Here is a 224,012-nt window from a genome sequence, read left to right on the forward strand (position 1 = left end):
TCTCTCACCACTGCTATTCAACATAGTGTTGGAAGTTCTGGCCAGGGCAATCAGGCAGGAGAAGGAAATAAAGGGTATTCAGTTAGGAAAAGAGGAAGTCAAATTGTCCCTGTTTGCAGATGACATGATTGTATACCTAGAAAACCCCATCGTCTCAGCCCAAAATCTCCTTAAGCTGATAGGCAACTTCAGCAAAGTCTCAGGATACAAAATCAGTGTGCAAAGATCACAAGCATTCTTATACACAAATAACAGACAAACAGAGAGCCAAATCATGAGTGAACTCCCATTCACAATTGCTTCAAAAAGAATAAAATACCTAGGAATCCAACTTACAAGGGACGTGAAGGACCTCTTCAAGGAGAACTACAAACCACTGCTCAATGAAATAAAAGAGGATACAAACAAATGGAAGAACATTCCACGCTCATGGGCAGGAAGAATCAATATCATGAAAACGGCCATACTGCCCGAGGTAATTTATAGATTCAATGCCATCCCCATCAAGTTACCAATGACTTTCTTCACAGAATTGGAAAAAACTACTTTAAAGTTCATATGGAACCAAAAAAGAGCCCGCATTGCCAAGTCAATCCTAAGCCAAAAGAACAAAGCTGGAGGCATCATGCCAGCTGACTTCAAACTATACTACAAGGCTACAGTAACCAAAACAGCATGATACTGTTTTGGTACCAAAGCAGAGATATAGACCAATGGAACAGAACAGAGCCCTCAGAAATAACACCACACATCTACAACTATCTGATCTTTGACAAACCTGACAAAAACAAGAAATGGGGAAAGGATTCCCTATTTAACAAATGGTGCTGGGAAAACTGGCTAGCCATATGTAGAAAGCTGAAACTGGATCCCTTCCTTACACCTTATACAAAAATTAACTCAGGATGGATTAAAGACTTAAATGTAGTACCTAAAACCATAAAAACCCTAGAAGGAAACCTAGGCAATATCATTCAGGCCATAGGCATGGGCAAGGACTTCATGTCTAAAACACCAAAAGCAATGACAACAAAAGCCAAAATAGACAAAGAGGATCTAATTAAACTAAAGAGTTTCTGCACAGCCAAAGAAACTACCATCAGAGCGAACATGCAACCTACAGAATGGGAGAAAATTTTTGCAATCTACTCTTCTGACAAAGGGCTAATATACAGAATCTACAATGAATTCAAACAAATTTACAAGAAAAAAACAAACAACCCCATCAAAAAGTAGGCGAAGGGTGTGAACAGACACTTCTCAAAAGAAGACATTTATGCAGCCAAAAGACACATGAAAAGATGCTCATCATCACTGGTCATCAGAGAAATGCAAGTCAAAACCACAGTGAGATACCATCTCACACCAGTTAGAATGGCGATCATTGAAGTCAGGAAACAACAGGTCCTGGAGAGGATGTGGAGAAACAGGAATGCTTTTACACTGTTGGTGGGACTGTGAACTAGTTCAACCATTGTGGAAGTCAGTATGGTGATTCCTCAGGGATCTAGAACTAGAAATACCATTTGACGCAGCCATCCCATTACTGGGTATATACCCAAAGGATTATAAAACATGCTGCTTTAAAGACGCATGCACATGTATGTTTATTGTGGCACTATTCACAACAGCAAAGACTTGGAACCAACCCAAATGTCCAACAATGATAGACTGGATTAAGAAAATGTGGCACATATACACCATGGAATACTATGCAGCCATAAAAAATGAGTTCATGTACTTTGTAGGGACATGGATGAAGCTGGAAACCATCATTCTCAGCAAACTATCGCAAGGACAAAAACCAAACACCGCATGTTCTCACTCACAGGTGGGAATTGAACAGTGGGAACACATGGACACAGGAAGGGGAACATCACACACCAGGGCCTGTCGTCGGGTGGGGGAAGGGGGGAGGGATAGCATTAGGAGATATACCTAATGTTGGATGATGAGTTAATGGGTGCAGCAAGCAACATGGCACAGGTATACATATGTAACAAATCTGCACGTTGTGCACATGTACCCTAAAACTTAAAGTATAATTAAAATAAATAAATTAATTAACTAAAAAAAAAAAGATTTTGGTGGTCAATATGGTTTGGCTGTGTCTCCACCCAAATCTCATCTTGAACTGTAGTTCCCATAATCCCCATGTGTTGTGGGAGGGACCCAGTGGGAGGTAATTTAATCATAGGGGTGGTTACCCTCGTGCTGTTCTCATGATAGTGAGTTTTCACGAGATCTGATGGTTTTATAAGGGGCTTTTTCCCCTTTTGCTTTGGTACTTCTCTTGCCTGCCACCGTGTAAGACGTGTTTTTGCTTCTCCTGTGCCTTCCACCATGATTGTGAGGCCTCCCCAGCCATGTGGAACTGTGAGTCCATTAAAACTTTTCCTTTATAAATTACCCAGTCTCGGGTATGTCTTTATCAGCAGCGTAAGAACAGACTAATACAGTGGTTAAGAACATAAGCTTTAGAGTCAGACACACTTGGTATTTATTTATTTATTTTAGAGACAAGATCTTACTCTGTCACCCAGGCTGGAGTGCAGTGGTACAATCATGGCTCACAGTACCCCTGACCTCCTGGGCTCATGTGATCCTCCCATCTCAGCCAAGACTACAGGCACATGCCACTGCGCCTAAGTCTCACTATGTTGCCCAGGCTGGCCTCTGAACTTAAGCGATCCTCCTGCTTTGGCCCCCCAAAGTGCTTGGATTACAGATGTGAACCACTCCACCAGGCGCTACACCTATGTTTTGAACCCTATTCTACTGCTTATGAGGTATACAAAATGGGGAAAGCTTTTAAAAATTCCATTTTTATCAGTTTTATTATACGTAAAGTGAGAATAATAATATCTGTTGCATAGAATTGTTAATAGTGGTTGTTGAGAACCCCTACATCAGAGGGCTGTGATTAAATGAGATTATATGAAAGGAAGCACTTATCACGGTGCTCAGTCTAAAGGAAGTGTTAAATGGTGGTATTATTACTTTGATAAGAAATGTTGACTGTTGATGAATTTACTACTTCATGTCTTGAAATCATTGATGACATGATTGAACTTTTAAGATGGAGGTCCATCTTCTTACATATAAAAATATATCTGTGATGCTGGGCACGGTGGCTCACGCCTATAATCCCAGCACTTTGGGAGGCCAAGGTGGGCGGATCACGAGGTCAGGAGTTCGAGACTAGCCTGACCAATATGGTGAAACCCTGTCTCTACTAAAAAATACAAAAATTAGCCAGGCATGGTGGCAGGCACCTGTAATCCCAGCTACTCGGGAGACAGACGCAGGAGAATCACTTGAACCCGGGAGGCGGAGGTTGCAGTGAGCCGAGATTGCACCACTGTACTCCAGCCTGAGCAACAGAGCAAGACTCCATCTCAAAAAAGAAAAAAAAAAATCTGTGATAACCGGTATGTCCACTCAAATACTTATTATCTCCTCTATAAATGCAAGAAAAGTTTCCTCTCCTCTCACTTGCCTCATTTCTGTAATTAACTGTTGCCACCCCTCCAAATACCTTCACAGCAGCAAAGATAACTTTACATTTTTATGGACTTAAAATGTGAAGGCATTAACTCAGGTATACTAGTTCGCTTGTCCTTCACAATTGCCCTGTCATGCAGGTATTATTCTCATTTCAAAGATTAGGAAACACCCTCAAAAAGGCTGGATGACCTGCCAAAATCATGTAGCATGCCAATAGAAAAGTTGGGGTGGAAACACAGGCTTTTTCATTCTTTCCCATCACATGAGTCTTTGACAAAGCAGGAAATAAATGGTTGAATCTTCCTTTGACTTATATCTCCCCTTCCTGGTACACAATGTCATCAGCTTCTGCAAAAAGTTGACCAGTGCATGTATGAGTAGGGAGGCATCCCATTTTCCATGGATACCAATGCAGGAAGCAGTTGTTAGTTCTTCATTCTAGACTGCCACTGGGCAGTTGTGGTTTTATCCCTTTTATTTAAAACAGGGAAACAGGCAGCTGTAATTCAGCATTTGTTAAAAAGGAAAACTGAGTCATTTGTTTTTCGCTGATTTCCATTCTAACCTCCCTCTGTGCTGATAGAAGGCAAATAGCTCCCAGACCTTTTGGTGATTCATCCACATATTGGCAGCTAGTCTGGGATTCCAATTCAGTTCCAAGAGCACTAATTTCCTATTTTCTCCTTGTTTCAGAAATTATCACAAAAGACTTTAATTACCACTGTGAGCATCCAAAGAAAGGATAAGATCGGGTTGGTTTTGCAAACTGCTAGGCTCTTTCAACCCTGAAGATGGGCCTTTTGGACTGGAGCCTGCAGGTGAAATGCATCACCAGCCATCTTTGTAAAAGGTGAAAGAACCAGCTTCACGGGGACCTGGGGCTCAGACTTCACTCACACTTCTGAGAAGAAGTAAGGAAAAGAAAAAATGGAGAGGAAGGAGTGAAGAGGGGAAAGACTAGAAAAGTTAAAGGCAGACAGAAGGGGAAGCCACTAGCTTCGGGTCCTCCTCACTGGTTCCTTTCCTTGGAGCAGGGAAACTCACAGGTGCAGGGGCACTGGAAGTGGCTATCTGCCTTCCGCCTCCCTCCTCTTGTCCCACAGAGGCTCACAGCCTGGATTGCCTGTAGTTGAGCACTTTCACAACATTGCTTACCAGCTGCTCCCCACTGTAGAGGATGTTGTCAGATTACTTAATATTAATCTCTCTTGATTAGATTGCAAATTATACTTGAAGTTGTTTTAGTGAAGTCTGTATTCTATTTTCATTCAGATTAAAGGGTAAGATTTGTGAAAACATTCCCAACAGCTTTGGTAAAACAGTTTAATTAATTGGATTTGAAAACATTGGCTCCAAGACTGAATTTCAGCCAGCAATAAATGTCTCCAAGGGGCATATAAGATTCTTTAGGGTTCAAGTACATTTGTTAAAAAAACTCTTTTAAATAAAATAGTCTAAGACACGCCTAGTGCAAGTAAACTCCCATTATGGCCTAGGTTGTTAAGCCCTTGCATCAGTTTCCTTCAGCTACTGGAAGTAAGAAAAAACAAAGTGCACCCCAGAGCAATCTTTCTGCTGGTGTCACATCTCCTGCATCAACCTGGAGTGGCCATTAAACATACAGACTCCCAGGCTCCATGGCTGAACTACTCAATGGGAACATCTGGGAGTGAGGCCCAGGAATCTGAATGTTTAGCAAGGTTTCCAGGTGGCTCTGATGCACGCACCTAGCATTTGAGAAGCACTCCAGAGGAGATCAGAAAGACAGGCCAGTTTTCCACTGGAGTAAGTGCCAGGGTTTGCCTTCAGGCTCTCTTGTCCAAGTCCAGTTAATTCTCACAGCTTCAGGATCACTACAAACCAATCACTGCTGGAGGGAAAGTGGGACTGGTTTACACGAAGAAAATATAACACTGGCTTCTATTACATCACCAAGCATAACACACCAAAACCAAACATGCAAATGTTGGGGAATTTTCACTTATTGAATTATGTAACAGCTCTGAAATCTTTTATGTGATGTTGTCATTTGACTGCACAGTTATTTATCCATTTTTAACTCAAGGAAAAAGACTTCATAAATATAAAGAATGTTTTATGACAACAAAGGCATATTCTTTCTGCAATCTTAGATTGTTAGTAACCAGAATCTCCTTACAAAATATATACACATATATTTTTAAATTACAAAATAGACTGGGCCTGTCTGGGTTAAGTCAATAATTTGGTGGGCTCAAATGACACAACTCAAGCAAGTGCAGCTGTGGCTTTGCCAGCATTTTATTTACTCAGTCTCTTTGGACTTACCTGATGCAATGACTCTGTCAAGGCTGCTCCAGTGAAGGAAGACATCTCATAAAGCTTCATCTCAAACCAGTTTACCAATTATGTAAACAGTTTTTGAGGGTTGTCTATGTGCCAGGCAATTATGCTGGGTACTTATGGATAGAATTAAGCATGGTATTAAAAGAGCGCCTCTCAGCTTTTAGCTGTGTGTCACAACTACCTGTGAAGCTTTTTGAGAATACTAAAGTATAGGCCTTACCACACACCCACTGAACTAGAACCTTCAGGAGCAGCATCCAGGCAACTGAATTTATAAAAATCTCTCCAGGTGACCTTAATGCAGAACCAAAATTAAAAACCACTGTGTTAAATCCTACAAAGAGCCTTCCCCTTCTGAGAAGTTTCAGTCTATGGGAGATATACTGATGTAAATCCATCCACAATAGGACATGTAGTAAGAACACATTTTAAAGAAAACACATCAGTGATAGATAACATCAAATATGACATAGAAACAAATGTATAGACAGAAGAATAAATAAAATTGACAGAGGTTAGGGAAAGCAAGGAGACATTTCTGGGCAGATTCTATTGTATCTGGTTGGCAGGAGAAATAACAGATTCTGCTATTCATTTTTCGTAATACTAAATTAAAGGCTCAGCAAAAGTTTCCAGTATAAAAAGCAATGCTTTACTTTTTCAAAATTCTGATATATTTGAAACTACATACAAATTTACAAAGAAATTATCTAGAATATATATACTTTTTATTAAAAATATACAACTTTTAAAATTTAGGTTAGAGCTACAGATGACTAAGTCCTACATAAGACTTGTGTATGTTGTCCAGGAAAAATAAAAGACTAGACTAATATGCTGTGAACATACATATGAACATGTATCACATCCATGTTTAAATGAATTCCAGGCAGTCATATATTAAATGAAAAGAAATCAAAGGTTTGCAGTCTGGCTAATGAGAGGTTCTCTGAAGGGCATTCTGTGGAATGCATTTCTCTTGGCAAGTTGCTATGGTGGACTCAATTCAATTCTAAGCAGATTTCTTTAATCCTTGTTTCTAAGTGGGTCAGCACCATCTGATTTTAAGTATTATTGCAAGAGACATAGGCACGATGATTACTACAACCACCCTTCCCTGGAAAGTTGCTTTTCCTTTGATAATGCTTGGAAGACCCAATTCACACAAGTTGAAAAGTCTCAGGTAGGACCAGCACTGTCACAGGAGAGGGGACAAACCGAGTACAGCTGGTGGCTTTCAGATGATAAACATGCCAAAAATTCCATCGAGTTTTTTTTTTTTAATATGCTGCTTAGGAAAAATGCTTAAGTAGCTTACTATATTCTTTATATTGGTTCAGGAAGATTCCGTTGGATAATCTGAGGACATGGTCTTGAAGAGAATATTCAGAGTTGGGAGGATAAACATATCATTTGAAAATCAGAAAATCTAAACCAGTTAATTGTGTGGTTAGTCCTCACCAGAGACAATTATCAAGAGGAGGGCCGGGGAGACTGTTTCAAGATGGCTGCTTGGTGCTACTCGTCAACTTGGGACCCTATGTGTACACCAGCATTTTCCTGAGTTCTCTAATTGTTTGTAGTTTGTCAGTGATTCTCTTTGGGTTTTTATGTTTATTCATTTCCAAGTTTTTTTGCCTCTACATTCTTTCACTTGTTTAATGGTATTGGCTGATATTTCCAATACAGTGTTAAATAGTAAATTGTAGGAGCAGCGGGCATTCTTGTTACGTTTCTCTCTATCAGGATGCTGCCAGTGTTGTTTGCCCATTAAGGATGCTGCAAACTTTTTAGGCTGTGATGCATTCCATCCTCAGATAAAATTACATTTATAGATTTTATGTTTTGGGACCATCCATGCATTCCTGAAAAAAATTGCAGAGTTTACAAATGTAAGTGGCATGAGACCAACTGGGCCTAAGAAAGCCGAAGTACCAATTTCTCAAGTAAATAAACTAAAAAACGGAGGCTCTTATTTCATTTGCTTTTGGGATTTCTCGACTGAAAATTCACCACAGCAAACATACCTTATGCATCCCTGTATCCATAAATATTCATTGCCCAAATGTGCCCCGTTTGAAATATTTTCCAATGCCCTTAGGTCTTTTTAATTGGGTCTTCAAGTCATAAAGCCAGATTACCTGGAAGAGATCTCCAAGCCCTCAGACACTGTCTCTCACAGACGCCCTAAGCACCCCCATCAGGAAGACTTCTGGCAGTCGGCGGGCCCCTAGAGCTCTATGCGATTGCCCTTTTCCATCAGCTCCATCTCTCTCTGCCCGTTTGCAGTGAATCACCTTCCCAATTAGTGATTTCCACAGTAGGACAGCAGCATCTATTCTTGTTTATTGGGCTTCAGACACTGAGAAGTGTCTATAGGCTGAGGTTTATACAGAGGACAAGATGCCAGAGAAACCTCAAAGGCAGGATTTGTGACTCACCTGGGTATGCAGGTTGGGGGTATTGGGGAATAGGAAAGGGCGACTCGGCAAGAAGGAAGGAATGGCAGCAAGGAGTGAGGCTCCCACTGAGCTCTGCCAGTAAGGGGAGGCAGAGACATCAGTTTACCAGGTAATTCCATAATATTCTCTGGCTCGATGGTCTTATGTTAAAAGACATGTGAAGGTTTTTTTTTTTAAATTGTAAATCAACAATATCTATAAATTATAATGTATAATTGAATATGTTTATGAGTGCAACGTGATGCTATAATTTATGAATACCATGTGGAATAATTAAAGAAAACTAATTAACATATCCATCACCTCATGTGAAGGTATTTTAAAGTACATAAATACTAGCACCTATTATTTAATAGTAAGATAGTGATTAAGAGCCCTGACTTTGTAATTGGACAATTCTGTGTGTGAGTTCTGGCTCTGTCAATTACCAGTTGTGTGATCTTGGACAAGGGTCTTAATTAAGCCTTAGTTTTCTCTTTTGTAAAGCAGGGATAATACACCAACCTGTTTCTTAAGCTTGTTGTGCAGACAAAATGAGACAATGTAGGTAGAATGCACAGCACCACAGAAGCTTAGTAAATGTTAGTCACCATGATTTTCTCTTTAGCGTTCTACAAGCTAATAGGATTCTTTTTATATTTCACATTGTGAGGACTAAAAACAAGACCTCAGGGCAAAGAGGGCAGCTATTCATATCCCTCTAGTTCTTAATGCCATTTAGAACTCTAATACAACTTCCCATAACATGTATTTCATCTCACAGCCAAGGGAAATATGGCTCAGAATGTTGAGAACCAAGCATATGGCTCACAGACTCGAATAAAGTCTAAGAGGCCACGATTTCATAGGAGCCATGAGTCCCTGAAGTAGGTTGCAAACCTTATATATATGAATAGAATAATAGCTATGACATGGTCATACAAAGCAACATTTAGTACAAATGAATATAAAATGCATATGCATGTACTAATGTGGACAGTTAGGCTATTTTGGTCCATCTTACATTATGTTTTAGACGTATTAGTGAAAACCAAGAAGTGGGAATTCCTGTACATAAAATAGCAAGTGAAATATTTATCTCACAGTACGACTCATTCATCAAATCCAAGGATCAGCAAACTTTTTCTTTAAAGAGACAGAGGGTAAAGATGTCCCAACTCCTCAACTGTAATGTTGTAGCAGGAAAGCAATCAATCATAGACAATGTGTAGATGAATGAGCATGGTTGTGTTCTTAGTCAAAAATCATCCTAGGTAAAAATCATCCTATCAGTGATTCTTTTCAAGTTTTTAGTTTTATTTACAACTTTACAAAAACAGGTGGCAGGCCTGATTTGGCCCATGGGCCATAGTTTGCTGACCCCTGCTCTAAACCATATATCATACTCCAAATAACATGACTTACTGAATTATTCAGAAACAAGCTAAAGTAAATCTGGCTTCTGTACTAGTTAACAATTTGTGCACTATCCACAAATGAAGATACTTAGTTATATATTTATATACTTATGTGTGTTATATGTAATTGATATGTTATAAATATTTGATAATTTTTAAATGTTTTATATAACTGAAAAAGCTTAAAACTATTGTATTTATTTTTATGTCCATATTTTCAGTTGTTAGTTTTATATGGTGTTCTTTTTATAAAAAAATAAATACAGTTAAGCTGGTCTTTACATTGTGAGGTCCTAGGAAGTCATACTATTTGTAATATGGTTTAATAGTTTTAAAACAACAATAGTTCATCTCTCTTCCAATGTTTCTGTTTTGTTGAATGTACACTATAATTTTTTAATCTTCAATTCAGTTCTGAATTTATTTCACCGTTACATAAAATACTCAAGTTGTTAGCACTGAATTTGACTGGAAATTTATAATTTACATATGTCAAAGCCCAAGTCCTGAAAGACAAACTACCAACATATTCTGAGATTTTAACTAAACCACACGATTCAGAAAGAGCCTTAAATACATATTCTTTGTGCAATCCAGTTGATGATCACTAGTAAAAACTGGTAAAAATGAAAATTCTGGTATAAAAATATATAAATATAGATGGTAGGTTTTGGGTACTACAGAAAATATTGGAAAATGAAGCTGTTAATTGTCATTTGGAAAATAAAAGCTTATGTTTAACAGAAGACAACTGTTAAAAAAAAACACACAAAACCTGTCAGCTCTTTTACCACTCTATAATTTATATTGGAGAGATTTTTTTTTTTAACCATGATAGTCAGAAACACTGTTTTTCTACTTAAGCACTTGGTTCCACTATAGGAAGTGAAGCTGTTTCTTGCTGATTCCATCAAGCAGCTTGACAACTGTACTTTACTGAAGATAGATTCAAATAGATCATTTTATGGGAGCAGAAAATCAATAGAACTTAAAAAATTTTTAATTAGCATTTAGTATTTATAAATTCCAAAACACAAAATGTAATGATGTGCATATGGCTCAGAAGGAGCTGTCGACAAAAAGAGTCAAACTCTGCAAAATATTCAAAGAGATTTATTTTGAGCCAAATATGAGTGACCATGGCCCATGACACAGCCCTCAGGAGGTCCTTAGAACATGTGCCCAAGGTAGTTGGGGATGCAGCTTGGTTTTATACATTTTAGGGAGGTATGAGACATCAATCAAATACATTTAAGAAATACATTCGTTTGGTCTAGAAGGATGGGACAACTCAAAGCAGGGGCTTCCAGGCTACAGGTGAATTTAAATATTTTCTGATTGACAATTGGTTGAGTTTGTCTAAAGACCTGGGATTGATAGAAGGGAAAGGTTCAGGTTAAGATAAAAGATTGTGGAGACCAAGGTTCTTTTGAAGTCTTATAGTGGCTGCCCTTAGAGATAATAGTTGAAATGTTTCCTATTCAGATCTTTAAGAAGTGCTAGACTTTTAGTTAATCTCCTTAGGTTTGGGAGGGCCTGGAAGAAAAAGATCTAGTTATGTTAATAGAGATTCTTTACAGAGGCAAATTTTCCCCCACAAAAGACAGCTTTGCAGGGCCATTTCAAGATATGGCAAATAAACATGTTTTGGGGTAAAATATTTTGATTTTCTTCCTTGTCTGATAATGTTATGCCAGAGTCAGGTTGGCAAGTAAGTCATGATATATAGGGTTAAATAAAACCCATCTGATGAGAATTTATGGTTTGTAGTGCATGACTCCCCAGACCCCTTAGATAGGAATTTGGACAAGATTAAAAAAAATCAGAGCTTAGTCCTCAGAGTTCAAGAGGCTTATAAAATGCCATTGCATGTTTGGGCTACAATGATCTCAGTACTCTGAAAGCAGTACAAGAATTTGGAGCTGAGCAAGATCTAGATTTTTACTGAATTTTTTTTGAGACATCTTGATCCAAGGCTAAAAACCTGGTGTCTTCTGAAAAAAGAATGAAATGTCAATTAATTTTTTACAAACTTGAAGGGAATTTAATTAATAGCCAGTGTGACTGAGTTCATAGATGCATAATCTTGTAAATCAATAAAGAGCTCACTAAAATATGCTGAGTGAGAGATAGAAGCAAAGTGCTTAGAACAGTACCGGACCTAATGAGCTCTCAATACAGGTAGCTATGTTATTAAGATTAGCATTTCTTGTAGTGTACACCATGTCATGGGATAACAGAAAAATCACAGGCTTAAAAGTCAGACTGGCCTAGGTTCACATCCTGACCAATCCAAATTACTTAACCTTCCTTGGATAGTTTCACCATGGGCAAAATGGAAATATTCTGGATTCTTTGGAATAACACTTGCAAAACTTGTCTTAATTTTCATTTCCCCTATTTCTGCCATTACTCTCATTAGGAGGTCTTGTAAGAAGTCATCTACATACAGGCACACTTACAGGTTTAGTCTTTACGTTTGCCTTTTGAGTATAGAACTCGAATTGGGCCAGCTTCCCAAATGGGTTTCAGAGAAGTAGATTAGTAATTTTTCCCAGACATTTTTTCATTTGGGGGAGGAATGATGTTTTGAGCTCTTGGTCTTCGAATAGGAATATAACGTCACCTGAAAAAAAAAAAACAAAAAACAAAAAAACAAAAGAAATAAAGAAAGGGTTGTCACTTTATGTACCAAAACCAAATTTGTGTGACACTTAAAAAGAAAGCCTTCACGCCTGTAATCCCAGCACTTTGGGAGGCCGAGGCGGGCGGATCACAAGGTCAGGAGATCGAGACCATCTTGGCTAACACGGTGAAACCCCGTCTCTAATAAAAATACGAAAAATTAGCCGGGCGCAGTGGCGGGCGCCTGTAGTCCCAGCTACTCGGGAGGCTGAGGCAGGAGAATGGCGTGAACCTGGGAGGCGGAGCTTGCAGTGAGCCGAGATTGTGCCACTGCAATCCGGCCTGGGCTAAAGAGCGGGACTCCGTCTCAAAAAAAAAATAAAAAAATATAAAGAAAGCCTGACTGATTGGACAGATGAAATCATTTTCAAATGATAGGTTATATAATTTTTTTTCTTTTTTTTTTGAGATGGAGTCTCGCTCTGTCGCCCAGGCTGGAGTGCAGTGTCGTGATCTTGGCTCACTGCAAGCTCCGCCTCCCAGGTTCACGCCATTCTCCTGCCTCAGCCTCCTGAGTAGTTGGGACTACAGACGCCCACCATCACGCCCGGCTAATTTTTTTTTTTTTTTGTATTTTTAGTAAAGACGGGGTTTCACTGTGTTAGCCAGGATGGTCTCGATCTCCTGACCTCATGATCCGCCTGCCTTGGCCCCCCAAAGTGCTGGGATTACAGGTGTGAGCCACCACGCCTGGCCAGGTTATATAATTTTTTAAACAAATTATTCTCAGTCTAAAAGATACATGGGCATTAGTGAACACTTCTTTCTGCTTAGCAGAAAAAACCTGTTGACTTTTTGACAGAGGTACAGATCTCTGAAGTTACATTAAAACTACACTTTGAGGACCTTTTGTAGTTCATAAGTGTGATGATTCGGGTTTCACGCTCATATGTAAAATGTGCCTCCCTCAAACCTTGTTACAACATCAGCACATTGCCCATGTGACATGAGGAAAAAAGAGTACACTTTGTGTATATACATATGTGTGTGTGTGTGTGTGTATAAAAGAGTACACTTTGCGTGTATATGTGTATATATATATATATATGGTTGTGTGTATTTAAATTAGCATAATAACTTCAAACACAGTTAGTGTTTTAAAACTTGCAAAATCTGTTTATGAAAACTTTAGCATTTCCATAAGATAAATTCAAAGAAGTGAAGTAGCTGAGTCAAAGGACTGTCAAGATTTCAGTAGGCAAACACTGGAAAATTAACCTGAGAAAAGTGACACTAATTTACACACCAACCAAATGTAAGTGTGCCTTGAATCCCAAGGATTTTGCCAACTCAATTTGCTTTTGAGTTACACTCAACCCAGTGAGAGCATATCATATTAGATGCCTTAGATGCTCTCCGTATCTGATCAACTAATAAAGCATAATGTCCATTCTGTCAAACGAAGGCTGAATGCTTTTAAGTTTAAAATGCCATTTTTTCCCCATCTGCTCCCAGATTTTCTTTTTTTTTGAGACAGAGTTTTACTCTTGTTGCCTAGGCTGAAGTGCAATGGTGCGATCTCAGCTCACCACAAACTCCACCTCTCGGGTTCAAGCGATTCTCCTGCCTCAGCCTCCCGAGTAGTTGGGATTACAGGCGTGTGCCACCACGCCTGGCTAATTTTGTATTTTTAGTAGAGACAGGGTTTCTCCATGTTGGTCAGGCTGGTCTCGAACTTCCGACCTCAGATGATCCTCCCACCTCGGCCTCCAAAAGTGTTGGGATTACAGGTGTGAGCCAACCGCACTGGGCCTGCTCCCAGATTTTCTTTCTTCTCTAGTCTGAACCCATGGTCCATGTTTTCTCACTCAGAACCCTTGGTTCCTCAAACTCTATGATTTTTTGCTGTGTCTATCCTAAAAAATTCCATTCCAGGAATGTTCCAGTCCTCCACTCTCCTGCCTTCCTGTTCCCTGCTGAAAAACACCCAACAATTCCGTGCCTTGCCACTGTCCTGACTTTGAGCTGCAGCCGGCCCTGAGCACCAGGGCCCACCAGAGTCACTTTTCGGTCGTTGTCTCGCCTGACCTTCTTCCACACCTGGGACTGCTGGCCTCTCTTCCCTGGGTTCCAAGGCTATTTTGATTTGCTTTCCCAGGTCCTCCATACATTTGTAGACCATTCTAAGTGGCCCAGTTCCTTGCAGTTGGACTCTAAACACCAACGTATATTCTTAAATTTCTGAGGGAAAAACTTAGAGCATAATGGAGAAGAGCACAGACTCTGAAGCCTAGTTGCCCAGGTCCTGGCTCAGCCCTGCCTGCCACTTCTGCACTGGGCTAGGCAATCCCACTGCCCCATGTGTCTTCATCTGTGAAAAGAGACTCCTATGTGTATCTGTGTGATCTAAATGACCTACTGAGAAAAATGCTTAGATAATAAACACTAGAAAATGGCATTTATTATTATGATTCCTAATCAGGAGCCCTAGATCATGGGACAGCGAAATAAGATATAGAAATCAGACTGGGTTCAATCCTGATTGAACAATTGGGCATGATTTGGGCATATTATTTGGGCAACTAAGCTCAGCTTGTTGGACTATGTGTTGAATGGGGCTAATACTATTTTAGATACCAGAGTTATTATACAAAGTAAATAAGAAAAACAGAATGAAGCAGCTTGCACAATGTCCAGCATAGAGCAAGTAGGAAGTGATTGATTTTTAGTTGCCATTATTTTTAGACCTTGTGATTATTGGTACTAGATTGTAGATCAAAGATAACATACAGGGCTCTGTTTTGAAATGTACATTGGAATTTAGCTCTGCTGGTATGTAGAACTGCAGTGGCAGTGCAGCCTTTTTCACCAGCACCTAAGAATTCCTACAACTAGAAAAATTACCATACAGAAAAAAACAGTGAATAAAATGGCTACAGTTAATAAAGTAAAAAACACACATACACATATGTGCACATCATGAGCTGAAGGCAGGCCACTGTCAAGCCTCCCGAATTTCAGAAGTCTAGTTCAGCCCCTTTTGAGCACTTAGACCAATATACTTAACTGTTGAGCCAGAAGTTCAAAAGAATTTTAACTTTATGCAACACATCCTTTGCTTGGCTTTGCTTCATGGCAGAATTTATAGTCTCTTCTTTTAGGACTATGCTAATATACATCAGATAAATTAGTTTTGCTGGTTCTTCTTCTTCTTTTTTTTTTTTTTTTTTTTTTTGAGACAGAGTCTTGCTCTGTCGCCAGGCTGGAGTGCAGTGGCGTGATGTCAGCTCACTGCAACCTCTGCCTCCCAGGTTCAAGCGATTCTCCTGCCTCAGTCTCCCGAGTAGCTGGGACAATAGGCATGCATCACCATGCCCAGCTAATTTTTTGTGTTTTAGTAGAAATGGGGTTTCACCATGTTGGTCAGGCTGGTCTCGAACTCCTGACCTCATGTGATCCACCCGCCTCAGCCTCCCAAAGTACTGGGATTACAGGTGTGAGCCACCGTGCCTGGCTGCTTATTCTTTTACTTATATTTGTAACATTTGATTCATACATTGTCAACCCATATTTGTACACAACTGTTGGGATATTTTTAAGTCATTATGATGCCTTTGGTATATACACAGCAAAGTGGCCATTTTCTAAATTACACTATCTTCCTAAGATATCATGAGATGCTCTGACTCAAGTGGTTCAGTGAGAAAGTCATCTTCTGGTTTAAGGACATCCCCTTCTGTTCACAAACTGCTAAGATTTTTTTCTTTTTAAATGACGAATGGGCATTAAACTTTATCAAATACTTTTTGTTGTTGCTCCCCAGCTATAGGACCAGCTTCTGGATGTGACCCCTTCTTTCAATCAGCGCTGCCCAACAGAACTTCCTGCCATGATGGAAATGTTCTATGGCTGCACTGTCAAATATGGAAGCCACCAGCCACATGTGGCTATGGAGCACTTGGAATATCACTAGTGCAACTGAGGAACTAAACTTTAAATTGTATATAATGTTAACTCATTTAACATAAATAGTCACCTGTGGCTTCTGGCAGCTGTATCGGACAGCTCAGATCTAGATCAGCAGCAGAAGACATATTGTAGATGAAGTACACGGTAATTTTGTATTAAAGTCTCCTAAAAGAAAAACATGGATACAGCTCTTCTGATTATTCATTGTATTATTTTGGAAATGGGGAATGACAACATTTTCAGAATAATAAAAGTCATACTATTTTAGCTTTAATTTAAAATTGGCTTCTATTCTTGGACTTTTTATACAGGGAAATTCTGCTATTCATTCTCGGAAAAAAATGGTATGTAACCAAATCTGACTTTTCCAAATAAATCTGATAATTAACTCTCTGAGAGGACTCACTAACTGCCAGCTTCTGATAGTATTATGTTCTATGCTCTACAAGGACAGGGAGTGTTTTTTAATTGCTATTTTGTGTCTATTAGCTGGTATAGTGATGGCACATAGTAAGTTGTCATTAAATGTTTGTTGAATTAAGTTATAAATAAATGTATACAGTGCAACCCCTAACTTTATGTAAGACACAAAAATCTTTGAATATAACAACCCAATAGTAATATCACATTTATGTTTCTAGTAAGACAGGAGACTGGAAGCCAAGAACAACAGCCCAATGATCCTGGCAGGGAGTTGAGGTCACAGGATGTAAGCTATTTCAGCAAAGGACCCTTGTGTGTCAAAGCATTTTTGGATGCAGCCCAGCTGGGAATTAGGTTTATTTACTTCCTTTCCCCAAAAAGATTTTTCTTCACAATATGCTTAAAGGTGGTTTCTATGGTCTGAATGTGTCTCTCCAAAATGCATACATTGAAAGTTAATCCCCAATACGATAGTATTAAGAGGTGGGGCCTTTAGAAGTTGATTAGGCCATGAGGGCATCATCATCCCCACCAATGAGATTAATGCCCTTATAGAAGAGGCTTCACACAGCAATCAGCACCTTTTGTCCTTCTGCCTTTGACCATGTGAGGACATAGCATTCACCCTTCTGCCATGTGAGGACACAACAGCAAGGTGCCGTCTTGGAAGCAGACAACAAGCCCTTGCCAAACACCCAATCTGCTGGTGCCTTGATCTTGGACTTCTCAGCCTCCAGAACTGTGATATGCAAATTTCTGTTGTCTGTAAGTTATCCAGGCTGTGGTATTTTGTTATAGCAGCAAGAGCAGACTAAGACAGTGGTCACGTAGTTTTTGCTTTGAGTGTGTCCCTAATGACTGATAGATCACAAGGTCATGTGTTCCATTTTGAACTGTTCTAATTGTAAAATGAGTTCTTTTTATAAAGCAGAAATGTGCATCTCAATCTTAGCTTTTGATCGTATTTTTTCCTAAAGGAGCAAATAAATAGTCTAAGTTTAGTCCCTATTTGCTTGCAGTATTTGAGGACAGCTGTCATGTCCCCAATTTTCCTCTTTTCCAGGAGAGGCACCTCCAGTCTTCACCTATTCATCATGTGATTTGGTTTACAGATTCTGGCCCTTCCCTACCTTGTCCAACTCCAGCCTCACCTTTCCCAATTCTATATTCACAATAAGTCACTAAAATTTTGTTAATTATAGTTCCTCAACATTTCTTGAACAAGTTCTCAGTGCTCCATCATCACTGCCAACTGGTATATGTCTACATTCTTCTTAAATTACACATTTAATTATTACACGTTCTACTTCAAATGTAATCTGACCAATGACAACTTCAATGTAATTCCAAGGGAGCCTGGTAACATTAGGGAAGCTCTGAACAGTGCTGGACACATTATTTTATGAGGAGCCTTATCTGATAAAAGCTTAGCCCAAATAAGTTTATGAGCTTTAAAAAAAAAAAAAAATCCCTCTTCAGCATCAAATGTAACTTAAAAAAGAGGCAAGTGGTGAGGAAAGAAAAGCCCTATTCAAAGGATAACCAAAAGAATGTGTAACTTACACAACCCACTCAACTCCCTCATGCTAGAAAATTGTCTTTATCACATGAAGTCTTACAGGATCCCAAAATAATGTAGGGCTTTCTCTAGATTAGGCATTAATTTCTGGAGCTAGCTAGAACCATTTTGTTGTTACAAAGCTAATTACAAATATTCAGTTAAATATTTAGTCTCACATCTCCAGGGTGTCCCTTGAATGGTGCTAGTTTTGAAGGAGGCAACAAAGTCCGACAATCACAGTGCTGGGTGGAAAATTTTTCTAACTTTAAATTCAAGGCATTTATTTAAATGAATAAATTTCCATAATATGTAGCATGCATAGTATTTTTTTTTAAACACCTGAATTTTGAGGTGAGTTAAATCTGACAGTGTATTCTCCAAGAGATCTTTGGGACCCTTTGAGGAAGGATCCTATGAGGAAGGGATGTAGCCAGGTAGAATAGGACTGGAATAGTCTGTGGTATAAAGTGAAAAAGAGGCTGGGCGCGGTGGCTCACGCCTGTAATCCCAGCACTTTGGGAGGCCGAGGCGGGTGGATCACCTGAGGTCAGGAATTTCAGACCAGCCTGGCCAACATGGTGAAACCCTGTCTCTACTAAAAATACAAAAATCAGCTGAACATGGTGGCGCATGCCTGTAACCCTACTCGGGAGGCTGAGGCATGAGAATCGCTTGAACCCAGGAGGCGGAGGTTGCAGTGAGCTGAGATCACACCACTGTACTCCAGCCTGGGTGACAGAGTGAGGCTTTGTCTCAAAATAATAATAATAATAATAATAATAATAATAATAATAATAGTAATAATAATAAGTGAAGAAGAAAGAATGTCAAAGTAAAAAGTAACTTACAACAAAGAGATATAGTTCAGGTGCTACCTTCTCCTACTTGCTGTATGGCAAGTCTTTGAAGCCATTAAAAGAGAGTTCAAAACACCTACCCTGCCTTTCTGAGGATCATGAGACAGACTATATCAAAGTGCCCCAAAGCACATTTGTAAAATACTTAACAAGAATAAATAAGACTGGGTTAAATGTATACATCAACTTGGGAGAGAACTGCCATCTTTATAATACTGAACCTTTCAATCTACACAAATGATATATTATTCTATTTGGTTATTTAATTTTTGCCAAAAATATTTTGTGTATTTCAGATGTACATCTCTACGTTATCTCTCCTTAGATTTCCTAAGTATTTGATGTTTTGATGTTATTTTAAATAATATCATTTCATAAATTCCATTTCCTGTTTGGTGTTAATATATAAGTGACTTGTGAATACTGAATTTTAAGCATTTTTTTTTCTAAATTCACCTCCAATTCAAATTCTAATAGGTTATAAATGCTTTTAAATTTTCCATGTAATAATTATATTATTTGCAAACAATGACTATTTCACTTCTTCTTTTCCAATCTTTATGCCTTTCATTTCTTTTTCTTGCCTTATTTTATGGCTAGAATCTCTAGTACAATGTTGACTAGAAGTTGTAATTGTAGGTATTCTTGTGTGATTCCCAATCTCAGGGCCAAACCTTTAAATATTTTACCACTAAATAGTCTCCTGAAGAGTGTTTCTCTATCAGTTTAGGGAAGTCATATCTACAGTTTGCTAAGTGTATTTTTAAAAATCATACATAGCTGTTGAATTTTATAAAATCTTTTTTTAAATTTGCATTTATTTATTGAGATAGCTATACTTTTCTCCTTTTAAGAAAATTAATGTGGTAAATTATGTTGACTGATTTTTCAAATGTTAAACCACTTTTGCACACACAAAAAAGTCACCCACTTGGTAGTAATATACGGTTCTTTTAATATACTGAGAGTTGCTTTTCTGTATATTGTGATGTCTTTGTCAGGTTTTGGCATCAAGGTGAGGATGAACTTTTAGAGTCTGGAAGTATTCTCTTTTTTTATTTACTGGAAGAATTTGCTTAAGATTGGGGTAATGTGTTCCTTAAATGTTTGAAAGGATTCACTGGTGAGGCTTTACATTTTCCTTGTGGAAATGTCTTAAATAACTGATTCAATTTCCACTAGTAGATGGGGACTCTCCAGATTTTTTGTCAGTTTATTTTGTCCTTAATTTTGTTCTTATTCAAATTTTCAAATTGGTGTTAAGTTGTTCATTATATCATCATATCTTTCAATGTTTGTAGAGTCTCTAGTAATATTTTTTTCATTCCTGATGTTATTTTTCCTCTTCTTTGATTGATTAGTTTTACTGGGGGTTTATCAATTTTCTTAACCTTTTCAAAGAGTCAGTCCTTAGCTTTATTATTTTTCTTTAATTTTGTTTTGTTTTACTGGTTTCCGGGTTTCACCATGTTGGCCAGGTTGGTCTCGAACTCCTGACCTCAGGTGATCCACCCACCTCGGCCTCCCAAAGAGCTGGTATTACAGGCGTGAGCCACCACGCCCAGCCTCTTCTTGCTTCTTAAGATAAAGTTTAATTGATTTTAACCTTTCAACCTTCCAAGACATGTAGTGAAGGCTAAGAATCTCTCTCCAGGCATTGCTTTAGCTGCAGCCAATTTTTGATATGGCACGTCTTCACTACTGTTCAGTTTGAAATATTTTCTAGTGTCTGTTATTTCTTCTTTGATCCACAGATCATTTAGAAGTGTGTTCTGTTTAATCTCCAGGCAGTTGAGGATTTTTCTAGTTATCTTTTGTTACTGATTTCCAGCATAATTTCCCTAAGGTCAGAGAGCATATTTTGAATAATTTCAACCCTCTGAAATGTTTTGAGGCTTTCTGTATGGCCTGCTTATTGTCAATTTTGGTAAAATTTAAATATGAGCTTAAATGAGATATGAATTTTGTCACGGTTGACAGTGTTCTCTGTATGTCAGTTAGGTTAAGTTTGTTAACTGTGGTCTTGATTTTATTTTTGTCTCTTCAGAGGTGTGTTAAAGCAACCCTTATGATTATGGACTTGTCCATTTTTCCTTTTAGCTGTCTATTTTTGCCTTATATATTTTGAAATGATCTTATTTTGAATTTTGAAATCTTCTTCGTGGATTGACTTCTTTATCATTATGGAATATCTCTCTTTATCTCCAGTAATCCTCCTTGACTTAAAATCTGTGTTATCTGACATTAGTATGGCTATACCAGTTTTTTCATTGGTTCCAAGGTGTATCCTTTTCAATCCTTGCACTTCCTGTGCACCTTTATTTAAGGCGTGTCTGTTCTAGACAGGATGTAGGTAGATTTTGTTTTTTTCCTAGTCCAACAACAGTAGGTTAGTACTCAGAATGTTTGGTCAATTTTCATTTAATGTGATTACTAATTTAAGCAGGTTTATATCTACCATCCTACTATTTACTTTCTATTTAACCCACTGTTTCATTTATCCTTTTTTCTTCAATCTTGCCTTTCTTTGAATTACCCTAGTATTCTATTTTCCCGTCTTTTAACTTCTTTTTGATGTTACAAAACACATCTTGATAAATTTAATACAAATTATTGCTTTTACCACTTTCTTGATAGTGCTAGAACTTTATAATACTTTAACTCCAGCTTTTTGCCTTTTCCATTATGGCTGTCATGCATTTTAATTCTGCATAAATTTTATACTTCTCAATATTAGTATTGTTTTGTAACAGTTGATGTTCATTATATTTACCTTTTCTAGAGGTCGTCATCCTTTTCTTTCTTTCTGTTTTTTTTTTTTTTTTTTTGAGTTTTGCTCTTGTTGCCCAGGCTGAAATGCAATGGCATGATCTTGGCTCACTGCAACCTCCACCTCCTGGGTTCAAGCGATTCTCCTGCCTCAGCCTCCCAAGTAGCTGGGATTACAGGCATGCACCATCACGCCCAGCTAATTTTGCATTCATCCTTTTCTTCATTTCTGTATTTCCATCTGGGATTACTTTCCTTCTATCTAATGACCTCCCATCAGAATTTCAATTAATGTAAGGCTGTTGGTAACTAATTCTCCTTTCTGTCTGAAAACATCTGTATTTCACCTAAATTTCTGAAGGATATTTTTACTCTAGATAGAATTCTTTTCCCCCCCAGCACTCTAGAGAGGTCTCCTAGGTAATGGGGTTTAAATGCCTCCTTGCTGACATTCATAACAGTGACATAATAAAAATACTGCAATTGCTTAATGCAGTGATTTTAGATTTTCAGCACCTAGAAACATCTCTTTCATTTTAAATTCAAAGGCATAGACTCAGGCTCAGAACTTGAAAGATTGTACAGACCATCTATCTCAATTTCCTACCTAATAATAATCCTGGTAGATGGTTACTTAGTTTTTGACTTAACGCTTCCCAGTTTTGAGGGAATTCACCAAATCAGAAGATAATGTATCTAAAAACAGTCCTAATCATAAATGGCTTCCTTCTAGAATACTAAGGTTAAACCTGCCAACCTTTACCTCCTTCTGTCCAAAGGAGCAAGGAAGCCGGGAATCCTTGTTTTCACTTACACTATTTGTCCTCAGGTTTCCATGGTAAGCATCCCTTTCTCTACGCTTCCCAACTCCACATTCACAGTGAGTCACTAATCCCTGTCAATTGCGCTTCTAAAAATAAACTGGAATTTAGGTCATCATCCCCACAGAGGGTGGCTTAATGAAGGACCTATTTCTCACGTGGATTGCTGACCCTTTTCCTGATTATGAGCAGAAGCTAAGTGATCTCCTTCAAGCTCTATTCCATATGCTTATGTCTTCAACAGCTCTCCATCACAGCACTGTTTTCTAAACTGTTCTTCTGGGACAGAGGGTGGAGGGGTGGACTTGTTAATTCTGTCATCTGCTGTGTTGTTCTCTCATTAACAAAATTTAACCTACAAAACTCACTGCAACCCAGAACTTCAGCAATTTTAGACACAAAGGTTTTAATTAAATGAATAAACTTTTATACATACACACTAAAAGTTACATTGGAGTTGGGATGTGATAACCCTTAACTTCAATTTCCTTGCAACTAGAATGAAAAAATACAGTCTGAAAGTATATGATTTATAGCAGCTCTGACCTAAAAATGAAGATGAAGGAATTTAGAAGTGATACAGAATTTATAATAAAGACACCTGAGTTGAAGTCTTACCACCCTTTCTTATTAAGTATATGACCTATAGTAAGTTATTTAACTTCTTTGAAGTCTATTTGCTTGTCTGAAAAAGGCAGTTAAGAATACCTGCTGCATTAGTCGGGGTTCTCTAGAGGGACAGAACTAATAGGATATTAGGGAGTTCATTAAGTATTAACTTACACAATCACAGGGTCCCACAATAGGATGTCTGCAAGCTGAGGAGCAAGGAGAGCCAATCTGAGTCTCAAAACTGAAGAACTTGGAGTCTGATGTTCGAGAGCAGGAAGCATCCCGCACGGGACAAAGATGTAGGCTGGGAGGCTAGGCCAATCTCTCCTTTTCACATTTTTCTGCCTGCTTTTATTTGCTGGCAGCTGATTAGATGGTGTCCACTCAGATTAAGGGTGGGTCTGCCTTTTCCAGCCCACTGACTCAAATATTAATCTCCTTTGGCAACACCCTCACAGACACAGCCAGGATCAATATTTTGTATCCTTCAATCCAATCAAGTTGACACTCAGTATTAACCATCACAAGTCTACTGCTTGTCAACTTGAACCCATACACATCTCCTGAGATCATACATAATATTCAAATAAAGACAATAACAAGGTCATAATTACAATTCACATAATACAACTATCCTTCGTACAACCGGAAATGCACCAATCCCCAACCCAAACACTATTACATAAAGTTAACACTGCTTAAATGCTGATATGAAGTCAATAAATCTTCTGTCACATGATAAAGGGAAAGGTTTTTGTTTGTTTGTTTTTGAGACGGAGTCTCGCTCTGTCGCCCAGGCTGGAGTGCAGTGGCGCGATCTCGGCTCACTGCAAGCTCCGCCTCCCGGGTTCATGCCATTCTCCTGCCTCAGAATCCTGAGTAGCTGGGACTACAGGAGCCCGCCACCATGCCTGGCTAATTTTTTTGTATTTTCAGTAGAGATGGCGTTTCGCCGTGTTAGCCAGGATGGTCTTGATCTCCTGACCTGGTGATCCGCCCGCCTCAGCCTCCCAAACTGCTGGGATTATAGGTGGGAGCCACCACACCCAGCCAAAATAAAGATATTTTCTTAGTACAAGTGCATACATTCACAAACATGTTTTTAGCAAAAGAAGGAGGAAATACTCATGACAATTACAGCCTCCCTTCTACAGCTGGTCACATGGTCATAGCTGATGACTCTTTTTCTACTACCCATTCTGTATTCTCTTTGCTTTCAGCAAGCACCTCAGCAGGTTGTGTTTTTTTCCTGGTGGAGTGACCCAAACCGTCATTCCTGAGGGGTCTGAGCCATTTGTAGTCCTGCCTGGATTGGGCTGCTGTAGTTTCCTATTGACCTTAATCACAGAGCATGGTAATACTAATGGACGCCCTAATGGATCTCCTGTGTTCCATGCATACTCTTTCTTACTTCTGTTGTGGAGTAGTAGACTGATTTCATCTTGATAGTCCAGGTCAATCACCCCAGCCAACACTGCAACTCCTTTCTTAGCCTGTTGACTTAAAGGTAGGAGGAGCCCAAAGTGTCCAGTTGGCAATCTTAACTTCCAGTTTAATGAAATTGTTGTGTCTCCTGGTGGCAGCATTCCTCCCTCTGGAACTAAGACCTCTAGGCCAGCAGAACGTAATGTCGCGGGAAGAGGAAGCAAGAATTTTGCTAGTGGGTCACTAGGGGTGATGGTGAGTGGTGCCACTTGCACTTCCACCCCTTGATTCCTGGACCCGTGAATCGTGGCTATAGGAGAAAGAGTACCATATATTGGATGCTGATTCAGAGCACACACGGCCTTCTGGAGAACTTTGCCCCAGCCCTGCAAAGTATTGTCACCTAGTTGGCATTTTAATTGTGACTTCAAAAGGCCATTCCGTCATTCTATCAATCCAGCTACTTCAGGATGATGGGGAACATGATAAGACCAGTGAATTCCAGGAGCATGAGCCCACTGCCACTCTTCTTTAGCTGTAAAGTGAGTGCCTTGGTCAGAGGCAATGCTGTGTGGAATACCATGATGGTGGGTAAGGCATTCCACGAGTTCACAGATAGTTGTCTTGGCAGAGTACTGCATGCAGGATAGGCAAACCCATATCTGGAGTAGATGTCTATTCCAGTGAGGACAAACCTCTTTCCTTTCCATGATGGAAGAGGTCCAATATAATCAACCTGCCACCAGGTAGCTTGCTGATCACCCCAAGGAATGGGGCTGATCATCGAGGGCTCAGTGTTGGTCTCTGCTGCTGGCAAATTGGGCACTCAGTAGTGGCGTAGCCAGGTCAGCCTTGGTGAGTGGAAGTCCATGTTGCTGAGCCCATGCGTAACCTCCATCCCTGCCACCATGGCCACTTTGTTCATGGGTCTGTTGGGCGATGAGAGGGGTGGCTGGGGAAAGAGACTGAGTGGTATCCACAGAATGGGTCATTCTATCCACTTGATTATTAAAATCTGCCGTTGCTGAGGTCACCCGTTGGTGAGCACTCACATGGGATACAAATATCTTCACGGTTTTTGGCCACTCAGAGAGGTCCATCCACATTCCTCTTCCTCAAATATGTCACCAATTTTCCAATCATGCTTCTTCCACTGATTCAAATGTTAATGTAGTGACTTGATGACCCATAGTCAAATATTCAGTTTCCACCAAAGCCCAGTAACAGGCCAAGAGTTGTCTCTCAAATGGAGAGCAGTTATCTTCAGAAGATGGCAGGGCCTTGCTCCAAAATCCTAGAGGCCTCTGCTGTGATTCACCTATGGCAGCCTGCCAAAGGCTCCAAGAAGCATCCCTATCTGCCACTGACACCTCAAGTACCAGTGGATCTGCTGGATCATATGGCCCAAGTGGGACAGCAGCTTCCACAGCAGCCTGGACCTGTTGCAGATCCTTCTTCTGTTCTGGAACCCACTAAAAACTGGCAGCCTTTCAGGTCACTCGATAAATGGGCCAGAGTAATACACCCAAATGAGGAATGTGTTGCCTCTAAAATCCAAATAGGCCCACTAGGCATTGTGCCTTTTTCTTGGTTGTAGGAGGGGCCAAATGCAGCAACTTATCCTTCACCTTAGAAGGAATATCTCAACAGGCCCCACACCACTGGACCCCTAGAAATTTTACTGAGGTAGAAGTTCCCCGAATTTTAGTCAGATTTATTTCCCATTCTCTGGCACATAAATGTCCTACCAATAAATCCAGTGTGTTTGCTACTTCTTGCCCACTGGATCCAATCAGCATAATGTCATCAATGTAATGGGCCAGTGTGATATCTTGCGGAAGTGAAAAGAAATCTAGGTCTCTGTGAATAAGATTATGACACATAGCCGGAGAGTTGATATACCTCTGAGGAAAGACAGTAAAGGTATATTGCCAGCCTTGCCAGCTGAAGGCAAATTGCTTCTGGTGGGCCTTATGGACAGGAATGGAGAAAAAGGCATTTGCCAAGTCAATGGCTGCATACCAGGTACCAGGAGATGTGTTAATTTCCTCAAGCAATCAAACCACATCTGCTATAGCAACTGCAATTGAAGTCACCACTTCGTTAAGCTTACAATAATCCACTGTCATTCTCCAAGATCCATCTGTCTTCTGCACAGGCCAAATGAGAAAGTTGAACAGGGGTTTGGTGGGAATCACCACCCCTACATCTTTCAAGTTCTTGATGGCAGCACTAATCTCTGCAATCCTTCCAGGGATGCAATATTGTTTTTGATTTACTACTTTTCTAGGTAGAGGCGGCTGTAATGGCTTACATTTGGCCTTTCCCACCATAATATCCCTCATCCTACCAGTCAGGGAGCCAACACGGGGGTTCTGCCAGCTGCTAAATGTCTATGCCAATTGTGCATTCTGGCACTGGGGAAATGACCACAGGATGAGTCTGGGGACCCACTGGACCCACTGTAAGTCGGACCTGAGCTAAAATTCCACCTGATCTCCATAAGCCCCTACTTTAACTGGAGGACCACATGACGTTTTTGGGTCCCCTGGAATCAATGTCAGCTCAGAGCCAGTGTCCAGTAGTCCCCGAAATGTCTGATCCTTTCCTTTTCCCCAATGCACTGTTACCCTGGTAAAAGGCCAGAGATCTCTTTGGGGAAGGATGGGAGAAAGATTCACTGCATAAATTGTCAGTAATGTGGTGTCCTTCCTCAAGGGGTTCTGGCTTCCCCTTCATTCAAGGGGTTCTGGGTCTGTGAGCTGGCTCAAGTCTGGAAATTGATTGAGTGGCCATGATTCTCTGTTTTTATAATTCAAATTAGTCTTTTGTCCATTCAACCTAGAAATTTCCTGCTTGTATAAATTAAGTAGGAATGCAGTAGGCCTCCTATCCATTTCATTTCTAGGAACACCATGATTAATTAGCCAAGGCCAGAGCTCTAGACACATCAGACTATTCTGATTGTCGCTTTGCCTCTGCTATCCGTTATGGTAACTACGCCCACCTTGCCTTTGATGGTTGAGTGTCACCACTTGGCCCCCGCTACCTCGGGATCCAATTATTCCCATTGTATTTAAATTTTGTAGTTGAGTGACTGCAGTTCCCATCATTAGATCTGACACACAGAGAAGAGCAATTACAGCAATTACAGGGCTCTTCAAAGATGCAGGTGCTGCCCTTACAAATCTATTCCACAACTCAGTGTCCCTAGTTTCATCAGGGGGATCTGGCAGTCCCACATGTCCCCATTCCAAGTTTCAGGGTCCCATTCTTTTCCAGTAGATGCCCTCACTTTAACAGTAAACACCTGGTGCATGCATCTTTTGTTACAAGTCAGCCACTCACATGATAAGAGCTTGTGTTTGTTTTTCCACAATTTCAGCTCTTTCTGTTCAGGAGATAAGATTCTCACTCAGGGCAGTCTTAGCAGATTTGAGGCTATCTGTTTCTGAAGCTGGGAGACAGAATCCCTGAGTTCATAATTTTCTTTCATCACTTTGTCCACTGAACATAGGAACAACCAACCAGCTTCATTATGTTCCTTGGTTCTCCACATATGGTGAAAGGTATTATGCATAGAGTCACTAAACTTGACTCTCACGAGTAATGAATCAGGAGGGTCAAATGCATTTATTTTGCATAACTCTCTAAACAGTTCACACCAAGGACTATCAGTGTTCTCCATACTATTAGAAGTAGAGTCCTTAGCATTTTGGGTTCTAATCATATTAAGCAGCCAACTCCAGAAACCCCAAACCAATGAAAGAACTCCATCCTTAATATTCTGTTCCTCTAGAACCACTCCCAATACCAAAATCTGTATTAGTCAGGGTTCTCTAGAGGGACAGAATAGGACACGCACACACACACACACACACACACAAATATATGGAGAGTTTATTAAGTATGAACTTACACAAACACAAGGTCCCACAATAGGATGTCTGCAGGCTGAGGAGGAAGGAGAGCCAGTCCAAGTCCCAAAACTGAAGAACCTGGAGTCCAATTTTCAAGGGCAGGAAGCATCCAGCATGGGACAAAGATGTAGGCTGGGAGGCTAGGCCAGTCTATCTTTTTCATTTTTCTGCCTGCTTTATTTTCGCTGGCAGCTGATTAGATGGTGTCCACTCAGATTAAGGGTGGGTCTGCCTTTCCCCAGCCCACTGAGTCCAATGTTAACCTCCTTTGGCAACACCCTCACAGACACACCCAGGATCAATACTTTGTAACCTTCAATCTAATAAAGTTGACAGTATTAACCATCACACCTGCCTAAGTAAAGATTAAATGAGATGATCATCACAACGCATATTTGTTGCTGTTGTTGTTTAAAAAAGTGAATGGAGGGCCAGGTGTCGTGACTCACACCTGTAATCCCAGCACTTTGGGAGGCCGAGGCAGGCAGCCCACTCAAAGTGAGTAGTTCGAGACCAACCTGGCCAACATGGTGAAACCTTGTCTCTACTAAAAATACAAAAATTAGTGGGTGTGGTTGCGTTCACCTGTAATCCCAGGTACTCGGGAGGCTGAGGCAAGAGAATCGCTTGAACCGGGAAGGCAGAGGTTGCAGTGAGCCGAGATAGCGCAACTGCACTCCAGCCTGGGTGACACAGCAAGACTTCGTGTCAAGAACAAAAAACAAAAAACAAACAAAAAAAGTGAATGAAGGGAAAAATAGATTAAGTTTTCAATGTAACATTGTTCATAGTAGGAAGAAAACCTGAAAGCAACCTAAATGCCCATCAACAGTGGGATTAATACATTGTAGTATAAACCCAGTAAAATACTTTAGTTTTTTAAAAAATGAAAATAAACTATAGTTACAATTGTATAGGTAGCTTTTTTTGTTTTAAAGCCAAGGAAGGATTAACATAAAATTCAAGATAGTGGTTACACCTGCTGTGAGAAGTGACAGGCATGTGATCAGGAAGGGGCATCCTGGTGGTTCCTTAACATCCTGATGAGGGTGTTGGGGCAAATGGGAATTCGTTTTATAATCATTCTTTAAATGATACATATATATGTACACACTGCTGCATTTATGACTCAGTTTTAAAACAAAAAAATCATTTAAAACTCTCATTGAATCTTAATCATGAGACTTATGTATCTATACTTGGAGATGGAGAATATGTAGACCTTGGTTCACCGTCCTAGTCTCCTGTGTTGAATCACAACACATTCTACTCATTTTTTGGCAACTACTAGATGAACTCTTACAACTTTGATTAAAATAATTGATACAGAAGATTTATTTTGCTGGCAGTAGATCTCAAAAAGCAAATTTCTGGTATAAAATGATCTACAGAGAATTTGGCAGATGGCAACTACTGTGTGTCAGGTCTGTGTCTACAACTGTAAATAAGATCTTGCCATTCTTATAGTCAGGCTGTGTTATAGTCATCCCGATCTTTTTTTTTTTTTTTTTTTTTTGAGACAGAGTCTCACTCTGTCACCCAGGCTGGAGTGCAGTGGTGTGATCTCGGCTCACTGCAACCTCTGCCTCCCAAGTTCAAGCAATTCTCCTGCCTCAGCCTCCTGAATAGCTGGGATTACAGGCACACACTACTACGCCTGGCTAATTTTTGTATATTTAGTAGAGACGGGGTTTCACCATGTTGGTCAGGCTGGTCTTGAACTCCTGACCTCGTGATCCACCCGCCTTGACCTCCCAAAGTGCTGGGATTACAGGCATGAACCACTATGCCCGGCCTGATTTTTAAATTTCAGTGCTGTATTCACTTATCAATGAGCAATGCCTCATTGGTAACGGTCACTATTCATCTCATTTCCAGTACTGTCAACACTATAAAAGGAAGACTTACAATATCCTGTAACGAATGGGCATGACTGCATCCAGAAATCTGAGACAGGTTTTCATGTCATGTACAGCTTTTTGTTAATTGTTTAAAGCTGAAGATGAACTCAAATAAAACTTGTAACTCAGAAGCATAGCCAATTAGTCGTTTAATCTATTTTCTGAACTGCATGCTTATTTTATGGATGCAGAGTAGATTGGTTGAGTGTGAGGACACTTAAAAATAGCATGATACAGTTATTGTAGGAAGTATTAATATTTAAAAATTGTTACAGCCAAGACCAAAAAGTGAGAACCACAATTCAATATTTTCTATAAATTTCATAAATGTCTATGTTTAAACATTCCTGGTAAATATGTATAATCGTACACTTTTAAACTTTCTCTGATAAATTCAGTGAGTATTCAATAATTGCTCATTATCAAAAGGTTGTGAATTTGTCTCTCTTCCAGCCAGATGACAGGAGCCTAGGATTCCAATGGTGTGCTCAGGACTGACATCACTGGGGTCAAAGATTCAGCTGCCATGGTCCAGGCTCCAGGCTGGGGAGGATGTTAGGGATTGGTGTGGTCAGGACCAGCGCTGCTATGACTGCGGATTTATTTGGCATATTTGGGACTGGGTGTGATGAGACAGCAGCTGGCATGTCAAGAGGTTGAGGGAGGGAGGAAGAATGAACAAATTATTTAGGATTATGGGAGTCAGGTTTCTATGAGAGAAGGAAGTTACAAAGATGGAAAGGGAGACTAGATTAACCTCAAAGGATTGAATTGAAGGTGTCAATGTGAACTCAAAGTTTTCAATACGTATGTATATAAATAGATATAGAAGTAGGTGACTATTCTTGAATGTGTGTAGACACACGTTTTCCTTTGAGCTGTTCACCAATAAGACAGTGAGCCTTTCTCAGGTCTTCATTTCCATATACCATTTCCCATTTAAAGAAACCAGGGCTCCTTGGAAAAAAGGGCTAATTCTAGACTTGGGGTAGGGAGTAGGAAAAAGTGTAAGATGAGCTCGTAAAAAAAATAAGAGGGGAAAAAGCAATGAGGCATCTCTAAGGAACACAGAAGCCAGCTTGAAGAGACTCCCAAAAACCAAATCGGGGAAAATTTCAGCATGAAAATAAGTGACAATAATACACTGTCACTGAATAAAGCAGGCATTCATGAATCTATACTGATTTAAGTGAATGAAGGAATAGAGAAGGAAGAGCTCTTCCTTACAGTAGTAGGATGCCAACCAAGGCAGAAGCCACGGACTCACCATTTGACAACCAAAATAGTAATTGGTTCAGTCAAGAATTGTCAATAGACTAGCCCGTGACAATTCGATGAGAAACAATACATTTACAATCTTTAAGAATCTCCTCACAAATTACTTCCTAATTCTAATTTTACAATGGAGAAACCTGGTATATACTATCTGAACCAAGTGACCAAAATTAATACTATCAGGTATAAGACAAATTGACATTGTGTGCATCCTGGCATGACACATTTGAGTATAGAGCATCATTTCTGTAGTATTGGACAAAAATGTCTATCCTAAACCTTATGGGTCTTATCTAATGATAAACCAAAACTGAGGAACTTTCTACAAACTGGCCAATCCTCCTCAAGTGTCAAGGTCAAAGACAAGTCTGAAAAGATGTTCTGGACTGAATGAAACAAGAGATAGGGCAACTAAATGCACTATGTGGTCCTGGATTGGGATGCTGAAACACAGGAACATTACTGAGGCAATCAAAATCAGCAGATTGAATGTGGTCTATGGATTAGATATCATGATGTCAATGTCAATCTCCTAAGTTTGATGGTTGTACTATGGTTACGTAGGAATGCCCTTGTCTTAAGGAAACACACAGTAGATAGAGGTAATAATGCAAAAAATATTTTGGTTGGGATTACATTGAATCTACAAATGTAAATGAACATCTTTACACGACTGAGTCTTCTAATTCGTGTACATTATGGAGTACTACATTTATTTAAGATCTCCTTAAATGCTTCCTGACATGGTCTAACATTTTCTCCATCAAGATCTTGTACATCTTTTGTTAGACTTATTCTTAGGTAGAGTATTTTGTATTTTTTAATGATATTGAAGAGATCTTTCTAAAAACTTCCATTTCTGTTAGTTGCTGATATCTAGGAATACAACTGACTTACATACTGATTGTGAATGTAGCAAATTTGCTAACTCCTAGATGTTAACTGAATAGTCTACATATATAATCATATCAACACATCACCATAATTTCCTGCCTGTAGGAAAGAAAAACCCACAGAATTCCACTGACTATAAGTTATTTAACAATATACAATGGTTGTCATTTAGAGAGATGTTTCCAGTTGTATAAATACTGTAACACAACGATAGCTGGGAATAGTGTAGCCATAGTACCATCTTTAAATCACCCAAATAACTGAGGTACAATTCTATCTGCTTGTGAGTTCACTAGGCAACAAGTCTCAGGGATCATATAGTCTTTGTCTCTGTATCAAAACAAATACACTGCCTAAGGTACACTAAAAGTAATTTAACATACTGTACTCATAAATTCTAACTAAGTTCTCTGTAGGTAAAACATGGCTAGGGAAGTTATGATCAACCCTTCAGAAATGACTTCTTCTGAGTCGTTTGGACAATACGCATCATCTTGGACAATACGCCTCCCACAAGGCTTCCTGGTGTTCTGGCAGCACTAACAGGGCTCCTGCTGTTGCCCTTTCCTTTTGGTCACGTATCTTTCCATGTTGCAAAAAACAACTTCTGGATAAATGATTTCCACCACACTATTAGATAGCACAACACAGTGCACACTGTGGATCCTCTAGAAATAGCAACCTCTTCTCAAGAGATACTTGCCTCAGGGCCCCAGGAAACTAGAAAGCATCTAGAGGCTTAAGGCTCTACGCTGGACAAAGTGCCAGGGAGCCCTAAAGGCAGAAAGGACCCAAAAGTGAAATTCTCATTTTTAAGCTGTGAGGGAAAACAGAGAAATGAGTTTATTACATGATATAACCTTTGGGTGGGCTCCATATATTAAAAGAGAACTGAAGAAGTTTAAAAGTACATTTTCTAAGTTTTAGTATAGGATGATGATAATGTTCTGGAGATGAATAGGTGCTCATGGTTGCAAAACAATGTGAATATACTTAATGCCACTGAACTATATGCTTAAAAATGGTTCAAACAATATACTTAAAAATGGTAAATGTTATGTGTATTTTACCACAATAAAAATTTTTTAAAGTTGCATTTTCTATTGTTAAAAACTACCAGATATTATTTAGTAATCACAGTCATTAAGAGCACTAACCATCAAAATCTGACAGCCCTATGTTTGAGATTTGACTCCACCTGTTACACCTGTGGAACACTGAAGCAAGTCATTTAACTAAGCCTTAGTTTCCTTATCTGTAACACAGAAATAATAACATGCTTACCCACCCATTATAGGTTGCTGTGAACTTGAAATAAAATAATCTATGTAGCACCTTGGCAAAGTTCCTGGCACACAGAGAAGGCTCAATACACATGGGCTCTAATTTTCTTTTTAGGTATTCATAGCAATATGATTATTTTATATTTTGTACAATGAGGACTAAAAACAAGCCTTCAGAAAAAAAAGGGCTGGTTATTGCTCCCTAGACCTTTACATCACATAGAACTATAAAACAGGTTTCCATAAAATTCATTCCACATTGTAGTCAACGGATGTATGATCCTAGGTGTTGACTTCTAAGCCAATGGTTAATAACCTTAAACTCTCATACTGTAATAGGCAACAACTGAAAAGAAGCCACGGGAACATGAAATAATTTAACAAGTTGATATATATATATATATATATTATCAAGTATAACACAGTCATACAAAAACATTTAGTAGAAATATAATTCACACATAAAAACAGTCTACTTATTTTTTGTCCCTTTTATATCCTATTTTAGGCAAAATGATAAAACCCAGAAAATAACAGGAATGTACTAGTCCTAAAAACTGGACCTTTTATAAATGAAACAGATCCGATCACCTATACCTTCTCTCAAATTCCAAATAATGAGGCTTACTGACCTGTACTCTCAGAATCAACTTAAATAAATTTTAGCTTGATTTGGATGAAATATGTACTTTCAGTTGTTGACAATCCAGGTAGAACAAGTACATAAAATGATTCCTAAGTCAAAACATTTCATACAAAAGGAATGGTTTTAACCCAGACAAATCAAGAGGAAATGCACTGAATTCAAAAACTTCTGAAACAGGCATTTTTTGGACCATTTATAAAATACTAAAAAGTTCAGAACTGCTGAAAAACAAAAGTTTATATAAAATAAAGCCAAGGGGTGAAAAACTATCAAATGTATTAAAACCATCTAAAGCCAAATATAATATAACTGAATATATAATTTAGAAACAGGTTTAAGTGCATTTTCTTTGTACAACTGACTATCACATGTAAAAACTGGCAATTAATTAAAATGCAATTAAATACAGATTTGCAAGCCTTCTGGCCATTATGTAAACATTTAAAAATTAACTGAATTGCCAATTGAAAAATAAGAGCTTACATACGTATCTTAAAAAAGCACAAATGGTGAAAGATGCACTATAAAATTGTGTGACAAAACATATGCATACCAACAAAGATCTTTTTAGGCACTTGCATTCAGAAACATTCCTTTTATAAATAAGCACTTATAACAGTTCCACTCCAAAAAATAAACCTGATTTTCCCAAATTGCACCTATTAGTTGAGACTATATCATATATTAGGGATGCATTCAAATGGACCATTTGGTGGGGAAAGTCAACTGAACTTTAAAAAATACGAATCCACCTATCTTATTCACAACTTTAAAAATACAGAATTTAAAGATAATTCCAGTGAGGCACAAATGTGACCCTATCAAAACATTCTACCATTCAGTATTACCAACAGAGGATAAATACAACAACAAAAGGCAAAACCCATGATTTGGCAGTCCTATACAAAAGAGGCCCTGTCAAAACATTCTTTCACAAAACAAGCACAATACCACAAAATAACACAACAACAACAAAAAAACCCTGAAATTTGACATCCCTACACAAATTGTGGAATTTCACCTTCGAGGTCTTCAAACTGTTGCATTCGTTTTAGCCTTGGTCTCTGACACATTGGATTCACATCAGGCAAGCCAAGCTCCTCAGAGTCTTCTTTAGGTTGACCAGTTGCTTGCCCAGGACAAGCTGATGCTTTGTCTGGGTCTGGCATTGACTTCACCACGAGACCGTGGGGATCGTGATCTGTGCCAGGAGGCACTGCTGCTGAGGGTGAAGCTGGCTTCTCCTCATTCCCCCTGATACTGATGATGGGAGCATGTGGTTTATAAAATGTTGTCCAATGTTGAGGCTGCAGTGTTCTGGGTGCTCTGACAGGAGCGAGAGGGTAGGAATCTGAAGACCGTCTCTCAGATGCCTCTCTCACTGACCTGACTGGCTCTGCATATGGCTTACTGGGTTGAGTGGCATTGATAGAATGGTCCCCACTAATCTGGAGGCTTGTTGTCACTCCTTTTTCCTGGAGTGCACTGGGCATGATCATTGTAGTCTTGGCAGTTAGGCTGTTTTGTTCATACTGTTTGTCCTGAATTTTCTGTAGAGTTTGCTGGTCAAAGCCATTAAATTTGGAACAAACAGTAGTAGCAGCGTCTTTTCTATTAACTCCTTCAAAGGCAGGATTCTTGCAAAACTTGTCTAAATTTACATTTCCCATATTTCTGCCATTTCTCTCATTAGGAGGACTTGCAAGAAGTAGTCTATCTACAGGCAAACTTACAGGTCTAATCTTGGTCCTTGGAGTATGCCTCTCCACATTGTTTGTTGACCTATCAGATTTCAGAGAAAGTGGCTTAGGGGTTTTACCATCTTCTATCTTTTGGGATGCTGATTCAGCCTCTTGGTCTAGAAGCAACTGTGCTTTGTCTGAAAATGAAAGAAATCTATTTAAGTTTGTGGCACATGGTTAATAAGAGAGTTTGAATGAGTTAGAGATGAACACTCTATCAAGACAATATGAGTCTTACATATTTTTTCCAAAATAATATTCTCAGTTACCTATGTGGAGGAGTTAAACATTTGCACAGTATTAAAGGTGTATATTGAATTTAAAAGTTCAAATTTTTTACTCATTTAAATCAACATGAACAGCTACAAAACACAAAAAAAACACTTGCTGAGTAACTTCTTTTTAAGTGCTGTGCATGAACAAGTACTTTCTGGGTCAAAAGACTATCACAATTTCAATAGGCAGACATTGGAAAATTAACCTCAGAAAAGTGACACTAATTTACACACCAACCAGATGTAAGTGTGCCCTGAATCCCAAGGATTTTGCCAACTCACTCAATCTGCTTTTCAGTTACACTCAACCCAGTGAGAGCATATGATATTAGATGCCTTAGATGCTCTCCATATCTGATCAACTAATAAAGCATAAAATCCATTCTGTCAAATGAAGGCTGAATGCTTTTAAGTTAAAAAGTGCCATTTTCCCCACCTGCTCCCGGATTTTCTTTCTATAGTCCGAACCCACAGTCCATGTTTTCTCACTTAGAAGCCTCAGTTCCTGCATCTATCCTAAAAAATTCCAATTCCAGGAATGTTCCAGCCCTCCATTCTCCTGCTTTTCTGTTCACTGCTGAAACACATCCACCAACTCTGTGCCTTGACGCCATCCTGACTTTAAGCTACAGTCGGCCCCAAGCACAGCATGCAATCCTTTCTCTGCCACCCAGTCCTTCACCCACATCTCTTAGGCAGTGGTTTGCAGACAGGTGCCCACCAGAGTCACTTTTTGGTCATCGTCTCATCTGAACTTCTTCCACACCTGGGACTGCTGGCCTCTCTTCCCTGGGTTCCAAGGCTCTTTTATTGTTTTGTTTTGTTTTTGTTTTTTGAGACAGAGTCTCACTCTGTCACCCAGGCTGGAGTGCAGTGGCATTATCTTGGCTCACTGCAACCTCTGCCTCCTGGGTTCAGGTGATTCTCTTGCCTCACCCTCCTGAGTAGCTGAGATTACAGGTGCCTGCTACCATGCCCAGATAATTTTTGTATTTTTAATAGAGACAGGGTTTCACCATGTTGGCCAGGCTGGTCCTGAACTCCTGGCTTCAAGATCCGCACACCTCAGACTCCCAAAGTGCCAGGATTACAGGTGTGAGCCACCACACCTGGCCCAAGGCTCTTTTGATTTGCTTTCCCAGGTCCTCCACACATTTATAGAGCATTCTAAGGGACCTGGTTCCTTGCAATTGGACTCTAGGCACCAACATATATTCTTAAATTTCTGAGGGAAAAACTTAGAGCATAATGGAGAAGAGCACAGACTCTGAAGCACAGTTGCCTGGGTCCTGGCTCAGCCCTGCCTGCCACTTCTGCACTGGGCTAGGCAATATCACTGTCCTATGTGTCTTCATCTGCGAAATAAGACTCCTATGTGTATCTATGTTGCTGTGTGATCTAAATGATCTACTAGGAAAAGTGCTTAAAATTATCTTGTATGTAATAAACACTGGAAAGTGACATTTATTATTATTACTGTTCCTAAGAGCTTCATGGGATAGCCACAAAGGTTAGGTTTAGTAATCAGAACTGGGTTCAAATGTATTAAGAGAACAACCTTTGGCATTACTTAGTCTCTTTCAGACGGTTAGTTATGGGTTGAATGAGGATAATGCTATTTACTTTATAGCACAGAACTATTATGAAGATCAAATAGAATCAAACAAATAAGCACAGTGCTTAGCACAGAACAGGCAGGTACCTGGTGAATGTTAGTTCCATTCCTTTTTTTTTTCTTTGAGATGGAGTTTCTCTTGTCACCCTGGCTGGAGTGCAATGGCACGTTCTCGCCTCACTGCAACCTCTGCTTCTCGGGTTCAAGTGATTCTCCTGCCTTAGCCTCCCGAGTAGCTGGGATTACAGGCGCCCACCACCACACCTGGCTAATTTTTTGTACTTTTAGTAGGCGGGGTTTCACCATGTTGGCCAAGCTGGTCTCAAACTCCTGACCTCAGGTGATCTGCCCGCCTTGGCCTCTCAAAGTGCTGGGATTACAGGCGTGAGCCACCATGCCCGGCCCTCCTTTCCTTTTTAGACCCTATGATCACTGATACTTGATTACACATTAAATTTAACATATATGGCTGCAATGTAAAAAACTGGAATTTAGCTATAACAATGTAGAAATGACAATACAAATGGAAGCTTTTCCACCAGCTTAACAACTAGCAATGACAGCAACTAATATTATAAAGAGAAAATAAGTGAATAAAATGATCGCAGTCAAGGAAAGAAAAAAGACATACACATCTCTGTGTTTAATAGGTTAAATGTAGGCCACAGGTAAAAAGCATGTCAAAAAAAAAGTAGGACTCTAAAGTTTTTGAATTTCAGGAGTCTAGTTGACTCTGTATGAGCAGTTAGCTCAATGCACTGAACTACGGAACTGGAAGATACTAACGAATATCACATTGCTCAACACATTTCTACCTTGATTTTAGCTGATGGCAAAACTCAAAAACAAAAACAAAATTCAGAAGGAACACAAAAAACATTATAAACTCCAAGATGTCTTATTATAAGAAAGACTTTTATGAAGAATGACATTCATTTAAATGCAAGATACACTAAAAGGCAACTTTCTCAATGGCTAGCCAAGATTTGTTAACTAATAAAGCTTCATTCTCTGGCTTCCCTCATTGCCCCTCACCTTGGTTTTAATCACGGTTCTACTGGTAAAATTTTAAGCCAGCAAACATATTTTTTTTTTACATGGCTACTCACCACTGAGACATGCATCACATTTTCCTAACGCATTTTGCTTGCGTTCTGATTCCTCAAATGATGTAGCTCGTTCAAAAATTTTGCTTTCACTCTCTGAAGTATGGATATCCTGTTGATGCAAGATAATTTTTAAAATGGAAGAAGTAAAACATAACCTCAAAATAAACAGTTCAAAGATCTTTAACTTATTAACATAAATATTACAAAGTTCTAATATAATTCTATAAAGGTCAAACTCACTTCCTTTGAAGAAAAAAATAGTGACTTCATGGAACGTTCAATGTCTCTTTCTTCTGGTGATAACAGAGGCTTTGGAAAACAGCCTTGATCAACAACACCTATGCTACACATAACATCTTGTGGTTGTAGGGACCCATCGAAGATCTTCTGTGAGTAAGTAATGAGAAACTCTACCAAGCGTGCTTGATTTGAATACTCTGCAAGGGAGGAGATGGTGATAGGAGCAGTTGTGGGCCTTGGCCTAATGAGACTTGGTCCAAATATCACCCCCAAGTTTTTGGAGTTCATCTTGTTTTCTTCTGCATGATCTACTACCCTGCAAAGTAGAACACATAAAGTTGTATGAGATTTTCCTATTAGAGTTCCTTGACTGTAGTTTACTATGGAATAGAGAGGGTGGAGGGAAAATGAGCTGCACAAAAATACTAGGGGGAAAAAGTCTAGGAAAAGGTTATATTTATTTGATTAAAATATTGACCACATGCCAAATAGAGTTTCACAGTTTCACAGTATTGGAATAAATTTCAAGTTAAGTAGAAGGAACTACTATAGTTTTACCAGCAGAAAGAAAAAATACCCCTAAAAACTGCTCCCATCTCAGTATATGGTATATCCTCCCAAGTCCTTATACTGGGAACTTAAACATCATTGTCAGGTGTCTCACTACCCATCTCCAAGTCTAGATGATTCTCCCTTCTGAAGATCTCAGTTCCAACACCATTCCCACTCCTCTGGCCTCACTTCAAGCTCTTACCACCTTTTATTTCTATGATTATTCAAGGAGATCTGAATTGTAATAAAGGCCTCCTCTCCAACTTAGTTTCCATATTGCTGCCAGAAATATCTAAAAGGCAAATCTGAGCCTGTCAAATTCCTAGCTCAAAATTCTTTAGTGGGTACTGAAGGAAGATGGTCAGCGCATGCAAGACTGCCAGGCATGCAAGACTTTATCAGGCCTCTACCTGGCTCAGTTTCTGCTACTGCTTGCTGTATTGCAGCCTAACCAATTCACTTATATTTCTCAGATGCACAATGAGCTCATGTCTCCATGTCTGTGACTTTGTGCCTGGAATGCTCTTCTGTGTAATTTTGCCCACCAAGATACAACTTGGTTCTGTAAGTCTGATTCAAGGGCTATCTCCTCTGATTTATGCCTGCACCACACAATCTTCCTCTGCATGCTGTGCATAGCTGTTAGAACAATGATGCTGTACTCTATTTGTCTGCAGATCTGTCCCCACAGCTGATGAGACCAACAGATGGCTGAAACCCTATGTTTTCATCCTTGTTTAGCCAGCCAGAGCCTGGCACACAGGAGGCATCTGAGGGAACTATGTTGGCTGCATGTACATATATCTTCAATGTCTCCCTTTCCCTTACACAGATTGGAAATGAAATGTTCATTTTAAAAGTAACACTGCAACAATATGAACACACTTAACACTTAAGAATGGCTAAGAAGTGCCAGGCGCGGTGGCTCACGCCTGTAATCCCAGCACTTTGGGAGGCTGAGGTGGGCGGATCATGAGGTCAGGAGTTCGAGACCAGTCTGGCCAATATGTTGAAACCCCATCTCTACTAAAAATACAAAAATTAGCTGGGCATGGTGGCATGCACCTGTACTCCCAGCTACTTGGGAGGCTGAGGCAGAAGAATTGCTTGAACCCAGGAGGCGAGGCTGCAGAGAGCCGAGATTGTGCTGCTGCACCCCAGCCTGGGTGACAGAGCGAGACTCTGTCTCAAAAAAAAAAAAAAAAAAAAAAAAAAGAATGGCTAAGAAAGTAAATTTTGTTATGTGGATTTTACCACAATTAAAAACAAAAAACAAATCAATTGCCCATTAATAAATGTTCTAGTTATATAAAATTCTTACCGCTTTAGATGTACTATAAGGAAATGAAGACTGTTAAAATTTGATGCTGGCAATTGTCTTAGAAGGTCTTTGCTTTTTAGAAGAATTCGGTTTATTTCTATACACATATTTGGCCATTTTTTGTCTTCAAGACTATTCTTTTTTGTCTCTTGTTCTTCATTTACATGTTGGATCTCTTTTGCAAGGTCTATAAATTCCTTGTACAATCGAAATAAAATAAATGGTTCTGGGAGCTAAAGAAATAAAATTACATTGGGGTAAGCATTCTATTTTTTTCTGTTAATAATCAACTATTACTAACAGTTACAGAGTGATTTAGCATGTCCCTTTACATTAAGAATATTTAAAGTCAATCCACATTTAGTAATGTAAATGTTTGCTACAGATGTGGTCTATAAAGTAAACCTAGAATCATCATCATAAATTGTTATCTGTATTAAAAACAACTTAACTGATAATCAGTAAAACTAAACCTAAAGCTGCATGATGGAATTTTACAAGTCTGGTATATATCCTATAGCAATCACATTCACGACTCCCCCAAAGTTAGTATGATCTTCAACTCTTTTATTGAAATAAAACCCAGGATAATGCACAAAATAAGTCAAATTAGTTAAAAAGGTGAATAAACTGAATTTTCTTGATATGAGAGAAACAGCAAGAAGACACTGTTAACATTTTATTTATCTAATTTTTTAATACACCTTGAATTGCCATAAATAGGTCAAAAGAAAAAGTACCTTCTCAAACTAACAAAGGGCATGCCATTTTGATCTGCCCAGTGTCATAATGAATTTCAATGTTTCCGCTTGCTCTGTGATGAAACACAGGGTACCTCTGACTACTACCTGATGTCCTATTTTATCTGTGGTGAGTCAGAAGGTAGGTGCCCCTTTCTCTGGTTTCCTCTGCTGGTCCTAGAGAGGGGTAGCCTTGAGATCAATTTCTACCTACACCACTCTGGGATCTGAAGGAAGTCACTTAACCTCTTGGAGCTGCAGATTTCCTGCACAATAAATGAGTAGCATGAAGTCTACTCTCTAACATTGTTTTAAGAATGGAACATGGTTTCCCACATGAAAGTCTCGGTCACATAATATTCCTGAGACAGAATGAGAGCTGATAGTATTGGACCCTATTCATTTCCTCTCCTTGCCTGGCTAGAAGAAATAAAGGATGATTCATTATGAGATTTATAGTCATTCAAAGGTATTTGGCCTCCATTTTTCAGCTGAGAGTCCTGTAAAATGTGATTAAAGATATACCAGTAGTTTCCTGGGCTAACATGGTAAATCCAACAATTATACCCAATTTCTTTTCCTGCAATCCCACTAAAATACAGTAAGCCCACAGGACTGAGAGAATAGGAGAGGAGACAAAAGCATTACTTCATAAGCTGAAGAGTTGAAGAGCAAATGAACAAGTACTGACTTAGCAGCTCTGATAAAGCTGAAATCTCAAACTGTGAACCAACATGACTGACAGAATCCTAAGGAGACTCAGGGACTGTCAGCACTAGGTCTTCTGATTCTGCTGGAGCTATCTGAGAAGGCTTAGATCTGTAGATCCCTGTTGCCACTTCACGCTTCTGAGCAGCCTCTTCCCGAGAAGTCTCAAGGTTTCTTCTCCGGGCAGTATAAAACAGAGAGTCTCTGGATGGGCAATGTCAAACACAAAGGACAGACGGGCAACTATCTGAAAATGGGGATTTAGTGGACTACACATGCCATTCTAAATGTAGAGATCCTGTGGCCTTCTTAGCCTACTTGGCTCTTACAGGACTGGTACCACACTCTAGGCAAGGAAAGACCCTTCTCTGGAGTATCAAACTACCCCAAGAACAGAAACCTATAGAGATAGAGGCATCAAGTGTTTCCCGAACAGCCCACCTAGATCACCCTACTATAAAGCTCAAGGTCTTCGAAGACTTCTTGTGTTCAAGAGCTTCAAAAGAGATTCAGTTTTCAACTCTTTCATTTTAAGCAGACAGTCATGGAGACGGAAATCAAAATGAGTAGAAAACAACAACAACAACAACAACATAAAGGTTTAGGACTGTGCTATTAATATGGTGGCCACAAGCCACATGTGGCTACTGAGCACTGGAAATGTGGCTGGTCTAAACTGAGATGTACTTTAAATGAACAAAACATAGCAGATTTCAAAGACTCAGTAACAAAAAAAGGTAAAATTATTTCATTAATAATTTAAAAATACTGATTAAATGTTCAAATGATATTTTCAGTTTAAGTAAAATATTAAACTAATTTCACCTGTTTATATTTCTTTATGTGGCTACTAGAAAATTTAATACTGTATATGTGGCTCACATTATATTTCTATTGGACAAGGCTAGAGAATAAGCCAAGAATCCTTAAAAAAAAATTATAAATATCCTCAGATATGGCAGTCATTAAAAAAGGAAGAAAGCTGCAAAAAGAACAAAAACTACAATTCTGGGGAATTGAAACATGATACCAGGAATGAAATAGTTAATAGCAAGGAAGAAAGATAGAGCTGAGGAAATCTCTTAGAAAGTGTTGTAAGAAAACAAAAAAAAAGAAATGAATGATAGAGAAAAGATAAGGGAACTAGAGAACCTGTCCAGGTTGTCAAGTATCCAAATAAGAGTTCCAGATGGAAAGCACAGAGAAAATAAAGGGGAGGAAATGAGCAGCAAAATGGGAAGTTCCAAAAACTAAAGGACTAACCAGGATTGGCAGCGCTTATGGAGTGCCCTGAATAGTGGATAAAATACACCCACATCAAAACACATACTTATAAAATTTTAGGATAATGGGAAAAAAAGAAGATTCCACAAGCTTTCAGAGACAAAATCATAGGCCACATACAAGAAGTTAGAAATGAGAAGGATTTCAGGCTTCAAAGAGAACAAAAAAAACACCTTTGAATTTCTGAAGAAAAATAATTTTCAGTCCAAAATATTAGAACCGTCCACACTATCAACACTTATGACATTTCCATTCAAGAGAGTAGAATATAAAGACATTCGTGGATAAATAAGGTTTTAAATATTTACTCCTATTCTACCTTGCTCAAGTATGGGCATGACCAAAACAGGAGAATAAAACAAAACAAAACAAAACAAAACAAAACAAAACAAAACAGGGAAGACATGACAGGCATTTCCTCATAAAAGAGGAGAAGGTGGAAAAGAGATACCCCAGGATGGCAGCTAGTTACCATATTTTTAAAAATCCAGTACAAAATTATAGCTAGATAAGGAGGAGTAAGTTCTGGTGTTTTATACCACTGTAAGATGACTGTAGTTAACAATAATATATTACATACTTTCAAATAACTAAAAGGAGGGTAATGAATGTTCCCAACACAAAGAAATGATGCTTGAGATGATGGATGGGCTAATTACCCTGATCTGATCATTATGCATTATATGTATCAAAACATCACTGTGTACTCTATAAATATGTACAGTTATTATATGTCAATTAAAAAAAATTTTTTTTTTTAAAAAGGATCCTGCTGGAAGCAACAGAACTGCAGAGATTGATATGTTGAGGACTATCATCACTATTCTCTCTGACATTATCTCTTCATTTTCACCCGAGGACAGAATAGCAGCTAAGCTTGGCTCAGGTCTTTTTTTGTACGTGTCTCATGACAATGTGCTGATTAAGTTCTTGCAATCCCTCCATAAGCTGCTGCTTGATGCTACTAGAGCCATTTATTTCATCCCACTGAGTAGGTCTTTGGACCTACTCCTGCAAACTACAGGTTTAACAGTGAGAAAAAAAAAAGAGCAGTCTACTCCCTGACCATATTCCTGCTAGAATGTGCAGTACCCAGCTTATAGGACAGTCCTTCCAGGTGCTCCAAATGTAGTACATTACATGTTCCCAGGACTCATTCATCATCTTGGCCACTAACCTATCACAATGGCTATTTTAAAATATCAACGAAGGCAAAGCCAGCCTATGATCCAGACACTGTTTTACTTACTTCATATAACTGTGTGGATACTGGGATTTCCTTACACAGCTAGATTTATGCTTTCAAGTCAATTTTCCAAAGCTTAACAATACATTGTTTAGGAATAAATAGCAAGTATTAAAACTATTAAGAGAAGAGAGAGAGTTATGATTATTAAAGACCTCCTTGGTGGAGTTAGGGGGATGTAACTTGGAAGAGGAACATGGGGGTTTTTTATAAGGTACGGTAATATTCTATTTTCTTAAGGTGGGTGATGGGAGATGAGTTTGTTTTTATTTTTCTTTAAATTGTACATGTATTTCATATACTCTGACCTATGCACTAATCATTAGCAAGATACCTATACCGTCTATGCCAATGAAAAAACATGTGTAGCAAATGTTATCAGCAAAATACAAATCATATTTTTGCTGTTTTTAATTTAATGGTGGGTTTCAAGGGTAAAAATTTTTACCTGCCGAAGGTATAATTTCAAGACGTCACAGATATCATGTGAACTAAATTCTGAAATATCTACCAAGTGCATTCCATTTTCCAAAGCTTGACACAATTTTTCAGTTTTTATTTTGTTTCCACACACACGATAAATTCCCTTCAATAGAAAAGAAAAAAATTTTGCAAAATTCTTCTTTAGTACAAATGGCTAAATGCAGATATCTACATATACTTGATTTTCAATCTTTTCACTCTATTTCAAATTTTATTATTATTTTAGAAAAAAACTATTCAAGGCCAAATGAAGTAACATTTCCTATAGAAATCTGAAAAAATTTAGTTATTAAAGACTGTTCATTGGCCAGGTGCCTGGGAGGTGGAGGCGGGAAGATCACCTGAGCCTAGAGTTCAAGACCAGCCTGGGCAACATAAGGAGACCACATCTCTACAGAAAAAAATTTTTTTTTTTTTAATTAGCCAGGCGTGGTAGCGCGTGCCTGTGGTCCCAGCTACTCAGGAGGCTGAAGTGGGAGGGTTGCTTGAGCCTGGGAGGTCAAGGCTGCAGTGAGCAGTGATCATGCCACTGTACTCCAGCCTGGGCAACAGAGTGAGACCGTGTCTCAGAAACAGAACAAAACAAAAAAAACCCCTGAGCATTATTTTCCTTTAAAGTCTCCTTTTCATTAGAATAGGTTACACAGGCATTTATGCTTTTTAAAATTTTAAGAGTTATAATGTACCTGTAGACACAAAGCTCTATTTTCAATCTCTGAGGCACATATTTTGAGTATAAAAGGGATACCATCTGGTTCCTTTTTTGCAACTTGTGTGAATTCTGCTCCAAATAAGTGTATTTTTCCTGGAAGTTTCTGATGACCACAAATAATGACTAAATTTTCCAAACACTTTCGATGACAAACAAGGAGACACTACAAGAAAATGATAGTTTGAAACTGGTTAACCTTAAAACTATTCACAACTGGGCAAACTGCAGGTGGAAGGTAACACAACAAAAATGAGTTTAAGAGGTATTACTTGCGCTATTTGAAACAGATTTAACAACAAAATAAAATATAAAATTATAGAAGGTGTACTGTAGTACAATTTATTAAACATATATTTGCAAAAGATCCTAAAAAGTAAAATTAAAAACAAAAAAGTATAAAACAAAAAGCATAAAAGGGTCAACACAATTCCACAAAGATCTTACCTCTTCACATTCAACACCTTGGAACACTACAATGCCTTCACAATCCCTACATTTCGTGGGGGATCTCAATTTGCGAAACTTGTGTGTGAGAGCTGCCTTTGACATCAATGTTTTCTTAAATGTTCCAAGGGAATTGGGTCCTTGCAAGAGAAATAATTTACAAAAATTGTAAAATGATAGAAAAATTATACCATGTGATATCATATTTTGAATAATCTTTAAACCCTGTAATCATTCATATATTATAAAAAGCTTTGAATCTCTAATATCAAAATAGCTAGTTAGCATCCAATTTATAGGTCTAATTTATAGATCTCTTAAAAGGCACATTTATGAAACATTTTAGCTATGAGTAAAAATCGTCACCAAGTCACTGCTATGAATAATAACATGACATAACGTTTTCAGAATCAGCATATTTACACTGTTATTAATATGCTCTTTCATAGAGCTGGGAAGTGTGTTCATAGGTGGCATTAGAAAAAGCCCCTCTAAACAAAGAAAAATAGCTGTATGAGGTTAGAGTGTGAGCATTATCTGCATTACAGATAAAGCTATCCTTAATTCACTATAAAATTATAGTTAATATTAGCTAATTACATATTAATATTATACTGGAGGTCACATATTCCATTAATTTAGGAAATGATGCCAAACCAGGTATCTGTAGGCATTAAACACAAAATGAATTTATATGAATCTAATTCAAGTCGTTAAGGTAACTGATTTAACTTTATCCTTCAACATCCACAACTTCCTTGTCCTCAAGAAGTACACTTACTTAGTTTTCTTGCATTGTTTCTTTTGAAGGAGCTTTTTAGAATTTCTTATGCACCACAACCCTTTTAACACTAAGTCACAGTATTAGGTTTATGAAAATGCACAATATCTAGCCTGTTATTTTAGCACCATGCCAATACATTTTACATCCAGTAGTTTTGCTGCCTATTCTTATATTTGTATTTGTAACATTTGATTAATACATTATCAACCCATACTTATATATAATTGTTGGGATATATTTAAGTCATGGTGAATTTTTTTTGTTTAATACACAAAAAAGTATTGATTCTTTAAAATTATACTATTTATCTAATATCATGCAGTGCTACTGATTGAGCTGGTTTAGTGGGACTTAATTCAGGTAAATACAATACCAGTTTCTGAAGGGGAAGGTGGCTCTCTTTCATCTAGATCATCTGCAGAGGACATAGTTCCACTGGATGGTGTTCGTGGAAGTTTTCGATGAAAGTCTCCTAGAAGAAAATTGTGGATACAATTACCTGACCATTCATTGTAGAATCTTTGAAATAGGAAATGACAACACTTTTGAAATAACACGTCATACTATTTTATTAGCTTCAATGTAAAAATTTGCTTCTATTCTCATACTCTGGGTAACAGGGAATTTTGATACTCATTCCTGGGAACAAAAAGAAATTTAACCAAATCTGACTTTCCCAAACAAATTTAAAACTGAGGCTCATGTAGTCCAATAACACTTTACTGCCAACTTCTGATGGTAAGTATTAGAGATTGTAAACTCCACAAGTATAGCTGATATTTTCCATTCATATCTAATACCTAATATGTGACAGAGTAGCTGGCACAACAGTAAAGTTGTCATTAATGTTTGCTGAATTAAGTTATAAATGTATACAATTAAACCAAAAGCTTTCTACAACATACAAAAATCTTTGAATATAACAACCCAACAGTAACATCACATTTATGTTACTGGCAAGACTGCCGACTGGGAACCAGGAACAACAGCCCAGAGATACTGGCAGGGAGCTGAGACCACAGGATACAAGCTATGTCAGCAAAGGACACTGCCATATGTATCAAAGCATGTTTGGAAGCAGCTCAACTGGGAATGAGGTTTATTTACTCCCTCTGCACAGGCCTATATCTAAGTGGAAGAATTCACCTTAACGTAAGGCCTTAAACGTTTCAAATTCAGAGTTAGAAAAGCCTTTATAAATGATTTTAAAGAACATCCTCTTCACCAAAGGATTTTTCTTCACAATATGCTTAAAGGTAGCTATCTAGTTTTCACTTTGAATGTGCCCCCAATGACTGATAAATCACAAGGTTGTATTACTCCATTTTATAACTATTCTAATTGTAAAATGCATTTCTTATATTACTGAACAGAAATCTGCCTCCCTATAAATCCCAGCCTTGGTCATATTTTTCCCAAATGGAGGAAACAAGCACTCTAACTTTAATCCCTTGTCACTTCCAGTATTTGAAGACAGCTGACAGGTCTCCAATTTTCCTTTTTCCCAGGCAAGGCATTCCCAGGTTTTCACCCATTTATCAGGTGATGTGGTTTCTAAAATTTTGCCTTTACCACATGAAGTCTTATGGGATCCTAAATAATTTGGGGCTTGCTCTAGATTGGGTCATAATTTCTGGAGCTACCTAGAACCAGTTTGTTGTTACAAAGCTAATTACAAATATTGAGCTCAATATTAGGCTCACATTTCCAGAATGTTCCTTGAACTGTGCTAGTTCTAAAGAAGGCAGCAAAGTGGCAGGTGATAATCAGCCTAAGAACCCAGTGCTGCGTGAAAATAGTTTCCTAAATTTAAATATAAGAGATTTATCTAAATGAGTACAACTTCAGCAATATGTAAAAGAAGAAAAAGGCCTTGGAATCTGAGATGGCTTAAATCCTGTAATCTATTAAGATCCTAGAAGAAAGAAACGTTGCCAGAAAGAATGGGCCTGAAGCAGTCTTTGGTAGAGGTGTAAAGACAGAATGTTGGATGTAAGAATCTCATGGGTTCAACTGCTACCTTCTTCTCCCGCTAGCTGTATAACCCAGGCAAGTTACTCTCTTAGAAGCCACTAAGGGAGAATTCAAATCGCTTACTCTATTTCTCTCTGGGGATCATGAGATAATCTATATTAAAGTATCTTAAAGCACATTTGTAAAAAATTAACAAGAATAAGTAATTGCAGGCACAGAAATACCAAAATAACATTGTTTACTATAGCAATTAAGTACCAAACAATCCAAAATATGACAATTATATTCACAGAATATACAGCAGTGAAAATAAAGGTGGCTACCTACATTCACATAGATCTTAAAAAAAAACACACATAAATGAAATCACAATAGCGTAATTCAATTTGTATAACATTCAGAAGAGAGCAAAACTTCACCAGATATAGGTACTAGAAACATTTAAAATAGCTAGAGAATGTTTTTAAAACATTTCAGGATAATGGTTTATTCTGGTGGGAGATAGGGCAATGTTACCAAGGAGGTGTACACAGGGCGCTTCTAATATACTGATAATCGTCTATTCTTAGCCTGGGTGGCGAATATATGAGGGGTTTTTAAAAACTATTTTTTAAATTGTACACTTTCCTCTCTATTATGTGTGAAAGTTCACTATAAAAACAAGGTAGTTAAAAAATACCTAAAAAAGGACTGATCTTTCAATGAGTTTTCATTGCCAGACTTAAATATAGATGTACCTGGACTTATAGATTCTGAATCCAGAGATCTAGATTCGCTGCTCCCTCCAGTGCTCTCAGAATCACTAAACATCCCAAATGTCCATGATCTTATAAAGGAAGGACCTTTAATAAAAAGAATAAAGTCAAAACTTGGCTACAGGTAGATTTCATAAGGTAAAATACTGACATTCTATCAAGTGAGACAATTCAAATTTCTTTAACAATAACCAGTTATCAACGTTAAGACAGGCACCATGGTAACAACTGTGAATAAGATCTCATAAACTTACAAACTAAGGCCTGATTTTTAAATTCCAGAGCACCAATTAATTTAACAATCACATTCGAACAACCTGACCTTTTATAAATTAGCACTCTCTTTAGGGTGGAAAACTACCTGTTATATCTGCACTGTTAGAGCATCTGTCCTCTTCAATTTTATTAGAACTGTCAGGAAGGCGTACAACATCCTCTAAAGAGTTGGCAGGTCCAAATCCTGAAGGTTGGGAACTATTTAAATGTTTATTTACATTTCTGAAACAACAACAATGACAAAAAACAAAACTCAACACTCCAAAGAATAATAATCAGTTGATTTCATTCTATGTTTAGAAAAATCTATTAATTTAACAATCATAGAAGAATTAAACTAAATATTAAAAACAAACCACACTCATGGTTCAGCTTCTTATAGGAGATGTAAATACTTTTTAATTATTTGTCCTTATTACAGTGAAAACATGGGAAGTGAATAGCAAAAGTATAGTTAATTCATGTCATGGTTAAACTTTTCTAGCATGACCTCTGTGAAAAACATAGGTTAAATTTTTGTCGACCTTCAAAACATGTATGGCCATCATATGCCATTCCCAAAGGATTTTTAATTCTTAAATAAAAGAAGTCTGTGTCAAAATGGAAAGGCTCACTGTTAATGAATTACATCTATTCTTTAAATATATCTACTTCGATACCATAAAATAATATTTAAAGAACTCAGAAAATTTTTAATTTTGTCAGTTAGAAAAGTCTCCTCCTTGTACTAGATAGAAACTTAACAATTAAGTGTTTTATATTTTGAAATAATTTTGTCTGTACATTAATTCTCACCCATCAACTTTTTCTTCTTCAGTTGAATTTGTGGCCTTGACAAATTCACTGTACTCTTGGCCTGGGTCATAGAGTTTGGCACTATCACAGAGAGACTGTAAACTGTCTGCAAGGGAAGCAGCCTGCAGATGCTGCATGTGGAAGAGGTTAACTGTTACCTATGGACCCAGAGACAAAAGGCAGAGTAACTCATGATATACAGAATGCTATATAAACATACATTTATTTCAATGACTGCACCAATAAAAATGCCATACAGTGAAGCATACAACACTGAATATCACTCTGAACATACTATGATGCCTGATTTTGCATAAGTCTAGATTAGGGAGAAAAGCAGTTTGAATCTAATATCTAGGAGCAATCATTTCCAGCAAAACTGGCTTTTAGCTGAAAAGTTCAAAAGTGACTTCAAAAACTCCATGCCCCAGCTGGTTCATAATTTTAGGAGATGGATGTGTTTCTGAGGATCCTCATCTCTATATCCTGATGGTCTGATCACAACTGCCTAAGAGAAAAACATGGGGAAAACACTTCCAATCAAAGAACTATTATTTAGACTGTTTTCACTTTTTCAATCCTATAAAAATAGAAATGCTTAACTACAGTACTCAGTTCTAATAATTAGATATTACCTTGAATTTATTCAAAATAAATTATTCCATTGAGTTTCACAAATGCCTAAATATATTATCACTATCATCACTTGTACTAACAACAATAGCAGCAGCTGACAAGTGTGTACAATATGCCAGACCCATTCTCAGAGTCTTACATGAATACACTAATTTGATGTTCACAAAAACCTAGGCTTTGGGTATATTACAGCAAACCGATGAGATACTGACCCTCCTGGACCTTTACGTTCTCCTGAGGGTGGTACGCGAGAGAAGTAACAAATTACGTAAATAAAATACTTTCTGGTACTGAAAAATGCTATAAATACTACATAAGAATGTCAAATTATGCAGTATGACCAGGTACGTGTTTGTGAAAGGGTATTTCCAACATGGTAAATTAGGGAAGGCTTCTCTGAGGAGGTAACATTTGAACTGCGAGCCGATGTAAGAAAAGCTTCATGGAGATCAATCCAAATGAAAGGAGGAGGTAGTGCAAATGTGAATGCGAAAGAGCTTGTCATGCTCAAGAAAGAGATGAAAGGTCAATATGGTTGAAGTATATGGAAAGAGCTGGAGCTCTGGTTTAAGATAAAGCTAAAAAAAGAAGTAGTCATCTGAACTATGGCAAGGTGTCTGAATTTAAGAGCAACAGGAAGCTGGTGGAGCATTTTACACAAAGCTGTAACATGATCTGATTTATTCTTTAAAATGACACTCTGGCTTCTTTGTGGGGAAGGTATTTAAGGGTAGCAATCTGAATAAGTGCTAAATTTCGATTAGCTTAATGTTATTTCAAAGACTGCCATGTTTCCTCTTCATCTCTCTTGATATACCAGATGATAGGATAATTAGCCTCTAAGTCCTTTTCAATGTAGACAGGCATTCCCTAAGGATACTTGACTCTGCATAAATAGTATTTGAAAAGTACAGATAACAGAATAAATAGCTTATTTGTGCCCTAACTTCTTCAAGAAACAAAGAAAATTCAAACTGCATAAGGTACAGTTTAATTCTAGCAACTGGCTATGTTAGAGCATTCTCCAGCTAAAGGTAAACTGCTTACTCTCTTGATCCTAAAGGTAACTTGCACGCTAGGTGACCTTCATCAAGTTATTTATAATTTATTTAAACCAGTGCATTGAAAAAGTTAATGTGCAAATGAATCACCTTGGGGATCTTGTCCAAATGTAGATTATGGTTCTAAGGATCTGTGTTGAAACCCAAGATTCTGCATTCCTCATAGGCTCTCAAAGTAATGGCAATATGACTGGTCCAAGGACCGCATCTTGAGAAGGCTTTCTAAACTTTAGTTTTCTCATCAGTAAAATGGAGCTAAAAACTTGATAGGATTTTTGTGAGAATTAAATGAATTAATGTAGACCATGAGCTTAATACACTGGCAGGTACGTAGTCAATCTTAGCTATTATTAGCTATTGTTTGAGGTGAAGAGAATTTGTCAAAAGTAAATGGCCTAAATGACTTCTAAGGTAATTTCAAATCCTGGATTTTATAATTCTTTTAAATCCTTTCATGATTCTTTAAGTAAATAATATATTAATTAATCAAAATTTGGAAAATAAATGAGATACAATATTAAACACTCAAAAATATTTTAAGGAAGTTTTCTGGTTCAGATGCAGTAAGCTAACTTCTCCCGTCTCCCACTGAATTCACCTAAAAATCTGAACAGAATGCACAAATCAAGACTCTGAAAAGTAAATGGAAATAAACTACAATTCAAGGTATGACCTATCCAGTGATAGGTCTACTCCTGCCCTCTTTTCCAGCCCATGCTCAGCTCCTACCCAATTCTCCAATTCCCAAAGTACAAACTGAGTGCAGACAGAAGGAGCTCCAAGAGAGGTCCTTTCTGGCCCAAGGAACAAAAGCGGGGAGGGGTGATGGGAGATGAAACTAAAACAGTAGAAGAAAACTCCCTGGTTTCTTTTGTATATTTATTTTCTCTCCTGCCCCAGACCCCAAGCAAGTCCAAATCCCTAAGACACAATCTTATGGGAGCAGCAATGATGGCAGTAGCAGCTGAGGAGATGCCAAAACTCTGATGGAAATCCTTGTTTATGACCAGATGAACTGTAGTCTAGAGTGAGAGGGTCTGAAATTTCTGTTACTTTTTTCTCTTTATCCTCCCCACACTTGGCCCTGGAGAAGAGCAGAATAGGCAGACCTAAGCCCCCAGCCAGAAGATTAGGAAGGGAGTCACGCAGAAGCTGGAAAATGAACCTAACTGTATCAAATGGCTGCTAAAATTGAAAAAAAAAATTAATGCTCAATATAGGTTATAAACAGGACCCAGAGTCAATAAAGTAATGATGAAAATATCTAGGATATCATTCAAAATTACTTGTCATACAAAGAACCAGGAAAATCTCAACAACTCGCAAGACAAAAGACAATAAAAAGACACCAACCCTGATACAGCTCAGATTTGGGACGATTAGATGAAAAATCTACAACAACTATTACAAAGGTTTCAAAAAAGTAGAGCAAACAATCTTGAAACATGGAAAAACAGAAGAAGTCTCAGCAAAGAAATGTAAGATATAAAGAAACAAAAGGAAAATTTATTGCTGAAAAATAAAATATCCAGAACAAAAAATTTACTGGATGAACTGTATGGGAGAATGGGGATAACCAAAGGAAAAGAGACTGTGAACTTGAAGACAGATCAACAGAACACTATAAACAACCAAGAGGAAAAAGCTTTGGGGAAAAAACAGAGGACCTCCAGAACTGCAGAAGATTAACAAAAGCTCTAGTGTTTGAGTCACTGCCTGTCAGAGAAAGAGGAAAAAGAATACTACAAAAAAAAAAAAAAATTGAAGAAACAATAGTTGAAAACTTCTCAAATTTTTCAAGAGTCAAACTTGTAGATTCAAGAAGTTCAACCAATCCAAAACAGGAAAAACAGCAAAAACCAGGTCTAGATACGTCTTAAACAGATAAAATCCAAAGACAAAAAAAATCCCACAAAAACAGCCAAAGAAAAACACATGCCACAATTGGGGAATGATAATTCATATGATTACTGGTATCTCATGAGAAACTACGGATGCCATAAGGCAGTGGAACAATATTTTTAAAGCAGTGAAAGAACTGATTTCTGTATTTAGAATTCTATATCCAGTGAAGGTGTCCTTCAGAAATAAAGACGAAATAAAGACATTCTCATATGAAACACAACCAAGTGAATCCATTACCAGCAGACCTGCTATAAAATAGTGGTAAAGGAAGTTCTGTAGACAAAGTGTTACCAGAGGAAAGATGGAACCACTAGAATGCAAGAAGAATGAATAGAAATAGTAAATAATAGACTACTTTTTTCCTCTTAACCTCTTTATAATATGTATGACTTTTAAAAGCAAAAATTATGAGAGTCTGGTGAGGTTTTCAACGTATATGGATGTAATTTACATATATCAAATACAACCCAGATTAGGTAAAGGAACTTCTACGGTGGTGATGCTTCTGTGTTCCACTTGAAGTGGTAAAAAACTAGTTCTAAGTAGACTGTAAAAAAATTAAGTGTATGTATAAATATAGATAAGTGTGCAACCATTTTTTTTAAACTTGGCTATTTATAGAATAATCTATTTTAGGCTGAATTGTCCTAGTACATGTTTTAATGCATCTAGCATTTTCATAAAACTCTGGAAGCCACATTAAATGCTCGGCTTCTTCAACAGTTTTTCACAGTTCATTACTACACTTTCAGGTAACTAGTAATCTCAGAACTTCTATTTCTGTTCCATGAAAGAGATAATTTTTTTTTTACCAGAATGCTTATTTTGTATCTTAATGACACAATATCCATTTTCATATATGACAGAATCCATATATGTACTACTACATCTGTATGTTCTTAGTCACATCAGGCTGCTACAACAAAAATACCACAGAGTGACTTAACAAAGATTTATTTCTCACAGTTGTAGAGATTGAGAGATCAAGACCAAGGCACTATCAGATTCAGGGTCTGGTGTGGGCCCCAATTCCTGATGCGTAGACTGTTCTTTTCTCTCTGTGTCCTCACATGATAGAAGGGGAAGGGTCATGAGGGCTCCACCTAGTCACCTCCCAAAAGCCCCACCCTCCAAATATCATCACATCATCACACTGGGGATTAGGAACTCAACATGCTAATTTTGCAGGGGGTCATAAGCAGTCCATAGCAACTCAGTTCAACCAAGTCTTAAACAGATAAATACCAAAGATTCAACCAAGATTGTGAGGTTCTAATGAGAATTTACAATGCTAAATGATCTCAAAAACCATTATGTTTTGATATATGCTGCTTAACTGGTTGACTCTATATGACATAAACAATCAAACACATTTTTTCATTGGTCAAGCGATGTAGTTTTACATTTAGCTTCACTGAGAGTAAATGTAGACAAAAGTAAAAAGTAATAATAGAAGTCTACATGCAACCATTGTGGTTATCAAGGCAATGCAAGTTTCTAAATGATAATTAGAGGGAGATTTTCTCGGGTTATATAAAAAGATAAAAATTGAATTTCCTAACTGGAAGCTGGCCAGGAGTGGTTTGTAACTGCTATATTCTCTTGAAAAAGACACTGTAGTCATTAGAACGAGAAGGGAAGGGAAAGAGTTCTACCAAACAAAATCTCAGTTTTGGTTCATTTATTAAACTTTTCTCTCATTTTATAAGAACAAAGGGGAAAAAAACCATTCTGGTGATTGGACCCATGGGCCAGGCAACCCAATATTCAATTGACAGTGAATCCAAGACATTGCAAGCAATATTCAGTTTATGACAGTGGTGCCAGGGGAGGTGTTATGAGCATCCACACTGTTTTTTCCTTCACAATGTTTTCTTCAGAAAACATTTAAAAGTTAGGAATATAACCTGAGCTACTATAGCTTCTTAATAACACAGATGTGTGCAACCAATTTTTTAAAAAAGGTATATGAAGATACATAATAAAAAACCCAGTAGACAAATTAAAATATATGTCTAGAAAAGTATCAATTCATCCAAAAGACGGCAGCAAAAGGGAAATAGATTAAGGAAAATATCATAAGGCATAAACAAAAAAGAAATAAAATGATAAAACTAAATCTGAACATATATTTACCTTAAATATAAATGGTCTAAACACTCCACTTATAAGATAGTGCCAAAATAGATTTTTAAAAAAAATCACAATAGAAGTATATGCTCTCTATAATGCTATATAAGAAACTCACTTTAAATATGATAAAATTAAAAGAATGATAAAAGATATGCTACACTCAAAATAACCAAAAGAAAACTGGAATAACATATCAGTATTAAATAAAGTAAAATAAAAAGCAAGGGAATTTATCAGTATAAAAAGAGACACATTTCTAGGGATAAAAGGATCAATATACCAAGATCATTAATAATTGTTACTGTGTAAGCAACGGAGCTTCAAAATACATAAAACAAAAACTGATAGAACTAAAAACACACAATATGTTGGAGACTTCAAAACTCCTTTCTCAGTAATCGATAAAAGTAGCAAAGGTAAATCATCAAGAATACAGAAGAAATAAATTACATCTTAAAACAACAGGAACCAATTGATATTTATAAAACACTCCAGTCAACAACAGAACACACATGCTTTTCAAGTGTACATGTGGAAAATTCATCACTGATCTTTTCAAAGAAACAGCTTTTAGTTTCGATTTTTCCGTGTTTTTCTTTTTTTTTTTTTTTTTTTTTTTGAGACGGAGTCTCGCTCTGTCGCCCAGGCTGGAGTGCAGTGGCGCGATCTCGGCTCACTGCAAGCTCCACCTCCCGGGTTCACGCCATTCTCCTGCCTCAGCCTCCCGAGTAGCTGGGACTACAGGCGCCCGCTACCACGCCCGGCTAATTTTTTGTATTTTTAGTAGAGACGGGGTTTCACCTTGTTAGCCAGGATGGTCTCGATCTCCTGACCTCGTGATCCGCCCGCCTCGGCCTCCCAAAGTGCTGGGATTACAGGCGTGAGCCACCGCGCCCGGCCCCTGTTTTTCTTTTTAAATTTTATTGATTTCTTTTTACTGATTTCTGCTTGTTTATGACTCACATCCTGGGTCATAAAATAAACTACATAACAAATTTAAGAGAAATGTAATCATAACCAGTATTTCTCCCACCATAATAGAATTAAACTAAAAATCAGTATCAGGAAGATATCCAGAAAATCCTCAAATACTTGGAAATTAAACAACAGACTTCTACATTATCCACAGATCAAAGATGAAGTCTCAAGGGAAATTAGAAAATATTTGGAACTGAATATAAATGAAAATACAAATTTTAAAATTTGTGGGATATACATAAGCAATGCTTAGAGCGGAAAATTTAAAGAATTAAATGTATCAGAAAAGCACAGGAAGGTCTCAATAAACAACATAAGCTTGTGCTTTAAGAAACTTTTTTAAAAAGGCAAAATAAACCCAAAGAAAGTAGAAATAAGAATAAAATGCAGAAATCAGTAAAATTAAGAAAAAGAAAAACTGATGAAACTAAATGCTATTTCTTTTTTAAAAAGATAATAAGACTTATAAACCTCTTGCCAGACTGACCAATGAGAGAGAAAGAGAAAAAAGATGCAAATTACCAGTATCGGGAATGAAAGAGAGGTTATTACTACAGCCCACTGAGACATTAAAAGGTAAGAGAATACTACAAGACACACTGTGCACATAATTCAACAACCTAGATAAAAAGGACCAATTCCATGAAAGCCACAAGCTACCAAAAATCACCTAAGAAGAAATAATTAACTTGAATAGGCCTATATCAAAATACACTGAATACGTAGTAAAAAAAAAATTTTCCAAAGGAGAAAATCCCAAGCCTAGACACTTTCACTGGAGGAATGTTATCAAACTTTTAAAGAAGAAATAACACAAATTTGAAACAATCTTTTCCAGAAAACAAAATAGGAGGAAGCACTTTCCAATTCATTTTATGCAGCCAGAATCACCCTGACACTTTCAAAACTAGACAAAAACATTTTTTTTAGACATATCAATCTTTCACTGAGAGAAAAAGAAAAAATACTCAACAAAGTAGCAAATTGAATCCAGCAATATAAAAAAGAAAACAATTCCTCATGACCAAGAGGGGCTTATTCCAGGGATGCAAAGCTAGGTCCACACTCATGTATTAACGTAATGCACCATATTTACAGGCTAAAAACAAAACCACATGTATCAAATAATGCAGAAAAATATTTGATAAAATCTAACCTTTATTTATGATAAAACTCTCAGCAAACTAGAAAAAAGAAATTTCTTAACCAGATAAAAGGCACCTTCAAAGAACCTACAGCTATCACCATATTTTATGATGAAAGACTGAGTGCTTTTCCCCTAAGATGGACAATTAGGCCAGGATGTCTTCTCTCACCACATCTATTTAACAGTGTACTAGAAGCCTTAGTTAGGACAATAAGAAAAAGAAATAAAAGGAATACAGATTGGAAAGGAAGATATAAAACTGTCCCTATTTGCAGGTAACATAGTTTTCTATGTAGAGAATCCCAAAGGATCTACAAAAAGCTCCCAAGAGTGAGTTTAGCAAGGCTGCAAAATATAAAACCAACACACAAAATATCAAGTATATTTCTAAATATTAACAATTAAAACAGCCAGCCACGGTGGCTCACACCTGTAATCTCAGCACTCTGGGGGGCCAAGGTGGGTGGATTCCTTGAGCCCAGGAATTCAACACCAGGTTGGGCAAACATGGCAAAACCCAGTCTCCACAAAAAAATACAAAAATTAGCTGGGCATGGTGGCATGCACGTGTAGTCTTAGCTACCTGGGAGGCTGAGGATTGCTTGAGCCCAGGAGGGTGAGGCTGCAGTGAGCTATGATCACACCACTGCACTCCAGCCTGAGTGACAGAGTAAAACCCTGTCTCAAAAAACAAAAACAAACAAAAAACCCCCCAAACCAATTAACAATGGGAATTTTAAATAAAGGAAATCTATACATATGCACTTATGTGTACATATAGACCATTCACAATAGCCCCCCCAAATAAACACATACGTATATAGGATTAAATCTAACACAACTTATTAAAGGTATGTTGAAAACTACAAAATGCTGATTTTTTTTTCTTAATCAAAGACCTAAGTAGTTGGAGAGACATAATATGTTCATGTGTTGGCAACTTTATATTGCTAAGATGCTACATATACAGTCAATGCTCCCCAGTCTGATCTAAAATTTAATATCAATTCCAACCAAAATGTTGGCAAGAGTTTTTTGGAGATATGGACAAGCTGATTCTAACATTTTTATGGAAGGTCAAAGAACCTTAAATACTCAAACAATTCTATAAAAGAATAAAGCTGGAAGACCCACACTGTGTACCTGATTTTAAGACTTGCTGCAAAGCAAAAATAATCGAGACACTGGGGCTTTATAAAAAGGACAGCGAGAACCAAACACCACATGTTCTCAATCATATGTGGGAACTGAACAATGGAATCACTTGGACACAGGGTGGGGAACATCACACACCGGGGCCTGTCGGGGGGCTGGGCACTGGGGGAGGGATAGCATTAGGAGAAACACCTAATGTAAATGATGAGTTGATGGGTGCAGCAAACCAACATGGCACATGTATACCTATGTAACAAACCTGCACGTTGTGCACATGTATCCTAGAACTTAAAGCATTAAAAAAAAAGACAGCAAGTACTTCAGTGCAACAAAATAGAAAATAAACAAGTAGACACCTACAAATATGGTCAACTGATTTTTACCAAGATGCAGAGGCAATTTAATGAAAATGGCATAGTGTTTTCAACAAATGGTATCAAAACAAGTGGATATCTGCATTTACCATGTTTTTTATTTTCTCTATTTTATGCAGTTTTGACATCTTAAAAAGCATGCTGGCCAATGAGAGACTGACTCTCTCTGGGCTAGCTAATTCCTAGAGATAGCCAAGGGCACAGCTAGGATCACAGCTTTCATGTGCAAAGCAACAAGTCTCAAGTCTATAGATCCAGCCACCTCCTTCTCTAACTCTTACACACAAAGCCAATTATTTTCTCTGTCCTAAATCACCCCAGGGCCAGGTACCAAACAACGGGAGACCATCCCTATGCTCCAAAGTCCATGGAAATTCACACTAGCCAATCCTAAACAGTTTACCTTGCCTTTCCTGAGGAAACCCCAATAAAAGCTCTACTTAGCTTTCTTTCATCCCTACTTACGCTTGCCAAACCTGGTAATTCCCTTGTGGCCCTGTGTGGATTGACATGTCCCCTTCTCTTGGGAAATTTAAATCCTAAGTTTTTCTTTCAATGGCACTGACCTTTCTGTGTCACTCCGATAAAGTAACATCCTGTGGGTATAATTTTATTATAACATCCATATGCTAAAAATGAACCTCAACCTGTACCTTAAACCTTACACAAAAATTAAGCCCAAACGGATCATATATCTATATGTAAAACTATTGAAATTTTAGTAGAAATCACAGGATGAATCTTTATGATCTTGGGTTAGGTAAAGCACTCTTAGGTATAACCAAAAGCATGACTCATAAAAGAAAAAACTGATAAGTTGGATTCCAACAAAATTAAAACCTCTTTCTCCCCAAAAGACACTGCTAAAAGAATAAAAAGAGAAGCTCCAGAATGAGAGAAAATATATGCAAGCTCAACAATAAGAAAATAAACAACTCAATTTTTAAGATAGCTAAAACACAGATTGTCAATAAGCCTTTGAAAAGATGCTCAATATCGTTAATCATTTTTAGAAACACAAATTAAAACCACAATTAGATAACACACCTATTGGAACAGCTAACATTTAAAAACAACGACTGATACATGTCAAGGACACAGAACAACCAAAACTCTCATACACTGCTGGTTAGAATGAAAAATATTATAGCCACTCTGGAAAACAGTTTGGCAGTTTCTTATAAAGGTAACTACACATTTAGCACACCAGCCAGTAATCCCACTCCTGGTATTGACTTGAGAAACAAGAAAACTTATGTTCAACAAGAATGTATAAGAAAATATTCTGCGGCTCTATTCATAATCACCCCAAACTGGAAACACCGCAAATGTCCAACTAGTGAATGGATAAACACTGTAGTACAGTCATACAATGGAATTCTGCAATAAAAAGAAACAAACTATTGATACATGCATAACATTGATGAATCTCAAAGGCATTATGCTGAGTAAAATAAACCAGTCAAAAGGTTATATACTATATGATTTCACTTGTATGACAATCTGGAAAAGACCAAACTCATAAGGCAGAGAACAGATCAGTACTTGCCAGGGGTTAGGAGTGGGCAGAGAGTTGGACTACAAAATAAGTAGCATGAAGGAATCATTTTTAAGTGATAGCATTGTTCTGAATCCTGATTGTGGCAGTACTTACACAAATTTGTAACTGTTAAAACTTGTGGACTATACATGAAAAAAAGGTTTTCCATGTAATTAATTTTACGAAAAACATTTTAAAGAGTAAATAAAAATACTTCAGGACAGAATGCTTTGTCTCCAAATAATTTGGTTCAATTTTAATATTTAATTTACTCCAATTCTGAAGAATATATCTCAGAGCACTGGCAGAAGTTTCAAGGGTCAAATCAATGATGTCGGCAAAGCCAAGAAAACTGGTGGCTTAGAGGCAATTTTAAACTCTCAGACTTCAATTTTAACCAAACAAATCATCAATCCAGAGAACATGGGGAAAGGCAGATCAAAAGAAATTCAAACTGTATATCACTATGAAAAACTGAAAATCAATCTGCAAACTCAACACATTTCATTAATCTCAGAATCTAAATCCCGTAAGAATTGTAACTTATCAGGCATACCTTCCCCTTCTGCAGATAGAGACTTCTCTTTCTTTTCCCTCCCTCCCTTCCTTCCTCCCTCCCTTCTTTCCTCCCTCCCTTCTTTCCTTCCTTCCTTCTCTCTCTCTCTCTCTCTCTCTCTCTCTCTTTCTTGATCACCCACTCTAGAGTGGGTAATCATAATCGAAGCTCACTATAACCTCAAACTTTTGGGCTCAAGTGATCCTCCCACCTCAGCCTCCCAAAGTGCTGGGATTACAGGTGTGAGCCACCATGCCTTGCCTGATGGTCTTTTCTTCTTGCCTTCAAAATACTGAAGAAATTACTTACAGCTTTAAGGGTAAGATCACACTGGAAAACAAGTGTCCGGAGTTGTGCTAAAATTTCTCTTTTGGTATTTTCTAGATCATTTCTTCTTTCTTCAACATTTGTCACACAAACTTTGTAAAGTTCATTTGCTTCTTCTACCTTCACAAATATCACAGAAAAAAAAATAACACTAGAATTTATATTTTAAACAAATATTTACTATAGTAAAGCTAAGTTGAAATAACTGAAAATTCTGAAATCTTCTGTTTTCAAAATAATACTTCTGAAGTTAATCTGTTCTGGTCAGTGATTCAAAGGCAGTTGATTTTAATGGACAGCCATGTACAATTTATAATTAGTACACTGTCTATAAAATATTTGCTTCTATTTGAAATAGCATTTTATATTTATATTTACTATATTCCATATAATCTTACAGAATTTGTTCGTAAAATTACATTTCATCAATAATACAAAGCTTTTGCCTATCCTTGCTATCAGGTGCCTGAATTAGTACACATACACACACACACTTGCCTAAAAGGTGAACTTTCTTGTCAAGTAAAATAAACTACTGCCTTCTCTAAGACATTCTTTCACAAACTCCAAAATTCAGGTCTCAGCATAGTGGTTCTCAAAATGTGGATCTTCACCAACAGCATCAGCACGACCTGAGAGCCTATTAAAAAATGTTGACCTACTGAATGAGAAACTCTGGGGGATGGGCTTAGCCATGTTTTAACATGCCTTTCCAGGCAGTCTTGGCAGACGCAGAACTTTGACACCAAACTCCTGGCAGATTACCGCTAATTCAACTTGCAAATAAAAAAGAAAAAGATCGTTACTTTTTGGAGAGCCTCCTCTTCCAACCTTCGCTTTTTTTCTAGTTGCTTGTTGAGATTTTTTGCTAATCCGCCACTTGAAGACAGATGCTCCTCTTCTGCACGAAACATGGAAGACTTTGCTTTCTCATATTCATCTTGACGTTGCATGCATAATAATTTTGCCTTTTTGAGAGCATTCTCTGCTTCAAGCTACACCGAAAAGAGTATTAAACACAGAATATGAAAGAAATCCTACTGAACAAGTGTCTTTAGCATATTCAGCAAGATAGTTAAGACAATATTTTAGAAAAATGAGAGCAAGGAAGGTCAGTATATACTGCAGATTATTTTAAATGTTCACAAATAGGTACATGAAACTCCATTTTAATACTAACCATTTTATTTTGCTCCTGTTTCCAAAGCTCTTTTATTTCTTTCCTTTGTTTTTCCATTTCATTTTTCCTTCCAAGTAGAGGCTGTGAAAGGTATTTAAAATGGAAAAAGAGAAAAGCAATTTTCTAATGGCATGCCATTGCTTAAAAATAAAAGTGCATTATACATATAAATTAATCTTTACCTGCACAAATTTGTTAGCCTGGAGAGCTGCAATTGTTTGTTGTAAAAGGTGACTGCTTTCTATATCATTAAGAAGAGCATTAGTAAACAGAGACTGCAGTGGCATGAACTCCTAAAATTTAAAATTGAAAAGTAAATTTTACAATAGAAATGGCACTAGAATTCCAAACACATCACTACCCTTCTTCAAAAAGGGAAACTAAGTTTAGACTTTTGCCCCCAGAAAAATAACTAGTCAAAAACATGACTATGAGAAAAATATAGAAGAAAATTAATTATAATTAATCATAAAACTGGTTAGCAAAAGTAGTAGCTATCAAGACAATCAGTATTTGTATAAAATTGTAAATTTCTGGCTGGGAATAGTGACTCATGCCTATAATCCCAATACTCTGGGAGGCCAAGGTGGGTGGATTACTTGAGCTCAGGAGTTTGAGACCAGCCTAGGCAACATGGTGAAACCCCATCTCTACAAAAACATGCAAAAATTAGCCAGGGCATGGTGGGCACCTATAGTCCCAGGTCATCAGGAGGCTGCGGTGGGAGGATCGCTTGAGCCTCGGGGGACAGAGGTTGCAGTGAGCTGAGATCACGCCACTGCACTCCAGCCTGGGTTACAGAGTGAGACCCTGTCTTAAGACGAAAAAAAAAGCGTATTTCCTAGATTTTTTCATAATGGACATCCATCTAAACTTAAAATAATTTTGTCAATAAAAAGATCAGCATTTAAGTGCTTTCCTATATTAACTGAAATATTCTGATTTTGCAAATTATTGGGAGTTCATGAGTAGTTTCTTATTATAGAACCCCCGAAGTTCACAGAACACTTACCTGAATTCCAATGTTAGTTCTAGTTGCCTCTGCCAACTTGACCATATTTCTAGTGGACTCCAATTCTGAAAAGTTCAAAGAGGGTATCAGAAGGTAAAATCAATTTATTTTTCCCCCTGTATACTCTAAAATTACTTGTAGTAATTCCACAATTAAGAAGTGATCACAAATACTAGTGTGTATCAAGATATAATACAGCAATACTTCTTTCTTCCTTTTTTTTTTTTTTTTAAAAAGAGACATGGTCTCACTACGTTGCCGAGGCTGGTCTCGAACTCCCAGGCTCAAGTGATCTTCCAGGCTCAAGTGATCTTCCAGCCTCAGCCTCAGGAATAGCTGGGATTACAGGCATAAGCCACCATGTACAGCTCTTAATGCAGCACTTCTTAATTGTGAGTGCTCATCAGAATCAACTGGGAAACTCTTTCAGAATATATTTGCCTCCATTTCACCTCTCTGAAGGATAGGACCTAGGCTTGTGTACTGACCCTCTACAAGACTATTCAGGTGATTCTGATTAGCATTCTCTATTATAAGCAAATAATACAGTAGAAAGAGCATAGGCTTTGGGTAGATTCTATATTCTTCCAGTTATGCTATATGACTTTAAGCAAATCTGCTATATGACCTTAAGAAATCTCCTGTCTTGTCTCTCTCAGCTGTAATATAGGAAAAACAATTCTTGTCTTGCCTACTTCTCAGAGTTTTTGTAAGAAGTAAATAAGATAATGACTACGAAAACATTTTGATAACTGTAAAACACTGAGGAAATATTAGCTATTAAAATGTTTCTTCTCTGTTTCCATTGCCTTCTACTCATACATCTATTGTTGCTGTTATCTCCTGACCATATTATCTGACTGCATTTCCTCTTACCCACTAGAGTATGACTTCTTTGAAGGCAGAGACAGTATTCTATTTGTCTTTGTGTCCCTAGGTCTAGTAGTTGGTCCACAGTAAATACTCACTAATTCCATCTAGTGTAAGAAGAGTCTTTTCTGGATAATGGTTTTATTCATTATAATGAAACAGGTACTAATTTGGAATTCTATTACTCATAATCTGTAAAAAATGAGTTAGAAACAACTTAATTATTATACTCTAAATCAGATGCTTTAAAAGGCAACTCACCCAAGTTAAGCTTTTTTTCAACCCATGAAACTATGTTCTTAGTATATTTTGACCAAGTTTTAGCATATGACAAAGCCAGCTCGATAGAGTCAGTGTTCTTTAACAGCACGTTGTCTAGTTCTAAAGGGGAAAAATTTCCTGAAAACAAAAATATCAAGGTAAGTATATGTTAAATGTGATCACATCATAACTCCAAACAAAGAAGCACTGAGATCCTAAGATACTAGTCAATAAAAACTGGTTTTTAAAAAAAATACAAGTGACAAATTTACAATTAAAAGGCCAGAGTTTAAACTTAAAATGGTTTCAAACTATAATGTATTTTTATCTTAAAATATATTTCTATTATCCATCAAGTTAAAAGCTTTACACAATTCTTGATCAGTCTATATCTCATATTATCTATCTACTCTAGCAGGTTATTTCCCTTAAGCTCTATATGTAAAACTTTATATATCATTTTGCATTAAAAATGAATACACTAGGTTACTAAGCAAGAAGAGATTAATCCAGGACATTCATAGAAAGTAACTACAAGAAGTTTGTGAAAAGTTATAAACACCTTGAGCATTACCTTTTTCACTGGATGAGTCCACTGATTCCACAGAAACATTTTCAAACGACTTACAACATGGAAAAAGATAAATTTAAAATTAGAGAAGAACACAAATCTTTGCTTCAGAATTTTTTTGCCCCAATTTGTTACTCTGACATAATTCCTGCTAAAGAATTTCAAGTATTTAAAACTTAAAGGCCTTAGAAGTCTGTTTAAGTGCCAGAACACTTCATAAGAATTTCATAGCTTTTTACAACAGGAGTTCCCAAGATCCAAGAATGAACAACCTCACTGTTGTTACTAACAGCATTAGTTAACATTAATGAATCCATTCAAAACTTTAAATTTTGCAGATAACAAAAATATTAGTCAAGAAGTTAGAGAAGCAATGCAAACATATTGCTATCTAAACAGAAGACACAGATCTGCCTCTTCCAGTCATCTTTTATCATTTTACTATATGATAAGCATGTCTCTGAAAGTCTATTACATAGCTTAGCACAAAACTTTCTATGATGATGGAAGTGTTTTATATCTGTACTGTCCAATAAAGTAGCTAATAGCTCCATGTAGCTATTTGAACATTTAATAAGTGGCTAGTGTGACTAGGAGGTGGAAGTGAATTTTTAATTTTATTTAACTATTATAATTAAATTTAAAGAACTACATGTGACTCGTGCTACTTTATTGCATTGTGCTGGAAAACATCATTTACCAAAATTTTGAGATCTTAAACAAATTTAATCGATTTAAATTGGGCAATACAGGGTATACAGGGATTCAATGCAAAACTGATCGAGGAGACCTGGGTCTGAAGTCCAGCTCCATTATTACCTGTATGACACTGGGCTACATATTTTAAGTTCACTAACTTTGTAAGTCCTTCTGTAAAAGAGGGATAAGAACACTACTTTCAAAAGACTGTTTTAAGAATTAAGATGATGTAGGCCTAGCGCAAGGCATGGTACATAGTAACCACTATTAAACATATTGCAACAGGCCAGGTGTGGTGGCTGATACCTGTAATCACAGAACTTTGGGAGACTGAGGCGGACGGATCACCTGAGGTCAGGAGCTCGAGGCCAGCCTGACCAACATGGAGAAACCCCATCTCTACTAAAATACAAAAATTAGCCAGGTGTGGTAGCACATGTCTGTGGTCCCAGCTACTTGGGAGGCTGCGGCACAAGAAGTGTTTGAAATTAGAAGATGGAGGTTGCAGTGAGCCGAGATCACACCACTGCACCAGCCCAGGTGAAGGAGTTCTCACTCTGTCTCAAAAAATATATATATATTTAATATTATATATGTATAATATATAGTTGCAATATATATATTCAAATGAGGCAAATATATATATATAGAGAGAGAGAGAAGGAGCAACTTTTATTTATTTATTTATTTATTTTTGAGACAGAGTCTCACTCTGTCACCCAGGCTGGAGTGCAGCGCCACGATCTTGGCTCACTGCAACCTCTGCCTTCTGGGTTCAAGTGATTCTCGTGCCTCAGCCTCCCAAATAGCTGGGACTACAGATGCACATCACCCTTCCTGGCTAATATTTGTATTTTTAGTAGAGACTGGGTTTCGCCACGTTGGCCAGGCTGGTCTCGAACTCCTGGCCTCAGGTGATCCGCCCACTTCGCCCTCCCAAAGTACGAGATTACAGGTATGAGCCACCATGCCCTATTATTTTTAAAGGGTATTTTTCAAAACCGTTGATCAAAGTAATTTTATTATTAGGATTATATATCATCACAGCTTTTTTATTCCAATCTCTAAAACAAATTAAAACCTTCAAAAAAAAGTACAAAAGAAAAAAAAGAAAAAAGTATTTTTTCCTGTTAAGAATTAGTATAATATGTATGCACAATAGAGGTACAGAAACAGGAAATATGATTCACACCTAAAATTTAAATTGTTCAGTGTCTTGCCACACAGATAAAATGTGTAATCTTCTGAAGTAGTAGCAACAGTTTGAAAAGATAAAATTTAGGAATAATCATGAATAATAGCAAAATATTTAAACATCTTACAACTTTTCATCATTCTCCTCCATTTGTCAATAGATGGCTTCAGTAACGGTCATAATTTTTGGTAATATTGTAATACATATAACAAATGCCTTAAATAGTCATTTTTATTTTATATAATTTTAAGAAGGACCTGAGGTTTTTATAATAATATAAGTCCCTGGCACGTTTCCAAATATTTGATTTTTTTTTTTGTTTTTGTTTCTTTGTGTTTTTTTAGAGACAGAGTCGCACTGGCTAGAGAGGAATGACACAATCACAGCTCACTGCAGCCTTGAACTCCTGGGCTCAAGTGAATCCCCCCTCTCAGCTTCCCTTTCAAGTAGCTGGGACTACAGACTTGTGCCACCACATCTGGCTAATTTTTTGTAGGGACAGGGCCTCAATCATGTTAACCAGGCTGGTCCTGAACTCCTGTCCTCAAGTGATCCTCCCACCATGACCTCTTAAAGTGCCGGGACTATAGGTGTGTGCCACCACACCTGGCTAATTTTTTGTAGGAACAGGGTCTCAATCATGTTAACCAGGATGGTCTTGAACTCCTAGCTTCAAGTGATCCTCCCACCTTGGCCTCTTAATGTGCTGGGACTATAGGCATGAGTCACTATACCTGGTCCCAAATATCTGTTGAAATCCTTCTTGGATTTGATCATCCTTAACAGAAAATGATCAACATAAGTCCCTGATGCAGTTTTTTAATGTATTTTGTTTGCATTCAGCAAAAAAGTTTAGTCAATTAAAAACATTACTACCATAAACTTTAAAGAAATATTATCCATACATTCCTTATATTCTGTTATTTCATAGCAATTTTTCTTTTTTTTTTTGGAGACAGAGTCTCACTCTGTCACCTAGGCTGGAGTGCAGTGGTGTGATCTCGGCTCACTGCAACCTCCGCCTCCCGGGTTCGAGCAATTCTCCTGCCTCAGCCTCCTGAGTAGCTGGGATTACAGGTGCCCACCACCATGCCCAGCTAATTTTTGTATTATTAGTAGAGATGGGGTTTCACCATGTTGGCCAGGCTGGTCTCAAACTCCTGACTTCAGACAATCCGCCCACCTCGGCCTCCCAAAGTGCTGGGATTACAGGTATGAGCCACCACCCCCGGCCTAAGATTAGGCAATAGTTGAAACATGAAGTTAAAAACATTAAAGACTTTGCTTTCACACAAACTTAGCTTACCTTAGTTTCTCGAGAAACAGGCAGTCGCAATAATGAATCATTGCCTACATCTCCCATAAGGAAGTTTGTAAGGCTATCCAAGGAGGTTAAAAAAAGAAAGACAAGTCATTATACTTCTTTGTGACAGGGTTTACATTCAACATGTTATCTAAAATAATTTTTTAAAAATAAGAACCTTAGAAATAAACCCCTAGGAATCTGTTCACATAAACCACAGTCACTTGCAAATGGATGTTGCTTCTAAATAGCTATAAAAATATCTTCGAATATAGTAATAAGGCCATACAGAAGGTAGTTTTTCCGAAGTTGTGATATTTAATACCATTTAATACTTCGTTTCCCATGTATGTTACTGGATAATGCAACATACTCTCACTAAGACACCTAGGACTAGTTGCTTTAAATGACAGTTCTCTACTTACATATTTCCAAAGGTAAATGCCAAAGTTTCAATAGAAGAAAACACTTCCTGGAAGAGATCGTTTTTGTTTTCTTCATTAACTTCTGTGAAGTTCACAGCTGTAAGGAAAAGTTGGTTACAATAAGGAAAAACATACTTTAAACTAGATTTATACAGAATCATTTAATCCTTTAAAACTTCATCATTAGTTCAAGAAGCATTAGAAGATTCAGAAATTGAAAAGCCTAACATACAAAATTGACATGATGTTCAAATTCTTCATTATGAAATTCATATAAAAGAATCAGCTTGCATAAAAGCAGTTAGCATTCCAAACTGACTACTCCATGGATTACATAATTTGACACATCTAAAAACTGACTCAATGTGAAATCCATCAGTGCTGGAGTCACAGAGTCCATGTTACACCACACCTCTCAATTATTAACACTGTTCTGTACTATTTTCTCTTCCTTACTGCTTTCTGGCATTTTAAAAAACAGCTAAACACACTGTAGCTCACTGAAGGCAATATGAGGTACATTTTTTAGTATGAATTACCAATAATTAAAGTCATATATATATACATATACATATATTTGACAAAGCATAAAACCTGTAACAAAGCACATCACATTAAAAAAAAACACCCAGTGATTTGGAAAATTAAAATTCCTATTTACTTACAGCCTTATTTCTTATAACAGGCTCTTGGGCTCTGAGGTCCATGTTAATTGACATACAGCTAGCTGCATTTTGTTTACAATAGAGATATTCTAATATTTTGCATTTTGTTAAAGCAAATTATGAAACAAAACTGAAAAAGATTTCTTATTTTAACTTCTGTATACACTCTTGTTAAAAGCCCAAACACGGTTTACCAAGACAAAGTCTGAAAGTGGAATTGGTAATTTTTTTAAAGTAACTGTTGCTACTTGGGCTGGGTATAAAGAGTAACTGGTTCCCTATATGACCCCTCCCTAATATTCTCACCAATAAAGGGAAGGAAGATAAACCTTTTGAAGAAGTCACTCTCTATTTTAAAACAGAGTTGTCTTTAATCTTGGCTGCACATTAGAATTACCTGGGGAGTTTTATTAATAAAAACAAAGTCTGGGTCCCACTAATCAAAGATTCAGATTTCATAGGTACGTGGTGAAGAATATATTTTGTTGCAAGCTCTCTCATGTGATTCTAATACACAACGAGAGTTGGAAAGCAAGAATTCCTAGGCAGGAGTGAATTAAACTTCAAGCCTATAAATCCCATGAAATTGCAACCAAAATTTTATATGCATAAGCCTCTGTAGATTGGCAGGTGGGAGGCTAAGATCCATAACCTTCATCAGATTCTTCTAAATATCACTGATACAAACAAAAAGAAAAAGTTACCATTGCGAATATGGTTCTTAAATAATGGGCATTTAAAAAATATTCTCAGACTTCTGCTCTGACCAAGATGGAGAAACAGATTATACTTCTACCTGAAACAACTAAAAGACACTCAAATAAAATATAAGAAATAGGCTGGGTGTGGTGGCTCATGCCTGTAATCCCGGGGCTTTGGGAGGGCAAGGCAGGAGGATCACTTGTGGCCAAGAGTTCAAGACTGCAGTTAGTTATAACTGCACCACTGCACTCCAGCCTGACAGAGCAAAACTCTGTTTCTTATTTAAAAAAAAAAAAAAAAGATTTCTATACAAAGGACATTACCAGGGATAAAAAGAGTCATTTATAATTATGAAAGAGTTGATTCATCAAAAGGACATAACAGCCAGGTGCAGTGGCTCATGCCTGTAATCCCAGCACTTTGGGAGGCCGAGGTGGACAGATTGTCTGAGCTCAGAAGTTCAAGACCAGCCTGGGCAACATGGCGAAACCCCATCTCTACTAAAAATACAAAAAATTAGCCAGGCAATGGTGACGCGTGCCTGTAATCCCAGCTACTGGGAAGGTTGAGGCATGAGAATCACTTGAACCCAGGAGGCAGAGGTTGCAGTAAGCTGAAATCATACCACTGCACTCCAGCCTGGGCGACAGAGCAAGGCTCTGGCTCCAAAAAAAAAAAAAAAAAAAAAAAAAAGGACATAACAATTCCATATATTTATGTACCTAATAAACAGAGCTTTAAAATACTGAAAAACTGCAACAAAAAACACATAAATTCACAGTTGTAACTGGTGATTTCAATAACCCTTCGCAATAACTGACAGAACGCGTAGATGGAAAATAAGTAAGCATAGGGAAGATGAGAACAACACTATCTACCACCTTGACAAGACATTTATATGACACCCTACCTGACAAAGCAAAACACATGTTCTTTTCAAATGCACACTGAATATCGTTACCAAGATAGACTATATTATGGGCCATAAAACAAGTCTTGATGAGTTTAAAAGGATTCAAATGAGGCAAAATATTTTTGTGACAACATGAAATTAAATCAGAAACAACAGAAGGATCTCTGGAAAATCTCCAAATATTTAGAAACTAAATAACACACTTTTATTTTTTTATTTTTAAATTTTATTATTATTATACTTTAAGTTTTAGGGTGCATATGCACAACGTGCATGTTTGTTACATACATATAAATGTGACAAGTTGGTGTGCTGCACCCATTAACTGTCATTTAGCATTAGGTATATCTCCTAATGCTATCCCTCCCTCCTCCCCCAACCCCACAACAGTCCCTGGTGTGTGATGTTCCCCTTCCTGTGTCCATGTGAATAACACACTTTTAAATAACCCAGGTGTCAAAGAAGAAAAAAGGAAATTAAAAAGTATTCTGACCCAGCACTTTGGGAGACCGAGGCGGGAGGATCACCTGAGGTCAGGAGTTTGAGACCAGCCTGGCCAACATGGCAAAACCCCGTCTCTACTAAAAGTACAAAAATTAGCTGGGGGTGGTGACGCACTCCTGTAATCAATCCCACCTACTCAGGAGGCTGAGGCAGGAGACTGCAGTGGGCTGAGATCTCACCACTGCACACTAGCCTGGGTGACAGAGCGAGACTCCATCTCAAAAAATTTAAAAAAGGGATTTTGCAGAATAAAAATGAAAAAAACAACATATCAAGATTTGTGAAAGGGGGGACCAAGAGATACAGGTAGAATGATGACAATTTCACAGGAGTATGATGCATGTCAGAATTTTCAAATTGCACCATTGTTTATTATACAATCGTACCTCAATAAAGCTGTTTATAAAAATACATTGTAGACTTTAAATAGTAATTTATAATATAATACCATCAAAAATGTAAATCCTACTTGTATTTCCTAACTTTAAGCTGTTAAAAAATAGTTTATAACCCTATCCAAAATTGTATAATTATTCTTACTTTCTTGTATTTTTTTATCAAACTAAACATGACTGGGAGATTAAAAAATAATTGTAACAACTGTTGAGTAGTGAAAAGAATAATTATTGAACCAATTCAACATTTGAACCATCTTATCTTCATCCCTACCTGAGCGAAGTTATAGCCATCTAATGAAAATTCCTATTCCTAATGCCTTGGCCTGACTTCAAAACAGCCCTATATTTCTAATATCTAATATAATTCTCTTTTTTGTCCTGCTCAGTGTTTCAAAGAAAAGTCTTTGGCTCCTTTCCACTAATAAATATACCTACTCTTTCCTACATTCTCCAAAACCCTATACCAACTTTACTCCTCCTTCACAGCTTCATTATCTCCTATTCAATTGACATTTTTTCTTATGTTACTAACACACTCAAATCTTTCCTATGTGAAAAAAATGTTCATTTTGCCATATTTCTCCTTAAAGCTACCATTCAAACCATTTACGGTTTCTTCACTACTGAACAGAATTCTATAAATAGGTCATGCCATGGCCTATATTGCCTTCCTTCCCAAGTTAACCTTAAATTCAAGATTTGGCTTTTCACCCACTTTAACGGTTATCAGAGGCTAGAAAACTTTTTCTTTTCTTGTTTTCTGAGACAGAGTCTCGCTCTGTCGCCCAGGCTGGAGTGCAGTGGCGTGATCTCGGCTCACTGCAAGCTCCTCCTCCCGGGTTCCCGCCATTCTCCTGCCTCAGCCTCCCGAGTAGCTGGGACTACAGGCACCCGCCACCAGGCCCGGCCAATTTTTTTTGTATTTTTTAGTAGAGACGGGGTTTCACCGTGTTAGCAAGGATGGTCTTGATCTCCTGACCTCGTGATCTGCCCGCCTCGGCCTGCCAAAGTGCTGGGATTACAGGCGTGAGCCACCGCACCCGGCCTGGAAAACTTTTTCTATAAAGGACCAGGTAGTAAATATTTTACACTTTTCAGGCCAGTCAGTTCTGTTGAAAGGGGCCATAGATGATACATAAATGGATAAGACTGTGTTCCAATAAACCTTTATTTACAAAAACAGGCAGCTGGCCAGATTTGGCCCACCAGCCTGTGTGCCAACGCCTGGTAAAGTGGATGGGTTCCGAAGTCAGTCTGCCTAAGTTAAATCCTAACTCTCTCTCTTACAATGTTACATAACTTCACCCCTCTGTAACTCAGTTTCCTCATTTATAAACTGGGGATAATTACGTACTTTGAGAACTGTTGTGAAGATTAAATGAACTTAGAACAGAGCCTGTTACATAGAAGATGTTCAAAAATGTTAGCTATTATTATCATATAACACAAAACACTGTCAACAATAACCTATCAGTCAAAATTAGATGTCTTTTTTCTTCTAAGTCTTCAAGCTACTAAACCTTTTTGCAAGTTTCAACAACACTACCACTTAATATGTATGTTGGACAAGCTTCTCTCTATGCCTCAGTTTCCATATCTGCAAAATGAGAGGTGATATAACAGTAATATATACTGATAAAAGGCTTTAGAGTTTCAGCCCTGAGTTCAAATCTGGTCTCTACTACTTTGTGTGTTAGTCTGGACACATTACCTAACTTCAATTTCCTCATAAGCAAAACAGCATATTATTGAGAGGAATGACTGAGAAAACAAATGTGAAGCACCCAGAGTACAGTGCTTGAATTCAGTAAACACAAGCTCTGTTCCTCTGTTCAATATCTATCTGTACACAATCTGTAGTTCATAGAGCTTTCTCCACTTAGCCTCTATAGCTCTCATCTTGGCTTTCTTTATATACACTATCCCTACAGAATCTCACCCACTTCCATACCTTTGAGGGAACAAATTCCTAAACTACCTGTCTAGTTTTAACCTCCAAGCTCCAGATTCGCATTTCTAATAGGCTGATATATTTCTTCTCCTACTTTCCACCTGCTATTTTCCATACAATCCTTAGCTCATTAGCTTCACTTTCAAAAATGCCTCTAAAATATTTTTTCTTCCTTTCCATCCCCATTGCCATTGATTTAATTCAAAAGCCCACGTTTTACCTCTAGTCTGAACTATTTAACAACCTAACTGGTGTCTCTGTCTCCACTCCATCCCCTCTATTAATAGTCCTTCAAAAGCTCATTAAAATGTTGCTTAAGGTTTAAATAATTGTCTCCCTTGGGTTCCCTATTAAATCCCAATACCAAGTCCTAAGACACGTTTAGTATCTCTTCAAGAAATCACCTGAATAGCTTTCATTCATACAACCTATTAGAGCAGCAACTTTCAAATGTTTTTGACCACAACCTTGGGAAAAAATACATATTGCATCATGACTGAGTATTCTATACACACATAATCAGCTATATAACACCTATAAAATTTCTGACACATACTTAAGTTTTATGTAATGAGTGTTGCTTCTGATTTTTCTTTTCTATTCTCTTTCATTTTTTAAAAATGCTGGTCACAATCCACTAACTTGATGTCATGAGTCAGAGCCCATAGTTCAAAAACCATTCAATTAAAAGATGCAATGGAAGAAAAGCATGAAAAGGAAAAAAAAAAAAAAAGAAAATAATAAAATACATAGGGAAAAAAACCAAAAAAGCTACAAGACCTACCTAATGAAAACTTTCAGTTGCTTCTGAGGAACATAAAAGACAACTTCAAGAAACAAAGTACATATTATATTCTTGGATAGAAATACTAAATATGTATATTTTCCTTAATTTAATCTATAAATTTAACTCAAATCATCAAAAAACAAAACAAAACAAAAAAAAAACCAGTAGATATTTTTTAGAACCAAACAGCCAATTCAAAAATCTTCATGGAAAAAATAAAATTCTGAACAAGCTATCCCTACCAGATACTAAAATGTCATAAAAACTATAATAAAAACAGTGTGGCCTGGGCATACAACTAAACAAATCAGTGGAACAGAATTAAGGTCCATAAATAGATATATGTGAGAATGTAGTGTATTTATGATAAAGGTGACATCTCAAATTAGTGGCGAAAATATGAATTACCTGATAAATTTACTAGACACTTAGATACTTTACAATGTTTCTGAAGACTTAAATTCAACAAATGAAACCATGAAACATCAGAAGAAAAAACATTCAAGAATTCTATTATAATCTCAGAGCAGAGAAGCCTTTCCTAATACTCAAAACCCAGAAACCATAAAAGACTGAAAAATGTTAATGCAAAAATAAAAGACAAAAAATGAAGTAAAAAAAATTTTTCAACATTAATCAAAGACTAAAGGCTAATTTTACTTATACAGAGTTTCTACAAATCAATACTAAAAGGAGACCTACCAGCAAAAGAAAAGCAGATAAAAGGTCAATTAACATAAAAGGATGTAAAAACGTTATTGAAACAAAAGATATTCAACTGTACTCAAAATGAGTGAAATGCAAATCAAACCTAGGCTGATACCACTTTTCACTATCATACTGGATAACAGAGCTTTGTAACCAGTTCTGTTGGCAAAGGTGCAGGAAATCAGCCTCTTCAGCACTGCTATCAGAAGGGCAGAACCTATACTGAAGGCATCTGGTAATATCAAAAAATATAAACACACATGCTTGCTGATTCAGCAATTATTCATCTAGGAATTTGCATGACTATTTATTGAAGCACTGTTTGTAATAGGAAAAAAACTGGAAATGATCCAAACATCTATTAGTAGTTAACTGATTAAATAAATTATAGTACATCAATATAAGGGATTACCATACAGCTTTGAAGAAACAATAACAAAAGAATGAGGAAACCCTTTATGTGCAGGTAACTCATGACAATGAGCAAGGAGCAGAACGCTACCATCTGTGCAAAAAGGAGGTTAAAAAAGAGAACACATCCGTGTATTTGCTTGTATATGTGTATCTCTGAAAAAACACACAAGAGACCAATAAAGGTTGTTACTTATCTAGGTAAAGGAATGAGTGACTAATAGTCAAAAGCAACAAAGAAACTTCATCATCGTTCAATACCCTTTTATACCATTTGGATTCTGTGTGAACTGCCTATTAATAAAATTAAGTTTTCAAAACAAATACAAGGCTTCTACAATCTTGGAGGCATAATTAAGACTTATTTTTCTTTTTTGTTTACCAATTTTTAAATATAGGGTAAAATGCAGAACATAAAAAACCTAAATTAAGGGTTATTTTCATTTATATTAGAAATAAGATTGACCAAAATAACTGAAAATAATGAAAACAAATAGTACATAATAAATTACTGAGTTCTGAAGATACCTTTATCTCCTTTAAAAATAGGCTATATCTCTCTTACCATATTGCAAATATTTTGTCAGACTGAATTTCCTGCTTGGAAACATGAGAACACACAGGAAATACAAATCACTATTAGAATGAATGGGAAAAAAATTAAAGATTTTTCTTTTAAAGTTATTAAAAGGTAAACTCCACATTTAAAATAAAAAATATGGGTAAAGATTCCAATTTCTCACTTCTTATACAGAGGAAGCAGGCACCCTTCATGCATTCAAACCTGTGGTAATACAAGTAAGATTACACATCCCTGATTCTAAAGTTATTCTGTATTTTTTTTCTATTGTTTGGTAGATTTGAAAAAATGCATTTCATACTTAAGGTCTCCAAAGTAAGTCATATACCTAGGTCACTGCTGTTTTTTAAACATAGTCAGAGTTAAAATTAAATGATGGGGCCGGGAGCGGTGGCTCATGCCTGTAATCCCAGCACTTTGGAAGGCTGAGGCAGGCAGATCACTTGAGGTCAAGAGTTTGAGACTTGTCTGGCCAAAATGGTAAAATCTCATCTCTACTAAAAATACAAAAATTAGGTGGGTGTGGTGGCACATACCTGTAATCCTAGCTACTTGGGAGGCAGAGGCAGGAGAATTGCTTGAACCCAGGAGGCTGAGGCTGCAGTGAGCCGAGATCATGCCACTGCACTCCAGCCGGTGTGACAGAGACACCGTCTCAAAAAAAAAAAAAAACACTCAATGATGGACTAGGTGTGGTGGCTCATGCCTGTAATCCCAGCATTTTAGAGGCCAAGGTGGGAGGATTGCTTGAGGCCAGGAGTTCAGGATCAGCCTAGGCAACAAAGCAAGACCCTGTCCCTGTGAAAAATTTTAGAAATTTAAAAATCAGCTGGGAGAGTGACAGCTCACATCTGTAGCCCCAGCTACTTGAGACACTGAGGTGGGAGGATTGCTTGCGTTCCGGAGTTTAAGATTACAGTGAGCTATGAACATGCTACTGCACTGCAGCCTGGGCAACAGAGTGAGACCCTATCTCTTAAAAAAAAACAAAAAAAAAAAAACTGAAACCTCAAATAATATAAAGGATCTCCATACTCCAGACAGCTTTCTGTCCCAGAAACTTTTCCTTTCTGAAATAGCTACTACTGTACATTTATAGGTTTTAAAGCACTTAGACTGGCTGGCACTGAACAGATACTCAAAATGGTTTCTACTTACCCTCTGCCTTTCCAGGTTTTGAAAACTAAATTACCATTAAATGAAACCATTAATTAAGTTGATTTGACCTCAATTTTTCAAGTTGCTGAATATTTTTCAATTGGGGTATCAATTATATTTTTAAATGGCCTCAAAAGTGAGAGTTGGGGCAGGGAAAGAGGTTTTATTATAAACCATATAAACTTAACACAAAGAAAACACAATATTTAAAGTGTTCTAGTCTCATAGAGTTCTACCAAACAGAGGAAGTTTCCCAACAACAAAATAATCTTCCCCTTTTAAATGTCATCCAGCACAAAAGTAAAACAGTTACAATAATCCCAAGTATAAAGATAGTAATAGTGGAAAATAATATTCAGAAGATTGCTTTTCCTCAAAGACAGAAAGATCTTCAAGGTATCTGAGAGAGCACTCTCTTCAAGTTTGTTTCTGGAATGTGGACACCAACTATACACAGGCGCACTCCTTCCCCAGGACATCCTGACTGCACACAATAGCTACTGACAACAATTGAACTAGGTCGCTATTTCCAAGCATGGAAATTTTACTATCTATAGACACAAATTTCCCTATCTAAGTAAAGTTAAATGGTACTTGTAAACAATCTATTTAGAAACAAATTTGGTTACTAAGCACATTTTTAAAAGTCAGGACAGAAGAAGCTATCCATGTTTCCCATTTAAAAATCATCTACATTTTTTTCAGTGTTTGAAATACAGAAAAAAGGAAACCACACAAACATGATAAATCTATGTCAAAAAGTGCTGGTAGGGGTGGTTTCCTTAAGTATATGAACTATATTTTGTAGACAAGGTTTTTATTTTCCTTTCCTGCTTCATCCCTTAACACATGCCCTTTAGCCTCTCCAAATATGATCCTGTTCACCAATCTCATCATGTTCTTCTCACCCAGAGTTCTTGTATTACAGCCCCATCCCCACCAAGTCCAGCCCAGTTAATGCCTACTTGACCTTTTCGACTCAGGACCGGCAATCCCTTTCCCCAAAGAAGAGTTTCCTTTCCTCATTCAGCCTAGAGTGAGTTCCTCACTCTGTGCTCCCATGGTGCCTAGGCGTACTTCTATCACAGAATTGATCACAGGATTGCTGTTACCTTGTCTGTCTCTGATTGCTACATCACTGCTCCCTAAAGGTCACTTTCTGTAGTTTTATTACTTTGAATCCATTTACCTTATCGGTAGCATTTAACACTGATAATCACTTCTTAAAATCCATGTCACCTCCTTGCAGGTCCATCTCCCTACCTGTTAGGTGTTTCTCCAATTCCTCTGTATCTTCTCTCTGTCCCTGGGATCTCACATCAGTCCTCTACTTACTCTGCACACTCAGCTGATGTCATCCTTTTCCATTACCTATACATCAACAATTCCCAAGTCCACATCTTCAACACCGAACTTCTCCATAACCACTAACATTCAACCTGTGTCGTTCTGTCAAACTGACATCCATTCCTTCTTATTTAACAAATCACATTCTACCACTACCACACCCCAGCTTCCGCTCATTTAAGCCCTCAGCTTCAACCCTCATCTAGCCCATTATTCCTAACAATCTCCTATTTCCCTGCCTCCTGTCTCATTTCTTCTCAAATACTCACTTCGCTCTCAATCCTTCTTTTATATACTGCAACCCAGAATAATTCACAACTTTGAATGGCAAGTCATTTCATCAGAGGATAATGGTCCAATTCTTCATGCTAAGTTTTAGCACATATATGCTATAGATACACACACACCCATACATATATGATAAACTTATTTTACAATTTTAATTTCATTTTCACATTTTAGATAAGGTCCCAATTAAGCCTTCTTTTTCTCCATTTGATTCCCTCTTTTAAGTAGTCACTGCACATTACCACTCTCCAATTTCAATTTGTCCTCACCTAACAAAGACTTCTTGTACACCAATCACCTCGAAAGAGCGTGCACTCATTCATAAAAAACTCAAATTTTAAACATCAGTTGTTTGGTTAAAGTTAAGTCTTTTTAAAGTATTCACTGCCAAATAAAGTTAGTTTTTAAAAGGAAGAAAGCTTTAGGTGTGACTTAGTGGGAATATTTCAATATCAAAGTATATATAACTCCTTATTAACATACATCACACAAATGCAATGAGAGGAATTGGCTATATATTCACTATAGACCAAAATATATCACTTGGCTCCTTTTTGCCCACAGCAACCCACTTTTACTATATCTTCCTTACCTTTCACTTTTGCAGTGAGCATTTCTGCAGCATTTTGAAGATCAACAGAATTGAGGTTCTGATGTTTATTCATTATAGACTTTAAAACACGGAGCAGTTCCTCTAGACGTATATGAATAACTTCTTTAAAACAGTCTTTAAAAAGAAAAAAAAATAATTTATTTCCAGAGCAAAGTTCCACAAATCTAAACTACAAAACGTCATCTGAAGCACATTTCAAGTAGAAGCATTGGTTACACAATTTTTGCCTACTATACATTCATTTATATCTTCACTGCTGCAATTATATACAATTTAAAAAGCCTTCAGAAAATCCTTAGTCATTTTAATTCATTAAGGATTTCAAAGGCTCTCACAGTTATGGTCAATTTAAGTACTTCATTTTTCAGTTTTCTCAATCTTAATATGTGCTCCAGACTTCCCTTGAGCCAACTTTATAAGGTAAGTTTTTCTTGCCTTATAGTTTTACTATCATATATTTTTTAACATATCCAGTAACTCTTAGGCATATAAAGATCATCATTTAACCTATACATTTTTAAAATTATGATATAATTTACCTATGATAAAATGTACAGACCTTTAATGAGTTTTTGTGCTTTTTAGAAAAACTGAATTAGTTGTCAATGATGAAAAATTGAAGGATCATTACACATATTCTAGATTTTGCCTACTCCTGAAAAATCAAAATCTTTTACACTCAGGGCCACATTCCTCCTTGGCCACAGTAGCTAGAACAGAGCAGTGCTGCTCTCTTAGATAGATGAGTTTCTTCTCAGTGCTCATTCATTTTCTCCCAGCCTACTCCACTCATTTACATCATCCTAGGTCAGAGCGATGCAGTTTTATTACACCTTAAATAAGATGACTATACAATTTATCATTCAAACCAAAATACTTTTGCTAGTGGAAAGGGGGATGCTACTCACAGTCATGCTAGCACAACAATCACATTCTAGGATCTTCATCCCAAGTAAATCAGAAAGTATAATCACCCTACCTTTAAAACCCCGAAGTAATCCTCAAAAGTCTGACAAGACAACCATTTTAAGTACAGTACTCTTATATAATCTTCCTTTCTGTAAACTTACACAGCATTGGTGTTTAATAAGAGTTAATATCTATTAAGCACTTACTATGTGCTAGGCACTATTAAAAACAAAAGGATATTATTTCATTCAATGTGATACTGAATACTGTGATGGGTCATACTCATTTAGTATGACCCATGTATGTATATACACATATTTCTGTATGCAGTCATCTATATTATTTATATAAGTATATATTTTTATACATATGTATATATTTATACACATTTCTGTATGACTACATATAGAAATATTTGTGTATATACTTAAATATATATACATACATATGTACATATATACATACAAATGTATGTGCACATATGTATATATGTATATATAAATATATTCATGAAAATGTACACATATGCATGTCTATATAAATACCCATATGTAAAAATATACATACACATATATATATTTCTTTGCTTTGTTAGCTGAGAGGGCCTAAAAGAAATGACACTCAGCAGCAACAAGCACACCTAGTATCTAGATCTTGGTTTCTAATACTATTCTCCAATGAAAGTAATCAGGTCTCCTTAGAGAAATAGTTGATTCCTGGACTGGGGCAGAAATCTTCAAGATAAGTAACAAGCATCTTGTAATGCCAGAAAGGAAGGAAGAACTTTAAAAAAAAAAAAAAACTAAAACAAACAACAAAAAACACCCCCCAGTGAGGAGGGCATGTCAAAGGTGCACAGGAACCAACTGAAAGTTTCCAATGGCCAAAGCTGGAACAATGTGAGCAACAAATAAAGTAGTATTGGATTATAACCTAAAGTATATAACAAATGTCCATGAGTCCATACTGACATAAATGATTGAATACATTAGTAAACAGGGGAAAAGAAACAAATCTCTTGTGTAAAAGAACTGTAAAAAATGTGTGCAAATACTTTGCTCTCAAGAAGGTGAAACATAACTCTCTTACATATGACCTATGCAGGCTAACTTCTTCCAAAGAGTGTAGTATGGAAAGGAGGACAAAAAGAATAACTTGACAGTGGAGAAACTTGACAAACACTACTGAAGACAGGTGACCAAGGTCAACATCAACATTGACAAATCACATTCAAGGTAAATATCCTTGCTATAAAGTGATGAAAACAACACTTTACATCTGTAATCTTCCTCCCAATATCCCATAACTCCGGTCTAATGAGGAGAAAAACGTCAGGCAAATTCTAATCAAGCGCCATCCTGCAGAATACCTAATCAGTATTCCTTAAAATAAAAATGAGGAAAGTTTGAGAAGCTTACAGCCAAGGAAGACCTAAGGAGAAAAAACTAAATGTAATACGATAGGATCCTGGAAAATAATAAAGAATATTAGAGGAAATCTATGGAAATCTGAATATAGACACTAGTTAATAATAATGCATCATTTTATTACTGGTTATCAAACACTGGCTCACTAACTCTAAGAGATATAAGATGTTAATACAGTGTATAGGACTATATGGGAACTTTGTATTATTATCTCAATTTTTCTGTAAATCTAAACCTGTTCTAAAAAATAAAAGTCTATTTTTAAAATGAAATACAAGTAGGTAAAAGATTTTAGGAATTTTATGTGCTGTTGAAATTTTCCCCATAAACATAATTTTTTTTTTTTTGAGACGGAGTCTCGCTCTGTCTCCCAGGCTGGAGTGCAGTGGCGTGATCTCCCCTCACTGCAAGCTCCGCCTCCTGGGTTCACGCCATTCTCCTGCCTCAGCCTCCCGAGTAGTTGGGACTACAGGCGCCCGCCACCACACCCAGCTAATTTTTTTGTATTTTTAGTAGAGACGGGGTTTCACTGTGTTAGCCAGGATGGTCTTGATCTCCTGACCTCGTGATCCATCCGCCTCGGCCTCCCAAAGTGCTGGGATTACAGGCGTGAGCCACCGCCCCTGGCCTATTTTATCTTTTTTATAACTGGTAATGTTAGTTTGGTAGGTTTACTTAGTTGAGGCAATACAGTATAGTGTTGAAAAGCATAGTCTCTGAAACCAGACTGCCTGACTTTGAATTCTAACTTCATGGCTGAGAAACCTTGGGTGAGTTACTTAGCCCCTCTGTGCCTCAGTTTCCTCATCTATAAAAAAAAAGATAAGGTAGCTAGTTCACAGGGTTGTTCGGTTAAATGAATTAAAACACATAACGCACTTAGAACAGTGGCTGGAACACAGTAGGCCCTTCATAAATGTTTGCAGCTATTTTTAGTTGGTGCAAAAGTAATTAATTGCGGATTTGGCCACTAAAAAAAACTATATATACATACATACATATATTTACATATATATGTATGTATATAGCCAAAACCTCAATTACTTTTGCACCAACATAATACTTTATGCACTAGTAGAATAGGTTAATGATATAGGTTAGCTCTGAAATTAAATCTAGTAGATATGAAATAAAGGAAACTTCTGGGAAAATAATATAATTTGAATAGGTGTAAAAAAATTATAAAACCTTCCCTTTTTTTTTTTCTTTTTGAGTTGGAGTCTTGCTCTGTCGCCTGGGCTAGAATGCCACGGTGCAATCTCAGCTCAGTGCAACCTCTGCCTCCCGGGTTCAAGCAATTCTTCTGCCTCAGCCTCCCAAGTAGCTAGGATTACAGGTGCTCACCACCACACCTGGCTGATTTTTTTTGTATTTAGTAGAGACGAGGTTTCACTATGTTGGTCAGGCTGGTCTCAAACTCCTGACCTCAGGTGATCCACCGGCCTTGGCCTCCCAAAGTGCTGGGATTACAGGCGTTAGCCACCATGCCTGGCTTATAAAACCTTCCTGATGTGCTATTTTTTCCCCAGTTTTGTACAGCCAGATCTCTTATTTGGCACATACATAACTAAATAAAGTTGGTATATGCTAGTACTTCTGCTGACTTAACCAAAACCAAGGTGGAGTGATTATCATCACAGAGAGTTACACTGCCCTCTTTTTGAAACCTAATAAATGTTAGTCTTAGAAAAGAAAGTTATTTCTATCCCCTATTCTAATGTTTTACAATAAAATCTTCAGGTATTAATATACTTAGGAAACATTAAATCTCAGGCCAAAAGAGCTTGATTTTCAGAATGCCAACGACAACCATCAACATTCAAAATTAGTGTTGGGCAAAAACTACAAAATACTAATGGCCTAAATGCCTACACAAACCAAAGTAATACTGTGGTCTTCTCAGAGTCAAGGAAATTAAACATGCAGAAATCCATATATTTCTAAAATTATTAAATGCTTTTCAATTTTCTCAGTTTTAATTTCTAATAGATAGAACTCACATAAAAAACTCTTTGGAGTCCTCAGTAATTTTTTTTAACAGTGTAAAAAGGTCCTGGGAGTCCCTGCTATAGTTTTTCTTAAGAATCACTATATCCAATCTGTCCCTGGATTTCAAGAAAAATAAAAGAAAAAAAATCACTGCAACTGCAAAACACTCCAATAACTGGTGGCAGCACAAATGGTCTACGAACTTGCAATTCCTTTTTTTCCTACAAGGTAGCCCTAATAAACAGATCTTGAAGTTGTCCCCAACTAACATACTAAAAAAATAGCATCAGAATTATTTTCGTAAGAAGTTTCAGAAGCTCCTTAAGTTACACTATGAAGAATTCCAATTCCTGAAATTAAATACACTGCTGAAGCCCACAAATCAACAGAAATGAACATGATGACTAAATAAAGAAAAAGGTAATCACAAAGGTTCATAAACTTTTCTATATATTTGGGCAGAAGGGTAAACTTCTAGGTCATGAGCATGTCCTAATAATATTTCAGTTGGAACTTCATAAATTAGCAAGCCCTCAACTAGCTGCATCATAAATGGTTTAAAGAAAATTCCATTTTTACCAAAACTGAAGAAAGTTAAGTGGCTGCTTGATGCAGTAAAAAACAATAGATTTAGATAGAGAAACCTGGGTTCCAACCCTTGATCAACTACTTCCTTGAAATGAACACACATACAAAACTCTTAGTTTCTCTGATCTCAGATTCATCCTCAGTAAAAACACAATTGATAATACCTGTTTTACCTACCTTTTAAGGTTGTTGTGAATATCAAATAAGTAGAAATAAAGCTACTTTACAGTCTTAATATACATAAATGGCAATTATTACTAGTAATTCTGTAAGCCATTCAAACTACCTTTGAAAACAGATTTGCCTCACAATCATGTTCAATAACAAATACATTTATAGCTAGATCCCACAATATTTTGACTAAGGAAGAAAAGACATTACATTTAAGTTTCAATTTCATTTGCTGTGTAGAATCTAAATTGGTGAATTATCTGAAAATGAAGCAGTCATTCAGGATATGTTTTATTAAAAATTTCTATATCTCTCAAGTTATAGTACTTAATTTAGTCATATAACTAAATACAAGATAATTTTTAAATACCATAGTGGCCATATTGTAAATGTAATGAAATTTAATTTATACTAAAAAGTTATTACAGATGTGAATATAATAAAATTCAACCAAAGTCTTAATACTAGTCACCTAGAATAGTAAAACTCCTGTATCCCAATGTTTGCTTGTTTCTCTACTCACTCTGTAATACAGTAATCTGAATTTTAATTTATTGTTTCACCGATCTAAGCCATTTATTTTCTGCTTCATTCCACTTATCAAGTGAAGACAGATTAGCCAGCTCCACTTTTTGTTCTCATGCATTAACAAAATACCACAGTGTTTATATTGCCAACACTTCATGGAAATGTCTAAGTAAATAAATGAAAAAAACATGATGTTTTCTTTCATTAAAAAAAAAACTGACAATAATTTGAAAATCAATCTTGTTAACTCAGCTTAACCTCTTTAGGGAAAGCAATGAAAATAAGGAGAAAAAATGTTTCAGAACTTATCACTAGGAAAGTCCCAATTTTTGTCGTAATGGCTTTTGAAGTTACAGGATAAAAGTGAAGCCTGAGAAACAGCAATTTACTTTATTCAGCTACCAGGGATTATGAAAATAATAACAACTGACATTTGAAAATGCTTATTCTAAGAGCTTTACATATATAAACTCATTTAATCATCACAAAAACCCCATTATCTCCTTTTAATAGACACAGAAACAAGCATAAAGGAAGAAGATAAATAACTTGCCCAGGGCTACAAACAACTAGCAAGTGGCAGAATGAGGATTCCACCTCAGGTATCCTGGGTCTAGAACTTGTGCTCCTAATCACTATGATATATTGCCACATGGTTGAAGAAATTAAGCTTAATGACAAGTACTCTGCGATCTGCAATTTAACAGGCTTTAATTTCCAATGAATATGCTAGTTACTACTATAAACATTGTTAAATGATATAAACCATTCTAGGCAAACGCAGAAGAGGAATCTAATACACCGAGAACTGGTACAGGTGTAATAAATGAGCTACTTGTATTTCATACTTCGTTTCTCAAAGATTCATTTCATAACTTCTAGTCACTAAACAATAATCTATTAACATTCACATTAACTTCTAAGTGATATTCATTAGGAATAACTTCTAAAAAGATTTATTTCTAGGATAAGACAGAGCAGTACACATCTGAGGCTAGCAGCTTAATGTTTCTAATATTTCACAAAATTTCTGGCACACTGTAAAGTTAAGTAGGAGGCATCAATGGTAAAAGTAACAATGCAATTTGTCTGAAAAAGAAATTTACACATCCTCCTGTACATTCTCCCTGGGAAAAGAACTGAGTTAATCCACAAGACAGGATTTCAATGAAGACTTTGCAAATTTATGCAGAACCTCTCATAACAGAATATATTATTTAATGGTATTAAACTTTTCATTTAATGAAAAGTTCAATAAAAACTTTTTATTCAACCTAACTGTTCAATAAAATTTGTTTTAGAAAGTTAACATACTACTTCCGACTATAGTCCTGTAAAAACAATTCATCAGAAGCTATCACTTATGAGGTCAGCATTATTTTCTTTATAAATAGTATAAAGGTGATACACTCTTAAATTAGAAAGCATCTTTTAAAAATAAGAGAACTTGACTAGTTCATCTGAAATTGGCCATACATTTTTATCTTCCTTTCCAGCCTATTTAAAAACCAAACCAAAAAAAGAAAAGAAAAAGAAAAATAAGGCACCATAGTCACAAACCAAAAAATCCATTTAAAGTAGTACTATATAATAAAAAAGCTATAAGAAATTATTAGACTATTGATTTTCCCTCAAATATATTTTAAAATGGCAGTTAATATTTCCAAGCACTGAGTAGCAGAACAATTAGATATTTTATACTATTCTTTCTAGCCCAATTAAAAGGCCTTTACATTTTCCACATTCCCAGATTTTAGCTTCCTTGAGTGATATTCCACATGAAAATGGGGAGGTATGTCACAATGGCAGACTTTAAAAATTATTACATAAACTTGAAAAGCACTTATGAATCTGTTATTTAGAATTTAGAACACGTTATTCCACAGGGAGGAAACCATAAACCTGAATTGGTACTTACACTGCACATATATTAATCTACAGTGTTATAATTAAACACAACATGCATATGCATAACTGAGTGCCTTCAGCATTTTCATATAAGATAGAACATTTACCTTGTAATTACTCCTAATGTACCTTAATGACACTGGATAAAAAAACTAAAACTTCAAATTCCACATCTGCTACTTGTATAAGACTACAAGGTAACCTCCTCCTGGAGGTTAAGTAGTGGAAAGAGAATTACCAAACTCTGTCACTTAACTTACCCCAGCAAGAATAGAATATTTTCAGCCCTCTAATCTTCCACATTAAGCTCTCTATTTTAATTTGTAAATTAGAAAATTAGAGATAAACCGTATATGTATCTTAACCCTGTTGGGAGTACAGAGCTCTTTGGCAGACATTTATATTTTTTCTAATCAGTTCCTCAATGACGATTACAATATGAGCTTCATATTCTCACTTGGGAAATTTTCATTAATTTGTTTTCATATAATTTGAAAACAAATACTTAGCTGTCTTCTTAGGAATAAACTGCCAACATTCAGAACAATGTATAATCTCCAACTCTAATCAAATTTTGAATCACAGATTCGTAAAACTGATAGCATCTGGTACAAGTGCCTCATTCTTAACAAAAAATTAAATGAATTAAGCCATATTCCAAAGCTAGTCAGTAGAACTAGGCCTAGAACCTAGATTCTGATTCTCTTTTCAGAGCTTTTGCTGCCATCCTTTACTACCAATTTAACCAAACCATATAACCTGGCCATTATTTATCAGCAATAAGACATTGATGAAATCAAAAGTTATACATACATCTCATCTGTGAAACGGAGCTAAAGGTACCTGCCTTTGAGGGGCCTGGGTGATTAAACTTGTTTGTATGACAAAGTACTCTGTAAAATGAAAAGCGCCATATACAATTATACATCATTTCTAACTACTTGGGGAAAGTAAAATGTGGCCATAAACCAATCACAAAGCTGTTTATCTAAGACTAGCCTCAACCTATGATTAAACAACTGCGGCAAAAGTCAAGTGACTGCACATTAGTGCTTCAGTTAGTAATAAAGGTATTAACAGATAAAAGTTATTACAGAAAAAATGTATTCTGACTAAACCAAAAGATGATTTAATTGTATATCTACATTCTTTATTCTTAAGAGCTGCCTTTTTAGCTTAACAAACGTGAATTAAAAGGTAATAAACAATGCCAAAAATATGGCATCTTCCTCTTAAGGAGACAATACACAAAATATTGGGAGGGCTACTGAGAAATTACTGACAAGGCTCTTCCACTCTAAAAGAAAAACAGTGAATGAAATGGCTCTTTGCTGTCTGGCCACACTTTAACGTTGTGGTGATAACTCAGAAAAGAAGTCCAGGGATATTTCTCAATACCCAGAGACAAAAAGCAGGGCTCATGACTATAGGGATACATGTAATAATACCATCTTAAATAGTTAGAGCATTTTAAACATTTTACCTTTCCTAAAGATTACATCTCATGAGATCTTTGTAATACTTTTATTAAGTAAATAAGGAATAGTCTGATACTCTAAGCTGAAAATCATCAAAATTAAAAACAAGCACAATATTATGTAGCATTTTCCTTATCTTTTATAATGAGGTCCATTTATGTTTATAAAACAAAAAGGTTCCATCAACTCAAATTAACTAGTTTATTTCTAGATTTTGATAACGATATTTCAAAGACAAAAAATCAACCCAAAGGTAAATAATGAACATCCTCTGGCCACTGCATACTACTGAGTTGGTTATCAAAAAAACAGTTTATCTATTTTGTAATTAATTTCCTGGCCATAAATTGCAAACTTTTTGATAATGTCCTTATGAATTTTTAAAATTAAATTTCAGTGTATGTATTTCCATACATATCCCTTTACCTCAGGGGGTAGTCTCTTTCTGTATCTTATTTTTTTCTTTTCTCACTTAGGGTCAACTTTCAGTTGACCTTCAGTATTCTCTGAAGTGTCTGCTCACAATTTAAAACTCTTATAAAAATTTTTTTTGGAGATAAGTAGTCCAGCTTGTTTTAAATTACTATCATTTTAAATCTGTGACACAAGGATAATTATGTAAAATGAAGATTTTTAAGAGATATAAATCTTTTAAGGAAAATAACTAAAAACAAATAGAAATCTTAACTAAAAATCTTATTTATACTAATAAAAATGCATTTAAATTGAGGCATTAAATAAAATCAGGTTTTACACCTTAAATCAAGGTAAATGACTTGTCAACTAATACATCACTTTAAATTTCACCTTAAAAATCAATCCAGTTAATGAACTGCATATCAAGAAGTATACATTTTATTGTTTATAAATTTAAAAAATTAACCTAGTTAAGAACAAATTGTTATTACAAAGCTATGTTTCTTTAAATAAATGGCAAATTTATCATTTTGGTAAATTTACTACCATTATAATACTTAATGTAGTTAGGATATCTTTCCACAATAACTTTAGGTAACTTTACTGCCATTTAATCATCCACAATCAGACTTCAAAATCAAGCTATTAAAATGAATGGGAATATGAACAACTTTTCTAATATGTATACATTCTCAAAAGAATCACTTATGTGATTGTTGTTTTAAGGAAAACTCAAATACTAAAACTTTGAGGCTTCAATTCCAGTCATTTTGGGCATTTCAACCTGAAAATAACAGATTAGAAATTAACTCTTAAATTTAGTACAAGCACAAGATACAATTTTGGTTTTTCAAAATGTCCATCAGAAAATAAGTATTTAACTTATATATATACATAGAAATATTTATTGAAATCTTACAAATTTCTATAAAGCCCCAAGAGGTCTCATATAAATAACACTGAGAATCTTCATTTTTATATCTAGACATACCATTATGAATATGGAAATGAAACTGCCATTTATCATAGAAGAATAGGAGCTGTTTTTGTAACTATTTATTATCCTTGCCATCAAATTTAGACCTAAGAGGCACTAAACATTGAAAGACAGGTACTAAGAACAAGTCAGAGATATACAATCTTTTACTTTAGAGGAACAGAGTCTCATGCTCCATTATTCATTTCTAACTAGACAGAATTCTGTGATTAGCCCTTAATTCAAGATGTTACAGATCAGCAAAACAGAATTAAGTCTGATTTTTGTTAAAAAAAAAAAATGCAGTCATTTTAGATACCAAAACTTCATCTAAAATGTGGAAAGGTGAATTTAGGTAACAGTGTCAACAATGTAAATTATAAACATTAGTCAGCTTATTTAAGACCAATCAATGCACTGTGTTACCATTAACAGAAAGGTTAAAATTCCAATGATGTCAAATTTTCCTACGTCAAATGGACCCAACCACAGGAATCAAAGATATTTTTCTTTTTTGTATTCTTATTCCCTCACACTGAAGTTTCTATTAGGTATTACACTATTATCTGATTATAAAATAGTTTACACTGTAACCATCAAAGATTTGGGGAAAAAAGCACTAAAATAACTAAAGCAGAATACCCTGTTCCTACCACTGTGTACAAACTTATCTGCTAGGCCAGCATTTAAAATTTTACAAACTATCCAGCAAGAATGCTAATAGAAAAGTGACAAACCTGAAAATATGGCTTCTTTCAAATATAGTAACATGTGGGAGAACTTCCTGATATCATTCACCAACTCCTTGATGTAATCCGGATCAAAAATAGAGTTGGAACTTAAGGACTTGAGCCCCATTTCAGAAGTTGTAATATCAGTAGAGAGTTGACCTGATGCCCAAGCACGTTTTTTCTTTGTCTTTTTCTGTTTGTGAGCAATCATCCTTTCATGTAACAGTCAGAAAAACTGAAATCCTTAAGGGGGCAAGAAACAAAACAAAAACAAGCGAGGAGAGAGAAAGAAACACAAAAACTAAATCAGCCAGGGAAATATTACACTAGATTTTCACAAACAGCCCACAGCTCACCTTGGTATCCTATTTTTAAATTTTTAAAAATCAAAAATCAATAATCAATCACTGTATTATTGATAATAGCAGTTTCCATTTATTAAATACCAGTAATTCCGACAACTCTGACATGCAAACTACTGTTCTTTACATTTCACAAATGAGGAACCTGAGGTTTAGAGGTTAAAAATTTGCCTTAAGCTCTCAACTGATAATGAACTAGGACTTAAACCTGTATCTGCCTTGATGCCAAAATCCATGCTCTTAATAACTTCCTCTTGATTCCTAGGGTATAGAATTTTATTTAATTGTAAAAGTTGTTCTGAAACATCACTTAGTAGAAGGTCATATTCTCCTTCCATGACATCACCTTCAAAAATAAAGATGAGATATGGGCTTTGAAAAAAGAAATACCTGTTCTTAAAATCCTCCTCTGTCACTTATTGTATGATCTATTCATCTCTTTACTTCAGTATGCTCATTTATAAAATGGGAGTAACATCCTGACAACACCTATCTCATGAGATTGTAGGGATTACATGACGCGATGATACAGAAGTGTCGAGAACATAGAAGTTCAATTACAGTTAGTTTTTCCTAATAATGCATATACATACATATACACAGACACACACACACAACACATCCTGGATTACCAAGTCTCATCAAGGATATTTCTTTGTTGAAAATAAGTTACAAGGGTGCCCACTAATCTGACATACTCTGACTGGTTAAATAAACACGTGTGATCATCAGAGCAATATTTTTGATAATCTCAGGATGGTAGTAAAAAGGTAATCTTTTGGTATGAGAAGAATTTAGATTTGAATCCTGGCTCTAGTATTTTCTAGATATGTGACCAGTACAATTTATTTACAGGCTTGTGTGAGGATGAAAAGGGATCACAAAATTAGAAGACTTCATATGTTAAAACACCTAATACTGGCACATAGCTGGAACTCAAGAAAATCATAGTTATTTTCTTCTTCACCCTCATTTTACCTTTCCAGAGTTAAAAGTTCTAATCTTGTTTGTATCTCTGGAAATCAAAAAGGAAATAACCGGAGGAATTAAATTAACTCACACTTTATTATTAACACTTTTTTTCAAGTATTTTGTCTTGAATATTTGGCTACTTTAAAAATGGTAGATGACTAAGGACTTCTATAAAATTTACAGTAGAAAGTTTTTTGGTTTTTTTTTTTTTTGGAGGGGGGAAGGGTTGAGTCTGGGTCTCACGCTATCACCCAGGTTGGAGTGCAGTGGTGTGATTATAGCTCACTGCAGCCTCAAACTCCTGGGCTCGGGCCATCTGCCCGCCAAAGCCACCCATGTAGCTGGGACTCCAGGGGCACAACACCACACCTAGCTAGCTAAAAAAAAAATTTTTTTTTTGTAGAGATACAGTTTCACTATGTTGCCCAGGTTGGTCTCAAACTCCTGGGCTCAAGTGATCCTCCTACCTCAGCCTAGCTAAATGCTGGGATTACAAGCATGAGCCACCATGCCTGGCCCACTAGGAAGTTTTATGTAATATCCGTTTCTAGTCATATGTAAGATACATTATTGTATCATTTACTCCTTCCTATATCTCACCCAACTCCATAGTTCATTTTTCTTTCTGATCTACAGGGTTCTCTAATCAACCCACTTCTCTCTACTGCTACCACACTAGTGAATTACCATCATTTCTTTTCTGAGCTACTATACTACTTTCCTAATGATCTATCTGCATCCATTCTTGTCTCATCACAAATGTAGTGAGTGAACATTTCAAACATAAATCTCATAATGTCATTTCTCTACTGAAAACCCTTCCAAAGTATAAGTGAGAAGCTATCATGCTCTACAAGGCTCAACATGAGATCTGGCTCCTACCTACCTGTGCAATGTCATATGGAGACACACCTGCTGGCTCTCAACACTCCTGCCACACACACCTCCTTCTCATTCTTCCAACAGTATTTGTTTACGATGACTCTCACCAGGAAATAATTTTACATAATAATACATGTTAAGTGTATTATGTTTGTGTGTGGCATGCTTCTGGGTAAGGCTCCATGGGATGTATGTGAGTTTTTAAAAATTCCATCCCATTTCATTTTTAAAAATGCTGGGTGCAACTCACCAACTTGGTTTCATACACATAATAGGTCATGACCCTACAGTTTGAAAAACACCAACTGTTCAGCTCAGGGTCCTGTCTATATGTAATTCTATTTGCCTGGAATATTCCTTCTCCTTTGTTTACTCACTCTGATCTCAGCTCAAAGCTTACCTCCTCAAAGAAACGTTCCTGGACCATCCCCATCCCCCAGCAAAACCACTACCATCAAACCAGAGTAGAATCTCCTGTGAGATGTTCCATAGTATCCTCTACTTTTCATCACTGCTCATACCACAGTTCAAATAGATCATGTCTTCCTAGCTAGAGTATAATCTCATGGAAATCAAGACCATGTATGTCTATTTGCTAACCATGTGTTCTCTGATCATAGCACAATGCTTGGCGTATGAGGAATGAACTACTTAGAACTATCTGCAGATAGGCTTATAAACTTATAAAGTTTCAATTAATTTTTATAGAAACAAAAATAACTCTGGGTTGTTGCAATGTTTTGAAGTGAAAATATAAATTTTTAAAAAACTCTCTAAAATGGTATGTTTCAAAAAGAAAAGTATATGAAGCTGAGGGAAGATTACATAAAACTGAAATCAAAGTTGGATTTCTATTATTGCTCCTCCTGATTATTAAACTGGGGACCACACTTTATAATTTTTAAAGTTTGTTTATTCACTGTCCTTTTGTCAATCTCAAATTATTTCTGAGAATCTAACTTCTACATTTAAACTAGTTTCAAACCTATCTAACATTAATCCTTATATGCATACATCATTTCTAAAATGAATCTAGGGCAATTTTTGAGCATTATTATTATATCTAAGTCTTCCTTCCCATCAACAAAAACAAAACAAAAATTCAAAGTGTCTTTTTTGGGCAGCTCTTTTACAAATCACTAACCAAAATGCCTATTAGCCTAACCAAACATCACTCTTGCAGTTTACTTAATAACGTCATTCTGTTTAGTTATGACAGCTTTTAAACTTGGTAAATTAGAGAATTGGTCACTGTCACTGGTAAAGATGGTTACAAAAATTAAAGACATTAAAACAATTTACCTATTTTAGCAGAAATAATTTACTTTAAGTAACTACATGTAAAATAGTAACCCAAACTTTCAAAGTGTTTCAAAACTGCTGGAACATTTTTAGACAAGACTTAAAAAATCTGCAAAAAACAAACACAGCAACAACAACATCAAACACATGGCAAGGAGAAGAGGAACTCTTTTCCTCTTATAAAAAAGGATTATACCCTATCTCTAGCCAGCATTATAATGATTAATGTGCTGATTTTGTTATATATTACTACTTTTCATATTCCAGAGTAAAAAAAGGAAACATTACAATTGAAAAAACGTTTAAAATAACAAACTTAACCCAAGCTTTCATAAATGAACTATGATAATGAGAAGCTGGAACAATACACACTTTCCAAGATCATATACACTACTTTCTCATGCGCGAAAATGAATATTCTCTTGTTGGAAGTAACATAAAACTTAGTTACTAACAGACTGCAACTGGCAACTTAATTAGGTAATGACGCATGCAAAGTACTTAGCAGAGTGCCTGGTTCATCATAAAGATGAACCATAAAGAAAAGTCATTATTACTAGCAGTGCTTTATTGTGGGAAATTGTTTTTGAACAAGATGTGGCTTCACTACAATACATAAGTGGATTGTGAGCAAGAAATACAGGACTGGAAACAATTGTAGAAACTTAACTGACTCTGTGGAAACCTACTAAAAAGCTTCCAAGTGAAATTTGAACTGTGCAAATAGACTTGTGCAAAATATTTTTGACACACTAATTCTGGTGCATCTCTTTCAACTTCAAACCAACAATATTAAAAACATGTATTATCCACTTCTCAAAGAATTCTCTAGCAAGTAGAAAATTACCGTGCAAAACCACTTCCATTGTATGTTGTAAATCTAAGTGTTGTGTGCATTAGAAATGTAGACACAAACTTCCTATCCCCCACGACTGCAGGAGCCTGTGTCAATCAAATGTCCGCTGCCCCACGCATGCCCCCTGCCAAATGCACATTACGGCAGTAGTTTCATTTTAGGCTCTCTAATTGAAGTGTAAAACTGCCCCCAAACATCTATACTTACTATTTCCCATTCTACCATTTCTTCTTGAGGAAAAATTGCCAGATATTTCAGAAATCTGCTATTTCAGCACAATTTCAGATTTGGCAAGAATCTACTTTGAGATGCTAAAAAGATTAGATGAGCTCATCCTAAAACGATGATTAAATCTTTATGGTTTTAAAAAGCACTCTCCACAAAAACAGAATAGGGACATGTGAGAAAGAGTTTTATCAATACTATGCAAACAATTTTTAAAGGAAGGCATGCAATACACATGCACTTCATTTCTGTACAGTTTGAACCTAGCACGCTTTAAAAAGAGGAAGCTGCCCAGCATCCCACCCCTCCAGAATGTCTAGCATTCCTGGCAGGCAGTACTCTCCTTTGACCAGCCAAAACTACTCTTTGCCAAAGAGCAAGTTCCTCATCCAAGAATTTAAACAAAGAGGGAAGAATGGAGCAACCAAAATGGACAGCCGACGGTGGTAACGACGGACAAAAGATAAACTATAGACAAGAGATACAGTCACAGAGACAGATGGAGAGAAGGGAAGGAGAGCTCAGCTCCTGCCATTAGCAGGTAATATCCTGCCCTCCGAAAACATTTGGGGCCAATACCCTCTGAGAAAGTTTTAAAAAGATAAACATAGAGACAAGAGGCTCGTCAGTCACGAGGGTTCCACCTTGAAACGTCCAACTCCAGCTCACCCGCCCCCCAAAAAATTTTTTTTTTTAATTAAAACTGTCAAACCCCAAAACACGTCCACAATTGAACTGGGACAAACCTCTGAGACTGAGGAAAACTCTCAACGAAACCCAAAAAACACAGACCAGGAGAAAATGCACCACGGAAATCCTAAAATATCTCAGGAATGAGAGCCCAACTGGAGTGAGGGCTGCAGTCAGGGCAGGTGGGAGCGGGAATAGAATCCAGGCAAGAACACAGACCCATAGTGATCAGGAGCACGGATTCCGGAGCAAAAGCGCCTGGGTTTAGGTCCTGACGCTGCCAACCACTAGTCTGTGTGCTTGGGCAGGTTTTTAACCTCGGTTTCCCCGTGTGAACCGAGTCGAACAATCATGGAGTGTTCTGAACATTAAAAGAGTTAAAATGTGCAAAGGCTTCAGAACAGCAGGCGGACCCGTTGTACGCGCTGTGTGCTAACTTTAATTACGATCGTCACCGTCTGCTCCCGGCCACCGCTGGCGTCCTCCCCAGCTCGTCCGCGCCTCCCTCGCCGGGCGCGCCCCTAGCCCCGGCCGGACCCTTCCCGTGGACTCCAGTCCTGGCTCGAGGACACCCGTCCCTAGCGCAGCCTGCCACCGCTTCCACTCGGGGCCGCCCCGCGGGCCTCCCGGACCCTGGACGGCAATTCGCGGGCGCTCGCGCGGGCAACCCCAGCCCGGAGCCACGACCGCCGCGGCCGGAGCAAGCGCCACCTCCTCACACTCACCACGGCGCTCCATCTCGCGTGCCGGACGCGGACGCCCGCCCCACACCTACGGCCGCCGCCACCGCCGAGGGCTGGAGCTCGCTGCCCCCATCCCCCACGGCCTGCGGACGCCCGGCCAAATCTCAGCCGCAGCCGCAGCCGCAGCCACAGCCACAGGCACCACCACCACTGCAGCCGCCACCGCCCCTGCAGCTACCGCCACGGCCGCACCGCCCGCCCGCCAGCCCCGCCCCCTGGAGCCCAGCCCATTGGCCCGCGCTCCCGGGGGCGGGGCCGGCGACCGCGGCAGGTACGGGAGGCAACTAGCTCGCGCGCAGAACGCGACCGTCAGTTGCGCGCGGCCGGACGCTGTCCCAGCATCACGGGCTGCGTCGGCTGCCCTTTTGGCTTGCAGGGGACAGGCAGAGCGACTCAGAGAAAAGTCACCTGAGGACTAGATGCGGCTAATGGCCAGATGAGCAGCTACATTTCTTATGAGACACTTCTGTGGATCGCCTTTTTCCTCCCTCTTCCAGGGGTTAGGGCCTGGGGAAGGGCGCCACACGTCTGAATGAAGAATGAACTACCTCAAAACCAGCCATCTACTCTGCCCCTCTGCCCTCTATGGAGGGTAATAGTTTCCACTTAGGCCTATCTGTATTTTTTTTTTTTTTTTTTTTTTTTTTGGAGACGGAGTCTCGCTCTGTCGCCCAGACGAGTCTAATGGCGTGATCTCGGCTCACTGCAACCTCCGCCTCCCGGGCTCAATTGATTCTCCCACCTCAGCCACCTGAGTAGCTGCGATTATAGGCACCCATTACCACGCCAAGCTAATTTTAGTATTTTTAGTAGAGGCAGGGTTTCGCTATGTTGGCCAAGCTGGTCTCGAATTCCCGACCTCCCGACCTCAGGTGATCCACCCGCCTCAGCCTCCCAAAGTACTGGGATTACAAGCATGAGCCACTGTGCCCGGTCCTTTCTTTCTTAGCTGCACTTTCAAACTCACTTCATAATGAGAAGAAAAAAAAAAGTCTGAGAAAGATGGAATAATTATAGCAAGCAGGGCTAGAAAGCACATAGTCCCTATATCACACCACTCGCTGGAACAAGCGATGGCACTTACCTCAGTGCTGGAACATTCAGAAAGAACTCATAGAGAAACAGAGGAAAAAACACAGGGAGGGAGACTGTGGGTAGCGCTGGGGTCTGCGAGAAAAATGACCACACACGGGAGAAACAGAAAAAGACACAGGAGAATGTGCTGAGGAAAACTGGAAAGAAAATGAGGTGCAGACACAGGAAAAGGGAAGAAAACCAAGGAAGGCAGAAATAAGTGAAGGCAAAAAGAGAAAATAAGGAAGAAAAATAAAAGGAGAGACTACCCACTTAACAAACAGAAAAGTAAGTGAGCATGACAGAACCAAAAGTAGGGTAGCGGGGCAAGAGAAAAACTCATTGACAAAGAAAGAGAAGAGGGACATCTTACATAGACATATCTTTGAACCCTTACAGGAAAAACAATGCTAAGAAAATACAACAAATTTGGCTCCTCAGGTGCTACTTAGAAAAGATAAATAAGAAAACTCAGCTCCTTGGTTACTTTGGCACCATACTGGATTTTTTGGACTCAACTTACACAGATTTTCCCCTCAAATCCCCAAAATAATAGTAACAAGGTCCTGCCACAAATAGGAAACCTCAAAAACCAAAATTCCTTCTAATCGTGCTGAAAAAGAAAAATGCGCCAAGGACTCTCACCATGGAAGCCAATGATGCCTGAACTGAAGCAAACTAATAAGAGGAGACAAAGGAGTCCCCAGGCCAAGGGGAGGCTGAACAGTGCAACTACGATTCAATCATAAGTAAGGTTTTTGGAAGGAAATTTTTGAGGAAGTCCCTCAACCTCAAACACCCTCTTAAGTCTATTTTAAAATATATTATTTTGCACTTATACACCATTTCCCTTAATAAAGAGGACTGTGTTGCTGACTAAAATGGAACTGGAAGCATCACTGACAAAATCATGAACAAGTTCCTGATGGAGAGAGAGGGTGTATGGATGGAGGTGGGGGTGTGACAAAGAGAAAGGAGCTCACAAGGAGGAGAGAAAAGCAGGGAAAGAGAGACAAAGGGAGAGACAAATATGTGAGAAGGAAAGAGAGACAACAATAAAGGAGAAAGAAAGACAAGAGGGAAAGAAGAAAGAAATATGCAGAGATAAGGGGAAGCAGAGAAAGAAAATGAGATGGAGAGAGATAAGGAAGATAAAAGAGACAAACAGAGGTGATAGAGACTACCCACCGATAGAGAAAGGAAAGAGGGTCATTTCTCACATGCAAACAGTTCTGGGGGAAATGAAGCCAATTAGGCTCTGAGGTTTTACCTTAAAAATACAAACATAAGAATCCAAGGCTCCTTGATTACCTGCTTCCACAATTATTTTTCAGACTTAATTTTTAAAATTTTTTCCATTACACCTCAAACCTAACAGTACTAATATGACAAGCAGTACTGAAGACACCTAAAAAACAAAGACTCCTTCAAACCCCACTGGAGAATGATGCACCATGGACACTCACCCAGTGATGACTCAAAACTGAAGGACATCAGTGGGGGATGAAGAAAGAATTCTGAAGGCCAAGGAGAGTGGGGTTGGACAACTCTCAGGGAGCTCAAGGAAGCAAAGTCTGTCCCTCATAGCTGCTCTGGGTTATTCTCAACACCCCCTAAACCAGAACTACCCCTAAACCATCCCAAAACAACCAACTACTGTGCATAGGATCTGACACAGAGTCACAATAGTTGGCTATTTGGGAATCGAGGAATGTTACTTAGAAGGTTAAATAAACTATAAGTAAGGTTGTCTAAGGGAAATTTTGAGAAGTCTCTCAATCTCAATCCTCCTCTTAAACCTTTAAAAAAATACATTATCTGCCATCCTTCATCCAGAGGATGATGACATTTGGAAATATTTGCAAAAATGGTAGTTTACTTTTAATTTAAAAGGGTTATTTTATTAATCTCCCCTGACTTGATTTTGTTTGAAGTAATTTATCACACAAATACACTTTAAATATGAAAAGCACATTAATAGATGCAATAATACCTTTCTGCAAGTCCGAAATTCTTGGTCTATAATAAAATTGTAGTGTTCAGAAAAAAAGAGTAAAACCATCAGTATATCTACCATAGCAGTCCAATAGCTTAAGTTTTTCAACAAGTTGCAGAAAAACATTTCTGGAAGCAACATATAATTTTTTTTAAATACTTGTGTTTTTACCATTTATATTACTATTGCCTCTAGTATTTTTTCCTTCTCAAACAGAAATTCACATCCTCTATGACACTGTTCAAGTCAGCCATTCGGTGCAGCCTTAACTTTTATATTCCCCAAATCTTCCTCATGTGTTCTCTTCAAAATGTTTGTGGTACCAGACTGCACAGATTAGTATTCTTTCTATCTGCAGTGGTGACATTACCAGTACTGTTAATTTTACTTCATCTTCCTGAAGACAATTCTGTAGTTTAGGTAGCCTACTTTTCATAGCAGAACATGGGTCTAAAAACATTTGACAATATCTGGAGACATTTTTTGTTGTCATAACTGGGGAGGGGGATTCTACTGACATCTAGTGGGCAGAGGACAGGGATACTGCTAAACTTCCTACATGCATAGGACTACCCTCATCCCCAAGAAAGAATTATCCTGCCCAAAAGGTCAATAGTGTCAAGGTGAAACACCCTGTTCTATATCCAATTACCACTTTATAAAAAACTATAAGACCTAAGAACTTGTTAAATTATGCCACAGTATATACCCAGAAAAATCTGGACTGTGGGCCATTTTATAGCATAAACGTGATTTCTTCAACAAATAAACTGCAGGAAAAAAGATGGAAAGAAAAATCTCTAGATTATCCTTAAAAGATATATCAAATGCAGCCAGGTGCGGTGGCTCACGCCTGTAATCCCAGCACGTTGGGAGGCCGAGGCGGGCGGATCACCTGAGGTCAGGAGTTTGAGACCAGCTTGGCTAATATGGTGAAACCCCATTTCTACTAAAAATACAAAAAATTAGCCGGGCGTGGTGGCGTGCACATGTAATCCCAGCTACTCGGGAGGCTAAGGCAGTAGAATCGCTTGAACCTGGGAGGTAGAGGTTGCAGTGAGCCAAGATCACACCACTGCACTCCAGCTTGGGCAACAAGAGCAAAACTCCGTCTCAAAAAATAGTAATTTTATATATAATTATATATATATCTTATATATATAATTATATATGATATATATAATTTATATATGTAATTATATATGATATATAATTTATATATAATATATATTTATATATATATATATAAAATCAAATGGAGGAATAAATAAAAACAGACATACTCTTCCCTGTAGTAAACAACTAGAAAAATGGACAAAATATATATTGTTTTCAGACACCGAACTACACACCGCACTGGGCTCAGGGCTGTCATCTCTGAGAGATGGGATCATAAACAAATGAGGTAAGCCCCACAATTACCCCAACTTTCTGCCTAAAGTCACATTCTTGACCATAGCACCCTTGACAACTTGAAGAGACAGAGATCATGGTTCCAGGAGATTGGAGTTGCCAGAATCTGTAGGACAGAGTACCAGAGACTAAGGATGTAGAAAAAGAAAGAGCTCCAGAAATTTGCATAGGGAATTTCTTAATTATCTTGCTGAACACCAAGATGCACATGTATACAGCAAAACACAACAAGGATTGGCAAATAATTTCCAGAAAGCTATAGATGGACGATTCCCAGGTTTCCCACAGGGCTGGAAGAACTCCACATTTTCATCAGCCAGAGTAGAGAGACCTACTGAACACCCCAGGGAGACCCCAGGGCATGCCTCATAGTACATCTAACCTAGCTTTAGTGAAAACTATACTCTAGCCACACCCCAACAAAGCTTCAAAACAGGCACATTTTATAATTTTTTTAAAAGCTGATGTTTAAAACAAAGTAGTAACAATATGTTGTGGCATTTATAACATATACAGAAGCAAAATCTATGACAATAGCGTAAAGGAGGAGGAAATGAAAGTATACAGTAAGGTTCTTACATTATAGGTAAAGTAGTGTAATACTATTTGAAGGTATACTGTAAGTTAAAAATATATACTAAAATCTCCAGAGATAAAGTTAATTAAGCCAATAGTGGGCATAAATAGAATTTCAAAAAATCAAAAAAAAAAAAAAGGCAGGACAAGAAGAAAAAGGAAACAACAAATGGAACAAATAAAAAAACAAACAGCAAAGTAACAGACTTAAACCCAATCATACCAATAATTACATTAAATATAAATAATATAAACAGCCCAATAAAAAGGCAGAGATTCTCAGAGTGAGTAAAAAAGTAAGACCCAACTATATTTTTCCTATTAAAACACAGACTTGAAATATAATGACACAGATACATGGAAAGTAAAACAACAGAAAAAGACACACCATGCAAATATTAATCATAAGAAAGCCAAAGTAGCTCTATAATATAGGTATCAAAGAATTTTACCAAGGATAAAAAGCAACATTTCATAATGATAAGTGAGTCATTTCATCATAATGACAACAATCCTGAAGGTATCTGTACCAAAAATAGAGGTCCAGAGTATGAGAAAAAAACTGAGAGAAATGTATGGAAAAAATAGACAAATCCCCAATGACAGTTAAGATTTCAGCACTCTTCTCTCAGTAATTGATAGAATAACAGAAAATCATTAAGGATCATTAAGGACATAGAATACTTGAATAGCACTATCAATCAACTTGACCTGATAGACATTTACAGAAAATTCCACCAAAAAACAGCAGAATATGCATTCATTTCAAATGTATATGGAATATTCATAAGATAGGCCATATATGGGATAAAAAGAAGTCCCAATGAACTTAAGAGGACTGAAATCACACAGTGTATGTCCTCTGATCAAAACAAAATTAAATTTGAAACTAGTAACAGAAAGATAGTCAGGAAATCCCCAAATATTTGTAAATTATAAAATATAACTTTAAAATAACCAATGGGTCAAATTTCCACAAGGGAAATTTTAATATATTTTGAACTGAATGAAAATGAAAACCCATTTCAAAATGTGGAGATTACAAAGTAAAAGTCATGGTTAGATAAAATACACAGTTTTAGATGCTTTATTGTAAAAGAGAAGGGTCTAAAGTCAATATCTAAGCTTCCACTTTAAGAAGCTAGAAAACAAAGAGCAAATTATACCCAAAGTAAGCAGAAGGAAGTAAATAATGATAAGAACAGAAATCAGTGATTTAGAAAACAGAAAACAGAAAAAAATCAATATAACCAAAAGCTGGTTCTTTGAAAAGATTAAATTGATAAATATCTAGCTAGGCTGATCGAGAAATAGAGAAAACACAAATCACTAATATGAATGGAAGAAACGACATCAGTACAGACCCTACAGACACAAGGATAAAAGGATACAAGGGAATGTTACAAAAAACTTTGCCAATAAACTTAACAACTCAGATGAAATGGAAAAATTCTTTGAAAGACACAGATTACTAACCCTGACACAAGAAACAGAAAATGTTAATAGCACTACATGTATTAAATAACTGAATTCATTATTTAAAATTTCCCACAAAGAAAACTACATCTACATGAGCTTCACTGATAAAATTCACTGAACCAGATAAAATAATCCTATACAAACTCTTGGAAAATACAGGAGACAAGAACACTTCCCAACTCATTCTATGAGGCCAGCATTACCCTGATACCAAAACCAGACAAAGACATTACCAAAAAAAAAAACCACACACAAAAAAAACAAAAACACACACAAAAAACAAATTTCTTAACACAGTATTAGCAAGTCAAATCCAACAATATATAAAAAGGATAATACATAATGCCCAAGAAGGGTCTGTCCAAGGAATGCAAGCTTAGTTTAACATTCACTAGAAAAAAACCATGTGATCATCTCAAAAGATGCAGAAAAAGCATCTGACAAAATTCCATGGCCATTCATGATTAAAACAGTCAACAACGTAGGAATAGAAGATAATTTCTTCTATCTGATAAAGGGCATCTACAAAAAAAACCGACAGGTTTTCTCCTTAAGATCAGGATTAATATTGTTACTGAGGGTCTTAGCCAGTACAGTAAGACAAGAGAAAGAAATAAAATGCATTCACATTTAAAAAGAAAGAAGTAAAATACTCAGAGATGGTGGGTTGGGGACTTAAAAAAAAATCTTAAGAAGCCTATAAGCTACTACATCTAATAAATGAATATAGCAAGGTCACAGAATACAAAGTTAATACACTATAATCAATTTTATTTCTATACACTAACAACAAACAATTGAACAAAAAAATTTAAAACTTCTGCTCTTTGAGAGACAGTGTTGAAATAAAACACAAGCCACAAATTGGGAGAAAATATCTGACAAAGAATTTGTAACCAAATATATCAGGAACTCTTACAATTCAATAAAAATAAAACAACAATCCAATAAAATAATGAGTAATGAAGTGAACATATGCTGCACAAAAGAAGATACACAACTGGGCAATAAGCACATGAAATATTGCTCAATACCATTAGTATCAGGGAAATGCAAATTTCAACTTCTATGAGATACCACTGAATAGTCAGAAGAAATTTTAATTTCAGCTAGACTGAAATACTAAGTGTTGGTGAGGATGTAGGGCAACTGTAACTGTAATACATGCTTCTACATACAAGGTATACAATCACTTTGTGAAACAGCCTGGCAGTTTCTTACACAGGAAATGTACATTTAACATACAACCCAGTAATTCTCCTTTTGTATGCATCCAAAAGAAATGAAAACATATATTCACCCCTAAACTTGTATACAAATGCATAGCAATTTTTTTCATGATAGTCAAAAACAAAACAACCCAAACTCCATCAACAGATAAACAAACTGTGGTACAGCCTTACGATGGAATACTATTTAACATTACATATCCATGACATAGGAAAAAATCATAGATGAATCTCAAAAGCATTAAGCTAAATGAAAGAAGCCAGGCACACACACACTGTATATCTTTGGTATGATTCCATTTACATAAAATTCTAGAGAATATGAACCTAATCTTAAATGACAAAAGAATTTCGTTGCCTAGGAATGCAGTGGTGGTGTAGGTGTGGGGGAAATTGCGAGAAGCCTTTCATTTCCTCCACTAAAAATAAAGCATCCCTTTACTTTCCCATAGGATATTCAACATACTTGGGAAACTCACGATATTATACCTTGGGCCCCATCAATATTGTCTATTGCTACCGAAGATGCAAAGGTTCTACAGGACTGTCTACCACAAAATGGGATCAGACTAAATTTTCTTAGTGAATGCTGAATGAATAAGTGACACGAGAATGAAAATTCTTTAGGGTGACTTCTGGGCATGAACTTTGTTCAATGTGGTTATACTAACCCCCGGGACCAAGAGCAGTGGCTATAAAAGCCCATGTTCCTAGGTCAAGAGCCTTTACATGTGAGGAAGTGAAGGTGCTTACAACTGAGGTAGATACACTATTTTAAGGAGGTAAGGGGAGCAGTAATGACCAACCACTATACATTCTTGGGCAGCGCTTTTCTACATCTCAGCCAAAGTTCTATTTCCTGCCAAATTGGGGACTAAAACATTTTCTACTCAGGTCTATTCTATTTTCTTCAAGTTCACTCTTAAACTCTTCTCAGAATCATCAGACAAGAACTGTATACATACTGTAAAGCTCATGAAGCTTAAGCATCAGGGTTGCTTACTTACACAGTTCCTGTAACAAGGAGGCATTTTGAAATAAGCATTTCTGGCAAACTGCGTAAAGAAATCACTACAGAAAGGGACCTAATCTCCAAGACTCCCATAATTTTGTTGTGATTCACTCATTCTGAATATTCACTTTCATATCTAATTTTGAAGTATTTTTCTTGAAAGGGGAATCTCCTCTCCCAAACTGAATGAGGAGGAAGCGAAGCTAATTCCCAAAGATTAATAAAGAAAAAGGTAAATGTAGAACAAAAAGGTACTTAGAACTTTCATAAAACATCTCCTAACATTCCCCTTCCCCCCGCCAACCCCTCCATCCCCCGCCCAAAAAAGATCCATCTTTAGAAAACAGAGGATGTCAAAGATCCAAAAAAAACAATGTGGAACGCCACCCTTGGTTTTTAAAGAGGGGTGGTGGTGGTGAAAAGGTGAGATAAACTAGGACAAATCAGAGGGGCTGAAAGACAAGGGAGGAACGTCCTTGGCTGCTCTGTTTAAACCAAGGCAAGATCCTCCCTGGGAACACCGGGTTTCTATCACAGACCGGGTCCTGGGACACCTAGTGAAACAAACGCACAGGGGTCCGCTCTCTAGGTGGTAGGTGCAATCTCCCAGCTTGTCCCTTCCTATTTTGCAGAGCACACGACTTGCCCTAGAGCCATGGCTGGGAAAAGGTGGAAGGGCGAGACCAGGCAGTAATGAGTGGGGAGAGAGAAGGGGAGGAGTAGGGTGGGAGGGAACGACAGAGACGCTCCAGAAGGGGCACACGGTGAGAATGCGCAAGACGGTGTTTTACAACCTTAGATCTCCCTCCCCCAAAGTAATAAATAGCCAGGGTCTAGGTGAGGTGAAGTGCAATAAGAAAAAGTAAATATGGAACATGAGATGTCTGTTTTACTCAGCCTTTGCATGTGTCAGACTGAAATTTCAGAAAACGTCACCAAACTTCCAAAAAGCATCCCCAGTAAGAAAGACGGACTTGAGACCCGGTGAAGAAAACCAATGGGGTAAGGGTAAAGGAGCCCCTGAATTCCGCAGTGAGGCGATGAGGGCTGGTGGCTAGCAAAGGGAGCGGGGCTGAGACACGCTCGGGGAGTCCTGTAAGGGGAGGAAAGTCCACCCGGCCAGCTTCTCCCCTGCTGCCCGCCGGCGTCACACAACTCAGAGCGCGCACCCGGGGTCCGCGGCGTACCGGCAGCGCCCGCCCGCGTCCTCTCGCTCGTCCGCGCCTGCCTCGCCGGGCGCGCCCCTAGCCCCTGCCGGACCCTGGACGGCAACTAGCCGGCGCCCGCGCGGGCGACCCCAGCCCGGAGCCACCACCGCCGCGGCCGAAGCGAGCGCCACCTCCTCACACTCACCACGGCGCTCCATCCCGCGTCCCGGACGCGGACGGCCGCCCCACACCTACGGCCGCCGCCACCGCCGAGGGCTGGAGCTCGCCGCCCCCATCCCCCACGGCCCGCAGACGCCCGGCCAAGTGGCAGCCGCAGCCACAGACACCACCACCACCACCACCACAGCGGCCGCCGCCTTTGCAGCTACCGCCACGGCTGCGCCGGCCGCCTGCCCCGCCCCTTGGAGCCCAGCCCATTGGCCTGGCCCGCGCTCCCGGGGGGCGGGGTCGGCGACCGCGGCAGGTTGGGGCGGCTGCTCGCTCGCGCGCAGAACGCGGCGGTCAGCTGCGCCCGGCCTGAAGTTGTCCCAACCGCGGCCGCGTCGGTCGCCCTTTTGACTTGCAGCAGGGCGGGCAGAGCGACTTAGAGGAAAAGTGACTTTTTGTACCCTCCTGCAGGGAGCAGGTTCTCTGTCCTTGTTTAATTAGACATTTCTCAGGTGGGCACTTTGAATTCCTTCCAGTCAAGACTCAGGTGTTCAACTTGTTTTGTCGGCCGTCTTCCTCCACCCTTCTTCTCCCATTCAAAACAAAAGTACGTTTTGTGCTTAACTTTAAAACTCCCCCCACTCTTTTCTGTCTTCAACTGATTGTCACTTTCAGCAAACCAAATAAATTACTCAAAACATCAGCTATTATACAGTCCCCGACACATGGCAGGTGCTCAGTAGATGCTAGTTGATCGCATGTCCCCTAACCACGCTACCTGCTTCTTACCATTAAGTGCTCCTTCAGTCATGGGACTGATCAACACGGTGGAGGAAGCCGCAACCAAAATAAAACATTTATCTAGATGTTGGATCACACATCATATCATGTATGGAGGAAAACAAAACACTGCATTTATATATAATATATATTAGTAACACTTACCAACTCTACTAAGAATACCTTTCCTGTCACCTGTGCTGACACATAAGCACTCCATGAATATTAGCTGATTAATGGGTAAAATTATGGAAAGGGAATTTGGAAAAATCACTTAATGGCATCTTCCCTTTAAATATTTTTCAAAAAGATTAAATATCTGTCATATTCTTCACCCTTCTTCGTTAGGAGAAATATATTTGAAAACATTGTCAAAGGAAGATGTTTTTGTTTTGTTTTGTTTTGTTTTAGAGAGAGACAGGGCCTTGCTCTGTGCTCAGGCTGGAGTGCAGTGGCACAGTCATAGCTCACTGAAGCCTTGAACTCCTGGACTAAAGGAATACTCCCATCTCAGCCTCCTGAGTAGCTGGGACTACAGGCTTGTGTCACCACACCCAGCTAGCTCTGTTGTTTATTTTTATGTTTTGTGGAGATGGAGTCTTCGCCATGTTGCCCAGGCTGGTCTCAAACTCCTGGCCTCAAGGGATCCTCCTGCCTCATCCTCCCAAAGTGCTGGGATTAGAGGCATGAGCTACCACACCTGGGTCATTTTTATAAGTAAATATGATTATTAACTGAGAAAGGGTGAATGTCAAACATCTGCTATGTGGGATAAATGGCTGTGTTTGGCAAAGAAACTAAAAAATAAGGGGCAATATCTCCACCAAATCCTCTAACACTGACTCAGCATGTGCCCTGAATCATCTTATAAGCCAACTAGGTTTTTTACCTATAAATGTTTCTTCACTAAAGTGGCTCATGATCATGGTTTTGGAGGACGAGGACTAACAGACACACAAACAAGAAATCAAAGGCATAACTGGATAGTGCATTAATAATGAAGCATGTATGACAGATGATGTGGTATTGTTATTTTATAATTACAGTATATATTAACACATATCCACTCTGCTTATTGAAATATTTTTCATTCCTTCCATGATAGAGAATCCTGCCTCTGCTCTGAAGCCTTTCTGTTCGCTCCAGTGAAAATTAGTCATCCACCGGGCGCGGTGGCTCACGCCTGCAATCCCAGCACTTTGGGAGGCCGAGGTGGGTGGATCACTTGAGGTCGGGAGTTCAAGACCAGCCTAACCAGCATGGAGAAACCCCATCTCTAGTAAAAATACAAAAAATTAGCCAGGTGTGGTGGCGCATGCCTGTAGTCCCAGCTCTTGGGAGGCGGAGGCAAGAGAATCGCTTGAACCCAGGAGGCAGAGGTTGTGGTGAGCTGAGATTGTGCCATTGCACTCTAGCCTGGTCAACAAGAGTGAAACTCCATCTCAAAAAAAAAAAAAGAAAGAAAATTAGTCATCCTATTTGACATCATATTGTACATAGGATACTATTCTTGTGGCACTTATGGTTTTGGTGCCATGGTTTTTGGCAGTGTTTATGCTAATTAGATTGAAAGTTCCACAGTACTACATTAGTTAGGTCTGTATCTAATACAGAATGGGCCCCCACTAAGAATTTTCTGGAGGGATGTTGAGGGCATGAATGGTAGGCCCAGCAGTAAAAATTCTTCCAGTGTGATTTTTTTTTTAAATCACAAACTGCACTCAACTTGGTTGTATCTAGTAGAACCAAATATGATGGTCACAAAAACCTCATGTCTAAAGCAAAGCCTATCCCAGATATCCTGTTCCCTGAGGTGAAGGGACTGATCACAAGTGTGCATGTTCCATGTGGGTGGTGGAGGTGGGAGCCCAGCCCCACAGGGGAGCAGAGTGGACAGGTGCTCTTCCCCTCTGCCACACTTCAACAGCAGTCTGTTTAGGAGGGACCCACATTGTCCATCATGTCTGTTGTATTTTTATTGATTCCACAAATATTCACTGAATACCTCTAATGTGCCAGACATTGTTCTGAGCACAGGGGATATATCAGGGAATTTTAAATCCACCCTTAGATTCTCCTCAACCATGATGAATAATGCCTGGGAGAGGGGAAGAAGTAATGGAAGCCTGCACGGGTGGCCCCAAGGCAGGCAGTCCTTGGACTCCCTGGACTGCGGCTGTCCTTGACCTCACTGCTGGGGCATGTAAAAGGAACGACTCAGAGTCTAACAGGCCACAGTGAGTACAAAGCCTCCAGATTCCAAGGTGGACAAAACTCACCAAGCAGGTTATTAATCTTGATTCCATGATGGGTGTAATTGAGAAACAAGGAATCAATTCAGACCTCATGCTGGAAATGAATGTGAAAGACATTACCAACATCCAAGAATTCTGTGCTGTCATAAGGACAGGAAACTAAGATTGACAAAAATAAAGAAATATTTGAGTATATAGATGAAGATATCATACTCATGTTACGTCCAAATTAAGTTACTACATTTCGAACTCCAATTTTTAATGTGTTTTAAACTTTCTTATAAGATTTTGATGATATAAACCTCTGTGCTTGAGCCATCACATACCATAACCCTACCTGATGTCTTAGTAATATGTATAAGGTAACTCCCCTAATAATTAATGATCAGTGCCAAAAATAATATTAGCCTTAAAAATGCAATTATTGATACTACTGTGAATAAAAAGATTATGGTGGTAGTAATAATAACTAGCCATTTATACTTTACTCCGTGCTAGTAAACTATAAATGTCTAGTTATTGTGCTAGTGATACACTTTTAATTATACTTTACATTTCATAAATTATTCAGTCCTCACAATAACCTATGAAGTGCTATTATCATACCCATTTTTTTTTTTTTTTTTGAGAGGAAGTCTTGCTCTGTCACCCAGGCTGGAGTGCAGTGGCGCAATCTTGGCTTACTGCAAGCTCCACCTCCCGGGTTCACGCCATTCTCCTGCCTCAGCCTCCCAGTAGCTGGGACTATAGGTGCCCACCACCACGCCCGGCTAATTTATTGTATTTTTAATAGAGGCGGGGTTTCACCGTGTTAGCTAGGATGGTCTCGGCCCCCCAAAGTGCTGGGATTACAGGCGTGAGCCACCGTGCCTGGCCTATCATACCCATTTTATAAATGAAAAGCTGAGACACAGAAGAAGTTCAATGAAGAATTTCTGCTGGACTTCATGGAAATTGACATTAACATGAAGTTAAGTTTGACCATACTTCTCTTAGAAAAAGATATTAGGAAATGACTCCTCTTATTCTACCTCTGCGTCTCTGTCCTTCTTGCTCTTCCCCAGGTACCCCAAAGTCCCTTTTGCCTCAGGACTTTTGCCTTTGCTGTTTCCTCTGCCTGGAATTGGCTTTTCCCATACATCTACGTGACTTGTTCCTTGCTCCCTTTTCCTTGCTGCCTTCTGGTCTCTCCTCAAATGGTCCAGATTATTGACATGTTCCTTGACTCCTCCATAAAAACAGCATCCCCCTTTTTGATACTCCCTTTCTTCCTTACTCTGCTTTAATTTTTGCACTTATCCCTCTACTGACTTGATATAGATTTATTGGTTTATTTACAGATTTTTTAAATGTCCCCTTACTAGTATGGGTATGTTAAGTTCTATGAAAGAAGGGACTCTGCCTGCTTTGTTCACCACTGTGTTTCCAGCCCCTGGAAAAGTACTTGGAATTCATCAACGAATGAAAGATTTAAAGAAAATAACAATACAATATATCCAAACATTAGAGTTATCTTTTGAAAAGATTAATTTGTTAACATTTTGAGAGTTTTAATCAGATAAGAGAACTATATTACATTGTTTGAGAAAGATTTTACTTTAGCTGCTTGTAACCAATATACTAACATATGACAAGTTTCATGACTTCACCAAATCTTTATCTGAAAGAGCCATAAGTAACTCAAGAATCTTACATTATAAAGTTCTGCTTATAGCTTGGTTCCCTTTCTTGGGTTTCTGGGCTCTGCTAGTTTAGAGGCCTTAGTAACTTAAGGAAGAACGCTTCTTCCAAGGAACACAATTTTTTCATAGAAGTAAAAGTGAAGCCTCTGGTCATTTGCCTCTGCTGCTTTCAACAGGCAAATAAAGGATAGTTACAGTGTCGGCTGGGGTGTTTGTCCAAGATCACCCTGTGCCGTAGAGGCAGGAGAAGCAGTCCAGGGAGTCCTCAGGCAAACCTGCTGACATTCAGGGGCAGGTTAGTAGATAACAGCAGCCTGACCCTGCCCATGCTACCAAGGGTATACTTACATCAGTAATAAAAGTTCGGATCATGCCAAACAACCTAAACAACCCAATCAGCCAAAGTTTTAGAGTAAGGGAAAGGGAACAAATCCCCATGGCCTCGTAAGTATTCTAATAGAAGTTCTCTAATGAAAAAAAAAAAGAATCTTAAATTATTTCCTTCCTTCTTTAAAGTAGAGGGGTAAACATTTTCCACGATTGTTTTTTTCTTTCATCGATTCACCAAATGGTGACTAGATAAGAAAGCAAATACTGCTCCCCTTAACCTGTGTATTCTATGATCCTCACAAAATACCTGTAAGATAACAAAATGAGATCTGTTTTTCTGATAAAATTTCATAAGTTTCAGAATCAAAGGGATCTTAGAGCTTATTCACTTCATTCTCCTTTATTTTTTTTTTTGAGACAGAGTCTCAGTCTGTTGCCCAGGCTGGAGTGCAGTGGCGTGATCTCGGCTCACTGCAATCTCTGCCTCCTGGGTTCAAACAATTCTCCTGCCTCAGCCTCCTGAGTAGCTGGGACTACAGGTGCATGCCACCACAGCCGGCTAATTTTTTGTATGTTTAGTAGAGACAGGTTTCACTGTGTTGGCCAGGATGGTCTTGATCTCCTGAGCTAGTGATCCGCCCATCTCGGTCCCCCTAAGTGCTGGAATTACAGGTGTGAGCCACTGCGCCCGATCCATTCTCTTTTATTTTATAAGGAAATCCCAGCCCAGCTTTCCCCGGGCTTACAGTTAGTCACTGGCCTGACTAGACTGGAACCAAGACCAGGGCCCTTTCTACACTAATGTTTTAAAATCTCTGTAAATCTATGAAATTAAATGAAAGCACTTGCCTTGATCATTCTTAGTTTAATGAGTAAATATTTGAGCTATACTAACATGTTTAAATATGAAATTTGTTCTACAAATTTACTCCTATTATTTTGGAGGTCTGACTTATTGTACTAAAAATTATGGCCCTAAACAATGGATGGCTTAACATACAACCAGTGAGGAGCTTGGGTTGCTCTTGAAGTAGGAAGTTGTCCGCAGGCATCTGGAACACACACGCACGCACGCACGCACGCACGCACGCACGCACATGCACACATTAAGGCTTTTCTCTAAGGGAGAAGGCTGGCTGGCTTTAGGAAGGAGTAGAGCCCAATGGAAACATTACTAATATTTCTTTATCTACCCACTGAGCAAGTACTGCTGAACTCTCTGAGAAACAATGCTACTACTAGTGACTTAGTGACTTCAGTGAGTGTTTATCTTTCTAACTACATATTTATATAGGGGTGGCTGCCTGTGCCATGCTTGCCAGAGAATTGAGAAGTGACTGCTTGTAAAAGTTGGAAAATATTTGGTTTAGAAACCTGTTTTTAAATTCACTCAAGATAAGATTACATTTTATAGTATTAGAAGAACTATTATCATCCAACCATTTAGATACCTGGATTTAAATGATTTTATTCTGAAATTATCTCAATAGCTGACAATGTGTGGCTTAAATTAGAAGAAGGCAAATACAAGTTAAAGTAGTACTATGAGTTAATAATTCTATAATATTGGTATCTAGAAATGTCTATAGATGCTTTCACTTCAAAGACCTTCAAAAATATTGATTGTCACTGATGGATTGACACCCTTTACCTTATTCTTCTTGATGACGTATTTAGTTTAGGATACTCATGAATGCAATTAAATTTTGTCTGGGAGCTACATGGTACTAGAATATATGAGGTCACAGACATAACCATATATCCTACTAGCCAAAAAACTGATGAAATACCTGTTACATAACATCACTGAAACCATCAGCTTAGTAGATTCAGGGTGGAGAACAGATAGAATGGCAAACAAGGCTTGAAGACAGTAAGTTGCCTTGCTTAGGAGTTAGCCTGAATTGGCTGCAAGGTGAGAAATGCTTTAGATCTCTTCTGTGAGTCCATGAAGGCAATACTGCTTGGCAATCTGACTTCTAGTAACTTCCTCCTGGGTAATGACTAAGAACCAAGAGGAGGTGAAAAAGAGCTCCATTCGGGAAAAATGACTAAAAGGTAAAACAAGCCTACTAAAAAACCAGAACCTAAGGAAATGAGTAGACCGGTAGGCAAGTGGTCTTATCCAGACCTTGGAGTTGCTTTGTGAGTCAGAAAATAGAAGCATAGGATGTGGGTCAAGGGACAGTGGATTCCAGAAGGACCCTGTGAAGATGTTTCACAGAGAGCTGGCATTTTAATTTACACAGCTTTTCTTGAACACCAAGTCAGTGAAATGGAGCTGCCAGATGCCAATAACAATGTTGTATTCATGAATCAGTATTTGAAGTGCTATAAAAACTGAAGGTGGTTTTTGGTAGTGGGGACAGGACTTTGGGGAAGAGGAAAAGACAAAGGACATAAAGATCACAGCTTAGGGAAAATTTCTTGAGAACAAAGTAGACTACTGATTTATCTAACAATGTGTTATAGGTTGAACTGTGTTTGCCACCCCCACGCCACCAAATTCATATGTTAAAGTCCTAACACCCAGTACCTCAGAATGTAACTATATTGGACATAGGGGCTTCAAATGGGGTACTTCAATTAAAATGAGGTCATTAGTGTATGCAGCCCCTAGCCAATGACAAGTGTCTTTACAAGAAGAGGTGATTAGGATGCCAACACACACAGAGGGAAGACCATGTGAAGACAGGGAGTGATGGCCATCTATCTACAAGTTGAGAGAGTCCTCAAAAGAAACCAACCATGCTGACACCTTGATGTCAAACTTCTAGCCTCCAGAACTGTAAGAAAATGAATTTCTGTTGTTTAAGCCTCCCAGTCTGCAGTACTGTGTTATGGCAGTCCTAGCAGAGTAACACATAAGGCAACACTATTTAAATGACAGGACTTAAATAATAACAGCACTGATGGGTTCTAGTTGGATCCAGGACCATCCTCTTCCCTTCCCTGTAGAAATGTTAGTCCACCTGTGGCTGCAAATTGCCATTATCCAACTTGTTAAGTGCGGCATTTCTTCCTAATATTCACAAGTCACACAATGAGTCAATATCACTCCTACTCTGGGGTGTGGCCCAGGATAAGGCATCACATCCATTGTAATACTGTCATTAAAATGAGAAGGCAGGATGTTTACAAGCCTGGTGTTCTGTAAGTAAAGAATTTTCAGTGGGAGGAGATTGATTCGTTTCTGCTCAGAGTTGAAGGGATGCCCTGGTCTCTTCATTTGTATCTAAGAGAGGAAGAGTTAGTGTGGCAGTTTTAGGGATACTGTTGCTGCCATTGCAATTGGTATTGGTGGTTAGTTAATAATACTAATTCCATCACTGTGCTTGGTTTATAATATGAGCTCAATAAGCATTAGCTTACTTTTCTATTCTTTTTTGGTTCTATAACATTTCACAGTACACAAAGCTCTGCTACACACATTAACTCAGTCTTCAAAACAAGTCTGTGAAATATGAATTATTGTTATCATCCTTATTCAGCTACTAAGAAACCTGTATCTCAAGGAAGGTGAACTATTTACTCAAAATTACACTACAAGTTAATAGAAGAGATTGAACTCAAAGCAAGGTCACCTGTCTCCTCAAGCAGGACTCTCTCCGACATACCCACCAGCTCTAGGTAGTTAGTTCTATTCCTCTCTGTATGTTTTAAATAATCCATTTTAATCAAGGAATGACTTTCTGTATTCATCAAATATTCTTGATAATGAAGAGCTTTGATATTTATTACACAGATTGTATCTACCCTACAAATATTACATGAATAAACACTTTGCACATACAAATGGGCAGAGAAAGAAAATGCCCCCAGAACCCCTTCATAAGTTACCTCCCTTCTACTGAACTTGGGTCAGAATTTCTTAAGAATAATTGTTTAGAAGATACTTTCTCTTACATAAATACAGAGTTCCAATTTAACCAAAACCAGAAATAGATTTAACAGTACTAATCTTTTTTTTTTTTTTTTTTTTTTTTTTTTTTTTTTTTTTTGAGACAGAGTCTCGCTCTGTCTCCCAGGCTGGAGTGCAGTGGCGCGATTCTCGGCTCACTGCAAGCTCCGCCTCCCAGGTTCACGCCATTCTCCTGCCTCAGCCTCCCGAGTAGCTGGGACTACAGGCGCCCACTACCACGCCCGGCTAATTTATTGTATTTTTAGTAGAGACGGGGTTTCACCATGTTAGCCAGGATGGTCTCGATCTCCTGACCTCGTGATCCGCCCGCCTCAGCCTCTCAAAGTGCTGGGATTACAGGCGTGAGCCACCGCGCCTGCCCAACAGTACTAATCTTTATATATTCTATGGTTTACTTTTTATTTTACTTCGTGTATGTTTGTGTGTGGGATAGGGAAGTAACATTGCTCCTATAGGTATATACTTTTCAGGTTTTTTATGCTAGACTTAGAAGCAAACTTTTTAAAACATAATTCATTCATTGGATGGAGGCTGTTTGAAAATTAAGAATTTTCAAAGAATTGATTTATGATCCTCTCAAACCAATCCTTTTATGATTCAGAAGACACTTCAAGAATCTTGGCTGGGCCGGGCATGGTGGCTGACACCTGTAATCCCAGCACTTTGGGAGGCTGAGGCAGGCAAATCATGAGGGCAGGAGATGGAGATTATCCTGGCCAACATTGTGAAACCCCGTCTCTACTAAAAATGCAAAAATTAGCTGGGTGTGGTGGTGCACGCCTGTAGTCTCAGCTACCCGGGAGGCTGAGGCAGGAGAATCACTTGAACCCTGGAGGTGGAGGTTGCAGTGAGCCGAGATCAGGCCACTACACTCCAGCCTGGCAACAGGGTGAGACTTTGTCTCAAAAAACAACAAAAAAAAGAATCTTGGCTGGGCACAGTAGCTCATGCCTGTAATCTCAGCACTTTGGGAGGCTAAAATGGGAGGACTGCTTGAACCCAGGATTTTGAGACCAGCCTGGGCAACACAGGGAGACCCTGTCTCTACAAAAGTAAAAAAAAAATTAACTGAGCATAGTGGCACATGCCTGTGGTCCCAGCTACTTGGGAAGCTAAAGTAGGAGGATTGTTTGGCTTGGGAGGTCAAGCTTGCAGTGAGCTGTGATTGTTCCACTGCACTCTAACCTGAGTGACAGAGGGAGATCCTGTCTCAAGAAGAAGAAGGAGAAGGAGAAGAAAAGCTTCCAATGTATCTATGACACATGTGACATTATCCTAATGATATATGCTCTATAACAGCAGCAAGGACTAGTTAATAGGCACTGGATGATGACAGAGTGTTGCCAACATTGTATAGGTAGTCTGTGCCCTATTGGAAATCTTATCAGAACCCCTGAGAGCACCTGAATGAAGTCCAGCATATGCACTGATTTGATAACTCACTCCATACCTTTTCCTTCTTAGAGAAGGAAGATGATGATAGAAGCCCCGATCAGGGATGTTGGATTCTGGTGTTGGAGGACCAAGTATTAGGTATGATATGACAAAGTATTAAAATAGAAGCTCAAAACTCAAAACCCTAGACAAACAGAGAGACAAGACCTCCTGCAGGAAGTATCCATTCCTACTTACCTCCAGACCACTGGAGTCATGGGTAACATGACCATTCCTAATTTGCCCTGGACAGTTTCAGTTAACACTAATTGTTCAGGTAAAATTATTGATAGACCCTTCTCTCACTCTCAGAAGTGTGCCAATTTGTACATTACAGTAAATGTGCCCTCTAGTCATAGGAGAACTTATGCTCAGTATTACCTGGTCTCTCAATTTTTTAAGCCAGGAATTTGGATTTTTATAGAACATTTCTGAATTTTTTAATGTGGACAATAAATTCCAAATTTTTAAAATTGTCCAGGCCAAATAAAAATCATGAGAGGTGGAATCTGGCCTGAGAGCTGCCAGTCTGTCATCTGTAAGTTAGAAACTCTAGCTGATACCACAGTGTTCTTTGCCTTCCCTCTTTGGAGACCTTAGCTCTCATGGGCTGTTGAGAGAGGGTCTTAGGGGGCTCCCACAGGGGAAAGCCTTCTGCTTTAGGCAGTTCCAGTGGTAATCAGGGAAGGGTCCAGGAGACAACAGGCCTGATAGGGGCAGTTTAGGCCAGTTGTTCAAGGCCTTAGTAATGATTATAACTAGCGCTTCCTATGTAGTAAGGTCTTACATAGATTATCTTATTTACTCTTCACAATCACCTATAAGGAAGATATTATGATCTCCATTGCTCTAACGAGGAAATTGAGACTTAAAGAGACTAATTAATATGAACAAGTTCACCCAGCTAGTAAGTGGCAAAACCAGGGATCTGAACTCATGTCAGACTTGACTCAAAAAACCCACATCTTTATCCTCTGTGTCTGCTGCTTCCCACTGTAGAGAGATCAAGTTTTTCTTTCCCTTGTGGTGTTTTTCATTTGGGTGAGTCATTTTTGAGCTCTTGTCACCATGGAAAATCATAAAGTCTTGACTCTGAGTCTGCAAGAAGATATTTTCTTGCTTTCATTCAGGTATGTAGAACACAGGCCAAGTGGTTCAGCCCAAATCTCTAGAACAAGGGTGGGTGGGGACAGGCAGTGGGGTTTAGGGCCAAATTCCCAAGTAGTCATAAGGAGTGTTCTTTTACTAGGTGTCTGTCCCTTTTGCCTAGATTCCTTGGAACTCTGCCAGTGATGGGCAGCTGGTCAAAGATTTGAGATTTCACAATTCCAGTCATCTCTGTGACCTGTATCCATTTTAGAAATACAAGTAATGAATATACCTCATCCAACAGAGACTAGGAAAAGCATAGAATTTTTGTTCTAGTATTAATTTGACCAAAGATTGGACATGTTGTAGTGGATCAAATAATGTCCCCATAAAATGCATGTCTTCCCAGAACTTTAGGATGTAAGCTTGTTTGGAAATAGGGTCTTTGCAGATATAATTAGTTCTAATGAGGTCATAGTGGATTAGGGTGGGACTTAATCCAGTGACTGTTGTCCGTACAAGAAGAGAAAACAGAGACACAAGGGGAAGATACCTGTATAAAGGAAGAGGTAGAAATTGGAGCAATGTACCTGTAAGCCGAGGAACACCAAGGATTGCCGGCAACCATCAGAAACTAGGGAGAAGCAACGAGGGATTCATCTCTAGGGACTACAGAGGCAGCATGGGCCTGCCTTGCCTCCAGAACTGTGAGAGAATCCATTTCTGTTGTTTTAAGTGATGCAAGTTTGTGGTAGTTTGTTAAAGCAGCCACAGGAAACTAATACACATGATAAAGAAAAAAATTTAAATACTAAAATGCCCTTTCAAGATGGAACAGGAATCTGTGTTGGAAGTTTAAATTTCAAAGCTCCCAAGTCAAAAGTTCAGAGAGCATTTTCTGACTCACTGTTGGCCGAAGAATGAACTTTTCAGAGAGGAAAAGTGTCCTCCCTGCATAATGCAAAAGTCTCTACGGAGTTTCTGTAGAGGACCAGAGGCATTCCATGTGTTGATTCAAAATGGCTTAGTTCTGATCTAATCTTGAGCAAGACTTGCTTGTGTTTAGGAAGTCCATCTACCAATGTCTACCACCATTTGCCACGTCATCACAAGCCTAAAATCTGTTATGCCTGGGATGAGCCATGGACATTCGAGTGTGCATTATATGGTAGCCTTTTCCCATTTTCTGCCATGTTTGCCCTGTCTATCTGAGGGGCTTCTGGCTCAGTTTCCCTTTTGAGACTACGATTCTGACAACCAAACCAGCTTTCGTTTCTCTAAAGACAGATCCCTTCCTTTCTCTTACCCCCAGAGGGGCCCTGCCTCAAATCTGATGGACTCTCTGCATTGCAGAGGGATTTCTTACACTTTCAATTTTGGAATGCCCATAGCAACTCTGAAGAAAGCTGGTCACAAGCTCCTATATCCCATCCTCAGCTGATTCAATCAAATTTGGGTATCTGGTCCAAGAGCAGCTCGTCTGTAGGCCTGTCAGTGTTCTATGGAGTAATCTGGCAAGGAAGCTTTACTTAATGAAGGAAAGAATAATCAATAGCACTAATAGGACCTTCTGTCTTGGAGAGTTTAAATAGAATGCTTTGTAGGGGTATGGGGGACTTGCTGTTGGTAGTAGGTAGAGAGATTGGAAAGACACACAGAAAAAGAAACCATGTGATAGCAGGCGCCATTAGTGAGCTGAGGCCATGAGACAAAGAAAAATGAAGGAAGTTGGCTGGTAGTGGCAGGAATAGTCAAACAGAGACAAGAACAGCTGCATCATCATAAAAGTGGCAGAGCATTAAGGCAGCTGATGCTGGTGTCTGAGGGCCCACAGGATAACTCAAACTGCATTGTGTTCTAAAGCAGCTTCTATCTTATAAATTATGTTCTGGTCTCTGTGAGGCATAGCTGTGCAGCTGTTGAGTGTTTCCTGACTTCCTTACAACCTCCTGTGTATCCCTGCAATGCCACCTTCCTAATTCTGCACCCCCATTAACTAAGGTAAATGTGTCTCTGTTCTTGAAACATTAAAAAACCAGGCCATGAAACCACCATCTCCACTACCGAATTCCATCAGATTGGACTTTTTGGAAACTATCCAGAGATTCTGAATGTACACTCTCCTCTTAGACATCAACACTTGGAAAGTCCCTTACTATTGCTTGGCCAGACCTTCTTACCTCAGCTCTGTAGCTTCCCCTTTTCCAGTTCACCTGCTGCAGAAGCTCAGACATGCTTTATAAATCAAGGCACATAGGTTATTATAACACTGATCTCATTTAATGTAATTTCATCTCCATAATTGAACATAATGAAGTAATAAACACTTATTTGTGTTTACTATCACAAGTTTGGGTCTCATTTGGCTTTACTGTGTTATGCGTGCAGGTCAAGTGTAGCTACATCTCAACAAAATTAAGACGATTTTGTAGTTTAGAAGTAAGGTTAAGATTTGGAGTCTTGAAATGATCCTATGCCTAGAAAACTCCATAGTCTTGACCTGAACGCTCCTTAAGCTGATAAATAATTTCAGCTGTCTCAGGATACAAAATCAACATACAAAAATTACTAGCATTTCTATTCGCCAACAACAGTCAAGCTGAGAACCAAATCAGGAACGCAATTCCATTCACAATTGCCACAAAAATAATAAAATACCTAAGAATACAGCTAACAAGGGAGGTGAAAGTTCTCTACAAGGAGAACTACAAAACACTGCTCAAAGAAATCAGAGATGACACAGACAAATGGAAAAACATCTCATGCTCATGGATAAGAAGAATCAAAATCATTAAAAAGGCCATATTGCCTAAAGTGATTTATAGATTCAATGCTATTCTTATCAAACTACTGATAATGTTCTTCACAACTAGAAAAAGCTATTTTAAACTTCGTATGGAACCATAAAATGAGCCTGAATAAGCAAGGCAATCCTAAGCAAAAAGAAGAATGCTGGAGGCATCACACTAGCCAACTTCAAACTATACTACAGGGCTGCAGAAACCAAAACAGCATGGAACTGTTACAAAAACAGACACATAGACCAATGGAACAAACAGATTGCTGAGAAAAAAGGCCACACACCTACAACCATCTGATCTTTGACAAAGCAAGCTGACAAAAACAAGCAATGAGGAAAGGACTCCCTAGTAAATAAATGGTTCTGGGATAACTGGCTAGCCATATGCAGAAGATTGAAACTGGACCCCTTCCTTATACCATATACAAAAATCAACTAAGGATGGATTAAAGACTTAAATGTAAAACTCAAAACTATGAAAACCCTGGAAGACAACGTAGGCAATACCATTCTAGATATAGGAGAGGGAAAAGATTTCATGACGAAGATGACAAAAGCTATTGCAACGAAAGCAAAACTTGACAAATGGAAATTAAACTAAAGAGCTTCTATACAGCAAAATAAACTATCAATAGAGTAAACAGAACCTACAGAATGGAAGAAAATGTTTGCAAGCTATGCATCTGACAAAGGTCTGATATCCAGCATCTATAAGGAACTTAAGAAAATTTATAGCAAAAAAACCAACAACCCACTTAAAAAGTGGGCAAAGAACATGAGCAGACATTTCAGAAAAAGATATACATGCAGCCGATAAGTATATGAAAAAAAGCTTAACATCACTGATCACTAGAGAAATGCAAATCAAAACCACAATGAGATACCATCTCACACCAGTCAGAATGGCTATTACTAAAAAGTCAAAAAAATGACAGATGCTGGCAAGGTTGCGGAGAAAAAGAAACACTTGTACATTGTTGGTGGGAGTGTAAATTAGTTCAGCCATTGTGGAAGACAATTTCTGTAAGATCTAAAAACAGAACTACCATTCAACCCAGCAATTCCATTACTGGGTATACACCCAAAGGAATATAAATCGTTCTACCATAAAGACACATGCACACATATGTTCATGTGCAGCACTAGTCACAATAGCAAAGACATGGAATCAACCTAAATGCCCATCAACGGTAATCTGGATAAAGAAAATGTGGTACATATATACAAGGAATATTATGCAGCCATAAAAAAGAACAAGATCATGTCCTTTGCAGGAACATGGATGGAGCTGAAGGCCATTATCCTTAGCAAAGTAACATAGGAACAGAAAATCAAATCCTGCATGTTCTCACTTATAAGTGGGAGCTAAATGATGAGAACACATGGACACATAGAGGAAAACAACAGACACAGGAGCCTATTGGAGGGTGGAAGTTGAGAGGAGGGAGAAGATCAGGAAAAATAAATAGGTAGTAGACGTAATACCTGGGTGACGAAATAATCTGTAAAACAAACCCCTGTGACACAAATTTACCTATATAACAAACCTGCACATGTACTCCTGAACTTAAAAGTTAAAAAAAAAAAGGTTTGGGGTCTTGTGCATCTGGTTTTCATCTGCAATCAGAAAATGCAGTGCTCTAACAATGTTAGACATCATGCAGACCACGTACTCATGCATAATTATGAAATATCACATGAGGAGGCAGAGCCCTTCAGTGTAATGAATTCCATTCCCTTCCCTATTTCCCCTTGGGTTTTACATAATATGTTTATATTTTCTGCTTATAATAATACAAGATTCATTTTAGAAAATTGGTTAGAATTCTAAAATAATATATAATATCACTATCCGTGATAGTGACTATTAATACCTCAGTATTTTTCCTTTCAGTCAATGTTTTCTCCTGTGTGGATATATGTAAATTTTTCACAAAATTGAAATTATTCCATGTACACCACTATGTACTTTGGTTTGTTCTGTCATTTTTCACTTAGCTTTTTATAATATAAACATTTTCCCATGCCATTCAAGAGCATGATTTAACGTGGCCACATAATAGTTCATCTTCTAGAAGTTCCTTACTTTAGCCAGTTAAAAGTTCTCTGCTATTGAGTGCTTGTATTGTTCCCAATGTTCTTTGGGTATAAGTAACACAGTGGTGAGCATCCTTGTTAAAACCGAGCTTGCATCAATCCTATTTCCCTAGTTGAGATCCCTAGAAGTGTAAATTTTGGGTCAAAGGCTGGGTATATTTTTATAACTCTTCGTACGTAATGCCAAATTGATCTCCAGAAAGAACAAACTTATTCACAATCTTGGCAGTAGCATATTGGCAGTAGCTGTAGTGAGATGGCGGTAGAATGGCCATCTGACTATGGCAACCCTTGATTTCTTTCTTCCATGATTTAGCACAATTCTCACTGAGCCTCAGGAGTTCTTTGGTTCCTCTCTGAGTCTTTCTGCATTAGATTCTGTGTTAATTCTCATCTCATCTCCATTGTTCATGGTTGGTGCTCAACCATCCAAATCCTGCACCTTCTGTCCCAAGACTGAGAAGACTCCATTTGGGAAGAACATCAACAGCCCTCCCCTACTAATCAGTAGGGGTCTGGAAATGGTCTTTGGCTCACAGGCTGAAACCTAAGACACAGATGCTTTGGTGTGTTTGGGCAGTGGTTCTCCCTAATGCCCCTGGATGCCCATCTGTGGCTGCCTTCCACTTGCTTCTTTTGGGCTCTTGAGTTCACTCAGGGGAGTCCCATCCTATGTTCTGCCATCAAGCTGATATTTGCTTTCTCTGCATCATCTCGGCCTGCCTTATTACCTGGGGCTCAGTCACCTGGTCATCTCTTGCTCTTCTCCACCTTCTACTAGATAGACTTCCCCAGATGATTTAGCTTTGCATGTCACAATCCTCCATCTCACCCCATCCCCGGTCTTTGCCAAGGCCACTGATCCCTTATGCTGATCTCCTGTATTAGTCGTTGCTTTGACTTTGGCACTTGTGAAATGGGGCTATATTTTCTATGCATTTGTTTAATCTTGGTCTCTTATTGCCACCCCCTCCTTTGGGTTGCCACTTCTGCCCTAGCTTTGCCCCTGACTCTGGTGACTCCCTTTCACTTTGGCTCAAGGCTTTACTATTCCCAGCATGCCCTGGCCCGTATGTTACAAGCCCAGTGAGAAACTGATACTTCAAGACTTTGCTTCAGAATATGAAAGGAGTGTATTAATTATGCATAGAAGGGCCATGGCAGTTTGCCAGCTGCATCTTAACGAACTCTATTCCACTCCCCAGACATCCCAGCCCTTCCCTACTTCTGTTAGGTCCTTCCTGACTCATTTTGTTGAAGCTCCATCTCTGGCTTCAGCATCCTGACTTGCTTCTGACCTCTGGCCCACCATATGATATCTCAGTGCCCAGTTTGGCTCCCCTTCTGCCTTGGCATTGCTGACCGGGTCTGGCTTCCCTGTGAGCTGAATCTATAAGCTGCCCTGGCAGGCATGACCTCGCATTCCTGATGGGCCTGCTTCCTCCTTGGCTCTGGCCCTGCTCCAGAAGCTATGTGGATAGGATATTTTAACCCCTCCAATTTCAGTTTTCTACTGAGAATGTGGGGCCTAATATGTGAGTATGGGCAGTCCAGTCTCAGACCATCCTTTTTCCAGCAAATCCTTTCCAGGGACATACCTTGGGAAGGAAAGTGGATAATAGGGGCAGCCACTCAGAACTGAAGAAACTCTAAGAAATACACCAGCAATTATTGCCTGGAATGCCCTGATCATCCCTCTATAGCGTGTTCTTACCCAGTTCTATGTTACCAATTTTGAAAAGCTACCAAGGTGCTTTTATCTAACAGTTGTGGGGGTCTCCCACCTTTCTACTGCTTCTGCTCCCCAGACTCCAGTGACTTTTTCCTTAGACCTATTGCTGAATGTCTGAATCACCCTGCTTCAAGGGTGGGGGTGACTGGTCACCTTAGTAGGTTCTACAAGGTGAGAGGCTGTGGGTGCTATTTCACCAGAGGGAATGGGGGAGCACCAAAATCAAAAGAGTGAGGATATGTTTCTTGGTTCATGGGAGCCAAAGTCCAAAAATCCATGAGTGTCTGGTGCCCCTCCACTCTAGCAGCTGCTATAGACTTGGCATAGAACAAGCATGTGATGCAGGGAGACTGGGAAGAAACATTGCTTTTGTTTCTGGGCTATTTTATGAGCCAGCAGGGCAAGGCACATGGTGGTGTTCTTTCTGGTCAAGCTGCATTTGATTAAAGGAAACCGAAATCTACTTAGGGTTCAGGCGATTAGAATAAGAGGAAGAGCTGGCCTTTCTACAGCAATGCTAGCAGGAAAATAGAAAATGACAGGCAAATGGACTGGCATGTCCAGAGCAGTGAGTCAGCCAGGCTCAAAAGCCAGGCATTGAATGAACACTGGTCACTGTCATTCTGCTCCTTCTATGGCATGCTTATTCCTTGGTTTCCTCCTGATTACAAAAAGACTAGAAACTCCTGGGGCCCGTGCTAGTCCAGAAACTCCTCTCAACAAATCAATATTCTCTCACCTCCAAATTATGTTGGGGAGTTATCGGAGCTTTGAATGGAGTTCTGAGTCTCTCTTCCTGATAGGGACTAATTTTTTCTGAATAGTGTGCTCACTGTGCTAACTGAAGAGCTAACTCCTTACCTCTTCCATCTCTTCTTTCCTTCCCCCTTCATGAACTGAGCCCCTTCATACTATGGCCTTTGCTTCTTTTCACCTGCATTGTGGTGGGGCTCAGGGTGTAGAACACAGAGAGAGGCTGGGAGAACCAACTCATTCCCATAACTCTGGTTCTAAAGAATACCATTCAGGTGGAGTACCTGTTAATCCATCCTTATTAAATTCATGGTAACTTATCTCTTAGTATTCATAGCCTCTCTAGCACTGAAGTTTTCCATCCTAAGTGACTTGAATCAAACTTTCTGATTGCCTTCACGTTCCAGAGACACATACACAAATCAACTATTTGCGAAAACCAATCATTATCTCCTAAAGGAGGCACACCTATTGACATTCTTAAAGCTTTACAACTTTGGACATCTTACATGTGAGGAAACTAAGGCTCAATGAGGTGAAGTGACTTACTTGCCCAAGGTCACATGAGTTAATGGTAGAGCCAGGACAAGAAGTCAGATCTGCTCTCAATCCAGGGATCTTTCTATTATGCTATCATGCCTTCCTCAGGATTTTGCTCATCTTTGGCTTATGCAACACTATATCTCAAGTTGAAATTACTCCCATAGCTTAGAAATAGGACAGTTGCCTCGTTAGCATTTTCTTTCTGCCTTTCTACAAAGGAGTCTCAAAGTACTATGGACTGTTAAAGTAGAAAACTGGGACCTTATGGGGCCATCTTAGCTCCTCAACAGGTGTGTTAGTAATCCCAAATTCTGGAAAGTCATTGCTGGTGTGTTCTCAATTAGGATGTGGTCTATAGTTTTGGTTTCCAAAGGCTACAGTGTCACAAGTCTTGCATATGGATTGTGGCCATGAATATCCTTGAGTGACCTATGTTAAGTACTGGGATCAGGTAAAAGTGTAATGTGACTGTCAAATCCTATTTTCATTTTTCTTTCTCTCACTCAGTTTTCTCATTCATAAAATGAGTATTCTTTGAGGTCACTGTATGAAATAATCCAGGAAAAAGGCTTAACACTGAGCATATCTAATAGTCAGTGCCTCCCAAATAATAGTTGTGAGTGAAAATTTAATTCACCTATGTTTAATCTTCCATTTTATACACGAATATAATAAAACATTGTGGAAAGATAGCATAACATAAATAATGAAATAGTGGGCTCCAGTGCCAAACAAATCTGGAATCGTATCCTGACCTGGCCACTTGCTAACTGTGTGATCATGGGTAAATTACATAACTTTTCCAAGACTCAGTTTTCTCATTCATCAAATGAGCATTACTTGAGATCACTATATAAAATAATCCAGGAAAAAGGCTTAACACTGAGCATATCTAATAGCCAGTGCCTCCCAAATAATAGTTGTATTATTGCATTCCTTTGAACTATCCCAGTCTTCACTATATAATAAGAGACCTTGGATGCTCAAGCTGCTAGATGAAATAACTACATTTTTTTGGCATATTGGTGGTGCTAATATTTGTTCTGTTACTTTTTTCCCCTTTCTGTAGCTCTCTTCATTATTTTCACATGGCAAACATAAACTTCTTCTGATAAACAAAAAAACTAGTAAATTTCATTATAGTTCTGTTTAATACATTTATTTTTAAAATTAGTGTGTCTGTTTTAATTTAGATATTCATTTTGAATATAGCCCTTGAAACTCTTAGTTTAATTTAAATATTTGTATTACATGGCAAGACCCATAGACAATATTCAATACATTGTTTTCAAAGATATCCGCTTTACTAAGTCCCTTCTCTTCTTTAAGTTTTTGTTCAAATCTTACCTTCTTAACAAAGCTTAATCTGATCATCCTATTCTGCAAGCTTCTACCTTCTCCTACACCTACCACTCCCCAGTCCCAGGAACTTTCACCCTCCCCTACTCCTGCCACATCCCCCCAGCACACACACACATTGGCATCCCTGAACCCACTTTATTCTGCTCAATTTTTTTTCTACAGCACTTATCACTGTCTAATATACTGCATACTTTTTATTGTTTATTGTATGTTTCCACATGGGTAAGGGTTTTTGTCTCTCTCTGTTTCTCTTCATTAATACTTTCAAGTGACTAGAATAGTGCCAGGGACACAGTAAGAGTTCAGTAAGTACAATAAGTATTGGTTGAATGTTTGTTGAATGAAGATACTGGCATATTTATTAAGCTAGATGTTCTTAAATTATCAAATGATTATCTTCTTCTTCTTTTTAGAAACTGGGTCTTGCTCTGTCATCCAGGCTGATCATAGCTCACTGTAACCTTGAACTTCTGGGCTCAAGAAGATATATATATATATATGTGCATATGATATATGATATATGTAGAGAGAGACAAATCCCTGAGCCATTAACCTCTATTTGTCTTCCTGCTAAGCCTAACTAAACTTTAGTAGTGACTATTTTTGTATGTATGTATATATATACACACATTATACATATATAATATGCATATAAAGGCACATCCATATACATATGTAAGAAGGTTATATTTTTTAATGGTGCAATAACTTTTAAATCTCTCAAACAGCATAGTATTTTTTTCCTCTTTTCTATTTTGAGGGAATGTTTATTTCTAAAGAAATAGCTATTTCATCACATATCCCACAGAGTAATGAGTTCTCTAGGATTTCTCTGCTTTTACCTAAATTAAACTTGTTAGTTGCTGCTTAGCCCTGACTGGATTCATTTGATTGATTGATTCGTGAGCATTCATGTAATTAACTTATTCACGTCCCATTATTTGTCAGGCATTGTGCTAGGTTCTGCTTATAGACGACGAAAGGACAAAGTTCCTTCCTTTAAAGAATCTAATCTAGGGGAAGTAACAGACAAGTTTAAACCGCGATTATAATGCAGTGTAAGTGCCTCATTATAGCTGACAACAGGATGCTAAAGGAACACAAGCAGTTAGGAGATACTAATAGTCTGTAAGTAATCTAGACCACTGCCAAGTTCACCCTGAGACAGTCAGGTTTTCAGGATAGGACCATCCATTTTGTCTGCTCTGAGATGGTAATTGCTTGTGGTCAGAAACAGAGGGAGCAAAATATATCATTATTATTATTACTATTAATATATTTTAATAACAATGATGGTAAGGAAAAGACAGTTTACAGAATAAGAAATTCAATCTTACTCATAATTGAAGTAATGCAAATTAAAATAATAATGCAATAGATTCATTCAATTATTGAGCACCTACTGTGTGCCAGGCATTGTTAAAGGTGCTGGGGGTATAGTAGGGACTAAAGCTGACGAAATCATAGTTCTTAAAGAGCTTGTATTCTAGTTGGGGAGACATAAAGTCAACAATTGAATAAATAATAGGTAAGTGCATGAGCTTATAAGTAGAGTCCTGGTTGAAGCTCCGTTTACTGGGGGGTCTGCTGGGCCCATGAATCCAGATAGAGGTCATTTTCGTAGTCCCCAGTTATAAAATTGAGATCAACATACATGAAAATTGGAGAAAATCAATGGGATGGACAACAATATTACAGTTTTGCTCCAGGCTACGTTAACTATCCTAATCATTTGTCATAAAATATTCTGAAAAAGAGAGCTGCACAATCCAGACTTCCCTCAAAACACTATGACATTGATAAATTCATGCTGATCAGGCAAAAAAACAAGAGGTGGTTAGCATGCTGGAGACCTTGGTCAGATACATACACTCTAGAATGTGGAAAATAAACTCTATCAAGATTCAGGGATCTGCCACTTCAATAAAGTTTTTGGGGTCCAGTGGTCATAGATGTCCTGGGATTACCTCCAAAGCAAGAGACATAGCACTACATCTTACCTTCTCTACTCATTAGGAAGCACAGAGTCTGATGAGCCTTTTGGGTTCTGCACTTTTTGAGAAATAGCTCTTGATGTGTGTAACTGTGCCCTGGCAGACATGGAATGTGTGACCATGGGATGCCAGGTACCCGGAACTACCCATTATGAGTTGAGTTATTTTGGCGCTGCCATATCATACAGTCAGACATTCCCAGCAATAGTCCATTAAAAGATGAAACTGGTACATTCAGTATCCAGCCCAAACAGCACCAGAGGGCCAAGTAAATTTCATGAGCAGGTGACCCAGGACCTCATGACCACAGCTACACCAGCACCTCTCCCTCAGTTGGCACCTATGCCATGCAGGGATCCCTACATGATCAGCTTAAACAGAAGGAAAATGCCTAAGCTTAGGTTATAGACAGATGAGCTTGGCATGTGGGAGCAAGTAAAAAATGGATAGCAGCTTCCTTACTGCTACCATCAGAGACGAACTTGAAAGACAACAAAGAAAGTAAATTTTCCCAATGGGCAGAGCTGCCAAGCAGTGTACTTGAATACCCACTTTGTGAAGACAGAGAATGGCCCCAAATGGGAATATATATTAGTCATCTATTGCTGCATTACAAATTACTTTAAAATGTAGGGGGTTGAAATAACACATGACTCACTGTTCCTGTGGGTTAGAAATCCAGGTGTGGCTTGGCTGGACCCCCCAGCTCAGGGGCTTTCACAAGGCTGCAACCAAGATGTTGGCTGAGCTGGAGCCATCTCCAGGCTCAACTGAGGGAGACGATCTGAAACCAAGCTCTCTCATGTGATTGTTAATGGGATTCAGTGTCTCACATGATGTTAGACTGAGCGACTTGGTTCCTTGCTGTCTGTTGGCCAGAGGCCTCCTTCAATTGCTTACCACATGGGTCTCTATAGGAGAGCTTGCTATATGGCAGCTGGTTTCTATGACAGTAAGCAAGTAAGAGAATAAAAGAGGATAAGCAAGATGGAACCAAAGCCATTTTGTAACTAATCTCAGAAGTGATGTCCCATTACCTTTGCTTTGTTCTATTTGTTAGAAGTAAGTCACTAGGTCCAGTCCACACTCAAGGGTAGGGGATTACATAAGGACACCAATACTAGTAAGAGAAGATTATTTCTTTTTCATTATTTGATAGACATATTTATTTTCTATTGCTTCATTTTTGTTTCTCCCCGTAAGAGAAGATTATTAGGAGCCAGATTAGAAACTGTCTACCACAAAACAGATTCCTGGGCAATGACCAGTAGCAGTGGCCCATTAAAACATTGGAATGGCCTACTGAACATGCAGCTCAAGTGCCAATTTGGTGGCAATATCCTACAGATGGAGTGCCATCCTTCAGGACACAGGACGTCTTTATGAGACTGCATCCCCTCTCTGAAGAATACAAAAGGTGGAACAGGAGTAGTCTCACTCACCATTACTCTGAATGACTCATTCTGGTAATTTTGGACTCTTCAGGATTCGAAGTTCTGTTCCCCAAAGGAAGCACTCTCTTACTTCCTTTGAAGTAAGGGGACAGAGCAAAGACTTCCACTGAAGTACAAGGTGCAGCTTCTACCTGCACACTTTGGAACCTTTGTGTCCAGAGGCAAGTAGGTAAGAAGTGCCCCCATCTTGGCAGGAGTAATTAATCCTGATCAGCAAGAGAAATGGAGCTGCTTTTAGACAATGGGGGCAGGGATGAGCCCAGGTTATCCACTTGGGGACCTGTTGATAATCCCTCACTCAATTATAAGTGTGAAAGGTCACAGACAGCAGTCCTGGTATAGGAAGGCTATGAACACCAACAGCTCAGATCTCTCAGAGAAGAGGGTTAGGGTTAACCACCAGGAGAGCCACCAACGCCTGTTGAAGTAAAGGTTGAGGGTAAGAGAGACTTAGCCTGGATAGTAGAGGAAGGAGAGGGTGAGTGTCACTTTGGCTCTAAGACTAACTGCGGAGATGGGACTATGGGACTATAGTTTGTCCCACTAACCTCCTTTTTCTAAGATTCTCTTCAGGAAGACAGGACTATGGGAACCATGGTAGAGCTGCTCCTTGAACTTGTGTGGAGAAGGGGATCTGTGAGGTGAAGGCTAGACTGTGGTGACCATGAAAGTGTGTTGCTCAGATCTCCCTTCTGGATAACCAGGTGCAAGGAGGTAGGCAGCCAACAGCCTCCAGCTGCTGCATCTTTGAATACATCCAAGCATTCACTTCAAGGTCACAGTCTACCTAGGCTGGTCCAAGCCAGTGATTGAAATGGGAAGTACTACAGCTGGGTCATTTATGCCTAACATGACACTCCTCTGATGAATAATCTCAGCTCTGGAGCTCTCTACTGGCCTGGCTGAGACTTGTGGCAAGTTGCAGTGCAGTCTGAGGTTCCTTCTTCACAATTCTCCTTCCCCTTCTCTCCTTCCACGGAGGTCAGACCTGCATCACAGTCTGAAGGCTCTTCCCACCTATACCTGCTCCCTTGCCCCTGTATCCTTCATGGGCTTTGTCCCCAGTAGATCTTATGCGTGTCTAATTCCTTTTTGGCGACTGCTTCTTGGAGGACACAAAATGACCCAGAGCAGAGGGACCTTATTTCTTGGAGTCGAAGATAAAATTCCAGAAAAAAGTATCTTCAATGTAGACAGATTCTAACTTAGCATGTAAATGTCCCAATTATACAAATCCAGACTGTAGAGTAACTTTTGGAGAATAGATTTATACATTAACAAACACTGTGAATTCTTGTTGCTATGGTCAATTGGACACTGTGACCAAGCAGGTAACTCCTCAGATGGATAGATGAGTACTTAAAGGATTGAAAGTGGGGGTTGCCTACTGCGTCAATTCCTGTAAGACAGTCTTGATCAATGCCAAGACTTTGGAAATCCTGAATACTAAAGGCAAAACTGTAACTCCATTTAAGCTCCATGATCAGAATGAGAAATAAGTAAATATCAAATGAGTCAGAACGCTCTCCTCCTTTGCACGAGCTAGTCTGCAGTACTCTGCAGGACGTTTTTCTGATTAAAGGGCTTAAGCAATTTATTTTAACAAAAGTGGTCAGTAAGCTTTCCAGCAATCAAAGTTGAAAGTTAAGTAAAAGATACCCTTGGAAATTCTTGGCTTGGTCTCTTATTTATCACTCAGAACTTTCTTGATACAAAAAACCATTTGATATTTTCAGTGTTTCCTCCCACACTACTCCACCCTCTGCATTTTTCAAAGAAATTTAATAGAACTGCTGTGGCTTTTTGGTTTCAGAGGCAATTGAAATAATATGTAAGATAGATAGACAATTAGGGGATAAATGTATAAGAAGTCAAGTCCTACTTCCGTCTATTATGACTGAAGCTTGTGCAAAACAAACATCTCATATCACAGCATGTTTATTAAACATCTGAAAGATCTTGCCTTGGATTTTTTTTATAGAATTAGAGAAGTTTTTAGTCTTTTTTTTCTAAGAAACTGACTAGTTTAGTCACCAAAACCTGATTGAACCCTAAGTTCTTTCAAATGTCAGTGCCTCCATTAAGGCTAGGGAATGCTCTGGCTTTATTTTGATTAAAAATTTAAAGAGCAGATGAGCAGTAGCATTAAAAAAAAAAGACAAGAAAGAATGTAGGCAAATGTTTTAAAGTTATAAAAATAACAGTTAATAGTTACTGAACACCTAGTATGGGCAGGTTTATAGAGATTATCCCATTTATTCCAAAAAAGAACGCTGTAAGACAGGGTGTCATTATTATCCCCACTATCCAAATAAGAAAACCAAGATTTAGAGACGCTAAGCAATGTGCCCAACCTGTCACACAGTCAGTTCCACATGATTCTAGGGCAGGAGTTGGCAAACCCTTCTATAAAGAACCAGATGTAATATTTTCAGCTGTGCAGGCCTTACAGTCTCTGGGTCTTCATTGCAACTACCAACTCTGTTGTCGTATCGTGAAAGCAGCCATCAATGATAACATAAATGAATGAGCATGACTGTGGTCCAGTAAGACTTAATTTACAAAAACAGGCCAGCTAGATTTGGTTAGTGGGCCTAATCACTGTGAATGTTTCTCGTTCTTAGGTGGCACCATGTTTTAAATTGCAAAGCACATAAGTTACTTTCAAAGTAAGTGTATTTTAAATCCTACAGAGAAATTCTAACCGAGTTGAATCTAACTAAGCTACAAAACTTATTCCTTCAGCAAATATCAGTCAAGTGCTTATTGCTGGGATGTTGGCAATATGGTGGTCACAGAAACCTTAATGGAGTCTAATGTGGGAAAAAAGACAAGTAAATAGAGAGTTATTGTTTCCATACACTGTGATAAGTGCTATATTATGGGGCAGGGATTGGGATACCAAGAAAACATAGCAAAAGGGCAACAAACCTGGCCTGGGCAATTAGGAGGCCTCTGGCAGTACAGGCCAATGGTCCTTTGCCAACTCTCTGCTCCCACCACCCAGCTCCACTCTCCAGGAGCAAAGGTTAAACAGCAACAGCTGGAGCATGGCTTCAGCTTGCTGTCCGGTCTCCATGGGCTTCAAGCTCAGGCCCTTTACAGTCTCATGAACCAGGGCCTGCCAATGTCACCTGGAGATCTGTTCAAATAAATCACCAGTTCGTTTTTAAGGGTCTTGTTTTCTCTAGCTTTGCCTTGAATCCTGACCCTCTCTAAGAGGCCATAGTGCTCAAACTCAGTTGTCATCTACTCACCCAAAGAGCAGCATGTAGAGCAAGTGGGTAAGCCTGGATTAACCTACCAGGGGTTCTGAAATCTGGCTGTCTATGAGCTACTTACTTGAATAGCATTCTAGAACTCTGAGCCTAGCGATTTAGAAAGTACTTGTTGAGTGGATGAGAATCCAACTTTAAAACAAGCTCCACAAGTGTGTCTGGTGTGCATGAACCATGTTTGGAAACTGCTGGCCGGGAGGATTTCTAAAGATGCATTTAGCCTTTCCAGCCAACTATTTATTGCCATGGCTACATTTACAAACATCTTACTAAGAAGGAAGGGAAAATTGAAATGGTTTTAGGGATGTTTACCATGACTTTTACCTTCCCATCACTACCATGTAAAGACAATGGTTTGTTTGATAGGCTGATGTGTGGGAGTCAACTTTGTTGCTCTAATATGTTGAAGAATGGTCAGGAGTTCCTCTTTGTTAGGTAACAGAACAAAAATGTGAATCTTGGATGGATGATGCCTGTATGCTCAATTCAGGCATGCTTTACACAGTAAAAGAGCAGTAGCTGTGTATAAATTGAGCCTAGCAAAACACAGGAGAATTCTTCATGCCTTCAGGTTCAGGACAGGTGCTGGTTGGCAGTCTTCTTAGCCCCAGCGTTGGTTTAAACTAGTGTCCAGTAGGGTTACTGAGTTCCAGTTGGCAGATGTTATAAGCAAAGGAAGGAAAAGGGTTTTTTTAAAAAAAAGGAACATACGAACATATAAGAGAGTGTGTTAGAACAAAGAAGAAAAGATATGTTGGAGTGGTAGAAAGTTTCCTATTTCTTGATTATGCTTTAAAAATTAGGTCAGTTTTTGGGTTTTGGGTTTTTTGTTACTCCAAAGACCTAGAATTCTCAGCTTCTATCACAAATCAGGGCATTTGGGTAGAAACAGAGCTACAAGATTAGCAGAAGGGTTTTCAACCTTAAAAAAAAAAAGTTTTGGGGCCGGGATTGGTGGCTCATGCCTGTGATCCTAACACTTTGGGAGGCTGATGCGGGCAGATTACTTGAGGCCAGGAGTTCGAGACAAGCCTAGCCAACATGGCAAAACCCATCTCTACTAAAAAATGCAAAAATTCACTGGGCGTGGTGGGGCATGCCTGTAATCTCAGCTACTTGGGAAGATGAGGCACGAGAATCATTTGAACCTGGGAGGCAGAGGTTGCAGTGAGCTGAGATCACACCTCTCCACTCCAACCTGAGTGACCGAGCGAGACTCTGTCTCAAAAAAAAAAAAAGTTTTGGAAGCCATCTGGATATTAAGTTATTGCTTAACTTCAGAGCATAGGATAGGGGAGCATCTTGTTAGACTGCAGAGATATTAATAAGATGGTCTGATGGGGCACTCTCAGAGATATCAAAGGATATTAAGCTATCATTGTTCATATATAGAGCTGGTTTTTAGATTTTTTTTTTTTTAAAGATAGAAGCATTAGGAAGTCCTGAGTCTCAAGCTGGGCACAGTGGTTCACACCTGTAATCACCTGTCTGTAATCAAAGCACTTTGGGAGGCTGAGGCAGGCGGATCACTTTAGCCCAGGAGTTTGAGACCAGCCTGGGCAACATGGCAAAATCCCATCTCTACAAAAAATACAAAAATTAGCTGGGCATGGTGGCGTGTGTCTGTAGTCCCAGCTACTCAGGAGGCTGAGGTGGGAAGATCACCTGAGCCAAGGAGTTTGAGGCTACAGTGAGCTATGATTGTGCCACTGCACTCCAGCCTGGGTGACAGAGTGAGACCCTGTCTCAAAAAAAAAAAAAAAAAAAAAAAAAAAAAGGACTGTGTCCCAATTCTCTATTCACTGTAGTTCCTATTACTAGCATATTGGAAAAAAGTTCTCATCCTGTATGTTCCTTAATTTCTTTTTTATAAAATGTATCACCTGGCTTCCGGGCACTGCAAAGGGCCAGCTTACTTTACCTAACAAATACAACTTAAGCGTCTTCGTGCTATCCAGCCTGTGGGTGTAACTCCCCATAGCTATGACCCCAAAATTGTTACTGTGGCCTTTATGAATACTGCAAAGGAAAACAGGCCTGCTTCTAACCAGTTTCGACACAGCAGGAACTTTCCCAAATAGTACATTGGCTGTGGAGCAGAGTGCACTTTTTCATTTTACTTTGGAATGTATTTTTATTCTAACATTGAATATGGGTTCTCTAAAACGCTGGGAATTCAAATGGACTTTAAATAAAATAGTGTTGCCATTCTCGGAAGATCTTGTTCCTAGGAAATTGGAAAGCAGGCCAACTTCTCATTCTTAAAGATGAGTTAAATATGCAGAGGGAGGGAGTAATGTCACAAAGAAACTGAAAGGCAGATTTGTCATGGATTTGGACGATCAACATTTGGCTGTACTGAATGAGACAGTTCAGACCTTATTTTCCCTCAGATCATGCTCCCTTCCACATTACTGCTCAAGGTAAAAGCAAATGCCTACTTTTACCATTTTAAATTTATTATAAAAAGTATATGTAAGGAGTATTTTAAATATATTATGAAAGTTACTTTTTGAAAGTACCAATTATTTTGTAGGTGGATCAGGTTCACCATTAGTATGGAAGAGAAAAAAAATAGAGGATTATACTACCCAAGTCTGACTGGGAAGGAGGAGGACCATTCTATTTTAGCATATAAAGAAGTTAATATTTTAATTTTCCTCTTTCCTTTTCTCTGCAATTCCCTCCTCCTTCTCCATCAAGGTAAATTTTCCATGATGGGATTGGCCTGACACAGTGATGGGAGGAAGAAAGGAAGAAGAATAGGCTAGTGTTTTGCTTTTCCCTAAGTCTAAGATCTTTATTGGAGGGAGGCAGATTGGTGACAGTCTCCATCAATTGCTGATGGGTTCTCCAAGGTATAGCTACTGAAGGGAAAACAATTCAAACCCTCAGAAGCAAAGGGGCTAAGTAGTTTTTGAAAAATAGACACATCTCAGTAGCTTTGGATTATCTACACATTTTGTTGGTATATTGGTCAGTTAATAAAATGTTTCAAGTAGGCCGGATGCAGCGGCTCATGCCTGTAATTCCAGAGCTTTGGGAGGCCAAGGTTGGAGAAGTGCTTGAGGCCAGGAGTTTGAGACCAGCCTGGGCAACAGAGCAAAACCCTATCTCTACAAAAATAAAAATTTTAAAAAGCTAAGTGTGGTGGCACACAGTTGTAGTCCTAGCTACCCAGAAGGCTGAGGCAGAGAGATAATTTCAGCCCATGAGTTGGAGTTTATAGTGGGCTATGATCATGGCGCCGCATTCCAGCGTAGGCAACAGAACAAGACCCTGTCTCTAAAAAAAAAAAATTATTATTAAATTTTAATTTTAACTTTAAGAAACTCTTTCAAGGAATATTTCTGCATACTGATAACATACCCAATTCTAATTCTACTACTTACACAAAGCCATCAGACTGTTTGAGATTCATAAAATGAGATTCATGTAAACATGTCTTTTATGGAGAAGGAAAGAATAACCCAGAGATACTCAGTGATTTTACCAAGGTTACACAATTAGTAGCCGGCAAATCAAAGGCTAAAATCCACACCTGGTGCACGTGTATGCATGTGTGTTTCTCACCACATCTAGGGAAGAAATGTCTTGAGAGACATTCTGAAACTCATTAAAAAGTTAACCTAATGGAGGTTGAAGTTGAGGATGTCTTAATTAGTTATTAAATTTATTAAACGAAAGTCTCTGCTGAGGTCCCTCAGGATACATTCACATTAAAATATTTCAAGCCATATAAAATCCTGCTTTAATTACTAAGTATGCATGCCAGCCTGGAAAGATGGGTTTTGGATCAACCCAACTGTCAATAAATACAAGCAAATGCTTAACAGCTCCAAGCATTAGGGCTTCTCCCCTGGTATAACTCCTGTTCCTCCTTTGGTTTAGAGAAATGCACAAATGTGATTTCAGTGATCATTAGGAAAAGTACTAACATCTGATGCATGGGAGAATAACCTGGTATTGATCAATTTACCCTTGTGAGGAATCAAAGTAGTGACTAACAACTTGTTATTAATCTGGCTAACATTCATCTATAGGTGTCAGACGACAGTGTCCTACTTTCTAGCTTCTTTGATCCTTTTGGCTAGGTTCACTATAATACTTCTCATGGTTTCCTTTTGTCCATTAACATGGTGGTTCCCAACAAGCAGCTGTGAAGATCCTCCAGATGGTTAATCTCCAGCAGCATTAGTATTTCTGTGCAGTTAGTGGACAGCTGCTTATAGTATGAAGCAATACTTTACTTGCTGTGCAATTCCATGCCCCTTTGTCTGTGCTAGACCCTCTGCCTGGAATGCCCTGCCTCTCTTCTCTGACTTCCCTGACAAGTTTCTACTTCCAAGAGCATATTTAAATGTCATCTCCTCTATGAGGTTTCTTCCTGACTCCCAAGAGGTGGCACTAATTTCTCCTTCCAGTATGTTCCATTGCATTTAACACACAATTTCTGTTACAGTACTTTTCAGATCATATCAAAATCACTAATTTAACTTGCTACCTTTCCAAGTAGAATGGAGCTCCATGAAGAAGTGACTGCATCTTTTCTTCTATGGCTAAAAGTGGCCTGAGTAGGCCTTTAGCCCATGTTGGTTGAATGCATACTTATGCTTCATTGTTCTGTGACTCACTGAATAAGTATATTCATAGAATCTCTTTTCTGGCCTAAATTTCTGTGTTTATCCTTGGGCCGCACCTCTACACCCATTCCCACTCCAGTGCCCTGAGTAACCCCTTTAGGGGTTTGACTTGGGCTTTCACTATACCTTGAGTCTTTCCCTCAAAGTCTTTCTATTCATTCTGTTGGGACTTTGATGAGCATTGCTCTTTTGGGCCAAAGGTTTCCCTAATCTGGTTCCAACTTTTTTTTACAGCATATTCCTGAAACAGCCTCCCTTCCTGCTAGTGCCCGCAAGTTGTTTGTTCTTTTAGTTTTTATTTCCCCAACTCCAGAGCAAAATATTTCTGTACTTGTTTTTTCCTGTGATACAGTACTTTTCCTGTGATACAGTACTTTTATGTTATATATAAATATATATAACATAATATTTATCATTTAACCACTTATAAGTGTACAATTCAGGGAAATTAAATTTCTTTACTTCTTAATGGTGAATTCCATGAGTCTACCACACTCATGATGGCTAGCTTATATGGCCTGTGGGAGAGATTAACAAGAGGACACAAGTGAGATCCCTGGAAGCCTCCAACCTTTCCATCTTCCTCTCCAGGTTCCTTAACAGTTCACTCACTTTTCAATTCAAGGGACTTTTGCTATGGAAGGTTACCTGCCAAAGGCTGTGCCAGGTTGGGTGGGAGACACAATGCTGCAGACCATCTTCCTGTCCTCCAACAGCTCCTCTTCAGCTGGAGAAGAGAGCCAGACCAAAAAACTAATTATCAAACAAAATGCAACAAAAATAAATTAAAATTTTAAAAATCTACCAAAATGTACAAGTACTAAGAGATGGAAGGAGGAGGAAAAATTAGGTCTAACTAGAAGAGATGGACAGATGAATAGAATTTCTAAAGGAGGAGAAGAGTGATCCTGGCAGAACATAGTAAAGAACAGTACCACATGTAGTAAGTGTGCAATAATTTATTGAATGAATAAATGAAATGCATGGCTGTATAAATGAATACATGGATGAGAGCCAAACTGTAGCAAAGGGCAGGAACGGTGAGTGAACAAGGGAAATTTGATGTCTGATGTGTAATAGCTGGCTGTGGTCAGGATTTATGGTGGAATGGCCAGAGCTTATCCTGGTTCTTTTCTGCAAATTACAACTCAATTCTCAAACTATTACATGGTCCACATAACTAAGAGGATAGGATGGAGTTGTCAAATGACCTCACAAATGGAAAAATGGTGGGATAAGCAGAGAAGACTGACATCCTCCCTTCCATTCTCCTGTGCCATCTCTGCCATCAATCCTGAATTTCTAGGGGTCACTTCCCAATGATGAATATCACTTCCAGTGACACAGAAACATTTCAATCCTTTCAAGAGCTAATTATATCTCCATAAGTGACAACTGTGTTCTGTTATGATTATTAGATATAGAAATGGTCATAATGTTGCTCTTTGAGACACAAAAAACAGTGGAATATTTGCATCTTAAGGTATATTGGTGTATACATGCATCTTAGTATCACACACTCCTATAGACACATACATGTATTCACACATATGCATTTGTAAAACATTCACATTGATACATGTATACACACATTTAAACTCCCTTTCTAAAAGAAAGATTCATAATTTTCTAAGATTACACTAAGTCTCTGTGTTTGCCAAACATGACAGCATGATAGGGAGGGAATTAAGGCCCTTGTGCTATCATATCTCGCTGGGCAAGCACAAGGCAGGAGGTGTGCTAGAGGCTGCTCTTGCTGGGAACAGCCCAGCACGTAAAGTTAACCTTGAGATCAACACCGTCAGTGAGATGAGTTACAGGACTTCATGGCAGAGCATCACAGAAACTCAGGAACATATCAAAGCATTCGTCACTCTGGTGGCAGGAAATAAGATGAAAGAATTTAGAGAATTGCAATCACACATAATAGCGTTATCACTGGTGACTAGAATTTGAATTATGTGCACATAGACTTCTCCCCCAGTAGGTACTGCTCACAAGCACTTAAGGAAAAGGGGGTTCTGGATAAAATCAATTAGAGACCAGTTACATGAAGTTGGGCAAATGCTATAGAGTATAAACAGTAGGACAGAGTGCAGCCAGGGTGGGTGAAATTCAATTGTGAGTAATAAGTGCAGTTTTGGCAGCATTGCTGGGGAATATTTTTTTCCCTTGGGGATGTGAGAGCTTAATACTGTCATTATGATGGACATGCAATCACTGAGACTCCTGCATGGGACATTCTTTGTTTGCACTCCTCAGTATCTACCACGGCATGCTGTAGGTGTGAGGGGAACTGTATAGGTTGAGCCCTTTTACCAAGGGCAGAGATCAAGGCAGCCACAGCTGGAAATTCTCTCCATATTCCTTGAAGTTGGCAGACAATCAGAATCACCATAAAAAATCTATGTTTAAAAAATCTATGTTTTTTAAAAACATGGATTCCTGGGCCCTATCACCCAGAATCTGATCTTGTAAGTCTGGACTGGAGCCCACAACCTTGTCTTTTTTAAAAAAAAAGTTCCATGGTGGTTCTGTAATCCAATAGGCTTGGGGACCACTGGTTTCAAGTGATAGTGCTTTATTTATTTATTTATTTATTTATTTATTTATTTATTTATTTATTTTTGAGACGAAGTCTCCCTCTGTCACCCAGGCCAGAGTGCAGTGGTGCAATCTGGCTTACTGCAGCCTTGACCTCCTGGACTCAAGTGATCCTCCCACCTCAGTCTCCCAGGCAGCTAGGACTAAAGGCGCATGTCACCAAGCCCAGTTAATTTTTGTATTTTTTGTAGAGAGAAGGTTTTGCCATGTTGCCCAACCCTCCTGGCCTCAAGCGATCCTCCCATCTAGGCCTCCGAAAGTGCTGGGATTACAGGCATGAGCCACATTACAGGCATGACCACACGTGGTCAAAGTGTATTTTTGCCAATGAGTAGTAAAAATGGAAGAGAAGTAAAAAAGGAGGGAATGAGATTTGAGAGCCCCATAGTATCTGTCAGGGCCTCTAACCCTCTTCTCTTCTGCCTAGAGGTCCATGGCCCTGAGGTTTTCTTCTGGATGATGAGAGGGGAAGCCTGGCAGCTTAGAGAGCTATGGACTGCTTCATACTGCAGAAGAAGAACCAAGAATGGGCCATGCTTAAGCTGATTAAGATGATTCCCTTCTCTATGTGGTTTGTCTCCAGGCAAAAATAAGGACTTTAGATCTGAGTGAATCTAAATAACTCAAGTCTAGTTCAAATTAGTGTTTCTCCCTCTGTGAGTAAGGAAGGATGTCTTTCCCTCCTATCCCTCCTACTCTCTCTTGAGAGTCTTGGCCCTAGTATTTAGAGCTTTATAGATAAATACCAAGTTATAAAGTTTAGCAAAGACACAGACCAACAGTCAGCAACATTTTTTTAACCTTAAGGAAAAAAAATACATAAAACCATTATTCTAAACTGCCAACGCCAACTCTGTAAGATTTTTTATTGAGTATATTTTAATGAGATTATAAACAGGGAGGCTCTCTGTTTTTGTAGCAAGTAACCAGCCATTAGTTTGAACGGCCACCTGGGTACCATTGCTTTCTATCTTCTAAACACTGTGCCATCATTAAGGATATTCTGCACAAGATGACATTGCTGAGGGGTAACCTGGTTACCATGCACACATGGCTCACAGGGCTGCTGAGTGGTTTAGAGAAGTCTTGGAAGGTGCTACCCTTGTGACTCCCAAGCACCACTCCTGTCCCTGACTTCAAATGAGGTATATAATAGATTTCAAAGACTTATTTTAAAATGCCCCCAGTTCAATAATTATTTTTTAAAAAATCATATTTGATAACTCAAATGGTTACCAAATATTTAAAAGAACTAGAATCGATTACCTCATGGAAAGAATGTTCAACTCTGCATATAGAATTTCTTTTAGTCATTCTAGGGAGAGTGATGAAAAAGCAGTAAATTATTATTGCACTCAGTTTTTAGTGGATGAATCTGGAAGCAATATTACCAGGATCAGTGTAACTCTGTATGTTAAGTCATACCATCATGCTCTTTGCTGTTGCATAATTTAGCAGAAAATGGTATGAAGTTTAACAAACAAACAAGGTGCATTTAAAAATAAATATTGCTAAAATGTAGCTATAAACTTAGAAAATCAGTGGATACTATCAAATGATAGCATAAAGTCCCAATCCCATTTCCAAACATCTTTATCGGTACCCAGAGATTTTCTGGATGGGGAATAGAGCTAGTTTCTAGTGATGCAATTAAGTGTGAAAAATGGTCTTGTACTCAGTTGCTTACTTGTTTGAAAAACAGATCTTGAACATGAAAAAAATGAACAATAAATCACAGAATTTTCACCCAATCTATTTCTTCTTAGGTTATGTTGATTCTGGCAAAAAGTTGAAAGGCAGAAATGGGAAAAAAAAAAAAAAACCATCAAGCCAGGGCTGGAAACACAATTCAGACAGTTTAAGTGGGTTTTCAGAGAAAAAATTCAAAGGAAGGGAGAACTAATTTACTTTACTGTTAAGTGTTTAGAGAGCTTTACTTATAGTAATTTCTTATGCTGAGTATCAGAGTTTTTAAACTTTTAAATAGAATTTAAATTGAAATAGCTACAATTTCCTGACAGATTACAATGTGCCAAACACTTTACATACCTTATTTTGCATCCTTACCTCAGTCTTCATTGCAGAGATTATTGTTATAATTTTACAAATGATAAAATGGGGACTTGAACAGGTTAGATCACATAGTGTAGTAGATTATATTACTGTTCACCCTATTTGCCCCTCTTTGTGTGAATCCAGGCATGGTCATAGCACTGACTTTGGCCAATGAAATGTGAGCAGAAATGATGTGTGTTACTTCTGGACAGAAGTTTTAAGAGCCAATGCATGGTTGGCTATGCCTTCTGTCTGCTGTGAAATCAGCAATGTTCCAGATGGAGGCAACTTGGGTCCTGGAGTGAATACTGTGTGGAGTAAAGCCGCATTCAGCCCATGACAGACATAAAGCATGAAAGAGAAACAAAACTAGGATGTGGTAAGCCACTGATACTCCGAGATTGTTTGTTTCTATAACAAAATCTAGCCAATCCTGTCTAGTACACACAGTTTAAGTGACAAAACCTAAGTTTCTTTGATTTCTAAGCCTTGGGCACAGAAGAAAGATAGTGGCATAGAGTAGGCACTCCATAAACATATGTTGAAGGAAGGAATGTATGGTGGTTGCCCAGCATTGAACACAATACTTCAGATGTGATCCGATCCACATAAGAGTTATTAGGAGTACAAACACTCTTTTTACACTGAACATCTGTTAATGAAGGCTTAGAGTGCATTAGCTTTTTTGTCAACTGTACTTATTTCTTTAACAAAAAAATTATTGTCTACCTAACATGTACAAGGCACAGAGTGAGGTGTCATGGCTGATACAAAAACAAAACATAAAAATGATTGTCTTCCAGCTGTTCATAATTTCATGAGTGAGAGTCGCACATTCACAACCAGCTGTGTCACAAGGCAATGAATAGAGTTGGACAGTGTGTTTTGTTGACTGTAGATTGAGTATGGAACGAGGCAGTCATGAGTTTCAGTCATTCATTCCACAAAAACACATTGAGCATCAACAATGAGTTGAGTGCTATGTTCACTCCTGCAGATACAGGTTAAAAAAAAAAAATACAGTCCCGGTCTCAAAGGTCTCACAAGCTAGTGTGAGAGACAGATTAGTTAATAGGGAATTATAATAGAGCATGATAAGAGCTGTAATAAAGTTAAGCTCAGGAAGCTATGGATATAAGGAGGAAGAATATCAGCCTGGAAGGGTCAATGAAGGCATTCTGGAGGAAGTGAGTCATAAATTGATTCCTAAAAGATGAATGAGTGTTTGCACATGAAGAAGGAGAGGGAATGTACTGGTGTAGAGAAAAAGAAGTACATTCGCCTGTAATCCCAGCATTTTGGGAGGCCAAAGTGGGTGGATCATGAGGTCAGGAGATGGAGACCATCCTGGCCAACATGGTGAAACCCAGTCTCTACTAAAAATACAAAAATTAGCTAGGCATGGTGGCATGTGCCTGTAATCCCAGCTACTTGGGAGGCTAAGGCAGGAGAATCACTTGAACCCGGGAGGCGGAGGTTGCAGTGAGCCAAGATTGCGCCACTATACTCCAGCCTGATGACAGAGCAAGACTCTGTCTCAAAAAAAAAAAAAAAAAGAAAAAAAAAAAGAACTACATTCAAGCCCCAGTGAGCAGTTGGTGGAAAGGCAAGCACACAGAGACAAAATATTTTGAAAGAACATGACTTGTTCTAGGAGACAGCAAGTAATACACTGTCTTAGTCAGCGTGGGCTTCCCTAATAAAATATTATGTACTGAGTAGCTTAGAACAGAAATTTACTTCTTCACAGTTATGAGGGCTGGAAGTCTTACATTAGAGTGCCAGCATGGTCAGGGTCTGTTGAGGGTTCTCTTCCTGGCTTGCAGATGGCTGCCTTCTTGCTGTGTCCTCACATGGCAGAGAAAGATTTCTTCCTCTTTTTATAAGGCCACCAACACTATCAGCCCCACTCTTATTACCTCATTTAACTATAATTATGGCCTAAAAATACAGTCACATTAGGGGTTTAGGGCTTCAACATATGAATTTGGGAAAGGCAAAAATATTCAACCCATAACATATACTATGGATTGAAAATAAGAAAAAATTTAGTCTGAGCATGGTGGCTCATGCCTATAATCCCAGCATTTTGGGAGGCCAAGGCAGGAGGATCACTTGAGACCAGGAGTTCAAGACCAGCCTGGGCAACATGGTAAAACCCTATCTCTACAAAAAATACAAAAATTAGCCAGGCGTGGTGATGCACAACTGTAGTCCCAGCTACTCGAGAGGCTGAAGTGGGAGGATCACCTGAGACTGGAAGGTTGAAGCTGCAGTGAGTTGAGATTATGGCACTGCACTCCAGCCTGGGTGACAGAGTGAGACCCTGTCTCAAAAATAAATAAATTTTAAAAGTGAGGTCAGAAGAAACAGAGAGGATGAATAGATTTCAGAAAAATTAAGAAGGAAATAGAATAAACAAGGTCTTTGGTGATCAAATGACTTGGTATGTTAGAAGTCAAAGATGATCTCAGAAAGTTGGGTACCAGTGACTGGGAAAGTGGAATATGGTATGGTAAATGTGGAAAAACTCAAACTGCATTTTCCTCTGCTCTCACACAACAATCACAATCACTGGGTGTCCTCCAATTCAATTCCAACACTATCAACCTGGAGATAGCATTACGACACTATCAACCTGGAGGTAGCATTAGATCCCACAGGTTAAGGGCTCAGTCCCCAGTACATCCTGCCACACCCACCAGACAACAGTCACAAGTCCAGGGCTCTGGAACTTCTGATTGACTGGCTCAAGTTGAGGTTTCCACTACCCTCTTTGAGTTTGATTAATTTGCTGGAGTGGCTCCCAGAACTCAAGTAAACACTTTCGTTTACTGGTTTATTATAAAGGATATTACAAAGAATACTGATATGGTTTGGCTCTGTGGCCCCACCCAAATCTCATCTGGAATTGTAATCCCCACATATTGAGGGAGGGAGATGATTGGATTATGGGGGCGGTTTCCCCCATTGTGTTCTCATGATAGTGAGTAACTTCTCAGAGATCTGATGGTTTTATAAGGCAGTTTTCCCTGCTCTTGCTAGCTCTGTCTTTCCTGCTATGAAGAAGTTCTTTGCTTCCCCTTTCCCTTCCACCATGATTGTAAGTTTCCTGAGGCCTCCTCAGCCATCTGGAACTGTGAGTCAATTAAACCTCTTTTACTATTATTATTATTATTATTATTATACTTTAAGTTCTAGGATACATGTGCACAACTTGCAGGTTTGTTACATAGGTATACATGTGCAATGTTGGTTTGCTGCACCCATTAACTCGTCATTTACATTAGGTATTTCTCCTAATGCTATCCCCCCCAGCTCCCCACCCCACAACAGGCCCTGGTGTGTGATGTTCCCCACCCTGTGTCCATGTGTTCTCATTGTTCAACTCCCACTTATGCGTGAGAACATGCGATGTTTGGTTTTCTGTCCTTGTGATAGTTTGCTGAGAATGATGGTTCTCAGCTTCATCCATGTCCCTGCAAAGGACATGAACTCATCCTTTTTTTATGGCTGCATAGTATTCCATGGTGTATATTTGCCACATTTTCTTTATCCAGTCTATTATTGATGGACATTTGGGTTGGGTCCAAGTCTCTGCTATTGTGAATAGTCCCGCAATAAACATGCGTGTACATGTGCCTTTATAGTAGCAAGATTTATAATCCTTTGGGTATATACCCAGTAATGGGATTGCTGGGTCAAATAGTGTTTCTGGTTCTAGATCCTTGATCCACACGGTCTTCCACAATGGTTGAACTAATTTACACTCCCACCAACAGTGTAAAAGCATTTCTATTTCTCCACATCCTCTCTCGCATCTGTTGTTTCCTGACGTTTTAATGATCGCATTTCTAACTGGTGTGAGATAGTATCTCATTGTGGTTTTGATTTGCATTTCTCTGATGACCAGTGATGATGAGCATTTTTTCATATGTATGTTGGCTGCATAAATGTGTTTTTTTGAGAAGTGTCTGTTCGTATCCTTTGCCCACTTTTTGATGGGGTTGTTTGTTTTTTTCTTGTAAATTTGTCTAAGTTCTTTGTAGATTCTGGATATTAGCCCTTTGTCAGATGGGTAGATTGCAAAAATTTTCTCCCATTCTGTAGGTTGCCTGTCCACTCTGATGATAGTTTCTTTTGCAGTGCAGAAGCTCTTTAGTTTAATTAGATCCCATTTGTCAATTTTGGCTTTTGTTGCCATTGCTTTTGGTGTTTTAGTCATGAAGTCTTTGCCCATGCTTATGTCCTGAATGATATTGCCCAGGTTTCCTTCTAGGGTTTTTATGGTTTTAGGTACTACATTTAAGTCTTTAATCCATCTTGAGTTAATTTTTGTATAAGGTGTAAGGAAGGGATCCAGTTTCAGCTTTCTACATATGGCTAGCCAGTTTTCCCAGCACCATTTGTTAAATAGGGAATCCTTTCCCCATTTCTTGTTTTTGTCAGGTTTGTCAAAGATCAGATAGTTGTAGATGTGTGGTGTTATTTCTGAGGGCTCTGTTCTGTTCCATTGGTCTATATCTCTGTTTTGGTACCAGTACCATGCTGTTTTGGTTACTGTAGCCTTGTAGTGAAGTCAGGTAGCGTGATGCCTCCAGCTTTTTTCTTTTTGCTTAGGATTGACTTGGCTATGTGGGCTCTTTTTTGTTTCCATATGAAATTTTAAGTAGTTTTTCCAATTATGTGAAGAAAGACAGTGGCAGGTTGATGGGGATAGTATTGAATCTATAAATTAACTTGGCAGTATGGCCATTTTCACAATACTGATTCTTCCTATCCATGAGTATGGAATGTTCTTCCATTTGTTTGTGTCCTCTTTCATTTTGTTGAGCAGTGGTTTGTAGTTCTCCTTGAACAGATCCTTCACATCCCTTGTAAGTTGGATTCCTAGCTATTTTATTCTCTTTGTAGTAATTGTGAATGGGAGTTCACTCATGATTTGGCTCTCTGTTTGTCTGTTCTTGGTGTATAGGAATGCTTATGATTTTTGCACATTGATTTTGTATCCTGAGACTTTGCTGAAGTTGCTTATCAGCTTAAGGAGATTTTGGGCTGAGAGGATGGGGCTTTCTAAATATACAGTCATGTCATCTGCAAAGGCAGGGACAGTTTGACTTCCTCTTTTCCTAATTGAATACACTTTATTTCTTTCCCTTGCCTGATTGCCCTGGCCAGAACTTCCAACACTATGTTGAATAGGAATGGTAAGAGAGGGCATCCTTGTCTGCTGTCGGTTTTCAAAGGGAATGCTTCCAGTTTTTGCCCATTCAGTATGATATTGGCTGTGGGTCTGTCATAAATAGCTCTTATTATTTTGAGATACGTTCCGTCAATAACTAGTTTATTGAGAGTTTTCAGCATGAAAGGCTGTTGAATTTTGTTGAAGGCCGTTTCTGCATCTATTGAGATAATCATGTGGTTTTTGTGGTTGGTTCTGTTTATGTGATGGCTTACATTTATTGATTTGCCTATGTTGAACCAGCCTTACATCCCAGGGATGAAGACAACTTGATTGTGGTGGATAAGCTTTTTGATGTCCTGCTGGATTCAGTTTGCCAGTATTTTATTGAGGATTTTTGCATTGATGTTCATCAGGGATATTGGTCTAAAATTCTCTTTTTCATTGTGTCTCTGCCAGGCTTTGGTATCAGGATGATGCTGGACTCAGAAAATGAGTTAGGGAGGATTCCCTCTTTTTCTATTGATTGGAATAGTTTCAGAAGGAATGGTACCTGCTCCTCTTTGTACCTCTGGTAGAATTTGGCTGTGAATCCGTCTGGTCCTGGACTTTTTTTGGTTGGTAGGCTATTAATTATTTCCTCAATTTCAGAACCTGTTATTGGTCTATTCAGGTGTTTATTCAGGTCTATTCGGGTCTATTCATCAGTTATTCTCTGATGGTAGTTTGTATTTCTGTGGGATCAGTGGTGATATCCCCTTTATCATTTTTTATTGCGTCTATTTTATTCTTCTCTATTTCTTCTTTATTAGTCTTGCTAGTGGTCTATCTATTTTGTTGATCTTTTCAGAAAACCACTCCTGGATTCAATGATTTTTTGAAGAGTTTTTTGTGTCTGTATCTCCTTCAGTCCTGCTCTGATCTTTGTTATTTCTTGTCTTCTGTTAGCTTTTGAATTTGTTTGCTCTTGTTTTTCTAGTTCTTTTAATTGTGATGTTAGGGCATCAATTTTAGATCTTTCCTGCTTTCTCTTGTGGGCATTTAGTGCTATAAATTTCCCTCTATACACTGCTTTAAATGTGTCCCAGAGATTCTGGTACATTGTGTCTTTGTTCTCATTGGTTTCAAAGAACAACTTTATTTCTGCCTTCATTTCGTCACTTACCCAGTAGTCATTCAGGAGCAGGTTGTTCAGTTTCCATGTAGTTGTGCAGTTTTGAGTGAGTTTCTTAAACCTGAGTTCTAATTTGATTGCACTGTGGTCTGAGAGAGAGTTTGTTGTGATTTCTGTTCTTTTACATTTGCTGAGGAGTGTTTTACTTCTAATTATGTGGTCAATTTTAGAATAAGTGTGATGTGCTGTGAGAAGAATGTATATTCTGCTGATTTGGGGTGGAGAGTTTGGTAGATGTCTATTAGGTCCACTTGGTCCAGAACTGAGTTCAATTCCTGGATATCCTTGTAAATTTTCTGTCTCGTTGATCTAATATTGACAGTTGGGTGTTAAAGTCTCCCATTATTATTGTGTGGAAGTCTAATTCTCTTTGTAGGTCTCTAAGGACTTGCTTTATGAATCTGGGTGCTCCTGTATTGGGTGCATATATATTTAGGATAGTTAGCTCTTCTTGTTGAATTGATCCCTTTACCATTATGTAATGGCCTTCTTTGTCTCTTGTGATCTTTGTTGGTTTAAAGTCTGTTTTATCAGAGACCAGGATTGCAACCCCTGCTTTCTTGTTTGTTTGTTTGGTTGTTTGTTTGTTTGTTTTTTGCTTTCCATTTGCTTGGTAGATCTTCCTCCATCCCTTTATTTTGAACCTATGTGTGTCTTTGCACATGAGATGGGTATCCTGAATACAGCACACTGATGGGTCTTTACTCTTTATCCAATTTGCTAATCTGTGTCTTTTAATTGGGGCATTTAGCCCATTTACATTTAAGGTTAATATTGTTATGTGTGAATTTGATCCTGTCATTATGATGCTAGCTGGTTATTTCACCTGTTAATTGATATAGTTTCTTTATAGTGTCGATGGTCTTTACAATTTGGCATGTTTTTGCAGTGGCTGGTACCAGTTGTTCCTTTCCATGTTTAGTGCTTCCTTCAGGGGCTCTTGTAAGGCAGGCCTGGTGATGACAAAATCTGTCAGCATTTGCTTGTCTGTAAAGGATTTTCTTTCTCCTTCACTTATGAAGCTTAGTTTGGCTGGATATGAAATTCTGGGATGAAAATTCTTTTCTTTAAGAATGTTGAATATTGGCCCCCACTCTCTTCTGACTTGTAGGGTTTCTGTCAAGAGATCCACTGTTAGTCTGATGGGCTTCCCTTTGTGGGTAACCCAACCCTTCTCTCCGGCTTCCCTTAATATTTTTTCGTTCATTTCAACCTTGGTGAATCTGACAATTTTGTGTCTTGGGGTTGCTCTTCTTGAGGAGTATCTTTGTGGTGTTCTCCGTATTTCCCGAATTTGAATTTTGGCCTGCCTTGCTAGGTTGGGGAAGTTCTCCTGGATAATATCCTGAAGAGTGTTTTCTGACTTGGTTCCATTCTCCCTGTCACTTTCAGATACACCATTCAAACGTAGATTTGGTCTTTTCACATAGTCCCATATTTCTTGGAGGCTTTGTTTGTTTCTTTTCACTCTTTTTTCTCTAATCTTGTCTTCTCTCTCTATTTCATTAATTTTATCTTCAATCACTGATGTCCTTTCTTCCACTTAATCAAATTGGCTACTGAAGCCTGTGTATGCTTCACGAAGTTCTCGTACTGTGGTTTTCAGCTCCATCACGTCATTTAAGCTCTTCTCTGCACTGGTTATTCTAGTTAGCCATTCGTCTAACCTTTTTTCAAGGTTTTTAGCTTCCTTGCGATGAGTTAGAATGTGGTCCTTTAGCTCGGAGAAGTTTGTTATTACTGACCTTCTGAAGCCTACTTCCGTCAACTTGTCAAACTCATTCTCTGTCCATTTTTGTTCCCTTGCTGGCAAGGAGTTGTGTTCCTTTGGAGGAGAAGAGGCATTCTGGTTTTTGGAATTTTCAGCCTTTCTGCTCTGATTTCTCTCCATCTTTTGGTTTTACCTACCTTTGGTCTTTGATGTTGGTGACCTACGGATGAGGTTTTGGTGTGGATGTCCTTTTTGTTGATGTTGATGCTGTTCCTTTCTGTTTGTTAGTTTTCCTTCTAACAGACAGGCCCCTCAGCTGCAGGTCTCTTGGAGTTTGCTGGAGGTCCGCTCCAGACCGTGTTTGCCTGGGTATCACCAGCAGAGGCTGCAGAGCAGCAAATATTGCTGCCTGATCTTTCCTCTAGAAGCTTTGTCTCAGCGGGGCATCTGCCTGTATGAGGTGTCTGTTGGTCCCTACTGGGAGGTGTCTCCCAATCAGGCTACACGGGGGTCTGGGACCCACTTGAGGAGGCAGTCTGTCTGTTATTGGACCTTGAACGCCATGCTGGGAAAACCACTGCTCTCTTCAGAGCTGTCAGGCAGAGATGTTTAAGTCTGCAGAAGCTGTCTGCTGCATTTTGTTCAGATATGCCCTGCCCCAAGAGGTGGAATCTAGAGAGGCAGTAGGCCTTGCTGAGCTGTGGTGGGCTCCGCCCAGTTTGAGCTTCCCTGCCGCTTTGTTTACACTGTGAGCATAGAACCGCCTACTCAAGCCTCAGCAATGGCAGATTCCTCTCCCCCCATCAAGGTCCAGTGTCCCAGGTTGATCTCAGACTGCTGCGCTGGCAGCGAGCAAGGCTCCATGGGCATGGGACCCACTGAGCCAGGCACGGGAGGGAATCTCCTGGTCTGCCGGTTGCAAAGACCATGGGAAAAGCACAGTAATTGGCCAGAAGTGTACCGTTCCTTCAGGTACAGTCCACTCACTGCTTCCCTTGGCTATGAAAGGGAAATCCCCCGACCCTTTGCACTTCCTGGGTGAGGTGACACCCTGTCCTGCTTCAGCTCACCCTCCATGGGCTGCACCCACTGTCCAACCAGTCCCAGTGAGATGAACCAGGTATCTCAGTAGGAAATGCAGAAATCACTCGTCTTCTGCGTCAATCTCACTGGGAGCTGTAGACCAGAGCTGTTCCTATTTGACCGTCTTGGAAGTGACCCACCTCTTTTCTTTATAAATTACACACTCTCAAGCAGTTGTTTATAGCAATGTGAGAACAGATGAATACAGATACAGATGAAGCTGTGCATAGCGGGGGAGGTGTGCAGGAAAGGGTGCACAACTTCCATGCCCTCCATGGGTGTGCCACCCTCCAGGAATTTCCGTGTTCAGCTATCTGGAAGCTTCCAAACTTAGTCCTCCAGGGATTTTATGAAGGCTTCATTACATAGGCATGATTTATTAAACCACTGGCCACTGGTGATTGACTTTATCTTCAGCCCCTCTCCCCTCTCCCAGTTAGAAGGTTAGGCTGAATGTCCCAATCCTCTAATCATGGCTTGGTCTTTCTGGTGACCAGCCTCCAACCAGAAGCTACCTAGGGACTGCCAGCCATTGACTAATCATTACTGTGCAAAAAGATGTCATTGTAGAGTTTCTAAGGATTTTAGGAGTTGTATGACAGGAAATAGGCTGAAGACCAAATATATGTTTCACATATCACAGGTGCTGTTCAATAAAGGAGAAGGATTTGGGCAGAGTGTGGAATGGATAATATTAATCATTTAATTTGGAACATATTGAGTTGTGGGTATTGGTCAGACATGCAGCCAAAAGAGTCAGCAATTATATATACATACATGTGCACACACACACACACACGCGCATATATTTACAATATAAATATATATATATGTATATATTTTTTTAGACAGAATCTTGCTTTGTTGCCCAGGCTGGAGTGCCATTGTGGCCCACTCTAGCCTCCATCTCCCAGGCTCAAGTGAAGTAGCTGGGACTACAGGCACACGCCATAGCACCTGGCTAACTTTTTAAATTTATTTTTTGTAGAGACACTGTCTTGCTGTGTTGAGCAGGCTTATCTCGCACTCCTGGGCTCAAGTGAGCTCCACCTAGGCCTCCCAAAGTACTGGGATTACAGGTGTGAGCTACCACACCTGGCCAGCAATTGGATATATTACTTTAGAACTTTGGAGCAAAATTTGGCCCCCAGACTTAGAGATGATAGGTGTATTTGTTGTTCACACTAGTGACCACTGGCAGTGAATAAGAACACCTAGATGAGATGAGCAGAGGGCTAAATGGCAAGATCATTAAATGAGAAGATGAGAGGAGGGAAAAGCATGGAACCCTGGAAAATACTAACGTTCAAGAGATAAGTGGAGGGGAGAAAATAATATTATCCTGGAAGGCAAGAAATGAAGAGTTTTGAGAAGAAAACAGACAACAGTGTCAAATGCCCTTGAGGGCAAATAAGGCAAAGTCTGAAAATTCAATTATTTTGAGAAATTAAGAATTTATTGCTAACTGTGGCAAAAGCAGCTTCCATAGACAGAGTGAGACTGAAAGATATTGGAGTGAATTAAGGTGAGAAAAGAGGTAAGAAAGGTAAAATGACAAATGTAGACCCCTCCTTTCGGTTCAAGAAGAAGGTTTGAAATTGTATTACTAGGGGAAAGGGAGAACATGTTGACTAGGGCCAACTAGAAGGATTGGAGTTAAGGCTGGAAATCTTAAAAGAACAGTGATAACAATTTGTGTCTGGTCTACCTTCATCAGCATCAGTTATAGGTTAGAGAAGGTGGGTAGCCGGGTTCACCAGGATTGGGATTTTGCCAAGTGGGTATATAGAAGAATGAGGAAGAATGGAATTGAGAGTGTTAAGCAAGAGAAAGATTGAAAGGATAGGGCTTTGTTTTTAGGCTGCCTAGAGAAGGAAATAAAAACTAGAGGAAGCTGAGAAATTGGGGTGAAGTAGAAGAATCAAGGGGCTTAGTGACTTTGATGCAATTAAAAGCACACATTGATAAGAAGATTGTACTCAGACATTGTACAATTTAAATTGTAGTTTAAGATTTCAGAAATGGAGCGATTCTAATTGATGACAAGATCTAGGATGTAATTTAGAGTGTAGGCTAGAAAAAACTAGATATCGGGAAAAGATTAATGATCTGTGAATCTTGGATACTTCCGTGTGCTTATATGTTGATGCGATGAATCCATTGGAGAAGGAGAATGTATCAGTCAGCAGGAAACATGAAATACTTACTCTAATTCTAATGTGGAATTCTAACTCCACACAATGTGGAATCTTCTAATTCCACACAATGTGGAATCTTCTAATTCCACACAATGTGGAATCTTCTAATTCCACATTGGGGTATTTGAGGTAGGAACTACTTACAACAGTGCAGTTACAATATAGAGAACCAACAGGATTGTAGAGAACCCTGAGGCAAGAAACAGTGGAACAATTACCTTAGATTTGAAAGGATGAGGGGAAGGAGCAATTACCAGAACCTGGAAGAAGGCTGTCTTGAGAGGACAATGACTTTGGTCAAAAGAAACAGCCAATCCAGGAAGACTTTTCTGGGAAGAAGGCAGAGGAATAAATATAGTAGTTCCCCTTATCCATGGTTTCTCTTTCCAAGGTTTCAGTTACCCATGGTCAACCACAGTCTGAGAATATTAAATGAAAAAATTCCAAAAATAAACAATTCATAAGTTTTAAATTGTGCACTATGCCAAGTAGCACAATGAAATCTTGCTCCATCCGGCCTGGGACGTGAATCATCCCATTGTCCGGCATATCCACGCTATTTATGCTCCCTGCCTGCTAGTCACTTAGTAGCTCTCTCAGTTAGCAGATCGACTGTTGAGGTGGTATGGCAGTGCTTGTGTTCAAGTCACTCTTATTTCACTTAATAATGGCACCAAAGCACAAGAGTAGTGATGCTGGCATATTTTTATAATTGTTCTATTTTATTATTAGTTATTGTTGTTAAACTCTTACTGTGCCTAATTTATAAGTTAAAAGTTATAGGTAAGTACGCACAGGAAAAACATAGTATATATAGGGTTTAATGCTATCTTTGCTTTCAGGCATCCACTAGGGGTCTTGGAACATATCCCCTCAATCAGGGGGGACTACTGTACTCTTATCTCATGCTCTTCTTTCTCTCAAGTACCTTGCTGGGGCTTCCCCATAGCCAAACCCCACCAGAAAGTAGAGGGCAAAGAAGTCTATTGATACAGTTTATATAGACTTTGGCCTCCCCCAACACAGAGCTGGGTAGAGAAGGATGCAAAGTTGCTCTGGAGAGGCAAACAGAGAGCCATCCAGCCTAGTGAGATTAGAGACACAAGCTAGAGCAGGGCAAACTGATAATGCATATTTCTGACAAATTGGAAGAGATTGAGATTCAAGTCTCAAATAGTTGAATGGAACTTAAATAGGAACCATAACTTTGTTATTCTGAGAAGAGAGAAGTAGTAGAAAATGGGTTATATTTGCAGACAGCTTTTTATGGATTTCATTTTGTCTGTGAAGACATCTATTGAGACATAGTGCAGGGAGGATGAGAATGGTGAAAGTTTCGGCCAGGTCTGATTTGTGTGACCATCCCTGGAGGAAGAGGATGCAGTGGAGAGGGAAGTCTTGTAACTGACAGTCTTTCCAGTGTCAAAGGGGTGAGTGAGAGGAAGTTTTCCCAAGCAAAATAGGGGTGTAGAGAAGACAGTAGCTGCAGATACCCATCACAGAGCTGAAACAACATGTTGAGCCTGGCAGCAGCATGTGACAGCTCATTTGTTTTCTCAGAAAGACTGCTTTATATGACAATACTCGTGGTATGTACATGTTCCAATTAGTTCTTTAAAAGTCTCAGTACTTTTTGTCACACATATTATTCAATTCTTAATATTTTATGTAATGGCTAATGAGCGTTAAAAAGCAGCATTCTAGTGATGCTTCCAAGGACAACAGCTAACACTTCTTGAGCACTTATGTGAGCTGGGCACTATGCAAACTGCTTTCTATCCATAATGTTATCTGATTCTCATAACTCCTATGAAGTCCTGAAGTAGGCAGTCACTTATTGCTGTTCTACTACCCATTCCCCTTTCTTTTTTCTTAGTAGTGCCCAGATTTTCTTTGGGGACAAAGGGGATCTTCCATTCTTAGCAACATTGCTAAAGAAGGGCAGATAGTTCCAGAGGGAGTTACGCTCGTCAGTCACCCATCTCCTTTGTCTCAATAACTGACTGGTCAGAGCTGGGCACATGACATAGAGTGTTTCATCAGGAACTTGGGGGTTCTTGTTGGGAATGCTGGGACTCCCTCTTCCTCTGAGTTGTGTGTGGTATGAGCATAGGAGGCCTGGAACGGCTGCAGCAATGAGGGGAGCTGGCCTAAGGATGTGATGACCACACAGAAAAGGGCAGAGCTGAGAGAACATTAGAGGTGCTGAACTTGGAGCCCAAATAACATAGTGAACCTCTAAAACCAGCCAGCTGGGGCAGCACTACCTCCAAACTGCAGTTCCATGAGCCAATAAAGCTCCTTCTGAGAAAGCTATCGATTTTCTCTGAGATGCCATTTTCAAAATGGTAATGATAAAAAGAATTTTGCTTGCTTATTTTTAGAGTTAAATGAAATAATATTCAGCGGCAAATATTGATACTCTAAATACTTGTCGTTCTTGTAGATTGTGACAGTGTACCATCCTGAATACACTTTCATGGGATTGATTAGTATGTAGCTCTTTCTAACTTATGTACGTATACTTTAGAAAGTTTTATACTGCAGAAGTATAAAGAGGCAAAATTATTTTAAGTAACGTGCATTTAATTTTTTTCTATTACAATATTGTACCCATTATAGAAAATATAAATGGTCTACATAATTTATAGCTGTACTAAGTGTTTACGGTCTTTCTATAGAGATTGAGCATTGGGTCTTTGTTCAGCATCTAAATTCTTCATTATTTATTGTTCCATGGGAAATTGCCTTGGCTTTGACTATTTTCAACTTTTAACGATTGCAAGAGCATTAGACATTAGAGACGTGAGGATTACCTGTATTCAAGTGGTCTCTCAATTTCTCTCTTTTGGTTTCTCAGATTCTTTCCTTAGGTTTGGGTTTATAGCATTTTACACAAAACAAGATAGGTGTGATCCTTAAAAGTTGTTTTTGGTTTTGTTTTTGCCTGCAATATATTCATTAAAACACCAAAGAGAAATGAGATACATTTCTGTTCTTATGGTTAAGGACCTATAATGCTATTTGTCACAAAAATAGAAAGATGGAAAAGTAGAAGAGTAAATATATATATAACGAGTTCATTTACATGGTTTCACATGCTTAATCTTGCAAACCCAACTCATGACAATAAATTTATGAAAACAAAACATTAAAAAACTTAGAAAGTAATAATAAACTATAAACACAATGCTACTGAAGCTCAGCTACAACACCACATTCTCAGCTCTAGTTTGGATAGAACACAAGTGTTTTAAATTGCATTGGGTGGAGGCCCTGGCAGGAAGGAAGCATCGGATATTGCTGGAACATATCTTTGTTTGAGCAACAGCTAATGAGAAAGGTCACCATTATGCTTTGCTTTCAAACACTGGGTCTGTTTTGAAATTAGTACTGCACATTTCATCACAAATGCTGGTTTATAATCATCGAGGTACATAATCCTGCAGTATTAATGTTGTTTTCTCCTAAGTGGCAAGTAAAATCCAAAGCTTATGTTCTCACCACTGTTTTGATCAGTATGTCAGTAAAAGATAAAATGACTTTCTATTTATGGACTCTGGGATTCCTGATTATTTACAAAATTCCAATCTTGAATTTAGAGGAAATTCAGCCTTCTAATTTTTTTCCTTCAGTTTTAGTGTTACTTGTACTCTTGTTAAACTCATCGCTGGCATTTGAAATACAAGGCTTTTTGGAATTTGTTCCCTAAAATTTATTGCATTTGTTTAGTGGATTATGTGAGTGGCACAGAAATCCTAAGAAAGAGCTTAACTTTTCTCTGCAAAGTGTTTGCTGACAAATGCGATAAACTTTAGAAGACCACCTTCTAGGAAGGGCTGACATATCAAGGACAGTAAAAACAGTAGTACCAGACATTTCTGCCACAATTTTTTCGGTGGTGGGGGGGAACAGAAATCTATTAAATATCTCAGTTTATATTTTTGGTTCTCCCTGTTGGCTAGGCTGTTGTATTCCCATGTCCACAGCACGTTCCACTGTGGGAGCCTGGAGCTCTTAGAATAAACTTTGGGAAAGGCTGGGTCCACCCTCTGGGGATAAGGGAGCCAGAGGGAGGAAGGGGAGGGGGTAAAGGAAAAGGGAAGGGGGCGGCTGTCTTCCTGTGTTTGGATGACCTTTCCTTATGTTTATCTGGAGGGACTGGGCAGCCACGCTGTGTTTGGTGTCAGCCTGCCATGTTGTCACATGTGATCTCTTTCTTAGCTTTATGTGTAGAGAGGACCTTTGCCTCTACTGGGAGAACTAGATTTAACTCTGTGAATTATGAAAGAAAAAAAGTGTACCAGTCTGTTAGGCATTGGGGCCCAGAGATAGAAGTCTTATGAAACATGCACATATGCCAGTGTGCAGCAGATTCCCTAAGGGAAAGGCTTAGGCATCTCTTGGAGCTGTCTGAAGGCGGGCCCACCTGTACTTCTTCCTTCTTGCTGAGAGCTGGGCTGGAGGCTGTCTTGCTTCTCCTGAAGCCTCATCATTTAGTACAATGCCCTTCACTTGTGGATATTCCTTAACTATTTCTTGAATGCATGAGTGAATGGATGAATACATGAGCAGAGTCACAGAGAGGTGACTGGGCAACAGGCAGTGAGGTTCCTACAATACTTAATTGATTTGCCAGTCCCTGCTCTAAGAGCCCTAAGTAGCTCCACTTTAAAGAAACCAGTTTCAAGCCTCTCCGTCTCACATTCCTGGTGGGTGAATCACTTGTTTCTTATGGTTGGGTGAGAATAACACCTCTGGTTTCCACCTTTCTTTTTCATTTTAGTGCTGACCTCATCTGACCTGACCTTAGCTTGAATGTTATTTTCCCAGAGAAGCTATCCCTTAATCATCCTACTCTCCTCCGCCTGAATTAGATCCCCCCATATACCTCTTACTAATCTCTATTATCTTCATAGAATGTAATACAATTTTTAATTATATTCATGTGGGTGATAATCCATCCTATGTCTGATTTCTCCACTAGATTACAAACTTCTTGAAGATAGGGGACCATATTTATTTTCTCATCACTGTGTTCTTAGCACCTGGCATAATACCTGGCATATAGGTACTATGGCATATAGGCTTAATACCTGGCATATAGGTCCTCTATACACATAAGCACTCAGCAAGCCTGTGTTCAATTAATGAATGAGCAGATTAATGAATAAATTATATTTGGAAGGAGAATTCATACCAGGTTACTGAGCAGGGTTGGGGATAAAGATCAGAGTCCAAAAGCCCTATCCCAATCAGACCTTGGACACACTAACGAGTTTGAGATTCTGAAGAGGATGAAGTGCTTAGCAGACATAAGTGACATTGGGCATTTTACCTTTGGAAGCTAACTAGTAGTCTGGACTCCTGGGAGTACCAGAAACTTTCTCGTTTAACTCTACCCAAAGTAGCAACTTCTTCCACCTTCTCAGTAATAGCAGTATTCTTGGTTACCAGGTATCTGAACCACAGAAAGACTCTCGATGTTTTCCTCTTTTTCACATCACACAGCTTCACAATACCTCTTGTTAGTTTTTTCCTTTTCATTCCCATGAGGGCCTTTTGATCTAGTGAATTAGTCAGTTTCTTTCTCTTGCAAGTTCCAGACATGCAATTCCAATTAGCTTAAAAGCAAAAACGGGGAATCACGTTGTAGGGAAGTTGATAGGGACAACTGGCTTCAGACGTGTCTAGATCCAGCGGCTCAGATATTGCTCAGGACTCCACCTTTCTTGCCATCTCCCTGCTAAGTTTTTAAAATGAACACCTACAACTCCTGACTCACAATCTCCTCATAGCACCAGGAAGGACTCTGATTGCACCCATGTGACCGTTCCTGAATCTGTCACTGCAATGGGGAGGGAAGGAAGGCTCTGATTTCTTGACCTGGGCAATATGTTCAGCTTTCTGCCCCTTGTATGGTGGCCAGGGGGGATGAGGGTACAGTCATAGACAGAGCTCCTCAAGGAAAAGAGGAGTTGTGTTACCCAGATAAGCTGTGGAAGAGGTGCTGGATAATCAAAAACAATAGAATGCCTTTCTGCAACAGCCATCCTGATCCAGGTGCAGTGCTAGGCCCTTAACCTACATGCATCAGGATATACAAGGGAAATGAGGCTGCACTGTGGAATCAGATTGCTTTGGCCCAAATCCTAGCTCTTTCTCTTACTCTCTCTCTCTAATTTTGGATAAGTTAACCCCTCTAAGTCCAGTTTTCTCATGATAAAACAGTGATGTAAAATATTCAGTAGAATATTACTCAGCCTTAAAGAGGAAGGAAATTCAGCCTCTCAGCTCCTCCCATCAACAGATGGCCCAGTCTTTAGTGAGGCACCAGCTATGTCCCTGAAACACCATGATGAAAGTGAAGGCCAGAGTAAATGGATTTGGCCATACTGGGCACCTGGTCACCACGGCTGCTTTTAACTCTGGCAAAGTGGATATCATCACCATCAATGACCTCAACTACATGGTCTACCATGGAATCACATGGTTCCAGTATGATTCCACCCACAGCAAGTTCCACTGCACCATCAAGGCTGAAAATGGAAATCCCATCACCATCTTCCAGGAGGGAGATCCCACCAAAATCACACAGGGTGACGCTGGTGCTGATTATGTTATGGAGTCCACTGGCATCTTCACTACCATGGAGAAGGCTGGGGCTCACTTAGAGGGTGGAGCCAAAAGGGTCATTACCTCTGCCCCCTCTGCTGATGCCCCCACGTTCGTGATGGGCATGAGCCATAAGAAGTATAAAAACCTCAAGATCATCAGCAATGCCTCCTGCACCACCAGCTGCCTAACCTCCTGGCCAAGGTCATCCATAATAACTCTGGCATCATGAAGCGACTCAGCATCACAGTCCATGCCATCACTGCTACCCAGAAGACTCTCATGGCCCCTCTGGGAAACTGTGGTGTGATGGCCATGGGGCTCTCCATTACATCATCCCTGCATGTGTCTACTGGTGCTGCCAAGGCTGTGGGCAAGGTCATCCCCAAGCCGAACAGGAAGCTCAGTGGTGTGGCCTTCCATGTACCCACTGCCAATGTGTCAGTCATGGACCTGACCTGCTCTCTGGAGAAACCAGCCAAATATGATGACATCAAGGAGGTGGTGAAGCGGCATCGGAGGGGGCCATCGGGGGCATCGTGGGCCACACTGAGCACCAGGCTGTCTCCTCCAACTTTAACAGTGACACCCACTCTTCCACCTTCAACACTGGGGCTGGCATTGCCCTCAACGGCCTCTTTGTCAGGCTCGTTTCCGGGTATGACAATGAATTTGGCTACAGCAACAAAGTGATAACCTTTATGATCCACATGGCTTCCAAGAAGTAAGAGCCCCCAGACCACCAGCCCCAACAACAGCATGAGAGGAAGAGAGAAGCCTTTAGTTGCTGGGAAGTCCCTGCCACACAGTCCTCCACCACACTGAGAATCAACCTTCCTCATTGTTTCTACATCAGACACCCTGAAAAGGGAAGGACCTAGGGAGCCTGACCTTGTCAGATAACATTAATAAATTCCCGTGTACCCAGCCAAAAAAAAAGGAAGGAAATTCTGACATATGATATAACATGGATGAGCCTTGAGGACATTATGCTAAGTGAAATATGCTAGTCACAAAAGGACAAATACTGCATAATGCAACTTATGTGAAATGCCCAGAGAAGTGAACTTCATAGAGACAGAAAGTGAAATGGTGGTGCTAGGGGCTGGGGAGTGGGGTGAATGGGCAGTTAGTGTTTAATGGGTACCGAGTTCCAGATTTGCAAGATGAAAGTGTTCTGGAGATGGACGGTGGTGATGGTTGCACAACAGTGTGAATATACTTAAAACCCCCTGAACTATACACTTAAAAATGGTTAAAATGGTAAATTTTATGTTATGTATATTTTACCACAATTTTTAAGGAAGTGACATAAGGGTTAAATGAGACCACAGATGTAAAGTATTTAGTGCAGTGTGAGTGAATACATAGTAAGTGCTCATAAATATGAAATATTATTCTCATAACAGCCCTACAGATATTATTATCTTCATGTTTATAGTTGAGTAAGTGGAGATTTGGGGGTTAAGTAAGTGGTCCAAGCCCACCCAGCTAGAAAGTGGTGAGACCAGACTCAAACCCACTGCTTAAGTACTAAGGCCCTGCTATTTTCTATTATGCCATGTTACTTCCCAGCACTCTTCTTGCCAGCTACCGCTGCCTAATATTTTTAAATATTGCTTTGATTATGTTAAGCTTCTGCCTAACAAAACTTAAGGGATCTACCTGTGGTCTAAAACACAAATGCCCTTTCCTGATACAATTCTTTTTGCAGTCTGACCCCAGTTACTTTTCTAGCCTCATTTTGATGTCAAGGCTCTGCTTTACCTTGTTTTGTGTTTTCTATGCTCGTAGCATATGCTAGTTATTCTGCTGGAACACTGTTGAAACTCTACCCACCTTTTTTGGGGGATGGGGGAAGAAGGTCTCACTCTGTCTCCTAGGCTGGATGGAGTGCAGTGGCGCCAGCACAGCTCACTGCAGCCTCCACTTCCCAGGCTAAAGCTATCCTCTGGCCTCAGCCTCCTGAGTATCTGGGACTACAGGTGTGTATTACCACGTCCTGCTAATTTTTTATTGGTTTGTATAAATGGAATCGCACTATGTGGCCCAGGCTGGTCTTGAACTCCTGGGCTCAAGAAATCCTCCTGCCTTGGCCTCCCAAAATGCTGGGATAACAGGCGCGAGCCACCACACCTGGCCTCTACCCATCTTTTGATGCTCAACTCAAGACTCAGCTCCTCCAGAAAGCCTCACCTAACTGGAAGAGAGACAGGTCATTTCCTCCTCTTCACTACTACAGTGTTTATTATTTGATAGCAACACATAATGTACTGCTTAAATCAGAGTTATTACTTCGCTGTTCATGTCTTAGCTTCACAGCAGTGGAGAGCAGGTATTGTATCTATTGCTGCTTTAAATTTCCCTCAATGCCAGGTTAGTGTTTTGCATTGAGTAGCAACTTGATAACAATTTCTTAAGGATGCTGATGCAGGAAATATGATTAATGATGACTAGTTCAAACAGTCATGATTTGGATTTAAGAAAAGCATGTATTATTCACTTTTTATTAGAAAAGATACTGGAATTTCTCCTTGTACTTTTAGGTCAGTTCAGGACATAATGATTCCTAGTCAGCATGGAAATGAAAAGATTGAGCCTGGTTAAAAAAGCAAATCTGCTGGTGAGCCTGTGTGAGAGGTAGATGTCTCTTGCTGATTACATTCTGAGAAACAGAAGCAGGCAAAAGTGTTTACAGAGCAACCAGAGATGAGGCAGTGGTTATTTTGAGAATATCTCAAAAAACAAAAGAGGTCATTTTAGGTTCTGCAAATAGTGCCCACTATGCAAATACATCAGTCTCTACATTGGTACTGAAAATGTTAATCATGTATAAGCCCCTAAACCTTTCTAAATAATGCTGTCCCTCACCTCCAGCCCCTGCTCAAAGGTCCTCTGTGGACCATGTAAGGGATCTGCAGTCATGCCAGGGAAAGAATCAAAGCCACGGTGCTGGAAATGGCAGCATCAGCCAATATTCACCAGGATGCTCTTGTGTGCCAATCCTGAGTGGTCATGGGGTTTGTTCTGACTGGTCAGTTTCTGTTCTTTAAATATGTTGAATATCACCTCTGGGCAGAGAGAACAGCACTGGAAGTAAAGGCAGTTCTATGTGGTAGGAACGCAAAGCACCAATGAGAGAATGACAGAAGATGGGTCAGGAAACACAGGTAAGGACCAGAACTTGAAGGAATTCAGACCATTTGGGCAGATGAGCCATAGATAACTATTAGGCAGAGAGGTATTATAAGCAGCTGTACATTTTTGAAGGATGAACAAGACTATTTATTAGGCTTTTGTAATGGACCTGATGAGAGGTGAGGAAGACTTGAATCAAGAACTCGGCAGTGCCAATAGATGGCAGGGGGGATGAATATAAGAGATATATTTTGAGGTAAAATTGACTGGATTTATGATTGAATGGAGAGAGTGGGAATAGAGGTGTCAAAAGGAATCAGAATCTGAAATGTGAATATTCTAATTGGTGGTATGTGCTAAGAATACATTGATGGTTCAAGTTTATTTTCACTGTCTTACCTCAAAGTTCAAGGAATAAGTTGTGGTTAATCATACATATGATACATGAGCAGAGCAGTTGAATGTGAGGTTGCTGGCAGCTCTTGAAAAAGGCAATCACCCTGCCTGACCACATTCTGGTTCAGTGAGAGTCTACACTGGAACAACAACTCATTTAGAATTGCATGAGACCAGCTTCCCATAGCTGAAAGAAATATGGAGAACGTTCTGAGGCTGATGGGAACTATGAAAACAGCAGTCACATACCTTTGGACAAGGCCATTTTATAACCAATTTACAAGGCATCATTTCTGCTTCCCTGCAGTAGTCGGGCCCTGGGTATCATTGGGATTGGCACAGTTTCTTTGAGTCTTTCCCCACCTCACAGGCAGTCAGGCTTAGAGAGCTGTGATGGGGATGGGCAGGGTCTTGGGTCTGGGAAGCCCCAGAGGAAAGACTGCGTTCTTTCCCCAGGTTGAAGCTGTTAATCATCCTGCTGAAGGCTGGATTCGCAGAGAGAGAAAATGTAAAAGGGCTGCTTTATGATATCCATGGATGTGCCCTCATGGCCGTGAACTTCAATAGTTCTTAACTTTACTTGCCTAAGTAAGGGAAAACATAATAAACCAGCAGGCAATTTGAAACATTAGCAGACTGTTATATTTCATCTGAATTTTAGGTCTTCACTTTTGTAACTCAGGATTTTATGTGAAGCTATATTTCTTTAAAGATGGCAGCATTTTCTTCTCAAAATGAGGATCAAGACTATGGTATCTTTACAGTATTAAAAATAAACTGTGCTTTGGACCTGCAAAGAAATATTCAGATGTCATAACCTGAAAATAACCTCTGAATTTTCCCACACTCTAACAAATCTCCAAACTGCCAAATGGATATGCACCAACATTTCCAGATTCCCCTGGGAACACATTTGAGAATGCTTAGTTCCAAAGAAAGAAAACGTTAGGGGAAAATATCCACACTCAAAAAATAGGGGTTTACACCAAAAGTGCTCTCCTGTCAAAAGAAAGTATCTCAAGTGTAACATGGTAAAAAATATATATACACACAAGATAAATTATTTATACAATATGAAGTTCAGTTGTAATTCAGTGGCTTTCTTGTCCACAAGTTAACACTTCCATTATATAAAGATGTTTAAAACAACAACAAAACAAAAAAGTTACACCTCTCTTCATTTATTCGTATATATTATTATTTGGTGAAAGAAAAACACAATTATTTCTATTCTGTCTTTACTGAAAGGAAGACAAAGAAATAAAAGTACCTTCATTTTTTTTCCCCTTTCTCCTTCTGCTATGCTTGTCTTGCCAAACCCGATCCCAGTGTAAGACCAACCAAATCATTCTTTACGCCTGCTCCTGAGTGGCTGAACATTGATGAAAATCACCTAAACTGCAGATTGATGCCACTATAAATACTTGGTTGCCTCCCCATCTACAGGACAATCTGATGGACTAGCTCTTCCACTCTCCACAACTGTTTCATATTGTCATTTTCTTCAAACATCTTATCACTTCCTATTCTAAATATGTAACTTTGAATAATATTTCCTCTAGAAAATGTGGGCAAATCATGACCAAAACTCCAATGGGATTTTATAATGGAATATAAAGCAATTATAAACACTGTCCAGAAAAGTAAATACATAGGAATAATCAATAAAATGAGAAAAACAAGAAAAATGGGAGTAATGTTGACCTACCAGTTATCAAACAAATTATAGAGCTACCATAATTAAATAATGTTAAATTCCTGCTGGAATAGACAATACATCAATGGCACAGACCAGAGACCACATGTAAGGGTAAAATAAGATAAAGGTAGCATTTCAAAATGATGAGAAAGGATAGGATATTTAACAAATGGTGTTGAAAAGTTGGCTATCCATTTGAAAAAAATAAAGTTATATGTCTACTACTCATCAATTTTAAAAAGTTAAATAGATTTTAAAAGCTATACATTAAATAGAAAACAAAATTTCAAAAGTACTAAATGGACATATAAGAGGGTAGTTATAATTTTCTTAATGGGAAAGGCCTTATAAAGCAAGACTTAACCCAAGAAAAAGCAAAACTTTGTTTCTGTACAGTTCTGCCTAGCAAAGCACTGATGCTCCTTCTTTTTCTTCCTGTAATAGCAGTCTTGCCTAGTACCCAAGGATTAACATTACTCTCTGTCCCTCCTCTTAATGCATCTTTTTATCTTTAATGGATTGCACGGGGCCTGGCACAAAGTATGTGCTCTAGGCTTATTGATTTCACTTGACTGAACTCAAATTACTTTGATTGTGCTACAATCCTGGGGAGAAATAGACTTTAATCATCAATACTTAATAATACCCAAATGATAATAATCCTTCCTCATTTATAAAAAAGTTTTTCATAGTTTATTTTATGAACCTCCTCTCCCCTTCCACACAAAAGCCCCCAAAACACTAGAAAGTAGGCAGGAAAGATGGTAGTAGTAAGGTTCTCAATTTACCCCCCTTCCCCATCCGCTGCTTCAGAGACATTGAGCAATTTCCCCAAGATCTTGGTCTGGGTCTCTTCCAGTTAGGTCATGCAGTCTCTGATTACAATTTGTTGCAAAAAGCCAGGTGGGGCATTTGAGATTCCATTCCTTAATTCTACAGAAACACATAGTGTCTAGAAAAATAGGTTAAAAACTAATGTGTAAGGCCTACCCTCTTTTTCTACAGAGATGGCACATAATCCCTGCTAAAAATACCCAAGCCAAGTCACGTCATCATTTTTTTGGTTTTTGTTTCTGTTGGATGGGGTTGCATCTTGTGCACCATTTCAAATCCTCCTGATCTCACCTCTTAGTCCAGCCACTGCGCCAGGATCCCATTTTGAGCCAGTTTCAAAGGTACAACCTGACATGGCCTTGTCTCCTCCTACACCTTCTACCTTTCACTTCCTCCCCTGAGGCTCTGTGGTGTCCACTTGGCATTTATGTGTATGTAACCCTGAAGAGAGGGGAGTCAGTGCTCGTGGACCACCCCTGATAGATGGGAATGGGAACCTTTGGGTAAATGCTGCCCCTTTCAGTTCCCAGGGTGGACAGTTCTGAGACACATTTCATAAGTTTCCTCAGGAGGTTGTGTGGGTCAAGGCTGCCTGCAGCCCTGAGCAACTTAGTGACCCGAATTTGCACTGGACTGCCTCCTTCCCCTCCTTCTCCTCCTCTGTCCTGCTCCCTGGGATCACATTCCCAAGTGTACAACAGGGGAGCCATTGGCTCAGGCTCTTGTTGCGGGGGCGCCCAGGCAGACTGGGGCTAGCCATTTTCTTTTAAAGGAGATTATTGCTGTACAATACTTTCTAACATTTGTTTCATACTTTCAAGCATCCCTATTTCATAGTCACAACAAACTTATGAGAGAGCCACAACTATTTCCATTTGATAGATGAGGAAACTGAGGCTCAAAAGAAGTTAAATAACTTGATCAGGATCACAACAGCGAGAGGATGGTGGAACCAGGACTCAGCAGAGGTCCTCTGAGAGGGGAGGTCAGGGCCCTCTTTGCTATAACACAGCTGCCTCCTATCAAAATATTTGCAGAGTGCTTTGATGTCAGTGCCTTGCACTCTGGAAAGTGCTCTTCCTCGCTTATCAGCCCTCTGCTGTAACACTCACAGCCGTTCCAAACATGTCCCCGCTTTTTCTAGCCACAGACACATTATGCACAGATGATTTTTTTATTGTGAACAAGTACAAAGGAATAGATCAGTAGCTGGAGAGGAGAATGTGGGACAAGGAAAGGGGGTTTTGAAGGTGAGAAATATGAGCAGATGTATATGCTAAAGAGAATCACCCAGACTAGAGGGAGGGATGGATGATGCAGGAGAGAAAGAGTGAATGAGAGGCGATAGGTCCCAAGGTAGAAATAAAGAGCCTGTCTTTCGAAGACATGAGAGTCAATTCCTCTGTTACAACCAGAGGGCAGAAGAAGAAACTCCTATAGATAAGTTCAGGTCTCTAGGTAAATGGCGATCTCCCTTATTCAAAAATACAAAACAAAGGGATGTTCTTTGGGTCCTATGCTGCACACTTCATGAACACAGGGGCCATGTCTGTAGCCCAGTACTGATATTTTAGAAGGCTCTCAGTAAACATTTGTGGTTGCTGAATAAATAAATATGAGTAAACATACATTCCCTTTACCACCAAAAACTTCTGAGACTAACACTAAATGATTAAGAAATGAACAAAAATGTCATTAAGAATTTTAGTAAGAGTTCAAATGACCCACAGATAAATCAGTCCTCGAATCCTTGCTATTTAATATCGGTACACATGAGGTCCCCAGAAAACTGCCACAACTGCCCGAGTATGGGGTGGTGGAGTCCTCACCTGGCAGCAATACCTGGGCAAAACAGATACAGGGGTTGTAGTAGACAAAGAGCTCAAGCTGAGTTCGTAGGGTGGGGAAACAGTGAAGAGGAAGGAGATCCTCAGCTTCCTGTCCCAGGTGAAGAAGGGCTTCTACGGCCCGGGAAGATGGGCACTCCATGCCTACCCCCAGCTGGATGAAGCCATGTAGTAGTGTCCAGGTGCCACCCTTTCAAAGGCACATGCCGGAGCGTGCTCAGTAGAAAGCAAACATGCTCTTTACAAATATACTGGAAACATTTCCCTATGAGGACCACTAAAGGAACTGAGTATGTTTAATCCAAGCAAAAAGACTCAAGAGGACCATCATAGTAATTTTCAAATATGTGAAAGGCTGTGATCTTTCCAGCACAATCCTTTTAAAACCTCTGAGTCAACCGCTCTTTGACCTCAGTTGAGCCTCCAATTGATTAATCCTACTTCCTTTTTGCTATCTCACTTTCTTCGTTGGTTAGCTCAGATTTCAAAGGCCAACATGGTAATCAATGTTGTGTTTATACCCTCAAATTTCTCACTCTCTCACCTATTTGGTGCTTGCTTCAGTGATAAAGGGGGGCAGGAGAGGGGGAGTCAAAGGCCCAGGCATGGGACAGGGCAGCCATCTAGGGTCCAAGACCTCACTTTCAATTCATGAAAGGGAATCTTTCTTCCCCATGCCTGCTGTTTTCTTCCATGTGGGGACATGAACTAGTGTCACACTCCTGGCTTCCTTCTACTCTCCCACTTGCCCTTCTCTACTGCACTCCTGCCAGATGGAATAACATACCTGATTAGTGGCTTTGGAAGGAGAACTGAGCCTGCACCAGATGGGGACACCTTCCTTGCCTCTCTCCTCTTGGCAACAAGCGCCTACAAGGAGCCACTCATTTCCTGACCTATTTCCTCCATGCTGTTAGTTTCAGAGAAGCCTCTCTTGGAGAGGTCTGGGAGGGTTCACTGAAGCTTGGGTCTGGATGGGTAAGCCTGTCTAATTCTGGTATTCAGTAAGTGAAAGGTCAAATCTAAGCCACATTTCCCAGCTATTAATGTCTTTCCTTCTAAAGGGAGCTTGCTGCCTTCGATGAGCATTGATTTCCCTCTGTTCATGGAGGATGAAGGCAAAACTCCCAATGGAATCAACCTTTTCTTCTCTCCCTCTCTCTCTCTTTCTCTCTTGTCTCTACCCACCAACCAGTCTGTCCCTGGAGAGAACGTGCCCTCGACTGCACCTCTGCACCAGAGGCTTGGATAGGTGCAACACAAATGCTTGTCAGATCAAATAAAATAATGATGTTATTATGTCTTAAAGAAGACCATGTTTGAGGGGTAAGAGAAAAATGGGGTCTGGAGTTTGGTGCTTAATCTTAAAGACCCAACAATAACATCAAATTTTAAGTGATCTCAAACCCTTCGTGCTGCCTGGCAATTCCAGCTGATTTCCTCAGTCAACTCACTCTTCCAGTCAAGAGATTATTTCACTGATTCTTCTCTCTTCTCAAGCCCTCTTGCTTTTAACTCTTGGGTTTGCTTCTTATTTTCCTGAAAAAATAAAAGCATAGTAAGACAGCTTCCGCATATGTACCACTAAGTCCACTAAATGTCCACATCTGTATCCTCATATGCTGTCTGCCCTCCTATTAACAATGCAAGGCTCCTTCTGTAACTATGTTCTTCTCCAAGGCCAGCCCTCACCTGGGCCCTGTGTCTCTTCTTCCGCCATGCAATGACCTTGCTCTTACCATCATCCCCTCTTCTGCATCAGTTTCTCTCTTTCTACTGGATTATTCAGATAAACATACAAATGTACTGTGATATCTCCCACCCTTAACAAACAAACAACACCTTTCTCCTACATATCCTCTTCCAGTTGCTGCTTCATTTTTCTGATTCTCATTGTGGCAAAATTCCTTGAAAAAGTTGTTATATTTGCTGTCTTCACCAACTCTTCCTTCATTTTCTCTTGACTATATTCCAGTCAGGCTTTCCTCCCCATCCTTCCACATCCCCCTAACTCCATTGTCAGGATAATCAATGAACTCCACATTGCCAAATCCAGTGACCAGCTCTTGGTTCTCATTTTACTTGACCTATTAGCATTGTACAAATCTGATCCGGCCTTCCTCCTTCTTCTTCATTTTTATTTGTTTTTTTTTTTTTTTTTTTGAGTGGTTTTAGGTTCAGAACAAACTTAAGAAGAATGAACAGAGATGTCCCCCCTCCTTCTTTTTTTTTTTTTTGAAGACAGAGTCTCACTCTGTTGCTCAGGCTGGAGTGCAATGGTGTGATCTTGGCTCACTGCAACCTCTGCCTCCCAGGTTTAAGTGATTCTCCTGCCTCAGCCTCTCAAGTACCTAGGATTACAGGTGTGTGCCACCACACCCAGCTAATGTTTGTATTTTTAGTACAGACAGGGTTTCACCATGTTGGCCAGGCTGCTCTCGAACTCCTGGCCTTAAGTGATCCATCCACCTCAGCCTCCCAAAGTGCTGGGATTACAGGTGTGAGCCACCACACCCTGGTCCTGCCTGGCCCCGTCTTCTTCTTTAAAGTCTGCTTCATCAGTTTCTGAGTCATCCTTCCCTATAGGTACTTCAATCTCAGTGACTACCCCTTCTCAATCTCCTTTGCTGGGTGCTGCAGCTTCCTGAATTCTGAATGGGAGAGTGCCTAGGGCTCCAGCCTCAGACCTCATCCTTTCTTCAGCCATATCTCATTTGGTCTGTGGCTTTATGTACCAGCTATGTGCTAAGTCATAAACATTAAAATTCCAGTATGGGCCCCTTCCCTGTACCCCAGACAGATCTCAATCACCTTCTCAACACATCTTCCTGGATGTCTAATGAGTGTGTGAAACCCATGTGTCAAAACTTGAACTTCTGATCTTTGCCCCTAAACCTATAGACTTTCCCATCTCAGTAAATGACAACTTCACTCTTCTAGTTGCTTTGGAAAATCTCCTTCCTTTTCTCTTCCTCCTGCTGCTCCTTGCCCCAAGGCCTTTGTACTCTCTGCCCGAGATGCTCTTCCCCCTAGTTATCCATCCACATGGCTTGCTTCTTCCTCTCATTAGGGCATCTTCCATAATGGCATCATCTCAGAGAAAACTTCCCTGACTAAGAAACAAGACCCTCTTTCTCCCCACAATCACCCCTGCTTTGTTTTTCTTCAAAATACTTGTTCCTATTTGATATTAACCCTATTATTGTTTAAAGTGTATCTCCCCCCATCTCATGCCAGTTAGAATGGCGATCATTAAGAAGTCAGGAAACAACAGATGCTGGAGAGGATGTGGAGAAATAGGAGCGCTTTTACACTGTTGGTGGGAGTGTAAATTAGTTCAACCATTGTGGAAGACAGTGTGGTACAAGGATCTAGAACTAGAAATACCATTTGACCCAGCCATCCCATTACTGGGTATATACCCAAAGAATTATAAATCATGCTGCTATAAAGACATATGCACACATATGTTTATTGCGGCACTATTCACAATAGCAAAGACTTGGAACCAACCCAAATGTCTATCAGTGATAGACTGGATTAAGAAACTGTGGCACATATATACCATGGAATATTATGCAGCCTTAAAAAAAGATGAGTTCATGTCTTTGCAGGGACATGGATGAAGCTGGAAACCATCATTCTCAACAAACTACCACAAGAACAGAAAACCAAACACTACGTGTTCTCACTCATAGGTGGGACTTGAACAATGAGAACACTTGGACACAGGGTGGGGAACATCACACCCCAGGGCCTGTCGGGGGGTGGGGAGCTTGGGGAGGGATAGCATTATGAGAAATACCTAATGTAAATGACGAGTTAATGGGTGCAGCAAACCAACGTGGCACATGTATACATATGTAATAAACCTGCACGTTGTGCACATGTACCCTAGAACTTAAAGTATAATAAAATAAAATAAATCTCCCCACTGGAAGGTAACTTTTTGAAGGCAGCAAGTTTGAACACTTTGTTTACTACTCTGATCCCTAACACTTACAACAGTATCATTTAAAACATAGCAGCCACTTGGTTTAAGAATGAACTTCCAGGGAGTCAAAGTTGTTCAAAAGCACAAGGCTGCTTCAGAAAGCTGCCTCTCAGAGTCATTGCATTAGGCAAGCAGTGACCATCTGGGCGGGCATCAGGGACATGAATAAGTATTGGGGTTAACTGAACCCAAGACTCCATGATTCTGGGGGATTGTGCTCCCTGAAGTCATCAGTAGCTCCCTGAACAAAGAACCCACAGGTCTTTCTCATTTATAACACTTACAGATGAAGTTTTCTCTCTCCTTTCCCTCGGCTTAAGAGGCAGCACTGAGTTGACCAAGTCCTCCACCCATTCTCTGACCACCACTCAGACAGACCCCTTTGCTGGCTCCTCTTTCTCTTGCTAGCCCTTTAAACCTGTGTGTTGCCAAACAGTTTTTTTACTTTAACACTCTCTCTAAATGCCTGTTAATCATTATCTAAGATGATAGCATGAGAAAGATTGCAAAAATGCTAGGAGTAATATTTAAAAAGCACAATACATTTTGCTTTGCATGTTGGTGAAGTCTCCTGATTTTTATTCAGAAGACCTAGGCTTGAGCTACTTACCCATTTTGTGTCTGGGGTCAAGACTCTTAACTTCTCTAGGCTTCTATTTCTGCATTTATAAAACAAGGAGAATAATATCTCACCTTACATGCATTATCTTAATGTATGAGGTTTGGGTGATACATGTGTGGATAGGTTTTATAAAATATCATCTGATCTATAAATAGAGATTTTATTATGATAGACCATAAAAAGGGGTCACTAAACCATTGTCTATAGAAGATAATAATTGATATAGGGCTGGGCATGGTGGCTTACACCTGTAATCCCAGCACTTTGGGAGGCCAAGGTCGGCAGATCCCTTGAGGTTAGGAGTTCAAGACCACCCTGGCCAACATGGCAAAACTCTGCCTGTACTAAAAATATAAAAATTAGCCTGGTGTGGTGGCAGGTACCTGTAATCCCAGCTACTCAGGAGGCTGAGGTACGAGAATCTCTTGAACCCAGGAGGTGGAGGTTGCAGTGAACTGAGATAGCACCACTCCACTCCAACCTAGGCAACAGAGCAAGACCCTGTCTCAAATAATAATAATAATCATAATAATAATTGGTATAGGCAATTGTCTTTTCATGTCTGTGTCTGTAAGGAGAAAGTCGTACTTGTAGGCCTGTGATTGTTTTTAGGCCCTCTCTCAAGATCCAATCAAATCAGTAATGCACTGTAACTGCCCATAGACCCAGGCTTATAGCCTCAAATAATCTACAAATATGCAACCAAAATAATTAAGCTGAAGTGCTTCTTTTGTCCAAATAAATCAGGCCACTTTTTCATATATAGAAATTAACAGTTCCTGAATCTTTTTTTTTTTTTTTTGACAGGTTCTTGCTCTGTTGCCCAGGCTGGGGTCTAGTGGTACAATCATGGCTCACTGCAGCATTGACCTCCTGAGCTCAAGCCGTCTTCTCACCTCAGCCTCCCAAGTAGCTGGGACTACAGGTGCACATCACCACATCCAGTTAATTTTTAATTTTTTGTAGAGACAAGGCCTCACTATGTTGTCAGGTTGATCTTGAAATCCTGGGCTCAATTGATCCTCCCACACTGGCTCTCTGGGATTACAGGCATGAGCCACTGCACCCAGCCCCCTGAATCTTCCTTGACTTCATTCACACCAGCCCTGCCTGTTTGCTGAAGGTTGCTGGAATCTGGCTGGATCATCTTTCCAGGAAAGGGGGCTTATTTGGGGTTTCAGGCAGGCATATCAGCACATTCCTGTATAAGACTAGGGGAGTTTCAGCATATTCCAGGCTGACCTTTCCTTTCAGTTGCAGATCAGACAGAGTCAACCTTAGTTTTATTTAGTTGGTTTATTGTTGTTGTTTTCCCTCTGTGACATAGAAGCGTGCACTTTGAGGGGGAAAAAAAATCCTACCTGTTTTACAGTTAGTTCCATGAGAAGCCAAACTAGTTATTAAAAGTAAGAAATATTTTAAGTTGCTCAGCTGAAATTTTAACAGCTCTTGTCTAATCGTTAACATACAAACCTCCCTAACCAGAATATTTGTGGGGGATGACTTCTTAACAGGATCTAAAATCAGCAGTTTCCCAAAAAGCCTGTTAAAAATTACACATCTGGAATTTTGTCCTAGTCTGACTAGGCTGCTGAATTCCCTTTTGATGTTTCCTGGGGGGTGGGGAAGAGATAAATAGCCTGATTTCATTTAATGTAGTACATTTCTTTGAAATCTGGTGTCAAATTTTGAGTATTTGCTGAAAGGTAGGGTGACCAATCATCCTGGTTTTCTTGGGATTGAGGGGTTTCCAAGGACACAGGATTTTCTTTGATTTGGGAGGCCAAGTTGAGCTGATCATCCTAAAAAGGAAACCCTAGTCCAAATCACTCACAGGACAGGTGAAGAAACTGAGGCCCAGCAAGATGAAATCATTTGCCACCATATTACATAGTTAGCCAACACTGACTGCATTGCTGGGACCAGAACCCAAATCTTCTAAGTCTTAGTTCAAAGCTCCACTGACCCACTTGACTTCTCCAAACTTAAGTTTGATGACTGGTTTGTCGGTATTTGACTGCTTTATTTAATTTATATGTGAGCAGAGGAAAGCGATAGTCCAAGTACATTCTAATCAGTGATCATAAAGACACAGATGTTCTAAAGCAACATAAAAGTAACATCTACTGAACACCCATGTTCATAACAGCATTACTCACAATAGCTAGAATGTGAAAGCAACCCAAATGTTCATGGATGGATGAATGGATAAGCCAAGTGTGGTATATACATACAATGAACTATGCGATTCAGTCTTAAAAAGGAAGGAAATTCTGACATTTGCTTCAACAAAAATGAATTCTGGGACATTATACTAAGTCAAATAAGCCAATCACCAAAAGACAAATTCTGTATGATTCTACTTTTATGAGGTACTCTATGAGTGGATACTTACAGATCTAAGATATAAATACTATACTTAGAGTATTTGTCTACTCTAAGTAGTCAAAATCACAGAGCCAGAAAGTAGAATGGTGGTTTGCTGTCAGCTTGAGGGAGGGAGGAATGGAAGTTATTGTTTAACAGGAACAGAATTTCAGCTTTGTCAGATAAAGAGAGTTCTGGCTAGGCACGGTGACTCAGGCCTGTAATCCCAGCACTTTGGGAAGCCGAGGTGGGCGGGTTGTTTTAGCCCGGGAGTTTAAGACCAGCCTGGGCAACATGGCAAGACCTCATCTCTACAAAAAAAACAAAAAAACAAAAAAACAAAAATTAGCCAGGCTTGCTGATACATGCCTGTAGTCCCTGCTATTAGGGAGGCTAAAGTGGGAGGATTGTTTGAGCCCTGGTGTTTGAGGACGCAGTGAGCTATGATGTTGCCACTGCACTCCCAGCCCAGGTGACAGAGCGAGTCTCAAAAAATAAAAGAAAGAGTTCTGGAGATGAATGTAATGATGGTTGCACAACAATATAAATGTACTTAATAACACTGAACTGTACACTTAAAAATGGTTGATAGTACATTTTATGTTGGATCTATTTTATCACATTTTTTTAATGGAAAAATAAAATAATAACTACAAATAGCTCATCTATTCCATTGGTGCAATGTTTCTGTTAAAGAGGTCTGCAAAGTGCTTTGCAGCCATTTATTAGCTTTGGGATGTTTTGTCAAATCAAACCACATTCTTTAGATAAGGAGTTTGGTTTGCTTTGATATTTAGTGACCTTCCCTTAGCTAGGGCATAGAATTTCCAGATGTGCAACACTCCCAACTTCTAGCTGCAAGCTCACAGCCTGGCACATAGTAAGTGCTCCATAAACATTTTTTAAATAAATAAATAACAGCAAGGACTAATATTTATTTGAAGCATTTATTCAGAGGTGGGTTGAACTTGAAGCTGGTGACGCTTAAGCTTCAGGATGTCTCACTTTAATAAGCCTTTTTCTAGACCTTGTGTGCGGGCGAGGGGAGGACCTGAGCAATGTGTTCACATAGTCACATATTCATATAAAACTTGCAAAAGTAAGATTTATCTTCTTTTCATTAAAGAGGGCTTCCGAAGTTGTGTAGTCTTCAAGTCCCATGAAACCCAAATCTGTCCCTGTACTTACTGCCTTTCTAAGTACTCTATGAATTCCTTTCCATGGTTTCCTCATGCAATTCTCACAACAACCCTATGAGGTAGAAGCTATTATATTCACTTCTGAGATGAGGAAATTGGGCAGCTCCACCATGGTTACCCCATGAGGGAGTGATAGGCAAGGACTTTCACTCTGGCATTTGAGACTAACTCTACAACTCCACTGAACACTAGGGATGGCCAAACCTAACTCTAGCTCATGTTAAATTAGGCATGTAGCCAGGTGTGGTGGTGCGTGCCTGTAATCCCAACACTTTGGAAGGCCGAGATGGGAGGATCTCTTGACCCCCAGAGTTCGAGACCAGCCTGGGCAACACAGCAAGACCTCATTCCTACGAAAGAGTTAAAAATTAGCCAGGTGTGGTGGTGCATCCCTGTAGTCCCAGCCAGTTGCGAGGCTGAGGTGGGAGGATCTGTTGAGTGCAGGAATTTGAGGCCGCAGTGAACTATAATTGCACCACTGTATTCCAGCCTGGGTGATGGACCAAGATCCTGTCTTAGAAAAAAGAAAAAAAATTAGGTGTGGTCTTGGTAAATACTACAATTTCACCTGATGTAACTGTAATAGCAACAATTGCATGATTGGCTGGTCTTTAAAAATAACCTGTGATTTGGGGAAAACATTTATTTTACAGGTTTTTTCCTGTCCCTATAATACTCACTTCATATTTTTGTTTGGTAAGATAGAAGGAAGTTTGGGAAAGGGGAAAATGAAAAGGGCAAGGCCAAAGAGGAGAAAGGAACAGAGATGTCATCCTATGTTAAGGAAGATTCTCCTCGCCCCCTCCACAGTTTCTTTCTCTTTCTTTTTGAAGGATGTGCAAGGGTGCTTTGTCTCTTGGGGAGTTCCACTCCCGTTTCAACTGTTCTCTGAATCTGCTCAACTTCTGCATTAGAGTCCCTATTTCTAGTCTGACAGTCCTACAAGTCAAAGGGCAGAAAGGAATCTTTCCTGTAAACATCCTCTGGGCCACTCCTGGAAAAGGTGACCAGCAACCACCGCTTCCTGTCTTTATTCTGACTCTTGGAGCAAATAATACAGTTTTCTATTCCTCTAAGATTTCTTGGAGCCAATAGGAGAACAGAACTGAAAACGTCATAGGACTGAAAATATCCTCCTATTGAGGATGCTGCTTTCTTTAGATTCAGGTTCTCCGCTTTAAAAAGTCATTCCCACCCCTGGCTTCCACACAGATGCTGGGGATACGCACTGTGCCTGGCACTTAGGAAATGCTGCTCACTGACTCCCACCTCCTCAGAGAGGTGCTGCCATTAACCCAAAGACAACCCCTCCCCAGTTTTGTGTCCCCCTCCCCCACTGCCCAGAGTTTTCTGTCTTGATTTCCCTATTTCTGACTGCAGTGCAGTTATCACCCAGCTGGTCAAACCCCAGGGTCACTCTGCCCACCCTTCGCTTCCCTCAGACTTCATTAATCACCAAGTACCATGGGATTTCCTTCCTATTCATGCCCATACTCATTCTCTGTTTTCCATTTTCTTTGCTGATACTTTGTTCAATGCCCTGCTTATTTTGGGCCTGGGACATTACAATTGCTTCCTGGCGGGGTTCCCTGCCTTTAGAGTCGCTCCCTGCTAAAAGTGGATTTGTCATGTAGCTAACAAATCTCAAGCTCCAGGACAGATGCTTGTACCTAATTTTGTATCTTGTGACTTTATATTCTCGATCTGCCCCACCCCCTATCCATTTGGCACTCAGCTGCCAGATTAATCCTTTTTACAATAGGTTTTATTTTTTGAGCAGTTTTAGATTCACAGCAATATTGAGCAGAAAGTACAAAGAGTTCCTGTGTGTCTCGTGTCCCCAGACACACACACAGCCTCTCTGATTATCAGCATCCCACATCAGTATATTTGTTTCAGTCAATGAACCTACATTGATACATCATTATCTCCAGAAGTCCATAGTTGACATTGAGTTTAATCTTTTAAAAATACTATTCTTTCAGCTGGGCGTGGTGGCTCACGTCTCTAATCCCAGAACTTTGGGAGGCCAAGGTGGGTGGATTATCTGAGGTCAGGAGTTCGAGACCAGCCTTATCAACACGGTGAAACCCCATCTCTACTAAAAATACAAAAATTAGCCAGGTGTGGTGGCGGGTGCCTGTAATCCCAGCTACTTGGGAGGCTGAGGAAGGAGAATGGCTTGAGCCTGGGAGGCGGAGGTTGCAGTGAGCCAAGATCGTGCCATTGCACTCCAGCCTGGGCAACACAGCTAGACTCTGTTTCAAAAAATAAAAATAAAAAATAAAAAAATACTATTTTTTCATATCACTGGTCTGCTTTAAAACTATTCATAAAAATGCTGACCATCAGGACATATTTCAGAATTCAAGGAAAAAATTGAAAAAATAAAATAAAATTCTGTCCATATCTCCAAAGTCTATGTCCTTACTTGGATATTCAAGGCTTTCCACGATCTTCCCCAGCTTTCAACCTGATTTCTCAAGAGTCATCTGCGCATGCCCTTTGCAGGGGGTGCTCTTCACCGACTCCTACCCGCTGTCCCCATCATCACATCTGTGGCTCTGCTACACGTAAAATCTGATTGAATTCAACTCCACAAAAATGTGCTGTGACTTACTTAATCTAGGATGTCTATCTGCCTCCATTCTGACCATGAAAAACCCACCCAGTTTACTATGCCAGTCCACGAGCCCCTCCTGGCTGCAATCCTGTTTGCCTCAATAGCAGTAGTTTCTAGCTTGAGAGGGGTTGAAGTGGACTAGTAAGACTTTTAAAAACAATAATAAAGTACAGGGAGGCCGAGGCAGGCAAATCACCTGAGATTGGGAGTTCGAGGCCAGCCTGGCCAACATGGAGAAACCTCGTCTCTACTAATAATACAAAATTAGCTGGGCGTGGTGGCATATGCCTGTAATCCCAGCTACTCGGGAGGCTGAGGCAGGAGAATCACTTGAACCTGGGAGGCGGAGGTTGCAGTGAGCTGAGATTGCACCATTGCACTCCAGCCTGGGCAACAAGAGCAAAACTCTGTCTCAAAAAACAAAAACAAAATAATAAAGTACAACATCTGATTGTCAATTTTTTATTCTGCCAAATAAGAACTTAAAAAACAACTACCACCATCACAGTATCTTATTTTAAAAAAGACATTTACTAATCAAAAAGCATAAAAGGCATAATATCAGAATAACTGTTGGTTCTTCAAATGTAATTCACTTAGCTTTAGGAAAAAAATCATTTTTAAAAAAAATTGTATGACTGTCTGAGGTACTGAAAACTGTTCAGACTGGCATTTGGGAGTGATTCTACAGTGCTTCTGGTCTCCACCACCTGTTTCGCATTTAATCACAGGCTGCCTTGGGGCACATTTTCATTGTTGCCTCTCTATTTAACTTCTTGTGCACATATGTTATTTCCCCAACTGGAAGGTAAGCTTTATAAGGAATCTGTAAAAGGACTGCACGCTTAACTTTCCAGCAAGGCTTTGCACACAGAAAATGTTCAATAAATATTTGTTGAATGAATGAATCAACCTTTTCTAAGCCTGTGCTAACCAATAAATCTCCTCTTAATGAGATCTGAGCGCCCCATCCTGAGGCAATTTCTCTCAACAGACTTCTTTAAAATGAATTATCCAGTACAAATTGCTTTACTTTTGAGTGAAGCCTAAAAATAAAAATTGTTTAAACCTGATATGAAAAGTAAACAGTTTTTTCCTCAGGGCAGTAGCAAGCCCCAACAGGGAGGAGAATCAAGACACAAACACACTTCTGTACCCGCCATTTAATTGATCCTAGTTATTTTGGGCTTTGTTGGTAGGCATGCACACAGTCCATGCTTCTGGCTTGACTTGACTGCATAGGGTGGTTGGCATTCTTTCTGGGGCTCTCACCCCTGTGCCTAAAGCCTCCACGATAACCATGTTGTGCCTTTCCCTCTCTCTACTCGGGTAACTTGGAAAGAAAGGTTAGGAAGAAGCTTAACATCTGGCTAGCCAAGCCTTGGTTTTAGATTCCAGAGTTGATACAGAGCAATTCAGAAAAGTGTCTTTTGGATTTAAAGCATTGTTTTTGCTCAGGATCTCGAGTTACCTTCAAAAAATTTAAATAAGATAAGGCCACATCCTTGCTTAAAACATTCATCAACTTTCAATTCAATTCCATTCAACGGCTATTGATTGAAGACCTGGCCCTGAAGAACAGAGCCGGAATGCCAGGCCCTGTTCTAGATGTTGGGGATATGTCAGTAAACAAAGCAGACAAAACTTTCTGCCTCACCGAAGCTTAGAGGGAGGTAGGAGTGAGGTGGGGGAGACAAACAAGAAAGATAATGAATAAATAACATATTATTTCTGTGTTAGAAGGTGATAGATGCAATGGAAACTAATTGGAGCAAGGGGGTGTTGCAATTGGGACGGGAGGGACAGAGGAGGCCTCGTTGAGAACGTGGGTGGAGCAAAGGCTTGGAGGAGGTGAAAGGTGTGGCCATGAGACCATTTGGGAGAAGAGGAAATGCCTTCCATATCATGACCTCACCCAGCACCCTCTCACCCTGTGGCCCTCCCACACGGATCTCCAGCAGCCCCTGCAGTCTCCTCCCCACCTCCAGGCTTCACACACATTGTTTCATCCTCAGGACTGTATTTTCCTTCCCTGTCTCTTGACCAACTCCTCATCCTTCCGACCTCAATCTAAATGCCACCTCCTCTGGTGGGCTTTTTTTTGCTGCCCCTCATCCATTATAACTTAGATGCCCTGCCACAGTCATAGCCCTCCCTTCAGATACTTAATAAATACTGTTTGAATGAATGAACAAAGAAAAGGGCTCAAAGCGGGTGTTGAGGACAGGGATTCTGACTCATTGATTTATCCCCAGTGCTGGGCACATTGTTGAAGGTATTTGGTAGACTTTATCTTCATAAATAAGCTCCATTATCAAGGATGGATAGAATGATTATGTTATGGCTTACTTAAATTTAAGCATAATAATACTATAAACAAGATTTGTTAAAGGGGGAGTGAAGCATTAAATTGTGTTACGGGGAATGAATTCCCTCCTTCCTTCACTTTTTCCAATGAAGCAGGCCTTGGTTTCAGTCCTTGGCCCAGACGAGCCCTTTTCAAGGAACATTTCCCACCAGTGACGGTGCCTTCCTGTCTGAGATCAGCATGTCCTTCAATTTATTCTGCAACTCAGTCAAATTAATTAAAACTAGATTTGTCCTGAGAGTTTGTTCGTTAAGATGTCACTGTATATCAAATTCCCAATTATCTGGGATAATTAAAACATCCTAACTTTTTCCCCGAATTATTTATACTTTTGGGAGTATCCCCTTGTAGGGTTCAGGACACACTACCCCAAAATATGGCACCTTGGCACTTCAGAAAACCCCAGAGGCAGGAAGGTTACTCTCACCTTCCCCTTGCCTTTCTCTTAGAAGCAGGTCATAAAACCTTCTTTCCAGAGGTGCCCACCCTGTAGCCAGGGGGAAGGAACGTCCCTGTCTTTGAAGACACAGAGACACAGAGAAGAATCTGAACAAACAAGCCTTGCTAAGTTCCCCCTAGTTTATTAGCATTAGATCATACAGTTTTGTCTAATCATCTCCACAATCATCCACTTATTCATCAAACTTAGCATAAAAACCCACAGGTTTCTCTGTCTCTTTGGATCTTCATTTCCGAAGCTATGCCATATAAAACTTACATATTAAATACATTTATATGCTTTTCTTTTTTTAATCTGTCTTTTGTTATAGATGCCTCAGCCATGAACCCAGCAATGAGTGAGAAATTTTTCCTCCCTTACACTCCAAAGGTATATTTTTATTGCTATTTGCTCAGGAAATGCCATAAGGATGATTTAACGATTTCAAATCACCACCTCATTTGACATGCATTTTAGGTAACATAAAAATCATGCAATATGATTGAAACAAAAGAAATTAATTAGAGCAAAGAGAAAAATACAAGCAAGGCAGTAAAGTGAAACAAGAAATAAAACCACTCACCACTCACGACACGGAAATTCCAACTGTAAAGACTCAAGTCTTTTCTGGAGGGGGATCACACATTTGGCTCTGAGCAATGAAGAAAACAGACAAGTTATAGGATTCACAGTGTTTTATAACATACATACCACGGTCTCAGGAGCCTTAAGACCTGAAAGACGTTTCTCCCATATGTCCTCAAAAGGGACACTGATGTCATGAATGACACTTAAAGCAGATGAGTTTCCAATAGCTGTTTCTTATGGTATCACTCCAGGAGCCTTTAACCTAGGGCCTAATGACAAAGTGAGGTCCTTTAAAATTCAGTTCTCTGAGGGAATGACATGATGCAGTTCACAAATGAAGTTTTTTAAGTATCTGACTTGATGCACAGATAAAGTTTAAAATATCTAAAATATCTAAAAGAAGGCCAAGTGTTGTGGCTTCCATTTGTAATGCCAGCACTTCAGGAGGCCGAGGTGGGAGGCTTGCTTGAACTCGGGAATTTAAAACCAGCCTGGGCAACATAGGGAGACCCTTTCTCTTTAAAAAGTGTAAAAATTAGCTGGGCATGGTGGCTCATGCCTGTGGTCCCAACTACCCAGGAGACTGAGGCAGGAGGATTGCTTGAACCCAAGAGGTCAAGGCTGCAGTGAGCTGTGATCACCACCACTGCACTCGAGCCTGGGAGACAGAGTGAGCCTCCATCTTGAAAAAAAATAAAAGAAATAAAAGAAAAAGGAAAGGAAAGGGAAGGAAGGAAGAAAGAAAAAAAGAAAGAAAAGAAAGAAAGAAAGAAAAAGAAAGAAAGAAAGAAAGAAAGAAAGAAAGAAAGAAAGAAAGAAAGAAAGTTGGATGGCCTGCATCTCTCCCTAAATGTTGTTTTCTCCAATCAAACTTCCATAAGAATTAAGGAGCAGAGAAGTCAAGGATAAATTGTCTGGCAGGTACCCAACAGCTGAAACTCTATACTTCTGATTAGATGCGGATGTACACCTAAGAACTTGGCATCCACTTGTGAAAGTGAAGGTTCCTAACCAGGCCATGTACTTGTATAGACCTACGTCCTCAAAGAGGCAGACCACAGTGTACCCATGGGTAGGGGCCAGATTTCCTTCAGGAAATAGTCCACAGTTGCTGTAACATGACAATAAATGAACAGCCAAGATCCATGGAGTGGCCATGGTGTGGGACATAGATAACAACCCTCCCACCAACATTAGACACTGCACAGTTAGTTTTCTGTTATCCTGTTTTGGTTTTATCATGTATACCTCCCCACCCATTAGAGTAGTTAGTTGAGAATTGACTGTTAAAAATGAAATCAACCTGCCGAGAAAAAGTCATGTTGGATGAATCACTGGGGCCCTAGGCTGTTGGCTTCATGTTTAATTTGGATGCTTCCCAATCCAATCTTGAGTAGGTCACCCCATATAGCTTCCTCCATCAGCAGGATGATTTTGTTTTAGAAAATATGTACACTTGGTAAACTGTCAAAGTGAGTTGTACATATGGTATGTGTTGTTCAGAGGGAGAAAATATTTTCAGCACTACTTGAAGTCTTTATACCTGACAATGCATTAAGAATTCAACACAATAATCTTATTGTTTTAGCTGTTGCTTTTACCATTACTCATGCAGCATGACTGGGAAAAAAATTAATGATCCCCCCCACCCCCACAGTGTTTGGTGTGTGTGAGTTTAAAAAAAAAATCTTTTGGTTTGGGATGAATGCGTCGAACAATCCACCATCTGGTGTACAAATATTTTTATAGACACGAATCCAAATACCACAAAATCAGTGCCATGGCTCAGGTTCTGTGAATCTTTTTCTGAGGCAGACTTTTTATTAAATATGATTATTCTTGAACTATGAGACTCTCTGCAGGAGCATTAAGATTTAGCCTTGAGAACAAAACTCTTTATGTTGACCAATATTTTTAAAAAGATGGAAAGAACTCTCTCTGGAGCTAATTTCAAGGAGGACAAAAAAGAATTTTGTTTTTGTTTTTGCTTTTTTGTTTACATACTAAGCATATACAAACTGAATCAGTGACAACTTCTGTTACATTCCTGCTGTAATCCTGGCTAGTGGAAGAAGATAAGATATCAGTAAGCTCTGCGGGCATCAAGTTTCGGCCCTGTCAGGTGTAATCAGAACCCTGGTCTTAAAACGAAGGCCTCCACTCCACCTCCTCAGGCAGAGGACACTTCATTCCCCAGCCCCAGGCACTGAGAGGAAAAGGAAGGATCCATCCTGTAAGAGCAAAATAAAACAAAATAGCAACACTGGGTTTGTGCGTTCCCTTTAACTCTTGACACCCTGGAATTAATGCAAAGTGGTCTGTATTTAATATCGAATTCCCTCCCCTCACAATGCGATAATGACAAGAGATTTTTAGAAGGCGTGGAAATTAAGAAATTTTAGAAAATTAAGATTCTCCTCTGAACCTAATGTAAAGAAAATTGATGAGTCTGTGCATTTGATGGGATTCCTAGGTCAGCACCATGTCGTGAAGACATTTTCTGAGATAGTGAGTTTGCTCAAAATGTCACTCCAACTTTTAAAGCATGGAGAAAATTGCTTGTCAGTGAATGTACCACTCAGAGCAAAATAGAATTTTTATTGCTAGATTTCCTTTCAAAGTTAAAAATAAGGATAAACAGAGCCAAACGGCTGTTTGGGGGAATGTAGTGATCTGGGGAAGAGAATGATGGCATATCGTTGGAGCTTCCAGCTTTGCTAGTGGAACTCATTGGAATGTCCATGAAAATCACCACAGAGTTCAGACATAGTTCTTAACTGGCAAAACTGTCCTAAAATGACTGGACTCTGATGCAGCTGCCTTGGGAGAAGTGGGAGAAATAACAGTCCCACTTCAGCGATCTGCAAACTAAGGTACAGTGGAAATTGAGCGGTCGGGCAAGGGTCACCAAAACTCAGTGGTGAGCGGGAGACAGGCCCAAAGAGCTGAGGAAGTGTAAACTCCAGTGATAAGGCGATAACTTGAGGAAATTAAAACCCCGTAGTGTGGGAAAGAACAATTAGCCAAGACAGAGGGGCAGGAAGGAATACAGAATGAATTACAATCAGAGGAAACTAGCCAGCAACAAAAGAGATGAACTGGCGGGGGCGGGGCGAGAGGGACGGGAGAAGTGACTTAAGAATGCTGGCTTCTCTGGGTTCCATCACCGCCTTCTTGTTAGGTCGCCGTCGCTGCGATCATGATTTAACCCCTTCATGCCTCGGAGTGTCTAGCTCCAAGGCAGCTATCTTTATCCATGAAGTTCTTTGAGATTGTGCCACGAATATGATGAATTCCAGATAAGAATGACTGCATCATTAGTTTAGAAAAAGTTACCCCCGCCCCTCCAAAAAAGACAGAAGTTTAAGCTTATATAGATTAGCAAAATATTTCCATCAGAAACATAAGAAGGAACATGTAAAACACAAGTATCAGCAAATGCAGATGTTTTCAGACCAAGAAGAAAGTGTTCATGAAAATGAAATATTTTAAAGGAAAACATGTAAAAGTGTTTCAAACTGATTTTGATGACTATCAGGATGACCTAAGGGGATGAAATGTCCTATAACTAGTAGGAAATGATAGAAAAAAAGTATGATTGTTTTATGAAAATAATAATTTGCTTATTTTAAGTCAATGAGTTTGTCACACATGATTATGGGCACGAGAGAAGATATGCTATGAGCCCAAAATTAAATTGTCTTTTACTTCAATCCTAAAAATCAGCAGGCAGAAAGCTAAGAGGAAGCTCTTCTTTAATCAACCAAGATGCTAAAATCATGGAGAGAAAGGCAAAAAAGATAGACCACAGTAGCTAAGTCATTCAAAAGAAGGGGGAGAGTTGATTATGTAGAATGAAGTGGAATGAAGATGCTAAGTAGGAGTAGAAAAACATGATACTATAACAAAGGGTTGATTGAGCAAACAAAGTGGGTAATAAGGCAAATTAAACATTCTTATAAATCCTGTGTCCAGGAAATGAATTAACTGCTCAGACTAATAAATGAAGAAGCATCACACAGAAGATAATGATTAAATGTCACCATGGGAAAACAGAAGGTTCCCGGTTTATAAAACCAGCACGCTTAAAAAGAAGAAAAGGGTGGGGGCATTTGAAACAATACTAAGAGGCTTTAAAAGTGAACTGAAAAAAAAATGTAAAGTAGACAGTGATGGAAGGACAGCCTTAGAAGACACCTCAATGATACAAGATTCTTTAAATATCTTAAAGGGATTGTGGGTAAGGAGGAGCATCCAGGAAATTGAAACATTAAACTTGGGTTTATTTTAATTTATTTTACTTTAATTTTTTGGTCTTGCCTTCATGAGGCCAATAAATGTACCAGAAATGGAAACAGTATCAGAGAGTGATAAATTAAGAACAATGAGGAATTCGCTTCCAATAAATTAAGTAACTCAAGAAAAGACAACTCCTGAGTGGGAAGAAAAAGCTGCAGAGATTAATACTGCCTTCATGCAGCATTTGGATGGCTCCTAGGAATCATAAAGATACCTGGGGAAATCAGAGCCAAGTAAATCTAGTACCTTTCAAAAAAAAATGGACTACGGAGGAAGCAGAAAAATGCTAGCCTTGCAACTCGGGAGCAATTGAAATATTTAAAGTATAGATAAAGCAACCAAGGTGGAATTACCAAATACCTAGAAATATATGAGTTCAGCAGACAAAACAATCAAATTTTAGGGAAAGTGACCTCCGGAATAAAATCCTTATAGAAGTTTTCAGGCTTTTGAATTTTGGCCACTATACTACAGTTTATAGAGAAGATGAATAAATGGACATCTATTAGCAACATCATGATATTCTGCAAATGGCATTTGTTAACTAACATCATAGAATACAGATTGATAAGGAGGAATTGGAAGAGATTAAACAGTCCTCTCCCCCTGGAGGTGCTGACATCAGCATAGATACAAAAGTATCCATAAGCGTAGGCATCCAATGACCGGAAAGCTAGTGGCATCTGTCACACATGCATTGTACAATTGCAATGCATTGTATGCGTGAGCAAGAGCATCTCAATCTCAGATTCATTTAAACAAATAAGTCATCACAGAAATAGTACCTATGAAGAAATCCTTGAAGAGGTTTTGGAATGAATGGTTTGCTGGGCAGGCAGGATATTTCTGATACAAGAAGAGCCTCTGAGAAGGCCCACAGCCAGGAGTGGGAAATAGGGCTGAGGAATCATGAACAGGGCTGACAGAGCATAATATTCGTAAGAAGTGATGGGAAAGATTAGGTAGCCTATAGTAGGAGACAGATTTGAGCATGGGCTTTGGAGTGAGACAACCTGGTTTGAAGCCTAGCTCCATAGTGGTATAATCTCTCCCCCACCCCCACCCCCACCCTGACCTCTGTGTGCTTTGGTCTCTTCATCTCAAAATTGGAATTTTAATATACTTACCTTAAGGATTGTGCTAAGAGTTAAGTGAGATGTTCTGTGTTCAAGCACCTAGAAAAAATAAGAACTCCAATATTAGCTATTGCTGTGAGTGAATTGTAGTCAGTCCACAGATGATAACACTCGCCTTCCTCATTTCCTTGGGGTCATCTCTTTTGACTTTCTGCTGCCTTTTCAAAACTTTTACACTGTCTAAGGACAACAGCCCTACCTGGCTCTCTCACTCTAAGAGATGGTGGGAAGGACAGTTTCACTCTCGATTTCCCTGTTCTCCCCTCAAAACACACTCTTTCTTCTTAGCCCCCTCTGCTGTTTCTGAGAACACAGTGCCCCATTTCTTTCCAAAGCTAAAACCTCTCTGGCAACAGAGAACCCGACTGTTATGGATTCAGCAGTTGACGGTTGACCTCCAGCAGGTTGGTGCTCCATCAGTAAGCCCATTCCTCTCTCCCAGCTGCAGTAACTCCTTCCTGTCAGCCTCCAGCCCTGCTCAAGTCTTCTCTGGCTCTGTGCATTTCTTCCTCCAATGTGCAGAGCCAACACCACCCACTTCTTTCCTTCCCTGCATAAATGAAACTCCCCTCTCTCTGATTTTTACTCCCCCTTCCTCTGCTGAAGCAGCTGGTTTGATGGCCACCAAAGGAGAAAGTTTTTCTCCATCTTATTCTATTCTAGTTTTTTGTGATTCTGTGTTACCTCTATTGACAGATTGTTTTCTCTTTTCTGATGGTTTCTTTATAGTCTTCTTTTGCTTTGCTCAGGTTGTTCCTGTAAGTATCTCCAGGGATTCTAGACTTGGCTTGTTCAGTTTCTCACACTGTACTGAACAACCTCATGTAAACCTTCAAGCCCATGATTTATCATTTCGTTGTTATTGTTGTTGTTTTTGAGACAGAGTCTCACCCTGTTGCCCAGGCTAGAGTGCAGTGGCCCGATGAAGGTTCACTACAGCCTCGACCTCCTGGGTTCAAATGATTCTCTACCCTCAGCATCCCAAGTAGCTGGAACTACAAACACACGCCACCATGACTGGCTAGTTTATTTATTTTTCTGTGGAGACAGGCTCTCACTATGTTGCCCAGGCTGGTCCTGAACTCCTGGCCTCAACTGACCCTCCTGCCTTTGCCTTCCAAAGTGTTAGAATTACAGGCAAAAGCCAGTGCACATGGCCATTATTTATCATCTCTCTGCAGGTCATTCCTTGACTATCCTTCTGAGGCTGGAATTTCCAATTGCTTTTTGAAATTCTCACACCATTGCCTTTTCATTCATTTATTCATCCACTCAAAAATATTTATTGAGTGCTACCGAAACATGTTTAAAACTATCTACTTAAATAAAATAAAAAATAAAAAAATAAAAAAAAAAACTATCTAATTATCTCTCTCCATCCCCACTCTCATCTGCATTTTGTCCTGCCTTTTCTCTGGGTAAATGATATCCTTTTCTTAGGAGCAGAAGCTAATTTTATTTCTTTGTAATCTCCCAAAGTGACCTAGTATAGTTTCTAGAACTAAATGGGACTCTATAAATACTGTTGAATTATATTGAGCTGAAATCATACATGAAGTGATAGACAGTTATGAGAAGGACCTTAGAGGACACACATCTATTCATTCTTTGGCAAAAACACAAATAGACTCAGTTATCAATTAATACCTCTCTTGCACTAATTTTACTTTTAGCATTAAGATTCTAAAATTCTATACAAGTAGTGCAGAAAATTTATGTAATAGGCCTAAAAACATTAATTTTAAAGACGGAAATAGAATTGTTCATAGAGAGGACTATCCTTTGTCTAGCAAAAGACCTTGGATATGAAAGATGAAATCTCCAAAGCTAACTTAATTTGTATAAGAAATGTATCAAGAATTGAAAGCTATTACATGCCTGTAATCCCAGCACTTTGGGAGGCCAGGTCGGGCAGATCACTTGAGACCAGGAGGAATTTGAGACCAGCTGGCCAACATGGTGAAACCCCATTTCCACTAAAAATACAAAAGTTAGCCATATATGTTGGCGCATGCCTATAATCCCAGTTACTCTGGAGTCTGAGGCATGAGAATCGCTTGAACCCAGGAGGAAGAGGTTGCAGTGAGCAAAGATCATGCTACTGTACTCTAGCCTGGGTGACAGAGGGAGACCTTGTCTCTAAAAATAAAAAAAGAAAAAAGAATTGAAGTCTGAATAAAAAAGAATGAGATTATGTCCTCTGCAGAAACATGGAGCTGGAAACCATCATCCTCAGCAAACTAATGCAGGAACAGAAAACCAATCCTACATGTTGTCACTTATAAGTAGGAGCTAAATGATGAGAACTCGGACACAAAGAAGGGAACAGCAGACACTGGGCCTGCCTGAGGGTGGATGGTGGGAGGAGGGAGAAGATAAAAAAAATTATTAAGGCCGGCTGCAGTGGCTAACGCCTGTAATCTCAGCACTTTGGGAGGCCGAGGCGGGCAGATCACAAGGTCAAGAGATTGAGACCATCCTGGCCAACATGGTGAAACCCTGTCTTTACTAAAAATACAAAAATTAGCTGGGCGTGGTGGTGCATGCCTGTAGTCCCAGCTACTCAGGAGGCTGAGGCAGGAGAATCGCTTAAACCTGGGAGGCAGAAGTTGCAGTGAGCCAAGATCATGTCACTGCACTTCAGCCTGGCGACAGAGGGAGACTCCGTCTCAAAAAAAAAAAAAAAATTATTATTGGGTACTAGGCTTAGTACCTGGGTGACAAAATAATCTGTACAACAAACCCCCATGTCATAAGTTTCCCTATATAACAAACCTGCACTTGTACCCCTTAACCTAAAATAAAAGTAAAAAAAAAAAAAAAAAGAATTGAAGGCTGAAAGCCAGAAGGGAAGTGAGAAAGAGGAGCTCAGGGCAGTGAAATGAAGTGGAAATGTTGTCAGGGAACTCTACATATAAGGGGTTAAGAGTGACCAGGTGAGTTTTAAACACAGGGATGTCCCATATTTGGTTTTAAGTTATTGGCTGTGCAGTGTTGTAATTGGATGTAACTCCCATCCTATATCAAATTATGTTTACATAATTAAGAGAGTCCACTAAAGTGATTTTTCCTGAGCAAAGAAAGTCTGCTCTGTGTTCTGATATACATTTTTAAGCACCTCTCACTCATCATCCAAAAGTGTCAGCTGGGTTCCACCTACTAATGACCAGTTATTCTATGAGATGATCTGAAAGATTATAGAATGGCTAATAAAGGGAGTAGCAAAAGCCTGTCACACAATGAATACTTGAAGAGCTACCAGGCGTCTGTTTGACAGAGGGGATTGCCCTGCATGGCCATGAGATGTGCGTGACTCACCCTGGAGAGGGGAGCTCCTGTACAAATTGACCATTCATGGTCTTAGTTCTGAACTGCCTTTCTGGACCCTTCTTTCTGTTTCTCCTCTACTTTTGATGCTCTGAGCTAGCAAGTTTGATGTCCTTCTTCTGTTCCCTATTCTAGGTCTGGGCTTGATGTTCACCGATTTTCCCTCAGCTCCGACTGTGGCTCCTCTCAGCTGACTCTGACCCTGCTCTCAGCCGGGCTGCATCTGCCCATCTCAGGTAAACATGGCTGAGCCTAGGTAAACTGTGGGACCTCTCAGCTGGAGCTCCACTCCTGTGCGTGGAACACCTGGCTGGTTTGGCAATTGAATTAGACACTGGGAAGGCATGAGCTGACATCGCTCTTCCTTCAAATATTTGGAAGGGGCAGTTTCCTTATTCACTACGGCCTCGAAGCAGAGAATGAGGAATACTGGGGCACTAAAAGGACTGAGTGTAACTTAAAACAAAAAGGCGCTCGACAGCAGCCAGAGCTACCACAGCTGTCATTTTGTCCTCACTGAAAGGGCTCCAGCAAAGGCTGGATAACCATCAAGTGGCAACACTCTGGGAACGTTTGCAAAGGGAGCCACGCATCCTACAGATAATTTTACCAGCAGGTTTGCAGGTTCCTTCAGCACTGAGCTTCTCAGATTCTAAACTTTTATACTTCTTTGAGTTAAAAAAAAAAAAAAAGTCAGATGCAGCTGGGCGCGGTGCCTCACGCCTGTAATTCCAGGACTTTGGGAGGCCAAGGCAGGCGGATCACCTGAGGTCAGGAGTTCGAGACCAGCCTGACCAATATGGTGAAACCTCGTCTCTACTAAAAATACAAAAATTAGCTGGGCATGGTGGGGTGCACCTTTAATCCCAGCTACTTGGGAGGCTGAGACAGGAGAATTGCTTGAACCCGGGAGGCGGAGGTTGCAGTGATGAGATCATCCCACTGCACTCCAGCCTGGGCGACAGAGCAAGACTCCCTCTAAAAAAAAAAAAAAAGTCAGATGCTTGACTAGAAGGGACAACTCGGAGTGAGAACTGGAGGGTCATTCGTGTGTGGTTGTTGCCAAGGAGGAAATTAAAAACTGAGAAACAGGAGAGTTAAAATCTAAGTTGGGAGAGGGGAACCTCAGATCCCTTCTGAGGATATAGTTAAACTGTCTGTGTTTTCTGTGCCAAACAGAGCAGCTTAGACCTAAAGAATGTCAGCAATTTTCATCCTCCCACACAGCTACTTTATAATAATTAGTTTTACTACTTTTTTTCACAAGCTATTACTTTAATTATTTTAATTAAGTTGTTCATGCACTTGCGTTGCTTACAAGCACTTTTCTTTTTATAGCACATCAATAAACAGCAGAGGGAAACTACCACCTTGGAAGGAGCCAGGCAGTTTCTGCTGGGTAGGCCGCAGCCTGGAACATGGAAGTAGCTTCTTCCATCCTACACTGGAAACCACCCAGCATCCCGGGCCCTCCAGAGAAGAGCCAGACTCCCTTCCCTGGGAAGAGACTATAGTCCTATCTGTATCCTCCGTGGTCATTGCCCCTCAGTCACAGCAATGAAGAGCAAATTACCTGTTTTCTGTATGTTCCTCTGACAACAACTGCCACAGAGTAAATATGAAAGGTTCTGGATGATTCCTTGTCAGCTTTTATTAAAATTCCACATACTTGGCATTTCTTAGCTATCTGGGTTGACTCCTGGTTCCACCCCTTACTAGTTGCGTGACCTTGAAAAAGTGACTTACCTTCTCACATTCTCAGTTTCCATATCTGTCAAGTGTAGGTAAAAGCACCAAACTGGTAGAGTTATTTTGAGAATTATATGAGTTCTGAGTGAGAGGGTGCTAAGACCTTGCTGGTTAGAGTGGTTTTTCAATCCTGATCACCTCCTTCTCCCTCTTAGCTTCTTTTCTCCTCCCCCTCCTGCTTCTAGTCTAGGCTTCTGGCAATTTTGACGTAACAAAAGTGGGATTCCTTCATTCCTGACTTCAGAGCTTTTCCTTACTTCAGTATTGCATGATAATTCTCAAGCCTGTTCTTTACATAAATACAAAAAGGAGAAAGTGAAATAGTAGAGGAACCGACCGATTTGAAGGAGCTGCCACTATTTGATTCCTCCTGTTAGGACATCTGAATGACCCCAAGTTCCTGTTCTTGAGGCTGTTGTATCATATTCTTAAAAGCTATGCATGCATTCTGCTTTGAATGTGTCCCTCAGCCTCATTCTTCTCCACTTGCTGGGGGCCATCCCGCCCCACGGGAAGGTAAGTTCAGGCTCAGAAGGAAAGACACGACAAAAAAATCTTGCTTTTATTTTTGTTGTCTAAAATCATGTTTCATGCTCTTCTTTGAATAAAATCCAGGACTCCAGAGATGACCTGTTACTTTTCTTTCAGCAAGTCTCTAATTTGCCGAGGAGTAAACTTGTAATGAAAAGAAACCAGAACTCCCCAAGGTAGCTCCCCCTCACAGTCATTCCTCAAGGCAGGGGATCTTTAGAGCAGACCTCAAGAACTCCATCCTTTCTGTGAAATAGGGCTGCTAACTCAACACCTGTTAAGTATGATTTTTTAAAATATATTTTTTGTTAAAACTTTGATTAATAGAGACAGAAACTTTCACTCCAAAACCTTTGCTATGATTAGATCTAGAACAGAGACTATTTGGTCTACGTTTGAACTGAAAAGTTTGCCCTTGACCTCGTGAATTGTATTGTTCTAATTAAAGTGATAACTGCAGTATTAGCTTTTATATAATTCCAATAACCAAATCGAGACTGCCCATTTAGGTTTTCAAAAGGAATCTGTTAGCACCATCTTGTGACTATTTTGGTACCGCTTAAAGAACAAAATTTTCAGCCTGAGGCTTGCTTGTGTTCAAAAAGGCGTCTTCTCGCGCCCTCTTGTGATGTGTTACAAAACTGGGAGAAACAACAGATACAGGATAACGCCTGTGGTTCCAGGAATTGCTCTTCCTGCTATCATAGCTATTAGTGATTCTTTGAAAAATCACGGCTATTAATAAAAATCACTTCTATTAATTTTGCTTGTAAGTTAATAAAGCAAATTACAAAGCAAATATATGTAATTTGCTTTATTAATTTACAAATATAAAGTAATATGAGAAATAACAATAAAGTCTCATTGTAACCTCAAAAATGGAAATCAAGGTAGGAGGCTGAGGAGGGTGGATCACGAGGTCAGGGGTTCGAGACCAGCCTGGCCAACACGGTGAAACCGTCTCTACTAAAGATACCAAAAATTAGCCGGGCGTGGTGGCACGCTCTTACTTAGGAGGCTGAGGCAGGAAAATCGCCTGAACCCGGGAGGTGGAGGTTGCTGTGAGCTGAGATTGTGGCGCCACTACACTCCAGCCTGGGCAACAGGGTGAGACTCTGTCTCAGAAAAAAAAAAAAAAAAAACCCACAAAAAGTTAAAGCTGGCCAGCCAAAGAAAACATAAACTATACTTATGCTATTTCCTCACAGCAGCAGCACTTTGGTTCGTAAATGGAAGTGCCCGCCATCTTGGTAACTAAGCTTTCTACACACTAGGTGCTGCTCTAATTTTGTCACATGTGCATTCGCACCACAAAGAGGTAAGCCCTTTACCATAATCCTCATTTCCCAAAGAGAAAACTGAAGCACAGAGAGGGAACTGCCAAGGGCCAGTGACTGGTCAGTGACAGAGCTGGCGGGTGAAGCTGGGACTGAAGGCCAGCCACTGCAGGGGCCGAGGGAGAGCTTTCCCCTTGTTTCTCTGAAGGTTCTCTGAAGAAATCAACTAGCAAAAAGCAGGTTAATTGGAAAAAAGGCATACACATCTATTTAACATGTATATATGGGCGCCTTCAGAATGAAGACTCAAAGATAAAAGAGAAATTGTCCATTTTTATGCTTAGGTACACCACAGTATGGACAGCCATGTAGAAATATGACTGGATGAAAAGAGTATGATCCAATGCTAATAGACTGAATGGGGACGCCCAGCAAAGCCTGTCTGTCTGGATTCTTCTTGGCCTCCTGAGCACCATTCCTTCCTTCTGGGTATGGGGCAGGACCCTGTCTGGAATGGGGGGGGCGGTTATACGACTCATAGTCAAACAAGGTGGGTCAGATAATTTCTTTATAGCCTGTTTTTATGCAGAAAAGTGGAGGGAAAATTAAAGTAGTATTTTTCAGTTTTATGACTAGCTTTGGGGAGAAAAGATTCTGGTTTCTATGACCTGCCTTGGGGGCAGAGGGATTCTAGTTTCTATGACTAGCCTAGGGCAAGTATGGCACTGATAGGGCGGAAGGGCAGAGAAACGGTTTTGCTTCTAAGGGTGCTTCCAAGGCCTTCATTTTGAGGCATTGATTTCTGAGCCCCAACACACCCCTACTTCACACTACCCACGACTGTGACTTTGGGCAGGATTTTAGTGTCTATTGCCACCTGCTTTTAACCTTCATTGTTCTCCTAGCCCTTTAGCAATGTCATCTAAGCACTTGGTAAACGGTGGTGTGAGTCCTGAAAAAAGCACCTGAAAAACCTCGCATTGGAAGTGGACTTTAGGTGTGATACAATTTGAAGTGCAATATAAGAGATATTGATAAAATCTCATTTTAACCTCTAAAATGGAAACAAAGAATATCCTTCCCATTTTTGGCCGGGCGCGTTGGCTCACACCTGTAATCCTAGCACTTTAGGAGGCCAAGGTGGGTGGATCACAAGGTCAAGAGATCGAGACCATCCTGGCCAACATGGTGAAACCCCGTTTCTACTAAAAACACAAAAATTAGCCGGGCATGGTGGCACGCACCTGTAGTCCTAGCTACTTGGGAGGCTGAGGCAAGAGAATTGCTTGAACCCAGGAGGTGGAGGTTGCAGTGAGCCAAGATCACACCACTGCACTCCAGCCTTGTGACAGAGTGAGACTCCATCTCAGAAAGAAAAAAGAAAGAAAGAAAAGAAAAGGAAATCCTTCCCATTTTTTTACATTTGTTAAAACCACAAAATCTTAAAGCTGGCCAGCCAGGCAGTTGCCATATCTGTGCTGTACATTTAGGAGAAACTTGCAGGCTTTCTCAACCTTGGCACTATTGACATTTTGGCCTTCAGAATTCTGTGGTGTGGGGAGCGGTCCTGTGCATTGCAGGGTGTTCAGCAGCATCCCTGGTGTCTATCCAGTCAGTGCCGGTAGCACCCCTCCAGTCATCACAAACAAAAATGTCTCCAGACATTGCCAGATGGCTGGGGATGGGGCAAAGGAGAGGCCCCAAATTCTCCTAGGTTGAGATGGAACATACTATGAGAGAGTTGAGAAAAGGTAAAAATTAAAGTAGCATTATAGCCGGTATAATGTTAATATCTCCAAGTTGCCCTAAGGCAGAGAAGGAATTGGAAACATGAAACATTGCCATTGGCTTGGCTGAAAGGTCATTTCCCAGAAAAGTACCATGAAACTACCATGTTATATGTCATGCAGGCTAAGTATGCAGCCCTTATGTTGATTCCTCTGGAAAAAACGATCTTGAGTGTGTAAGATTTTCATGATTGCATTGTGTGATCGCATCATAAAATGTGCTATGTTTTCAGAAAATTTGAAAGACTTACTCTCATGATTTCTTGACCTTCAGGTTATCTGTGGGCTCAGAATTTGAACTTAATTTATTATCTCACTTAGTTTTCTCTGAACCCTTCTTCATGGGCTCTTCTTGGTTAATAGTTACAATTCCTCCTCATATTTGGTATTAGCTCAAAGATTTAAATATCCTCCTTCCACATACAGAATCTTCTAAGAGTTTTCAAGTACAGCCTCACCTCTTCCACCAATATCTATGAATGTCTCAATACCCTAATTTAAATATTTCACAATTTCACCCCTTTTCATTACCATTTTTTACCTGTTCCTGTTTTTCATTATCAATATTTCATTCAGCACTCATTTGATAATCACCTATTTATATTATAAGAACTTAATATAAATTAATATTTATATATATTTATATTAAGAGCCAGGGATACAAAAAGCATTAAGCTGGTCCCTAAGGAGCCCACCTGCAGTCTGGTACAGAAGAGGAGAACAGAGAAAAACAGGCATTTGCCAGGCAAAGGGTACCCTCGGCAGAACGAATAACATATGCAATGACCAGAGCTGTGAATGGGTCTGGTTCCTTTCCATTCTTGCCTTCTGGTGTTCCCCAAAGGCGGAGCTCTTTCCCTCTTGCTATGACAGGCAGGGCCACCACATCAGGAAACTCATTTTCTGTAACCACAGCATGGCTTTTGCTCCAGGCTCTGCCCCTCCTCCATTCACCCCTCTCTCATCTGCTTCATTCTCCCTTTCTGCTTCATCTCTGTCCTCTGTGTCTCAGCCCACCCTCATCTATTGTCCTATGGCCATTATCACTAGTCAGACACAACCGGCATCTGTCCTAGAATCTGGCAAGGGCCTCCTGACTGCTCTTGGACACCATCTCTCCTCTTTGCAAACTGCCTGAACAGAAGCTATGTGACATGGATTGCAAATCACTTCCTTATGCCCAGCTGCAGGGCAACTATGTGGTATTTTCAGCCTTGCATGGGATGTAAGCTCTGTGGCAAGGAAGCAGTGGGGTGGGGGTGGCTGTGGCTACACTTGGTGGCTATGTCACTGCCACTGAAAAGCCAGGCCCCTGTCCGCGGAAGTCCAGGTTGATTTCCTCCCTTGCTCTCATTCTCCCCATTCTTGCCATGGCCCGCCCGGCCCCAAATGCCCAGCCCTCACCCCTTTCTCACCCTCCCTTCACCCCACGCCTTGTTGTTCCTCAGATACTGCAAGGACACTCCCATCTCAGGCTCCCTGTGCTTACCTAGTCCCCCAGTCCCCATTCTTCCCCTTCTTAACTGCATGGTTCTCTATTTTCTCCAAATCACTTCTTGAATGTCACCTTTCCTGAGAAGTCTCCTCGTCAGCCCTCATAGAATAGCACCCTCATGGTTCCCGGTAATTCTTACCCTACCTGACTTATTTCTGTCTGTTTACTTTCTGTCTCTCCTCCATGAGAGCAGGGCCTTTGTCCATTTTGTTCTCTGCTGTCTTCCCAGGGCACTGGAGAGTGTCTGGCATGCACTCAGTCCTCACTGAACACTGGCTGAATAAATGGTGGAAGAATCAAGTCCCCTTTCTGCTCCCCCTAACAGAATTGATATTCCCAGCCAGGAGGTTCAGGTGAGGTTTTCCCACCTCTGGGTGCTGGGTAAGAGTGGGAAAGGGGGAATGTGATGGCCTGGAAGTCCTATCCTCTTAGCAGCAGTCATGGCTCCAGGATGTGTACCTCCCCAAGTCCAAGTTGAACAGCACAGGGGGTGGTTGGTTCAGGACTGGGAAGATGGCCTATGTCAGTCCAGTCCAGATAAAGCTCCTTTAGCTTGATGGTTATGGGAATGGGAAGCTCTCTGGTCTCTAGATGGGCATAAGTGAGCCTGGTAACAGTAGTATAGCTGCAGGTACTTTGCTAAGAGGAGAAACCCCAGCTTGAAAATTAGGTCAAAAGCTGAGCCAATAGCATCATAGACATAGAGAGCCAGAACCTTTACCACAGTGTCAAACTTTCCGAATTCTGCTGGATCTCTACAGCTTCTGGGCTCCGTGTTTTGTGAACTAATCGATTCTTATATTGTTTAAATCAGCTTGAGGTTAGTTTTTCTTTTTTGTGTAGTTTCAAGCATGCTAACTGGTACACTGCTCTTAAAATGTCACCAGGCCCTGGTAATGTTTGAAGAAGGACATTCACAAATTAGAATATTCATTCTTTATTGAATGAATGAATTCACTCATCAAGTATTTATGGTGTTCCATACACATACTTTAGAGAGTGAGCAAAACTATTAGGGATAGCAAACCTATCTTATTTGAGGGAAAATGATAAGAAATGGGGAGTGTTTGACCTCAAGGAGAGAAGACTCAAAAGGGCCATGATAATGTCTTCGTGACGAATGTAGTTTCATATGTTGAAGGGTGTGATGGGTTGAGATATAGATTTAGCTGGAAACTGCTGGAATACATGATTGTCTTCACTCTGTTTTGGCTGCCAACCCCTTCTCCTAAGGTACCAGAGGGAAATATATGAAATATATTCACAGAGAACAAAGCAAGGCAAGGCAAATCATGCAATTGGCTCAGGGATCAGCTTCAAACAATATGTTTCCTTTCAAAAAAAGAAGAGCTCCTTACCTAAGTTAGACTGGTCTGAATGGGCTGGGATCAAGGCAAGACAGAGGTCCTCTTCTGGTCTCTTCTCTTCCAAAGTCCAAACACTTAACATAGACCTTACCACTCCAATGGGAAGAGAGGATGCCCATGCCCATTCAAACCATATGGGGAGAACAATGCAGGAATAACAGATACACGTGTGTCTATATCTTCCCCTTCCACTCCCGCGTCAAGTTTTCAGATGAGATCATAGCCCTGATCAACAGTAGAACTGCAACCTCATGAGAGACCTTGAGCCAGAGGTACCTAGCTAAGCCATGCAGGGATTCCTGACCCACATAAACTGTGAGATAATAAATTTTTGCCATTTTTAAGCTATCAAGTTTCAGGGATAATTTGTACACAGCAATAGATAACCAACACAAATTGGTACACAGAGTTTCATTATGTCAATTTAGGTTATTTCCAAATTGTAATCTAGCATTAAACATCTTTGTATGTATATTTTTTGTGTATTCCTGAAGGTAATTGTGTAAGATAAATTATTAGACATGGAATTGTTTACTCCTATTTTGAATTATAATCAGTACTGTCAAATTACTCCCCTCCCCGAAAGATTACATACCCGTTATACTCCCAGTAAAAGTTTCTGAGAGTGCCTCTTGCCCTATAACCTTGCCCATAACAAATACTACAGATCTTTATCATTTACCAATTTGAAATAAAAAAAATAGATATCATGTATTGATTGCTTGCTCCATGCCAAGCACTGCCCCAGGGCTTTAGATGCCTTTCTCCACTTGATCATTGCAACAACCCTATGATGTAGATACTATCATTACTCCCATTTTACAAAGGATGAAAACAAGACTTGATAAGATTAAATCATAACTAAGCAGTAGAACAGACAGACTCAGGCAGTCTGACTTCAGAATCTGAGCTTTCACGACTGGTGAGATTGAGCTAGTCTCAAGTGGCCAATAAGCCCATTACTATCACTTCCTCTGTGAACTGCATACTGATATTCTTTCCTCCCGTGCTGAATATCCTGTTTGCCACTTCACATTCACTCTCTCCATTTTCCATCTTGCTCTTGCCCTACAAGTGGGACCTCTTTGGGATTCGTCAGCATGGCGCCTGTGCCCTTGGGCTCCCAGCTGGGCTCAGCCAGCAGAAAGCCTGGCAGGAGATTGGAGGTAGGAAGGGGTTAAGTTCAAAGTATTTATTTCCTTAGGTCCTTCCCTGTGAGGTTGCCTCTGACTGGGTGTATCTTTAGAACAAAGCTCAGTGATCTTCTGACCGGACCTGCTCTCCCTCTGAGCTCCTGTAACCTTTCCCTCCTCTTATCTTTTCAGATCAAGAAGTGATAACTGGGACTGCTACCTGGAGCTATCAGGTAACTGCACTATCTTATGTAGTTTCATGAGATCACAACTAGATAAATAGTTTCTTTGTAAATAAACTCTCTTTGGTTTATCCTTGGGTATATACTATCATTTTTACTTTTTTGTTATGTTGACTTTTCTAACTGAATTATAGATACTCTCCTCTCCACATTAGGGCACCACCCTTTGTTCATCATGGGAACATTTCCCTCAGCTTGTTGCTTTCTAGTTTTATTTTAATGTGGCTTTTGTTTAGGTTTACTTGAGCGAGGTCTGTTCACTCAAGACTCAAGAATGGAATGGAGTCCACTCAAGAATGGAGTCTTGAGTGAACAGACCTCAAGACTCAAGGTCACTCAAATGTGACCTAGAGTTTGAAAAATACATGGCAACTTCCCGCTCCCTTCTCTTTGGAGTGGAGTGAAATTCTAGAGCTGATCCACTCATGGCCCAAATATCAGCTTCCCCTCCATAAAAGGTTACATTCCTCTGTAAGCATTTGGAAAGATTCATCTTATGTTCCAGAGATGCCTACCGGGAGCTGCTCTTCAACTTCATGTGCGTCTTCCCTCTATCCACTCTGCTGTGGAGCTCTGGTTACCTCACGGCTGCTACCTACCTGGAGTTCCTAGGCATAATCCCCTCCCTGCAGAGAGGGCCCTTCAACCAGGAACCAGTTGAGCTGAGTCTGGGGGAAACCACGCTTTGTTTATTATATGCTCCCTTCATTTTCCATAATACCATCAATCATTTTGAGGGGATAGGGAGAGGGTGAATTGCCATTGAATTGAAGGGAATTATAACATAGGATGGTGGGGGAAGAGGACTGAAACTGAGGGTTAAATGTGATTTTTCCAGAAGGCACTCAGGAAGTTAAATTACTTCATAAGAAGTTCTTCATGGGTTCGCCATGTCGCTAACATGACTCCCTGTCCTTAGATCTTTCTTCCAACCTTCTTCTAACCCCACCTCTCAAGGAAACTCTGCTACTTGTCCACAAGGGTCAGTCTTATCCCAAGATTACTTCTCTAACCACAGCAGTACCTTTTCCTTAAGATATTGAAGGGGAAGGGGAGCTCTTCCTGTACACGCTTATGGAGTGAACAGTTGCCTTTGCAAGTTCCCCAGAACTGTGTGGGGAGAGGGTTCAATATTTCAATATGGAGGAGTCCGGAGTGGGCAGCCTTGGTCCAGCCCCCTTGGAAGTATCCTGACCCACATAAGCTGCAGACCCCTATCTTCATGTTCCTATTACTGAGTGTGTTAATATCTTTCCCTAATCTCATGCTTTCAGACTGTATCCCCTCAGGCCTCACAAAATAAGAAATGGACCCAACCCATGTGACCACTGTCTGAGCCACCCTGCAGCAGCTTTCTAGCACCTCTTGTGAAATGATGGGATGCCGTGTTTTTTTTCTTTTTTTTTTTTTTTGAGTTGGAGTCTCGTTCTGTTGCCCAGGCTGGAGCACAATGGCACTATCTCAGCTCACTGCAAGCTCCGCCCCCTGGGTTCAAATGATTCTCCTGCCTCAGCCTCCAGATAGCTGGGATTACAGGTGCGTGCCACCACACCTGGCTAATTTTTGTATTTTTAGTAGAGACGGGGTTTTGCCATGTTGGACAGGCTAGTCTCAAACACCTGACCTCAGGTGATCTGCCCACCTCGGCCTCCCAAAGTGCTGGGATTACAGGTGTTAGCCACCATGCCAGGCCAAGATGCTGTTTTTAACTAAGCACCACCCTTGCCCTTAGTGAGGAGAAAAATGAGAGAGAAAGGGTTGGTTACATATCTTTTGGAGGAGGAGAAGGGAAGCCAAAAGGGAGAGATGCATTTTACTTTCTCACCTGAAAGGACAACAGGACCAACAAGTCAGATCTGGGGCCACTGCTGGACATCAGTGGGACAGGACACTGGGAAGATGCCAGCTCCATGTCCTTGAAAGTGCATGATTAGTAGAGTGTCATAGAAAGGATGACATAAGAAGGATTCCTGTCTTTTAAAAGAAAACTCAATGTCTTTCTCTTTACCTGGACTTTAAGTCAGTCTGTACTGTTTAAGAATACAAGTATGAAGTCCAAGTTGGACTTAGCTGACTTGTGAGGGAGGGAAAAATGCTAAAGGTAAGAGGATTAGGGGCCTGGAAGTAGAAAAGACACAAAACAGGCCATGCCACATTGTTGAAGGGAGAAGCTGTCGTTATGGGGTGGGTGTGTGTGTGTGTGTGTGTGTGTGTGTTTGTGTGTGTTGTGTATATGTTGCCAAAGACAGACATTGGTAGGTGGGGCTGGGTAAAAAGACTGAAGAGATATGGTGTGTGTGTGTGTGTGTGTGTGTGTGTGTGTGTGTGTGTGTGTGTGTTGTGTATATGTTGCCAAAGACAGACATTGGTAGGTGGGGCTGGGTAAAAAGACTAACTGAGAGATGATTTGCTGGAGAGAGGGAAAGGATGCTTGCTGTCAGAGCAAGGGCCAAAGAATAAGTCCTCAAACAAGCTGGGGACACCATGGGTGTGTAGAATCTGTGGATGGTCTGGGAAGGGAGGCTGACGGCCAGGGACCTGGGCACTCAGGTCCAGAGAACAGAGGAAAGTCCAGAGGGGGTTGCTCCATAAAATGACCCCACCTAGGAGGAGGACATTTATCACAGGGACTGGAGAGAGACAGTACATTTTGTAGAATCAGCTTTATTAAGGTTTAATTTACATCCAATAAAAGTCACATGGGGTGAAGAGGGACTGGGGAGTTATTACTTAACGGGCACAGAGCTTCTGTTTGGGGTGATGAAAGAGTTACGGAAATAGAGAGTGGTTGCACAATATTATGAATGTCATTAATGTAACTGAACTGTACACTTCATGGTTAAAATGGCATATTTTATGCTATATATATATATATTTTACCACAATAAAAAGTCACCAAATAATCAAAACATAGAAAATATTCATTACCCTCAAAAGTTTCCCTGTGCCGCTTAGCAGTTATCACTTTCCCCAACCCTGGCAAACACCAGTCTACCTTTTGTCACTGTAATTCTGCTTTTTCTAGGATTTCTTATAAATGTAATCATAAAGTATGTAGTTCTTTCTCTCTGACCTCTTTCACTGAACATAATTCAACCACACTGTTGTGTGAATCCGTAGTTTGTTTTTTTTTAATCGCTAAGTAGTATTTCATTGTACGGATGTACCATAGTTTGTTTACCAATTTCCCAGAAAATGGACATTTGATTGGTTACTAAGTTGTTGTTTTTTTTAAAGCCAGCCTGGACTAAATGCCAGGCTGTCAAGAAGGTAGATCTCACTCTTACCCAAGGATGAGGTACAAACGCTGGCTATATACAGTTATGAATAAGGGCCCACAGAGCAGCCCTATGTGTTTTCTTATGACAGCTTAATATCTTGAACCACGATCTGCAGATGACCTCCAGATCTCAGATTTTCCTGTTCACAGTTCTCAGATTTTATTCTGTGAGACATGCCCCATGTAGGGAGCGCTGTGACTGAGAACCTATGTTGACAGGCTCCATGAACACCGTGGAGCAGCAAAGACGTTCTCCTTTTGTGCCTTGCTTTCTACATAACTTCCATGGCAGTTGCATGGAGATCCAAGGTAGGCCAACAGGAGTTTCACAAAACATACCATATTACAATATATTTAACATAATATAATTTATTATATATAGTGTCATATAATTTAATATAAAATATATAGTCATATCACTTGTCTGCATACCTGATGCTTTTATTCTTGCATAAGAAAAAATAATCATGGCTGGGCACGATGGCTTATGCCTCTAATCCCAGCACTTTGGGAGACTGAGGCAGGTGGATCACGAGGTCAGGAGTTCGAGACCAGCCTGGCCAATAAGGTGAAACCCCGTATCTACTAAAAATACAAAAAAATCAGCCGGGCATGGTGGTGGGTGCCTGTAATCCCAGCTACTTGGGAGGCTAAGGCAGGAGAATCGCTTGAACCCGGGAGATGGAGGTTGCAGTGAGCCAAGATCACGCCACTGCACTCTAGCCTGGTGACAGAGTGAGACTCCATCGAAAAAAAAAAAAAATCATTTTATGTTTGGAGTTATCATTTATTCAAAATCAACTTTTTTCTTTCCCTTCCTCCATAAAGGACTCCCTTCCCTGGCTTTGGTGCCTCAGAATATATCTTCAGACTCTACTAGGGGCAGCTTGCCTTTAGGAGTCCTTGGCTGGTATCTGGTTTCAGAATTTTGTTGACACACCTCACTCTTAATCCCGTCTCCCAACCTGTGCTGTGAGCTTGATATTTTAGATCATGCTTGTTTCCCCTTGAGTGGCCCTGGGCGAGACGAAGGACAGTTAGCTTCTTGCCTATTTCTGACGCATGAGCCACAGGCCCCAAATGGCAAACCTGCTCACCTTGCAGATTTTCTCCATGGTCTCTGGTGAGAGGCTGGTGGTATTTAATGAGACTTCTCAGCCTCAGGCTTCAGTTGTACCTTCCAGTGGCCCCAGGTGGCCCTGAGCACCCAGTGATTAATGTCCAAGGTCTCTGCCCAGCCATTTTCTGTTTCCCTGTATCCCCCGTCCTCTGGTGGCCAGAGGAAACTACCCACCCTGGTCTGGGCTATTGCTCCCATGAACGCTCAGTAACAATGCCTTTAGTTTCCTTTCTCCTACAGATGTGCTCAAATCAAGATATGAAATCCCAGACTGGGAGGAAGGATAGTGTAGGATTGGTGACCATAGTGGACATCTGTTGTTTTTCTCTGCCCAATACCACTCTCACCCCCTTCTACTGTTAATGGCATTCTTTTCTTTTTAACTTTTATTTTAGGTTCAGGGGGCACATGTGCAAGTTTGTTATATAGGTAAGTTGCATGTTATGGGGGTTAGTGTACAGATTATTTCATCATCCAAGTAATAAGCATAATACCTGATAGGAGGTTTTTGATCCTCACCCTCCTCCCATGTTCCACCTTCAAGTAGGCCCTGGATTCTGTTGTTCACTTCCTTCAGTTCATGTGTAGTCAGTGTTTAGCTTCCTCTTATAAGAAAATGTGATATTTGGTTTTCTGTTCCTGCATTAGTTCGCTTAGGATAATAGCCTCCAGGTCCATCCATATTGCTGCAAAGGACATCATCTCATTCTTTTCATGCCTGCATAGTACTCCATGGAGTACTTTATATGGACCACAGGTTTTTTTATCCAGTCTACTGTTGATGAGCATTTAGGTTAATTTCATGTCTTTGCTACTGTAAATAGTGCTGTGATGAACATACACGTGCATGTGTCTTTATGGCAGAAAGATCTACATTTCTTTGATGATATAAGTTTGGATATTTTCCCCCACCCAAATCTCATGTTGAATTGTAATCCCCAATGCTGGAGGTAGGGCCGGGTGAGAGATGTTGAGGTCACAAGGGGCAGGTCCCTCATGGCTTGGTGCTGTCTTCATGATAGTTGAGTTCTCACAAAATGTGGTCATTTAAAAGTGTGTGGTACCTTCCACCCCCTGCTCTTTTTCTCTTGCTCCTGCTTTTGCTATGTGAAGTGACTGCTCCTGCTTCACCTTCCACCATGATTGAAAGTTCCCAAGGCCTCACCAGAGGCTGGGCAGATGCCAGCATCATGCTTCCTGTAAAGCCTTCAGAACAGTGAGCCAATTAAGCCTCTTTTCTTAATAAATTACCCAGTCTCAGCTATTTCTTTATAGCAAAGCAAGAATGTCTTAACATATTTGGGTATATATCTAATAATGGGATTGCTAGGTCAAATGGTAGTTCTGTTTTAAGTTCTTTGAGAAATCACCAAACTGCTTTTGACAATGGCTGTAGTAATTTATATTCCTACCAGCAGTGTATGTGGGCATTCCTTTTTCTCTGCAACCTTGCCAGCATCTGTTACTTCTTAACTTTTTTTTTTTTTTTTGAGATGGAGTTTTGCTCCTGTTGCCCAGGCTACAGTGCAATGGTGCAATCGTGGCTCACTGCAACCTCTGCCTCCCGGGTTCAAGTGATTCTCCTGCCTCAGCCTCCTGAGTAACTGGGATTACAGGCATGCACCACCACACCCAGCTAATTTTGTATTTTTAGTGGAGACGGGGTTTCTCCATGTTGGTCAGACTGGTCTTGAACTCCCGACCTCAGGTGATCCACCCACCTCAGCCTCCCAAAGTGCTGGGATTACAGGCGTGAGCCACCGTGTCTGGCTTGACTTTTTAATAATAGCCATTAATGGCATTCTTTAGAGCCATTAATGGCTGTTATATGATCCTTATTTTACCTTATGGTAGTGAAATAGGAACAAATTCCAGTGTCTTGCTCCAACCCCTAACCCCCATACACAGAGCGTGTGACCTAGCCTGGCCTTTCAGAGGCATTCTCTTTGATTCTTTCTCATCTGTCACTGGTAATGAAGATGTAAGTAAGATGTGATCCCAGAACTGCTAGCAACAATATCCCCCATTATGTGGAGAAAACTGAAAAAATGAATCTCATATGTAGGAAAATATCTCAATTTTTCTCTGAAAATCTGTCACTCTCCCTGAATGCACTTTTGTTCCAACTGACAGTTACCATCCCTATCCTCTCCTGCCCAAAACATGGGCATGTGGCCCAAGTGTGGCCAATCAGATGCTGTCCTATGAGAATTTGAATCTTGAGCTGTGTGACACAAGAATAAATGACATTAGGATCATCTTAACAGCATCACCCAGAGACTGTTTTTTAGTTCCTAAATCTAGATTCCTGGATCTTCTGTGGTTCCTGTTCTCTTAAAGACCGAATTGTCCAACTTTTTCTTTATTTCTCTGTGCTATTCCGTAGTTCTGTAATAAATTTTATTGTTACTTATGTTAACCGTAGTAGATTTCTGCCATTTGCAACCAAAAAAACCTTCTAACTAATAAGTCTTCTAATACCTATTGCCTCTCTCTGTTAAAATCCCTATCAATTATCCCTATTGCTGGCTTTATTTCCTCTACCAATATTGCATCTCCCATCCGTGAAGAACAAGAATGGAAAGTAGACTGTGATTCACAAGAGACTTATGAGGAATGGTGTGACTGAGAGAAGTAGTTGCTAAAATTCATTATTAAAAGACAAATCTTCTTGGGTCTCATGTTTCTGCACATCTTACAAGCACAATGACTGACACTTTTGTTATGAACTATCTTTTTAAGGATATTTGTATAGCAAACTACTTTGGAAGATAGAGTATCTTCCCCTGGAACAAAGGTGCGTGTTTACTTGCTGTCCATTATAAAAGGTTTTTAGTTCCCTAAGCTCAGGGTTTCTCTCTTGCAACACAATCCACTACATGTGCAGGTGTCATCTGGCTCTGCTTGCATTGATCTGTGCCAATTAGGGCTTAGGAAACTGGTACAAATGCCAGTATCTAACTACTGCTATTGCTGTGGGCAATAACGTTTTTTGTCTGTGATCCAGGAGTCTTGTGTCTTCTGTCAGCATCTATGAAACTGTGGCAGCATAACTTAGATTATAAGTACAGCAAAATGTTCACAGTTCTTGACAGTCTTAGTGACTATGATGGGATGTAGATTGATAAGTAAAAGAGGAATGATGAAGGCCTTATAGGCCAATAAAAAGTTTCTGTGGGGAGCCTCTGGTAATCAGTAGTGAACATGTTGACCAAATTTTATGATCAGGTAGGCATGAAATGCTTCTCTATTTTTTGCCAGTTGTGAGTTGGAATTGAAGAGTTGCAGGCTCATTGTGTGAGTCCAGCCCAAGAGTGCAAAGTGACATAAACCTGGTGATGCCAGGCAGATAACAGTGTGGCTGTGACTCTGAGTCAAAAGGTCCCCAGGCTGAAATAGAAGGTGTTAGACATGAGGACCTTGCTGCCCAATAGAAGGCACTGGACTGGCCAAAAACATTGTGACTTCATTTGGTTGAGCCATGAGCAGCCACCACGTTGTCTAAAACTGAAAATAAATGAAAAGCCTCACTGCTGGAGAGGCTCTTTCCCCTTTTGCCCTCTGATCCCTCCCTCCCTCTCTACCCTGGCCTCTGCTACTGACAGTACAGATATTCAATGGACCTTCCAAGCCCCTTACCATCCACAGGTATTTGGTATTGTTTAGCAATGGAATGGCCTCTTCAAAAATTGAGGAATCAAAAGATTTCTGACTCTACTTCCCTCACCTTGTCTTGGTCCACTTTAGTAAGGCAGTTTGGTTAATGAAGGCAGCTGTCCCCAGAGAGAGATCATCTCCTCTTGGCAGGTTTTTGGATGATAACCAGGACAAAAAGGAGTGCAAGGCTGTGTAGACTTATTTTGAAATGTGAGATTTCTCCCTGACCATTCCTGGCCATGATGCATCTTTCTTTTCCCTGATAGCAACCCCACGCCAGCCTGGTGGCCAGGAGAGTTCAGCTTAATTCTGGTTCAGTCATCTGTATTATCTATTTGGATTGACTTGGATTACAGTGATAATTGCCACTTGGTTGAGCACATGCTCACCAAATCCCCCTACAGTGAGTGGCTCACACAGGCCAATGTGGGGGCTATAATGGGTCTCTATAACTTTTATAAAAATGTCCAGCCTTCTGAACAAAGGTCGGGGTGTGATTAGGGGACAATTGAGAAAAGGTGAATTGCACCTACTAGAATTGGATGCACCAGTTTGGAAGCAGGACAAAACAAACAACAGCACCTGAGATGGGAGCACTCAGACCCTGAGAGACACAAAAGAGAGGGGGATTCAGATGATGTTTGTTTTCCAGAACCACCTCCGGAGCCTTCCTCATGAAGGAAAACTCTGACGAGGCTTTTCCAAACTGTCAGAAGGGACTTAAATGGAACTGCCTGCCGGGTCTGCAATCCTCTGCCAGATGGTTCTGATCATGATTTGACTGCCACTTCCTTTAAACTTACTGAGAAGTCTATCAGAAACAACAGTGGATGGCCCCAGCTCCCACACCTCCCACAAGAACACCTGCTAACACCTCCAGATGTCTTTCCTAGCCCCTTCTCATAACTGTCACTCAGTCATTTTCTCTGGTGGAAAAATGCCACCCAGGTGGTGGTATGAAAAAACAGGTCAGGTTGGACTGGCTGCCCTCAGGCAGTCTTTCTAAAAACAAAGACTAAACTCATTCATTTAAACTAAACTGGGAATTTTAAAGTTTACCAACTGGCCAAAAAGTCATGTCGGAGGCACATCAGCCTCTCCACCTAGATGACGTAGGTTCCACTAGGGACCCCCAACAATTATAAACAACACTTTTTTTTCCATGAACATGATGTATACCCTTGGGACTGTACTTTTTATATAGAACTCAGGCATTAACCTCTCTGCCTTCTGAAAACACATTGACTTACGACTTAGCAATGGTCATAAGAAATCTTCAGATGTTTAAAGAAGCACCACCAGTAGATGACATAGCCCTCTGAACTACAGATATCTCTCCCAAAAAAGGGCAACTTTTGGCTACGTGGGAGAGATTCCCAGAGAGATAACTGTATCCCTTGTTATGTATGTGTCCCCAGTATATAATGCCACTATGTCAGGAGTCAGTTTAAACACATGGTATAAATTAGTGCCTGACTTTAGTTTAAGTGATCAACACTACTGCCTCCTTCCTGGAAGGCATTCCGGTTGGCCTCAAGTGGCCAGGGTTGTTATGAATATAATTGCCCTGGATTTCCATTTTGAGGGCCAAGACAGAGTCTATGCAATCACTGATATATATTGATGTTCCTGGATTAATGTCTTAGGCCAAGTGGAAAGACCAGTACAAAAATTTACGGAGAAAGCCACGTGACTCTCTAAAGCGGACCCTGATGATTCATAGGATTTGTTCAGCTGCCTCGGTCTGGCACCCTGGGCAGCATGAAGGTCAATCTTGTAGGTTGGCCTCATTCTGCTGATTTGAGTCCTCTTAATAATAGCTTAATTAAATGCTATATGATACAAATGGAACAGATTTGCCCTTAGCCTCTATTGTTCAGATTAATCAGAGTGGCCAATGGAGTGGTGTATTCATGGGAAATTTTGACAGAACCCAGGGAGTATAGATAGACAAACTTACTATCTAGTCTAGTGTAATAAAGATAATGTTTGCTTCTGGGAAAAAGAGTAGACAGGCTTACATTCCATTGTAAAATATTTGTTGGTTTGTTTGTCTGTTTGTTTTTGAGACAGGGTATCGCTCTGTTGCCCAGGATGGAGTGCAGTGGCATGATCTTGGCTCACTGTAACCTCTGACTCCCGGGTTCAAGTGATTCTCATGCCTCAACCTCCTGAGTAGCTGGGATTACAGGCGCCTGCCACTACGCCCAGCTAATTTTTGTATTTTAGCAGAGATGGGGTTTTGCCATGTTGCCCAGACTGGTCTTGAACTCCTGACCTCAAGGGATCCACCCACCTCGACCTCCCAAAGTGCTGGCATTATAGGCATGAGCCACTGAGCCCAGCCCCCTTTGTAAAATATCTGGATTCTTGGACCTTAGGGTCTCTCCTCTGTGATGTAATCCATCACATAACACCTGACTCTTTTTGCATCACCCTGTGGGAATCGGGGCTTGGGGAACCAGCACAAATCCTCATACTCTGGCTACTGTTATTGCTGTGAATAATAAGGCCTTTAACTCTGACCCAGGAGTCTCAAGTCTTCTGCTAGTATCCGTGAAACTATGACAAGCTAACTTGTTAGATTGCAAGTAGGGTAAAATCTCAGACACTTCACAGCTCTTGACATCATTCCATCTTATTCATAATGCTCCTAGTGGGTTAAAGTTTTCCACCAAGTGAATTTAGCATAATCCTATTCCTTTCCAACCTCAAAAGAAGGATTAATGAGGGACTAGGGTGGTATTTGCTGTCCTCCACAACTCTCTCCCCATCAGCGGGCTTGGCCAGGCTCATTATCGTTTTTGTTTTTGAGACAGGGTCTCCCTCTGTTGCCCAGGCTGGAATGCAGTGCTGCAATCACATCTCAGTGCAGCCTCAAAACTCCTAGGCTCAAAGGATTCTCCCATCTTGTCTTCCCAAAGTGCTGGAATTACAGGCATGATGGCCACAGACAGGCTCTTTAAACAGGAAATTACCTCAATGGGTCTCTCCAGGCTCTGCCTCTTGTACTCTCTTGTGCCATCCTCTCTCAGCCTGTTCTTGGTCTTTGTCCACAATAGTTGTAGTGGTCATTATTGGTTGGCTACTCAGTATTCATTCTCTACCATTTTCCCACCCCTTTCATGATGGTTCCTGATGGAACTGCAACACCATTCAGACATTCGCTTATTTCCAAGCAGTGAGAGGAAGCTGATCCCACCCCCAGCTCCAGAGGTGAAATTGATCAGTCTAAGGGAAACTTATTCACTCCCTTTGCCAAAAGACCAATTCTGGCCAATGAGGATTTAGAAGTCTAAGGAGGAAACCCAGGCTGGAGTACAGTGGTGCCATCATGGCTCACTGCAGCCTCGACCTCCGGGGCTCAAGTGACTCTCCAGCCTCAGCCTCCCAAGCAGCTGGGGCCACAGGTATGCATTACCATGCCTGGCTAATTTTTAAATTTTTTTGTAGAGATGAGGTCTCCCTATGTTGCCCAGGCTGGTCTCAAACTACTGGGCTCAAGTGATCCTCTTGCCTCAGCCTCCCAAAGTGCTGGGATTACAGGCATGAGACACTGTGCCAGACTTAACGCTTTTCTTTTAAAAGAAAGCCACAGAAGGAAACATATCCTATCTCATAATGTGATGTTAGGATCTTCTGTAGCCATCTTACTACCAGCCTGAAAACGAAGCCCCCATTTAGGATGGCAGAATGGAGAGATGGCGGCAATGTCATCCTGCTCAGTCAATCAACTGTGGTGCCCACTCTGCCTCTGGGCTTCCTGTTAAGAGAAATATATAATACATTTTCTAAATGTTCGACTCAGTTTGAGTAGAGAATTCTATTACTTGTTAACATACATTGAGCTAAGTTTTGGGCACTCTTCAAGTACCTTAAATAAATCCATGTATTTACAACTTATAAGAAACCTATCAAGTTCACTATTTTCCTCATTTTGCACACAAGAAAACTAAGATACAAGGAGCTTGAATATTTTGCCCAGGTCACACAGCTAGTTAAGGGATAAAGCTAGGGTTGAATCTAGAGCTGGCTCAAAATCCGTAGACTTAACCACTCGTCTATCACTTTGCACCGGGCTGTCACTTGCAACCTAAAGCATTGCAGCTGATACTAACTACACGTTGCTTCTCAAGGCTGCCTCAACCAAGACTTAGGCTTTGGACCTCCTTAGCCTCCAAATCTATTGCTTCAGGCAAGCTTCACTCTCCCATGCCCACCTGCAGGGACCAGGAGTCCAGACATTAACATCTAATGTCATTTCCCATTTGAATACCTAGAAAGGCAGCCAAAAGTTAAACGTGAGTTCTTATTTCATATTCTGTGTATTTTAAGCACCTTGATATGGTCACCCTATTCAAATGACATCTATTGTGTGAGCCAAATCCTGCCTTTCAGGAGAGACCCTCTTAAGGACCTTAAGAACTGGCTGGCAGCAACTGGGAGCTTTTATATTAGTCCTGTTGCCATTGAGGAAATAGACAAGCTCTCCTCAAGCCTGTCTCGGGGACTATGTGATATATATGCATATATTATATACGTAAAACTTAGAGTTCATTGCTACATTTTGATAAGTAAGTAGGCAGACAGTAAATAGGAAGATCAATAATAGACAAATAGATAGACACATCCCCCCACACATATATTTACCAAGCTTATGTTGTGATAGGAAACTCCCGAACCTAGCACAGCTGTATATATTCTTCCTTTGATAATCAGCACTGTTTCCCCCTTCATTGTGTAACATGGGAGTGGGAAGGAACATGATTACCAGACAAGATCAATCAATTTACCTCTGCTCCCCCTGCCCTTCGTCCTGAGCAGTCCCTTCCCCCCTCCTCATTGAGAGTTTTAGGCTGTTGATCACATTCTTCCTAGCCTGTGATTGGAAGAGGATCTGGACTTTGCATAGGAACATTTTAGCAACTTACTTTCCCTGCCAGCCCTCCCATGCTCCACGCCTACCACTATTACCAGTAAATTATTTGGCAAATTTTCAGAATTATTTGAAAAATAATCAAAGCATCTAGGGGACAGGTGAAAGGGATTCTAAATCTGAGGCAGAGGTTATCAGTGGATGGTTCTATTTGATTAAGTCAGGCATGTACTCTTGCTTAATCCTGAGGCAGCATTCTTTCAACACTAATCTGTTTGAAGTCACTTCATAAGGATCAAGAAGAGAAATAATGTTAAATAACCCATTTCTAGATTTATCTGAAAAAGAAGGTGTGTTATCTTGAATGATGTGGAGAGAGGAAGACTTCACATTTGAGAAACTCTAAAATGGTAAAGGATCTAAAGTGTGATAGGATCTCCTTATGTCTAAACATGGAGGACTTGGGTTTTTTCTCCTAAAATGTTTTGTATTATAAACATCTGAAGCTTCCTTTTAAACAGAACTAAAATGAAGCAGATAGTTCAAACTTATCTGAATTTAGAGTGCAAAAAAGTATAATGTCTCTTTTTCAACTCACACTGGGCTTTGAAGATAAAGGTCAGAGGCTTGAGAGGTCTTGTCTTTATGTGAATAGCTAAAGAAGAGGATGCTCACAGAGGACTGGGATTTTTCTTTGTGTGCACTCTAGAAGAAATTTTTTATTTTATATTTTAAAAATTCAAATATTATTTTCTCCAGACCAAAAAAAAAGATATAGAAAAGTGATAATAGGGATGGGGAAAATGCTGGAGGAGCTCCAATTATGAATGGCTTATGTGTTCTGGTAGAATGTTCTGCTCCCTGACAGTCCTCCTGGTTTCTTAATGGAATAGTTCAACACTAAGGAGATGGTCAGGGTGATGTATTTATCTTTTGGAAATACCAATCCTCAATTTATAGATAAACATTTTTAGTTATTCTTATAAATTTTTTGTATGGCATACTATATGATATACTATAGTGCAGTACAGCCTTTCATATTGGTGGTTTCCACATCCACGGATTCAACAAACCGAGGATTAAAAATATTCTGAAAAAAAAAGTCCAGAAAGTTCCAAAAGGCTAAACTTGAATCTGTAGCATGCTGAGCACTGTGTTGAAACCATGAGACTAAAGTGATGTGTAGGCATTGTATTAGGCCCTACAAATAATCCAGAAATCATTTAAAGTATATGGGAGGAAGTGTGTAGGTCATGTGCAAATACAACATCGTTTTATATAAGGAACATCCTTGGACTTTTGGTTTCTGCCGGGGGTCCTGGAACCAAGCCACCACAGATACCAAGGGATGGCTGTATAATAGTATTTTTTTCTGATTTTAAAAGTAATACATTTACTGTTAAAAAAATTTAAAAGTATTCTTCATTCAAACAATAAATATTTTTGAGATCCTATTATATGTAGCCTCTAGGAATGCAATCTCAAACAAAAATAGACATATTCTCTGTTTTCATGGAGTTTAGAATCAAACATAAAGCACACAGAAGAAATGTCATTCACTTATTCATTCAACAGATATTTATTGAGCATCTGTTCTTATAATCATGTGAAAATTGCCTATAATGCCAGTACTTAGAGTTCATGTTAAATTTTTCTTAGTAAGTAGGCAAACAGTAGGTAGGAAAATAGATAAATAGATAGATAGGTAGACAGATAGATAGATAGATGAATGGATAGATGGATGGACAGATGGATGGATAGATAGATAGATAGACAGATGGATAGATAGACAGATAGATAGATAGAGGTAAATAGACAGATAGGTATAGATAGATAGAACTGTATCTTGAACATTTCCTGAGTGAATGAATTGTTGAGTTAGTATAATGAGCCTCATAATCTCAAAGTGAAAATACGCTCATATCATTTTATTTTTTCCAAGAAATTGCCTAAGCACTCATCTGCTGAATAAGCAGGAAGCTCAGTATTTTCCTCCAAGGATTCTCTCTCTTGTTGAAAAGTCTGAGAATCCAGGTGCTTTCCAGGTTGTAAAGGGTAGATCAGGCTGACTTCCTCCTGAGGCTCACACAGTTGTCCCACTATACCTTCAACACGGAGTAAGACCTGCATGATCCCACAGCAGATGTTTATCCACTATTGACCTGAGGCCTTGCTGACACAGGTCACCACACAGTTTTCTCAGTTCTTTCAGAGAGCATGATCCCATGGCCTCAGAGCCAAGGGCCATCAGTATTCACCTCTGCAGTGCTCTGAGTGTTGTGGCATTAAGGATGCAACATTTTCGAATTCCAGGCAAATCCACGTTCTAGGACATCACCAGCCCGAGAAGAGCCGAGTCAGACCTGAACCCTGATGCTCTTGCCTTCCTATGGATCCATCTAGAACAGTTTTCTCAACCCACAGTGAGAAATATATTTACTCAACCCAGTATACACACTTGTGCACAGGCACTCATATACATAGATTTGAAACAAAAGTATCACAAAACTTACCTTTACTACATATGATCGACATTCCTATAATCTTCCTCTATTCTATTCTGTCATTTTTTTTTTTTTCAAATACTGGTGGTCCATTAGTGATTCAAGGCCCATAGTTTGAAAAACACTGATATAAACGTTGGCTACTTTTTCTATTTAAACCTTAAAGTCAAAAGGGTCTGATTACGCCCTGTTTCCTTAGACAATAGAGATAAAGATGAATCCTTTTAAGGAAGCTACCTTCAGAGATCCAGGGGCCCTGTACCCATTCTCATAGGAAGCCTTTCTCAGTGATTTAAAGAGACTGACTCTTCAGCGAGGCCTCACCCGTACCCCTGTACAAGTGATTTCAAGGTGGTAACACGCTCTCTTCCAGATAATGAGGATGGACTTTCATTGATCGCAAATGATTTTCTGGCACAACTCTTGCTGGAGAAGAGAACAATTCATTTTTGGATGGCGTCAGGATCTCTTCTGACCTCAACAACGCTAACTAATAGTCAAGTACTACTTTTAAAAATTAAATAATATTTGAGTTACTCTTGGAGTATACTGGCTGGAAGGGCATATGTGGAAGGCTTTTGTTTTTCCACCTAGGTGCTGGTCCCCTCGGAGTGTTCAGTTGGTGAAAGATCAGTATGTACCACCCACTCTTCAAAACAACTCCGGGAACCTAAATGCCCATCAAGGACTGAACAGATAAATACACTGTGGAATATTCACACAATGGAATAATATACAGTAATGTGAGTGAACAATTTGTAATACAGTAATGTGAGTGAACAATTTACAATTACAGGCAATGTGTGGGTCGCAGGTTAAGGAAAAGGTGCCAGATACAAAATAGCACGTCCCGCATGATTCACTGACGTGAGTTACAAAGTAGGCAAAGCTAATCTATGCTTTCAGACATCAGAACAGTGATAGTGATTATACCGGGGCATAGTGACAGGAATAGAGCACAAGGCAGTTGCTGAGAGCCAGGAAATGTTCTGTTTCATGATCAAGGCACTGGTTACAAGGGTGTGTTAAGTTTGTGAAAATTCAGGACACATTAACAATTGCAACAGCTTTATAAGGAAATGATTGTTACTATTTCCATTTGTAGGTGGGTACTCTGAGGTTCAGAAAGGCTGATGACTTGGTCAGGCCACATGTTCTTGTAAGTGGCAGGGCCATGAGTGGATCCGGGCTGTCTGCCTCCAGGGGCCCAGGAGCATAACCAGCCTGGGGAGTGATACCAGCCTGGGAATTACAGCCCTGACTCTGTGAAGGAGCTTCCTACCAGGCTTTTCACATACCCTGTGATAATGCTGTGGCAGGCTTCCCTGTGTCTATTACACTCAGTCTGTAATGGAAATGCCTTACTTAGATCCTAATCATGGTGTTTAATGTATAAAGACAGAAATCAATCACACAGAAAGGCTGCATACAAATAACCAGTGTTTTGTACAACATAAAAAAGTAATTTGTATACATAAGCCAACATAAGACTAATCTAAAATACATAAAAATATATTGTAGAGTCCAAACTTTTTTTATATTAAATATCAATAGAATTTTTCAGAGTAGTATCACGTTTACAGATAAATGGAATACAAACTACAGAGTTCTGATATAACCCTAGCCCCCACCACTACCAGTTTCTTCCATTAACATCTTGCTTGTCTATTTCCTCAATGGCAACGGGACAAATATAAAAGCTTCCAGTTGCTGTCAGCCAGATCTTATGAGCAAAGTATCTTTCCTGAAAGGTAGGATTTGGCTTACATAATTGATGCCCTTTGATCATATCAAACTGCTTAAAATCCACAGAATATGAAATAAGAGCTCACATGTTAACTTTTGGCTGTCTTTCTAGGTATTTAAATAGGAGATAAAAGTAGACATTAATGTTTCATCTCCTCTTCTGGGAAAGCAGTGGGCCCTGCAAGTGGGCATGGGAGAATAAAGCTTGCCTTAAGATGTATACTTGGGAGACAAATATGTTCAAATCCCAGGTCTCAGTTGAGGCAGCCTTGAGAAGCAAAGTGTAGTTAGTACCTGTTGGAATGCTTTAGGCTGCAAATGACAGCCAGGTGCAAAGTGATAGAGTAGTGGTTAAGTCTGTGGACTCTGGGCCATATCTAGGTTCAAATCCTAGGTTCATCACTTAACTAGCTGATATAGAGTAATATATAATCTCTTTCAACTTTTTTCCTTTGAAATGGGAAATTAAATGTATAATCAGAGTGTACATGGAGTAAATTCATCTGACTTCCTGGAAAGAAACCTTTGATGAGGTCATACATGGAAAGATGATTGTATTAGTCCATTTTCATAATGCTGTAAAGAAATACCCAAGACTGGGTAATTTATAAAGGAAAGAGGTGTAATTGACTCACAGTTCTGCATGGTTGGGGAGGCTTCAGGAAACTTACAATCAAGGTGGAAGGGGAAGCAGGCACTTTCTTCACAAGGTGGCAGGAAAGAGAAGAGCAAAGCGAAGTGGGAAGAGTCCCTTATAAAACCATCAGGTCTCATGAGAACTCATCATCACAAGAACAACATGGGGAAATAGCCCCCATGATCCAATCACCTCCTGGCCTCGACATGTTGGGATTTACAGTTTGAGATGAGATTAAGGTGGGGACACAAAGCTAAACCATATCAATGATGAATAAGAAGAAAGCTTCAGAAACTCTTGGCATTGTATCCAAGTCACTTAAACAAGCTACAGTGGACAATGGAGGCCATTTTAAAAGTGGTTTATGACCAAATTCTTTGGTAAATGTTAAGTAGGATTTTATGAGGTTATTCTCATGATCTCCAATAGTTTAAAAGCTTAGAAACAACTATATTCTGAAATGCAAAAGTAGGAGAAATTGTTATTGAGCACCATGATACATATATTTAAGGTCAAGATAATATATTATGAAAAACCCCAATTTATAAATATACTTTTCATTAGAAAGTATATGGGTTTTGTGCTGTACTACTTTTAGTACAGTAATTCACTGCTGTATGAGTTCGTTCTCACGCTGCTATAAGGACATACTCAAAACGGGGTAGTTTTTATTTTTTTATTTTTTTTTTTATTGAGACAGAGTCTTGCTCTGTTGGCCAGGCTGGAGTGCAGTGGCATGATTTTGGCTCACTGCAACCTCCATCTCCCAGGCTCAAGCAATTCTTCTGCCTCAGCCTCCCGAGTAGCTGGGATTACAGGAGTGTGCCACCAGGCCCGGCTATTTTTTGTATTTTTAGTAGAGATGGGGTTTCACCATGTTGGCCAGGCTGGTCTCCAACTCCTGACCTAAGGTAATCCGCCTGCCTCAGCCTCCCAAAGTGCTGGGATTACAGGCGTGAGCCACCACACCTGGCCAAAACTGGGTAGTTTCTAAATGAAAAAGGTTTAATAGACTCACAATTCTGCAGGGCTGGGGAGGCCTCAGGAAACTTACAATCATGGCGGAAGGGGAAGCAAACACGGCCTTCTCACATGGCGGCAGCAAGAAGTGCAGAGCGAAGAGGGGGAAAAGCCCCTTATAAAACCATCAGATCTCATGAGAACTCACTATCAGGAGAACAGCAAGTAACCGTCCCCATGATTCAGTTACCTCTCACTAGGTCCCTCCCAACAAATATGGGGATTATGGGAACTACAATGCAAGTGAGACTTGGGTGGGAATACAGCCAAACCATCTCAGCTGTATAATGACATTTTGGTCAGTGATGAACCACATATTCAACAGTGGTCCCATAAGATTGTTATTTATCCTAAAATAAAAATTTAATTAAAAAATACAATAAATTATGATAATAGTAAGTGGACTGCTTAAGTCTGTTTCCCTTCCTAAGGCACATGTTCTATCAATAAGCAGTTTCAGTAAGCATGCAGCATGTTGCTTTGGTTGACATCCCCATCATAAGTTATTACTTTCTTGATTAAATTTTTTACTTTGAGATAATTTTAGATTCACAGAGTTGTAAGAAATAATACAAAGAGATCCCATGTATCCTTTATGCAGTTTCCCCCAACGTTG

The 224,012-nt window shown here is 39.5% G+C and overlaps 1 protein-coding gene, 2 long non-coding RNA genes, 1 other non-coding gene and 2 pseudogenes across 17 annotated transcripts, besides 11 other annotated features; 4 read left to right on the forward strand and 2 right to left on the reverse strand.

Moving 5' to 3' along the window:
• Nucleotides 1-6,620: 6,620 nt before the first annotated feature.
• Nucleotides 6,621-23,653, reverse strand: LOC105378858 (uncharacterized). Of its 3 annotated transcripts, none has more exons than XR_947605.4 (4): nucleotides 23,500-23,530; nucleotides 16,353-16,450; nucleotides 12,154-12,317; nucleotides 6,621-7,697 (listed from the first exon to the last, which is right to left on the reverse strand). It is a non-coding gene; the product is annotated as an uncharacterized LOC105378858 (long non-coding RNA). The 3 variants fall into 3 exon arrangements; XR_947604.2 differs by lacking the exon at nucleotides 6,621-7,697 and adding an exon at nucleotides 11,459-11,685; XR_947603.3 differs by lacking the exon at nucleotides 6,621-7,697 and having other exon boundaries at nucleotides 10,785-12,317; nucleotides 23,500-23,653.
• On the forward strand, nucleotides 12,540-12,882 carry RN7SL440P (RNA, 7SL, cytoplasmic 440, pseudogene; annotated as a pseudogene).
• Nucleotides 13,220-13,323, forward strand: LOC124904821 (small nucleolar RNA U13). The gene has a single exon (XR_007067417.1). It is a non-coding gene; the product is annotated as a small nucleolar RNA U13 (small nucleolar RNA).
• Nucleotides 16,815-17,109: a silencer, noted in NCBI's record as "tiled region #7015; HepG2 Repressive non-DNase unmatched - State 22:ReprW". NCBI's record gives its function as "represses a minimal TATA promoter and a strong SV40 promoter by Sharpr-MPRA in HepG2 cells {active_cell/tissue: HepG2}" and the evidence as "EXISTENCE:reporter gene assay evidence [ECO:0000049][PMID:27701403]".
• Nucleotides 30,707-176,394, reverse strand: ARHGAP29 (Rho GTPase activating protein 29). 8 transcript variants are annotated; one of them, XM_047434754.1, is made up of 25 exons: nucleotides 176,292-176,394; nucleotides 173,468-173,552; nucleotides 142,126-142,204; nucleotides 93,209-93,445; nucleotides 82,060-82,194; nucleotides 71,056-71,152; nucleotides 70,634-70,706; nucleotides 67,437-67,485; nucleotides 66,863-67,000; nucleotides 65,732-65,796; nucleotides 64,902-65,012; nucleotides 64,720-64,800; nucleotides 64,346-64,534; nucleotides 63,522-63,659; nucleotides 51,728-51,885; nucleotides 51,018-51,154; nucleotides 50,639-50,743; nucleotides 48,301-48,399; nucleotides 47,144-47,283; nucleotides 46,674-46,862; nucleotides 45,953-46,090; nucleotides 41,527-41,759; nucleotides 39,654-39,969; nucleotides 39,414-39,522; nucleotides 30,707-36,551 (listed from the first exon to the last, which is right to left on the reverse strand). In XM_047434754.1, the coding sequence occupies exons 4-25, from the start codon at nucleotides 93,411-93,413 to the stop codon at nucleotides 35,671-35,673; spliced, it is 3,786 nt and encodes a 1,261-aa protein (XP_047290710.1). In that variant the 5' UTR covers nucleotides 93,414-93,445; nucleotides 142,126-142,204; nucleotides 173,468-173,552; nucleotides 176,292-176,394; the 3' UTR covers nucleotides 30,707-35,670. The 8 variants fall into 8 exon arrangements, with proteins under 8 accessions (XP_047290710.1, XP_047290715.1, XP_011540741.1 ...); XM_047434759.1 differs by lacking the exon at nucleotides 173,468-173,552; XM_011542439.3 differs by lacking the exons at nucleotides 142,126-142,204; nucleotides 173,468-173,552; nucleotides 176,292-176,394 and adding an exon at nucleotides 136,814-136,871.
• Nucleotides 56,318-56,529: a silencer, noted in NCBI's record as "fragment chr1:94660072-94660283 (GRCh37/hg19 assembly coordinates)". NCBI's record gives its function as "represses an EF-1alpha promoter that drives an FKBP-Casp9 reporter gene in an ReSE screen in HepG2 liver carcinoma cells {active_cell/tissue: HepG2}" and the evidence as "EXISTENCE:reporter gene assay evidence [ECO:0000049][PMID:32094911]".
• Nucleotides 61,175-61,705: an enhancer, noted in NCBI's record as "NANOG hESC enhancer chr1:94664929-94665459 (GRCh37/hg19 assembly coordinates)". NCBI's record gives its function as "activates a minimal SCP1, AML or CMV promoter by ChIP-STARR-seq in primed H9 embryonic stem cells {active_cell/tissue: H9 hESC(primed)}" and the evidence as "EXISTENCE:reporter gene assay evidence [ECO:0000049][PMID:30033119]".
• Nucleotides 99,110-99,349: a silencer, noted in NCBI's record as "silent region_1092". NCBI's record gives its function as "represses an Ori minimal core promoter by ATAC-STARR-seq in GM12878 lymphoblastoid cells {active_cell/tissue: GM12878}" and the evidence as "EXISTENCE:reporter gene assay evidence [ECO:0000049][PMID:35858748]".
• Nucleotides 99,360-99,589: a silencer, noted in NCBI's record as "silent region_1093". NCBI's record gives its function as "represses an Ori minimal core promoter by ATAC-STARR-seq in GM12878 lymphoblastoid cells {active_cell/tissue: GM12878}" and the evidence as "EXISTENCE:reporter gene assay evidence [ECO:0000049][PMID:35858748]".
• Nucleotides 109,430-109,519: a silencer, noted in NCBI's record as "silent region_1094". NCBI's record gives its function as "represses an Ori minimal core promoter by ATAC-STARR-seq in GM12878 lymphoblastoid cells {active_cell/tissue: GM12878}" and the evidence as "EXISTENCE:reporter gene assay evidence [ECO:0000049][PMID:35858748]".
• Nucleotides 109,540-109,749: a silencer, noted in NCBI's record as "silent region_1095". NCBI's record gives its function as "represses an Ori minimal core promoter by ATAC-STARR-seq in GM12878 lymphoblastoid cells {active_cell/tissue: GM12878}" and the evidence as "EXISTENCE:reporter gene assay evidence [ECO:0000049][PMID:35858748]".
• Nucleotides 109,670-196,608, forward strand: ARHGAP29-AS1 (ARHGAP29 antisense RNA 1). Of its 5 annotated transcripts, none has more exons than XR_001738153.3 (5): nucleotides 109,670-109,936; nucleotides 111,215-111,321; nucleotides 112,181-112,346; nucleotides 195,111-195,211; nucleotides 196,314-196,608. It is a non-coding gene; the product is annotated as an ARHGAP29 antisense RNA 1 (long non-coding RNA). The 5 variants fall into 5 exon arrangements; XR_001738152.3 differs by having other exon boundaries at nucleotides 109,670-109,841; XR_002958338.2 differs by lacking the exon at nucleotides 112,181-112,346.
• Nucleotides 132,307-133,506: an enhancer, noted in NCBI's record as "P300/CBP strongly-dependent group 1 enhancer chr1:94736061-94737260 (GRCh37/hg19 assembly coordinates)". NCBI's record gives its function as "activates an origin of replication core promoter dependent on BRD2, BRD4, P300/CBP, MED14 and CDK7 cofactors, with strong dependence on P300/CBP, by STARR-seq in HCT116 cells {active_cell/tissue: HCT116}" and the evidence as "EXISTENCE:reporter gene assay evidence [ECO:0000049][PMID:35650434]".
• Nucleotides 146,387-146,446: an enhancer, noted in NCBI's record as "active region_1346". NCBI's record gives its function as "activates an Ori minimal core promoter by ATAC-STARR-seq in GM12878 lymphoblastoid cells {active_cell/tissue: GM12878}" and the evidence as "EXISTENCE:reporter gene assay evidence [ECO:0000049][PMID:35858748]".
• Nucleotides 163,772-165,030, forward strand: GAPDHP29 (glyceraldehyde 3 phosphate dehydrogenase pseudogene 29; annotated as a pseudogene).
• Nucleotides 178,975-179,269: an enhancer, noted in NCBI's record as "tiled region #2220; HepG2 Activating DNase matched - State 5:Enh". NCBI's record gives its function as "activates a minimal TATA promoter and a strong SV40 promoter by Sharpr-MPRA in HepG2 cells {active_cell/tissue: HepG2}" and the evidence as "EXISTENCE:reporter gene assay evidence [ECO:0000049][PMID:27701403]".
• Nucleotides 189,121-189,632: an enhancer, noted in NCBI's record as "OCT4-NANOG-H3K27ac hESC enhancer chr1:94792875-94793386 (GRCh37/hg19 assembly coordinates)". NCBI's record gives its function as "activates a minimal SCP1, AML or CMV promoter by ChIP-STARR-seq in naive H9 embryonic stem cells {active_cell/tissue: H9 hESC(naive)}" and the evidence as "EXISTENCE:reporter gene assay evidence [ECO:0000049][PMID:30033119]".
• Nucleotides 196,609-224,012: the final 27,404 nt, after the last annotated feature.

The sequence above is a fragment of the Homo sapiens genome, chromosome 1 (assembly GCF_000001405.40).
Source record: "Homo sapiens chromosome 1, GRCh38.p14 Primary Assembly".
Classification (NCBI taxonomy): Eukaryota; Metazoa; Chordata; class Mammalia; order Primates; family Hominidae; genus Homo; species Homo sapiens.

Coding starts and splice junctions, on each gene's coding strand:
- ARHGAP29 (XM_047434759.1), bottom strand. CDS start 93,413: ATGATTGCTCACAAACAGAAAAAGACAAAGAAAAAACGTGCTTGGGCA. Junction 50,744..51,017: donor TAACAGTGCAGATATAACAG/GTAGTTTTCCAC, acceptor TTTTTATTAAAG/GTCCTTCCTTTATAAGATCA. Junction 39,523..39,653: donor TATTTTTTTCTTCAAAGGAA/GTGAGTTTGACC, acceptor TTGCATCAACAG/GATATCCATACTTCAGAGAG.